The sequence below is a fragment of the Triturus cristatus genome, chromosome 12 (genome assembly GCF_964204655.1).
Source record: "Triturus cristatus chromosome 12, aTriCri1.1, whole genome shotgun sequence".
Taxonomy (NCBI): domain Eukaryota; kingdom Metazoa; phylum Chordata; class Amphibia; order Caudata; family Salamandridae; genus Triturus; species Triturus cristatus.
The window spans coordinates 66,906,978-67,170,438 of NC_140595.1; the positions used below are offsets into that span (position 1 = coordinate 66,906,978).

Here is a 263,461-nt window from a genome sequence, read left to right on the forward strand (position 1 = left end):
TTTGATCGGCCCCAGGGCCGACCAAACCAGTTATAGGCACTCTGCATTTTCTCCATGTAGGCTGCATGCAGCCTACATGGAGAAAATAGCCTCCCCATAGACACCTGTATGGTCGGCATCCCAGCCAATCATGCAGCGTTGTGATTGGCTTAGGGGAGGGAGGCTGCCTGCTTCCTGTTCCAGGAAAACGCGGGACCCGGCCTGGAACTGGAGCAGGACCTGGAAAGGTAAGTTTATTATTATTTCTTTTTAATTAAACCCTTGCGCGACTCCCTACTCAACCCCCACCTGTGGGTGATGCCGGCCGCAACTGTTCCTGGGTCTCCACAGAGCAGGTGCTGTATCTGTGGTAGTGCAGGTCACATGTTCATGAAAGACTGTCTTCATGAAAGGTCATGGACAAGAGTAAATATTACTTATCGGGCCCATCAATCATTTAAAAGGTACTGGGACTGGCTGGCCACGTGACATTATTTGCACACTACGAGTGATATAAGATGTGAGTGATATGAAAACACTTAGGTACTTGGAAACAGAATAAATATTGACTGATGTTTAGAATGAACAGAGACACGGCAAGTTTAAGTATTTAGGGGGTGGATGGCCCTATTTGGAATATCTGATTTACAACATATTTCAGAAGGTCAAGTAGGGGCGAGGGAAGACCAGGACAACATTTCTAAATGGAAGTAGCGCGGAGCCGGTAAAAAGCGAGAAGGGGCTGGTCTATACAGGTCTGCTGTGTGGCTAGAAGGTCTCTATCTTAGATGAGTCTAGAAGTTGTATATCTGCAACTAGATAGAGTGTGGCAGTGGCAGTTTTGTCAATTTTTCTATGTTGAAGAAGTTAGTATGTGTTTTTAATTTAAATAAGAAGTAGTCATGTACTTGTGAAGAGTGTGGAGGAAAGCAGACTTTTCAAGTAGTTTGTTTCTAAAAAGAGTGATGAAAGAAGCAGACTTTTCAAGTAGGGTGTATCTAAAAAGATGATGAAAGAAGCAGGTATGTATCGAGAAAGACTGGAGCATGTGAAAACGGGAGAAGATACAGCCCGCGTCTTACAAGAGTTGTGAAGAAACTGAGCTCCCTTTAGAACGTTTGGAGCAGCTTTGTATTTTTGAATGATGGGGAAGAAAGACTGAAGTCGATTGAAAATATGAATGACTAACTGGACTTTGTACTTGCACTTGATTTCGGACCAAAAAAGTATCTTTGACTTTGCAGCAGGAGCAGCCATTTTGCTGGAAAGATTGGGAAAGGCACAGGTTTGTGTCCAGAACATCCAGAATAATCAATGGGTAATAGTGAATCAAGGGGATGTCCCCCCCCCCCAGGGGTTCTGAGTGACATCAAATAGACCGTGAGAGTGAAGCTCGAGTTGTCATGATGTCACTGAGAACCCGGAGGTGAAAACATGCCTATTCATTACTTTGTACTCATCTACAATTTAATGTTATGTATGGCCCCCAAAATCATCTGCCCTGCTTGCAGCTGAAACCCAGGGGAAGAGGAGTAACAGGCAGGACAGGACATACGTTACATGGTCTCTTCTACATGTCCCAATAAAAAAATTAATTAAAAAAAAAAATATATATATATATATATATATATATTTACTACCGCCCACCCAGTTTCATATTAGGATGGTATTTTAAACAATAAGTAGATCTTTATTGCAGCATTTCTTTGCATGCCTGATAATACCCCTGGTTTATGTCTGATGTCGGCAAAGCAATGTCAATAACCGCATGCGATATAACTGATGTTATAGCACTGCCACCTGTGTGGTTTTTTTGGGTTCAGATATACTGATTTGGCGTTATCAATAAAACACTACAAGAGAAGACTAAAACTATACATTTTATTTCATGTTTCTCTCTTTCCATCTAGGTATCTTCTCCGCCTATTATCACATGACCCTGAGTTATTTGGGGCAGCTGCTGGACGAGATTTCAATCCTCTGGATTCTGGCGGTGGGATATTCTATATGGTTCCCACAGCCTCACTTTCCAAACTTCATCAAGGACAGGTAAAGATGGACAAATGCTGTGAGTGTGACAGTGAGGGCATGGGTGCAGAAAATATACACAGATACATTCACAATGGCATAAATATCACGGGAAAAACTAAGGCGTACAAAAAGAGTAGGTGATATTAGATTTAAAAGAACAACTAAATGGATGTGCTTTGATATAAAAGTGGCAAAAATGTAGAGACTTACAAAGGTAGTCTTTGTGCCATAGCTTAGAGTACCCACTGACTGAGACGTGGGGTAAATCCCCTCCTGAACCACCTTTAAGGGGTCTTCTGGGGAACAATGTGATAATAGGTGTCGAAGCACAAGCAGACCTATCTAATTCTCCTTTCAGCATTCCTCTCTTCTCCCTTCCTTCAACACTTTCTATTTACCAGCCTTACTTTTCTCTCTTTTTTATTTCCCTTTTCTATCCTCTTTGTCTCTTCTGTTTGCCTCTCTTTTTTTTTTTTTTGGAAACAATTTTTATTGAAAAATGTACACCTTTTGTCAATACAGGCTTGATCCTCACGACACAGTTCTTAATCCAAATTATCATCTTACAACACTCTTAACAGTATTGTTCTGCCCTTGTGACTAACATGTTTACACATCCCGCAGTCTCTCCCATCTCCCCTCCCGTACTCTAGTCATGTTATCCCCTATAATGCAATGGTGCCCATCTTTTATTCGCTCAGCTCAGACTCTGAGGCCGACCTGCCTCTCTCTTTTTGTCCTTTTTTTACTCTCCTCATTTCTCTTTGGCTGTTCACTGTACTTGCGGCAGCGCTTCCCTTTGCCTACACTCCTTATTTGTTATAAGTTATTAGGTCGAACCTTCTGGACAGTGAAAGCTGTCTGGTTTAGAAAGGCATACTGTGGGCTTACCAAGAAAAGATGGGCTTGCAGCGTGCCCATTGCTTGCCACTGGTTGGCTTTACTGTCACTCCTAATTGCTGGCATTCTATTTGGTGGCCTTCCATGTTCCAGCCTGTCCATATTGTGTTTATCCCTCACCTGGAAAATAGGCTGCGAATATTCTTTTTGAATGGCTGGCTTCTTTGTTTCCTCTGCCTGCTTTCAGAGAACTATTTTTTTTAATTTGCTTAAGCACTCCATGAGAGCGCATGTGCTTTCCAGCGCTCTCTCCCTTCGGTGCTTCCCTCCACCCCCACATTGCTTTATCCCGCCCACGTGCGTTTCTAACCATGTGCTCCACGTTGCTCTTTTTCCAGTGTTTTGCCCCTCGTGTTACTTTTCCACTCATTTTTTAAAAAGCGATTTGCCCTACTTTAGAATAGAACACTTGGACACTACTTTATTTTTCCATTTACCGATCCATCTCCATGAGGGAATAGGGGCATTAATTTAGACAGATGTGAAATAAAATGAATTGAAAATAAAATGAAATGAATTTTCAGACAGATGTGCAATCTGAAATGAACATGCAGGGACCAATTTGCTAATGTGAAGTTTGGAATTCAGGCAGGAGTCAAGACCTAAATCCAGAGATTTCACTCAAGTTGAACGAGAATAAGCAATAACGGCACGTAAAGCCAGGGAGTTGCAAGAAGAGGTGTGTAGAGTAAAGAGGAATGCAAGTAAGGTTGTTGTAGATGTGTTGAGCTTCAGAATGTGAAGGGGACCTCCAATCCTCGGTAATAGTCAGACATTCTCTCAGAAGATGAATGTCAGTGCAAACTTGTGGTTGGAGAAGCCTGTGTAAGAACTGTGCAAACTGGGAGCATTAGGAAATGGGGAGCCACTCCAAGAGCCTGTCTCAGTGTCTTGCTGCTAGCCATGCCAATCAACAGGGCTACCATTTCATGAACCACGGAACAGCAGCATGTGTGTTGGCGTAGCCCATTTCCACAGTGCATAGCTCAGACACTATGCGTTAGTGCTTGGCCTGTCCTTTGTGTTTCCAGAGCAGTTTGTGTTGCTACCTTCAATCAATTTCTTGTGCTTTGTTTCAGGAGACAGTTTGTCTCGGCTGTTTCTGTAGCTGCTTGCGTCAGCACCCTGATGTCCTTCGCCAAACCAACCGTGAACGCCTATGTACTCAACTGCGTCACTTTCCATATCATCTACGTGCTTGTGCTGGAAATGAGAAAGTAAGCTACAGCAATTTTATAATTCATAGAGTGTGTTTCTCTGCTTGAGCTGTGGGTTAGTAGAGATGGGGAACACTTGGACACCAAGGGCTTGATTTAGATCTCGGCGGATGGGTCACTCCATCACAACGGTGACAGATATCCCGTCTGCCGAAATATAAATCCTATAGGATATTATGGGATTTATATTTCGGTGAATGGGATACCCGTCACTGTTGTGACTGAGTAATCCGTCCGCCAAAATCTAAAATCAGGCCCTTAGTAAAACAGGCATAGGTAATATGCTGAGTACTTACTGCTAATCCTCCTTTCACAGAGTCCTACTCTTCTTCATCACCATCCTAATAGTAAACGGGTGTCTGTTGTGAGAAGGCGACCGCACAGGCCTTTTAAATGAACACATAATTCTATTCTCTTCCAGGGGATCCTCATCAATAGTCATAAGCACTGAATATTCCCGCCCATGTGCGGGGACCCCGGAAATAATAAAATTATATATGTAAAAAACATACATATATACAGCTCTGTATATGTATAAACATATATCATTTTTTCCAAGCAAATGCAGCTCCCATAAAAGGCTAGGCAATGTAAATATACACATCCAATAACACACATATATATATATATATATATAAAGGTATAACAATACACCTAAATCTCTTTTTTTTTTTTTTTTAATGAGGTAAACACTCATGAGAAAGCAAAAAATAAAGAGAACAAACTGTGGAAAAACACAGATGTACAACACATTGCCAGCCTGCAGGCTGCATTGCAATACAATACCATAGAGACTAAAAAGCCCTGTACAGGTAAAAACTGGCACCGTGCCTTTAAGGCAGCCCTGACTTCCATATCCCATCATGCCTCAGGGGTGACAGTTAGGTCAGTTGTTCTTTCCGGCTCCTTCAGTCAGGACCCTGGAATTCAGCTCTCTTCTTTTTTGACTCTTTAGTCAAGAATTATTACAACTTTAAGATTTTTTTTGGACTTCTTCTTACAACTTCTGTGAGGAAGTCAGTATCCTGTGTTTTTCTGACTGATTTTTCAGCCGTTTTGTCAGAAAAATGCCTTCTTTATTTGTTCCATGCCCATCTTGTGGAAAAAAGAAGGCTGCGTCAGACACACATGAGGTGTGTATCATCTGTCTGCCGGACTCTCACTCTCCAGCAACATGTCGTCATTGTGAAGACCTTTCCAAAAGGACTTTAAAGGAGAGGGAGAGGATTAGGCTGTATGGCCTAGCAGAACGGTCGACGTCGAGGCAGTTGGTCCCTGTTTGCTCCCCATCGACGTCGGGCTCGGCGTCGAAGACTCCAGCGGCGGGATCGTCGCGGAGAGGTGAGGAGTCAAGGGGAAGTCATGCTGCAAAGAGAAAATCGTCGTCGATTTTAGATTCAGCGTCGAAGCGGATGCGTTCGACGTCGACGGCATCTAAAAGCTCGGCGTCGAGGTCTCGGCGCCACAGTTCAACGTCGAAAAAGCATCTGTCGACGTCAAGAGAAGATCGATCGACGTCTGCACAGAGACATCGTTCGTCGTCGAAGGAAAGACATCGTTCGACGTCGAGGTCGGCGAGACATCATTCGACGTCGCGAGAAGTACGTAGGCGATCTCCACAGTCGACGTCGAGACCAAGATCGCCGTCAAGATCGCCGTCGAGGAAACATCGTTCGACGGCGAAGAGGCTTTCGACGTCGTCTGAGCATTCGACGTCGAGACAGAAGTCTCCGTCAGGAGTGACGTCGAGGCAGACGCCTCCGTCAGGGCCGACGTCGAGGCAGGAGCCTCCGTCGGAGTCGACGTCGAGGCAGGTGCCTCCGTCGGAGTCGACGTCGAGGCAGGTGCCTCCGTCGGAGTCGACGTCGAGGCAGGTGCCTCCGTCGGAGTCGACGTCGAGGCAGGTGCCTCCGTCCTCACAGGTCTCCAAAGCTTTGGTGAGGTACATGAAGCCTCCGTCGAAAATAATCTCGACGTCGAGACAAGAAGCTCGGAGCCTCGAAGATTCGAGTCAAAGATCTCCGGTGATAGGCCTATCACCGTCGAGGCAGCCCTCTGTTGAGGGTACGCAGGAGGTGTCGCATATTCGCCTCACGATTCGACCAGTCTCAAGGCGAAAATCTCCTCATAGACTGATATATACGACTCCTGAGTCACCGCGTCTCATATCTATCTCGCCTTCAGGATCAGAGGGCTCAGGTTCAAGATCAGAATCACCAGAGCTTGTGCATCAATCTCCAGTACCTGCAAGAGAAAGTTCGCAGGAGGAGGACAATGCTGTACCTCAGAGTCCCGTAAGGGAGATGCCTCAGAACCCTGCTGTACCAGACGCAATAAAGGCATCGCTAACAAGAATAAGGGGCGTGGTATTCCCAGCGACACCGATCAGACCAAGATCTCGAGAAAGAGAATCCCGAAGTCACTCTCGAGCACCAAGAAGGCGATCCAGGTCTGCCTCCCTCAGAAGAGAGTCGACCAGATCAGAGAGAAGGCGCCGTAGGACCCCTTCTACCTCCCCTTCTTCCAGATCATCCAAAAGGGATTATTCACCGACACTCTCGGAGACGCCACCCTCTCGGGTATCTCCGGTAGATGATATTTCTACATTTCAAGAAGTGTTGTGTAGAGGAGCTACAAAATTAAATATCCCTATGCCGGTTCAGGAGACCACCGCATCCATAATTTTTGAAACTCTTCATGAACGCACGGTGACACGCCCGTTATTGCCACTAGTCCCCGGTTTGCTACAACCGGTAATGGATATCTTTCTCACGCCAGCAACCACCAAAACGGCGCCGGCGAGAATTCTAAAAAAGTACCGTCCAGCTCCGGAGGATCCGCTATTCCTTAAAACAGATCCTCCACCGGACTCTGTCATCACCGCCGCTGCCAGAAAGACGCATGCAGTAGCTGGATCTTCAACGGTGCCACCAGATAAGGACAGTAAAACGCAAGACTCCTGGGGGAGGAAAGTTTGCGGCTCAGCATCCTCAAGCTTGAAGGTGGCAAGTGCCTCGGCGCTTCTGGGGCGCTATGATAGGTCACTATGGGACTCTCTTCAGAGTTTCATTGAAAAAGTTCCATCAGAGGACAGACGGGACTTTGAAGAGATTTTGCATGAGGGGAGTCTGGTTTCTAACCAGATCATAAGTGCAGCGGCGGATGGGGCAACACTGGCAGCGCATGAATATGCACATGGAGTCACAGCCAGAAGAACATCCTGGCTTAGATTGACGGCCTTGAAACCGGAAGCGCAGGCAAGAATTTTAAATCTGCCTTTCTCCGGTAGTTCTCTTTTTGGGTCCCATGCAGACGAGGAAATGGCCCGTATGAAAGCAGAACTGGAGACCATGAAAGCAGTCGGGCTTGAAAAGAGGAAAGAGTTTCGACGCCGCAAGGGAAATGACAGGCGCAATTACCAACAGAGGGTTCAAACCCCTCATTGGCAAAAGAACCAGGACCAGCAAGGTCAAAAGAAACAGCAATACCAGTCCCGCAAGCCATCCAGGGGACGAGGTAACAACAGGCAGTCTAATGCTGGAAACAAAGCACCGGGGAAGCAATGAGAAACCGCTTCCTCCGATGCTGTCCACCGCTCCGGTGGGAGGAAGTGTTGCGCATCATCTTCCAGAGTGGCAGACAATCACAAAGGACAAGTGGGTACTCAATATACTGCGTCATGGGTACTCGCTTCGTTTCAGAAGTCACCCCCCATCTATTCCTCCTGTCAAGTCATCCCAGCATCTAAAGCAGCTCAGAGAAGAGGTAGCGACGCTACTACTCAAATCTGCAATAGAGAAAGTGCCCATAAACCAGAGAGGAAAGGGAGTTTACTCCAGATATTTTCTCATCCAAAAGAGGAGTGTGAAGGTGGAGTTCAGACCCATTTTAGACCTACGGATACTGAACAAGCACATAAGAAAGGAAAAATTTCGCATGCTGGCGCTCCACCAAATATATCCTCTTCTCCGGATGGGCGATTGGATGTGTTCACTGGACCTTCAGGATGCATATTTCCATATTCCCATCCTAAGGAATCATCGAAAATTTCTCAGGTTTGTGGTAGGCAACGCTCACTATCAGTTCAAAGTCCTCCCATTTGGCCTGAAGTCAGCTCCTCGAGTATTCACAAAATGCGTGGCAGTAGTAGCGGCTGCTCTGAGGCGCGCAGGAGTCTTCGTCTATCCCTACCTAGACGACTGGCTAATAAAGGGCTCATCACCACAGAATGTGCGGACACAGCTGTCGCTATGCCTGAACTTATGTCGCACGTTGGGTCTCAGAGTGAATGTCAAAAAGTCCAATTTTTCACCAACGCAGAGGATCCACTACCTGGGTGCAACTATAGACTCCGTAGTAGGAAAAGTGTTTCCTTCGGAGGAAAGACAGTCATCCATTATGCTAAAAGGCAGACAGATTATGACCAGCAATCTGTCGTCGGCAAGGCAAATCTCATCTCTGCTAGGGGCCATGGCATCCTGCATCTTCCTAGTGCCCAATGCCAGGCTAAGGATGCGTCCTCTCCAGCAAGATCTCGAGGACAAATGGGATCAAAGGAACTCCCTGTGGGAAGAAAAGGTTTGCCTCTCCTCTGCAGCCAAACAGTCAATCAAGTGGTGGCTGAAGCCAAGGAATCTGCAAGTGGGGATTCCCTTCCATCAAGAGCCCCCAACTCAGACCTTAATCACCGACGCATCCCTTCAGGGATGGGGTGCGCATTTTGGGACTCTGCAAACTCAAGGTCGGTGGTCCAGCAGCGAGCAGTTGTACCACATCAACATGCTGGAGCTCAGGGCGGTCCACCTAGCCCTCAAAGCGTTCCTACCTGCGATAACGACGAGTACCATTCTAGTACAGACGGACAATACCACCACAATGTACTACCTGAACAAGCAGGGGGGTACTCGATCCAGAACGCTCTCGCTGGAAGCTCAGTCCCTGTGGCACTGGATCCTAGCAAGGAACATCTCATTGAAAGCGGTGCACCTACCAGGAGAACTCAACGTGCAAGCAGACTTGCTCAGTCGGCATTTTCAAGAGCCAGAGGACTGGGTAATCAACGACGAAGTGTTAGAAGACATCTTCGGGGAATGGGGGCGCCCGCAAGTGGACCTCTTCGCGGACGAGCTAAACACAAAATGCCGAGGCTTCGCCTCAAGATACCATCGACCAGGATCCCTAGGGAATGCCCTTTTGATCAATTGGTCAATGACATTTGTGTACGCTTTTCCGCCTCTCCCACTAATTCCCAAGGTGGTGACCAAGCTACAGAATTCATCTGCCAAGATGATACTCATAGCACCGGACTGGCCGAGGCAGTGGTGGTACACGGATCTCCTACACATGTCGATCCGCCCCCACAAGCGGCTGCCGTGCAGGCCGGACTTGTTATCCAAGATGCAGGGGAAGATTTACCATCCCAGCCTTCCCTCGCTGAGCTTAACAGCATGGCTCCTGAAGTCCTCCAGTATGGCCATCTGAACCTCCCTCAAGAGTGTATGTCCATACTGAAGGAAGCCAGGAGGCCTTCGACAAGACACTCCTACTTCTGTAAGTGGAAAAGATTTTATATATGGTGTGCTCAGCATCATTATGATCCCACTAAATGCCAGGAGGATGTAATTTTGCCCTATCTTCTACATTTAGCAAGGGCAGGGTTGAAATTTTCTTCCATAAAGGTTCACCTAGCAGCCATAACAGCATACAGGCGTTCGCCTTCACAGCAGTCATTTTTTAAAGTGCAGATAGTGAAGGATTTCTTGCAAGGGCTCAAGAAAGTCTATCCCCCTGTTAGACCTCCCTCTCCTTCCTGGGAGCTAAACTTGGTTCTGTCAAGGCTCATGGGTTCTCCCTTTGAGCCTATTCATAAGGCTACCCTACAGCACCTCACATGGAAGACAGCATTTTTAATAGCCATCACTTCAGCACGGAGGGTCAGTGAGATACAGGCCCTCTGTTCTAAAGAACCCTACACTGTTTTTCATCTAAATAGGGTGGTGATGAGAACTCACCCTTCGTTCCTACCCAAGGTGGTATCGGAGTTTCATGTAAACCAAGCCATCTCCTTACCAACCTTTTTTCCCAACCCCTCCTCTCCGGCAGAGAGGGCGTTGCATTCACTAGATGTCAGAAGGGTCCTAAAATTCTACCTAGATAGGACTAAGAATATCAGGAAATCTGACCAATTGTTTGTGAACTATGGGATTGTCCGTATGGGCTTTGCTGCATCCAAACGTTCCATTGCTAGGTGGATTGTTTCTAGTATTACTTTGGCCTACCAACTGGCTCAGAAACCATTGGGGGCGCGCCCTAAAGCGCATTCGACAAGAGGAAAAGCGGCTACCGCGGCTTTTCTCAATAATGTCCCACTCTCCGAGATCTGCAAGGCAGCCACTTGGAGATCTGTCCACACTTTTACCAGGCATTATTGTCTGGATTCGGACTCCAGAGCAGACACTCAAGTAGGACAAGCCTCCTTGAGGAATCTGTTCCAAACATAATCATTTTCATGATTCTTTTTCTCCATGGGTGATACAACCTTAGTTTCATTTGCCTGCTGGTGGAAGGGGAGCTTGCTACTCTATTCAGTGCTTATGACTATTGATGAGGATCCCCTGGAAGAGAAGGGTAAGTTACTTACCTGTAATCCTAGTTCTCTTCCAGGGGTATCCTCATCAAAGTCATAAGCAACCCACCCACCTCCCCAGGCAAATGAGAAGAGGTGTATTATTCATTATGGAAAGGATATATCTTTGTGTTTAGGACTACGGTCCCGCAAAGAACAACTGACCTAACTGTCACCCCTGAGGCATGATGGGATATGGAAGTCAGGGCTGCCTTAAAGGCACGGTGCCAGTTTTTACCTGTACAGGGCTTTTTAGTCTCTATGGTATTGTATTGCAATGCAGCCTGCAGGCTGGCAATGTGTTGTACATCTGTGTTTTTCCACAGTTTGTTCTCTTTATTTTTTGCTTTCTCATGAGTGTTTACCTCATTAAAAAAAAAAAAAAAAAAAAAAAAAAAAGAGATTTAGGTGTATTGTTATACCTTTATATATATATATATATATATATATATATATATGTGTGTTATTGGATGTGTATATTTACATTGCCTAGCCTTTTATGGGAGCTGCATTTGCTTGGAAAAAATGATATATGTTTATACATATACAGAGCTGTATATATGTATGTTTTTTACATATATAATTTTATTATTTCCGGGGTCCCCGCACATGGGCGGGAATATTCAGTGCTTATGACTTTGATGAGGATACCCCTGGAAGAGAACTAGGATTACAGGTAAGTAACTTACCCTTCCCGTTCCAAGCAAGGAGTCCATAGGGACCCGTCCCTGCCTTCGAAGGTGCACTTCACAGTCGTACACAAGTCATGCATCATTTTGACCTATGTGGTTATACAGGTCCAGAAACGTTACAGGAGAAGGCAAGCTATTCTTCAATGACCATCAGATCAATGTCCAGATAAGTCAATCCCAGGGATCTCATATTTCTAAATCTTCAAACCATACACTGGCAGGAGGAGAGTTTCACCGAAGTTGGATCCAAAGACAAAACAATGCATGAGGACGTCGCCTCCAGAAACGACAATGAACGATCCCTCGGGACCCTGAAAGCCGGTCTGTTAACGCTGGGCACGTGTGGGCTGGAAACCAGACATGAGAATAACCACTCAAAAACAAGAAGAATAAAGCTACTGCAACTAAAAAAAACAAGCATTGGCAAAGTCACTCGGTCTTCGGGACCTACATTGCTTTACAAATGTTTTTAAGCCACGCTGCACAATATCTGCTGCATGCTGCATAATTTCTTTTTTTAGTTAGTGATCTGAGTTGGTAACTAAAAATGAAAAAAATACCTGAAAGCGTTGTGCCATTTAAATATTTCTTCATGAGCACAATGTGTTCACCTTGCACTTAAAACACATTTTGAAAGCATGGTTGATGCTGCATTATAGCCCATGAAGCATATTTGTATGCCTCCGTTCATGATATAAATGCATTTAATCAAAACGTTGGGACTATGTGTTGAGTTTCTGGTGTAATTAATTTACCCTTTAAATCGTGCCCTCCTGTTGACTTCCATTGAGACATTGTTGCATGATACTATATTTACCCAGGTCTCACCTGGGGCTACGAGTCTCGCCGGTGGTTTGCAATATTTACAAACTGTGACATGAATAAGAATCAGGCAAATAATAGTGACAGGAAACCCAACCAATGGGCGAGCTCCGCGACCCTGTATGTTCTTGGTAAGCCACAATATGTCTCATGGCAGACAGCGCATGTGCTGTCCAGTTAAAAAGGCATATGACACAGACACTACACACAGGGGAGCACATTGTCGTATGCATGACCTACCAAAAGTTTCAACGGTCAAACCTGCATTTTGAGCTCAGTGAAATGCCCAGTCTTGCAAGAGAAAACCAACATAATAGTCTTCACAAGCATCAAGGAACCTTAGCACCATTCCCCCTCACTTAACACACAGGAGAACCGAGGAGTCAATCCCTCAGCCTGAACCGCAGCCATTTGACTGAATGGTAAAAAATGAACCCGCACAAATCTACTGGATACATTTACATCTTATTTCAAAAGCCATTAAAAAAATCCAAATCCAATATGAAGGAGTTTGAATCTGAAGTAACTCCATAATCAGATTACATACCACTCTAGTCCTGATTTAGTGTTTGGCAGACCGGTTACTCCACCAGAAATGTGGTGGGGCAGCCTGACTGCCAAAGTGACAGACCACCCGCTCTCAAGTTGGGTAGGCCATCATGTTTCTGATGGTGGTGCCACCGCTGGCTCTGCCGTCAAAATCCCCACACTGATGGATGAAAGATTTGACGTTCATTCTATTTAGAGTGGCCTGTCTGATTATTTTAGGTCGAGCCTAGCGGCAGCACCCATGCACTGCTCGCTCTGCGAGGCATGCAGTAGTTGAGTATGCTGTGTAAGCCTCGCCCACACATTTCATTGGCTGATGTCATTGTCCTTAGTAAATGCTGGTTACCAATTCATTATGAGGCTTGTTAGTCTCTCCTTGTTAACGCCCTGTCTCCATTTGGTACTGCCCATGAGGACTCGATCTTTTACTGTGTCCTAACTCTGCAGCTTTCATTACCCGTTCCAAGAACTATTTACTTCATTAAGGGACACAGCATGCACGCGGTGCCAGCTTCGGTAATGGCGGCCGCTTCCTAACCTAATTTGCATTTCGTTTTCTGTTTTTTTTCCGAACTTTAATACGGAGTGCGGTGCCCGCTTCAGGGACACCGCACTCAGTTTATTATTATTATTTTTTTTTTAATACCGAGCGCGGCGCCCACTTCAGTGATACCGCGCTCAGTTTATTATTATTATTTTTTTTATTTAATACCAATCGTGGTGCCCGCTTCAGGGACAGCACGCTCAGTTTATGATTTTTTTTAAAAAAATGTAATACCGAGCGTGGCGCCCGCTGCTGGGAGCCCGCGCTCTGTTTATTTTATTGTTTTCCTTGTTTGTTTTCTAGTGGACCCTCAGACTTCAACTCGGAACTGGCCAGAATTTTTCCCACTCCGGAGTTATCGGCACAAACGGTTTCAGTAAATATCTGCTGTGCCCCTCTTAATGAGAACCATAGTTCGATAGTCGCATCCCTTTTATTGTTCAAGTCTGTTTTGCTCCCATCATCAGTATTTTTACTAACGTACAGGTTATAACTGATGGACCTGCATTTTGTAGGAAAGGCAGATTTAACCTTGCGTACAAATTCTGGGTTGGCGAGTAAGGCAAGAATTGTGAGCTAAATATTATTTTTAAGGTAAGGGTACAAAGTGGTGTGGTTTGAACAAGTCCCTGGCCTCTGTGCATTCGTAGAGGTTCGGCAGCTCACGCATGCTTCAAGGCAACATGTCATCCAGAGAAAAATATTGAAATGTGTCAACTCCTCCCCACCACACATTTTTCAAAAAACGATTGGTAGATTTGCATAGGAGTGGAAGTAAGTTTATTGATCTACATTGTGTCATTCCAGTGTACGTGGGGCTAGCAGACTCGCAATACTAGTACTCAGTTAACCGACCTCTTGCAGACAGACAATTGGAGCTTTTGAAGACAGCCAGCTAAGCTCCTGCAGGCACTAAACTGTACACCTGCAGGTCCCCAAATGAGCTCATCCAGGCAGTCAACTGAGCTCCTGTAGGTAGCTAACGAAGGTCCTGTGGGTAATCAACTGCGCTCCTGCAGGCACCCAACTGAGCTGATGCAGGAAGGCACCAAACCAAGAGGAAACAAACAACCCACTGAGCTGTCTCCTACCCAGGTGAGCTCATGCAGATGTCCCCAGAGCCCCACAAGCACCTCAATGAGCTACTGTCGGACCCTCACTGAACTCCCGGCGGCACCCCACTGAAATCCAGTAGGCTGCAGCGTGGACAGGTCTATGTGGCATACCGAAGCATGCTTTCTCCATCCTTGTTTCACGTCCCCTCTCCATTTACACATAATCTCTTCTATATTTCTCTCTACCGCTCTTCAACGTTATCTTTTATCCCATCTATGTTAATTGTATCCATTTCTGTTTTCTGTAATTTAATCTTTGTACATCCCCAACTTTCATTCGCTTCCATCTTCCTACATGGCGTTTCCCCCACTCACTCTTAGGTTTTATTTCTCCATCTCTGCTTCTCCCTTACTCTCTACCTCTTTCCGTTTATTACCTTTTCTCTCAATCCATCCTTATTCTTTGTCCCCTTTAAATGTCTTTTCCTCTTTCTCATCTCTGCTTTTGTCACTAATTCCTCTAATTTCTCTTTTAATATCCCATCTGACTAAAGTGAACCCCGGCGTTTTGACCTCTACAAAAGATCTCAGATTAAAATAAATTCTGGAGAGGGCCTAGTGTATTTCTGTACAATGGATCACACCTTCAAGCCCAGTACAACCACACTGCTACAACTGTTAAGCTGTGGCTTAGCTAATATCTAAACCTGCTAGTGTGTAACTTGGAGTCTACCAGAAGGGCATACACAAAATGACTAAATGGAAACATGGCAGCTACTGTTGAAGTCACTATACTTATTTTCAAAGTGGACACTTTTGAAACGTTCAATAATTCACCCCCCAAAGTGACCCTCTTGTTTTGTGATCCGATTCATAACTTGCACAATGGGGCATTGTGATTGGGCACTGACCTCTCAAAATCAATAACTACCAAGTTTTTGTACCTTTTTGTAATGGTTAGATCAGATGGGTCAACCGTAACCTTTTTCCAAGGTAGAGACATATCTGTATAAACCCCGGAACTAAACCTCACTGCTCGAAGACACTTTAGTTGTCTTTGTACCAGCCGTTCCAAAAGAGTTACTTTACTACTGGAATTTTAAAGTCCTATCACCCAAGTGGGTGTATCTAACAGCGTTAGCGTTTGTACTCACCGAGCCTGCTCACTACATTCTAGAGGGCATAAGCCTGTACAAAGTAGTCTTGAGTCGTTACCAGGAACATGCAGTCCCCCCCCCCCCCCCCCCCGAATCAACAGCTGGTTAAAACTAGCATTATACATTTTCAACTTCTCTCTGATTACATTGACTACCATAGTAACAAGCATTTGCAATGCAATAGGTCTCGCAATTGCGAGATTTTGAGCTATCAGCATTGTAAATGAGAATGCTTTTTATTTATGTGTTTTAAAAACATGCATGATAAAAGGCATTGTCATTTACAATACCAATAGGTCAAAGTTTATGAAATGCTAAACCTATTGCATTGCAAATGCTTGTTTTTTCAGGATGCCAATCTGATACAGTAGAAAAATGAACCCAACACCCTTGAGAGAACTCCTAGCGGTTTATGATCATTTACTTTGGGAGTTAATTATTGGAAAACAAAATGTTCTGAGTGCCCACCTGAAGCATGCTGAGTGCTCAGCTAAGTATCAATGCCTTCCGAGGAGCCTCGGTGGTGGCAGCTGCTCTGCAGGCAGGGAGGTTTCCTTTGGGCCAGTGGAGATCTCAAAAAAATGGCGGGCAGGAGTTCCGCCAGGATCGAGGAGGCTGCTAACCGTACTTAAGAAGAGCCCTCTGTTTCCAACAATACACCATCCAGAATAAAAGATCAGGATGACAGATGGGAACAAGATAGTCCACGTCAGAAGGTCTAGAAAAGGCACCCTGGCTATAGACGTACAAGGTCACATATGCGCACAGAACTGAGGGAGAATACATTTGCATACACATGGGTGCAGGCCACTAGATCAGCCGCTAATTGATGACACCAGAAAATATACAAAATTAGAAATGCATAAAGACACAGTCATGCATGCTCAAAGATGTGTCCGTCGCTACCCTGACTTTACAAGTAACTTCACTCATTGAGGGCACATTGATTTGTCACAAGAGGGTAGATCCTTGCTTTATCCTTCCGAACCGAATGTAGTGCACATGCGTATGCCCAGGATGGCTCTGGTTGTTGTCATCTCAGGGGTTGCAAAGCTGGTTTCTTGCCTTTGACAAACAGAAACCAAATCTTACTACTGTGTCTGGAGGGAAGAAACCTACAAACCAGTCTAGTTTGTGACTCATAAGCAAGCATGACAAATATCCTATGCCTTTGTCTAAGTACAGGACAGGAATCTTGGTATGCCTTCTTGTCTTGCAAGTGTCATCGATTAGAATCCTTCGCAGTACCAGCATGTGTAGTTCCAGGCATGACCTGTTTTTTTAAATGTTTTTTTTCTTCAACGTTTTTGAGTGTGAAGTCTCCTTTCAGCCTACGAGATGTGAATGTTTCTCAAATTCTGAAAGAAATCGATTCACATATTTCACAGAAAAAAACAAGACCATGTCAAATAAAATAAAGAAGACATCTGAGGCAAGTGAACAGTATGAACAGTATTTGAAGAGCCTACCACGAGCTCCCTGCGCCCTAAAGGCACTGCCATGCATGGCAACCAGTGGAAACTTCATGCAATAAACCACCCAAGCACGCAAGCTTTAATAGTTCCTGCGGATACCTTGAGATTGCAACATGCAGCACCAGTGCAAGCCTCGGCAGCAGCTGCTCAATCAGCAGAATTATTCTATGAATTATTATTATTAAGCCAAAATAAATTTACAATAGCCAGTACTGTTAGAGATCCCGCTTGCAAGGGAGACCGTACCAAATCCTGCTTCGATATCATGAAAGGAATCTCTTCAGACAACTTGTACAACTCTATCAACTTCTACCATGAAACATTAAAGATCTGTAAACATTAATAATAGGTTACAGAATGCCAGGTTATTTAATAATAAAAATAAAAGAAAAACTTATCTCAGGACCAAAGAGCCATCTGCAGAATGGCATCAAACAGCTCAGTAGGTCAAAAGTCTATCTGCTGAAAGGAATGTATGATGTTACATCGTGGTCTTTACACCGCGATACGTCTACAACACAGTCATTACAACGCAAGTCGTTACAACGACTTGCGCTGGACTTAGGAATAGTATGATTTACTATTCCAACTCCAGCCTACGTTACAGCAGGGAAGGTGTTGAAATAGTAAATCATACTATGTTCGAGGCATACGAGTTGCAGATCACACACTATGCATAGATCGCCATCTGGTGTTGGGCCCGGATGTTTACACTTGTTTTTGTCTTGGAAATGTCTTTGGAAGTCACGAGATAGGTGACTCCTCCTTTGGATGATAGTGCACATGGGCATCGGCTCCATCTTCAGATTGTTTTTTTCCGCCATCGAGCTCGGACGTGTTTATTGCGCTGCAGTTCGGTGCCATTACCGATCCAACTTTCGACGCGCAATCCTCGCCCTTTTTCCGGTACTGTTTCAATCGCGATCCCTAGTCGTTGCGCATCTCTTCAATTTCGAAGTCCTCGATTCCCGTCGTTGACTAAGGCCTTCGGGCCTACTTAAGCCATTCTTTCTGGCTCATGGAAACGACTCCTTTCAAGAAGTGTCCTCAGTGTGGGTCGAAATTCCCACACACAGATCTTCATTAGGTGTGTAACCTCTGCCTTTCACCGGAGCATGAGGCCAAAGACTGTCCAGCTTGTGCCTCTTTCCGCTCCAAGAAAACCATTCGGGATCGTCAGTCTCGAAGAACAATGGCTCGCTCGTCGGCATCCATTCCCGATGACATCTTCCAGGAGGGCGTCGATGTGCCAGAACAGGAGCGGGTCGAAGACGGCCCCGTCAGCGCCTCCGAAGCCAATGAATCTGACGTCGAGGACATCACTCCTGGGCAGCGAGTCGTAAGTAGTGACGTCGACCCCGACCCCCTCCCCCCGCACCGAAAAAGGCTTCGAAAACACCTTCACCATCGGGCCTAGGTGCACACCGAGACAATACTCCTCACGCCCCGCCTTCCGGCCCGGCAAAGAAGTCCACAATTAAGCCTTCAGGTCACTTGGGCTTGAGTCGACCTACCGTCGGTGCCCAAAATCAAGCCCCGGCACCGAAAAAGAAACCCTCCTCCACCTTAGTGCCGACCACTGCCTCCACATCCACGCTCTCGGCACCCAAACCTACTGGCACCGACCCCTCGAAAAAGCCGTCGGAACCGAGCAAAAATACACTACCGAAGAGTTCACATTCTCAACCTTCGGAACCGAAAAAACAATCCGTTCCGCAAACTCCTGCAGAGACTAAAAATCTTACGCTTCAAAGCCTAAGGAGCACAAGTCCACTCCAGAATCTGTCTTCAAAACCTAAAAAATCAGCGCCGAAACACCAGCCTCCAACAGAAGAGCTTTTTAACCCCTTCAGCGCTGGGCGAATTCCGCCGCGGTGCTGAAGGGTTCGAGCGCGGGCGGGCTCATGACGGAACAGTTCCGTCATGAGCACAGCTCAACCGTGGCTCATGACGGAACCGTTCCGTCATGAGCATGGAAGGGGTTAAACTGGATCCCACCCAAAAAACTCTTCTAAAAGACCCAAAGACTTGTCAACTAACTCTCAGTTCTAAAAAGAGACCACTGGACACGCCTCCACCACCTAAGAAGAGAGACATTGCAACATCGACTCTCAAAGTCCTTTCTCCACCTCCTCCTCCACCTCCACCTCACTCTCCTACACCAATGGACGATGATGATGATGACACCTCTGATGGCATGGGGGAGGGGGCAGACAATGAACCACTAGGGGATCCTAGTCCACCTTATACCCCAGACCCCTGGGATGATTACAACACACCAGATGTCCCTAACGTACCACAAGACGACATCTACCCCTCTAGACCTTCTCCTCCAGAGGATACCATAGGTTTCACCCAGCTCGTTCACAGAGCTGCACAATACCACAGGGTTGCCCTACATACAGACCCTGTGGAAGAGGATTTCTTAATGGACACTTTTGATACTTCACAAAAGTCCACCTCCGTCCTCCCTATGTTAAAAGGGGTCATCAAACATGCACCAGAGTTGTTCAAAGATCCTGTTAGGGCTAGGGTTATAAACCCCAGGATAGAGAAAAAATATAAAGCTGCCCCAGCAGACCCCATATACATTAAAGGCCAAATACCCTTGGACTCCTTAGTGGTCTCCAATGCCAGAAAAAGGGCTTACTCGCAAACGTCAGGGGAAGCTCCACCTCCAGACAAGGAGTCAAAACTCTTGGACGCCGCTGGTAAAAGTACGGCGTCACAAGCAGCTAATATATGGCGCATCGCCAACACTCAGGCTTTGTTAGCCAGAAACAATAGGGCACACTGCGATGAGCTAGAGTCCCTATTGCAACACCTCCCTGACAAATACAAAACTAAGACCAACAACCTCATACAGGAGGGTAAGCTTATCACAAACACCTCCATTCGTTGCGCTCTAGATGTCATCAGTACAAGTGTCCTTCTGCGTAGGCATGCATGGCTACGCATTTCAGGTTTTAAACCTGAGGTTCAGACTTCCATTCTTAACCAGCCATTTGACCAGGAGCATCTATTTGGGCCAGCCGTGGATTCATCTCTCGAAAAGATGAAAAAGGACACCAACACGGCTAAATCAATGGGAGCCTTGCAATCACAAGCTCCCAGACGTTCCTTTCGTCGCTCCTCTTACAAGGGCACCTCCTGAGGCTACTCCTCTGACAATCCCCCACGTCCTATAAAACTCCCACCCAGACCATATTCACCAGAGGTTATCAAAGAGGAGGCTACAGAGGCAATAATAACAAAGGTAGAGACAAGACCAATAATACCCGCTCTGCCTCCACCCCTACCCAATGACTTCCCTTCGCTCCCCCCAGACCATTCCACTTCGGTCGGGGGAAGATTGCTACATTTCCTACCCGTCTGGAACAACATCACCACAGACAGGTGGGTGAGACAAATCATTCAATCAGGTTACTGTCTAGAACTCACTTCAACCCCCCCGAGCATACCACCCAGACAGCACCCAATGTCACCGGAACATTTATCGCTGTTAAAGCAGGAGGTAATCTCCCTCCTACACAAACATGCAATAGAACCAGTCCCCCAGCAACAGCAAAACACAGGAGTTTACTCCCTGTACTTCCTCATTCTGAAGAAGAATGGCTCTCGAAGACCAATCCTAGACCTCAGACCCTTAAACCTGTACATACACTCAGACCATTTTCACATGGTCATGCTTCAACAGGTCCTTCCTCTTCTCTCACAAGGCGATTTCCTTGCCACTCTAGATCTCAAGGACGCCTACTTTCATATTCCCATTCACACCTCTCACAGGAAATATCTCAGGTTCGTAGTGGACGGTCAACACTACCAATTCAAGGTCCTCCCATTCGGAGTCACCACAGCACCCAGAGTATTCATCAAGTGTCTGGCGGTAGTTGCTGCTCACCTAAGAAGACCGCAGATCCACGTCTTCCCATACTTAGACGATTGGCTCATAAAAGCCAACTCATACCATCAGTGTGTACATCACACTCAAGCCACAATCCAACTACTCCACGACTCATGGTTTACAGTAAACCACACAAAGTCTCACTTACAACAGTCCCACATACAACAGTACGTCGGTGCCACAATAAATACCTCAAAAGTACTTGCATATCCCAGCAAAACCAGGATGGCAAGCATACAAAGCCTCATATCAAAATTTCAGCCACAACACTCTCTTCCAGCTCAAGTGTTCATGCAGTTGATGGGGATGATGACCTCTTGAATATTCATAGTACCTCCCTGCAGGAATGTCTAGCACGTCAGTGGAACCAGGCTCAAGGTCAGCTAACAGATCTGGTATTGGTGGACGGTCACACGCATCACTCTCTGCAGTGGTGGAACACCAAAAACCTTTCCAAAGGGCGACCGTTCCTCAAGCTGGTTCCACAGATTGTGCTTACAGCAGACGCATTGCTCTCCGGCTGGGGAGCTCATCTATTACATCACACCATGCAGGGCAGGTGGACTCCTTAACAAAAGTCACTCCACATCAATCACCTGGAGTTACTAGCCATCGTCCTAGCGCTCAATGCATTCCAGAAACAAATATCAGGCAAGGCTGTCCTAGTCTGCTCCGACAACATGACAGCCATGTGCTACATACCGAAACAAGGCGGGTCACACTCCCTACAGCTCTCTCAACTAACGCAAAGCATATGGAGATGAGCTATTCCTCAGAACATTTTTCTCCTAGCCCAACATGTCCCGGGAGTCCAGAACAACATAGCCAATCTGTTAAGTCGTCAAACGCAACAGATTCATGAGTGGGAACTTCATCCGCAAGTTCTTCAACCATTTTTCCACATGGGGGGCAACCAGAGATAGATCTCTTCGCCACACACGAAAACGCCAAATGCCCAAGCTTCGCTGCCAGGTATCCACACCCATTGTCCAAAGGAAATGCGATATGGATGAATTGGTCAGGCAGATTTGCGTACGCTTTTCCGCCTCTCCCACTCATTCCACTGGTGGTGCGCAAACTACAGCAACACTCACTGACGCTCATTCTAGTTGCTCCAACATGGGCCAGACGACCATGGTACACCACATTACTGGAACTATCCGTAGTCCCGCACCAAAAACTACACCTCTCCCCACGCCTCTTAACCCAGAGCCGTGGAGAGATCAGACACCCAGACCCAGCACAGCTCAACCTAGCGATCTGGCTCCTGAGGTCTTAGAGTTCGGTTACCTTAACCTTCCCCCTGACTGTAGGAACATTATCAAAGAAGCTAGACACCCCACCACTAGAGCCTGATATGCAGCCAAGTAGAAACAATTCATGATATATTGTCACAATAACACCATCAAACCTCTAGATGTGTCTATTCAACACATCATAGGTTACCTACTGCATCTCCAAAGGTGTAACTTATCATACACATCTATTAGGTTACACCGCGCTGCCATAGCAGCCTACTTACAAAATAGACAACACTTGTCGCTATTCAGGGTACCTGCCATCAAAGCATTTATTAAAGGCCTCAAAAGAATAATTCCTCCAAGGGTACCACCCTCACCTGTGTGGAATTTAAACATAGTTCTCACAAGACTAATGGACCCTCCTTTTGAACCTCTGCACAAATGCGAGCTACAATTTCTAACATGGAAAGTCGCTTTCCTAGTGGCCATTACTTCCCTTAGAAGAGTCGGTGAGCTACAGGCACTAACTATTCAAGAACCTTTTTTACAACTTCATCATAACACAGTGGTTCTCAGAACCAATCCAAAATTCCTCCCTAAGGTTATTTCTCCCTTCCGCCTAAACCAGTCTGTGGAGTTGCCAGTATCCTTCTCGCAACCACAAACAGTCACAGAAAGAGCGCTTCACACTCTAGATGTAAAAAGAGCACTGCTTTATTACATTGAAAGAACAAAACCTTTTCGCAAGACAAAACAACTTTTTGTGTCCTTCTCACCACCACATAAAGTTAACCCCATATCAAAATCTGGGATAGCAAGGTGGATTGTCAAATTCATACAGATTTGCTATCACAAAGCAAAACGTACATTATCAGTTCCCCCTAAAGCCCACTCTACCCGAAAGATAGGGGCTTCAATGGCATTTTTTTTTTTTATAAGCAATTTTTTTTTATTTCTTTATAGAAAGCAAAATCAAGTTTGACATACAACAGTTCGATTAACTTGGCATCAATAAAACCTATCATGGAAGCATTGACAAGCAATTGCAAGACCCACCCCTCCTCCCCAGCCCCCCGCCCCCCGCACTCCCCACCCCTTAAAACAGGCCCCCAAGCCATTTCCCCCATATTTTACGGAACTTTTTGGGGCAGCCCCGGGCAGCGTACAACGACCGCTCCTGAGCGGCACACCAGTCCACTCCACTTCTCCAAGTAGCACCTCTGGGTGGGTCGGTTTGTTTCCATGCGGCCGCGATATCTCTTTTGGCCACCACTAGGGCAGTGGTTAGAAAGTACTTTTCATTACGGGACCCGTCTAGCCCATCCGTTATGCCCAGCAGAGCCATTCTAGGGTCATGGGGAATCTCCCATCCCAGGACCTCAGTTAAGTCAGTTTCAATCGCGTCCCAATAGCTCCCCAGGCGTGAACAAGACCATACCATGTGGAAGAAGTCTGCCGGATCTACCCCACAGCGAGCACATGAAGCGTCCTGGCGGAGGCCCGCACGATAAGCGGTCCGGGGTCAGATATGCGGCGTGGAGGTAGTAAAGTTGGATGAGCCGCAGCCTAGACGAAGTGGTAAGCGATCTGGGTGCCATAAGGGCGTCCCTCCAGTCAGCATCATCCAAGGGACCCACCCAGGTCTTCCACCGCTGTTTCAATCCGCTCCAATCTACCGGGGTATTGTTGATCAGGGATTTATAAATACGGGATATTCCCCCCCTCCCCAGACACCCCAACATCACCTGAGCCTCGGGCGGGCTATGTTCAGGCAGTCTGGAATCTAGAGGGACATGGGACTGGACCGCATGGCGCAGCTGAAGATACTTATAAAATTGCGAAGATTGTAAAGAGAAGCGGTTCTGAAGCTCCTGGAAGGAACACATGTGGCTCCCCCGCCAGACATCACCCAAGCTGGAGATCCCTAGAAGATCCCACGTTCGAAATCCCTCAAGCCCCGCCATCTCCTTCAGCCAAGTCCCGTGCCAAAGTGGTGTGATCAAGGTCATTGTTCCCGACCAGCGGGTATGCCGCAAGGCAGCGCGCCATGCCAGAAAGGGGGTCCGCACAACACCCGGAAGCGACCGGGAAACCGTCGCCCCATAAAGCATATTCTGGATAGATGAGATCCCGGTAAGTTGCACCTCGAGTCTATAGGCCGGATCGTCCCATCCGTTCGAAAACCAGTCATGAATCACCAGCAGCTGGGTGGCCAAATAGTACAAGTAAAGATTAGTCATGCTCAGGCCTCCGTCGTATGAGGGGACCCGGCAGCGGTCCAAAGCCAAACGGAGTCTGCCGCCACCCCAAAGAAATTTAGTCGCCATCTTATCCAGTTCCCAGAACCACGGGCGTGGGAAGGGGCACGGAGTATTTTGTAGCATGTATAGGAACTTGGGAAGGATCATCATCTTATAGAGGGCGACCCTCCCCAACGGGTTCAACGGGAGCGACTGCCACCTAATCATATCTGATCTGGTCTTGTTGACCACAGGGGCCACGTTGAGGGCCCAACAGAGTTCCGGAAGTAGGGTGACCCAGATCCCCAGGTATTTAAATGAGAGCTTCCGGAGGGGAATATCAGATTGCCAGTCGAAACACTCCCTCGACAGGTGCAGCGGGACCAGCACGGATTTCTTAGGGTTCAGATGAAGACCCGATACCTGACCAAACCGGCAAAGAATCCGGCGGACCCGGGGCCCCGACACCGCCGGATCAGAAAGATATAGAAGGACGTCATCTGCGTATAGAGCAATTTTGTCAGGAATCATACCTGGCCAATCCCACCCACGGAGAGTGAGATCCGACCGGATCAGCACGGCCAGGGGCTCCATGGCCAGGGCGAAAAGGAGGGGCGAGAGCGGACAGCCCTGTCGCGTCCCAGTCCTATGGGTAACGGGCGGGATAGAGCCCCATTGACCAACACACGGGCTCGTGGGCTCGCGTACAGGACACCGACCATAGCGCGGAACCGGGGACCAAAGCCCAGTCGCTCCAGGATATCACCCAGGTAGTCCCACCCCACTGAATCAAAGGCTTTTTCGAAGTCAACTAGCAGAAGAGCCAGATAGGGGGAAAGGCGCTCACGGTGTGCCAGGATGAGGTGCAAGCGCCGCAGACAGTGTCTGGTCCCCCGGTTTGGCATAAATCCACATTGGTCCGGGTGGACCAGTGAGGTAAGGGACGGGCGCAACCGCTGCGCGAGGACCGTGGCATATATCTTGAGCTCGGTATTAATGAGGGATACCAGCCAGTGTTCTGAGCAGGACTGTGAAGGGGGCTGCGTCTTGGGAAGGACAACTATGGTGGCTGTGTCTGTTTCTTGCGGGAACGAGCCCTTCTCCACCACTTCTGCAAAAAGGTCCCGAAGCCTCGGGGCCAGGGTCTCACGGTAGTGAGCATAGTATTCCTGTGGGAACCCATCTGGTCCCGGGGTCTTCCCGGGCGCCAGGCGGCTAATCACCTCCTCAATTTCTTGCAGCGTGATGGGCAAGTCGAGGGTCTCACCCACCTCCTGTCCCATCCGCCCGAGAACCGCCCCATTCGCCCCCAGCAACTCCGCAAGGGAGATCTCTGACGCCCGGGTTCGGTATAGCCGGGAGTAGTAATCCGCAAAGGTCTGGGCCATTGCCACCGAGACCGTGTGGGTCCTGCCTGCGGAGTCTTTGATGGCAGGAATGATCCTGCCCACCCGGGGGTAAGTAGCCAGCCGGTGGAGGAGTGTACCAATTTTATCCCCCCCATCCGTAGACCCGGGCCACCGAGGAGCGCCAAAGAGTCTTCGCCGCCTCCAGAGAGTGTAGGCGGATCTCCTCCCGCAGAAAGGCCAGGCGGCGCGCCCGCGTGGCATCTCCCAACGCCCCCTGGTTCCGCTCTAGCTCCAAAGCCTGAGCTTCGCAAGCCGCGAGTTGTTGGATGTGTCTACGTCTCTGCTGTTGCACATGCCCCTTTGCAGCCCCCCTAATAGTCGCTTTGCCGGCCTCCCAAAGGATGGCAAAGGAGGAGACGGTGCCCGCATTGTGAGAGTAATAATCAGCTATCTCGCCTCCTAACATGTTTCGAAAAGCTTTGTCGTGAAGGAACCAAGCGTTCAGACGCTATTTCGGGCGGGCAGAGAGGGGAGGCGGGCCAAGAGCAAGGAGCACCGGCGAGTGGTCTGATAGGCCCCGTGGAAGGATGCGTGCATCCTGCACCCCCGCGCATTCGGTAGACGGGACGAAGATGAGATCGATCCGGGCGTGAGAGTGGTGCGCCGCCGACGTGTGGGTGTATTGGCGAGCCTGTGGGTGCCAAATCCTCCAGACATCACACAGGCCTTGAGATTCGGCCCAGTTCGACAGCTACTTCGCGCGAGCGGCTCTGGCAAGGGAGATCGGTCCTGTCGAGTCCAGAAGGGGCGCGTAGACGGCATTAAAGTCTCCTCCTAGAACGAGTGAGCCTGCCGGAAGCGTCGGGAGGAGGCCCTCGGTGTATGAAAGGGCCGTCGGTAAAAGGGATGGTGCCGCATAAAGGGACATCAAGGTGAGGGGTCGCCCCTCAATAGTACCACAAACCGCGACCGCCATTCCCTGGGGGTCCAAATGCACCTGAGCCAAGACAAAGGGAAAGGACCTGCGAAGCAAGATAGCCACCCCCCGGGATCCCCTTGCAAAACCTGAGTGCCACACCCTATCATAACCGTAACGGGTGAGAAAGGGACATTTATTGCCAAGAAGATGGGTCTCCTGAAGGAGGAGCACATCAATCTCCGCACGCTGTGCATATTTAAGGACTGCAATGCGTTTAAAACGATCTAGAAGACCATTAACATTCCAGGACAATATACGCATGGCGGCCTTAGGAACGGGCGTGTCAGCCATGGTCGTGGACATAAGAAGGGGTCAATGGAGGCGCGGCAGCGCGGGTTCTCAGAGAGAAGGGACAGCGGGACATCGAGCAGGAGAGCAGGTCAAAGGTTACATGATGCCTTGGAGCAACAACAGAGAGGGGATTACCCTCTACCAACAAAACCCTCCCTGGGAGGAAGAAACAACCCCAAACCAACCCCAACCACCAACCCCCCACCCCCCACCCTATACTTCGAAAACAGAAGCATCTGTCGCCCTAACGAAATTTATTTTATTTATTTTATTTTAGCAACTTGTAGAGCGCCTGGTGACCCGAGGGCATCCCCGCGCTGTGAAGATTAAAACCTGCTGAGGGGGATAAGGGCGAAGGGTTTATTTAGGAAACAGGAGGGTTTTAAGTTTTTTCCTGAACGTCAGGTAGTTGGGCTCCAGTCTGAGGGAGCGTGGGAGGGAGTTCCAACCAGTGGACGCTTTTACAGAGAAACGTCGGCCTCCGGTACGTGTTCTCTTGAATTTGGGGATGTTGGCCAGGTGCTCGTTCTCAGACCGTAGAGTTCTCGGTGCTATGTAGGGGGTGACCAAGCCGCTGAGAATCGCAGGTCCCGATCCATTGATTAGTTTATGGGCCGTGCACATGGCTTTAAATTCCACCCTTTGGCGGACTGGGAGCCAGTGCAGAGCCTTAATAGCGGGTTTGGCGGATACTCTGGGAGGTACGCTCATGATTAGGCGAGCTGCTGCGTTCTGGGCTCTTTGCAGTCTCGCTAAGGTAGCTTCCGGCGCACCTAGGTAGACCATATTGCTGTAGTCTAACCGCGACATTATAAGGCCCTGAACTAGTAGTTTCCTGGACACGGGCGGTAGGAGGGGGAAGATTTTGCGGATAGTCCGCAGAAGCCCAAGACAGGTCCCGGCCGTTTTGGCCGCTTGGGTCTTCATTGAGAGGTCGGGTTCTAGCCAGACTCCGAGGGTCTTGATTTCGTGTTTCGGGGAGGGGATTTCCCCGAACACGTCTGGCCAGATCGCCGGGGGGATGGTCGCCCATTGTTTGCCCATGAGCATCACTTCGGTTTTGGAACCGTTGAGTTTCAATGACGATTCGCACATCCACCCGTGAATTTCGGTGAGACAGTTTGGTAATTTGTCTGGGTGGTCGTCTAGTTGGGATAGGGAGACGACCAGTTGTGTGTCGTCAGCGTAGCTCACGATTTTTATCCCGAATGGTGATACCACATCTTCCAAAGGGGCCATATACACATTAAAAAGTGTGGGGCTCAGGGAGGAGCCCTGAGGAACCCCGCTGGTAAGTGGAAGTGTGGACGAGTGGAATTCCCCGTCCCAGACCTGGAACGTGCGTCCAGTAAGAAAGGACTCTATCCAGCTGAGTGCCATCCCGGTGAGCCCTGCTGTCGCCAATCGATGAAGAAGGACACGGTGGTTGACCGTGTCGAAGGCGGCACTCAGATCCAGAAGGATCACTGCCACTGATCCTCCTGAGTCTAGAATGCGCCTTGCTTCCTCGATGACGGCAAGCAGGGCGGTGTCTGTACCGTGTCCCGGACGGAACCCGGTTTGGGATTGCCGTAGGATGTTATTTGTCTCGAGAAATCGGGAGAGTTGACTATTCACCAGTTTCTCGGTGATCTTTCTAATCCCCGGGAGGAGGGATATGGGTCGGTAGTTTGCCATATCAGTTGGATCGAGCTGGGGTTTTTTAAGGAGTGCCTTCACCACTGCACTTTTCCAGCTGTCGGGAACTGATCCTTGTGCAAGTGAGCAGTTGATAAGCTCCGTGAGTGTAGGGGTGATAGCGGGGGCCACGTTTTTGAGAAATCTCAAGGGTGCAGGGTCTAAAGGAGATCCGCTTTTTATTTTATTCAGGGTAGCGTCCACCTCGTTATGCGTTACTGGCCTGAATGTCTCGAGTTGGGGACGTATTCCCGTCTGATCGGGGGGCTGAGTAATGTTTCTGCGGGTGGGGAGGCTAGGGGAAGGGAGGGATGTGAGGATACGGGCGATTTTATTGTTGAAATATGCGGCTAGGTCATTGCTTCTGTCTACCTGGGGGGTGGTGGGCAAGGGAGAGATGGGAACTTTTAATAGCTCCTTCACGATGAGGTAGGATTCCCTAGAGGAATTTGAGGCTTCCTTTATCCGGGTGTCATAGTGGGAGGCTTTGGAGAGCTTAATTGCAGTTTTATAGATTTTGACTGAGGAGTGGTAGGCCTCTTTGCTGGCATTATGCCAGTCTTTTCTCCAAAGCCGTTCGGCTCTTTTACAGTTTTTGCGGAGCTGACGAAGTTCTGGGGTGTACCACGGTGCAGAGCCCGTGTTGTTGGTTTTGTCTTCGCGCATTCTGAGTGGGAGCACAGAGTCAAGGGAGGTCGTGATCCAATTTCTGAAGTTGCTATCGGCGTTGTCCGGGATATCTTCATGAGTCGGGGTAGTAGATATCAGGGTATTGGCCCATTCTTCAATGGGGAGTTTGGACCAAGTCCTGCCTCTAGTGAAGGTGGGCAGTTTCTGAGGTTTCCTAAGGGATCCTGGAAGTTGGAATAGGACCAAGAAGTGGTCCGTCCAAGGAAGGGGGATGGAGTCTATTGCTTGCATCGCGGGGGTGCTGGTGAACACTGGGTCTAGCAGGTGGCCTTTGATGTGAGTGGCTCCTGAGTTAAGGAGACGGAGGTCCGAGGTCGCTAGTTCAGTGATCAGGTCGACTACTCCAGAATCTGAAGTGTCTTCGAAGTGGATGTTCAAGTCTCCCACTAAGATAAAATTCGTGACGGAGTGAGCCTGTGTTGCTACAGTGTCTAGGAGGGCATTGGGAAAGGAGCCGGGGTGGCCGGGGGGACGGTAGACTAGAATCCCTGAGAGGGAATTCGTAGGGTCTAGTTTGATTGAGAATTGGAGGCTTTCAGAGTCTGAGATTTGTGCGTCGCTGGAGTTACAGGTGAAAGAGTCTCGGTAGATGATAGCAATGCCTCCACCTCTGCCTAGTGGTCGAGGGAGAGACTGGATGAGGAATCCCGGTGGAGTGGCTAACACCATGTCCGAGTCAGAGTGTGGAGTAAGCCACGTTTCCGTTAGGAAGAGAATGTCAATCTCGTAGTCTTCTATTAAGTGGTGGATTGGTGTCGCATGTTTAGGGAGGGAGCGACAGTTCAGCGAGGCAAGTTTGAGGGTTGCGGGCTTCAGCACTCGTGTGGGGAGTTTAAGCTGGGCTGGCTGGCAGTTCGTGCAGCTGACAAAGGGTCCATTCATATCATGGATATATCTGCATGAGGAGGCGATAGAAGGTCTGAGGCTTAGGAGGTCACGACGGGAGTATGTGGTTTTGGTGGAGGCTCTGGGTGCCAGGGGGTCTGGCCCTAGGCCCGGTCGTGCGCGGACGAGCGCAGACGGGCTTGCCTTAGGCGCGCCTTCGGCGCGCAAACGGCGCTCCCGCTGCGCTCGTCCGCTGCGCTGGAATGGCCGACACATTTGTAGTAGGTATTATGGGCGTGGCCTCGCAGTGGGCGTGGCTTCGCCTTTGACCGCGCTGGCGGTGTGGGCGTTTTCCCCCTCTGACAGCGGGGACTCGCTGTGTTTGGAGGGTCTGGGCGGGCAGGCTGAGCGCGTGAAGGCGGCGCTTTTGCTCAGGTGAGCTTCGTGGTCAATTGCAGTTGTTTTTTAAAATCAGCAGTAAGTGAAGACAATCGTGACAAAGTTAAAAATACAATTTCAGGTGCAGCGTGCTAACCTCCGGCTTTCCGCCTCAGAGGGAAATTAATCAGGAATGAATGTTGCGCTGTTACGAGCGTTTAAGTAGTCCGGTGGGCGTGGCCTCGCAGTGGGCGTGGCTTCGCCTTTGACCGCGCTGGCGGTGTGGGCGTTTTCCCCCTCTGACAGCGGGGACTCGCTGTGTTTGGAGGGCTGGGCGGGCAGGCTGAGCGCGTGAGGACGGCGCTTTTGCTCAGGTGAGCTTCGTGGTCAATTGCAGTTGTTTTTTGAAATCAGCAGTAAGTGAAGACAATCGTGACAGAGTTAAAAATACAATTTCAGGTGCAGCGTGCTAACCTCCGGCTTTCCGCCTCAGAGGGAAATTAATCAGGAATGAATGTTGCGCTGTTACGAGCGTTTAAGTAGTCCGGTGGGCGTGGCCTCGCAGTGGGCGTGGCTTCGCCTTTGACCGCGCTGGCGGTGTGGGCGTTTTCCCCCTCTGACAGCGGGGACTCGCTGTGTTTGAAGGGTCTGGGCGGGCAGGCTGAGCGCGTGAAGACGGCGCTTTTGCTCAGGTGAGCTTCGTGGTCAATTGCAGTTGTTTTTTAAAATCAGCAGTAAGTGAAGACAATCGTGACAAAGTTAAAAATACAATTTCAGGTGCAGCGTGCTAACCTCCGGCTTTCCGCCTCAGAGGGAAATTAATCAGAAATGGAACAACCACCAAGCTAAAACGCTCGGGCTTGAGCACTAGTGGACCCCTGATACAGCAGAAAACAAGCCTGATTCACCTGCCCTGGCCGAGAGCAACGAGCACAACGAAGCCCTCCAGCCCAGCTCCGAGTGCCTGCAACCTGGTGGGGAGACCCCCCCCCCAACAAAAACACAGACAGCAGAAGAAATGGTAGGGCTGCGAGAAAGGTCCGAGGTGTCCATTGGCACGGCAGGCCGGGCCGCAGAGCCCGCCAGCCGGGGTGACACGGCCCGCCGCCCGGCAGCCGCGGGACTGGCGGGCGCAGCCGAGGAGGCAGAAGAGGCCCCAGACCCCCGGCGCGGCCGCCCCCTGGAGCGTGTGATGACCACCTCTCCGTCTGTGCGCTCCCGGGGCAGCGTGCGGCGCCGCCTGCGGGGTCTCGACGACCGGGGCCTCCCCCGCCCGCCCACAGGTGATCCGTGTCCAGAGCGGTGCAGGGAGCGCTCCTCCGTTAACCAGGTCCAGGCCGCTCGTGGCGTATCAAAAAATATTGTCTTGTGCTGGAAGATGACCCGAAGGCGGGCCGGGAACTGAAGCTGGTATTGGAGGCCCAGGGATCGCATCTTCTGTTTCACCTCAGTATAGGATCGTCGCAGTTCCTGGACTTCTCGGGTGTAGTCCGGGAAGATCATGATCGTGTGGTTTTGGTACTTGAGGATATCCGTGCGCCGGGCCTCGCGAAGAATGGCATCCCTGTCCCGGAAATTAAGGATCTTGAGGATGAAGGGCCGGGGGGGTGCTCCTGGGGGCCTAGGGGCCAGGGAGCGATGGGCCCTCTCCACCGCGAACGAGGCAGACAGGCTGTCCGCCGGCATCCAGGATCTGAACCAGCGCTCCATAAAGTCATCTGCACGGCCCGATTCGACCACCTCCGGGAATCCCACCAGGCGGTGTAGTTCCTTGGAATGGGTGGTCAGTTCTCGTACTTGGTCCTGCAGGTGACGGATATCATCCTCAGAGGTGGATATCCTAGATTCGGCTTCCGAGATGCGGTCGGTGGCGTTACACAGGCCCTGCCGGAGAAGAGCGACATCCTCCTTAACCTCTCCCACCATGCCCTCCAGGGAGGCGCGAGATGAATTTATGGCCTGCAGGATGGCAGCAAGGTCTGTGGCGGGGGCCGAAGCCGGTTCGCCGGTGGGGCCTGTCCCCCTCTCGGAGGTTGTGAATTGGTCCATCCTAGTTTGGGTGGCTGCGGGCGTCTGCCTGGCTGTCTTGTCTTTACCCATGGTGATGGCACCCTGGGCGCGGAGGTCGGCGAGGCCGGACAACGGGCGGGGTATGCACCTCCAGTGCGTCCACGAAAGTCGACGAGGCGAAAGGTAGGCGGAAGGAGGCACGGTCAGGGCATCCCGCGTAGGTAGAAGGCCAGGCACCACCAGAACCACAGTTCGTTCTCCAGCGAGCCTCCCAATAGGACAGCCGGTTATCTCCTGGAGCTCCTTACCACAGCAGCGCCCGCCACCATCCACGGTCAAGGCGAGGCTTCGCAACTCAATTCAAGGCCCCGGGCCGAAACAACGTCCACCGACTCTCCCGCAGGCGACAGGCCTCCAAGGCACAGACGAATGCGCTTCCCCACGCAGATGACCCCTCTCAATGAGCCTCTCACCAGCACGGTCGTCGTCCAGCTTTAAAGGGGGCATCAACACAGCTCGGACCTCTCCCCCCAGGGATCCCAAACACTGCGCCCTCAGCAAAGCCAACCTCGGAGCAGTGAGGGGGGGGGGAAGGGAGGGAGGAAGGCCACACACCCCCTGACCGCCGGTCCACGGCCCGAACCCAGAAGGGGACCCCATGCTGTCCGGATCACCCCAGATGGCCTCGGCAGAATGGATCCGGCGCCAGCGCCGCAGGTGGGGGGAGGAAGGGGGGGGCCGGCCCCCGGCCACCGACACCCGGCCCGATGGGGGGGTGTCCCCACCTCACCCGGCCCCCACAGCAGCTCCGGCAGGCCCCGTCGACGGCTCCCACGCAGCCGCACTCACCGCCTGCCCCACTGCACCATCCTGTCTCCAGAGCCCAGCTTCACGTCTCCTGGGCCCTCACGGGCTGACACCAGACCGGAGCCTTGCTTCCCCTTCCTCGGCGGGGCTCGCGGCGGTCGCCTGTCCGCCTCCTCCCCTCCGCCGGCAGAATCAGGCCTACACCCCTCGTGGGCGCCGCGGGCTCAGTTAGTAGCCCGCCCACGCCGCAGCTCCAGGGCCGCCGCCGTCCACCGCCGGTCTGCTTCCGAGGCTCCAGGACAAGCCCCGCGGGGACAAAGGCACTTCAGATCCGGGCCCGGGACAGCGTGACAGCTCCGCACTCCGCTGCGCCCCGATCGAGCCGGCCAGGGCAGTGCAGAACGGGTCCAGAAGGACTCGTGGGGTCCGGCGCCAGGAGCCTCACTGGAAGGCGGCCATGCTGGTCAGGCGCCACCTAGCGCTCTCAATGGCATTTTTAGGAAACATTCCCTTAGATGACATCTGCAAAGCAGCTACATGGTCAACACCGCACACATTCACAAAGCACTATTGTGTAGATGTGCAAACAAAACAACAAGCTAATGTGGGCCAGGCTGTACTCAAAACGTTATTTCAGACTACTGCAACAGATACTGGTGGTCGCCGCTAGGTGGGGGGGGGGGACTGCTATACAATCTATGCATAGTGTGCGATCTGCAGCTCATATGCCTCGAACGGAAAATGCTACTTATCATTATGCATCTGTTCTTGGCATGTAGAGCTGCAGATCCACACACGCCCAACCACCTCCCCGGCTACCTCTATCTGTTCCAGTACTATCTTTTTTAGATACAGCATACATGGGCATCCTATCTGTTTCTCACAAAACTCCATCATTTCCCTGCTGGCGAAAAACAATCTGAAGATGGAGCCGATACCCATGCGCACTATCATCCAAAGGAGGAGTCGCCTATTTCGTGACTTCCAAAGACTTTACCAAGACAAAAACAAGTGCAAACATCCGGGCCCAACACCAGATGGCGATCTATGCATAGTGTGTGGATCTGCAGCTCTACATACAAAAGAACAGATGCATACTGGTAAGTAGCATTTTCCTCCTTAGTGTATAGCCCCATCCAGCACAAGTCGTTGTAACAACTTGCGTTGTAATGGCCACGTTGTAAACGTATTGTGGTGTAAAGACCATGTCGTAACGGATGTCTCCCGCTGAAAGTCATAGGGCCTGATTTAGATCTTGGCGGACAGGTTACTCCATCACAACGGTGACAGATATCCTGTCCGCCAAAATATAAATCTCATAAGATATAATGGGATTTATATTTGGCAGACGGGATATCCGTCATCGTTGTGACGAAGTAACCTGTCCGCCAAGATCTAAATCCGGCCCATCGTCGGGTAGCCCATGGCACGGCAATGCTATTACAGTCCTTAGGAACTCTTCTGAAATAGAACAAGAGGGCGTACTTCCTACTGCAGTCAGGGTTTAGAACCTGAGAAAGGAGGGGAGGATGATGGAGTCACTTTTGGCTTCCCACAAAAGGCAGGACTATAAACAGCCCAGAAGGTCCCATATAAGCAAATACAGCACCTCCAAATCCACGTAAAGGTGGGGTGGGTGATCCTGCACAAGTCCGCGCTCCTAACACAGAGCGTGAAGTTATTAACAGATCCAGATGCCAAATCCTCGACAAAGTAAGATGGAGAATTCTTAAACCTCCATTTTAGGTTAAGTACATTCCAAAACCATGCCCTGGTACAAGGTGGAAGGGGGCGGGTCTAAAGCTTCTCATCTACCGCATGTATCCAAGGGATGGACAATAAATGTGAACTAGGTGAGGGAGATGGGAGGAAATGTACTAAGAATACATACAGGAGAATCCATGCCACCCTAGACCCAGGCGGAGACATGGGTGCTCGAAGAGAACCCAAGATTGGTTCACAACCTAGTCACAGTTAGAGGAGTCCCGGGCACTATGCGACACAGAACCCTCTCCAAGGATGCCAGGCCTCCAGGATATCACCTTCATTGAGAGGCTGATTGTAAAAAGTACAGGAAGACTGCTGTTGATGATGTGTTCTGTGAGTGTGTGATTCCGCGAACAGTGTAATACAGAAAGAGAAGTCCGTCAGATGTAGATCAGCATACATCTGCAGGCAAACACACAAACAGGACTTTCAGGTGTGGTTTATGTGTTTGTTTCCAATGAATAGGGAGTGGCAAACACTTCCTTGAGTTTAAAAGGAAAGTGCAGTTGTCGATTTGCCAGACATGCTTCACATCCCTTTATACTGAAAGCAAACCAAAACCTTTGTGAACCGGAAGCGGGTCAAATGGGGAAAGGGTACTTCCTCCAAAGAGCATTCTTGAAAAGAAATGTGCACCAAAAGTGGCATCTTTCATGTGAATTCTGGTAAAAGGAACTGATTAAAACAGATTAGAGGCGCAAAACTCTCATGCAGAGGGCATCTTCAGTTTCTCAAGAGGTCCCCTTGTCCTACCTCCTTACACTGGTCAGTTAAGCTGCCTTCTCGCACCAAGTGATCATTGTTTACTGCTGTGTTTTTCTGTGACAAATTTTACAGGTTCAAATCCACACAGAGTTGCTTTTGGCTCCACCCAGAGGAGTATTGACTTCTCACCGCATGCTGTTGGCAAAGGTGTATCATTCCGCCTTTCAGGAAGTGCTTCCATTGAAACGCTTGGGAGACTATTGTAAATCAGGAAAGTACACAGAATCATCACACTCTTTGTCACAGTCAGTTCTGTATCTCCCGTGCATTCTCTAAAAAAGAATCCCATTTTAGAAGTTTCTTCCCAGCAAGTGGCACAGTCAAGAAGTAGGCTTAATGCGATACACCAATGTTTGCGCATGCAATGCACGAACATCGCATCTGTGAATGCGCATGATAAAAAGCATTGGTAAATTATAGGACTTATTCTTTAGTCTCCTTCAAGTTGGGGCTTTTTTCAGGCATTTGAACATTGTCTTGATGTTTTTGAAAGTAACTTTTTTTAAAGCATGGCAAAAGGGTAATAATATACCTTCATTGGGCTGAATCAAGAATGAATGGATGCAGTTAGTAAATTGCCATGCTATGTTGTTTTGCCACACATACAGACCCTTTACATGCAGAACCTCCAGCCTGTTTTAGACTTTAAATTGCTTTTAACATTCACACTCTTCAACCGTTTTCTCTCACATTTGAGGCGCATTGAATAGAAAATATATCTCCTCCCCATACCACCCCATTCAGAGAGTTCTTATAATGGCGTCCAGTCACTTAGCATGGTGTCATGCTATTTAGTATGATCATGCTTCATTAATTATGTAATTAAAACTTTTATTTTGTAATCTTTCCCCTGAAGATCTGGGTCTGTTCAGGGCTGATGTGTAGCCAACGAAGGGACTAGTAACAGTGATAGTTCATTACTGATACTGCTTGCTGCCAGCTCATGGAGATTAAGTTCCTTTGAGAGAGGAGTGAGTGTGCAAACATATCTTACTAGAGTCCTCAAAAAATAGCCACGTACTCTGATGTCCAAAAATACACTTTTTGAACCCAAAACTCCAGTCATGCTCAGCAACTCGATCTGTTCTTCAGTAGTCTTACCTTCGTTTTTGTTTTTTAGATGCACTATTCCAAAGATGCACCGACTGGCCGCCATGTCTGTGTGCTGGTGGGTGTTAGCCATCTCGTGTTGGCTTAGTGATCGCTTCCTTTGTGGATTCTGGCGACGGATCAATTTTTGCTACCTTCACAGCTTCTGGTAAGTTGGTAGAACTTCTAGGACCCTCTAATGCTCATCGTTCCTTCGATTTCTGTAAAACTGCAGAATAGAAATTGAAGTAGGTGAAGAATATTCAAGTCCTACATAATGAGCAGTCTGGTAAGACACAGAGCTTTAACCCCAGTTTTCATTCTCAACTTAGCAGACTTCGTCATGTTTACCACGTTGGTGACATTTTTAAAAAGCTTTTGCAATTTAGCGTAAGTAATGCTTATAAACTGACACATCCCTTGCAAATACACACAAGCTCATAGGTTTGTAGGTGTTTCTAGACATGTCCAATAGGATTCCGCTCTCAATATATGTACCTAACATACAAAAAAGCTGCAAATTGGTGTTCTCATTATGTACAAATAATTCCCAAATACTCTCCTATTTTCAGGGATGCAGGAAATGGGATTTAACGTGTAAAAATATATCCCAGATAGTATAAAAAAGAAGAGTTCAGGTGCTTGTTACAAACCAATAAACCGGCTACCTTCTTGCTATAGATAGGTTTAGGGCAGTGCATAATTTGCTAAAATATTAATGCCAGGGCCCTCCTTAGGAGGCCACTGCAGCAGGCACCACACATTGCCCCTGCAAGAGCTGCCAAAGACAGTGCTAGCCCTACTACTACCCATTACACTCCTACAAGTGTGACTTTGAACTATTCCAGCCCACGCCCCCCCCCCCCCCCCGAGCTATAAGAATGACTTGGGTGGTAGGTATTAGTAATTTTTTATGTATATTGCTTCAATAAACAACTATTGTTGTGCTCATCTCTAATTTAGACAAATACCACCACGTGGCAGACTGACATAAGTGCCCATGTTAACTATTAACTGAGCACTGGAAAACAATGGCTCAAATTAAGCACGGGTTTAGGTTTTGGTGTGTGCACAAAGAAATATTAAATTTTTCATGGTGTTCATTCATTGACTAAGGTATTTTGTTGAATCCCAAAAGGGAGTATGAACGTAAGTGATCTGCAGAAACCTGTGACTGGCACATTGACTAATTTCTCCTCGAGAGGGCCTTGTATGTGAACATTAGACCTTCATTCCTTCACTCCCTTCCCTTAAATGGTGGATTTTTGTTATATTTGTATGATTTGCTCCCTGATTTCATGGGATGGAAGTTTAGCTTCAGGCCTTTCACTGCAAAGTATCACACACCATCACCTACAAGGTTTCATGAGAATAGCTTATATGAAATTTGGAGCCAGAAGTGAAATATAAAATTGATTCCACTTTGCGATGTATGATCTGTGCATTTTACAGGTATTAACACATTATTAGGCTGAACTGGTTTTTGTGCAAAGTTGCTGACAACCTATGTAGACTTTGTAAAAAAATAATATATTGATATGTATAGGATTTAATGGAATAAATGTGTAAGTTTTCGCTGCACTTCAAAGCATTGATTAAACTGTTATTCATTATTATTCTGTGCCATTATAAACAAGCATTTGCAATGCAATAGGTCTTGCATTTGCGAGAGTTTAAGCTATTGGCATTGTAAATGACAATGCCTTTTATTTCTCTGTTTTGATAATTAACACATTAGGAAGGACAATTACACAAGCCAATGACAAAGATGGGCAGAGAGTGAGGGAGGCTTCAAGTCCATACTTGACTACAGCATGCCTCGCAGAGAAGTGCATTCGCTGCCCAGGCTCGACCAACAAAAATATTGATGCTGCTGAAAATAACTGATGCATGCAGCTCAACTTGTTTTAAAGAAGTACGGATCCCCACTATAGTGGGATTTTTTAGTTCCCTGTGCTCTAAAACATGCTTCCTTGTGTTTCCTTTGCAGGCATGTACTGATCAGTATCACCGTTGTTCACAGCATCACCTTGTTTGCCTATTTCGATGCAGTCTACGAAATTCCACAATGCCAGCCTGAGATCCAGTACTGGCCGTCCAACCGGTGGCAGTTCGGTCTGCCATACCTGGCTGTACTGGCCAATCAAAAGCCCAAGAAGTCTTGTTAACACAGCCGATGCCGGACAGATTAATTTTTTTGTCATGTTCTATTTTGTACTCGTAAGTGCGTGCTGGCCACATTTATACGCAGGTTATTGGCTTGCTTGCTGCTCCCAACTGTTTTATACAAGCCAGAGGATTTACAAGAGCAGATAGGATCTACTCGCCATGCTGCCCAATCCCAGGAACCACATCTCAGGATTTTTAATAACTGAAACTATGCAGTGTTTTTACATAACCCCTCAGTAAGAATTTTTATTTGTGTATTCGAGAATTTGTGATCAGGCGCCATGTTTAATGGACTGAATCGCTGTAATTAACGGTGTTTGATAATCAAAAATCATGGGAAGCACGAGCATAAAGGTGTTACTCACTGAAAAACCCCTATATTTAAGAAATTAATCTGCAAAGTGAAAGGCCATTCAAATATATATTTCAGTTACTTTTTGTAATATAAACAGTAACTTGCCACGTTTCTCTGACTCACCACTACCTATCACAATGATTCAGCCATTAAACAGAACATTGATAAAGATGATACTTATACTAGGAGAATTATAGAAACAATTTGATTTTTGAAAGCTATTGTTTGTGTACAGAACAATCGAAAGTATTCAGTTCAAGAATTGAATTGTAACCAGCTACGGGGCAAGCTGATACATTGCGGCAGAAGGCGTTAGCAGGCTGGGCTTGCTAGGATATTGATCCAAGTGTAATCTAAAGGAAGAGAAGATGTGTTCACAGTAAAGGGTCATATAACATTTGAAAGATGATTGGTTTGTCGGTCTCTTATGCTTGACTGCCATTATCGTCTAGAATGGTTTTTGTAAATATTCACATTTACGTTGTGACCTGCAGAGGAAAATCTATTTAGTGGCCTTATTGTTCAGATCAGAACTTACCGAGCTAAACTGCCCGATAGGAAAACCACAATCGGTTACTAGTGAATTTGGTATGGTTGGATAAGTCGCTCATATAGGTGCCATTAAGCGACTAATCCCCCGGCTCTACCTTGGTCAGAGACACTGGTCTCCGGTCATCGCTATATACCAAGTGGTCACATGTACACTGCTCTCCCATCTGCATGCCGCAGCTCCTTTCGTAAGCTGAAGGCAAGCGCATGTTGATCTGCAGAACCTAGTGGAGGAGGAGTGATCGCATTCCGTTAAATAAGCTATGGATTAATGGAAGATGATCTCTGTGCTGTAGGTGTAAGGTAAAACTCCCTAGCACATTAGAAGACAAATTGTTTACATTAAATGTATATTGCACATAATCTGACTTAGGAGAACTGTGCCTTAATCACCCTCCTATAAATGGAGGTGTGATCTTTCATGAAGAAAGTATTCAATGAGTTCAGCATAGTGGATAACAGGAGCAACATGAAGAGTGTAAGTAAATTTTACTATGTGTGGCTCATAGTCTGACTTTTCCTTCTACAAATATACAGAATAACCTAGAAGCGTGAGAAAATGATATTATTGGGTACTCTCGGCTGAGATCTAATCATACAGATCATTCACAGGAGGAAGGATCGGGGCTAGATAGGGCCACTTATACCAGTTATGTAGATTGTGAGGGTCTGACTTACAAACGAAAGCGTATCTGTCTCATACCAAAGAGTTGAATCAGATATTCTGGCCCGGCACTGCTTTTCAATTAAAATTAACAATTCTTACCCATAACCATACTACTGCTAAACTATACCTATTAGTAGAATAAAAGTATCAGTTGTTGACTCCACAGCGCCCTTTTTCTCCAGGGTGTAAAATAGCTTTTTTGTGAGATTTGGATTCAATTTCAGCTAATGTTAACTAAGAGGTAAGGACCTCTTATTCTAGCATTTCTCCTTAGTGGCCTCTCTTCAGAATATGCTGCTAGGTTTTAAGCAAATGATGTGAAACGTTCAGTTCGACAAGCATTCCATTTGAAACTTTTAGTTTGAAAAACATTTAGATCGAAAACATTTATTTGGAAAGATTTGGAACGTGTGTCCTCTGTGGCTACAATTATATTTTGAAATGCACTAGTGTCTTCATGGATCCAGTTTACTATTTCCATATTTTTTATATGTATTTTCTAAATGCTTTTCTTCCCATAAAATGTTATTCATGGAAACATTCTGCGGGAAGCTACATCAAAAATGTTGCTAATAAATGTTCAGTTCTCTGAAATACGTTACCATAGTTATGTAAAGGAAATTCATGTCTTTTTTACACACGCCAGATTTCGCCATACCTTTTGAACACTTTCTGAGTCGCCCTACTATAATAATATCAACTTAACCATTACACTAAATATTGATGTGCACTTTAATGAGGAGTCAGTGCCTTCCCACCACAGAAGTCAACAATAAGTAGTAAATTTGTCCTAGGATTGAAAATCTAAAGCAAGTTTTCAACTGGACTCTTGGTGGGGGAAAGGTGGTGAATGGTGAACTATTTTCCCATATGAAGAATTCAAGCCAGGCAGTTGCTTGAGCTAAACCCTCAGGGCTCTAGTCGACTTGCAAGATAGATCTGCGTTCGATCGTTTGTGTGATCTCCTTCCACAGAAGAATGTTAGATCCAAGTTTGTCTTACATTGCTTACATAAATGCAATATTCATTTATTGGATTGGCAAGTTGCTGAGTCCTTTGTGCCACATTAAGTGCACCATCTTTTGAAGCTTGGATGTCACATTTGAGGATAAAGGGTTTCACAAACTTTAGAGGATTTTCCTATTCGCGTTTGTCCTACTCATATTTATGATGTCTATGTATTTTTAGTTGGCTAATATCATAGCTGATGTATAAAATATTGGAAACAACCCAAAGGTTTAATCTAGGAGAATATTGGTATATAATTGACAAAATGAAAATGAGAAATTGTACAGATTCTTCTCGAAATGAATTGCTTACTTTGGAAATGATCTCTTGTATGTTTTCTGCCCTTCTTGACGGACTTCTGGGACATTCTCCCCAGAAGAGCAGCGTACAAAAACACTATGGTACCACTGACGTCCACTCTTTTCAACTCCTGGGTTGCCCTAGCTCCTCCTCTTCCTCTGTGTGAGAGAAATGAACTTTTTGCAAAGGGCTTACCAACTTCATTCACACAACTAACGTTATCTCATTGCCATGGCTATTTATAACCCGAGTGCTGCTCCTGCACATTGGCTTCCTTGTGCTTGTCTCTTAGCTCTTTACAATGCCGCAGGGCTAGGTGGGCACCATTTTGAAAAGCTGACCTCACCAGTCGTGGCTCAGGTACATGGAGCCTACCTCGACACACCCACTTTGTCCTAATGTATGGGCATATGTGCTATTTGTATAGCCCACACCTGTCTAAAAGGCAGCAGAACGCTGTGCCATGTCAAAGATAAGGATCCAGTCAGTAGATAATGTGTGAGATAGCTTGTTTGTAGACTGTTTTTAATATAGTGTTCTTGCAAGTGGTGCATTTTCCTTGTCAGATTGGTACTTAAAAGGATTACTTGTGCCAGCAGTTGGCCATCTCGTGTACTACCCAGAATTTGTGAACTTTGTATGAATGGAATAAATAATATATAGGAACTGTAGTTCATAAACTTCCTTTTTCAGTGAAAGGTTCTTCATGGACAGAAATTGCTTATGTGTAGATTACTTGCAATCAGATGAAGGTCGTATAGAAAGGAAAAGGTCCTTCAAGGGAAACCCGGTGCCCCATCTGCTCCAAGACTAGGGATGGTCTTGACTGTGCTCCTGCGAGCAAACGCTTAGACTGCCCTTCAGATTCCATCATGACCCGTGTATGTACTCCATCGGTTACGGTACCAACTCACTTCACCACAACCTTTGATTCTCTGGGACCCTCCCAAAAGGGTGTTATAATGTGATTTTGAGTCTGATCACCCAGCGACCAATTTAGAAACAATATGAGGTCATTGAGGTTTGTCATAACGTATTTGAGACAACATTCTGTTTTTGTGAAGGGCTTATGAACATCGGTTTTACTTAGTAAGTCACTGTTGGTGCATGACACAAATCTTGAGGATGTGCGCCTTGAACATTTCTAAACATTTACCTTCTCTGGAAGTAAGTTCTGAGGTTTTAGAAGGTGTACAAGAGTAGCCTTTTCTAACCAGACCTGGCTTGGGTGCAGAAGCCGAGGACGCATAAACAAACCTCTTAACTTCAGACATATGGTCTTTGTTAGTCAGAAAAAGAAACTTCTCCAAACTCTCTGTTCAAATTCGATGAAGAAGAATGGGTTTTAGATGGAAAGTAAACATGAAAAACAGACAATAAGGGGTCCAACATTTGTGCTTCCGCCCCTGAAATGGAATACATGAGTGATTTAAGAACACAGCTTTACTTCCCTCTCTAAGTTGGTATTTTAGGCTGAGGGTTATGGCATTCCTGTGCCACCTGATGGTGTCTTGTGTACCTGCCTTTACGTTGTCTGAGAGGATTTTCCTTCATGAGAATATTTGTTATCTAAAGAGCAAATGGATCTATTGGAAAAAGACTGAAGTGGTTGATGGTGTTTGCACCTGGAAAGTCCTTACAGTTACAATAGATTGATGGCATCTTTATCTTGTAATTTACAGATGCTGTGGTTGCTTAATAGGCTACAAATCCCTCACATGAACTCACTCCTAGATCTTGAGAGGTTTGTCCCTCCTCACTCCACGGTGGTGGTATATTCCCTTCCTGAAGCTTGTAGCCTAATGCGCTTTGGAGCCTCTTTCACTAAGACTGCTCTGGTCTGACTGAGCGGAAGAGGGAGTAAATTGAAGACTACTTCTGACCCACCGCGTAAAATGAGCCTTTTGTTTATTTCAGTGTTGAATGCGCGTGACTCTGTCTTCTCTCAATCATAGGAGCACAAGCGTCTGTCTCGTATTGGTTGGTTGGATACCATGTGACTGAGGGGGCTAAATAGAGTGAAAGGGGCTGGGTGAGGGGAATCTTTAGTTTCCTTTCTCAAAGACAGCAGACAATAGTGAGAAATTGGAAGCATTTCAGGTGAGATGTCAGTCCATCACTTGTGTCATTGAACTAATACTTTTGTTGGGTTCAAAACGCTGTAATAAAGTGTAAATCTTAATAACCTCTTACTCTGCACAGCCTGCCAGGCCTAGTGGACTTTGGTTGGTACATCAAATCCACCATGTATTTCACCTGGCACTAAGAAACCTCACCAACTAGTTCATCATGTTTATATTGTATTCTAAAAATTGCAATAAATAAAGGTTGTAAATGGATCTGTCCGTGTGTGTGTAATTATCATTTTTATATTTACTTAATTCAACAGTTTGTTTAACAAAGTGGCAGGCGAGACATGCAGCACTGTGATTGGATCCTTCTAAATTGAGGATCATTCACTAAAATATGTATTCTGATTGGGCACAAGTACAGAATTGACGTTATATTGTGACATTAAGGGGCAGATTTTCACCGCAGCAGCCAAAAATGCTGCATTGCGCTGCGTGACAGGGAGGGAGCAGGAGAGCGCCATATCGACAGTCATGGCTCTCTCCTCCCCTCTCCCTAGCGGTGGCCCTGATTTCAGGCACACACAGCGCTAAGGTGCGTACCTGAGTCTAGCATAGGTTTTGTACAGGAAGGGTATCCTTCCTGTGCAAAATACTGTGCCTAGACAAGTTCAAACACTTTTCCCACATTGTATGTGTGCAATTGTTTGTAGATCGGATTTTGCCTCAAAAGGCATGGCTGGTTGCATTGGAACGCCATCTGCCACCCATGTAATGCCCCCTTGGCACTAAGTAACGCAAAGCAATGCTGCTGCTTTGCATTACTTGTAGGTTACTTTCGAATGCAAAACAAGTTTTGTGCTGGAAAGTAAATTGGTAAAAAAACATTTTGTGCTGGTTAGCGTAACCTTTGTTTGTTGTAAACAGTACGCACACAGTGCTTAATCTGAGCCGGTGGTTGCAGGTGGGGCCTAACAGCACTCATTTCGAGGTACTGGCACGTATTTTTCATCAGGAAACATGGACCCAAAGCAAGAGAGAGAAAATCAGACAAAGCACAGAGAAGGAGGAAGCGAAAGACGGAGAAACAGTGACAAGGGGAGAAAAGAGGAACTTGCAAGAGCGAGATAAAGCGGCAGCGAGTGTATGGTGGTAGATTAAGGCGGCATGAGGTGGAACGGTAGCGCCGGTCACGGGCTATTGAACAAAACTTTGGGCCCAAACTCTTATTCTTTTATACATCAAGAGCGCTTCGAGACCTCTTCGGGGGTAATAAGTGCTATATAAATGCAATTACAATTACTACATACCCATCGTTCATTCTGAACAGTTTTTGAGACCTACCCAACCTACTAAAAGCCTGAAAAGTATCTTTGACTGAGAAATTTACTTTTGCACTACAAAGTGCCACTAGAGGGCAGTGTTGCATTATGGATCACAAATAAAACTCGAGAATCAATCAAGAGACTATTGCTCAATGCTTGCTGAGAAATCTGTGCATTTTATATGTGTAGGACGCCCCTGGGCTGCGTATTGTGATGCAATGCTGTGCACACGAGGTTGTTTGGTTTATGCTAGTTTTACCTATGGGTTTCCTTTGTTCACTGTGTGGTGCTTGACAGTCCCATAGATTTGGCTGCTCTTTGCCAGTTATGTGGCTCTGGTTTAATATCATGTGGATGATGTTGGAGGTTTTTGTAGATTTTTCAGCCGTGGCAATTTCCTCATAATTACGGATTTGCCGCATTTGCCACATAATCTGTTGTCTGCTGCATAATCTGCAGATTTAAAACAAAAAAATTGTTTCTAGTTCAAATGGATCAAAAGTTACAAAAACTATGACGACTCGTGTCCCCGCGCAGTAGATGGCCCTTTGCAAAGGTTGGTCATCCTTTAGTAGCTTAGTGCTGTACTTGATTGTTAAACTGGTACTAATGAGGTAAAATCTTTGCCCAGACAGTGTTGCCTTGTGATTAAAAAAACAAGCATTGATAAAGCCAATAGGTCTCGTTTATGGGCAAGCTATTGGCTTTGGCAATCGAGTAGGGGTGGCTTACGGTTGAGCAAGATAATAAGATGAATTAAAAAAGTGCTATAAAGCAGCCCATGCTGGCCGCTTCATAGTGCTTTTTAGGTCGAGATTGAAGAGATCGGTGGCAGGGGAAAAGAATGAGGGGCGGGATAAAAAACAACAGGGACGGATGGGGGGGCGATAAGTTCAATAATAAACAAGCATTGGCATAGCCAATAGGTCTCGCTTTTGGTTCAACAATATCAACTGTTGCATGGCTGAACACTTGTAAGGTCCTAAAGAAAGACAAGACCTATTGGTTATGCCAATGCTTGTTCTGTGAAGACGGGGAAGGGGTGAATGTGTCCAACCACACTGACACACTTCCTAGAGACCAATATAACCCCTTTGTAAAAGAAAAATTCGCTGCTGACAGCATCAAAGTTTTTCAGAAATTGAGCACAAATGTTGGTTTTACATGTAAGCACTAAAGCCTACATGTTTTTTCCGAATTGCTGACAAAATGGAACTAATGCCTTCTTCAAAGCTCTTACACGTCGACTTATTTAACAAAAGTAATTCCAAATCCAAATTTAGTTTAAAAAAAATAATAAGTTGCCATCGGATATACACTTTTTAAAGGTTACAACTGCGCACACCTGAGGTGACAACTTCTTCGGAGTGCTCTCCACGTGCCAACAAAAGCAACTTGTAACAAAAATACGAATGAGTCATATAATAAATGGAATATATGCAATTGTAAAAACAGCAAAAAAGATTGAAAGTCAGATATTAAAGGTTTCTAGCCACATCTGCTGTGTTTGTCCTGCTTAATTTTATTTATTAGCTTGAAACAAACAAGTGCACAGCATTTGGAGCAAAACAAATACCATTGAAGTTCTCAATAATTACACAGTGCAATTTTAAATGGACACACTATATATTATCAATAGTAAACCTTTGTAAAAGAAAAATTAAAAACAATTGTGATGCGTGTGCATGCTTTTCCCAAAAAGTTTGCAAAGCTAGCAGGCACATTTTGGGATGCATAATTAAATGTGTTTGTTTTTGATTATGAGTAAGTAGTAAAAAATGTAGAGCTATTGGTATTATAAATGATACAGTATTTTACTTATGTTATTTTGTTTACAGTGGAGTAAAAGTGTTTGTGATGGATACTTCTGCCTGTGGATTCTCACCTTTTGAATGCCCCTTGTGCCAGCATTCCACGGGAAAATTCTTTCCTAGCTCTCCCACGTCGACAAGGACGTCACAATAGCACGGTCCGCTCGCGGCACCGTATGATGTTATCGGAGCGACAAAAGGACCTCGTTGGCGTGCTGACGTCAGTTCCCTTTTTTCCGCGCCGTCGACGCTTAACGTGTTTTTTTCAGGGCTCTCCATTTTCATCATGGAAAACTTTGTATCTTGTAGTTTGTTCAGAATGGCTACTTCTAGGAAGACCGGATTCAAACCAAGCAGGGAGTGTGGCAGACACGTGTCTATCACAGATCCGCATGATGACTGCCTGTGGTGTTTATCCTCGGACCACGACGTCGAGGAATGCAGGAGCTGCAGGAAAATGAATCCTAAGGCTATCAAGGAACGTGAAGCCAAGTTGTTTATGGCGAAAGCCAAGAAGGAAAAGAGAGGTAGAAAGAGGGCGAAGTCTTCATCTTCTCACACTTCGAGGTCGAAGAAGCACAAAAAATCCAAGAGAAGACATACCTCGCATCATCGTTCTTCGAAGGCCAGGGTATCGAGATCGAGGTTGCAGACTCCAGCTGAGCGACCTCGGAGAAGGGACTTTATGTCTCCAACTCCTTCTCCTCAAGCGATGCCAGTACCATCTCCGGCTGCGGCGTCGCCAATTTCAGAGGCAGCTGCGCTTCATGAAGAATCACCGGCTCCAGCGACGTCACCGGCGCCAGGAGGGTCCTCTCCAGGCCATGTGGCTTCACCTGTGCGGGCGCCGTCCCCGGCTCCGCAGGCTCCGGTGCGACCTCAGGTGACTCCCCTACAGGAAGGTACGGATCCATATCCTCCTTTTCCTGCTCCTGGGGCTGACTCTTCGCATTTTCTCAATGCGATGTTTGGTTATTTACAAGAGCCTCGAGTCCATCCGGTGCGCCTTCAGGCCCCGTGGGTCCTTTGGCTTTCAACCTGGGTGTGCCTCAGTTCTATCCCCAGGCACCTTTCATGCCTTTTATGCCGTCGACTCTGGCTTGGCATTTCCCGGCGCCAGATTTTTCCAGTGTTGGATGCGCAAGGCTGCCTGTGTCAATATTGGGGGCACCACACAGGGGCTGACGAGGCAAGTGGTGTAAGGCAGCACACAGTACTGCTGTGATGCACACTGTATGCACACAGAGGTGGAGGCTGCAGGGTCTCTTGAAATCAGTGCAATTACCAGTAGCTGTGGAAGGTAACTGTCCCTGGCTCCATACATTGGGTGGATTCAACCAGAGTATTATTATTGTTTAATAAGACCTTTCCACACCAACAAGAGTCCTTGTTCTGCAAAATGAGGTTTTGTTTTGAAAGTCCAGCCACTAAAAAAATTGTGACATACTTTCTTCCCGGAATCTCCACGTTCGTCTGCCAGGTGAGTGTTAGGAAGAGTATGTGATATGATTTTTAATAATTCACTAATTATTCTGCTGCGTGCAATTCTGTTGAGTTTGCGAGAGACAGTTAAACGGTGGAATTTCATATAAAGGCATTTTCATGCATATGCACGACAGCTACTGTCAGTTACAAACATATATGACGCTGTCTAGTGTCGATCAACAAGCCCTATTTAAAACAGCAAACATTCTCCCACTCACTGCGTATGATTTAGTGTGATTGGCAGTAACGCACTTTCTTCATGGAGCCATTTGTTATGTATTGAAAGTAGCTTGTGGTTGCTAGTTTGCCCTCCGGTGTAGAGAAGAGAGACAAAGAGATTATTGCTACAAATTACTGTGTTAAAAATAAGATTGTCTGGAGGAGCTATGTCTTGGAGAAGACTGCCGTTTCTTAGAGAGGAGAAAAATAAATTGTGGTAGTGGTTTGTGGAGGAAGGCGGCGCCGTTCACTAACAATTAAAAACGCACTTAAAGTGAAAGAGCGCTGTTCACAAACAATTAAAAGCGCGCTTAAACGGAAAGCGGCACTGTTCACAAATAAATAAAGTGGCGAGGCCATGCAATGTGATAAAGCACACCTCTGCCACTCCTCACATTTCAATTGAAAGCAGCACCGTGGAGAAGAAATGGAGAAAGGCGCATTGCTATGCTGTGAATTAAATTTAAAGTGAAAGCGGTGCCATTCCGAAACTGCCATGCTGTGTAATAAGTGGAAGTGTGCTGTTGTCATGATGGACCGGGGTGCGATGGAAGTGGACAAAGAAAAGGGAAGAAAAGCACAGGGATGCAAAAATAAACGCGCGGCCGAAGCCGAATGAGAAGAACAAGCACACGAGTGGTGCATGCGCGTGCAGCCTGCTCTTTTTAGCAGCACATACTCGTGCTTGTGGCGTGCCGCTGCGCACTCCCGCAAGCTGTATGCTGCTACAAGCATGAGTATGTGCCTCGAAAAAAGAGCTGCATGACGGCTAAAGGGCCTCCTATTCAGCGCATGCGCGCTGCGTAGGCGTGACCTAAAAACGAGGCTCGACCTATTCAGGTTACCAGCCGCAAAGTACCTGTGACTAGAAACTGCATCGCTACCACCAACTTATGTTTATAAGTTGTAATACTATTGTATGATATGCTCGGAACATAAGTATTTCTTGTATTACGGGTTTTGTGTACTATAACTGCTTGTAAAGCTCTCTGAAACCCGCAAGGGTCTTGTCCGCGCTATATAAAACCTTCACATAAATAAATAAAATAAACTAGAGTAGGACATCTAAAATAGCACCTACATGTCCTTCATAGGCACGTTTAGAATGTATAGCCAATGAACACCTCAGAATTCAGTGCAGGGCTCTAGTATTGGCTGAGGTACTGCAGATGCTCCAATTGTACATCATCTGACACATTACAAGTCCCTCGCACTCCCAAAAAGACTCAGAGAATATATTTCCCCTGGGATGGCTATTGAACTTATGGGCTAATGTCTTGTGTAGGGAAAAACCTTAAACGGAATGTTGTGCTGGATTTACGGACAGCCTGTGCAAGTAGCTTTCTGTGATCACCAAAGATGCCCATTCTCCCCTAATTTAGAGAAACATTTTTTTTTAGTTTAGTGTAGAGTTCTGGTTTTGTCTCCTCCACCCACATGTATCAGGGATAAGTTAAATTAAAAAGAAAAAAAGATACAGTGAGAGTGAGAAGAAATAGGGAACGGTTGGAGGGGAGAGGAAACGGGGAGGGGTGGCGATAAATGAAAAAAACATAAGAGCTATGACGCAGCCAGCATTGACCGTTTCATAGCTCAGAATTAGTACCTGAATTCCACTGCAAGCAGCAGATGGCCAGTGGGGTGTCACTAATCATTAGGTAATTCATCTGTACTTGGTCTGTGCTCCAGGGCAACCATCAGAAGTGATGTGTGGCAAACGCTGCCCAACTAGAAGACAGCAAAGAAGAGAAACAATTATGCCAATGAATAGTAAGCTATGGGCGGGTTCCTTGTCCCTTATTGACTTCAAGAGTCGCGCAAGGGAGAACTCGTGAACTAGCGCATACTCTCACGGGCTCAACCTAAAAATGACAAAATAATGAAGTAACACTGTCACAAGATGTGCCGATTTGTGCTGCATAATTTGCCTTTCCTTGTAACATAATTTGGTCCCTCTTGCCACATAATTTGTTCCTTCACTACTGCATAGTTCCAGTGGCCATGACTGTAATGTATTGACTGTGGGGTTGTATGTTGGCTCTGGGAATGGACTGTGAAAGTAGTTCAAGAAAGTCACTTTTATACATTAGCGTGATTTTGTGTGGGGTCTTTTGAGGCTGAATAGTCTGCCTTGTGGTCCCGTAGGCAAAAAACACAAGTGAGATGGGAGAAAAGCACAAGTAGAAGCAAGATAAACTTTACTGCAACAGGCCCACAATTCCTACAGTAGTGTCATGTTTAGATCCAATATATTAATTACTGATTAAGTGAATATCAAGGCATTGGTTGCTCTGCTTTTGATCACACTGTATTCAAGGTAAGACCACCCGATATGCTGGACCGACCTGCTGGGCAGTGGGGCCCAAGACTGCTACCTTTCGCTGCAGTATTCTCCTACCCATGAGGAGCTCTGCTCCAAGTAATTCCCAATTCTGCTGCTGGACTTAAGTGATTGGGAGATTTGCAAATGATGATGGGAAAAGTACTTTAATTTTGCCCTTCCATTGCTGGCTTGTGTGTGATACGGCAGTGGCTCTACAGTCTGTAGTCGGATTCTTGAGTACGTTATTCACATGTTCTTTGTTTTTTAACATGGCTCAGCTGAACTCATGAGTTTCCAGTTAAATATTTCATTTCATTACATGATAACTTATAACAGTATTTTTTCTCTTATTAAAATGAGTGTTATTCGGACTTTATTCTTTCCAACAAAGCAAATTTACAGCTTCCAACAAGTAATCAAATTCCACTTTTTTTTGTAAGAAATATGCAGTACGGAGATATATATGTGTGCCAAAACTTGTGTCATTCCATTGTATGTAGCTGAACCAAAATCTCCCTTCATGCTAAGACTGGAGAGGGACAGGGCCGACTTTAGGGCAGTGCGACTGGTTCGGCCGCACTAGGCGCTGACCTCAAGGGGGGAGCTGTGTTACCAATAACTTATGATTGGAGAGATGAGGGACACTTTTGCCCATTGGTAGTGAGAGAATCTGAGGAGGCGGTCATGGGATGAGGGGCCGCCAAAAATGATTGTCGCACCGGGCGCCACCAGCACTAAAGCCAGGCCTGAGAGGGATCCGGTTTGGGACCGCTCCCCTAATACATTGTGTTCACTTTCTGCTTGATCATCCTGCATAAAACTTGCAAGGGTTGAAGAAAAGTGAACTGCATTGTTTGGAGTGACATTTAATGCAGCTTAATGCCCTGCCCCCTTTTCCAAGTCGCTCTCTCCTGTCTTTGTCAAACTCCAAATTCATCAAATGGCACCAAAGTTTTTAGGAATGCAAAATTAGACTTTCCTCTGGACTAACTAATTGCTAATAATCTTCTGAATGCATCTGAGGTCGATCCTTTAAATGTTATGCAGATTGGTCGAGGGAGAGTGAGTTACAGGGCTAGACTTGGAACCCAAAGCAGCCCTGGCAATTTTGTCGGACCATCTCCTGGGGAGGGTGGTGGGAGGGGGTTTGCAAGTGTGAAGCACTGCTACTTTAGTTACTGAGGGCCGAGATAGCAGCACGGCTGCCAACCCGGCCCCCAGTAACAAAACCGCCTCTACCACTACAAAACCGGCCTCCACCCATCCAGCCTTTCGGTGAAAAGCCTAATGCCCGCTACGGCCACTCCAGCCCTGGCTGTAACTCCGATTCAGATTTCTGTAGGAATGTTTGTTCAAAGACATAGCAAACACCGCTGGATGATGTTCCACAGGGTACAATTTAATCCATTTCACTTCTAGGACTGATTTTGTAGGGTGAACTCAAGGTAAGAGTAGAGGTTGTGAGGAAAGGCCTCGGTGGGTGTAGGTAGCGTAACAATAATGTTGTTGAAATATTCCCCTAGAACAATATCAAGTTTACAATATTGACAAACACAATATCATAGAGGTAAGATGTGATGTTAGTAATAGTAAATAGTAGTAAATCTATATCTAACTAACTAATCATATATTTTACCTTGTCGGTATAGTGGTAGTCAATATGGCTGCAGATCGCTATTGTTCACACTGAAATTGTGACATACAACTACATAGAGGGTTGTAGATCCTTCCTGGAGAGGCATTGAAGACTCTGTTGGAGACTTACGTATTGAACAATATGCATAATCAGGAGACGAGGAAGAAGAGGTGGCAGTTGTTGGCGCGAAGGGCAGTGATCAGCTATTATTTGTTGGCCAGGGAGAGTGAAGGCGGCCATCTTGAAGCATAGAATGTAGGCGACAGTGAGTGGTGAAGGTTGAAGAGCCGATTGAGATGTTCTGATGTCAGCAGGGGAGGTGTTTCACAATTTGATGGTCAGATGAGCACGAGTGGTTCAGGAAGTGTTTACGAAAAACGCAGAAGAGTTTAGGTGAAAAGATCCTAAATGAGAATTTTACAATTGCATTTTTGGTAAATTATGGTAAAAATCCCTAAAATGGGGTAAAGGTACATGCACACGGTCAACAGTAACAGCACGCTCACCATCATTGGTGGAAGGTCCCGCTGTGATTTGTTTTTAAATCATATCGTGGATTCATTACACACATTCATTTACATCTCAAGGAGAGGACCTGGTATTTTTCTTAGGGTGAAGAAGACCTCTAAAAGTGCTTTATTAATATATTATTTTAAGGTCAGTAATGTGACATTATAGAATTGTAATATTTACCCAATATACCAGATCAAAGCTGACCATACTGCTGGAAACAGAGAGCTTTCGATGTTTCTAAATATGACAATTCCAGGAATACTAAAAACTGGATTTTCACTCAGAGGTTTTACGAATTTATATTATCACGGCCAGATTCACTGCTACTCCCTTTATCGACCTCATAAGAATAAACGCCTGAAACCGCCCAGCCTGATTAGGAACTGCAGGTCACCATATCGAGTCCCCTGTGAAAATGGTTTTATTTATTAAAGTGGAAAGTTCCAAGAAGTGAGGAGAATGTATGTTAGAATCTATGTCGCGAATAGAAATTTTTCATTCCTAAACCATATGTGTTGAGGGGCTGCTCCAGAGGTTCACAATTATGAGGCACCATACGTTGCATTCATTGAAAAACTTAAATGTCTTCTAAGGCCTATAGATTTTGATCCAGCTGAACTGACCTGAACTGTGCAATCGTCACTAATGAATTTTCCAGTCCTGAAGAAAATGTAATGAGTCTGACCATTTATTTTAAATGTAATACATACTGTGATTCAGGCAGGTTCTCCATGTTTCTCTAAGGGATGCACGTTCTGAGCTAGAGGCATTACGCTTGCACTCTTCTACTTCCGGGTCACCCCACTGGCCTTTCCGAGGCTCCAGCCACCTAAGGAGTCTGTGAGAGACAGAAGCTAATCCGCGCCTCTTGCCAGTGGGTGGCTCAGCCCCAGCCCATCCAGCCGTTTAGAGGTACCATATAGTTCGCCGACAGCCCTATCTTTTCCAGGCATGTGTCTGTGAAAACAAATCCCATCGAGCTCTAGTGACTCTATTCCGTGCACTGTTTTCACAATTTCTCCTTTCATCTAGCCCTTCACTCGCCGAATTCGTCATCAAATCCTAAAAAGAAAAGAAATTGATATTTTCACAAAGCCAGATTCTAGCGCCTTGAATGAACCCTATAATTCACTCAGCTCGCTATCTTCCCACAGAACCAATGCCAATGTTCACCTCAAAAGCAAGTTGAAAAGTGCAACCCAGTTCACCCTCCAGGGAGGGGGGGGGGGCTGCCCCTACAATGACCCCGTTGCTAGGCAACGTCCGAGATAAAGGGTACATAAAATATACTAGCCCCTTCCTCTTCTGCGGGGTGTACTTTGTGTCACTTTGGAACTCGAACGCCATGGGCCTACAGTCCAGTACACATTCCTGCTCCGCCATTTTATTGTGGCGGTTTTATATAACGCGAACTGGACCCGAAGGTATTGGAGCGCTTTTGAGCACCAGTTACCTTACACAAGGACACATTCATTTCTTTTTTGGTAGGAACGGGGAGATTAAGTGATTTGCCCAGAATCACAGGATGTGGAGTCGACCCCGAGGCTCGAACCTTGGTTTCCCAGCTCCAAAGTCGTCAGTCTTGCCGTGAGACGACATTCTCTCCCCTTTTACTCCCCTCCGCCTTGTTTAGTGCCCAACAATAGCGAGCTGTGTGATGAACCTTTCATCGCCAGCTTATGCAGGCTCGAACCCTAGACTCTGCCCAGGACTGTATTGTACTGTAGACTTTATATAGCGCTATATGACCCCTGTGAGGCCTCTAAGCGGTCCGATTCCTAGGAGAGGTGCACAGTGGATAGGTTTGAGCAGTAGCGTAGCAAGGATGCCATGGGCCTTGCAAGGCTGCAAGGAAAGCAACCCTTTCGAATGCTGTTGGGGTAGTAAAATACAGTAATAATCGGGGTTCAATGGGCGCCCGCAAGGCTCTAGGCACCGGTGTCACTGCACCTGCTGCACTAATGGTAGCTATGCCACTGAGGTTGGTTGTAGTTTGGACCATAGTGGAGGATTTGGGTGTAGTGTGCAAAGATGGGAGAAATGCCTCAAACATGGTGTGGCGCCATAGTAGCTGCCATTAAGAATGAAGCGTTGCAGAAACGTGTCACGCATAGAAGCACCTATCTTTCTTTTTTTTTTTTTAAGTGGTCTATGTCTTATAATATTGTGTATGGAAAAATCCAGTGGGCCGATTCATAGAAGCAGTATGGGAAGTTGTTCTACAGGAGTACTCTTTTAAGTTCTCTTACATGCAAAGTTGTTCTATACGAGTACTTTTTTACGTACTCTAACATGCTTTTGTGAATCTTCCAGCTCACTATCAGTAAAAGTTCAAAGAGGGCACAGTGTGTCTATTTGTACTAATTGTATATGAATATTCCCTAAATATGGCTTTAATTACACTAGCCATTTAAAATAGGCTGATTTCCGTTAAGTTATTTTCATTGGCACTATACTCCCCGACTGGAAAAATGTACTTTCCCCTTAAGATGGACTTCATAGGCATCCTATGTTTGGAAAGCCGCAGTGGCTAGTTATGACAATGAACAGTAAACAAAGAAAACTATTGGAAAAAGTGATAAGCACAGCTTTTCTGAACACTGAAGCTACAGAAGTTGTGCATCAGAGCTGAGCTTGGAAGTTTCTATATGAGTTTCAAAATTAGCCACTTGAGTATCAATCAATCAATCAATTAAGCTTTATTCGACCATGAAAATTACAGTCATAAAAGCACGTATCACAATCATTAAATATTTCAAGATAAAAGTGCACAGTTAAAATATCCAAGTTAAAAGAAAAGATTAAATTACAAAGACACCTTACATTAAAAATCTAGTTTACATAATATCCAAACATAATTCGAGTCCCAATAATTCACCTAAGGTGCAACCTCCCAAGATTCGAGAGACATGCTTTTCCTCAACCGCAGGGCCTTTTTCAGAAAAGTGGATACCCTCCAGGCCACATGTTCATTAACTAGAAGTTGTAAGCGAACAAGTGCTGGACGGCATTGCCTAAGGCCCTGCTGTCTTAAAAGGGGAAGTAACCAGACTTTCCTTAATTCTTTCAAAAACTTGCAAAAAAAGACTAGGTGAATGGTGGACTGCTCTGAGTGGGTGTCACACACGCAGGGGGGTAACACTCTGGACTAGTCATTCATTCTGGGTGTGGTTACTAGTCTGTGTACCACACCCAGTCTGAATCTTATCAGCAGCATTCTGTCATGTCCACTTGGGACAACATTTAAATAAGGTTCCATACCCAGAGAGCTAAGCCTTAGTTGGTGTTGGATGACTGTAGGTTTGGAAGCCTCATCTGCTATTCTAACAGCCCAACATTTCGAGCCACTCATTCTTCAGGGTTTTCCTCGATACTCTGGCCATAGAGCTGGGATTTGAATAAAACTCTGGGTGTCCAAGATCATTCATAAACCTATAGATAAACTTAAGCCAAGGTATCTTGAGTAAACAAATATACTGTATAGTGTCTCTGAAGGAGTCCTGTTGTGTCTGAAATCAAGTGTGTGACTCACTTATTTGAGCATAGAAATGGTGGGACTACCTATCAACCTCTTGACTAATAAATGCAGATGGAGAGGCTGATCCTGTTAAGGTGAATGGAGAATGAAACTTTTTGGGAGGAGGACATAGGTTTGAAAAGCTGGGGACCCATTAAAGTCTATGGAGGCATTTTGTCAGGGGAGTGAATAGAAGCAAAAAGAGGGTGACAATATTCCCCAAATGTGGGTGAGTTGACAGGTATAGGTGGACCATCTTGTTAATGGCCATCCTCCCCTGTCTTTCATGCATAGTTTCCCACCAAATTCCGGCCTCCATAACCTTTCGATATCAAAATGTATGGGAAGGGAGGACTGTCGTCAAACATACCTATGACAATGGGTAATATGCACTGTCTTAAATCATCAAACTAAATCATCAAACTACCTGTGTGGAAGGAGAATATGATGCAAAACAGAGCAATTATAAGCGATTGAGAGATAAGAATGTGAGGTTGAATTAAATCGGCTGACAATAAATTGTCATATTGGTAAATATAGAGCCATGGATAGGTAACGAGTGTTCCCATTTTAGATGTTTTGGATTCAATTTCCACTGATTTATAAGAGTGCCTCAAAGAGAATCATATGAATACTTCTTTATACACTCCAAAAGGCATTTTTCAATAGACCCCCAGGTTTTTAATCTTCTCCGTAATTGGAGGTGGTTGTCAAATATCCTTGTTCTTGCAGGAATCAAGTTCCAGCGCTTGACCATCCGTCCTAAGAAGCTTCCACTAGAGCAGGATTTATGGAAGAACAGGATAGCCATATTCAGTGTAAATATGCAAATTTATTTTTGTGAACTTAGTGTGGCTCCTAGCGTGATGGCCCACGTGATACACCTTCGGTAGGACCCCAGTTCTACCAGCTTCAAAGACAAGGAATTATGAACTGGCTTGTGGGAGAGGCTAAGTGATACAAGGTGTTAGAAAGATTTACAGTGCACCTCTCCTTGCCCCACAGGCAAGACTTGTAGGAAACTCGAACTGTGAAGAAAACGTGTTGATACCTTCACCAGTCATTGCAGTGGTTTCCAAATATCGCCGAAAAAACCTATAGTATTTATTGACCCATGTGTTCTGAAGAGGACTGCGCCACCACCTTTGGGTACTCCAGAGTCCAGGCCTTCTTGGGATTCTGATCCAGCGGGGTACAGTCTCCCAAAAAAGGGGGTAGGTTCCACCTGATGTGGCCTTATTCAATTTTTTTCCCCAAACTGTCAGATAAGTCCCACTCCAGAAGGAAACTCAAGTAACTCTAGACTAGTGTCTGCATTGTCAGGCCTCATCTGTGAGGTACAGCTCGGATCTTATGGCACAATGAGCAAATGACCCCGGTCTGGGCATACCCTTGGCCGCTAAAGACGTGAAGTCAATCTCACAAAAGGTGATGAGATTCTAGGGTTACTTGTATTCCCTTCTGGGGGGGCGCCTTGTATGACAGTTCGGGGTGGACAATTCCCATGAGAAACAGGGTCACTATTGATTTGAATAAGGCCGGCTTTTGTCTAGAGAGGCACAGTGGGCAACAAACGATGGGTTGGAATGCTACCCTGAGCTGATCCCAGTGGTTAGAGTTTTCGCAACTCTTCCTCCAATCATCATTTGTGTGATTCTCGCTTGGCGGTAATCGCGATTCCCATCATGTTTGGGGGTCTCCACCTCTACATAAAAGTTGTGCATTTTGAACTATAGATGGCATTTGCCTTCTTGAAGTTTAGTCCTGAGAAAACGAAGTAACTCTGGTTCCACCCACACAAATTTGCCGTTCCCTTCCAGATGTAACACTCTACTCCACACCACTTTGTATCACATTAAACACATACCATGTCACTTGGATTTTTGCCGGACTTACTTTTTTCCTTTAAAAACAGAACATACAGCCAAGATTCACAAATCAACGATTCTAGCTACCTTTGCGGAAGAACCTCAAACCACAGATAGGACTAAATGACGTCTCAACGTTGGATGTGCCTTTGTTCTCTCCCTCATTGACAGGTGTACGGCCGCAGACTCATTCTTCTTGCAAAACAACACATACCACAGATGAAAGACTCGTGTTTGGGTGAGGTTGAAGATCCTCAAGTAGCAATGACCTAGACCGCCTGGTTAAACTAGAAGCCCAGAAGGCATAAACACAAAGTTTGCTACCTGGGAACACTGTGTCCCTTAATGTTCTTCACCCACTCCTGGTCACAGCAATCCCCCATTGTGCGCCCTGATGTAATGGAAGTTACCAATAGAATGCACGTGGGAAGCAGGGCTTCTGATTTCTAAACCATAACTTTGACCTCTCTCCCTGGTAGTTCACCCTTTAAGGTGGTGGCAGTCTTAAAATGTGATTACAGCACAAACTATATAGAACTCAAATACAGAAAATGCCCTACAATCGCCCTATATCTGGGCTTCATAGCTTTATTGTACTCTAGTCATTTAAAATAGACTGATTTTCGTTAAGTTATTTTCATTGGCACTATACGCCCCGACTCTGAAAAAATGTACTTTCCCCTTAAGATGGCCTTCATAGGCATCCTATTTTTGGCCAGTCGCACTGGCCAGTTATGTCTTTGAATAGTAAACAAAGAAAACTATTGGGAAAAGGGATAAGCACAGCTTTTCTGAACACTGAAGCTAGAAGAAGATGTGCTGCAGAGCTGAGCTTGGAAGCAGCCATGGCCCATGCAGGTAAGAGCGGTGAGGCGGTTGGCTTGGGTGGGGGGGATTTCAACAGACTACAATGAGGGAAAATGAATTATTTATTTAATTTTCCCTCTTCATCGTCTGTCGAAATCCCCCTGACACCCCTCCCCCGCACCACCCAACCCCACTGCCCCACTGCTCTTACTTGCACGGCCCACGGCTGTTTGAAGTTTCTATATGAGTTTCAAAATTAGCCACTTGAGTAAACAAATATACTGCATGGTGTCTTTGAAGGAGTCCTGTTGTCTCTCACATCAAGTGTGTGACTCACTTATTTGTGCATAGAAAGGGTGGGGCTACCTATCAACCTCTTGACTAAAAAATGCAGATGGAGAGGGTGATCCTGTTAAAGGGAATGGAGAATTAAACTTTTTTGGAGGAGGACAGAGGTTTGAAAAGCCAGGGACCCATTAAAGTCTGTGGAGGCATTTTGTCAGATGAGTGAATATAAGTACAAAGAGGGTGAAAACTGCCCAAATGTGGGTGAGTAAACAGGTATAGGTGGACCATCTTGTTAATGGCCATCCTCCCCTTTCTTTCATGCATAGTTTCCCAAAAAATTCCTGCTTCCATAACCTTTCAATATCAAAATGTATGGGAAGGGAGGACTGTCGTCAAACATACCTATGACAAAGGGTAACATGCACTGCCTTAAATCATCAAACTACCTGTGTGGAAGGAGAATCTGATGAAAAACAGGGCAATTATATAAGCGATTTAAAGATAAGAATGTGAGGTTGAATTAAATTGGCTGACAATAAATGGTCATATCTGTACATATAGAGCCATGGGTAGGTAAAGAGTGCTTAACTGTCTTGGCCTCAGTGTCTTGGATATCAGATGCCAAACATTGTTTTTTAATTTGGCATGTGGGAAAATGAATCACTGTGCAAAATGCCAAGCTGGGTATCTTCTTAATAAAATGAATTGCCGATGGGATTCTTAACCGCCCTGAATTAGCAGTGTAGAAACCATCTTCTGCCTTTATAGTGCTGAGGGTATTAACATTTCAAGGATAAAAGCCTGATTTAGAGATTGGCATGGAGAGCAGAGTCCATCGGTGTGGCTGACGACATCACCTCTGACAGGCTATCACCCGCCAAATATAGAGATGACTGCCAGCCCAGCGGTCAACTCTGTACATTGAAGGGAACTACTATGACGACGGCTCCTTCCAATGTATAAAAGGTTTTGTGGACAACCGTCGTTGATTTTGACAAGTATGCCAAACTTTTAACTTTTTGGGGTTTTTTAAAAACTAACTCGCAAAATGGGTATTCACTTTGTACTTTGAAAGGAACCATCATCAAAGCAGTTCCTATCAATGTATGAAAAGTTTGACAGATAGTACCATCGACCATGATGGCCGGACACCAAACTTTTCAAACGTTTTTTATTTTTCAAAAACAAAGTAGGAGTTTGTTTTTTACAAATAAAAAAATGAATGACCTCCAGACCATGGGAGTTTTCTCCCAGAGTGTGAGGGTCATTATTGGTTTATTCATTTTCCTCACCACCAGCTTTTTCCAGGAGGTAGCGGTCAGAAAAAACACAGACATTACACTATCTACCATAGATAAAGCGGACGGCTTAATATCCAATGGAGTATGGGCCATTGGAGGAAGTATTCCATTGACGGAACAAACGGGAGCTACATGAGGGAGCAGACCATGGGTTTGGCGTGCGGAGTAGTCCGTCACATTTGCGACAGAGTACGCTGTCCACCAAACTGTATATCAGGCCCTAAGAACCTGATTTAGAGTTTGGCAGATGAGATAATCTGCCTCAAATCTGGTGGATGTCCCGGCTTCCATATTACAAGTGCTTTATAGCCTTTGGCAATTTTATGGATGGGCTATCCGGTTTCATTTATATCGGAGTTTTTGTGGTAAAAAAAAAACCACAGTTGGTATTAAAAGTAATTCCATTTGTTTTATTTATCCATTATTTATCAAATCTTGTTTAATTTATTATACTGATTCAAACATTCTAGTCTTGATGCATTTTGGGTGAACACACTTTGTCTGGAGACACCTTTATCTAAATGTTTTTGTGGAAGCGAAAACATAATATATGAAAGCATACAACAGTCATGTCGACAAGGAACACGGTAAAGCCAGAAAAAGGACTCTATAGGTTCCTCTACTTTTGACTTTCAATGGGTTAAGAATAAAATACAGTTCCTGCTTGCCTGTCACATGCTGAAGTTGTGACGTAATATTCACTGAAAGTACCCTTTGTGACTTGGGAGCAAAGCGACACTGATATCTTCGCTATTACATATATATTGTGCACCATTCTTAAGGTGGGAAGCTTGATACCCTTTCCCATTCCCAATGAATTGTATAAAGTAATCTCTGTAGATCTTTTAATGATCAGTAAGGGAGAGTAAAATAAGTTTATTGGGGCAGTCGTCCATAAAACATACAATATTACAATACAGATCTCAAGCGTAACAACATAAAACATCATCACATACTACAACCTAGGTTTAAAACTAACAAATTATCCTAAAACAAATTTCTAGACTTAACATTTTTTACAAAAACACAGTCAATTTCCATAAAAGACAGTTTTGTTACAAGTGCCGTAATCTCTCTAGAGTGAATACGATATATTAAAAACTGGTTTTAAAAACTTCTTACGAGGAGTTGCATAAAACAGGCAATCCCTAAGTATATTGTATATAGAACATTCTGTATTTTAAAAAAAACACACACTCCATTTTTAGCTCGAATCTTCCTGTAAAATTCAGGTCTTGAAAAGATTGGGTTATAGCCAAGCTGTATCTTGAGTATTCCTAAATGCAATTTAGGATCATATAGTTCTGAAATATAAGGATATAGATCCGAAAAGGGTTAATGAAATAACAATAAATATATTCTCTCTGCTTCCATTACCATTTGGAAGTACCAGTCCGTGTGATGCCTAATTACTATGGCAAGGAAGAGAGCCTGTCTATACAAGCGATACAAGATCGAAGACAGTGGGCAGCTTATCTCCAGAAGGATATAGATACACAATAAATGTATGTACAAAGAATCCAAACCTAAATAACGTACATTGTCCGCAGTAGTCCTATAAACGTTAACGCTCCTAGGTCATACATGCCAACATTTCAGAAGAGGAAAGTGGGAGATTTTTTAGAAAAAATCGGGAGAATGGGGCCTTGAATCGGGATACTGTCATGTATGGGCTTTGGAAGTGTGCTGCTGCAGGATCAGACATTTGAAACGCAAATGCACGTTTTTTTCTTACCTCTCAGAAGCATGGAGCGCAATGGCTGCAGAGAGAGGGTGATGCAAGTGTTGTGCACTGGCCTGGCAGGTTGCGGGCAGTGCATACACCTCCCCCACCCCCCCTACCCCCTGTGTGGCAGCCCGGGCTGAAACAGCTTCCCGGGCACACACACAGCCTCCCCTGAGTACCTCACAGGTCTTTTAAGGACCATTCTCCTGTTAATGAGGCTTTGTTGGTTGTTCACCCCTTCCAGAGCCCCTGCATCGCCACTCTGACTGTTGCTGGAAGAATTAGCACGTTACACAATACCAAGCCCTGTCAGCTGAAACCACGAGGAATCGGGTTTCGGGATGCTTGAATCGGGAGGCGGGAGACTAGCCTTGAAATCGGTAGTCTCCCGCCTTAATCGGGAGGGTTGGCATGTCTGCTAGGTCTCCATTGGACAACCATACCCAAAATAGCACATTGGTTACCCCCTCCTACACTAGCTATGAAAGACACCAACCTCTTTTAGCACCTCCACAAGCAGGTGCCTAACCTGCCAGTGGTTACTTCTCAAACACATAGGCTAGCCAAGCCTGACTAGCTTGACCATTATCCCAAAGCATTCAGAGCAATACTTATCTCTTCATTAATTCTTTGGCAAACATCACACTCCGATCATCAACAAAATGAGGCAGGTGGCTGTGACAAAGGCTTTTGTATTTTTTGTTTTTTACTTTAGCCATGCTGCACAGCGTTGCAAAGGTGAGATCTACTGGCTTTGCCAATTCTTGCTTTTCCAAGTTCTTGTCTAGCTCATTGCTGTGCAACAACACTTCAACAATTGTGATCAGAAGCCAAGTCAAGTCCCAGAGTAAGACTCGGTTAACCATTGATTGTCAGCAAAAAAAAACCTGGAGCTTCATTTCTGTTTAACTGTCACACGACCAAAACCAGTAAAATTCACTGGAAAAAAGCAGCAATTGTGATTGTCTTTCTTTTCTTCCCCAATAAAAGTGTGCTGAATTTGTTGTTTCTCACATTAATTGTATACCCAGGGAGACGTCAGGATGAATGAGCTTGCTAGGAGTCGATGTTGATATTTCCAAAGATCAGGTAACGTCAGTCGCTGATTGACTCAGCCTGGATAAGGGGGACCTGCCTGTGGCGTATGATATTATATAAACAATGGGGTGACCCTGTGTCCCTCAGAACCTGGGTAGGATTATTATAAGAAAACAGTGGTTCTGTCGGGTATAGGTAAAACAATTGCTTTATCGAAGGGATGAATCAAGGAGAAAAGGAGAATCAATCAAGTTGACCACACAATCTCAAAGTGCAAATCAAAGATCAGGCCAGTTTTGAAGGATGTAATGTCATTTTTTATATATAAATTACATCATTTATATAGCGGAGCACAAATGACATTGGAAATGCAGGGTTACCAAGGTAGTAAACTGTAAAGTGAGTCAGTGAATTTGTGACAGAGTGACATAAGTGACCAAATTGTGCATAATATATACAGTGAACGAATGCAGAACTTTGTTATATGTACAATATGTAAGGGAAGGGCCAGTATCGAGGACAAACAAGGACACTGTTTCATGGATAAATCAGAAATTGTATGAAAAACAGGTCTCGCACTGGTCCTAACATTTTCCGTCGACGTTTCAACCCAATAAGTGCGACTTTGAATCGTCACGCAGGGTCTTCATCAGGACAATAAAATACACGGTGGTACCCTAGCCGGCGGTCTAGGAGGGCCTGGTAAGGAAATGTTCAGAGAAACAGAGCTCCTCATCAAATGTGGTCTCTTGGTAGGCGTAGTTCAAATAAATGAGGACAACTCCGGTGAAAAATCGCGTCGGAGCCGTTCAAGGTTATACTTCCTATTGACTTTGGGAAAGAAAGCGGTAACGATTCGCGCTGCAGCAGCTCCTGTCTGAGTCGGGAGAAGCCGAACATTTCCTTACCAGGCCCTCCTAGACCGCCGGCTAGGGTACCACCGTGTATTTTATTGTCCTGATGAAGACCCTGCGTGACGATTCAAAGTCGCACTTATTGGGTTGAAACGTCGACGGAAAATGTTAGGACCAGTGCGAGACCTGTTTTTCATACAATTTCTGATTTATCCATGAAACAGTGTCCTTGTTTGTCCTCGATACTGGCCCTTCCCTTACATATTGTACATATAACAAAGTTCTGCATTCGTTCACTGTATATATTATGCACAATTTGGTCACTTATGTCACTCTGTCACAAATTCACTGACTCACTTTACAGTTTACTACCTTGGTAACCCTGCATTTCCAATGTCATTTGTGCTCCGCTATATAAATGATGTAATTTATATATAAAAAATGACATTACATCCTTCAAAACAAGCCTGATCTTTGATTTGCACTTTGAGATTGTGTGGTCAACTTGATTGATTCTCCTTTTCTCCTTGATTCATCCCTTCGATAAAGCAATTGTTTTACCTATACCCGACAGAACCACTGTGGCGTATGATAGAGAGAAAGGAATAGAGTGTTCTGATTTCGGTTGCAATGTGAATATTCTTATGTTGCCCGAGAAGAAAATGATACATTTGTGGAGGAATTGTTAAATACACTACCTCCACCCCCATATGCCCCGCAGAAAATATATCCTGCTATTCCACAGCCTCAGTCGTCCGCTCCTCCTGTCTCTACTGTTTCTGTTTCTCCTGTTATTAATTCAGCTGCTTCGGCTACAGAGCGTCCCGCTCTTTCTTTGGCCTCACCTATTGCGCCTGCGATGACTGCAAGTCTCCCAGGTACGCCCATTGCTTCGGCATCTTTCTCTCCAGCCCTCACACCTACGACGCAGCCACTAGCGACTTTGATGCTTGTTCCTTCTGTCACTACTCCTTCCCTGTTCCTCCATTCCCCGACAGTTATGAGTAGCAGAACGCCGGTGCGCGGACTAGTGGACGGAGACTAGGCGACTGCTAGGGAGCGACTGGGACGGATATTGATACGGTCTGATGTGGGAGATGAAGAGAAAAAGGTGGTAGCCAATCAAGCCGCCCAGTGGGCTAGTTACCCCATTTACAGTGTGGAAGATGTGTGGAGTGTGATGAAAGATTATGAGCCGCTTGTGCAGCAGCATGCCCTTAAACACATGTCGGCTACTTTGACTGGACTGTGGGAACAGTGTTTCAATAACATCGCACCTCAGATTATTTATGATATTAGGGACAATGTGTATGCTGCTGGTATGGCACCTGGTGAGGTTTTTGGTAATGTTGCAACACTAGTCGCTTATCGAGGTAGGCTGTTTGAGAAGAGCCCGAAGACAGTGCCCAGTTTCCGATGAGGGAAGTCCATCCCATATATCACCCTGAACTACCGGAGCTATGAGATCAGCAGAATTCTGTTGTTAGACCAAGGGTAGAGGCCCGTTTTCAAGAACAGTAGGTTTACACTCCGTGGAAAATGAGTGAGGTTCTGTCCCGTAAGACTCACCTACCTGACCCCAGAAAAAATCCTACGGCATATTATAAGGAATTGACTGAAGCTGCTTCATCTACAGTGATGACACTTGCGGATATTGAAATGTTCTTTGGTTTACTGATGCCAATTGATATTTGGTGGCAGGTAGACACACAGGACCATGTTGCGGAATTGGTTGGCACTTGGGATCAGATTAAAGCATTGGACCAGGAGAGGAAGCTTGTGGAGAAGCCATAGGCAGATATACTAGCTTTACCTGGTCGAATTATTACGTATATGCATTCACTTATTCCACTGAGAAGGGTAGAGTGGGACAAGTTAACGGCATGTCGCCAGAAGAAAAATAAAAGTGTGTTTGATTTTTTTCACTCGATTTGAAGGTGTGTTTTGGGATTTTAGCGTACAGGATTTGTCAGTGGAAGGGGGTGTCCAATTGTTCATTAACAGATTTGTTACGAACCTGCTTCCTGATATCGTGACTCGGTTGCAAGCCTCGGAGAGCACTTGGACTACTTCATCTCCCTCTGTTATATTGAGTATGGCACAGTATTATGAACACAGGGAAAATGAGAAGATGGAGAAAAATCACAAAGAGTTGAAGACAAAGGTGTTGTTACAGCAGGTTTCTGGAGTAAATGGTAAAGGTCGTGGTGGTACGCCCCACGACCAGCCACCTCATACCGGCCGGAACACTACGCCAGTAGGGCCGAATCAGTGCGCATATTGTAAGGAGGAGGGGCATTGGCGTAGTGAGTGTCCGGTGTTACAGAAAGTCGCGGCCCCCAGAGGACAAGGATCTCGTGGGCGGGATCGTGGGGCTGGGGGACAGGACAGAGCTCAGCATGCTGCCGCCTCACAGGATCGTTTGGATGGTAACTACTTCGATGACAATAGGGGTGGACAGTACTACCATGATGACTATGATTTGGATGAAGTGACGGGAATGTCTCACACCTAGGACAGCCAGGGACAGAGTGAGGGACCAGTTCAGATACCTGTAGATCAGCGCGGTCCTTACGTTACTGCAGATTTGCATGGCTCAGCCAAGGAATTTTTGGTGGATACAGGTGCAATGAATAGCTCTATCTCTCGTTCACTGGTCCCCAGGGCAGCTCTGTCTGGCCATAATAATGTTTCCGTAGGATTTTCTGGTGTACCAGTTGTAAGCCCCATTTCCAAACCTCTTACAATGACTATAGGTCCTTTTACTGTGTATTTGCCATTCTTTTTGACATCAAATTGTGAAGAAAATGTAATGGGCTTGGACTTATTTAAGAAATTGCATGCTACAATCTATTGTTACTCTGAAGGTGTTTACATGACAATGGGCTCTAAGTAGTGTCTATCCAAAGATGTACCCCTCCCTGCTGAATTTAAGGATGTGCTGCCCACATTGTGGTCAACGTGACACGGATGTAGGACTCTTGCAGATACTCCCTATTTCCATTAAAGTTGAAGACAATGCTATTTTGCCTCATATTCCGCAGTATAAAATTCTGCAAGCTGGGAAGCGAGCTCTTTTGCAGATTATACAGGACCTGATTCAGCCAGGTGTTGTTGAAGAGACGACTGCGAATGTGTGTAATAGCCCTATTCTTCCTATTCTTAAGAGGGCAGCTTCAGGCTCCTCTGAGGATCACCCAAATGTTTATCGTTTTGTAATTGACCTGCACAAAGTTAATAAGATTGTAGCTCCTCAGTTCCCAGTCGTCCCTGACATTACTGCCCTTCTGACGATGATTCCTTCCTCTAACAAATTCTTTTCTGTCATTGATCTGAAAAATTCATTCTTTAGTATTCCGATCCATCCAGACAGCAGACATTTGTTAGGTTTTACACTAGCTGGCAGAAGTTTTAGATTCTGTTGAGCTCCTCAGGGCTATACTGAGAGCCCTAGTATATATATCCAAGCTTTAAAAGCCCATTTGGACTTCCTTACGCTTCCCTCAGGTAATGTATTGCTCCAATATGTCTATGACCTTCTCATCGCTTCTGACACTGAGAAGGGTTGCAAAGACAGCACAGTTAAATTGTTGCTGTATTTGGCACACCATGGACATAAAGTGCCCCTTTCCAAATTTCAATATTGTTGACCGACAGGAGGTCACCTATTCAGGTCACCTACTGTGGAAGGAGGGTAGGAGGTTGACCCATGAGCGCATCATTGCTATGTTAAAATGCCCATCCCTAAAACCCAGAGGGATGTGCGTGCTTTTATTGGCATTACCGGCTACTGTCACCAATGAATCCCTAACTCCTCCTTACTAACAAAGCCTCTGCTGGCACTAACTACTAAAGATGTGCATGAACCTTTGCCTTGGATGCCTGAATGTCAACAGTCTTTTGAGCAATTAAAAGTTGCGCTTTGCTTTGCACCTCTGCTTGGCATGCCTGACTATATGAAGCTGTTCGTGCTGTACGTACACGAGACGGCCTGTTGTGTGCTCTCTGTTTTAACACAGGCCTTTGGAGATAAGCAATGGCCGTATTCTTATTTTTCTGATCTTCTTGACCCTGTCGCAAGAGCCCTCCTGAGCTGTCTAAGAGCGGTTGCGGCAGTGGCCGTCTCTATGAGGCAGTCGGCTGGGCTCGTACTTGATACTGACCTCACAGATATGGTACCCCATGCTGTGGATACACTTTTGAATAAAACAAAGACGCAGGACCTCACCAGTGCACGTCTGAATAGTTATATGTCGACCCTCTTTGCACCACATGTCACGATTAAACGATGTGCCACTCTAAACCCAGCCACATTACTACCCCTCCCTTCTGAGACTGAGGAAATTGACATACATGATTGTATTTTTTCGAATGAAGGAAGAGGTGAAGGGACGTGTAGACCTGACTGATGTTCCCTTATCTGACCCCCCAAGGGGAAATATATGTCAATGGCTCTTTTTTTCAAGTTACCGGATGGCGCTACAACTGCTGCATATGCAATTACTACGCTGCACATGGTAGTTGAGACGTCACGAGTTCCCTATCAGTCGGCCCAAGCTGCAGAGCTCATTGCCCATATTCGGGCCTGTGAGTTGAGTGAGGGACTGACTGTGAATATCTATACTGACAGTCAATACGTATTTGGAGTCGCCCATAATTTTGGACGGCTCTGAGCATAGAGGGGGTTTCTCACCTCCCATGGGGTGAAAATACAACATTGCACCCTTATACATAGGCTTTTGTTGGCTTTGACACTCTCCAAGAAATTAGCGATAGTAAAGTGCAGCGCCCACAAGGCAATTACTGACAATGTGGGTAAAGGAAATGCATTTGCAGACCAGACAGCTAAGGAGACAGCCCGAACAAAGATGAAAAGGATGTTTGTAGCAGGTCCCGGTAGGTGAGTGCCCAAGGTCACTATGTTTGAGGATACGCTGGAAAATGTTAAGGAGATACAGAGTGAGGCAACGATGGAGGAATTAGCAGTATGGCAGGAAAGCACAGCACATTTGGATGAGTAAGGGTGCTCGACGGATAAGTCAGGGAAACAGACATGGATGTTACCAGATGCATACGTTCTTCCCGTAGTCACTATGGCGCACGGGCCAGCCCATATCAGTGCAAAAGGTATTTGTAAATTGCTAGATTCTGTATGGCAAAATGATGGCAAAATATCCCAAAGACTGTCGTCCATTTGGTCAAATACTGCATAGTGTGTATGATGCATCATCCGGAAAAAGGTACCCCAACATCACCCGGTAATTTTGCACCTCCCACTTTCCCTTTTGAGGTCCACCAAATACATTATATAGAGATTGAACGTGTCAACGATTTGAAATGTGTTAGTGGTTGTTTGTGCGTTCAGTAAATGGGTTGAGGCTTACCCCACAAAAGAAAATACGGCCATGGCGACTGCAGAGGTACTCCTAAAGGAGTTCTTTACTCGCTTCGACTTGCCCCGTTTGATTTGGAGTGACATTGGAAGTCCCTTCAATGCCAAAGTGATTAAGTTGGTGTGTGAGGGACTACATATCAAACAGACATATAATGCTGCAAATCACTCCCAGTCAGCAGGTTTGGTTGAGAAGTACAATGGTACTCTCAAACTGAAATTGGCAAAGATCCAGGAGAGCACAGGGTTGCAGTGGCCAGATGCTTTACCACTAGCCCTTTTGTCTACAAGAGCTACGGCGCACTCTAGGACAGGTCTGTCACCCTACGAGGTCGTGTTTGGCAGCCCGGCAAATGTCTGGTGCGTGGTGTGTATGATGCATGATGTGTATGATGCATAATCTGGGAAAGGGCACCCCTACATCACCTGGTAATTTTGCACCTCCCACTTTCCCTTTTGAGGTCCTCCAAATACATTATATAGAAATGGAACGAGTCAACGATTTGAAATGTGTTAGTGGTTGTTTTTGCGTTCAGTAAATGGGTTGAGGCTTACCCCACAAAAGAAAATACGGCCATGGCGACTGCAGAGATACTCCTAAAGGAGTTATTTTCTCACTTCGGGTTGCCCCGTTTGATTTGGAGTGACAATGGAAGTCACTTCAATGCCAAAGTGATTAAGATGGTGTGTGAGGGACTACATATCAAACAGAAATATAATGCTGCAAATCACTCCCAGTCAGCAGGTTTGGTTGAGAAGTACAATGGTACTCTCAAACTGAAATTGGCAAAGATCCAGGAGAGCACAGGGTTGCAGTGGCCAGATGCTTTACCATTAGCCCTTTTGTCTACAAGAGCTACAGAGCACTCTAGGACAGGACTGTCACCCTTCGAGGTCATGTTTTGCCGCCCGGCAAATGTCTGGGGCGTCCCGCGTCCTTGTAGATTCTCAGAAATTGAATATCCTCTGTTAGTGGACTATCTGTATGAGTTAACTAAAAATCTGCATTCTATTCAACAACAGATCCAGGACTCGCTTCCGCCAGTATCCGAAGGGCCAGGACACAACATTTGGCCTGGAGACTTTGTGCTTGTGTGGAACTTTCAGCGACAAAAGAGCCTAGAGCCAAGGTGGAAGGGGCCAGTCCAGGTGCTTCTTGCTACCTGCACCGCCGTGAAGGTCACAAGCCAAAAGAATTGGATTCATTGGCAGCACTGCCGCAGAGTGCCTCTTCCTTTACCCTACGATCAGTGGGTCCATGAGGGCATTGGGGACTCTGAGTTTGAAAAAGTCCCGCTCTTCGGACGCCCAACTCACGTGGACCCAAACAGAGGTTGAGAACGATGAGATCCTAAATACGGCAGTGGCCCTGGAGATTAAGGCAATTCCAGAGTCTTATTCCACTGGCCTCTCTGTGTCTGACACCCTTTTTACTGACCCTTCTGTGCCTGGAGTAGCTAGGTATAATTTGCGCCCCAGACGGAGGAACAGTGCACCAAAGGAAAAGTCGGACTAGCAGGGATGGACTCGACAAGTCAGGCAACAGTAGCATAGGGAGAGGTGAGATTGGTGCATTGTCGGACACTGAACAGGATAGACCGAGCGTGCTCCCCTGCAGGGGAGCACTTCATCCTGTGCGACTTGGGATTTTATTAAGAGGTAGGATCGAATAGCCCCACCGCCGGTGCTCAATAGCTCCAACTTTGATGAACAATAGGAGTCTACCAGTGAGGCGCAGACGGACACTGGGAACATTTGCCCCCCTTTTTCATCAGCTCTATTGCATTACCTTTCCTTTGATTATAACGTATCCATTTGGCTGACCCATTACTGAGGAGTAACAGCCATTTACAGTACCGCCTTTAGAGCTGGATGAGTCTAGTTGGTCTGGTAGGTCCACAAAGAGCAAAATAGTTTTCGCAGTGATCGTTGTGATTTTTTTAATAACCATACTTGGGGTAGCATGGTTCCTGGAGGAGAAATACCCAGTACATTCCCTGATTGGTACAACGCCTGTTCCCCCTGAACACATGTTTGTTACTCTAGCCCCCGTAAGGGAGAACATCGCAAAGCCTATGTAGACAATGTATTTTTGCAAATGTTGCATCAGGCCCATAATACGTCTAAAGTTACTAATTGTTGGATCTGTGGTTTACTCCCCTCAGTTACACATAAGAGTGATATTCTGATATCAATGCCATTATCCTATCTGGGAAGCTGTGAGGGGTGGTTTGAACTGTTTTCTAAGGTGCATTATCACTTTCATTCCTCTGCTATGAATATGACAACTGCTGACATAGTAGAATATATACATTTCCACCAGAGGTTTAATTCCATGGCGTCAGGAGGACAAGGGATCCCCGGGTATATTGTCCACATCAGCTTGTATGAATATATATGAGAAGGTAAAGAACGAAACATGACTTTGAAATGAAATGTCAGATTTCCAGGGGTTCAATGCCACTGAATATTTTCGATCCTTTCAAGTATGCAATATTACGAAGAATGGGGCGATGCCGGTGTCAGTAGTCAGCACAACAGCTGGTTTCTGCGTCCAGGGAATAGGGAAGGTAAAAGTAGGAGAGAGCAATTGCAATTATACATATACGTTGAGTACGACTAGTAGCCCGCCTTTGCTCCCACCACATAATGTTTATTTTGTTTGTGGGTCCCAAGCTTATGTTTGGCTTCCCAGGGGATGGTCAGGTGTATGTTACCTCTCTTTCCTTCTTCCCCCAGTTTATATAGCACCCTCCAATTATCATAAGGACCATCGATTGCAACGTAGGAGCACATACCTGTCCGAGTCAGGAGGGTTATTAACACAGAAGATATAGATCAGACAGACACCACTCTGCAGCATTTCACCGATGCCATGAAGGGTATTATACCCTTTTGGGGCTCTATGTGCAATAGCCTTAACATTTGTCGGCACACAAGAGTTGTAGAAGAGGTCATTAATACCTTGGCTGGAATTTTTGACCAATATTACAGCTCAGCTCCAGCCTACGAGGCTTGTTGCTTTACAAAACAGGATGGTGTTAGACGTCATCCTTGCTGATCAGGGAGGGGCCTGTCCCCCATTGGCAGGAGCTGTTGTGTATACATCCCAGACCACGCCCCTTATGTATACTCTGCCATCCAGAAGTTGCACCCGCTCGCATCTGACATCCATCAAGAGAATGGCACTTGGACTCTCTCTGGATGGTTCTTGGGCCTGTTCGTGTCCTGTGGTTGAAAGATTCTTATTTTCCTAGCTGTAGTTGCTGGTATAATTTTCACCTGTTGCCTGTGTATACATTGCCTACCTGCTTGTTGTGCTAATTGTGTAAAGAATCTAACGCCCAAACCAAAGGTTCCAGCACCTGACACTAAGACAACGACTATGATGATGCAGGATATACAAGATCTAATGTCAATTTATGAAGGCATTTTTGAATACTGATAATGCATATATTGGCTTGTATTAGTAGCCCTTCTGTTACGTAGGGAGTTATTTGCTCTTACAGAGTAGCAAACTGTGTTAGTGAATGCTAAAAGGCGGGTCTGTTGGAATAGAAAATGTTTTAGTCGATTTCTCTTTGCATTGTACGATTTGAATTAGCATTCGCAGCACCATTTTGTATTCAGCCGCCATTTTGAGCCATGATCGAAATTAACTTCTGTCTCACTCTGTCTACCTCAGCAGAAAGCAGCCTCATTCTTTTTTCTGTATTTCTCCATGGCTGAGCTTTGCTGCACCAATGAATAGACTGTTTGCCGTTGCATACTTATCACATTAGACAGGCCTGTTCTCACTCTTAGAGAGACGGGCACAGGCAGAGTAACCTTGACGCTGAGATGGCATGTACCCAGTCTCAGGATTGCAGCTCATCCTTCTGTATCTCCTTTGTTCACCAGCTACTAACTTGAAAATTCCAGTCTGGGCGTGTCTTTAGGGGTATTGGAAATGTACTTTATGCATTGCCATGCTGACTGAAGCCAGTCCGTCTGCAGCAATCCAAGGAGGCTGATCAGATCGGATTCCACTTGAGTGTAATACTAATAATTACTTTGTTTTGTATTCTCTACTGTCTGACTGACTCTTCATTTGTTTAGAAGGCTGAGAGGTGGCCGTGGGTGACCCGGGTGGCCCTCAATCCGGTCACTTCCTTCACCATGTTCAGTGAAGTACAGATCAGCACTGTGAATAGGTTACAGGAAAGAGTGTTCCTATTAAGCGGGTGTATGCTCTGTGTGCGTGTTCATTTTCTTAGGTGGCCGTGCTCAAATTGACTCATTGGAATGGATAACTTATGTTACCCTCAAAGGGCAGATTGATGGACTGCATATTCAGGGTCGGTCTGCTAGTGTGCACATAGTATCTGTGTGATTGCTGAGGTGGATTACACTGAGTGCCTGAAGCCTGACTGTGTCAACAGGTTCTGGCTGAAGGAGATTGTGTGGAGATCCAGATGGGAGCAATCTCTTAGGCATCCTTTCTTAGCCACTCCATTGGTTACCCCAGGAGAGGGCCATGGCTGGGGGGAGGTGGGATCCTTCAACAATTGTGACAGTCCACGTGAACAAGCTCGATAGTTGGACAGGGAACTAAATAGGTTATCTAGGTAACCCAGTGTTGTCTGTAGTTCGTAGTCAAAATTTAGTAAAAATCCAATTATTTTACCGGAGAAAAAGTAAAAAGTAAATTTGCTGAAAACTAAAATGTAATACGTTGGCAACGTGTGTCTTATACTATAAATGACTATCTAAAAACAAATTGTAACAAAAGAAATTGTCAAATACTAAACGACTAGAAGGCCTGGAACAAGCTGAGAGCCCAAATAGTGTTATCACATGAACATCTTATGGACATTCACTCTATGTCATCCGGTCGATATCGACTTCGAATCTGCTGTGAGAAATTTCAAATTGCTGAAGTATCAATAATAGTAAAATTTGTTGGCTTTACACGTTTAAGCAAATGTTTGGGGTTCCAAGCTCTAACAGGCTAACAAGGCATGACGTAATATTTGGTTCTGTTTTTTAGTAATCTCTACTATGGACACTGTCTACAACTACTGCTTACCTTTCTGACATTCCAGACTGCTGGACTGGTTTGGTGTGAGGAAGTGCCCTCTTTCTGCATGGTTGCCCCCACTTTTTGCTAATGTACTTTGTGTGTGCCCTGGGCTCCTGCCAATCAGGTACCCAGGGCCTATGGTCTTTTCCTAAAACTGTATTGAAGACCAAACCCAATTGGCACTCTCTGGCTACAGGTCAGCCCCTGGTAATTGGTACCACAGGTACCCAGGGCACTGTGACCAGGGAAGGCCTCCAAGGGCTGCAGAACTTATTGTGCCACCCTTAGAAGCCCTGTACCTTTACACTCACACACTGCCTTTGCAGGCTGCGTGTTTTGGTGCAGAACAAAGTGAAGAGTCGACATGGCAAACATCCCTGTGTGCCATGCCTACAACTCACTGCCCTGGCATAGATCAGCCACCCCTCTAGCTGGTGCACTATACCAGTGGTGAGGGTACGGGTGCATGAGCCATGTACCCCTACAGTGTGTAAGCCAATTCTTAGATATTGTAAGTGCAGGAATGCCTTTAAGAGTATATGGTGCTGGGAGTTTGCAATTATGAACTCAACAGTACCATAATGGCTTTACTGAAAACTGAGAAGTTTGGTATCAAACTTCTGAGCACAATAAACCCACACTGATGCTAGTGTGGGATTTAATGAAAGATGCACACAGAGGGCTTCTTAGAGATGCCCCCTGAAAAATGACCTAACACTAGTGTCCAGGCTGAATGGCTGCTCCCCTGCTGCCACCACCAGACATGTTACTGGAGCCCTGGGTCGATAGCCTGCTGCTCTCGGGGGCCTGAAACAATACTCAGCCTAAGACGAGGTGCCAAGCCTCTTCCCCCGGGATGGGCAGGGTCCACGAAGGGGAAGCTTCAAATGCTTGCCGCCTTTGTGAGCTTCCCCAGGCCTTTTGCTGCTTCCAGCAACTGGTCCCTACCGGTTCTGACCCCCACTTTGGGCGGGAGAACCGGCGTGAAAACCAAGTGAGTAAGGGAGGTGTGCTCGCCTTTGCCAACCCCACCCCTCAGGTGGTGGAGGAGAGGTGAAGCACTACTCTCAGTCCCTGCCATCTTGAAGATGGGGGGACCCAACCAACCAGAGTGAGACATGTGCCCCCCTCCCACTGGAGGGTGGTATAAAAGGGGGTGTACCCACCTCAAGGAAGGGACCCATTGGTCCCAACCTTTTTACTTATCTGTAACTCCCCGAAATTTAGTATTATGGGGCACCCCTGAACCTTTCCTCCTCAGACAAGCAACGAAGAAAAGAAGAAGAAGGACTGAACAGCTGTGCGTAGCTAAGAAGAGGAGGACGCCCACTGACTTGCCCCAGCCCTACCGGCCTGTCCCCACCTCGAACCTGCAGAAGAGAAATTTCGGTGTGTCCAGCAATCTCAAGAACCCCGAAGACCTGCCCTGCCTTCCAAGGAAAAGACTGTGTCTCCCGTGAACACCGGATTTGTTCACCCACAGACTCCAGCTCCGGCAAAATCCGCAAATCTGCACCACTCTGCACCCGTCGCCCATGGCCAGTTTGAGTGGCCCTACACCACGAGAAGGTCTCCCCCGGTGATCCTATCCTGAGAACCAGTGATCCCTGACCTCCCTCAAACCTCCAGCCGACGCCTGCAGCCTCAATCTGGAGGGTCCCCCCAACCGCGACCAAGAGCTGGTAAGAAAATCTGACCCTAAAAGATACCCCTGCACCTGACGCCCCACGGCCTGGGGTGGCCCAACCAATGGTGTCTAGACAACCCCCAACATCCCAACTTACCTCTCCAACGGGTGGTCACACCCAGAAGACCTTTGTCCCCGAGCCTGCAGTGTGTTTGCAAACCGGAGAATCCCCATTGAAAGTAACAGGGAACCCAACAACAAAACTGCACCCTGCAAACCTGCCGCCCTAGTGCTGCTGAGAGTGTACCTTTGGTGCTAACATGAACCCTCATTTGCCCTGGAGTCCATGAGCTTTGCTCCCTCAACATTGTGGCCAGCTCTTGAGAAGCCACTAACCGGAGACCCCTATCCCCGATTAGATAACATTGGGCATCAGCACTTTGTACCTGGCCGCCCTAGTGCCGCTAAGGGTACTTTGAGAGTGCATCCTCGATCCTGGGAGACTCCTGAGTCTAAACCCAGAAAACCAACTCCCACAACAAAGTATGTACCAGTTAACCGATAACTCTATTTCCTCCCATAGGATAACATTGGCTGTTTTCTATGAAAAAGGTTCTAAGTGTGTAGTTGGAAAAAAGTCTATATAACTGTGTACAAATAACTAACATGCATTTACTTACCTGTTTACAGGAAATGTCCCAGTGCAATATCCAGATAGACTACACTGTGTAAGAAAAGTAATCTGCAAAGGAATATACATGACCTGCTATTGAAAAGTAATTATAAAGTATCTGTACGATATTTCAAGGTATTGCATTTCCAGTAATTCTACTGTAACCCAACCCATACAACTGCAATTCAAAATGTGTTATTACTGCAAAGTATAAATCACTTACCCGTGCCAGGCTTGCTTGGTTCTAAGAAATAACTACATCTAAAATTGGTCTGAGATGAGTCTTTGAGTGTGTGCCCTCATTTGCTGACTGAGTGTGTACAACTGATGCCTAACACTACCCTCTGATAAAGCCTTACTGCTCGCCCACACTACCACAAATAGAGAGAACGGTGATATCTACTCTTACCTCTGTCTACCTTTGGGGTTCCACTGGACTCTGTGCACACTATACCTCATTTTGGTACAGTATATACTCAGCCAGCTTCCTACATTTGGTCATTTACTTGTTGTTTATAAAAGGCACCTGAATCGACCCAAAGGGCTATTGGATTATATTCTTCCTTAATGTTGGGAAGATGTTTACACAAGTGAGGACAGAGGAGTTGCAGAAGTAGATGAGTAACAATGGCACTTTTCAAATAAAATAGATCAGCTTTAGAGCAGGGTGTGAGGCGATGGACGACGAATGAGCATTATCAATGATGGCTCAGTTAATCAAACAGGCAAAATTCCATTTGTATGCCTTTTGGATCATATCCAGTCACCTAACAGAGTGAGCATGGGAATACTCTTCTTCAAGATGGTAAATCCATGTATTCCCTTGCCTCCGTTAAGGACTATATCATTACTTTATACTGATACCTGGGTATTGCTAAAAAAACTAATACATCTGAAAGAGACACGTTAGTGATAGATTCCTTACCTTAGAATATTCCCCAGGCGTCAGACTGGATCCGGAAAGTTTTCTGCTTAGTAGTACCCCTGCGCGCAGTAGGTGGCGCCGTGCAGTTCCGCGCCCGTCACATGCATCGTGCGCGCCGGGATGACGTCACGGAGGCTACTTAGGCGCCACCCATGCGCGCTGATATCAGTTCTTTATTTTTCCGCGCCGAAAGCGCAGATCAGGGTTGAGCACGTACCTCAGTCATTTTTTGACCACTTTTTTGAGACTTTTTGTCTCCTTCTCTTGTCTCCTGCTGCACGTAGGGATGCCCGGCTTTAAGTCTTGCGGGTCGTGCCACTGTAATATGTCAGTGGCGGACCCCCACGATGTCTGCCTCTACTGCCTGGAGAATGACCACGACTCCCGGGATTGTCGGGGCTGCCGTGCCATGGCCCCGAAGGAATTACAGGAGCGGCGCCAGAAGTTGCTGGAGGTCCGGCACTCCTCTCACCGCTGCTCCGGGTCTAGGGGCCGTTTGTGGGACCACTCGCGGGACTGCAGCCATCGCTCCTTGGACTCTAAGTCTTCACCTTCAGATTCCGGTAAGCGACGCCATAAGAAGAAGTCGAAGAAAGGTGTTCGCTCTCGGACGTTCCCCCGTCGCTCCCCGGAGGCAGACATGGGGGACCGGGGCTCCGCCCCTGCGGCTCCTCTGGAGCTTGGGAGTCCTGCGGCCTACCTGCTATACCCGGGTTCGTCAGCGACTCCAGAACAGCGGCAAGAGTTTCTTGCTGCCTTGGACTGCCTGTTTAGGCCTCGGGCTCCCGCCGGCGCGCTGCGGGCCCCACGTCCAGATCCTGTTGACCCGGCGGCACCGCCTCTGGAGCCAGCCCCGGAGCCACTGGATCCAGCGCCTGCGGCTCTGGCCCCGGCGCCACAAGTTGCAACGCCGCTGGCTCTGGCCCCGGCGCTGCCCTTGGCTCCGGCCCCATCACCACCCCTGGCTCCGCCACAGGCGCCGCACTGGGTGCCATTTATCCCACCCCTGCCTCGGTTCTCGGACCATTTCTTTCCGACCTGGGATCCTCATTAGGATGCGGCTCCGGTTCGGCCCCGGCTGGCGCCGCTCCCATGCCGCTGGCCTCCTCTCCAGCTCCGGTCCTGCTGCCCCGATCGGCTCCTTCTACCCCAGAGCCGGATGAGGACTGGGACGGCTCCGAGGACCCCCTTGCACGGCAGTGTGACTCCGAGCAGGATTGGGTGGATGACCTTCAAGATGTGGGTGAACTTGATGTGTCTTCTGACCCGGGGTTTGCCTCGCCTCTGCCTACTATGGAGGAGGGTGCTTCCCACACTATGGAGCTGCATCGAGCCGTGGAGTCTCTCCACCTCGACCTCCCTACGGTGGCCCTTAAGACCAACCTCCTTACGGAGGTGTTCCAGACGGCATCTATGTCGTCGGAGCTGGAGCTCCTTTTCAATGAGGCCCTTACCGAAGTCCTCTTGGGTACTTGGTTGCGGCCGGCCTCGGGGGCGCCGGTGGATAAGAACGTCGCTAGGCTAGGCCTGGTGATCCCACCTTCTTGACCACTCACCCCACGCCTGAGAGCCTGGTCATTCAGGCCTCGATATCGCAGAGTGCCTTTCCCTCGACTCCACCGGATAAGGACTCTAAGAGGCTGGACCAATATGGCAAGAGGTTGTTCTCCACAGCCAGTTTGGGGTTGAGATCGGTTAATACCGCCTGCTTATTGGGCCGTTACTCCCACGAGTGTGGGATTCGGTGGCTGAGGTTCTGCCTCAGTGCTCTGAGGAGGTCCAGGCTGTCCTTTCCCAAGCAATTGCGGAGAGCAAGGATGCCGCGAAGTTTGCCATCAGGTGTGGTTTGGACACCACTTATTCTTTGGGCAGGGCGATTTCCACGACGGTGGCGTTGCGGCGCCATGCCTGGTTGCGCTCCACTGGCTTCTCCCCTGATGTCCAGAGCTCGCTCATGGACATGCCCTTCGATGGCTCCCGCCTCTTTGGTGATAAGGCTGACAATGCCCTGGAGCGCTTTAAAGACTCTCGTGCCACAGTCAAGTTTTTGGGTCTCTCCTCGAAAAACCCGGCCACGACAGGGTTTCGTTCCTTTCATGGCCAGGGCAGAGGTACCCAGACGCGCTCTTCCAGCAAGCCTGTGCAGAACCAGCCTCAGCGAGGCTGCGGCTGTGGGTTCCGCAGGGGCGGGTCTGGTAACCAGCGTGCGGGGCAGTCCACTTCCAACCCCGCTGCTTCCGCCTCGAAACCTTCCTAATCTGAGCTTCAGGGGGCACCACATGCCAGTGGGTGACAGGGTTCGCCTCCCCCACTGGCGCGAGATTACATCGGAAAAGTGGGTGCTGCAGTTAATCTGCCACGGTTACTCGCTCCCCTTTTTAGGTGTCGCCTGCGTGGGCTGCGCATATGCGCAGTCTCGCTGGCGAGATATAACGTTTTTAGGTATTTTCTGTAAAGGGCTTTAAGCCCTGCCCCTCTTTTCCACTGGCTGGCGTCACCTTTTATACTAAACGGGGGCCAGCCATTGGAAAAGAGCTGTTCGTGACGTTTTCGTTTGGCTTTTTGAGCCGTCCCATTTGGACGGGCTCGTCTGCCTTCCGTGCGTCGCGAAAGGTTTCTTATCTTTATGGGGCCATGTGTTTCAAACACATGGCCCCATAAAGACAAGAAATAGTTTTGCGACGGGAGGAAAGTGAAAGCGGACCATGCCGTGGCGCACAGGCATTGTGAGGGCACCTGTTCCCAGCACTTCCCCCTCGCCCCTCTTCTCCCATTTGACACTCCTCTTGCCGCACCCTGGCTTTTTGCATTAAATCCAGGCACATTGTATTCTATCCCCGCATTCCTCGATCTTAATGGAGGCGTCGAAATCACAGAGCACACAGCTCACTGAAGTGCCTCGACTGGCTGTGGGCGCTGTGCGCGTCAGAGATGAGCCACTGTATGCCACCGGTCCATATCCTAACTAAATCAACGGGGTCGGAGTTCGGATGACACAAACAGGAAGTAGCAGAGGAAGCCGTATTCTGTAACCTTTTATTTTAAATGACTCAGGCTATTTTTGGAAATTCAAGTAATAATCTCCAGAAGTGCAGCAGCACCACCACTTTAACAATTCAAAGCGCTTTTCTGGAGGGTGCCACCTGGGGAGCTGAGGGGACTCGAGCTGAGTGGACACTGGAGGGGGGCGGGGGAGGAGTGGGGGCTGAGTGGAGGGCTTTCAAGAGGAATGGAGGCAGGGGCCATGGAAGGAAAGGACGGGCAAGCGTCACAGTCACAGCAAACATATGTTGTGATGCCTCAGTTTCTGGATTTCTTTTTTTTCTTTGCAAAGGCATGATTTGCGGAGCGAAATCTCTGGGAATCTCACTTACTTTGGCGGGTGAATTTTCTAAGGTTCTGGGAGAGTTCACCAAGGCATCTGCTTTCCAGGCCGTCAGGTAGGCAGAGGGGGCTGGCTCCGAATTCCTGATTTGTGTCTTTACATCGTATTTTAGAATCCGCCGTTTGATCCTGGGCAACTTCTCGCCTGGCCTTGAGGCATCTTTATAAAGTGAGCGCGTGTGCTCCCAGACTCAGTTTTAGAATGGCACCAGTCGGTGCCTTAGAAGACAAAACAATGGTGTGAAAACACAGGTGTCTATGGAGTGTGAAACACATCAAAGGAAAACAAGGAGGGTCTGTCGTGTATTGTAGTGCCAGTACCATTGCCCCTGCAACTCTCTCCTTCAGCTTTCTTGCAAAGCGCTATATGTGACAGCACCTCTCCTTTCTTCCAAGGCGCTGTATGTTGCAGCATCTCTCTCGCTCCTCCGCTCTCCTTCCCTAAGCCTCTCTCCTGCTCTCACCTTCCTTTTGAAGCGCTGTATGTGGCTACATCTCCCTCTCTCTCCCCGTCTTTCTCTCCTCGTCCTTCCACTTTACTCCCTCCACCTTTCTGTCTCTTCTTAATTTCGAGGCGCTGTCTGTGCCAGCACCTCTCTTCCTCTCTCCTGCCTTCCACCCATCTCTCTTTCCTGCTCTCGCCTTCCTTCTGAGGCGCTGTATGTGTCAGCAGGTCCCTTTCTTGCACCCCCCCCCACGCCTTGCATGTTTTCCCTTTGCTGTAACTGTTGACACTGTCGTAGAGCCCTATTACGACCTCCTGATGGACGATAATCAAATCCCACTCCCGACCGCCATCAATAAGATCCTTTTCCAAATAACTAATGAGTCTATCACACGGCAAACAGTGCGCTACATGAGGCCTAATGCTGTCAGCTGCTTTATTGTGTGTGAGCTGAGAGCTCTGTGGGCTGTTAGAGCTGTTTGAGCTGTAAAAGCTATGTGAGCTATGTGAGCTGTGTATGCTGTGAGAGTTGTGTAAGCTGTGTAAGAAATTTGAGCTGCAAGAGCTGTGTAAGCTGTGAGGTCTGTGAGAGCTGTTTGAGCTGTGAGAGCTCTTTGGGCTGTGAGAGCTGTGTGGACTGTGAGAGCTGTGTGGACTGTGAGAGCTGTTTGAGCTGTGAGAGCTGTGTGGACTGTGAGCTATTTGGGCTGTGTGAGCTGTTTGGACTGTGAGAGCTGTGTGGGCTGTGAGAGCTGTGAGGGCTGTGTGAGCTATGCGAGCTGTGTGGCTGTGAGAGCTGTGAGGGCTGTGTGAGCTATGCGAGCTGTGAGAGCTGTGTATGCTGTGAGAGTTGTGTGAGCTGTGTAAGAAATTTGACCTGCGAGAGCTCAGCTGTGTAAGCTGTGAGACCTGTGCGAGGAATGAGAACTGCGAGAGCTGTTTGAGCTATGTGAGCTGTGTGAGAGCTGTGATCCGGGAAGTCTAATGGAAGTGCACATCAGTTTTCAAACGGATTAATTTTGGGTATTTGGATTTAGTCACCCGCTCCTGTTCCATGCAAAGATTGGAATTAGTTCAAATCAAGCTAACTGCTTGTGATATGAGGATGATAAAATCAAAGGGGCGCCCTGTACAAACTGGGTATTTCCCCTGGGGAGACAGCACCCGCCTCTTATGCACTCAAGAAAACGCGTCAAAAACCCGCATTTCCCCACCACTGACCCTTACCCAGGACCGACCCACAGCGCACTTTGTATTCATCCATGTTTATGATTTAATCCCATGTTCATGGGAGACGGCTGATAGTTAATCACCGCTGGACGTCTCTACCCCTGATTTAATGAAACACCATAAGACGCTGTCTAGCTGGCAAGACGGCTCAGCGAGTTGAACGCTGGCTGGCAACAAATGCTGCGATTAGGTGCCACTAGTTTGATTCCTAGCAAGCCAGACTCAGCCTTTCATCATTCTGCAGTCAGTAACTAGAGTACCATAAATTGGTAAAAAATAACACCTGGCATTTACCTTGATTAGAAGTAGTGTCAAGTGGTATATAAAACATTATAATTGATACATAGTCTAAAATGTTGTCTTTGATCTTGCATTACATTCACGACAGAGCTGTGAGAGTTGTGTGAGGAATGAGAGCTGTGTGGGCTGTGAGAGCTGTGTGGGCTGTGAGAGCTGTGTGGGCTGTGACAGTTGTCTCAACTGTAAAAGCTGTGTGGACTGTGAGAGCTGTTTGAGCTGTGAGGGTTGTGTGAGCTGTGTGGCCTGTGAGAGCTGTGTGGGCTGTGAGAGCTGTGTGGGCTGTGAGAGCTGTTTGAGCTGTGTGAGCTAAGCGAGCTGTGAGAGCTGTGTATGCTGTGAGAGTTGTGTATGCTGTGAGAGTTGTGTGAGCTGTGTAAGAAATTTGAGCTGCGAGAGCTGTGTAAGCTGTGAGAGCCGTGTGAGGAATGAGAGCTGTGTGGACTGTGAGAGCTGTTTGAGCTGTGAGAGCTGTGAGCTGCGAGAGCCGTGTGAAGCATGAGAGCTGTGAGAGCTCTGTGAGCTGTGGGAGCTCTGTGAGCTGTGGGAGCCATGACAGTCTTCAGAGCTGTGCGAGCTCTGTGAGCTGTGGGAGCTTTGTGAGCTGTGCGAGGATTGAGAGCCGTGAGAGCTGTGTAAACTGTGAGAGTTGTGACAGTCGTCAGAGCTTTGTGAGCCGTGACGGTCGTGAGAACTGTGTGAGCTCTGAGACCTGTGTGAGCTGAGAACTGTGAGAGCTATATGAGCTGTGTGAGCTTCGTGAACTATGTGACTTCTGAGAGCTGTATGAGCTGTGTCAGCTCTGGTCACACTCCAAGGTGTATCATCCCTTTGTGCCCGGGCTCAGAAATAGGTTGCCCAGCATTAAGGATTGTGTAAAAAAACACATAGTGATATTGTCTATAACTTTTTACAAAACAAAAACAAAAACAATGACATTTACAATGACAGTAGGTCAAAATAATGTCAGTGCGAGACCTATTGCCTTGTAAATGCTTGTTGTCGTCCCCTCCAGCCATGCCACCTCGGCACCACCGCATGACGGGGGATCATTTGGCTCTTCTCCGTCAGGAAGTCACGGCCCTCCTGGCCAAGGGGGCCATCGAGTGCGTTCCCGATCGGTAAGTAGGGAGTGGTTCCTATTCCCACTACTTTCTGGTCCCCAAGAAGGACAAGGGGGGCCTGCGTCCCATCTTGGACCTCTGGGACGTCAATTGCTTCCTCCGGACGGAGAAGTTCAAGATGCTGACTCTGGCTCAGGTCCTGTCTGCCCTGGACCTTGGAATGGAATTTTTTTTCTTTTCATTCAGCATAATACTCTTTTATTGCGCATACTGCAAGCTGAGTTGCCTATAGGTGTCTGTGTGAGTCAGGTTGTGGGTGGGTGTTTAAAACGCATAACGCTGTGTTTTATTTGTACATTATACGTATTTTATAGGACAATTCATGTCTATCTTTCATCCAGATTTTACTCCATGTCCCCGATGGTTATAGTTTTCTGTAAACAACTATAGTTTTCTGTGAATGGTTACACAATAGCTATGAATTTAAAATAAACCTGTGGAATGTCTTTCTGCCATAACTGCATGCTCAGCTAAAGTGACAGGTCTTGTTTCTGGTCACATTTGAGTCCTCCGGAGTTGAGGCTAAAGGCAGTGTGAATTTCTTGTGGTACCTGTGAATGGGGCATAAAGGTGTTCAGAATACATGCTCACCCAATCCTTGAAGTCATTGCAGAGCACAACGAGTGATGATCATAGATGCCAATTGTAATTGTTGGCAAAAGTGTGTGAAGGAGGTACACAGCTGCCAAATCATCTACAGTGTGAAAATGCAGTGCTTACTGGTGAGTGGGTGCACAGTGTTTAGGTGGAAGTTGCAGTCAAGGAGATGTAAGGAAGTGCCTGCAGGAGAGAGTGAAAAGAGGGTGTCGTAGAGTAAAGAGATCAGGTGTGAAATATGGAGATGGAGAATTTCATAAAGCTGTGGTGGGAAAAGGGTGTCTCCTACAGAGAGGCTACTGAACAAAGTTGGGTGACAGGGAGAATGGGAGTGACTGCAAAACTGTGAAGACCAGCACCCTATCCACAGAACTCTGTAACCTTGAATTAAAGTTCTTATATTTTCAGAATTGAAACATTTTCGATTCTAATTATTCACAGCAAAATTATTGTTGTTACTCATTTGTCTGTTACTTTTAACTTAGCAAAACTAATTGTTCTGGCTTATTTGAGGTGCATATCTGTTATTGTGTGATATGTCTAGTTATAATAGCAGAAAGCTCATAGAAGGGCACCAAAATACAGGTCAGTGGTAGCTATGGAAAGCACAGGATTTCAGAAAGCATTTGTGAGTGAGTCTAACACACTGAGATACTGCAGATGAAAGTGGTGTGCAGGAAGAACAGGGGGGACTGGTATATTTCAAAGGCCACCAACCCTTTTTCAGACCTTAGCAATATTTAATTCCTAGTCTCATATTTTCAGTATTAAAACATTTTCAATTGTAGGTCACATGCTCTAAGCCACACCTTTTATTACATCAGCAACGCCTCTCAAAAGAGATTCAGGGCCCTGCTTCCTTGGTCACACTCCGTTCAAAGACCCACATTTTTCTCCCACTTAAAGCATAAAATTCCAGTGCAGCCATTTCCTAAGTACAGGCATTCTAGCTTTGGGAAACAGTTGAAGATGTGACTGTTGCTCTTACCTGCCTCTTTTATCAAGCTTTAGGTTATGGCCAGAGGCGCAATTAGTGCCACATTTCGGGGGGCTGCCAAAAATTTCAGGGGGGGGGCTAATTCTTCCAGCGATAGTCATAGTGGAGATGCAGGGGCTCTAAGAAGGGGTGAAATAACAACAAAGCCTCGTTAGCAAGTAAATGGTATTTTAAAGACCTGTGAAGTACTTGGATGCGGCTGTGTGTGTGCTCCTGGGAAGCTGTCTCAGCCCGGGCTGCCACACACGACGGGAGGACACACAGAAACCTTACATAATCTTTGGCTGCCAATATGGATTTTTTTTATTTTACATTTTAAGCAGTTTATTTGGGTCATCTAAATTTTTTCTTTACCAAAGACTTTATTTTAATGACATTTTCAAGTATATTTGTTGGACAACAATGAAAGTGAAACGTGTGGGTAAAGAAAACATGTCAATTTGTCTCTGCTCGGATTCTTTTTGGGGGAATAATCAGTCTCAGTTTTCAATAACTGTGTTTTGAACATTAAATGTATAAACCCTCTCAGTTTACATTCTGCTCTACTACGGAATGGCTCCTAACAAAAGCGGCTGAACTCCTCACCCTGGCACGCAGGGTCGGTCCTTAACCACCCCTCCCTTTCTGCCTTTATTGTAAATTCAATGCACCAATGAGGCGCTGGTCCTCTGTTTGCTCTATGCTTACTTAGCCACATTCCTAGGCTATCCGCTCATGCTGATATAGAAAGAGACGGAGACAACGGCGGCCATCATGGAAGTCGTCTTTGTAGATAGTAAGGAAAGGGGCAATTTCTAAAAGTCAGGATATCGTTTTGTGAGGGATTGTTTTGTAAATAAACATTTACCCAAATGTAGACTTACCATGGACGTGTTTATATCATAAAGGCGCTTCTCATGTACTGATAAACAGATTAAACATGATTACAACGTATCGCTAACATCTCTACACACACTGACATGCGTTATTAGACGAAGTGTTCTTACTGTGCAGGCGTGCACTGGGAGACTTTAAAAAAAGGAAGCAAGAAAAAGGGCATTCCACTGCTGTCCGGTATGTGACGTAGCGGTGACGCTAGACCTCGTGCAGTTTTCGGTCACTGAAATGGGAATTCTACACCCTAACTGCATTACGAGAAACGAAAAAAAACAGTTGCATTTATGTCCTTGGGACGTTCTAAGAAGAAATGCTCTCCGAAAATGTGCTGGATTTAGTTACATCAATTTTAATTATTACAATTAATTTACAAAAGAAATTAGTTAACCTATTAAAAGTAACAATTGTATGTTTTTTTTCTCATTCTGCTCCTGGAGAAACAAACCGCACAACACATCAAGATGGCCGTTTGTTTCCTCGTCTTTGTCACCCCTAAGGAGTAAGACGTACAGTATTTGATGTCCTACTTCTGTGTCTACGGTCCTAAGGCATCCCTAGAAGGGAGGAAGTCACTCCCTCTTTTATTTGTGATTGGCCAGATTTGAGCCGGGCACTCCAGCTCCTTGGCAGCCAATTGGCCGCGCGCTGGCCGTGGCTGCTGCGTGCGGAGGGAGCCGAGGCCTAGGCTGGGGCAGGAGCCTGGCTGGATTTGTTTTGTCTGCCGCCGTGCCTCGGTCCCTTCGTCGGGGGCTTGCGTGACCTAGCCCTGCGCCCAAAGGACCGTAGAATGCTACTGGCAGAAGGCCCGTGAGGGGAGCCCCCGGAAAGTGAACTGAGCAGCCCTGGGAGGAGGTGGGGACCCAGCTATGGACAACCAGGTGAGTGGACTCCTGGAAGGCGAGGTGGCCGTAGACGCTCAGCTGAGGGGTGGGACAGTCTGCTGCTGGATGTAAAATAAGCACTCCGTGTGAGCCGGGGGTTATTAGGCTGCTGACAATCGTGCCTGGGGCAGTTGAAATGGGAGAGGACAAGGAGCTGAGGGGTGTGTCGGTGGCCACGGTTATAGTGTTTCATAAAATGACAGCCATGTGCATGGGCAGGCGAGACGAAGGAACGATACTAGTCACTCAGGCAAGGATGCTTGTAGGAGCAGGAGGTTGGCAGGCAGGTATTATGGGGGCAGCTGTTGGCAAAGGGAATAAGTGCTTGCTGGCAAGAGTGTGAAAGACATGGTCACCAGTGTGATTGAGCTGTCAAATGGGAAAGCTGGTAGTGAAGGGGCAGTGGTGATCATTAACATGTCCCTGCACATGCTGGGACAATGGGGAGCTTTGTCTGGGAGTGAAGTACAAAGTGACAGTCTCTTGTGGAGTTCTAGTAGGAGTAGTCAAGGGACTTGTTTAGGTGTCCACTTATGGACACCCAGAAATTGCAAAACTAGCGGCATTTTGCTGCTAAGGATCTGCAAAGACTCAGTTTAATACACCAATGGAGAGTCAGATGGCCAGCAGGTAGCTCGAGAAAAGTGTTAACCAGTTACAGAGTACCAATCTCGAGACTTTACCAATGCAACTTTCGGTTTGGGGACGGTCCTGTGGATTGTCGAGCAATGCAGTGTCAGACCTTAACATAATGGGCTTCAGCTATTGTATTTCAACATGTATATAGCGTTTACCACTGTCAACGCCTAATCAGGGTTAGTAGGCGCTCTTTAGATGCAATTTCAATAAATCGTTTGACTACATGGTATGCAATGTCGTGCAGGGTTGTGGCTGTCGTCTTTGTTTTGAACCTGTGTGAGAAGTAATTCAATGTCCAGCGTGATGACCACCGAAGGTGTTTGCACTGTGCATTTAAATTAGTAATCCTATATTCGTAAGCATATAGCTCGAACTTGGCGTACCTTTTGGTATGACAGGGGTGATTTTAACATGATTATCCGACAATAAAGTGCTGAAGCCGTAGGGTGAAGTCATTATTTATAAACCATTATCACCACAACTTAAGGTCGCTGCCTGTAGTGAGGTGTTGGAGACACCAGACGCAAGTCTCCCAGCGATGAAGGGTACAGTAGGATGCAACGTGACGGGCTGTACAATAAACGGGTTAGTGGAATGCATACCATGGGGTGGAAGGGGACAGCGGGGCTACCATCTAACAATGGCTCTAGACGTGAAATTGTTGTGGGCGTAGAACTGCCCATTGTTACTTGGAAAATATGCAGTTATTTATTTCCAGGGCTCTATAAATCTAGGCTAACACACGGGGACATTAGTAATCGTGTGGGAGATAATGTGGACAGGTTTTGGAGCTGATTAGATGGGGGTAAAAGAGTTAGCAGGGCTCTGTGTACACTAGGCAGATAGTGCTTGTGAATGAAAACGTGAAGTAGGCTAGACACACAATGGAATGTCTTCCATATTTGCCTCTGACGTTAAGGGGCGTTGAATGAATTGGTGGCGTGTGCAGAAAGGGAGCCACAGCAAATAATCACGAGCCGTGTCCATAGCAAGTATGCATCTTCATTTGGGAGTTGTGAGCTCGATGCGAGTAAACATTTAGTAGGTATTGATCTTTGTTGAAAGTGTGAAAGGAGAGGGTCGTCCCAGGGGTTAGTTTAATTCAGTGACTAGAAGGGAATGATAAATGCTCTTTGTCGGTTGGTTAAGGAATTTGTCTATCGAAATAATTTGATGCTGATGCAAAGGGACTCGATCAAATAGTGTAGGGATAAAGCATACGATACCAAGTTACAGATTGGAGGCCTCTGCACAAGGAACAGGTCTTCAAACAGATAAGGTGGCATACATCTTTACAGTAGGCATGGAATGTGTGCACTGATACAAGGGGGCAGGTGCTCGCACATCGGAGTGTTGCGCCTCCTACACTGCTACCTTTGAAGGTATGCGTATTCAAACAGTACACATGCATCTCTATAGAAAGATCTAGTGTCTTGGTAGAGTATACATGTATAAATATGCGTTATTCAAACATTGATAACGAGTCAGGTGTTCAATAGAGAATGATGCACCTGTACGACATGATATTAATAGATGTATTGGGCCAGGGGCACATATGCAAAGTAGCATGCATTAAAACAGTTAAGTGGTGTGCCCAGCTGCAATCTGATTGACTGGTGTTTAGATAGTGACGAATGGTGTACCTGCCCCAATACAAAAACATGTGTTCAAAACAAAGGGTGCATACTTATACAAAGGCGCATCCATCAAATCAATGTGGTTTGGCATCTGAACGAGTGGAAGGTTTTCAAACAAAGGGTATGCACCTATGTTAATGGCTGATAATTGAAACTATAGAAGATCGCAAGAACTTACCCAAATGGGGGTCAGTGCACCTAGACGTAAGGATGTGTACTTAAAGTCAGGCGATTAATGCGCCTCACAAAGGGACGGCGTAAAAACCAATAGATGGCAGGGTAAGCGCACAAAGAGACCTATTAACACTTGACTGTGACACCTACTCAAAAGGAAGACACATGAACTTAAACAATGGATGACGGCTATTTATGCAAAATGGCAGAACCTGGTGAAGGCATTGCGTTTGTTAAATTTGCTAGACCTGAACTTTTGAACTCTTTAGTATTTTTATAGGGGGGTCGGGTGAAGGCCGCCTGGTATATTAAGCACGGGGTCGTTTTGCCTTATTGGAAACCCTCTCCTGAAACGCTGGAAACAGCGCAGCGAAAACATAAAAAAATAATGTTTACACGTTGGAACATTTTCCGTTATACATTTCACGTTTTTAAATTTCTTAAGAACGGCACCGGAAACGTGTATTTTAATTAGCAAAAACAGCTCCTAGAGGGTGAATTGTTTAACAAAAGAGACATTTTAGTGTGCTTGCCTCCATTTGCGTAACCCACCGACAGATAGATGTATGCTTTGTACGCTAGAGAGAGCAGTCTTTATGCTATTTATTATGTTGCACGTTTTTCACATTTTGCTTTTCTTGGTGTCCACGCTTTTATTCCATTCCTTGAGAGTCGTCAGCACAGTAGAATGCCGTAGAGGAATGCGCGTGTCGGGATAATTACAGTAAAAGGAGAACCGACATTATCGGCTGTAGGGGGCGTCCGAGATTTCCACAACTGCTCAAGTGTTCCTCTGGGAGTGAGCAGATATATTATTAGCGTGAGGTGGTGGGGGTGGAGTTCTAGGGACGGAGGATAGTGTGCTGCCACAGGGCTGCGAGGTAAATGGATGGAGGGAGGTCTCAGAGCATGTCACCATAGGCTGCCGCAGAGGTGTCACAGGCAGGGATGGAGATAATTCCCCTACACTTTTAAGTCCTGCTTATTTACTGCTCCCTAGAGGCCTGGTGAAGTTTACATGCACTGGAACATGCCGTTCCTCAGTAGAAGGTAATCTGTCCAACTCTAGAGTGCTTTTTAATTAAAATACATACTGGACATATTTTGCTCCTGCACACCTATCTACCTTCTGAAGGAATACAACACAAAACTGGCTATTCAGAGAGCCTGGTAAGTAAAATGTGGGTAATTATAGAATTAAGGAGTACTTTGTACTTATTGATAGAGGAGGATGAGGAAGAATATAAGGTAATCATAGATGTATTTACTTGAGAGTTTTATATAGCGAGAACAAAGCCTTTTGGAGGTGATTGTGGCTATTTTCCTTTGGACATTTTCAGAGAGTAAACAAGGTTTGGTGCAGCAAGTCTGATAATAGGTTAGGAAGAATGTGCGGTTGATATACGCATAGTGCAGGGATAAGAAAACAAAAACAAACAGGACCTGGTGCCATTTATCCCAGAAGACCAACCTTGTCACAATAACATTGGCTACTACCAGGAGCTGCCTTTTGCTGTCCCCTGCACCAGATCACATGAGAGTACTTCCATCTTCTGTCGTACTTGTTGGGTGACTTTGGGAATTCCTTGGTTGAAGCCAGCTATAATGATGGGTTTTGTTGTTTCTGATTTGGGAGCCAGTATAGGGGAGCAAGCAAATGCGTTTTCAGCACCATCCTACTATAGATCAGTTGTTTGGCTATATCCGCTGATTTACTGTCTCTTCATTATACTACCTTATGTTGGAATTTGCCTGAAAATGGCTCTGTTTCTGTTACTCTGCTCAGCTCTTTAAACTGCTTCTCTCTACAGTATCATATCTTTTTTGTTTATTCTAAAGTAGGGTATTTGGAATAAAATCTCTTCCGGTCCCTCACAGAACATCTCCAACATTAAAAGATCAACTTCTGGGTGATGCTGCTCTTGCTCTGAAATTTGTGAAAAACTGAATTGTTTTCCACTTTTACCCCCTGATCCCGATAATATTGCTATTTTTCTATGATTTGGCAAATGTAATCCTGTTTTCCACTCTAGCCAGAACAGAGTTAACTTTCAAACTGGGACTGGACCTGGAACCAAAGGCAACCCTGACACATGTTGTTTTTTAAACATGTTTTTCAATATAGAACCTTGTCCAATGGATATTGGAATGAGAGCTCCAAGGTTGAAAGAATGGATAGTTGGATGGTGAGGAGTGGGTGTAATAACAAATTCAAGGATGAATGACCATGGAAGACTTTAAGCTACATGGAGCGCTTTGTCCTGATTCTTTAAACCAGTGTGTGTACCCTAGTTTTCATTTTAGCTTCTACATTAAAACATCAGCATCCCCAAACAGTACTACAACCAGTACGTTTAAACATGCATGGCCTGATGTGTTTAACACAGTGCACTGATTTGTTGCCTCAAAAAATTCAATACAAACCATAAACATTGACTGGAACCAGGAGAGAGAGCGAGATTACCATGTAGTTCCTGAATAGCACAAAATGAAACCAGGAAACGTTGCATCAGTCCTGGGTTCCACTTGACCTCATTGTGTGATCCTAGGCAATTACTTTTTTTCAGTGTCGCCTGTTCCTTCATCTTCAAATGAAAGCACCTTGAAATAAACCAGTTTGGGGTGTGTTGTGCCAAAAAGCAAAAGACTGTTACTGCATCTCCAGTAACACCATAGGCCGTGTATAGAGGTTGAAAAGTAACTGGCTTTCCTCATGGTTCACTAATAGCATTGTCATCATGGTAGTGGTGGTGAGAACATGAATATTTCTAGGTTCATGATTAGAACCTGTCACTTCTAACAATTGCGACTCAGTACAATGGTATAATTTAATATTCTAAACTGAAATGTGTTGCAAAGATCCCATTATAAAGAAATATACAGCTTCAACTTTTATAGAAACTTGTACTTATCCCTGGATTCCGTTACTCCTCCAATCCTCGAACAAACGGAACGGACCACCAAAATGTGCTTTCACAGATGTTTATTTCAAAGATGCAAGTCTCGCCACAACGCGTTTCAGCCCACCACAGGCCTTGATCACGATAATAGGTACGTGTTCTTCAGAACATAGCAGCTTATTCATCCAACACTCGGGATCATTGCATTTGCTTTATCTGTTACTTATGAAATGACAATATGTATTGGAGGTCTGGTAAATAAGTTAAAATGTAAATATTATTTAAAGGTTAAAGAACAATTTTAAGTAAAAATCTTTTCATGTTAAAAACCTAAACCGTGTTTTTTGCAATGCAACAAATGACGTTCCCAGACTCTACTGTATTAATATACAGTCAGTTAAACGTAAGACACCATGTATTTGTGCGTATGGTGTCTGGTGTCATTCTGTTAAAAGTGGATAACAGTAACTGTGCAATTATATGTATATCTATCTGTGCCCATGGAACAGCAATACCCCCACCCCCCAAAAAAAGTTGCTGTTCTGCGCTGCTGGTGGCAAACCTGCTGTATACCGGAACCACCCAAATAAAAAATGTTTTTAAAACCATTCTTTTGCATTGTTTATTTTTAAAGGGCTTGCGGTGGGTGTGTCCCAGCGGCAAAACTGGGCCCCACCCTGATAGCTCTTAAGAAAAACGCCTGGTTTCCGGCAGTGTCAGTCCGGGCCTGTTTCACATACTCATGTCTTGACCCTCTTTCAACTTCTCGAAATCCAAGCACCTGTATTCACCTTTTGATTCACTCTTAAAACCATGACAACGGTCTCTATCCTCAGAAAGCTCGACCACTTTGACTGCAGGCTCCCATACTGCCTCTATTCAGCCTTTTATAAGGTTGTATGACGTTACAACGCATTCCGTTACAACGCGAATGCCATTACCACGCATAACCTTTACCACGAAAATGCCTTTACCACGCATTTCTTTCCAACGATTTTCGTTGTAAAACCATGCATGATAATGGCTTTAGTTTTGGTGTGGAAAAGCAACTGTAGTTAATGTTTATCCCAAAAAATAAATAGCCACCACATAATTTTAATGGAACAGTGCAGTTGTTTTGTCCCTTGTAGGCATGCTTGGAATATGCACAACAATTCTGTTTAGTTTGTATGCACAACACCTGAAAATATAATTCTTATTGGTATAAAAAAAAAATTATTATTGGCTCTAAATTATTGTAACATGAAGACCTAGTTTAAACAAACAGATGACCAAAAAAGGATTTTAAAAAAAATGGAAAGAAGAAAAATTGGGAAAGTACTGTCCAACCAGGCTTGCATTGAAGTGCAATTCTGTTTATTGTCAGATGTGCAAATGTGATCAGGCAAAATGCCTTATTTATAGTGCAAGAGAGCTAGTGAGCTGACCCGTGATATTTGCTGTGGTGGACAGCGGCAAAATATGAATGACAATTGGACAAACCACTTGACAAATGGGTCCGACCTGATACCTCTATGTATATTTTCTGTATGATTTTTGTTGTTTTGGACTGCATGACCTGGGTTAGTTAGTTAAATCCGTCTCTAGGACCCAAAAAGTAAAACCTAAATCGGCCGGCGAAAGTCAATGAGGGAAATGCTTGGGGTAGTTCAAGGTTATACACTGAGGCTGAGGTCTTTGAAAAGTAGTGTGCTGCAAATCTGTAACTGAACCGAATCCTACTAACCGGTAATGCAGTTTAGTGGCCTGTTGCTAACCAATGTACTGCTGCGCCTCTCTGCACCACCAGAACTGCAAGAGAGCAACTCTGTTGTGGATAACATGATGTTGCAAGTTTGATTACACGGATTGGGTTAGCTAACAAGCTATCTGGGTGACGGTGGTGAGTTGACGGAACTGCTGACTCTCATACTGCTAAAGCTAGAGCTGTTCTGTTATTGGTATCCAAAAATGCATTTAGATTATTTATAGTTAGAAGTATATTGTCGTCATATTCATTATTTTGGTTCATGCTCCATGAGTCAAAGTAATACCAAGGCCAGTCTCCAGTTGTGTTCAGGGTGCCAGCTAATCCATGAGGAATTAAGGAGTGCCCTCTCATCATCCCAGGCCCCACTGTAATGACTCCTAGTGGCCTGAGAAATTTCCTTTTGGCTCAGAGATCCAGTATTTGGAAGGCGTTGCAACTTTTAACTCTGGTTTCCAATGCTGAAAGAAACCTTCAAAACAATATTGTGTATTTAGGGTGTCTGAGTTGGCAATGCCGACCACCGAAGAGACCAAGCCCTATCTGCCTCCCCCTTGCCAGCCCCCCCCCCCCATCTCCCTTGGCTTCACTGTACCGCCTCCTGACACCACGGGGCATTCTAGCGAGGGAGGCCCTTACCACGTACAGTGCCCCCGTAAAAACAAACTGCCTTCCTGTCTAGCGGTGCCGTATTCGGATCTGTCGCCCTGCAGGTGATCTGCACAGATGCCCACATGGACGGCAATGAGGGTAGCTGCTGGTACTTCTGACTGCCCTTGCTACCTCTGATCTCCAGGGCACTGACGGCCGCAGCAAGCAAACTGGGCTCCAACAGCTGCATGTCCTTTAGGTAATTTTCTCCTCTTGCCACCTCCAGGGAGACCAATTGGGGCAGGTTATGGCACTAATGGCTGGAGGTGGTCAGCTCTGTGATGTTGCCTGGGACAGAGTCCCCCCACCCCCACCCCATGTCAGAACCCACTGCCCCTTGTATTTTGGTGAAGAGGCCCCGGTGATTTCCCCCCCCCCCTCCCCCCCCCCCCCCCCCCCCCCGGGGGAGCGCTCGCAGGTGTTTCCCTTGCCCTGAAGGCTTGGCATGTAATCCCGTGCTTTGGAATGCTGCCCAGCAGAGGCCCGGGGTCGGGTGCCCCCCTGCCCTGTTTGTTTACCCCTGTCCAGCTGCAGAGTCCCCGCTCTCACCTCGTTTCTGACAGTTTATTGCCGCCGGTGTTGGCTTTTTAGTTGGCTGTGTGTGTGGAGGTGTCACGTGTACATAAACCAGAAGTAAGACGGCTCCGAATCGGCCAAGATACGTCAAGTGTCTGCTATAGTGCACCTTCCAGGGGGCCCGCGTGCAGCCGTCATGGCACACCATGCGTGCGACTGGGGCCGTGCAGACGCCCCTCCGCCCCCGCGCTCATGGCCGCCTCTCCCGAAGAATGCGGCGCCCTCCTCCGAGCCCTGCGCAGTGGATTCCCCGGGGCCTAATTAGGTTGACGGGCGAGCCTACGTCCCGGCCATTAAAGAGAGTGGCTGCACTGGGCCTTCCGGCGCTGCCCCTACAGCCTCCTTGCATCTGCTCGAGGGGATAGACAATGGGCCCTCACTGGGGGTGCCCCCAGCACCGCTCTCCTGGGGGTGACGGTGTCCACAGTTGAGCCCCAGTCCTCACTGGGGGTGCCCCCAGCACCGTTCTCCTGGGGGGGATGGTGTCCACGGTAGAGCCCCTGTACTCACAGGGGGCCCCTAGCACCTCTTACGAGGGTGTAGAGGCCCTGCCCTCACAGGGAGTCGTCCCCCCCCCCGCACCGCTCTTCCGTGGGTGTAGAGCCCATGCCCTCACTGGGGGTTCCCACAGAACCTCTTTTTCGATGGTGTAGACCCCCTGCCCTCACTGGCGGTGCCTCCAGCACCTATATTTCGATGGTGTAGAGCCCCTGCCCTCACTGGGGGTACCCCCAACACCTCTTTCGATGGTGTAGAAGGACTATTAAAATCTTGAACTGGATGACAACAAACAAGTTAAAATTGAACGGCGACAAGACGGAAATACTGATTTTGGGTAAGGATCAAGTTCTATGGAATCCTGCACATTGGCCGGACCAGATGGGCACTTTTCCCACCCCGGTATCCCATGCTCGAAATCTGGGCTTTATACTGGACAATGCCTTATCCATGGACAAACAGGCCAGCAAAGTAACCGGCCTTTGTCTCACCATAGCTAAATGGTTGAGGAAGATCCTGTGGATGCTGCCAGTGTCAACGCAAAAGACCGTAGTCAATGCCCTTATCACATCAAGGCTTGACTACGGCAACATCCTCTATCTGGGCGCAAATAAATCTGTGATCGGACGACTACAGGTAGCGCAAAACGCTGCGGTCAGACTCCTTTGTAGCATTCCGAAGAACTCTGGAGTCTCGAACCATCGTCGGAATCTTCATTGGCTCAGGATAGAGAGCAGAATCCGATTCAAGGCCCTGAACTACATGTTCAGAATAAAAGCAGGAATAGCACCAAAATATCTTCAATCTCTTGCCTGCCTCTATGTGCCCAAGAGAAACCTCCGGTCACAGACAGCAGCCTGTTTCTGCATACCAAGGTTTAACCGTGCAAGAACAGGTGGCAGATCTTTTGCCTATCTGGGACCCTCCCTGTGGAACACGCTTCCCCCCGTTATCCGGAAGGAAGAAAACTACTGTAGGTTCAGAAAGCTTGTAAAGACCTGGCTGTATGAACAATAACCACTTAACAATCATCCCTTCCTCTGTCCTCAAGCTAGCTGTGTCTAGGCGCCGGGAAACCCTTCTTGGGTAGCTGTTGCGCCCTATAAATTGATAAGATAAAATAAATAAATAAATAAATATGTAGAGCCCCTGCCCTCACTGGGGATGCCTAGCACCGCTCTTCCGAGGGTGTAGAGCCCCTGCCCTCAAGGGGGTGCCCCCAACACCGCTCTTCCGAGGGTGTAGGGTCCCTGCCCTCCTCACTGGGGAGCACCTCTCTTTCGATGGTCTAGAGCCCCTGCCCTCACAGGGGGTGCCCCCCAGCACCGCTCTTCCAGGGGCGGAGGTCGCGCATGCTTCATTCCCTCCGCTGGCTGTCCTGCGAGTGCTAATCCGAGGTTTACCCCCTGTGGAGCAGATTGCTGTAAACAAAAGTCAAAGGCGTCATGGCTGCTTCTGTGCCTACGTATGTGGCTGTCTGTGTAACATCGGCGTTCAGTGAGTGGCACGTGGACTGCATGTTCACTCAGGGGAGTGTAAAGCATCACATGAAGAGAAGTCCAAGGGCACTGCAGGCAGTACCTGGCCTGCTCCTTTGTTCTTCAGCTCCTGCTTTGCAGTGTGTGCTCCTTTTCTGTCTGCCTTCTATCTCCCTCCTAATTATGTTTATCTTCTGGTTATATTTCCATGCCTCTTCTCACTCTTTTGCTTTCTTAGGTTGCACCTTTATCTCTTTCCCTTGCAAGTGTTCTTAAAAGTATAGCTTAGGCTGTTCAAATACCCCGGTTTAGATTCCCAGTCTTTATCGCGTATTTTGCTTACTTTAGAGTCTTTCCTAGCTGGAAATACTCGAAGCAGCCTTCGCTGTGGCTGACAATCATTCCGCCTGTTCTCACTGCATAATTGCTGGTACGCTGTTCATTTGCCTCTTGGGTATTTGTCACTCAGTTGATCCCAGTGCAGCTGAAGTTGGTGGGTTATGTTAATGCTGCGCTTCTGGCTTATCGTGCCACATTTTAAACTAGTCATTCCTGTGTGACCAACCTGCCCTCTTTGTCTGCTTCCTTGTTCCTCCCTTTTGTGATTCCATTTGCCTCAATTATTTTAAAAATGTCCATGTTCCCACATTCTGGCTTCAGTCTCGCGCTCGTTTTGTCTCTGACATAATTTTCTTCTATGCCACCTTTCTATTCTTTGATTTTCACATTGGCTTTCATTGTCCCTTGTGGCCCTTTTTTAGGTCTCGGCTAGCGAAGGCTGCGCTTGCGCAGTCTCGCTTGCGAGATTTAATGACTTGGAGAAGAGGGGCTTGAACCTGCCCCTCTTCTCTCCTCTTCTCCATTGGCTGGCCTCTTAAATGCTGGCCAGCCATTGGAGAAGAGGTTCTTCTCGCAAAACAGGCCCCGTCCTTTTCGGATTCGGGGGCGTTTTTTTCGCTACCTTTCGCTGGGCGTGTTTTTCTCTCCTCCAGCCAATGGCAAGAGGAGAGAAAAAGAAAAACACGCCCCCGAAACCGCCGCTGCGTTTCTCCGAGGCATTTCTGCTTCACCTCGGAGAAAGGCAGTGGTGTGCTTGTTTTTATAAGATGGGGCTATCTCTATTAGTTACACTTGCGTTGCCTTGCCACAACCCTTCCAGTGGCTTAGAATGCTTTTACTCAGACGTGTCGCCTCAAAGCACTCTGGGGAGTCTTTATTGGTTCATTACCCTTCAAGTTATCTTCTAGCTGCCAATTATTCTTGTTGCGCGTTAAGTTGCACATTTGTCTTGCCACATTTAAGTTTCTCTTGATGTCTGTTCCAGTCGTGGCTTCTTGGTGTCCAGGCCGCGGCCGTCCCTTTCATAAAGATGCGCTCCGGGGTGGTGCTGGTTGCTGCCCGGCGCAGAAATCCCCATGACATCAGGCGCCCGGAGGGCGGGCTCGTATCTGCCAAGAGACAACTTCCTCTTTCAGTTTCAGCAGGCATCACCTTCCTGCCCCCGGGGCCCTCCCCGTGCTTACACCCAGCGAGTCAAAGAAAAAAAAAATCACAAATCACCAAGAAGGAAACTTCAAAAGAGGAATTAATGCAGAGGAAGGGGGGAGTTAAAGTGTCGAAAAACTCACAATTTTGGAAAACAAAGCGTCGTGGTTCCGGGGCACAAACACTCTGCTGTGGCCATCCAGTGTTTTTTCCACAAACCCACATCTTGATTCCGACCCAGTCACCCCATCCTTTACCACTTCAAAGTGAGGACGGCTTGAGTGATTGCCTCTCTCGAAGGTGCTGTACGCCTGCACTTACAGTCGGACTAATGAGTACAACTACATAGCGCACTGTTTGTGTTCTGTTTCAATGAGCGCTATTTCTTAGCCGAAATATATCCCTCGTATGCATTTTAGACGTAAGGAGTACTTTTGCGCTAAGAAATTGTGCTAAATTCGGAATTACTCTTCTTGGGTAAATTCAAGAGCAATCTTGCGGAATGTTTAGGTAATTACGCAAGATTAGGCTACACGGAATTACACGATAACACCCACCCCTAGCAATGACCTACAACTATTAGTGATTTTGCATTGCTGAAGGATTTTTTTCAGAAATGAATATAGGCGGCACTGTTTTTATCAAAATGATGTGGTGACCCCATGTTGTTGATGCTGGAGTGGAACTATCCTACAGGTATTAGTCATTTTATATTGTCCAACTTAAATTGCTGTTTTATCCAGGCAATGCAGTTGTCTGCCACACAAGAAGTTTCCATAGCTCTTACACTGCACTTACATGGGACGTTGCACTCACAAGCCGGCTGAGGGAGCGCAGATGGCTGTGTGTGTGTGGGTGGCTCTGTGTGTGTGTGTGTGTGTGTGTGTGTGTGGGTGGCTCTGTGTGTGTGGGCGGCTCTGTGCATGTGGGAGGCTCTGTGTGGGTCGCTTTTTTTGTAGGTGGCTCTATGCGTGGTGGCTTTGTCTGTGTGTGGGTAACTGTGTGTGTGTAGGTGGCTATGTGAGTGGCTCTGTGTGTGGGGGCAAATGCAATATGTCTAGCATTTGAGAGTGATTAAGCTATTGACATTGTAAATAACAATGCCGTTTCTTTAAATGTTTTAAAAACAAAAATGTCATGAGCAATGCTAATAGCTCTAACTTTAACAATGCCGAGACCATTGCATTGTGAATGCTTGTTTCTTTTTTCCTTGTTTGATTTTCGCTCTTTTGCGTCTCTTTCCTGAGATTTCCTCATGCTACCTATATCCTTTCCACTCACTCTTCCTTTCTGTTTCCTTAATTGTAGTTTTTTCTGCTTTTGCTTCTCTCTTGCCTAGTTATCTCCCATCCCAGGGTCTCCTTCCATTATTCACAGTTCCCCACTCATCTCTTCTCATTATCTCAATCATTTTTTCACAGTCCCCGTGTTGTAGATATTAATTTCCCTTTGTGTGTCTCATACCTCAGTATCTCATTTGTAGTACCTCACTCTCTCTCTCATATCTTTCCCCCGATGGCACTCTCATTTTGTCTTTCTCTTCACTCCCCCCCCCCCCCCCCCTTACTGGTTTCTTTCTTTGCATCACAACTTAGCTAGCTCCCCTTTGTTCCCCATCTTTCGTTTCTTGTTTCTATAGCCTAAGTATCTTGCCCAGATCGGCATCACTTGGAATTCTTCCTTTATTCTTGTCACCTGATCCATGTTTCTATTGTTCTCCTTCATGCATACTCCTCTTCTTATTACCTTGTTTCTTCTCCCTGTGCCTAGGGCCTTTGATTAGCTTGTCTTTACTTCCTCCACCTTCTAAGGATGGAGGGAGAAGGGGTCACGCTGCTGTGGCATACTGGAAAAAAAATGATGTAAATTCTTTGTTCCATAAACTCTACATTTTGCTTCTGTTCCTACGAATCGTATATAAATAATAAGTGCATTCTGTTTTATACCAGTAGGTTTAAAAATGAAAATTAACAATGTCTTACGTTTCGGACATATTGGCTTTAATAATGCTTTGCCGAGTTTTCACATATGCTGAGTCTGCTGATTCATTGCTGGTCAGGGATGAGTGGCTCCATCTACAACACAAACCTATAGTAATGCTTAAACTACAGTCCTTGCTGGATCCAGCCACATTAGGCCATGACTGTTTTGCTGCTAACTGCAAAAAGTAAATTGATGAATGGCTGCACCTTTGCGCTCACTCTAGACATGCCAAAATTGTGTCAAGCCCTTCAGGAGCTTTTTTTTTTTGTTTTCACGAATAATGGAACTCTAATGTGGAGCACTGTAATCCCCAAAGAAAACCCTGCTGGCTCCAGGCAAAGCAGAATGTCAGGCTTGGGAAAACAGGCTATGACAGAGCTGCAAAATAATAAAATCTAATACGGGCTTTAGCAGAGGCAGATGATTCAAGGAAGCAGAGGTACCTAACGCTGGCAGAAAATTAAGGCCAAGGAGAGCATGGCAGGGGCTGTTTATAGTGTGTAGGCCACTCACACTTGGCCCCAGCACTACCTGTAGTAATTCAGCAGGGTAAATTACAGGTCCAGAGTGGAAATATGTTGGTTTTGGACTGGTAAGACTAGAAACAAAACAAAAGTTCACACACTTTATCACACTCTTCACGTTTGTAAATTGTACAGCCATGAATGGAACCCATTGTTGATTCTACAAGTTTAGATGCAACTGGAACACTTACTTACTGATACTTTGTGAATATCAGATCGCCCTGGAAGTATCCCCATGGATGTGTTTTATTTTTTTTAATTTTTATTTTTTTAAATTTAAATCTGGTTCCTCCTTGCCTCAATGTGTTGCACTCTTAACCCTTCTGGCAATGTAGAAGCCTCCATTGCTGAGGTTACAGTATGCCTCTGTTATCTGTCGCAGTCATTGTGTATAGCTCCCATTTAGGGCAGAAATGGGTACTTGGGTGTTCTGGAATCTGAGAGACAAAACTGAAATCTATCTTTATGGCCGAGGTTATGCAGTGAAAGGCACACAAGCCATTGGTGGTATGAAACTGAGCATGGTAGTTAAGGTGCATGTAGCAATATTAAAAGAGAGTTCACTACGGCCCATAAACCATTGTGATGAGCACCTTTGTCTTGTGTGAATGGGACACTGGCTCCTCCCACGAGGTCTAACCTCTTATGTTCACTTGCACATTTAGCAGGCGTCTGACTGGAAATATTCCAGGGTTATTCCTTCTGACTGGTGTGCACCTTGGAGTGCATTGGACCCACGAGGAAGTTTAAAAAAAATATATATTAGCTCAAATGATTTCAGACTTTATCAAACCCCCCAAAATTGTTTATTTTAAGTCACACACTTGTGATTCCCTGAAGTGGAGAGACATGAGCAGTTCTGGTTGTAGATGTTGTATTTTGGAGTAGCCATGTTCTCATGTGTTGTCTCCAGATGTTCTGTGTGGTGTCCCTATATTTCGAGACCCATGCAATTCTGGGTAACCCTGGCTGACTTTGGTCAGCCTCTGAGACCCTTTGGAACATACCTTATTTAAGTTTTAATGTACTTCTTGTTGTAGGGATTATTGACTTAGCTGGTCTATGTCCTGCATTTGATCATGGCCTTTATCCCCTCCAGTACCCAGCACTGTAAATATAAGTGATGGATCTCATCTTTGAACTAATGGAGCGATGTGAATTGGTTTTCTTTACATGGAATGTGCACTTTGTATCCTCTCATGGCGACACATAAAGAGGGTGCTTTGGGGGAAAGACCAACACTTTACATGCTTCTTTAGGAAATTGACTCCATGCACGACAACTCACATACACTTGCACATTCTTGAACTCTTTTAAACGCATTTTCCCCACAATTGCTCAGACTTGCATGCTTTTTCGAGTGGTTGCTCACACACGTGTGGACTGCCTTTCGCATGCAAGTGTGTTCTTGTTCTGTCCCATTGATGTATGTGCTCTCTTGTACCTGAATGCACTGTGTACTTTCCTACTAGGTCTTGCGCATGCCTGTACTCTCTTCCTTCCACCCCCCCTTTAGAAATTAGAAATGTGGTGTTTTGAATTTTTAGAGCCTATCTGAGGCACCCAGGCAGTCATGAAACATTTACATAATTTGCTTACGTCTAAGAGAGAATGAAACTATTAGTGCTATGTTCGCAGATGTGACTGTTGCTAAACGATAGTTTCAATGTGCATAATCTTGGAAGTCTGTGTCTGTGTATGTTCCATTTGGAAGGAAGAGTCCTTCCAGGCCCATCCTACCTGCTCTGTCCCCTTGTCTAGTGATACACAACTGTAAGCGGTGGCGTGAAGGTCTACGAAGACTAGGTTCCTGTGCTCACTGCTCCGTAGGACTCCATCTATACAGCACTGAGGAAACGTAGCAGGGACTGCTTGTGTTACTGTCTGGAGTGGACCCTATTCAACAGGACGAAGATTGGATTTGCACATGGCCGGTCTTTCGGTAGAGGTGAAGAACAGTGGGCTTGAATGAGGCCATGGCAATCGTCCATATCTCAGATTAATTCAAACTTTCCTTTCATTAAATTGCTCTGAAGGTCCTGCCTACGATTTGTTTACAATTGCGGTGTATATTTTCCTGTGTAATCGCGGCTCAGTTGTACATGAAGGTGTTACGTGAATCTTTCGCTGGATGGGTTTGGATCTCAGGTGCTGGCTCCCAGGACACCCTTTGCCATTTATCTGTGATTAAATCCTTCCTGGCTTCATACATGAAACACTATTTGATGCGGTGGTGTGCTCTTTCGTATTGCACAGCATCTCTTATGATGCTCAATACTCTTATTTGCCTGGGATAACCTCTGGGTTGGGTGTGTTGGCTGTAACTGGACCTGGTGTGATCCGGTTACATCATTCTAAAAACACGTTTTCATGGCGGCTTGGCTAAACTGGCCTTCATACATACTTGCCATTTATATCTATATAATTTTTTTTTTTTTTTTTTTTTTTTATCACATTGGAGAAATGTATTGGCTCCTACATTGAATTCAATTTCTGTACCCATGCCCAAATGTTGGGTACTAAGGCAACGTCTCAATCAATCGTATTGCCCTAATCTGGTTACTCATCCTGCATGCCACATTTTCTTTATTATTCTTGTCCATATAATTTATACATCTGTCTATAGGTAACCCCTATTTGAATCAAGACACTTAACTACTTGCAACAAAAGGAATTTGAACTTTGTGGGAAAACAGAAACAATCTCACATGACACAAGTCCATTAAACCGTACTTCTTGGATCTATTGACACCATGACTTGCTGAATACAGTACTGAAGTCAAACACTGATTGTAACAAATGTGATGCAGCATAGGGGTTGGTAACCAAATACTGTATGATACATGCATATACTGTGTTGTGGAATCTAAACCAATTGAATTTCGACTTGGTTTCGTGCAAAGTACTATATCTAGAATTGCTTGCTTCCAGGACCGCCCCCATACATGTTAACTGTTTTGGCTTCGGAGTGGTGTGGGCTCTTTAGCACGGTTACTCGCAACTAGGAATCCAAGAGTTTTCTTTGTGTCAGGGAAGTTAGTATTTTGAGCGCTCATCAACTTACGCCCTTTACATAACTGTAACTTAGAAGGACAAGATTAGGTCGCACAGTGATATCGCCATTCTTTGCAGTTGGTTTCTGCACTTGATCCCGAGTGGTAAGTGAAGAGGCGGTTGGGTGGTTGCTCTGCACTTCTAGCATAAATTTACATTTATCACTAATATTTGAAAGAGTTTCGTGATCATATTGGGCGATGTTTACATGGTTGGAAATTGTTCCTATATTGAGACAAAAAGGTGTCAGTTTCTCCACTTATGTGTTATGTTAGTCCTTCTGCTAAGAACTGCTTCTTACTCCTTATGTCATCTTACTTAAGTAAGGAATTGCAGTTTGCTATCCTGATTGGTGACAGTCCGATGGCGGTGGTTTGGTGGCCTGCAGATTTGTAGATGGGCTTTGGGTACATCGGATTGAGAAATCTGCATTTAATCAATTTATGGGTTCATTTCTTATTTTGCTGCCTCTGTCGTGGGTGAGATTAGAGTCTGAAACGAATACACCTTTTTTACACGTGTCTTTCTAACAAACCATTTTGTGTAACAAATGAAATTGATCACAGTTAAATGGGCATTGAGTACTTGGATTACTTTTGTGTTATTGTTAAAATGATTCTATTTAGTGTCTGTCAACTGCTCACAAGGAAGTGGGCCAACTTATTGTCATCTATAGCTTTGGTTGTATTTTGTTCCTCTTTCTTGGAAGTGGGAGGACAGCCTGTGTTCTTTTCTAGTTGCACATCTGTAGTGGTGCTGCAGAAAGTCATACCTTTTGTGTTTGCGTCCAGCGCCCTTCTAGGCTCTATTCTAGGTGTTTTCGTTGCAGCAATGATTTGAACAGCAGCTATAAATAGTGGTCCAACCTTAACCTGTGGTGGTGTGTTTTTTGGATGAGAGGGCAATTGGAGGCAAAATGGCATAGGAGGTGAAATCCAGGATTGGATGGGAACGGAGTGCATCTGCAGAAAAGACATCAGATTGGCTAGAGTGCAGTGTTCCATGCAGACATCCGGCTTTATAGAGTGCAGCGATTCATGTAGACCGCCTGGACAGAGCGCAGTGCTTTATGCAGACTTTTGATGCTAGTGGCCTCATTGTTGAAGTTACAAGTGGACTCGGTACAGGGCAACTCGGAAAAGACTTTGCAGTTCAACCACTTGCATTTGGGAAATTGGTGAAAAAAAAGTTTTGTGATCCTGTTAGTTCTACATTTGGACAAAAACTGACATTCTTTGAGGTTGATCAAGGTTTGTTTTTATAAGCTGAAGACCATATTATTGCCCTGCTCTTTATCCAAGCTACTTAATTTTCAGTAGATATGCTCAACCAGTTCAAGAGGGATGTGCATGGTCTTTTCCTAACATCTGACTGCAAGATCTTTTGACAGCTAAACTCGGGTATTTAGCTAAAAGTGGATGTGTAGAATATGTGGGCCAAATGATTACTTTAAAATTTTGGAGAGCCGAGAAGGGAGGATATCGCCAAATGGAGATTTGCAGTGAATCTCACTGTGTCCAACCTTGAAAATTTGCAGTTGGCAGCGTTTGTCTCCTTCGCTCTGATGATAATGTACGTTTGCGTCGGTTTGCGACTTGCCCTACATCAGCGCATTCTTCTCAAACATTTATTGGGTCACGTGGCATTGTAAGATTAACTCTGCATTTTTCCTGTCTGAGAAAATCAGATTTTACGAGCTTTGATCTCTTTTCGATACAGTATGAATAATTTGGCTTGTATCCATGGATGTGGAAAGTGATTTCTGGGGCCTTGTGACAGTCAGCAAGGCTTGAGTCTTGTTCAGTGACATATGCTCTATTTAGGTGTGTATCCTGCTGTGCCGGTGTATGTTTTACGCAGAGGTGTATCTGCTAGCCTGGTGAGTTCCTGAGGCATTCATCTTCTAATAAAGTGTATTTGTTTGCTTCTGTACTCGGATCCATGACAGTTGCCGGGGTCCATGTCCGGCCTCTGGTCGGTGTACAACTTCATAGGTTTTTGTATGCTCTGCTGACGGGCCGATTACGTTGTCCATTTACCCTGGTTCTATCTGCTCTGCTTTCTCCTGTATATATGTCTACCTCCGTGCTCTAGTTTAGACCCTGGTCTATTTACAAAGACATAACATTATTTCGTCTTTTTTTTTTTTTTGCTTTCCGACAAAATCTGTTTCTCTGGATTACATCTTTGTCACTAATGGTTACTCCACTTAGGCTTAGATTCCTGCTCTGACTGCACTTGATTTTTTTCCAGACCTGTTCTATAGCCACCCATGGTTACTCTGGAGGCTTCTGCTCTGAGGGTGTACCATACGCAGTTGTTTGATCGTATACAGTTAATCATGCTTATAGTGCACTCTCATGTAAGGAATTGAAAGGTTTTTCTGGCCACCTGTAATCTCAGGAGCTAACATTAACGATAAGGAACCTGTAATGTTATGGTACACAAAAAAACCTCCTCATCCCCCATTCTGTACACCCTCCATCCAACTCAAACAACGTTCAGCATCGCTCTGGGCCCTTCTATAGACACTGAGCAACATATAGTACTCGTACAAGATCTTCAAACTTTCAACACTCTCTCACCTACAGGCGGAGCTTTAAGTGGCATGAAAAAACTTGGGGGGGGGGGGGGGGTGGTCTCAAAGGTTCGTGGCCAATATAAATAAGGGCGTGGCTTAAAACATTTATGCTAAAAGTATGTGCTCAGAATAATGAGCCGCCCGACTGGTACTTTGATGCTGCTATTATTGCCTTCACATATACAATACAACAAGTAACATTGCACCTACAACAAGCCAATGAGTATTAAAGTTGGTTAGTTAGATAAGATAAATATACTATATGCATAGGTACAACCATGGCTTCATTGTATATAATATCGAAAATGCACGAGAAGTTGTGGCGTAATGGCTAGTGCTGCCAACTTTGGAGCTGAGGAAGCAGGTTTGAGTTTCGGCGTTGGTTCAACATCCTGTTGTTTCTGGACAAATCACTTAATTGCCATAGCCTACCAAAAAATAAATGAATATGTCCTTATTTGGTGTTCATGCAAAGCACTCAGAGTTTTACAATGTAGAGCTGCAAAAAAATAAGTTACATCCAATCAGTGAATTGCTGCAGAGTTAAGATTTTTTTTTTGCCATTCTGAGAGTGAGTATGAAAATGGAGAGCCTGATAGGGACCCGTCTCGGCACCTGCTTTTAAGAACTGCCGGTGCTCAGCACCGGCAGGTCCCGGTTCACTTGTAGCCCTGCCTACCTTGGTGTGCTCCGTCTACCGCTGTCTCCAGATCATGGCTCCCACACTAAATACCACAATTTACCTGCCAAGTTTTATCTTTTTTTATCTTGTCTCGCTTTCTTTTTCTTTAGTTTCTCACTTTTTTTGGTCTGACAATAAAAATGCAACTGACGGCTGCCTTTTGTTACCAGTTATTTAAAATGTGCTGAGCTTTTGGCTGTGGTTTAAAGCGGATTTATCTCTTATGTCTTCATAGAGGATCTTTCTGCCTCATTCTCCATGTTTTTGTGGGGCCATTTTATATCTCGTAAATCACTGAATCTTCATACCTTTTTTTTTTCCATAGATTCATTTTATACAGAAAGCAATTATTTTTGCTTTATTTGCACCGGAGAAGGTTTTAGTCGGGTCTTTAAATGGAAACCTATTTGCTTTGATTGTGCTATTATATTTACTTTTTCATATTGAAATTTTTTGTATTGTAACTGTTCTACAGATTTGTTTAAAACGTCTTTGCATTTGCTATGTTTTCTTCTGCCACTACCCGCTTGCACATATGAATGAACATTTCTGTAAATGGAATGTATCCGAATAATCTCTTGCTTCGTTGGGAAACGACATCAGGAGCAGCAGATCCGGAGTCCTGCCTGAGACATCGCATATGTTTGCCTCCCTTGGCAGCCAGGCGCCATGTACTGTCTCGTACGTGTGCCAGGTGATATCCTAGTCCACACGTTGATTAATTGTGGCTCTCTTTCTCCCTCTAATGTACGATCCCAAGGAGTGTCATTGGTTTTAAGTCCTCTGCTCACTCGGCGCCACAAAGCTGCCCTCATTAAACCACCAAGCAGCAGAGGAAACTACAACAAAGAGCAAGCAGGTCATGTCATCCCAGATAGATTATTAACCAGAGTGGATTTGGCTTGTCCTGTCATAGCCTCAGAGGTCACCAGATGGGACAGTACACTCAACTACCAAGAAAATCACGTGATGCAGCCCTATCACCACTTAATCTAGTGCCCCAAAGTGACAGTGCATAGGCACTAGAATAATGTTTGGGGTTGTATCTTTAAACCCTGTAATGTGATAGGACCATGTGATAATCCTTATTTTAGTTGGTTAAACCCTGTTCTTCCTGTTTATGAATAAAGATCTATTTATTTTTATAGGTAAGTCCTCCGAGTAGACCATCCTTTTATTTCAAACCTATTCCACCTCCTTGAGTAAGCCTTACTGCTTGCCTAAACTCCCTTTAGGAGAGTCAGACGTTCTAAGGACTTACTTTGTCATTCAAGTTGAATCACAGTAGTATCCAAGTTGAATCACAGTAGTTTCCAAGATCTGCGATGCTAGTGGTAAACGAGGATACTGCCCAATGACCACTGACTGTCTTAGTGGGTTGGAAACTAGGCGAAGGATATGGTCACCCTCTTGGCAACACTATAAACATCACCCCCCTCCCCCCATTAGTGTTTCCCACCAGGTGGACTTAAAGGAATGTTTCTGTGGCCACCTAGCCATCCCAAAAAAATTGCTGCCAAAGTGGGATTTCTTCATCCCGCTTCTTGTGTGCACATCACATCTGTGTGCGCTTTTGCAGGATAAACTATAGGGGGTATTGGAGGCCTTGCTCTTCGAGCTGCTCTCTTTTATTATTCTTTCCATAATAACAAGAAGTAGAGGTTTTGGGTTGTGGGGTGTTTTTTTTTTTTTTTTTTTTTAAGCCTTGCAAAGTAGAGTTATAAGGCGTTCTCAACTCCTGAAATACGAAATACCACAAGACGGAAAATTGGCCCCAAATGTCTCCCAATCTTTGGCCGTGCTAAGGACACCACAATGATCCTTGTTATCTGATAATTATAAGTTGATATCATGGGCATTGGCTTTTAAACCCACTCCACCGTGTTTAGAGTGCTGAAGCTCAATTATTTGGGGGAGCACCCCACTTGTAAAATAGTGAGCATTGAATATTGATGTACTATGAAAGGTCTTGTATTTCTGGTAGCTCTAGCATTGTGATTAGAGTGGTTTGTCAGCTATTAATGTAACACCACACTAAACACCCAGTTAGCCTGAAGTTAACCCACACACCTCCATGTGTTGTTCAAAATGCCCTTGCCGTATTTTCTCCCCAACCAAAAGGCTGCATAATCAGCTTTTGGGATGCGTGATATGTAACCCCTCCTAGGTGAGTTCAGTAATGAAGGGTGCTTGGGTTGGTAATGCCAGGCCTTGTGCGTGGCTTGAATCAGAATGGATCAAACTTTTGCTCTGCGGACAGACGGGTTGTAACTAATCACCTGGAAACATCGTGCCTTTTGCAAATGTCACAATAGGGAAGGGGCACCTAGCACTGGCTATGGTTGGCGATTTCAAGTTTCTGTAAACAAGGAACTATATATATGTTGGTCTGTTCTGATTCTGGAGCGAGTGTTTGGCAAGATTCCACTGGAACTTAATGCTTCTGCTAGTAGGTTTATTTAGAGTCCTGTCCCAAACCGAGGTGTCTCATCCCCTGCGTTTAGTTCCAGGGAAAAAAATGAGGGATAATTTACGGTAACCCCATTACTTCATGCTATTTCTGCGTTTATTTGATTGTTGTCCAGTAGCTGGAAGAAATGTTCCTTTGAATTTTTGTGCTGAGGAATTTTGATAACTTTAGTGATATATGTTAATGGTGGAAATACGCACTGATAAACATTAGCGATTTGGCCACCTGCATACGTCTTGGTAGTAATTTCTAGGGGATTAAGAATGTTGAGGCTGATAAATCAGTACTGTAACCTTTACATCTCCTTCAGGCACTGTACATGTGGTTATGGTGAGGGGCATGTTCCATCAGTAGTCCTTGTTTATGGTGCCCTTTAAGAGGTACAGATAAAAGTGAGTGAAAGTTTGTCTTTACAGTAACTTGATGCCCACAGTGTTCGCTCAAGTGATTGTAAGCTGTATCTTCTTCCCCCTTAGAATGTGTTGGTGTACCATGTGGCTTTAAATTGACTTCTTCGCTTCTGCCATTAACTGGAAGCCCCCCCCCCCCTTAGTGTTCACCACCCTTACTTTACCACCTGAGTGGCAACGCCCTCGGGTCTCTGATGGCATCACCGATGCAGTACAAGGTGCCAATATCTGTTCTAGTAGAGTCTGAAGGTTAGTTCTCCTCTGCGCCCGGTGTGTGCTGCTTTCGACCCAGCAATCTGTGCTACCCCTCTCTTCACCTAAACATTCTTGCAGTATCTGGCCGTTCGTTTAAATGACTGCCAACTCCTCAAAGAAATAGACAATACAAGGATTATCAAACTACAGTTGATAAAATGTCAAGTCGGCAATATAACCTTAGTTTTTAATGGGATATTTAACTTTAAGCATTATTAAGTAGGTTTTGAAGCAAATCTTTTTGTGCCTCCTAACTTGGGTGGTAATGCTACATAATCAATAAAACATTGGATAAGCCAATAGCAGTGGCAATGTAAGCATGCAGTGTTTTGCGGACATATGTACTATGTATTAAATTTAACGTGAAAATGCTGCAGACAAATTGTGGTAAAAATGAATAAACAAGCAGTGATTGGCCTAAGAGCCCTGGCACTGACGTGGACTACTTTTTAGGCAGCTGTGCACAAGCAAAAATGCAGTCAGTGAAGAGGGACATAGACTGACCCATTGCCGCGTACTGTATGCTGTGGTGCGCAGAAGCAAAATGTGAATGACATTAGTACAGACTGGTGGATGAAGAGCTCTGACCCTGTGTGTTTGTAAATGTATAGATGGTTCGTTTTACTGAAAACACAAGGCTGAACGAGACTGCTAAAGCTGTCTCTATGCTAGACCTAAAACATTTTGACATGCTGTCTGGGAACTCTAAGCCCCAACTCGAAACAAACAGCCAGTGCTGAGTGAGTAGAAGAGCGGGTGTGAATGGAGATGCTGGTTACTTGTGACGAATACCAGATGGTGCGCATGTGTACTAGAGTCTCTGCCAATGACGACTCATGCATAGCTGGATTTTATGTAGCAGCTGCGAATTTGTTCAACGGAGACCTGCCAGTGATGTAACGCTGTACTAAAGGCACCTGCCCGTGAAGCGACGCTGTACTAGGGAGAATTGCCTATCCAGCGAGGCTGTACTAGGAAGACGTGCCAGTGAAGCTGAGGCTGCAAGGATACCGTATTAAGATAGATTTTTTTGGGAGGTTGCAAGGTACGGGGGTGCAGCGTTCTGAAGCGAGCCCCACCGGTCTCACAATGGTAGCGCTCTGCATGTTGTGTGTTTAGAACAGATCCATCGGGGTCCCTTAAAGACTGGTAACTACAAAGACTCTGCAGGAGCATTCCTTACATACTTGAACTTTTCACTTTAATTCCCATCTCCATTCCATACTAATAGAGGGAGAAACCGTTGTGCATGAAAAAGCTAAGCAGTATGAAGAAACTTTAGCGAATTAGCTAATTGGAAGGACGATATAGTATGGGACGGAAGGATCCGACAAGCAATGTGCTTCTGGCCGGTCATGTTGGTTCTGTTGTAATGTGAATAATGGAAAGTGCTGAGGTTCAGATGGGTGCCGCTTTGTGAGTGCAAAGGCTTATTTCTAAGCTCCTGTTAGTTTACACTAGTTTCAGGCTGCATGGAGGTGGAGCAGCGGATGTCTCTGAAGAACAGAGTAGGGCTGGGCGACTAATTCCACTCCACCGGCAGAGTTCTCAGTTTTGCTCCCTCCTCGTCGAGCACAGAATTCCAAAACCTCCGTGAAGTGGAGTTTTTCCTCTTGTGCGGCATGCCAATGTTAAGTTGGAGAGCGCGAGTGAGGAAAATCATACGATAGACCCTCCCGGCGAGATTTCTCAACACGGGCTGTCGCGGCAGGTCGCTACCACTCGTTTTGAGAAACCTGCCTTTCTCATTGAGGAAGCTGCAGCTCAGTAGAACATCTTTATATGAGCGGCAGAAAGAAGCAGCACCCTCTTGCACTGCACATGGTGCGTTCATGCTGATTTTACCGTGTGGGACAAACTCCCTGTGCAAAAAATCAGTTTGAGCAGCGCGACTTACCGCACCCCGCTGCTTGCGGAACTCCGCGGAGCGTGGCTGAGATTTTTTAGCACTTTGGAGAGTTCCATATAGCAGAACTCCACCCAGGCCTAAAATTGAGTCACCTCTGGGTGCTCCCTGACCGAAATGATCGGTCAGTTGTCGATGTAGTGGTCTTTGTCGTGCATGGTCCCAGCTTGTGTATTTCGTGGAGAGCAGGTCTGAACCCTCCGGCAGCTCTTCCAGTCTTAAACTGCAGGAATGTTGTTTCACGTGGACTAGGCAAATGTAGTGGAGCATTTGATGGGTTACGATATTTCTGCGACAATTTGGAGACTTTCATTTAATGCATTTATGGAGAAAACGGTGTGCAAACCTGGTGGTTTAATATTTTCACAGCAAGTCAAGAGTTAGCTTTCCTAAAACATGTTTTTAATTTTACATTCTCAGCAAGGTTTTTCCGTGAAGACTTTTTCTTGCGCGTTAATGGAGGTTTCTTTAATGTCAAACCATGTGGGAAATATTTCTTGCAATGGTTTGTGCAAACCTCTCTTTAGGTGGGAAGCAGCGACGAAAGCCCAGGGGACCTAAAGGGATTGGAGTGTTGATGGTGAGATTTTGCACTGATGTATATGTGGGGACCCTGTGTCCCATAGCTTCTTTGCAGGTATCATTTAAATGGTGTGTTATGTGCTTCTCGAAGTGTGAAGATTATAGGTTTTTTTTGGGGGGGGGGGGGATAATAAATGTAGACAGTGTTACTCTTCAAGATGCCCTTTGTGAATTGTCATAACTCAAGGGTGAAAATATACAACATTGGGAGAAGATTTTTTTGCAGTTCTCCGTGTTTTGAGAACACACCTGTTTTGGAGGGATTCCTCAAGAGGGATGTGGGAAATCTCACAACAAGGCTCTTCTCCAAAGGCATCCCCTTGTGAGACCGTCGGCATTGTAGCAGGTGGTGTTTACAGGCTGCTGCAGGTCCAAGTGGGATTCTTGGGTTGAGAGTTAAAAATAGGATATAATCTACGTCGGGCTGGCCTGCCTCCTGTTACCATTGAGGAGAGGCTGGCTGTCACTTCAAAGCAGCGAGATTTGTGGGCGGAAGCCTGCACCGAAGCTCCCATTTGTCCACATGGTATTTGTTTTCTCCTACAATATGTGTTGCCTGTCGGTGGCAGATTGTTGGTGTCTGTTGCATTGCATTGCCTGCTGTGACAGACGGGACTTTCTGGTGGTGGTGGGGTAGTTTTGTGTGTGTGATGCGTGTATTTCTAATTTTGATTGACACAGATATCGCAACGCCATTTTTTGCGCCTGCTCTGCCATAGCTACAAATGTGTATTTTGACCTAATGCAGCCAGTGGTGGTGGTGGTGGTTATGAAGATGCTTGTATAGTGCACACTAGGTTTCTGCTAGCAGTGCCTGTTTGCAGCCCATCAGTGGGGTTGGGATGATGCATGGGAGAACATGATTCCTGGTTAGTTAGTTATATTTTTCTTGAGGATCACCTGGATGCTGGTATATTGCAGAACCTCAGGAACAGATGTGTTTTGGTATTAATGTTTTGTTGTGTAATGTTATGATGTTTCTTGTACACGCCTCAGTTGAACGCATCGTCCATCCAGATTCCTTTCCCACAAAAGTCTCTTCATCCTTTTTCACCACCCCAACCCCTCACTCCTTTCCCTCCCTCGTTATTTGAGTCGGGAGCTTCCCACTCTCCTGTGTTTATTTAATACAAATGAGATTTCTCTCTCTTAAGTACAGATGGAGCATGGACGGATGGGTGGTGAAAGGATTTGTGGGTGGATGCCCATTGTGAAAAAAAAATGCCTTTTTGTGCACGCTGTCCATTTTTCAGTGTCTTTAACAGCATAACTGTTTAATTTGGGAGATTGGAAGAATACAAACGCCTAATGCTTTTTATTTCATCGTTTGGGGTTTTGTTATTTTCAAAATTAAATCTCGTAACACATAGAAGCTCCAAGAAATGTTCTTCGAGGAACATGGCTTGGTGTTTTAATTCTCACAACTGTTAAGTGGCATCTGTTGACCTATGGCCCTGAACTGTGCGCCTTTATCCACCAAGCAACGTATAATTTGATTTGGGATTTGTATAGCGCACGATTGCCCAAGGGCGTCTAGGGCGTATAAGAGAAAACAGCTCGTGGTTAGTAATAGTAGGTTTGAAAACGTGTTACGGCTATTGCCTCTTTTGATTGAATGGTTCACTGGTTAGCCGATATTTGTGTAAAAAAAAAAAAACTGGTTCTCCTATTAACTTGATGCCAATGCTTTTCTATCAAAGATTTCTTTTTCTTAGTAGCCCTTTCATACTTTCGATGTCTTGGATTTGTATATATGTTTACCTTCTGCCTGTTAACAATATCCCATGCTTGGCTGCTGCCGCTTTGTTTGTTTGTAAAGGCTGTAGTAGTGACCTGCCCCACTGGCATTAATGGGGATAAATGTGGTGGTTGTCACCGAGAATAGTTTGCAGGCTATTATTCAGTAATGTTTTGCTTGCTGTTAATCAGCTTAAACTTGTTGTCGCCTGCCCCCTCCCTCGTTGTCGCCTGCCCCCTCCCTTGTTGTCCCCTGCCCCCTCCCGTCCCCTCCTTGTGCGGTGTCGCTTGGCCCTTCCCCGATGCGCGGCGTCGCTTGGCCTTCCCCCCCCCCCCCCCTTTTCTTTGTGCGGCGTCACGTGGCCCTTCCCTCCTTCCTGCTTGGTGCAGCGTTGCTTGGGCCCCCGCTTTGCCTCACTTGGGCCCCCGCTTTGCCTCGCTTGGGCCCCCGCTTTGCCTCGCTTGGGCCCCCGCTTTGCCTCGCTTGGGCCCCCGCTTTGCCTCGCTTGGGCCCCCGCTTTGCCTCGCTTGGGCCCCCTCTTTGCCTCGCTTGGGCCCCCCGTTGGTGCCGCTTAGCCCCCCCCCCCCTTGGTGCCGCTTGGCTCCCCCCTTGGTGCCGCTTGCTGCCTCGCTTGGGGCCCCCCCCCCCTTCGGACGCCGCCTCGCTTGGGGGGCCCCCCCTTCGGACGCCGCCTCGCTTGGGGGCCCCCCCTTCGGACGCCGCCTCGCTTGGGGGCCCCCCCCTTCGGACGCCGCCTCGCTTGGGGGGCCCCCCCCTTCGGACGCCGCCTCGCTTGGGGGGCCCACCCCTTCGGACGCCGCCTCGCTTGGGGGCCCCACCCCTTCGGACGCCGCCTCGCTTGGGGGCCCCACCCCTTCGGACGCCGCCTCGCTTGGGGGCCCCACCCCTTCGGACGCCGCCTCGCTTGGGGGCCCCACCCCTTCGGACGCCGCCTCGCTTGGGGGCCCCACCCCTTCGGACGCCGCCTCGCTTGGGGGCCCCACCCCTTCGGACGCCGCCTCGCTTGGGGGGGCCCCCCCCCTTCGGACGCCGCCTCGCTTGGGGGGGCCCCCCCCCTTCGGACGCCGCCTCGCTTGGGGGGGCCCCACCCCTTCGGACGCCGCCTCGCTTGGGGGCCCCACCCCTTCGGACGCCGCCTCGCTTGGGGGCCCCACCCCTTCGGACGCCGCCTCGCTTGGGGGCCCCCCCCTTCGGACGCCGCCTCGCTTGGGGGCCCCCCCCTTCGGACGCCGCCTCGCTTGGGGGGGGCCCCCCCTTCGGACGCCGCCTCGCTTGGGGGCCCCCCCCTCTTCGGACGCCGCCTCGCTTGGGGGCCCCCCCCTCTTCGGACGCCGCCTCGCTTGGGAGCCCCCCCTCTTCGGACGCCGCCTCGCTTGGGGGCCCCCCCCTCTTCGGACGCCGCCTCGCTTGGGGGCCCCCCCCTCTTCGGACGCCGCCTCGCTTGGGGGCCCCCCCTCTTCGGACGCCGCCTCGCTTGGGGGCCCCCCCTCTTCGGACGCCGCCTCGCTTGGGGGCCCCCCCCTCTTCGGACGCCGCCTCGCTTGGGGGCCCCCCCCTCTTCGGACGCCGCCTCGCTTGGGGCCCCCCCCTCTTCGGACGCCGCCTCGCTTGGGGGCCCCCCCCTCTTCGGACGCCGCCTCGCTTGGGGCACCCCCCCTCTTCGGACGCCGCCTCGCTTGGGGCACCCCCCCCCCTCTTCGGACGCCGCCTCGCTTGGGGCCGCCCCCCCTCTTCGGACGCCGCCTCGCTTGGGGCCGCCCCCCCTCTTCGGACGCCGCCTCGCTTGGGGCCGCCCCCCCCTCTTCGGACGCCGCCTCGCTTGGGGCCGCCCCCCCTCTTCGGACGCCGCCTCGCTTGGGGCCGCCCCCCCTCTTCGGACGCCGCCTCGCTTGGGGCCGCCCCCCCTCTTCGGACGCCGCCTCGCTTGGGGCCGCCCCCCTCTTCGGACGCCGCCTCGCTTGGGGCCGCCCCCCCTCTTCGGACGCCGCCTCGCTTGGGGCTCCCCCTCCTCGGACACCCCCTCGCTTGGGGCCCCCATCCTCGGACACCCCCTCGCTTGGGGCCCCCCCTCGTATGCCGTATGCCGTTTCCGCCTCTCCCCCCCCCCCCCCCCCCCCCTTCGCTTTTGTGTACATTTAGCTTTTTTACTGGATTGGGATCAGTGCCCACAGTCTTGGAATGGTACATTTAGAAAACAAAGTGAAGTCTGTAATGCTGTACAATTCATGGCAAATGTCTGTGTATGCGACATCTCGCTAGCCCTCCATAGCTTCATGACCATATGCTCTCATGCATCATAATAATGTGTGTACAGTACTAATCAGTATGATTACGTTTTAAGTTTTCTGTTTTGCTGAAGGTGTACAAAAACATTAAGAAAGCCTATAGCTCAGCATTGGCAGCCAAAAGGCAAGATCTGTTGACTTTGTCAATGCTTTTTAGGTCTCGCCTGAGCCAGCGCTTTAGCGCTGCTCTCGCGAGAGCTTTTGTAAAAGGGGGATCTGGAAGTGCAAACCAGTGCTTTCAGGCCGCCAACTACAGTGCATGTGCGCCGGGCGCGCGCACCATTTGGCAGCCTGCGTGATCATTTCGCGGCCGCTTTGATGTTCTTCAGTGAGCCGTGCGGCCACTGAGAACATCAAAGCGGCCGCAAAATGATTACTTTCACTTTGCGTGCGTTCTTTCGTCGTTCTGCCGTGTCTGCCTGGTGAGCACATGTTTATTATGCTCACGAGCCCGGCGAAGGCTCGTTAATTACTTGGCCATTTTAGGATCAACTCTGCAAAACATAGGCACCGAGTCTGTTTTCACTTGCTGTATTTTTCGTAAATCTGTACTGGCAGTTTGACACGTACGCGCGTCACTAATTGCTTCTAACACGCCTCCATATATTGAACGAGTCAATTCCCGGATCCCACTTCCATGGCGTGAGACGTTTGCCACTGACAGCGGTAAGATTGATCACTTGGATGCTATAACCCTTAGCTTGCCTGGCAATCTGTTGAGCCTTTGATGTGGCTCTCCTTGCAGGATATCTTAACCCTTAATAGGCGCGTAATTCTGCTGACTGTTCGATCTAGCCTCTAACCAACAGTCAGAGCTGGCGCGCAGAGGAGCAACTTGTGCTTAATTAAACAGCTGCACATAGCCCCCATGCTTCCCTTTAAATATAACAAGGCATAATACATTGTTTTAAGCCTGTAAGAATCACTAGATCTCTCGTAACTTCCCTGAGTCTTTGTTTTTGAGGACGTCTCCAACCAACAGCAAGATGTGACGCATATGAGCAGCTCGTGCTCATACGAACAGCTGTAACCAGCCCCCTTGTTCATTTGTAGCGTTTACACTACGTATATATATTCTTTCAGGCCCATAAAGATTAACTGCGAATATTTCACTTTGGCTGATGCCCTAAACATAGGTCTAGCTCTATTTCCAAACCATAGGCGCCAACACGCACGCTGCAGCCTAGGACACACGTTTTTTCACCCTAATAACCCTTATGCAAGCACGAGTATGTGCTTCCAAAAAGGGCAGACTGCACGCGCACCACTCCTGGGCTCACCTTCTGCTCCCCCCCTCTCTCTCTCTCATGCGCGCTCCCAGGATCCCCCACACCACCCTTTATCTTGTTCTATTTGGAACCTTAAGACGTGCCATAAAATGCATTTTTATTTTTAAAGCACTGGCCTATGGCGGATACTCACTTAATAGCACCAGTGGTTGCAGTGGGGTTTATATTACGGTTGCCTTACTTTCCTAGTTGCTCAGGTACCTCGTATATGATGATGACTTTAAGACCCGTTACTTTCAATAGACAGCATAGGCAACTCTCTCTTGCACTGAGAAGCTGCCCTTTGACCTCCCATCGCCTTCCGGTGATGGCAGGAGCATTAAATCGCAGATATGGGGTTACTTTCACTTTGTCTGTAGAGTGCCCTGTCTTGGGCAAGGCAAAAGCCTTGCAACTGGCTCCTTCCAGCTTGCATCACTGTACGCATTGGGTCCCTCCTACTCCGGAAGAAGCCCTCTTCAGGGGCCAGCAGATGCCATAACCAGTTTAAACAACGACAGGAGGGGGTGCTCCTACTACAGCACACAAATAAAGTCCTAAGGGCGTCATTACAAAGTGTTCCCTGTAAACGCCGATGTAACTAAGTCTGCACCCCCACTCCGTGAAGCGGGACCTTGAGAGTCGGCGTAGAAGTGATACATGATCAGGGTAATCTATAAGCCTCAAACCATGGTTATTCCTCATTTTGAACCAATATTTTCAGAGGACTACTGCCATGAGCAGCTGGAGTCTCTTGGTGAAAGACCATTAACCCCGTCTTCCTGCAGGACTCATAATAGCGATGGGGTCAATAATTACCCTTATCTTCCCAAAATAATTAAAACCAGATTCGAAATCGAACCGTGAGAGGAGATGCGTTTGACCTCCTACACCAAGACTATGACAATATTTGTCTGTCCCCTGCACATTTGGGCAGTATGGCAAAACGTAAGCTAAGGTTTAATCTGTCACTATACTTTCAAATAAAACATTCGAATAAGAACGTCCTTCCACTGGGCCAAAATCAATATTTCTCCCCCGAACATGGCTCAGTCTGCTCCGATACTTTGGTTTTGCTTTGTTTTTAACAAACTGCTCCTACACCCAGTCATGCCCACGCTCGTCCGGATGCCGGCGCACTCCTCCTCAGATATCCCCAACGAGCATTTATAACCTTTCTATCGCGTTAGCTTCGGTTGATTTAACCTGAAAGCAAGCCCTAGAATTCTATTCCCTTGCTCTCAATTCCCATCTTTATCAACTTGAACTCTGAAGGACCAGAGATAATGAACAAAGAGGGGGTGTCGCCCCGTGCACAGCCCCTCAAGTGAAAACAGAAAATCTCCCAGGAAAATTGATCCACACGCAAGATTGCTACCAAGCGTTGCTTTTTATTTTTTATTAATGTAAGTGAGTGAAAAGGAACACTGGACACGGTTTAACCTGGGAGCACATGACTCGCAGTGGTCCAAGCTTCCCACTAAAGGCACCAGTACCTGCAAAAACCCACCCAGGAAAAATAAGCATTGGCAGTGCCAATAGGTCTCACCTATGGGAGAGCTATAGGCTATGTACATTTACTTTATCAGTATTGTACACCTGATTAGCTGCTGTGCAGCATGGCTGAAAGTTAGAACAAGCATTGGCATAGCCAATAGGTCTCGCCTTTGGGACCTATAAGTGTTTAGCCATGCAACAGTTGCATAACTAAATACTTATAAGGTCCCAAAAGCGAGACCTATTGGCTATGCCTAGCGGCCGTGCGGCGCGAAAGTGATCACGATCGCACATCAAAGCGGCCGCGAAAGTGAAAGCAATCGCGGTAAAGTGCGGCGCCCGCGCACATGCACTGTAGCTCTAGGCTGGCCTGGTAGCACTTTTTGGAGCCCTCTCAATAAGTCTCGCCAGACCAGCGCATGCGCTGGGTCAGGCGCGACCTAAAAAACAAAAAGGCTATGACGTAGCCAGAGCTGACCGCAAGGGGCAGTGATTTGTTTGCTTAGGATGGGATTATTCTTTGCCTTCACAATTTTTTTTAATTGGCATATGCCCAAGCTGAAGTTTGTGTAGGCCCCACATGAAGACAGTGACAACAAGCATTGGCATAGTCAATTGGTCTCGCTTTTGGGACCTTATAAGTGATTAGGTATCCAGCACAATATCCTTGGTGCAACAAGTGTTGCATGGCTAAACACTTATAAGGTCCCAAAGGCGAGACCTGTTGGCTATGCCAATGCTTGTTGTGTTTGCTGTATTGGTGCGGTCATCCCGTACAATCTTCTGCTAGCTACTCTACCGGTTTGCCTTCCATGCAGTCATTTGCCTACCCACTTATTCATCCATCTAACACCTGGTGTCCCGTTTCATGTTTCTCTTTTCTATTAACGTCTTCAATAGTTGGATTACATAGTACCTCCATCTTGAGAACATAGAATTTCGGTTCTTACTATGGTGGGATAGTAATTCGTTTCTAAACCGCAACCTTGTGATTAGTTATTTTGCACTATTTCATGCACCATTAGCAATTAATGGGAGATGCTCTCCTTTTCATAAATGGAGTAAGGTTACTTCGAATTTGAAGCATAGTTTGCTGCAGCTGGAAGACTGTTATGTGCTTCGATTTTTAAGACCCCATTGCATTTCCAGCACTCATTCCCACCCCCTCTAGTTACTCACAATGGCAGTGTTCCAGGGAATGTCACTAGAAGGGCCTAAAACTTCAGATGACCCCTCCAAATCCAGAACCAAAACCCCTCCTAGCCTCCAGCCAGAAAAATATGCTAACACTAATCTATTTCCCCCAAAAGCTTTTTATTTTTTTTTATTTTATTTTTTTATAACTTTAAGTTACTATTTGTGAAATCAAATTATTAAGGATAATGGGAGGGAGTTGCTGCTCTGTGTGCATGAGAATGTTCCTCTATTGTAACCGGTCTCTGATTTAGGGACTCTTAGCCGGTGCCTGTGCTGTATTACCTAAGCTTGGTAATTTCTTTTACCAAGCAAAAGCCAAAAGTGAGCGTTTAATTGGTTGTTTTGCTCACGCAGCAAGCTCATGTTATATGGCTGACCTCTCCTGACCCAACTTTCCTTCTGTCTTACCTTGTCCCTCATTAACGAGTGTTACTGTTTTTTGCTCTCTTCTCCTAGTGCACGGTACAAGTGAAGCTGGAGCTGGGACACCGGGCCCAGCTACGAAAGAAGGTCACTACTGAGGGGTTCACCCATGATTGGATGGTGTTTGTCCGTGGCCCAGAGCAATGTGACATACAGCACTTTGTGGAGAAAGTAGTCTTCCGGCTGCACGAGAGTTTCCCGAAACCGAAGAGAGGTGAGTACTAAACATATTTTGTGGTGAAGCAGAGGACTAATTATGATTGGTTAATTGTTTGGCATTGTTGGGTTAACCACTTTAAAAACAATCCATTAGTGAGTTCAATGGGGGCGGGGGGGCATAACATCCTAAAGAACAGGGATGTCGAATTAAATAAAATATCTACTTGTCCATGGGGCAGGTTGCTTTGGAATGCACTTTTGAGTCTGTGCAAATCTACTAACTTGCGTGTTTTAAGGGTTTTCACCAACTCTTCCCTAATCTTTTCCCATACTGAGAGAGGTTAGAAATTCACTTCTGACATTGTCAGACATAAAACTTCTTCCAGGGTTAGGAAAAAAGTGGTTGGAGGGAAAGTGAACTTGCAAACACTCAGAATTTCGCATGAGGAAATCTACACATACATATTTGCTCTTGCTAAAATGCAGTTCACAAATATTTTCTAGGAGTAACATTTCTTGGCCTACTTCCATAAATTCTTGTGAATTCCCGAAAGCCATATATTCGCAATTAATGCAAGGTCATATACCATTGGTACACTTTTGAGACTTTTTTTTATAATTGGGGCCCTTATTAGTTCTGATGTTAACCATGACCTTTTGGGGGCGTGGCCTGGCTGCGAAGCGGAATGGCTGCCTGAAACCGCAGCTCCGCTGATCGAGCGAATTAATCGGGCGTTTATCATCTAAATCTGGTGCCTGGACTCGGACCTCCTGTCCCCCCTGAGACACACTGTGTGGGGGCTCTGCCTGGAGGAATTCCCGCTCCGGTGGTTGATGTGGCGGCTGTGCACGGCTTGTCGAGAGGCGGGCGGCTGGACGGCCTGGTGCGATCCCTGAAGCCGGGGACTGGCGTGAAGCTGTGCCCGAAGATATCCTGTGCTGCGTGGCGGCGAGCTGCCGGTCGGCCCGGACCTGAGATCCTGACCTGCCCCAGGCGCTACCCCCGTGGGTGGGGCAGTGTTCCGGAGGCGGAGGGCCCTGCGCCGAGGTTCGTTGCTGGCCGGAGGAGCTGAGAAGCGGAGGGAGACTTTTCTGCACCCCCGCGATCCGAGGGCCCGGCGATTATCTGGACACCCAAGAGAGCGGGCCTGCGCCAGCGCCTGGAGAGCGTGGCAGGGCCGAGAGGGCTGAGGCTGCTGTGCCGCCATTCAGGTAGGAGGGGGCGCCCGTGATCCCCCTTTGAACATTGGACTCTCACTCGGGTCTCGTGGCGTGGATCGGAGGGCGGCCATTATCGTTGGATCCGAGGCGCTGAGGCTGAGTGCACAAAAGAGCCCCACTTAGGCGGGCGGAGTATATAGGCTGGCTGGTGCGGCTGTTGCTGCGTAGTGCCGGGGACGCTAGGCTGCAGAGATCCGGCCCCTTGATGACCAGTGGGCCCGCCCGGTGAGGAGAGACACACTAGGTGCTGGCGCTTGGGAGGTGCGGCGCGCGCCACCGGACCTGGCGGAGAAACGGACTGGGGCCGAAGCACTGCTGTGACCGAACTGAGATACCACGTAGCCCCGTACTGAGAGATACCAGCATGGAGGGCGCGTAGGCGGTGGCTGGAGGTTGGGATATTGCGCTGCAGTTGTCCCGAGTGGGCAGATTGCTGCACGGCGATCGCACCCCCGCGCTGAAGAAGGTGTCCCCCCGGTCTGCTGGCGGTGGCTGCTCGCTCGACCGACTACCGCGCGGGCCTGGTAAAAAGTTGCTGGGGACGAGAGAGGTGTCTGTGACGCGGCGGCTCCGATCGACCGATTGCGCTGGTCGGCGGCCATGGGCAAGCCGGACACCCGACAGCCGAAGATCACGTTCGACAAATCCAAACAGAAAGCGCCGGACCACGAACCTCGAGATGCCGAAGCTGAAAAGGTCGACCGTAGTGGCTCTCAAGATGCGGACATTAAATCAATGTTCAAGGAGTTAAAAGCGAGTCTGCAGGGCATTTACACTAAAATGGACGCGCTGGTGGAACGTATGGACGGCATCACAACGCGAATGGACAAGCAGGAAGGCAGGGTAGAAGCGCTAGAAACACGCGTTGCCGACACGGAAGAGATCCAGACTGACCTCGTTAACAAACTGAGGGGCATGGATAGAATATTGGCGCTCATACAGCAAAAGAACGAGGATTTGGAGGCACGCTCGAGGCGCAACAACGTCCGCATCACGGGGGTGGCGGAAACAACGGATATTGCCAACATGGAACAATATGTCGAGCAGATGATGATGAAAGACTTGTTTGGATCTGGCCTCTCGTCGATGTTCCTTGTTGAGCGGGCACATAGAACACTGGGACCGAAGCCTAAACCGGGAGCCCCATCCCGACCCATTATTGCACGCGTTTTGAACTACAGGGACCGAGACACAATACTGCGTATGGCAAGAGACCTGAAGGACGGGCAATATAAAGGCAACATCATCGCCATTTACCCGGATTACACTATGCAAGTACAGGCCGCTCGCAGGGAATTCATGCCGGCGAAAAAAATCTTCCAGCAAACGGGCACGAAATATTCGCTCATTTACCCTGCGAAGCTCAGGGTACAGGGCCCGGGGAAACCATCCTTTTTCGTGGACGCTAAAGCGGCCCTGCAGTATGCGAAGCAGCTGGCCAGGGACCAAAAGAACCAAACACTTGCAGAGGGTCCGACTTTGCAGGACAGGCTAAGCGACGTGGAGTGAAGGACGAACTCAGGTCTCTGACATACTGCTGCGCCCTTGCTGTCCTGGCTGGCTCGGTTCCTGTTGCCTGCTGGGTACATCGGAGGCCGCCTTGCCATGCTGGAGGAGCTGTGTATTTGTCTGTGGACTTGGGGGAGGGGGTCCTCGAGCCGGCACGCAGGGCCAGAGCTCGATCGCCCTGTCACGAGTACAGGGTTAGTAGGTAGCCACTCTGCGCGCCTCAGGGGATGTTTCCCACTCACTGGTTGCTAACACTGACTTTAGTTACGGTTTCAAGGGTAGGGGGGGTGACCTGGGGGTATTTAGCACAACCTGATTGGGGGGTTGGAGCGGGTGGGGACGCTGCTATTGTGAGTTTGGGGGATGTTTTTGCTGTTAGTTTGTTTTGTAGCGTAGGGACTGAGGAAACGAACAGATGGGATGGACGCACTACTGTAATGTATTCACTGCCGTGTGGTCCGCTGCCTTGCTTGCTGAGCTGTGTACACTCCTATGGTGGGTGGCCGGGCGGGTTGATCGGTTCTGAAACGCACTCTGGTTGGGTGTATGCGTGTGGAGCGCTGAATGGAAATGGGCTGCTGTTAGAACATTGTTTTTTTGCGCCTCCATAGCCGTGCAGAACATAAAGTGCCTTACTTGGAATGTGCGTGGTATGAATGACGGCCGTAAGGCCAGGTTGGTGCAAGCCTACTCATTACGGAAGGACATTGACATCTGCCTCCTGCAGGAGACCCACTTGACCTCCAATGCTGTGCAGCGGCTCAGGCGTAATAGATGGGGAGTGATAGCCCACGCTTCGTATTCACAGTACTCCAGAGGTGTGGCGATACTTATTAGGAAAGGTCTTCATTGGACCACGCACGAGGAACTCAGGGACACTGAGGGCAGATACATACTACTGGTGGGGTCGCTATGCGGCGTGCGAATGGTGCTGGTGAATGTGTACGGGCCGAATGATGATAACCCAGACTTCTATTGGAATTTGTGGCATAAGGTGCAGACTCGTGGCCCGGCGCCCTTACTGTGGGGGGGGGGGGGACTTCAATGTTGTTTTATCGGACTCTATGGATAGACAGGGCGTAGCCAGGGAGCATCATCCTAGAGCGTCGGAGGCGCTGGGTTGTATTGTACGAGATGAGTTGGTGGACTCCTGGAGGCTACTGCACCCTGGGGACCGCGTGGGGACATGCATAACCATGCATAGAGCTGCCTGGTCCAGGCTGGACTTCTGGCTGCTATCTAGAGATTTACACACCTCAGTACTAGAGGTGGAGCATCTGCCGCGTTCACTGTCCGACCATGCCCCGGTATGCCTGACCATGTCCACCCCCGGGCCATATGTTCAACCGTTCAGCTGGCGGTTTCCCTCCCGGGCGCTGCGAGACCAGGTATTTCAACAGGAACTCCGCGAAAAGCTGGAGGACTACTTCGAGATTAATGAGGGCACGGTAAAATCACCGGGCACGCTGTGGGAGGCATGTAAGGTAGTGACGAGAGGGTACTGCATGTCGCTAAAAACAGGTGTCCTGCGATCCATCAGAAACACATTGCGCATGTTAGAAACTGAGCTTGCGCAACTTGAGGCTGCATTGCTTACTGCGCCGTCGGATAGTGTCCGTGCTGCGTTTCGTTCGAAGCTTACTAGGTATCAGGAGGAGGCGGACAGAGAAGTCGCTTACTTGTCTAAAGACTGTCAGGCCAGACGGTATGGTGAAGGTGATCGTTCCGGCCGCACGCTAGCGAACTTGCTGCGAGCGCCGCGGGGATCAGATCATATCCTGGCACTGCAGAGGGCAGAATTGTGAGGGAGCCGCCAGATATACTAGCCGCTATGACGGCCTACTATAAGGAATTATACACCTCGAGGGTATCTTCGGAAGATGAGGTGCTCTCCGACTACCTTGATACCATAGCTTTGGCATGGTTCAATGATAGTGCCAGACAGTATATGGATTTACCGTTTGGGCCGGACGACATACGGGCTATTATAGCCAGTTTGCCGCCTTGCAAGGCACCGGGCCCTGACAGGCTGACGGCGGCCTTCTATAAAGAGTATGCAGACATCCTGGTTCCGAAACTACACAAGACATATGAGGAGGCGATGGAAACAGGCATCCTCCCCCAGTCAATGCGTGAAGCGTTGATTATCACGCTACTAAAACCTGGAAAAGACCCTATAAACCCGGACTCCTATCGTCCACTTTCCCTAATCAACCTTGATGCCAAAATTTACGCGAAATTGCTCTCAGATCGCTTAAAATTCATGATGCCGCAGATAGCGCTCACTGATCAGTCGGGTTTCGTAATGGGGAGGTCCACCTCACATAACCTACGGGTGTTGTTTGGGCTCCTGCACTATCTAGACCCCAAGGTGCAGGCCGCGGCGGCGTTACTGGATGCAACCAAGGCTTTCGACTCTCTTGAGTGGAAGTTCTTGCGGACGCTGTTTACCCGAATGGGGTTCAGTCTGCCATTTTCCAGGCGCATTGGCATACTTTACAATGACCCGACGGCCAGGGTGCGTGTGAATGGTCAGACTTCTGCACCTATCCCCATAACTACAGGAACTCGGCAGGGATGCCCTCTCTCGCCGCTACTCTTTGCTATCGCTACGGAGCCACTGGCAGCTCGCATGAGACACCATACCCAGCGTAGCATCGGATTTACATCGCGCGGTCTACTTATATCAATGTATGCTGACGATATTACCATCTATATGATGAACCCGTCTGAGAACTTTGACCTGTTGATGAGAGAGATGATACGTGACAGTGGCCTAACCGGCATCGACATCAATTGGGCGAAGTCGGTGATGTTGCCATTGACGGATGGCACGGCCGAGTGTCACACTGAATATCCAATCACGTGGGTCGCGGACGAGGTTAAATATCTGGGTATCCATGGTTACTCCATAATTTGACAGCCATATGTCCAGGACGTATGGCTGTCAAATTATGGAGTAACCATGGAGTGGCTGGAGAGCAAAGTGAAGAGATGGAAAACACTGCCGCTCTCTTTGTTAGGCCGCATTGCTATCGCCAAAATGGTCGTAGTGCCTAAATTCCTATACCTATTCGCCAATATCCCTTTGCCACTAACAAAGGCGTTCTTTCGCCGGCTTCGCTCGGCCATGATCGAACTAGTTTGGGCGGGCAAGCAACCTAGAGTCGCATGGAACCTCCTTACACTCCCCTTCCGGCAGGGGGGCCTAGCTGCCCCGGACTTTGAGCTGTATGCCTACAGCGCGCAGGCACAATACTTGCATTATTGGCATCACCCAATCCCTTACCAACCACACGTGGCGATAGAAACGGACGTAGCGGCACCCTGCCCACTACGGACAGCGGTGTATCAGAGATATAAACTACCTCGGGAAGACATTGACACCGTGGAGATGGTCTTGGTCGAGCATTGAGAGACGTGCGGGAGTGCCAGTCTTATATGCCCCAAGTATGCCATTGGATGGCAACCCCCTGCTAGGTCCGCTGACGGACGCGGCAGTGGTACGACGGGCCCATGCTTGCGGCCTGAAGATGGCGGGGGACTTGTACCCGGACGACACTTTCCTAGACGTGCAGAATTTGGCTGCAACGCCCGAACCGTCGGCATCGGAATTGCTACTGTACTATCAGTTGCGGTCGGCCTGCAAACATAGATACCCTATGTTCCCAGAGGCCCCGCCGACGCTGGCGGCCTTGGAATCCATCCTGTCGAACTCTTCCCCGCGTAAACTAATTACCCGCATCTATAGGGTTACACAAAATACAACACCCGTCGCGCACGTAGACTCCAGAGCACTGTGGGAGGATGACGCAGGCATACAAATCACAGAGAAGCAATAGGAATTTTGTTGCTCCCAGCTGGAGCAACTGTCACCTAACTATAGACTGCGGCTGATTCACTTCAACTATTTGCACAGGACGTACCGTACGCCCGTGCAACTTTTTAAAATGGGACTGCGAGCTGACGTGCAGTGTTGGAGGTGTGGCGACAGGGATGCGACGTTCTACCACCTTGCGTGGACCTGCGCAGCCATACATAGATTCTGGGAAGCAGTCTTTTCTGGCTTGCGGGAGATAGTGGGCATGGGTATTGCTCCGGATCCACTTGTGGCCCTCCTGGGATTTGTCAAAAATATACCCAGGACGTCGCGACGACTTGTGGCCCTCCTTCTGTTGCTTGCCAAGCGTCAATTGGCGATACACTGGAAGAAGAGGGCCCCGCCTACAGCCTCGGGCTGGGTGAAATCGGCGGTATACTGTAAGGAGCAACTTGCCGCTTACTGGGACCAGATGCCGCAGCGTACGCGACCAGTAGACATATGGCAACCATTGGTGGACTGGCTGGCAGGGGCGGGAGGGACGGGAAGTGACTGAGGAAGTGCGCGGGTTGAGTGGTACGGCGGTGCCTCTGTGCTGGTTTGTGTCGGGGGGAGTGCGAGAGAGGGGGATGCTATATTCGTCGCGGAGGCTCTAGCGGCTAAGCTACGATATACCGAGACATGCCACACGGACACAGGGCGGTGAAGGTAGAGATATTGGTCATTTCAGTATGTTGTTATTCCTCGGCTACTGTTATTACTGTTGTTGTTGCAAAATACGTAATACACTGCTTTGGACACTCCGCTTCAATGTACGACCTAGATCAGCTCGAGCGGGTCGCCGCTATGTACTCAAGCTGCCTGCCTCCGGGTTGTTGGCTGAATAGCAGTGTACATTCTGAAGAATCAATAAAGGTTTTTCAAAAAAAAAAAAAAACATGACCTTTTGTGTTTATTAAAATTCGCTCGCTCAGCATTCTGTTCTTTCACAAGGAGCATATCCGCGCACAGAGTAGTTTCGTTCAGTACCAGGAACTACTGTGGCAAAGTGGGCTTTTTGAAACCAAAAATATTTATTGCTTTTGCCGGTGGTTGGTATAATGATGAGGTACCGGCAGCTCGCACAGCAATAAAGGTTTTACTAAACGTTTGCAAAAACAAGTTACGCATTGACAAAACCAAAAGGCTGACCGCCAATTTCTGGTCTGCTGGCTTTGCCAATGCTTGTTTATTTTTGTTTCCCATAATGTTATTGAAACTGGTTACACTAATAGTCCATAATGAATATGTTTGGGGAAACACTAGCATACATCAACTCACTTTACTAAAAGTTGCTGCAAATAAATGGTACCTAAAATTTTACAGTCCTTTAGCGAAATGTTTTTTGTCCTACTTGCATTTTTTTTTTTTAGTGATCATTTTATTTTGAAAGCAAAGAATCAGTCTTGCTTTCAAGCTTCTGCAAATATTTGCATCAGTCAGAGAGCATTTTGGGAGCATTGTACATAGGCATATATTGCTGAACTTTGAAAACATGTGTACTCATTTTTATACTGGGCCCACTTTCGGTAGTGCAGTCCGAGCTTACGTTTACTTAGAGCGCTCACCCTAATAAAGGCTTTGCGATAAATGAACCATAAATACAAGTTTGAACAACATTAACACATGGACACAAATATTACCTTAACTGCCGACCATGCCCTTCCCTGATCCATGATGTGGTACTGCAGACTGGCAGCCAAGGGGGTTGTGCTGTAGGGGGTTGGGCCTACTTGTCCCAAGGACAAAATACACATGAAAACTTGTTGTCCTTGACCTCAAACAATATGTCCCGGGCATTGGGCTATAGGAATGCCACACCCCTGAAAGAAATTAGTGCACTTCTTCAATGCGTCTCCTAACCGTTCTTTTTGTGTTGGTCCGTTGAATTTAAAAACCAGGAAATGAAAAACACAATTATTTCTTGACCACTTTTGTCCTTTTATGTCGATTAAATCTACACTAGTTGTTGTTCTGAGAAGCGTCAGTACCTCTAGTGGACAGTACATTTGTATGTTACTAGGTCCTATTGTATTAGTGTCTTCCGTGGTAGTACTGCACTCTTGGCTTCCTTTCAGGATTACTATTGAGCCCTACGTACTTCTATCAAAAACCAGAGACCTATAATGAAACCTTTCGTTCTTCAGGGTCCCATTGCATTAAGCAGTAGAGCTTACACTAGTTAGTACATAAGACCACGCTTCCTTCTAAAAAATACTGACACAGTTTCAATAGTTACTTTATAATTAAAGTACCTTTTATTCATGGTTTAACTAAACAATACAATCTGTTTTAGTAAAGTGTTCTAATCCATCTTCACAGATCTTTCTACCTGTGCCTTTGGGAAGTGTCAGTTTATTGGCTGTCGCTGGGTTAAAGGACTCTTCTGTATACAATTCTATTGCGCCTTGCCTTTTCTCATCTTTGGGGAATGTAATGATTTATGTCTGTCTTTACATCTGTTGTTCAATGATGGGCTGGTGAATGATGTGTGAATGCTCTTTAAAATAGTGATTTTCTTTGGGAAGGCTGGCTAAATCCATTTGGCCTTGCATTACATATGCAGCGGTCCTGTCCCACACCGTGAAACCTATAAACTGTTGCAGGTCATCTCCCATTCCCTTTTACCAGAGTAGGTTTTCCCTCGCACAATATTCCTATTCGCTCAATTGTTGTGCTGTGGCCACCTACCTGGGCAGAGGAGGCGTCCCCCTGGATCCATCTCAGAATTCAAAACAGCCATTATTGAGGCTGTGCACTCCTTTGCACTGAGAGCCTCGAATTTTAGCCTCATTGGCGATCTAAATATCCACTTTGATCGTCCTTCCAATCCGGAAATTGGCAGCCTGATTTCGGATTTCGCTGCTTGTCAATTAAGACAGCTGGTAGTGGGTTCCACCCACACTGCTGGGCATTTACTTGGCCCAGTTTTTTTCCAACATCCCCTTTCTTACGGTCAACACCCCTAGCCCAGTGTGCTGGTTCGATCACCACTTTATTTCCATCGCCCTTCCTTTTTCTGAGGGAGTGACCAGAGCTGAATTTAGGGCCACCTTCAGACGCTGCTGGCATAAACTCAAGCTGGAAGACCACCTTGCCTGTTTGGCTTCTTGCCCCCCTATTCTTGACACTAACCCGGAGCAATCGTATAAAGCAATCTGAGTGGATACTTCAGGCTTTAGACACTCTTATTCCAGCCAAATGAGCCAAAGGCCGCTGCTCTAGCTCCAATCCTTGGTACAACGATTCTCTAGCCACTCTGCGCACCACATGTGAACCGCTAGAACGGGCCTGGAGAAAGGACTATGACCTCACAGATAAAAAGCGGTATCAGGACGCGATTAAACGCTACCATAAAGCCATACATTTGGCTCGAGCAGCCTACCTCGCCAACGAGATTAAATCCAGCAAAAACCCTATGAAAAGCATTTTTAACATACTTAACGATTTTAAAAGGAGGGAGGATCCCCCTACCTCGACGATCGCAATGCGAGGATCTGGCCAACTTCTTTGTCCAGAAGGTAGAAGCTATGTATAAATCCTTCCCTATTTGCACCACGGACTTGGTGACCCCTTCAGCACCCAAGCCTATCGCCATTTTGGCAATTATACCCTCCATCTCCCAGGATGAGTTTCTCACATTGAGCACTAAGGTCAAATCGGGCTCCCCTCAAGACCCCATGAGGCCGGCCCAATTTAGAGACTGTCTACCTATACTTCTTACACCCTTATGGCAGACGATTAGCTCCTCTTTCAGCATGGCAGTGGTCCTTTCGGCATGGAAGCAGGCAAAGGTGCTCCCCCCCCCCTTCTGAAAAAACCCTCATTGGACCCCACCAAGCCGGAACATTTTCGACCTATTTCTCTTCTGCCTTGGGTTGCAAAAATCGCGGAGGCCCACGCCAATAGTCCTCTCGGACTTTCTGAACAACAGCAGGATCCTAGACCTCTCCCAGAATGGTTTCCACCCCGGTCATAACACAGAGACAGCGCTATTAACAGTGAGTGAACATTTGCGGACCATTCTGGATGAGGGTCAAGCGGCGGTGCTGATATTGCTTGACCTAAGCGCCGCATTTGACACGGTCTCCCATCAGATCCTCCTGCTCCATTTAGAGGAAGTAGGGGTAGTCGGCATGGCACTGAAATGGTTCCAGTCCTTTTTGTCCAACAGATAGTTTCAGGTCTCTGCCCCTCCCTTCCTCTCTCACGTCCATTCCATCAAGCAGGGGGTCCCCCAGGGCTCTGCGTTAAGCCCGGTACTATTTAATCTGGTCCAACTTCTGGCAGAAATCGCACGAGACCATGGTTTGACCATGGTCTCCTATGCTGATGACACCCAGCTTGTGGTGGCCCTTTCTGAAGACCACTCTCGGGATGCTATTCCGTTCCGGAATGGTCTAGAGGCGGGCACATGCTGGATGACTACGAACTGTCTCCAGCTTAACGCTAATAAGTCTGAAGTGTTGTTGGTGGGGAAGGACAAGGGGCTTTGGAGTACGCAGTGGTGGCCAGCATCCTTGGGCTATGCCCCAACCCCTAAGTTGGTGGTGAAGAATGTAGGGATCTGGCTTGACTCCACTCTTGGATTTCAAGATCATACTAAAAAGATCGCTGGCACCTGCTTTGGACTCCTACGGGGTCTGAGGCCTATATTATCGTTTTTTGATCCAGCCACACGTCAGCTGATAGTCCAGGCGACTATCTTGTCGAGACTGGATTATGCCAATTCCTTACTGTTAGGTGCCAATAAGGCGGAAGTGAACCGCCTTCAAAGAGTTCAGAACGCAGCCGCCCGTGTTCTGCTCAGACTCCCCAGAACATGTTCTGCGTCGGGCGCTCTACGCCGCCTTCACTGGCTACCCATCTCCAAGAGGATCGAATTTAAGACACTGTGGTTAGCCTTTAAAAATTTTAAACTCTCCACCCCTGAGATTCTATCCAATTTGCTGGTCCCCTATGTTCCCACCCGCCAGCTACGCACTGCTGAGCAAATCCTGGCTACTGTTCCCTGAGTGAAACGCACAAGGGCAGGGGGCAGGTCCTTTCGCTATCTGGCCGCTAAGTTGTGGAACTCCCTCCCTGTGCAGATTCGTCGTTTAGACTGCCTGTCATCCTTCCGCAAAGCCATCAAAACTCACCTGTTTCCTACAGTCTAGCCCTGGCTTTCTTCGGACACTGCTATCAGCGCCGGGGCGCCCCTTCGCTGGGACAGCTGCGCGCTTTACAAGAGGATATAACATAACATAACTCTGTCTCAACCCATTACACATCACACCTTGAATCGGAGTGGAGATGCTGGGCGTGCAAACCTGTGAAGTGGTCTAAATGTTTTGCTCTACCTGGACAAGAAGAGGTTTTTAAAATGTGAAATCACTTATCATAATTGGGTGTGAATAAACTAATCTTTAAAAGTGCCCACATACTTGTTTCCTCTTGAAATGTGGCTTGCTCTAGTACCTGTGCCCAGTGGCAGCTTTGGAGAGGTTCTATTACCGTCTTCTAATATTGTCCGAGGCCATGCTGAAGGTATATTGAATAAGTGCCTCTGGCAATGGGTGTGGGTTTGTATTGAGATGATCTAAGCCTAATAGGCCTGTTCAGTGACCAATGTCCATACCTTGTACCCAGGCAACTCCCTTCCTGTTTCCTGACCATCATGTATTTCCTTTCAAGCTTGGTACATCTATCCTGGGAGATGTCTGTCCCACAAATTGTTTATGATTTGCACAGTGACTGCTCAGTACCCAAACAAAAAATTTACTTGGAATAGAAGACCTAGATGCTTAAGGACACATCATTCACGGGGACGCAATAAAATAAATTACCATTTTTGCGAACCCAGCAGGATGCCTTCCGACATGATGATGCTTTGCAGATGAAAGTCTTGGCACAGTTCACAGCTGGAACTGCTCGAAGAGATCGGGTGCCTCTTTACAATGCTCTTGGCTTAATTCCCTTTTGGCAGTCTGCTTCCTCTGGTATGTCTCACTCCAGGAAATACTTAGCTTCTCTTCCTGGACAGCCTCTCTCCTTGCAGGGCCAGGCACACTCCTTCCTTCCTTTCAGCAGACTGGCTTCTCGGCTTCAGGCAGATCCTCTGCTCCTCCAGCATGAAGTTAAGACTTCAGGCGATGTCTCCTCAACTCAGAAACTGGCTGGCATGAAGACACCAGCCCTGGGTATCGAGTATTCTAATTAGCACTGCCTTTCCTTGGCCAGAAGTGCTTGAACTTGAATGGCGTCTGGTGGTTTGGATCACTCTTTTATAATCTTTATCCAGACATGATGTGGATCCACTGTCTAAGGTTTCATAATCTGTTTGGGTCTCAGCTAGCTCGGAGTTCGTCATCCAAAAGGATAAATAAAGCCCTAGGCCTCGCCTCATCCGAATGGGTGAGTTGTAAGAGCTCTCAAGAATGCAACGGGGTTCCTATTCCGATGCATCATTAATAATAATGTATTCCAAAGTTGTGTGATTGGGATAAAAAAAGACCTGCTTGCACATTGGGAGATCCTGACCACAGAGCTGAAGTAAATGGATAGTGAATCAGTGAAACTATTACTTGCCTCAACAGTTTTCCCTCTAAAATATTAGGCCCAAGGACCAAAGGTTGCTTCAAAAGAGACCTATGCTGTCTCCCAGTGGCACAACAAACACAGCTCCATTACATGTATGCTTTGGAAACCCTGTTGAATTTCAGAAAATTAAGAACCAAGCACATTGCCACATTGTGAACTTTTGGAGTTTCTGGGTGGTAGTTGGAAGACCAGAGTAACTTGGATTTTTGTAATCCTTTCTTGACACTATTCCAGGATTCACCATGGTTGCCTTTGGCTGAAAGGGACAAAGATTGACCTCTCCTTATGAATCTCGTCTTCTGAGGATGATTAAAAGATACTATCACGTTGCCCTGTCTCCTTAACCAAAATCTTTATTCAGAAGAAAGCAACGAAATAACATTTGAGGAGACAGGAGCTTGGTTCAAGTCTTGACGGCTTGTAGGAGAGGGCTCAAAGCTTCCCGTAACCTAATATTGACACCTTTTTTCGCGGCAGCTTTGAGCTTCGATCCATATTTGGGTGGCGGAATATTGTGGTGGCTTGACAATCAGGTAGGCTGTTATAAAACTGGAAGGTGTCTTATTGTATTCAATTATCCGATGGGTATAATCTGTATAAAACACTAACTTTCTATGAATTTTGTTGATTGCATGCAGCTGGAGTGAGATAAAGCCAGACCTAAAAATAAATATATATATACATCGTAGACAGGCCTTGTGTTAGCCCTCTTCATCCACTGGTCTGGTAGTTTGTCAGTTCAGATTTTTTTCTGCCCACCACAGTATGCAGCATTCGGTAATTCCATTTCAGCCATTGGCTCTCTTCCAAGGTGAGTGGTAGTAATTTGCCTGGTCACTTGTGCCCATTGCCAAAAATGAGTACTTGCCATAGCTGGTGGGTCAATATTTTACTTTGTCAATCCTTTTTTGTTTTCTTTTTATTCTGTGCCCTTTCTCTTTGGTTGTTTTAAACAGACTTCGGGTTACAATAGTTCAAAAACTATATATATTTTTTGCACCACTAAGAATCCTATGTTTCTGTGATGTGTATTCAAACTAAAGTTTTTCTGTACCTGTTCTAAAGACACCTGCCTTCTATTAAACACCGTACTGGTCTTCTAAAATGGAATGCTTTGGTTTTTATTTTCAGTTTTTTAATACAAGCATATGACCTCCATTTTTAGGTAGTGGAGTATTTCCTTTATCTGCTTATTTTTGTGGCATATGCTTGCAATAAAAAAATGAAGCCATGTAACCATTGCACCAGTTTGCCAAGGCCAGACCTGTTGGGTTTACCACCAGTTTGCCAAGGCCAGACCTGTTTGGTTTACCACTGCATGTCCCATGAGGTTTTGGGTTTACCTTCCAGTCTGGGGATGTCTTTAATGTTATTTACTGAGCTGCCCTGCTGCTGAAGCGTGTGTGCCCCAGTCCTTCAGGAGACCCTGTATCTGGCCTGTTAACTGCCCCTTCAAAGGGACATTGGAGTTTTAGCCGCGTGGTAGTGGAATCCAGTCTTGGTCTAGACACACCATATCCATGCAGACTTTAATTATAACCGTAGAACATCTGCAAAAAATCGCCTTTGGATTTATTGTTTATCCATTTCATGTATGTGCCTCTGAAAATCCTACATGAATGTGGCTCTCTGTTGGACTCCGCTGCCATGTGTTGATGAGAGAAACAAATTACTTACCTGCAGGTATAGATTCCAGTGCTGCTGATCATGTTGTGCTTCCTATCTTCTCGTCAGTTGCCTTAACTTCCTTTACGTTAGTGTGGCTACACGGTTCATACTCATGCGGACTAGATCAGCTACTAGCCCGTGGTGCTGGGAACCCTGGGAGCTCGAGGACATGCATTGTTTTGTTGAATTTGTGGCAAAGCCTTCACATTATATCGCGGTCTTGTCTTTTGAATTCTTAATCGCTCCCTGGGGATTTATATTCAGACTTTTGAGAACTCGAGCTTCAGGCACTTTAGCAGTGATTGCTACCCTCCCCGGATTGGGTTCAAAGAATGTAACTTTCCTGTTCATGAAAAGGGGTCAGAGGTTAAATGCTTCATCTGCTGAGTCCTCTCACCAACATGTTTGACAAAGGTAGCCAGAAAGTTACAGAAAAAGTTTGGAACATGAACAGAGTGTTTTCGGTTCTCTGAGCATATTGTTCCTTTCATTCCTTATCGTCTGTGATTTAGCAAATAGTTGAAGACAGTCGCTCTTTGTATATGGAGTTTTATGTCCCTTTCTTTGCATACCGTGCGTTGCCAATATATTAATCCAACATGCTGATCAATACAATTTAGAGCTCCGAAGTCATGTTACAGACTAATGATTTTTAGGTCGAAGCCTAGCAGACAGCTCAGTAATCTGGTTTGCTAAAGACATCTTGTGGGCACTCTGAAAGCTTCCCTGGAAATGCATTCTGCCCATTACTTACACATGACTTTGTAGTTTGTAACTCCCATTTTCTGGCTTTCTATTTGCTGGCTTTATTTGCTTTAGGCTGTCCAGCTGGAGTTTGTCCATCCCTTTACCCAAACCTTATTTACTGTATTCTTCCACAAACTCGCTTTCTCACTTGTCACTCATGCTGTGCATTCAAAGACCGAGGTCAAATGTCAGTCTCACTCTTCCAAGGGAGCTTGTTTGTTTTTCTTTCTCTGACTTCAAAGTGAGAGAATTTGCGAGAATCCTGCTGAGTATCCATGTAAGAGGAGAGGGTTAAGGATGTATTTTTTTTTGTAGCACACAAAAAAGAACTGTGCTGATGTTTCAGAATATATCCGAATTAGTATAAATTACATAATTTTTTTGTAATTCTGAAGTGGTGGAAACAAATATTTGAATACTTTCAAAACACCGATACACTGGTGATGACATTTACACAAATTATCTTTTGTTTGCAGTAAAACCATATGATGCAAATGTAATGGTCATTTCAATTGAAAATGTGCAATACCATCCATATTCCACACTACACCACTCAACTCTATGCCCTTCCACTCTCACTCCTTTCTATGACACTCCACGCCCCGAAATGCCACTCCACTCCCCGCCACTCTGACAGTCTACGACACGCCACTCCAATCTATGCCAGTCACTCCGCCACTCAACACGCCACTCAACGACACGCCCCTCCACACCACTTACCCCACTCCACCCCAATCTACCTCCCACTTCTCCACTTTGCTACAATTCACCCCACTCCACACAATCTACCCCACTCCACCCCATTCCATTCCAATCCAACCCACTGCAATCCACCCCACCCCCTCCAATCTACCCCATTTCAATCTACCCTAATCCTCCCAATCTACCCTACCCTAATCTACCCCACTTCACTCTACTGCACTCTTCCTCAATCCACTCCACTATGGTCCAGTCTACCCCACTCTATATTCTACCCCACTACACCCTAATTTACCCCACTTCACTCTAATCCACTCTTCCCCAATCCACTCTGATCCAGTCTACCCCACTCCTCTACAATGTACCCCCCTTCCACCTGACCCAATCAACCACTCGCCACTATCCCCCATTCTCCCCCCGTCTGCTGTACTCCACGCAAATTCACCCCACTGTTCTCCAGTCTACCTCACTCCACTCTACCCCAATCCACCCAACTCCAATGCACCTCCGTCAAACCCCCTCCACTCCGGTCTATCCGACTCTACTCCAGTCTACCCCATCCAATTTACCCCACTCCTTTCCAATTTACCCCATTCCATTAAATGTACCCCACTCCAATCTGCCAGACTCCGGTCTAACCCATTCCACCCCAATCTACCCTACTCCACCCCAATCTACCCTACTCCACCCCAATCTACTCCATCTACTCCACTCTACCCAACTCTAACCCATTCTACCTTCCACTCTACCCACTCTAAATAAACCCACTCCAAATACCCCTCTTCAGTCTACCCCACTCCAGTCTCGGCTCTACTCCAATATATCCAGCTGAACTCTACTCCATTCCAATCTATCCCACCCAGTTCACCTAATCAACCCCACTCCATCCCAATCTACCACACTCTACCACACTCCACTTGACTCCCATCTACCACATGCCATCCAAATCTACTCCAGTCCAATCTAACCCACACCATCGCAAACCATCCTACTCCAATCTACACCACTCCAGTCTACCTCACTCCACTCTACCCCACTCCAAACTAATCTACCCTACTCCTCTCCAATCAATCCCACACTACCAGACTCCACCACACTCTGATCTCCTTCACTCTACCCCATTCCACCCTGCTCTACTCTCCCTTTCCCCGCCCTCCCTCCCATCCCTCTGTCCTCCATCCCTCTTCAATCATCCTATCCAGCTCCACTCCACCTCATTCCAATCTATCAAATCGACTGCATTCCATTCCGCTGTGCCCAATCTACCCCACCCCACTCTGCTTCTCTTCAATTTACCACATGGCACCAAAATCTACCCCAGTCCAGTCTAACCCACTCCACCCCAAACTACCTTACTCCAATCTACCCTATCCAAGCCGTCCCTATCCAATCTACTTCACTCCAGTCTAACCAACCCCGGTTTATCCACCACCACCACTCTAATCTACTCCCTCCAATCTACCGGACTCCAGTCTACCCTACCATAATCCACCCAATCTATCCCACTCCATTCTACCAGACTCCACTGTACCCCACTCCAACCTACCTGACTCCAATCTACCCAATCCACTGTGCGCCACTCTTCCCCAGTGTACTCCACTCCTCTTCCCCAATATACCCCACTCCAATTTAGCCCCAATATATCCCTCTCCACTCTACTCCGACCTTCACCCCACTCTGCTTCACTTTACTCTACCCCAGTCCACTCTATCCAATCCACCCACCCCACTCTATTCCACCCCAATATATCCCACTCCACCCCAATCTACCCTTTTCCCATCTATCCCCGCTTCTTTCCATTATATCCCACTACAATAATCCACCCAATCTACCACACTCCAAATCACTCCTGCTACCCCTCTCCAATCTACCCTCCTCCTCTCTTCCAGATCTACCCCACTCAACCCAATCTACCTGAATTGAATCCACCCCACTATAATCTACTACACTAATCTACCCCACTCCATTCTTCTGCCACTCCACGCCAATCTATTCCATTGCAATCTACCCTAATCCACGCCACTAACATTTAACCATGCTGAATATCAGCCACAACAGATTATATTTTTTTTCTCTCAGCATTGCTCCCGCGCCCCAATAAGTGACACCATCGACTTCTCAGCAGTCTCACACCTCCTCTGGAAGTGACTGTACAGAAGCATACAAAGGCGCCACCTGTCCTTTCTGAGTCCTTTGCCTCCGATCGTGATTTTCATTCATTAACTTTCATTGGTGTTTCCCTAAATCCAAATTCTTGTTCTCGGGCAGTGTTGCGCAACACATCCTGTGTCTGTTGTGAAAACTGTTTGTGTTGATTTTATAAGTACTTTACATATACTACGAAAACCACAGGCATCAAACTGTTGTGCATATTCACCAGAAAGGGTGTAGACGAATGTAAGTAACTAGTCAAGTCAAAATACTTTATTTCGGCAGAGTCATAGAGGTTATACATCAACTCCATAAAAACAGTCATAAAACCTGTAGATGCTCCCTCTTAAAGCTAGCTCACAATAAATTTATGTACATTAATAGACTTTAAAACCCCTTTTAAAACATATATATTATTAATCGATATTCAAAATTGCAACTTAAAAGATCAACATTTCGTAACAAGGCTTCTGGTTGCCCACATCCTACCCAGGAATGTTGCTATGGCACAAACATAAAGTGCAGAGGCATCAGATCTTAGTATCATTAAGGCGGTGGATGGCACGGAGTCCCCATAAGCCTATATGAAGGTGCCAGCCAAACTGAACGTATCTGAGCATAAGCAGGACATACAAACAACACGTGAAGTACAATCTCCTCTTGTTCAAAACAATGAGAATTCACCGTTACAGAACCCATCCACTGTGCCATAAATGGTTTCAAGTGGAGTGTCCCTATTTCTTGTTCAGCGGTATAGTTATAAAAACCTAGTGCATCTCTAATCCATACTTCGATTTAAAATTTAAGAATTCCTCCATTCGAGAGGTACCTGCCACATCGTGTTCCTCCTGCTGAATGGTCATTGCCCAATATTGTTTTTTCAATATCTCCTTAGAGGGGAATGAACCCAAGGTAGGATAGTTCCAAAGGTTTTCATAACCTAGTGCACTTAGCTACTGTTAATCGATCGTAACCATGGTACTTTGTGAAATCTATCAGCATTTCTAACATCTAATAATGCAGCAACATAGCGGCTCAGCTCTGGAATTAACCAAAGCCTCTGCCAGTACAGCAAGGCACGAAGCGGAGCCCTTATTGCAGTCTTTTTAATATTCATATCTAACCGTAAAGGATGCAAAGAGGTACGGGGGGGGTTGGTAGAGATACAAAGGCTTATAAAAACCCATTTTCGGATCGTTCCAAGGCTGAAACCTCCCCAAAGTCTCACAATTTGGCAATCATATAGTGCTGCACCATTAGCCTTCCCCTCATACGCCATAAGAGCAGGTTTTACTGGGTTTGTAAGGGATGTACATTATTCTCTCAAAATGGCCCCTGTGATCGGTCTGTGCTTTTTTAGCAAGCCTTTTCAATATGCTTTACTCTGGTCATATTAGAAGAAAGTTTAATTCCTAAAACATCAAGAGTCAACCCTCTCTAAAGGCCTAGCCCCTAGTTTCAGTTGACCCATAACCTTTCTTGCTTTGATAAACACCATAAATTTGGTTTTAGGTAAGTTAATCTCATGCCCAGGATCCTGGCAAAACGCACTAAACTTGGCCAGGAGTAGTTGGAGACCACTGGGGGGGTTTGTGCGATTTGGAAGTGTAATCTGCAACCATCAAAATGGGGGTTGTGGCGTTACCTATTGATGTAACATCCGCTGGCCAGTCTAAAAGATAATCTACCAACCCATTCGGATGTAGTGAAAACCGGGTAGGGGCCAATACACACCCTTGTCTTACACCTTTCGTTACAGGTATCCTATCCGTCAATTGACCCTGGGAGCCCCATCTAACCTTAGCAAAATTTTTCGCATGGAGCCTGATTAATAGGCCTAAAATGTCATGAGGGAAACCCATTGCTTGCAGGACCTGACACAACATTTGACTTGGAACTGTAGCAAATGCAGATTTAAGATCTACAAAGGCAACAAGCATGTTTCCCTTGCCGATCAAAAGGATCTTCCAATATATCAAAGCAAACCGGAATTCCTGGTCCACAGTAGATGTTTTAACCCTGAATCCTGCCAGAAAGGGGCTAAAAATGTCCCTTTCAGTTATCCTAACTTTTTTTTTTTTTACCAGTATCATACGACTGAAGATCTTTTGTATACAAGCAATGAGGCTAATAGATGTATTCCCTTTTTAGGTCGAGCATTCAAGACATCTTGCATATACTTACTATATACTATACTATCAGCCCTAGGACTGGTCTGCTTCCACTTAAGGCCTTTTTTCTGTTCAACTGCCTCTATTTAACTTGATATAAAACGACCAGCAAAGGTCAGTAAAATACCAGAATCACTTTAGCATTCTCTAGATTGCAGGCCATAGAAATTGTCTTTCACGAGCATCCGTAGGCAATGTTTTCAAATCTTGTATTTTCAGTGATATGACCACCGAAGGCCCTGATTTTATATTAAAAACTGAGCTTTGGTTATACGATTTCCCACAGAAAGGCAATATTTCTCCTCATGTGTTCTTATCCCTGGCGTGTCCGGGTCCCCTTCCTCTTGCAAAAGAGTCAATAACATTCTCCTTTGTGAATGGTAAACTAATAGTTTGGGGGCTACTGCACAGCATAGCACCCTCACTTCAGTACGCTCATCTTGATACAAATCCTCGAAATGCAAAAACCATTCCCCAGCTGGGACAAGATTGACTGGATCATGCCCTCTATTTGACCCTCCACTAGCCATTAGACTCCAAAACTACGTATGGTAACTAGTCTTTCAGAACAGGGGAGGAGAAAGCCCTTTAAATGAAAATAAGGGTTGCTAGAGGAAAAATCCCAGTAACATTCCAGAAATGTGGTTTTTGTAACGAAGGAGTACAGGTTATTGAACATATTAATCTCTTCGGCCCTAAAAATTAGTACAAAGTTTGTATTTTTGCTAAATATAGTTCAGCTCTTACTTTAAAGCTTCATTTGATGCTTTGAGTCAAACTATGTACCACAGCAGTTAAATCAGTGCATTACTACTAATTAATCTGGCACTTAATCTCCCCATGCCTACCAAAAAAATAAAATGAATGTGTGTCCTCATGTAACATAACTGGTGCTATGTAAAGAGCTCTGATACCTGATTGGATTCCGGTCAAGTTCGCGCTATATAAAACTCTGCAAAAAAAAAAAAAAAGGTACAAGGGGAGGATTAGTAAAATGGTTTCGTGCTTAAATTTGGCTGTGCAACAGTTAGACGAACCGAGGCCAAGCTTGGTTATTATTTTGTAACTATAAACCTTAAACTGAATCTTGAGTAGCTCGGATTTGATGGTGGGCCAAGTGCACCACTATATGAAGCACCTTTATACCATAATACCTTTAGGGCTATTTATGGTAAAAGATCGTTCAATCAGTTTACAGTATGAAGTGATCTGTAATGAGTTGTAGCTTGGTGAGGTCAATCATTCAGGGCTTTGTAGAGCTCCCTACTCGCCCATTAGGGTCTCAAGTCCCTGAGGGGCGGGTGTGAGCAGCTCTTTTGGGGCCAATCGAAGAGCCAGGTCTTGAGGTCTTTCCTGAATTGGTCTTGGCTGCGAGGGAGGAGAAGGCCCTTCCACCCGCTTTGGTCCTGTAGAAGCGTGGGACGGTGGCTGGGGTGAGGTTGACTGAGTGGAGGTTTCTCTTGGGGGCATGGAAGGAGAGGTGGTTGTTGAAGTGTTGAGGTCCGATGTTGTGGAGGGTCTGCAGCTGTACAGGTGAAGACATGCAGTGTGACAGGAGCCCTTTGAGGTGTCAGGGGCGCGTGGCAGAGTAATGTGCTCTTAGACCTTGTCGAACATGGATGTCTGTAGTGCCAGTGAGATGTGGTAGTTTGAAGGGACCCCTGATTCTAGCATTGAAACTGAAAGTGACCTGTACTGAATGGTGTTAAATCATAGCATGCTATGACTTTTTTTGTATTGCTATTCACTGTACCGCAACTGGTACATAAACCTTTACACTCTTTCTGGATTTGAGAGTTGTGAAAAACGTTGGTCCAAATAAAAAGTTTCTGAATGTTGCAGATTTTTTTTGTTTTTGCATCGGTCATGATTCCATGAAATGACGGCGACTCCTTGCCATTTATCCTGGATCCCAAATGGATTTGATTGTGATATATTGGTATTGCAGAACTGCATTATAAATAGTAACTGATGCTTTCCTCTTGCAGCGTGCAAAGAACCTCCGTACAAAGTGGAAGAGTCTGGGTACGCCGGCTTCATTATGCCCATTGAGGTCTACTTCAAAAACAAGGTAAGTCCACACTCTTGGCTGTAGGCTCCAAATGTATCTCAAGAGTCTTCTCTAGGTGGTCTAAAGTCCTTTGTCATTCTGGCTATGCGTCATACATCCCAGTTGTAGGCGCTTCAAAGTGTAGGTACCAACCAGTGTAATCGAAGGAGTGATCAATATGATAGTCTGGTATGTAGGCCTGAGCAGAATTGCGATTACATTGGAGTCATTTGAGTAATTTCGTAATTCCACCTTACTCGTTGACATGGAATTACCGATAATTACGCAGTTACCCCTGCACGCGTAATTAAGAGTAATTTGAGGGGGGAAATCCTACTGCAAGAGCACATCTAGCAGGCGCCTGTGGCTTCTCTTGCTCACTATTCAGTGTTCTGTTGCATTTAGCGCTAATTCTTAGCCAAAAATGCAAACTTAAACAATTTGGATGGGAACGTTTTTTTTGTCATTAGAAATAGCGCTAAATGTAGAGTTCTTTGGCTTAGTTGTTTCAATTACTATTCTTACCAGTCTTTCACATCATGGGACCTACGCGATATTTACAGGGTAACACCCAGCAACTACTCATCAGCAGTGCTTATTTCCTTGTGGTTGTGCTACAAGCATGCCTGACTTGTTTGTCGGTAGGTGGGCCCTCCCTCTGTTGATGGGTTAACCTCTTCAGCGCTGCGCGGATTTCCGCGCAGTGCTGAAAGATCTGAGCGCGGGCGGGGCCATGACGGAACGGTTCCGTCATAAGCACAGCCCAACCGGCGTGCATGACGGAACCGTTCCGTCATCGGCATCGAAGAGGTTAAGAGTGCTACAAAGCTTGGGCTGGTGCTAAACTTCCTCAACCTGAAACCTCTAAGCATGTTTTTGCTTGGAATGCTACAAGCATGATTGCCTTGCTTGTCTGTTGTTTGGACTCTGCCATGGCTGGCTTATGAGTTTTGCTGTACTGAATGTTGCTACATTTCCCCAGGATGAAACCCTTAAGCAAGTTTTTCTGGGCCCTCAAGCCATTTGTGTAAAATATCTAATTTGAAAATATTTAAAAACTTGCTGTAAGGAGTCCGCTAGGCATAGAGTATCCTGTAGCCTTAAAAAAGCACATTGTCAACAGTTTTACCGAAGAAAATGAAATAATACGAAATTAAAGTATTGCTTTCTTTGAATTTCACCCTCGTCAGTCGTTGCTTGCAGTCATTAATGTAACAGAATGCCTACATTTTGTTTTTACCTAGTGTATTCAATTTCATGCTGCAATTTCAATACAGTAACAAGATGATTTCCATCAAGTAAACAGTGTCAAAGGGTGTATCACACACCCGAAATGCATTGGGAACAGTAATCTTCAAGCTTTTTATAACAATGCAACGTAACATGAAGCTTATGAATCGTGCTTTTGAATAAGAAAAAGCATTGAACAACGTTGGATGGAATCAATATTTTTGCTTTAGTTTACATCAGTTAACTGATGCATGTTTACACTGTTTACTTGATGGAAATCATCTTGTTACTGTATTGAAATTGCAGCATGAAATTGAATACACTCTAGGTAGAGTGTTTTCTGGTTGTGCAGGCTTTGTCTAGGACAGGTTGTCTTAGATAAAATATTCTTTCAGAATTAGCGGTAAGGTAGAACCACTTCAAAGTCAGTTCAATGCTACTCAAATTCGAATTAAAAAAAGTACTCAATTAATCTCTGTAGGTGTGCTGAGTGCATCGCAGCTGTTACGCTACACGTTTCCATATTGGCTTTAGCATCTGATTGTTGCTATATTCATTTTATTTTGCTTACAAGTAACCTGTGAGGGGGTCATGACACTACCTCTTCTCTCTCTGCAGTTCATGTGTGTTTTTTTAATTGATATGTGAATAAGGCGTTTTGTCAGAAGGCCCAGGGTCCCTTTGTTTACTTGCACACCCGCGACAAATGCAGTTCTTTAATTGGACCTTGGAGGCGGGTGCATTCCTCCAGCACGCAGCAAGGAGACTGGGAGCTCTGTAAGCAGGCCTGGAACACATAATTAAACTGTGTTCCCAAGATGCCACTTCCGGCGACATAGCTTTGTACAGGAAAGGCAACAACTGTGTACCGAAATGTTAAAGCAGGGCTACGTAGCAGTCTGTACAGTGTACACGTTTACTGTGGATTTTCTGCTTCAGGGCAAAGGGAAGGAATCGGAAGTAATTTGCAACGTTTTCGTTCGATTATTGCTTCAGTCAAAAAAATGTTGAAAACATTACCGAGGACCTAAATATGTTAGTGAGGAAATATATTAAGTTGACGGGTTGTAGTTTCTTCTTGATATAACTAATAACTTTTATTCTGTTGGTAATCTACATTTACCCTCCACAAATAAGGATCTCAGTTTATGGACCATGGAAGGATTGAAGGCTGAGTCTGCCTTGCTGGGTTTCAAACTCACAGCATCATAATGACCGCATTTGTCAGAGGCAAATGTTCACCTCCATGAACTATGAGCCCACCATCAGTTCTATGACTGTGATCAAAGGATCGGTAAGCTATGGAGCATCAGAAAGGTTACAGTGGCAAAGGCTAGTTGGTGTGATTGCAGAGATCTAGTGTCTGTCGGACAGATGACCATGCAAGTTCTGGAAGGACTATGTAATCTGTTGTGAACAATATTGTGAAGGGATCACTGGACCAATATGGCCCAACTGTGCCTGTTTTCTGCCCTGTAGTACAGGCTGGAATGTCTGTAGATGCTTCACTGTGGATTCATTCAAGTGGAAGGTGTCCTAACGATAGATAACCCTTGAACCTTACTCTCCAACCGCAGTGTACCCTTTCCCCTAGTGTGTGGCATGCCTTACTGTCAGACTAGCACAGCACTCTTTTTGCTTGACCATTCTGAGCAGGTTCCACGATTGGGAAGTTTGTGGATTTGTTGCACTTTTGATGTTTTTCTGTACCGACTACTTTTACTGTGTTTGAGTTGGAGTTCACCAATTTACTTTGCACATACGGTCTCACAAATTGTTAAATGATAGTCAATTTTATGAACAATAACAGTATTTTATTTCAAAATAGATAATCTGTGCTGTTTTACAGTGGCTCAGTAGAAAAATGTAGCTTTTAAGATAACCCCATAGGGCACAGGCCATCACCTATTATTATACATCCATGAACCGTGCAAGAATTTCTTTTCAGGTTTAACTGGCCACTGGTGTGTGGCTGATGCAGCCTAGATCCTTCCAAATTGCACCTGGTATTGTGACTCTCTGAGATGTTTTTAAATTGGCTTTTATTGCCATTTGAAGATACACGTCAGTAGTTTAGCCATGACTCTTAAGGTGACATCTGCCTCTCAGACCTTGCCAAATACGAGTGAATCGAAAGCAACCGATATAATCCAATTTAGACCTTCTCTAATCCTCAGAAAAATCCATACCCATCACCACCCCACATGGAAGTGCACAAAGACACTCTATGCTCATCTTATCAGGCACATTTACGGTGTATGTTCCACTTAATATACAAAATACGCATCAAACAAAAAGTGAATCACTCCACTCCTCTTAATGTTGGGCACGTTGCTTCTCTTCATTCTTTTCAAAAAGATTGTATGGCTGGAAGAGTCTTCTCTTCCTTAATGATATGAACAATCGTGCATTTAAGTGCCATCCGTTTCCACAACACTCAGCACCAGGTGTTCCACATAGCTCCAGAACACTGTTTCAAAAACCAAATTCTAGCTACTAAAAATATTTGGAAGTCTATCCTTCAAAGCCCAGCGGTGAAAACCTCCCATCAGGTTGCCCTTAAACCCAGTTCTCTTCCAGGGGATCCTCATCAATAGTCATAAGCACTGAATATTCCCGCCCATGTGCGGGGACCCCGGAAATAATAAAATCATATATGTAAAAAACATACATATATACAGCTCTGTATATGTATACACATATATTATTTTTTCCCAAGCAAATGCAGCCCCTAAAAAAGAAGGCTAGGCAATGTATAAATACACATCCAATAATACATATAGGTATAATAAAACACCTAAATCTTCTTTTTTTTTTTTTTTTTTTTTTAATGAGGTAAACACTCATGAGAAAGCAAAAAAGAGAACTGTGGGAAACACAGATCCACAACACATTGCTAGCCTGCAGGCTGCATTGCAATACAATACCATAGAGACTGAAAAGCCCTGTATAGGTAAAAACTGGCACCGTGCCTTTAAGGCAGCCCTGGCTTCCATATCCCATCATGCCTCAGGGGTGACAGTTAGGTCAGTTGTTCTTTCCGGCTCCTTCAGTCAGGACCCTGGAATTCAGCTCTCTTCTTTTTTGACTTTTTAGTCAAGAATTATTTGCATTTTAGTAATTTTTTTGAACTTCCTCTTATTAATATCTGAGAAGAAGTCAGTATCCTGTATTTTTCTGACTGATTTTCTGCTATTTTTGTCAGAAATATGCCTTCTTTATTTATTTCATGTCCATCTTGTGGAAAAAAGAAGGCCTCCTCAGACACACATGACGTGTGTATTGTCTGCCTGCCGGATTCTCACTCTCCAGCAACATGTCATCATTGTAAAGACCTTTCAAAAAGGACTTTAAAGGAGAGAGAGAGGATTAGACTCTACGGCTTGTCAGAACGGTCGACATCGAGGCAGCTGGTCCCTGTTTGCTCCCCATCGGCGTCGGGCTCGGCGTCGAAGACTCCAGCGGCGGGATCGTCGCTGAGAGGTGAGGAGTCCAGGGGTAGTCATGCTGCAAAAAGAAAATCGTCGTCGACTTTAGATACAGCGACGAAGCGGATGCGTTCGTCGTCGACGACTTCGACGTCTAAGAGATCGGCGTCGAAGGATCGGCGTCACAGGTCTACGTCTAAAAGGCATCTTTCGACGTCAAAGGAAGATCGATCGACGTCGAAACAGAGACATCGTTCGACGTTGAAGGAACATCATTCGACGCCGAGGACTGTGAGAGAGTCGACGTCACAAGAGGTTCGTAGGCGTTCGACTCCGAAGTCTACGTCGACGTCGAGACCAAGATCACCGTCAAGACCAAGTTCGCCGTCGAGGAAAGATCGATCGTCGGCGAAGAGAATGGCGACGTCGAGGCATTCGTCGTCGGAGCATTCGACGTCGAGGCAGGCGCCTCCGTCAAGACCGACGTCGAGGCGGGAGCCTCCGTCGGAGTCGACGTCGAGGCTGGTGCCTCCGTCCTCGCAGGTCTCCAAGGCTTTGGAGAAGTCCATAACGTCGAGGCGAGATTCCCCGTCGGGGTCTAGACCTCCGTTCAGACCAAGTCCTCCGTCGACGACTAGGTTCTCGACGTCGAGGCAAGAAAAATCTCCATTGATCCTCGAGGAGTCAAGTCCCAGGTCTCCGGTGATAGGCCTATCGCCGTCGAGGCGGCCCTCTGCAGAGGGTCCTCAGGAGGTGTCGCATGTTCGCCTTACGATCCGGTCAGTCTCAAGGCGCAAATCCCCTCATAGACTGGTATATACAACTTCGGAACATGATTCACCACGTCTTATATCGATCTCGCCTTCAGGATCAGAGGGCTCGAGTTCAAGGTCTGAGTCACCGGAAATTGTGAATCAATCTCCAGTGCCTGCAAGAGAAAATAGTCCGCTGGAAGAGGGACATGCTGTACCTCAAAGTCCCGCAAGAGAGATACCACAGGACTCGGCTATGTCTTACGCAGTCAAGGCCTCACTAACCAGGTTAAGAGACATGGACTTCCCAGCGAGACCGGTCAGATCACGTTCTCGGGGAAGAGATTCTCGACGTCGCTCTCGAACACCAAGGAGGCGATCCAGATCCTCCTCCCACAGGAGAGAGTCGACCAGATCGGAGAAAAGGCGCCGTAGGACCCCTTCTTCCTCCCCGTCATCTAGATCATCCAGAAGGGATTATTCGCCAACACTCTCGGAGACACCACCCTCCAGGGTATCTCCGGTGGATGATATCTCTACTTTTCAGGAAGTGTTGTGTAGAGGAGCTACAAAATTAAATATCCCTATGCCGGTTCAGGAGATCACCTCCTCCATAATCTTTGAAACTCTTCATGAACGAGCAGTGTCACGCCCACTGTTGCCGTTAGTCCCTGGTTTGCTACAACCAGTAATGGATATTTTTCTCACGCCAGCGACCACCAAATCTGCACCGGCGCGAATTCTAAAAAAGTACCGTCCGGCTCCGGAAGATCCTCTGTTCCTAAGATCAGATCCTCCACCGGATTCTGTCATCACCGCTGCTGCCAGAAAGACTCATGCAGTAGCGGGGTCTTCAACGGTGCCCCCAGATAAAGACAGTAAGACGCAAGACTCTTGGGGGAGGAGAGTTTGCGGTTCGGCATCTTCTAGCCTAAAGGTGGCCAGCGCCTCAGCACTTCTGGGGCGCTATGATAGATCTTTGTGGGACTCTCTCCAGAGGTTCATTGAAAAAGTTCCATCAGAGGATAGACGGGACTTTAAAGAAATTTTGCACGAGGGAAGTCTGGTTTCTAACCAGGTCATAAGTGCAGCGGCAGATGGGGCAACACTAGCAGCGCATTCATATGCCCATGGCATCACAGCCAGAAGATCATCTTGGCTCAGATTGACGGCCTTGAAGCCGGAAGCGCAGGCAAGAATACTAAATCTGCCTTTCTCGGGCAGTTCACTTTTTGGGTCTCATGCAGACGAAGAAATGGCCCGTATGAAAGCCGAACTGGAGACCATGAAAGCCGTGGGGCTTGAAAAGAGGAAAGAGTTTCGACGCCGCAGGGGAAATGACAGGCGTAACTACCAGCAGAAGGTTCAACCCCCTCAGTGGCAGAAGAACCAGGACCAGCAAGGTCAAAAGAAACAGCAGTACCAGTCCCGCAGACCATCCAGGGGACGTGGCTAACAGGCAGTCAAACGCTGGAAACAAGGCTCCAGGGAAGCAATGAGGAATCGCTTCCTCCAATGCTGTCCACCGCTCCGGTGGGAGGAAGTGTTGCGCATCATCTTCCAGAGTGGCAATCCATCACAAAGGACAAGTGGGTTCTGAATATACTGTGGCATGGGTACTCGCTTCGTTTCCGAAGCCACCCTCCATCGATTCCTCCTGTTCATTCGGCCCAGCATCTAACGCAGCTCAGAGAAGAGGTGGCGACTCTTCTGCTCAAGTCTGCAATAGAAAAAGTACCCAAAAACCAAAGAGGAAAGGGAGTTTACTCCAGATACTTTCTGATTCAAAAAAGGAGTGCGAAGGTAGAGTTCAGACACATTTTGGACCTACGGATACTGAACAAACACATAAGAAAGGAAAAATTTTGCATGCTGGCGCTCCACCAAATATATCCTCTTCTCCGGTTGGGCGATTGGAGGTGTTCGCTGGACCTTCAGGACGCATATTTCCATATTCCCATCCAACGGAATCATCGAAAATTTCTCAGGTTTGCGGTGGGGAACTCTCACTATCAGTTCAAAGTTCTTCCATTTGGCCTGAAGTCAGCTCCTCGAGTATTCACAAAATGTGTGGCTGTAGTAGCGGCTGCTCTGAGGCGGGCAGGAGTCTTTGTCTATCCCTACCTAGACGACTGGCTAATAAAGGGTCCATCGCCTCAGAGTGTTCGATCGCAGCTGTCACTTTGCCTGAACTTATGTCGCAAGTTGGGTCTCAAAGTGAATGCCAAAAAGTCCAATTTTTCACCAACACAGAGGATCCACTACCTGGGTGCAACTATAGACTCGGTAGTAGGAAAAGTGTTTCCTTTGGAGGAAAGACAGTCATCCATTATCCTCAAAGGCAGGCAGATTCTATCCAACAATCTGTCGTCGGCAAGACAAATCTCATCTCTGCTAGGGGCCATGGCATCCTGCATTTTCCTAGTGCCCAATGCCAGGCTAAGGATGCGTCCTCTACAGCAAGATCTCGAGGACAAATGGGATCAAAGGAACTCCCTGTGGGAAGAAAAAGTTTGCCTTTCCTCAGCGGCCAGGCAGTCAGTCAAGTGGTGGCTGAAGCCACTGAATCTACAAGTGGGGATCCCCTTCCATCAAGGACCCCCAACTCAGACCTTAATCACGGACGCATCCCTTCAAGGCTGGGGTGCGCATTTCGGGTCTCTGCAAACTCAGGGACGGTGGTCCAGCAGCGAGCAGTTGTACCACATCAACATGCTGGAGCTCAGGGCAGTCCACCTAGCCCTCAAAGCGTTCCTGCCTGCGATCACGACGAGTACCATTCTAGTACAGACGGACAATACCACCACAATGTACTACCTGAACAAGCAGGGGGGTACTCGATCCAGGACGCTCTCGCTGGAAGCTCAGTCCCTGTGGCACTGGATCCTAGCAAGGAACATCTCATTGAAAGCGGTGCACCTACCAGGAGAACTCAACGTGCAAGCGGATTTACTCAGTCGTCATTTTCAAGAACCAGAGGACTGGGTAATAAACGACGAGGTGTTAGAAGACCTCTTCGGGGAATGGGGGCGTCCGCAAGTGGACCTCTTCGCGGACGAGCACAACACAAAATGCCGAGGCTTCGCCTCAAGATACCATCGACCAGGATCCCTAGGGAATGCCCTTTTGATCAATTGGTCAATGACATTTGTGTACGCTTTTCCGCCTCTCCCACTAATCCCCAAGGTGGTGACCAAGCTGCAGAATTCATCTGCCAAGATGATACTCATAGCACCAGACTGGCCGAGGCAGTGGTGGTACACGGATCTCCTGCACATGTCGATCCGCCCCCACAAACGGCTGCCGTGCAGGCCGGACTTGTTATCCAAGATGCAGGGGAAGATTTACCATCCCAGCCTTCCCTCGCTGAGCTTAACAGCATGGCTCCTGAAGTCCTCCAGTATGGACATCTGAACCTCCCTCAAGAGTGTATGTCCATACTTAAGGAAGCCAGGAGGCCTTCGACAAGACATTCCTACTTTTGTAAGTGTAAAAGATTTTACATTTGGTGTGCTCAGCATCATTATGATCCAACAAAATGCCAGGAGGATGTAATTTTGCCCTATCTTCTTCATTTAGCGAGGGCAGGGTTGAAATTTTCATCCATAAAGGTTCACCTAGCAGCCATAACCGCATACAGGCGTTCGCCTTCGCAGCAGTCATTTTTTAAGTTGCAGGTGGTGAAGGATTTCTTGCAAGGTCTCAAAGTCTATTCCCCTGTTAGACCTCCCTCTCCTTCCTGGGAGCTAAACTTGGTTCTGTCAAGGCTCATGGGTTCTCCCTTTGAGCCTATTCATAAGTCTAGCCTACAGCACCTCACATGGAAGACAGCCTTTTTAATAGCCATCACTTCAGCACGGAGGGTCAGTGAGATACAGGCCCTCTGTTCTAAAGAACCCTACACTACGTTTCATCTCAATAGGGTAGTGATGAGGACTCATCCTTCATTCCTGCCTAAGGTGGTATCTGACTTTCATGTAAACCAAGCCATCTCCTTGCCAACCTTTTTTCCCAACCCCTCCTCTCCGGCAGAGAGGGCGTTGCTTTCTTTAGATGTCAAAAGGGTCCTAAAATTCTATCTAGATAGGACTAAGAATGTTAGGAAATCTGATCAACTGTTTGTGAACTACGGGGTTGTCCGTATGGGCTTTGCTGCTTCCAAACGTTCCATTGCTAGGTGGATTGTTTCAAGTATTACATTGGCCTACCAACTGGCTCAGAAACCATTGGGGGCGCGCCCTAGAGCGCATTCTACAAGAGGAAAAGCGGCTACCGCTGCTTTTCTCAATAATGTCCCACTCTCCGAGATCTGCAAGGCAGCCACTTGGAGATCTGTCCACACCTTTACCAGACACTATTGTCTGGATTCGGACACCAGAGCAGACACTCAAGTAGGACAAGCCTCCTTGAGGAATCTGTTCCATACATAATCATTTTCATGATTTTCTTTCTCCATGTGTGGTACAATCTTTTTTTCATTTGCCTGCAGGTGGAAGGTGAGCTTGCTACTCTATTCAGTGCTTATGACTATTGATGAGGATCCCCTGGAAGAGAAGGGTAAGTTACTTACCTGTAATCCTAGTTCTCTTCCAGGGGTATCCTCCTCAAAGTCATAAGCAACCCACCCACCTCCCCAGGCAAATGAGAAGAAGTGTATTATTCATTATGAAAAGGATATATCTTTGTGTTTAGGACTACGGTCCCGCAAAGAACAACTGACCTAACTGTCACCCCTGAGGCATGATGCCAGGGCTGCCTTAAAGGCACGGTGCCAGTTTTTACCTATGCAGGGCTTTTCAGTCTCTATGGTATTGTATTGTATTGCAATGCAGCCTGCAGGCTAGCAATGTGTTGTGGATCTGTGTTTCCCACAGTTTTCTCTTTTTTGCTTTCTCATGAGTGTTTACCTCATTAAAAAAAAAAAAAAAGAGATTTAGGTGTTTTATTATACCTATATGTATTATTGGATGTGTATTTATACATTGCCTAGCCTTCTTTTTTAGGGGCTGCATTTGCTTGGGAAAAAATAATCTATGTTTATACATATACAGAGCTGTATATATGTGTTTTTTACATATATGATTTAATTATTTCCGGGGTCCCCGAACATGGGCGGGAATATTCAGTGCTTATGACTTTGATGAGGATACCCCTGGCAGAGAACTAGGATTACAGGTAAGTAACTTACCCTTACAACCTATCTCCCATCAGCCTTGATTGGAAAGCCAATAATGCCCAAGCGCCTCCTTCTAGCAGACTTTGAAAATTGCTCTCCATAACAGTCCCAAATTTCTTTAGGGATGAACTTCCAAAAGTCCCAATTCTTCCTCTTCATGTTATGCCATTATGTTTTCACCTCACACCTCTTCTTCCAGATAAATGGGGCTGCATGATTCAACCAAGAAGCTTCACATAATCCCAGTATTACAGAAACCAGAAAGCTCAAACTCCGAAGCCACCTACACAAGAACCTTGTGACTCCCATGGTGTCCACTTAATTTCCAAGGCCAAAGACCTGTAAAGTGATCTTATTTCTAAAACCAGGTCCCACAAACTCCATCACACCATCTATTCTACTACAGCCCCCTCTCCTGTGAACATTTCAGCAGAATCACAAAACCCTGTAGATCTTTTTCTCTGATTAATCCCTTTCTAGCCTATTTATTGAAAGATATCCTCGTCAACAGCTCAGCGACCGTCTCAGGCGGCGATCATCAGTCACTCCTTTAAGTCAGACCTATGTCTCACAACTCAGAATTTTACTTCTTCAAATCGACAAGCCACCACTCTCTGCTCGATTTCATGGTTCTCTGTCTGTCACTGCCTCACCTCACCTGCAGCTCTTTAATCTAATTTGGAGGACATCCCTTAACGTTTCAGCATCTGCACCTTTTCTTTATCATGTACCTTAGTCCACTAAAGTAGCCGATCTACTTCTTTAACTTCAGCTGCCATCACTATGTGGATGATGCAGACATTATTCAAAACTTTAAGGTCCATCTGAATTAGATTGTTGGATGCAACAAATTACGTAAATTTACACACAGAAGTGAGATATTAACCAGCAGTGAATGGACCATGCACCAATTGGCTAAAAGAACTCGTCTCACCTCCCTACCCCTAAACCCTAAATTTGTGCATAGTAATGGATATGAACCTTTCCTTTTATTTCTCTAGCGAATAAAGTCGCACGGAAGCGCTTTTTTTGCCTATGCTGAATTTTCCCTTACCTAGAAATCCACCAAAAAGGCATAAACTACCTTGTACTTTTTCTTTAGTCCGGTGGTGGGTTCTGCAAACACAGGTTCACTGACCAAAATGTGAAAAATATTCACACCTGATCGGACTAGGGATCTTTAGCTTAAATGATCTATTTTGGGTCAAAGATCCCAAAGCCTGCTCTACAGACCTGAAGCCTTTTGATTGGCTGGCAACAAATGTGTGGAATAATGTTGAGCTGCGATAAAGGACTCAGACTTTAACCATGAATACTGAAAAATAAAAAGGAAGACCACCAAGAGGGGCAGGTGGAGCATCTACTGACTCCTGATTTAGGTGCAGGGACACTGTAGGACTTTTCCTTTTAGTTCAAATAAAAAGAAAAAGTACATTTTGTCATGAATTTCGCAAAGCGAAGTGCAGCTCCCAGTGTCCGCAAAACCTACCCCATGCCATGGATCCCTTTCATGTTTGTGGCGCAATGTAGTACCTCCCAGGGTTTTGGACCGGATACTAGTCCACTAACATGATACTAGTTCCATGAACCCTAAAAAGACCCACCAAGGGTCCACACATGTTTGCTGGTGTACAATCTCAAAATGGGGCCTGCAAAGGTTAGAAAATTTAAAAAGAGAAGTTCACCATCCAGTTGGTGGCCAAAGTCCCTGTGCAGCCAGGTTTGGCCACCTGTGGAAGGTTTATTGATGAGATTTGTCATTGGTCTGTGCCTGCGTCTAACCATTGTTGTGCAAGGCCGAGGGGAGTTTGACTGCCTGTAGCATCTACTACTTAGTGCCCGAGCACAGGGCTGGCCAGCCCCCATCCCCGCATGCACAGCCTTTGGCCATGCACAATGAAGTAAGGTAGATGATGGATCTAGTATATGATCCAAAACCCCTGGAAATAACAGTAGAAGTACGGTTATGGCTATCAATTCAAACTAGGGCTTACGACCTCCAATATTTATAGCAAGAAGTAACACCTAAAAGCAGAACATGATTACATAACACCAATGTTAAGCTACTGAATAAGACAACATTAATAGTCTTTCTTCCTCGTGTTATAAAAGTAAAGTTATACTCAAATACTCAAATGTAAAAAGTAATTTTCAACTCATTTGTAATTGTGCCTATCACACCAAGGGTTGGTGCTATAAGCGTTGCAATTGTTGTGAACTGTAGGTTACGATAAGGTTACGGTACGGTTGTTGGTATTAATTTAATTTGCAATCGTATCTGTACTTTGTGAGAACTTACATAATATTGGCCTATTGCCATCAAAGGCTTCTTGCGATATCAGAAACCCTCGAGGTCGAAGGCCAAGTGGAAAAGTAAATGTTACCGGAGTCACAGGATGGCAGTATAGGGCTATATAACACGGTACTCGTTATATATTTTCTATATTACATGATCAAGTAATTGAAGTTAGTAGTCTTTGGAAACATTTGGAGCATTTGAGGGCCAGTTTCAGTTTTAGTATTCCTTGTTTGACTGAGGCTGCAGATGTGGGTCACTATTTTGAGAAATGGTTTTTGTTGGGCATAGAGGATGCACTAATATTTGAAAGGTTTCCATGCATGAATGTGAACATCCTTGCTCAATATTTAAAGCCGCATTGTAAGGAAATTAAAAACATGGTATGAAATGTTTATTTTTTGTAAAACAATTTTTTAACACATTGGCAATATAGATTAGACTACACTGAAACTGGGGGAAATGAAGTAAAGCGCGAGACCGTGTATTTAACATTTTGCTCATTGTGCTCTGGATGTAAAATCCCTTATTTTTGCAGTGTGAATTTTTTCTGGATTCACATGCAGTGCATTGTTCTGCTATAGAGTGGCTGCATCCAGAATTGTCTCCCATCAGACGTATGTGTTGACCGGCCTGCCCTTCTGCTTGTGGCTCACCCGCTACCACCATGACTGCATCTGGTTTACAAATGAGTGTCCCACCACCCATACCAGTCAGGGGCGCATTCCTGCTGAAGCAATGACTGCCACCTTCCGATCGCCTTGATCCCCACTTCGGTCATCTCATGTTGGGCTGCCCCAATCCTAAATGAATGAGAGCCGAATGTGGCAAGCAGGATCCCTGCTCTACTGAGGGCTTGCCGCATCACCGCTGTGAACTGAAATTTAGGCTCCCATCCCTATGTTTGAAAAGTGGGCCTTCTCCTGTTGGTTGTAATGTCATGTAAGTTAGGAGGTAGCAGACTGCTCAGTATATGTAGTCCTTAATTCATCCCAGCCGTACCACTGCCCCTTTTGCCAGCCTAGTCCGTTTTGGACTCAGTAGCAGCTCCACCTCTGCCATGCTGGGTTTGACGGCGGCTGCTTGCAAGCAACACACCGCTGGGCCTGACTTTGTAGGGGCCACAAGCTCGCTGAGCCAAAATGCCCCAAAGAATGCGGTCTCGGAGGCCTCCTTGAAAAGGTTTAGCTCTAATTTCTTCATGTTTTTTTTTCTGCCATTGGGTGTGGATGCAAGCTCTAGGAGCTCTGAAAATCACAACAAATTTGACAAATCGTCAATTGAAATTCCAGAGAAAAGGATAAAGACACCAAACACCGGAGCTTCGCGTAATAAGAGTATACCGTACCAGGTTTCCACCCAAAAAAAAACAACTGGTATGAGAGCACTGTGCATTCTCTGACTACGAGGTTGGGTCGCGAGGGGAACTATAGAATACCCCTTTTAAATTGCGGGGGTCCACACATGGAAACCCTGTACGTCGGAGGCCTCTGGAACCTGACTGAGGCAGTCAAGCACATAAAAATTTTGGAGATCAGATTGTTGTCCCGGCACTAAAGGCTTTACGTGCACTGGTAAAAAGAAAAACTATACTGCTCCAAACGGACAATGCGACCATAATGTCTCTGCTAAATAAGCAGAGAGGGAGAAGGTCTCATCTGCCATCCAAGTGGGACCTGGACATTGGGCCATCAAAATGAGAACAGTCCTGGTAGTAATACAACTGTCGGCCATTCAATAAAATACAGCAATCAAGCTACGCAGACGAGCAAATGTATTCGTTGAATGAGAGTTAAAGCTCCCAAGTGCTGAATACCATTTTCTACAGGTGGCCATGCCAGACCTAGATCTAGTGGCAACCTCAGAATGCAAGATGCCAAGACTTTGCCTCTAGATATCCACAACTCCGATCCAGGCGGAAATGCCTTATCGATAGACTGTCAGATACATTTGCGTATGCCATTCCTCCAATGATTCCAATGATAATAGACCAATTCAAACACTAGCCATGATGCTAATTCTGATAACTCCAATGTAGTGGAGACAGATGTGGTTCTCGGACCTGGTGAAGATCTCTCGGAGTATTTATAGTCTCGCCAGCTGCCCACAACCTACTCTTGATGTGTGCGGGACAGGTCTGTAACCTGGAATTGGCCAGGTTCAACCTGGCGTCCTTGCTCCTGAGTACTTAGAATTTGGTTACCATGACCTTCTACAAAGAACCGTGGACCTCCTCAAGGTGGCTAGGAGAACAAATATGCTCAAATTTTACACCACAAAGTGGAAGAGCTATCCACTGGTGACACCACGGTCCTTGTATACCAAACTCACTCACTAGATGATGGCTACGCATCACTCAAGGTCCACCTGTCTGCCATTGTAGTGCACACTCGGGGATTCCCAATGAAAAGCGGATTTACCACACAGGTCTTGAAAAGATTCCTGGAAGGAGCAAAATGGATAGCCCACCCCCTGAAGGCCGGAACCAACACCCATGTGGAACTTAAACATAGTGCTCACTCTGCTGATGAAAGCGAGCTGCTAGTGCTTATCATTAAGGAAGCCATTCTTGTAAATACAGAAGGACAGAGTGGTGATGAGAGCAAACCAACATTTTCTTTCAAAGTTGGGGTCACAATTTTATTTCAACCAAATCATACAGCTACCAGTGTTTTTTAACCACCCAAGGTGCTTGCTGAAAGATCCTGGAACACTTTCGACCAGAGAGTGGTCATGTACTACTTTGTGGAAATGATGTAAGAAAATACATGTAAGAGATGGAAAGGAATTTTTTGTTTGCTTTGCACTAGCAAGCAACAATACACCAACATCCAAAGGTACCAATGCTCGATGGATTATGCAGACAATACGAACATGCTCCAAGATTGCAGGAGAGCTGGTAGAAGGAAAATGTGTGTGTGTGTGTGTGTGTGTGTGTGTGTGTGTGTGTGTATATATATATATATATATATATATATATATATATATATATATATATATATATATATATATATATATATATATATATATATATATATATATATATATATATATATATATATATATATATATATATATATATATATATATATATATATATATATATATATATATATATATATATATATATATATATATATATATATATATATATATATATATATATATATATATATATATATATATATATATATATATATATATATATATATATATATATATATATATATATATATATATATATATATATATATATATATATATATATATATATATATATACACTCTTCTTTCCGAAGAGGTCCTTGGTAGGGAAGACCGGTTCTGCGCATGCATTCTCTGATTTATAAAGTGGTGTGGCTAAGCGGGGTAGACTGCATTTATGCATCGCTTTCTTGAGAGACGGAGCGCGGGCAGTCCCTTTAGTAAGAGATTGGCATCTTTTGTGCATTGCTATTGTTGAATTTCTGTCAGAGGGATCTGCTGAATGCCTTGAGCTTGACGCACCCACAAGGCACTTAACATTCCTCGCACCACTCACATAATACTATACTGATTGCATGCTTAATTAAAATGTCTGTCAAGTTGATGAGTTGAGAAGCATGCTGCTCAGTGCTAAATAGATTGGGGCCTGAGCCTGTCGTTTTGGTAAAACCAGCAGAAGTAGCTTTGCATAGATTTGGGATAATTATTTCCCCATCTCCCTTTCAGCCTTGCCCCCAAAGGCGTGTGTCAGCTTCCCTCAGTCTGCTGCATGCCTGATACATGTGCTCCAATGTGAAGACTGGCCTTTAATTTCTAGTAGCATTGAGGATGGAAAGAGCTTGGTCTGTTTTGAGAAGTGACCCAAAGCACTTGAACATTTATATTCTATTTTTTAGCTGCACATCCCATGTCCAGTTCTCGGAGTAACCTTTGCCTATAGTTCACAGGAGCTGTATGTTTTGGGGGGATTGGAGATTTGTGATGGCTGTATTCCTTCTGTGGCAGTCTCTCTAAATAACGGTTTTAATTTGGCCACATCACCAGCTTCTATTCAGGCACATGAGGCTCGGTGTGATTTTAAATTCTACATGTAATTGTTAGCTTGTGTCTCCATATGATTTGTTTCCCAGCACCATGCTGTAGTAACGGGTATTGGAAAATTCATATGGCTTGACTATGAGCCGTATTGGCTTTGCCAATGTTTTTTGCTATGCTGTATGGCATTGGAACTCCTGTGTAGCATGTCTGAAACAAAACAAAAGCACAACAATGTTACCTCCACGTGATTATGTACAAGTGTGCATGCATTCAACACGCATGTGCATCAACAAAATGACTTAAGTATTTTTTCTTTCCATTTACCGAGGCGAATCAGTAAATTTAAGAAGTAAAAAAACAATAGTGCAAAAACACTTTTTTTTTTTAAATTGTAACTCAAAACCACTTTAAAAAAAGAAGAGAAATAAAGTAGGTGAGCGGGTTTGGGCAGTGAGTGAAGGGTAACCAACATTGCAGGCGGGGAAGAAGAAACATAAGAGAGCAGTACGACAAATGAAGAAACCTGGGTGAAAAAGGAACCTAGAAGCAAACGGAGATTAGTCCTGCACTTCCAAAGCCGATTCCTCCACTATCACAGATATTCCCATTGCCACAGAAATCTGTACTCACACAGACACTCTGTCCGTGGCTGCCAGCATGACATTCACTAGCCTTATTATCCATGTTACGAGTCACTTCCACAATATGAAGGGGATGATCTTTGAAAAATGTATAATATCCTGAGGATTAATCCATCCTTAGAACCACATCCTCTTAATGGCCTCGCCTCCAAATAATAGAGTAGTTTACCGTGCTGTAATTCCAAAGGCAGCCGAACACCACATTGTCAAGCTGCATGTTATTATAGTAGAGACCTTGGCGAAGACAGAAAAATCAGTACACTTCCCTCCCATGCTTCACAGCGTGATGAAGTGCGGCAGGGAACTTTAAGGAGCCGGGAAGGATCTGAGTAGCTACTTCTAAAGTAGAGCAAAATTAGAATGCTTCTGGATTATGTAGTGATACAGCTTTCAAACATTCTTTTGAAGGGCTTTCATGATGCCCCCCTCCTCACAAAGTCAGAAGATTGATGTAGCTGGAAGGCATGTTGCTGTAGGGACAGCAACACAGGAGTGTATCGCCAATTCATTGAGTTTCCCATCAAATTGGAACCCGTATCATTGGGAGAAGATAAAAAAACTAAAACGCCTTCTGGAAGCCTACTAGAAAAGGGGCAAAGAGACCATCAGATGCGTGTTGTATGCAGCTGACGCGGTCTAATGACAAATCAACACCAGCAGGATCCTAAAGAGGTATTCGTGGCCGAGTATCAGGGCTCCTTCCTGAGGTTTAGCAACTCTTAATCCGTAGGAAACACATGTACGGACTACTGATGGACACAATGTGAGAAAAAATCAAGAAGGATCCAAACACTGCTAAGGCCATGCCATGGGGCACGCCAGTCTTAGCCTGCTACGTTGGGTTTCAGCATTAGCAGGCGTGTGAGTGCAAAGGCTGCCATACAACTGCAGTGGTCGGGCTACCAGCAGCATTAGCTCTATCAAGAGTGGCATAACCAAACATCCTTTCCACACGGAGGATTAGTAGGCTACTGTTGTGGAAGAAGTAGTGGTAGCTCAGGAAATGGCGCTACACTTCAGAACTGTAACTTGCAAATGATCTCTCCTGACACCCTCGTTCCCTTTCCACAGGGAGGATTTCAGGGCAACGCTTGTGCAAGAAGTCGAGGTGGCTGTGAAAAAGACGCCTTCAACCCCAGACAGTAACTAGCCAACCTCCCCAACACCACCCACCCCACAAGGCCCACACACCAGCTGTCAAGGCAGGATCAGGTTATTCTTTCAATAGTGGGAAGAAATAACCTCGGTCAATTGGTAGTTTCCGTGGTGCTGCAAGGATGCAGCCTGGAGATCTACACCACATATACCACCACAACATCACAAAGCCAGTTAGGAACAGTGGTGACTGCTCAAGAAGGAAGGCGGGGCTCATGAGGATCAGGGAGTCCCAGCATCCACATAGGCATTGCAAAAGGTCTAGTGGTGGTTGTAGCACATAGCCGCCGCACTGCAAGTCATATATTTCCTTATGTGGAGGATTGGATGAAGAACAACTGCAGCTGCCGTGTCGATCCTACACAAGTCAGGATTTAGAGTAAATGCCAAAATGTTGCGTCTTGGTCATCACCAGATTCAGCCCGTGCAGTGTTATCTGGTAACTGGCAAAGTCTAGCCAATTCAAGAGTAGCATCTCAAAGGCTGCTGCTACCATTTTTTTAGACATTGTGTCCTCCAGTATCAGAGACAGTCATAAAATTGTTAGAGTATGGCCTACATAACGACCATAGTGCCGTACGCATTACGCCACCTGCAAACATCATAGGTTTATATGTACAGATAAAGGTCATAAATGGCTGGTCAATGAAAAGATCTAGCATTGATGGAGAACTATGTTCAGCTCAGTTTCAAATGGTAGAATTACAAAAATGTATCTCTGGACATGCTTTTTGTTTATTTTTTGGGGGACACTCGTTCCCACTGGCAACTCGCACGTGGGCCAAGGCGCACACATGAACGACTTCATGTGTTCAGAGTTTTTTAGTGTTACCTGGGTGCATGAACAGAGAGAATAACAAATTCACTTTCTTGAACTGATAGCAGCACTATCTATAGTGTTTTAGATCCTCATTTGAAAGAAGCCAGCTCTGGTGAAAATGGACAGTATGTATACAAGGAGTTATTAAGTCTCATCAGCGTTGGCCTAATGCCCTGCTGCTGAGCCATTTGCTATCTGATTCAGCTCCTACCGTAAAATCTGCAGGGGATGGACATCCGGTTTATGGCCCTGCTAAGCAGCATCCATCACCAATTACAAAAATAGGAAATGAATCCCAAGTACTTCCCATTACTTCTAGAAATGGGAGATGCCCACAGTCCTGTTTTCGACAGCCAAAAGCAACATGCCGAAGGTTTGCCTTCATTTACCCACATCCATGGGATATGGGCACTACACTGAATGAGCAGGTTCTGTATATTTCATGATGCTTTTTATTTACTACCTCGCCTTCCATATATAGTGAGGAAGCGTATGCAAGGATCAGTGTCTCATTCTTGTACTAATGTCTGAGACGCAGCCCTGGTTCTCGGTGCTTCTGTAAATGTTGGTCCATCCGCATGATAAGCTACTTATCGAGCATCAAGGGCTTCTAAGAGACCCAAACCTCAGGGAGCCTAATCTAGTGATGTGACACCTGAGGTTGTAGACTGGGTGCCTTAAAGTTCCCTCGGTGTGTATGTCCATCCTGAGGGAGGCGAGTCTGCTACACGTGCATGCCAAGCAACAACATGGAAGCACTGCCTCTACAGACCTTGGTGCACGTGTCATTTGCTGCACCTTCAAAAGGCTGGCTTGGCACATCCGTGTTCTTCCATTTAGGGGAAGTGGCTGCTTACATATAAAACAGACTATACACCTCTTTGTTAAAATTCCAGAGGTCAAATCATTTGTGAAGAAACTTAAGAGAGTAATCTATCAACAAATACCACCAGTTACACCTGGAACCTTAATCTTGTACGCACAAGGTGTGTGGGCCTTCCTTTCGAGCCTCTATAATATTGCACTATACAGTAACATTTGAAGAAGGTGGCATTTCTGGTGGCAACCACTTTATTCAGAAGTAGTGTGCTTCAGACACGAACAGTAGAAGAACTGTCCCTTCAAGTTCACAGGCTGGAATAGCCTCGAGCAGTCCCTATTTTCTTCCAAAGATGGTTTCCCCTTTTCATATAAACGAAATCAGTGACTTTGCATTTTTTCTCCACTCCCAAAAACAGTAACAGAAAGCGTTGCACCCGTTAGATGTTAGAAAGGAGCGCGTTCATGTTTTCCACTGACAGAGCAAAGTCCATCCTTAGAACAAAGCAACTCTGTCACATTTGCTATGCCTCACTTGGTATATCCCATTTCAAAGTCCAGTTTGGTAATGTGGATAGTCCAATGAATTCAAGTAAAATTGACATTGCATTCAGTTCCAAGTGCACATACTATGAGAAATAAAGGGGCTACAACGACTTTCGGAGGGAACATCCCATTAGCAGACAATTGGAAGGCGGCCATTTGGTCAACACCACACACCTTCGGAACTTTATTTCACTCATCTGGTCGCTAGCCGCTGCTTTAGGAGAGTGCACTGCTGTATAGGCAGTGCAGATCAGCACATGCTCCATACTGAGAAGATTACTTTAACTATCGGCTTGTAGTTTTGTAGATTCTCTTACACCTTCCGTCCCTCCGAATGTGAGCTGATGCGGTTTTTATTTTTCGCACAGTATGCTGTACACTTGTACTCTTATGCTTGATTACTCCACCTACTAAACTTGTGAAGGTGGCAATCTGAGATGGAGTCTGTCCCAGTGCAGTGGAGGAATCAGTCAGGAGTCACTGATTGAAGACTTATCCAAAGAAAAACAACTTGCTAATGCCTGCGCCCATCACAAGATGGCTGAAGTGTGCAGATCATTTGAATCGACTGCACTCCAAAATGCAAAAAAAAAGTTCGAGTAACATCAATTTTTAGTCTTGAGTTTTCTGTGAAAGCAACTCAAGTTAGATGTACAGTGCCATCATGCTTTAATGTAAAATGGGGGAAAATGTTTCAAACTAAAGGTGTTTCATTGGCAGTGGAAATAAAATAGAATTAAGTGGGCAAAGCTGCCATGTCCCAGTCCCTGCCCCTAAAGTTTGTACAATATAGCTGGCAACTGAGCCCATACCTTGAGGGCAACTATGAATCTGTCTTGGATTGCAACCCACAGCGCTAAGCATGATGGGACTTTAAGGCTTGTACTTATAATGGCAAACCTGAAACTACAACAACTAGCACCCGTAGCACGGTTGGCTGAAAACCAGGTCCCACTGATGGTCACATTCGGGACCTGCGTAATTTAGCAGAGCTACAAAAAGCAGTTGTCTGAACACAGAGTTTTGGCAAAAAACACAGCCATTGAGTGGCTTGGTGTTGGTGCATTCTCTCCCTCCTCCCCCAACCAAAAAAAGTAATTGACATTATAAAAGATTCACAAGCTAAAACCAAGTGTTGCTATCATTTATATCCCATGTTCAACCTGTCTTTTGCTTTCATTAAACTGGCCCTTCATTGGGTGGGATCAGGGCAGGAGTCTGCAAAATACAAAGACACGTCCAAGAGCTCTGTGTTGATCTGAGCAGCGTCTTGTACTGTTGGGCACTTTAAGCACTTGTGCTGTCATTGTCACACACGTGAAAGGCTGTTTAGAAGCCCTCTGTGCTAAAGGTAGCCAAATAAAGCACTGATGAGTGTTCGCAATGGCAAGCATTGGCAGAGCAAACAATTCTCGCCTTTGGAATTCATTGGCTTTGCCAAAGGTTTTAGCTATGCTGCACAGCAGCCCTGATGCTGGGCTGCATGGCTAGAGAATGTACTTTTTGGTTTTTTTACGTTGCTGGCCAGGTCATTTTATAGGCTCACGCACCATGTATGCGTGAGCCTATAAAGTGACGTGGCTGCTTTTTTTTCCGGTCGAGCAGTCAAGACCTCTTGTCTATATACTTTAGTATATACTTGTATATTAATGTACTTTGTGAGCTCTGGAGATCAGCCCTAGGACTTGTCTGCTTCCACTTAGGGACTTTTTTTTCTGTTCAACTGCCTCTATTTAACTGTCTTGGTAGAAAACGACCAGTAGAGGTCAGTAAAATACCAGAATTGCTTTCTGCTTGTTCAACTGCCTCTATATAACTGTCTTGATAGAAAACGACCAGCAGGGGTCAGTAAAATACCAGAATCACTTTAGCATTCTCTAAATTCCATTCCATAGAAATGGTCTTCCACGAGCACCCATAGATAAAAAAAAAATTATATCTTGTATTTTCAGTGATATCACCACCGAAGGCCTTGATTTTATATTGAAAACAGAGCTTTGGACTACACCATTACCTGCGGAAAGGCAACATTTCTCTCCATGTGTTTCCATACCTAGCGTGTCACGCAGTTTGGTGCGTTCTTTACTTCCATGTTAAAGAACAGTATCTGTTTCAGCACCCAGGCTAATGTACTGCATAGCTAAATACATACAAGGTCCTAAAAGCGAAACCAATTGCATTGCCAAATGCTTGTTCTTTTTAGTTACCAATCCAAGTTGGATCAGTAACTAAAAAGGAAAAAAGTAATTCGAAAGCATTTTTTTCAAGTGGGTGGGTAGAAGCAATACAGGGGCGTGGGTTGGAGGCGTAACAAAGTGGCACGTGTGGGGTGGTAAATGGGTGAAGGCAGTGGCAGATGCAAAGCACAGTGGCGAGAAGACAGTGTGGGGGGGGAGAAGGTGAATCACATGGGTGAGCGAGAGGAACACTGAGCGTGGCGGAGGGGAAGCACCTGAGGAGACTGCTGGAAAACACATGCACTCTTGTACAGTGCTTCAAAACAAAAAAGTAGCCCCTGAAAAAGCAAGTAGTGGAAGGAAATAGTAACTTGTCCATTCTCCGGGGCCTGAAAAAATAAAAGATGATTAAGTAAGGAAAGTGTGCACAGCTAACAAATAAGAATCCTGCAAATGAGACACCATCAAGCCAACAAATGGAAAGCAATTGTTGGGCTTTAACCCCTTCGGTGCTCATGACGGAACGGTTCCGTCATGAGCCACGGTTGAGCTGTGCTCATGACGGAACCGTTCCGTCATGACCACGCCCGCGCAAGAAACCGTCAGCACAGCGGCGGAATTTGCGCAGCATGGAAGGGGTTAAGCCCACTCTAAGATGACAATATGTCTTGCAACAGACAGCGCATAAGCTGTCTTAGACAAGACCTTAAAAGAAGGAACACTACAGTGATTGACCTTTACCAGGGTGTGTTCTGTATTGGATTTCCGTTGACACCGCCAAAGTGCCACACTATGAATGCTTTAGCTAGACATCCAAATTTCCATTGATGCCCTGTTCTTTCTGGTGTCCAGTATGGTGAGTTACATTCATGGTAGAGCTGATAATCTTGCGGAATTGGTATTGTTTGGTCTTTCAATGTGTTGTTTGCTAATCCAACAGCCACATTGCCGCACGTAGTGTCCATTGAAATTCGGTCTTGCCAGAGAGGTGCAAATAACCTCTGTTGTTTCCTGACGCAAGTGATGTGGTCTAGGGAGAGCATACTTTCAAGACCTTTATTGGAATCCAAGGGCAGCCAGTGGTTATTGGGAATATCCCTCTGTATCCTTTTCCACTGGTGACCAGAGACGCACTATTACTGTATTTCGCAGAAATAACCAGATTGCTGGTGCTCTAGGCTCTCCTAGTTATCGTGGGAGAGGAATTGAGGCACTCTTGGAGGTTGTAGGGGATTTGAAGTTGAAAAGACAGTTTCTTGACAGCTCAAGCAATGCTTTCGAAATCGCCTATCTTGAGAGTTTCAGCTGTGGTGGCTGGTATTGTTGATTTTTGGGATTTGCAAGCCCAAATGAAGGTCCTTTACTTAACTAATTGTAAACTTGTATTTGAAGTAGCCAGATACCTAACGCTGTGGCAAAATTTCTTAACCCGCTGTTTGTGCTAAAAATGCCTTTTATGTTCACTCGACCCATGGATAGCAGTATTATTGCTGGTGGCAAGCTTGCCTACCAGCCTGGATCCGCTGACGACGATGAGAAATTAAGCCTGGCCCATTCCACTTGTTATCCCCTCTTTCTCTGTGCGCACGGCTGTTGTTCGTGGGATCCACTGCTCCAGCTGAGTTAGCATTACTTTTCGGGCTGGCCAGTGAGTGCCCAGGGCAGCTGCCTCGTGGGTCTGTGTGTCCCTCAGATTGGGACCATTGCCTGGCCAGTGGAGCTATCAGACCAGCGAAGGAGCATCCGAAGCTTGTGTGCAGGTAAAGGTGATGTGAGTTCTTAGCCTCTAGCCTGAAGGCATTGCAAGGCTCACTTTGGGAGTGGAGATGTTTGTTTACCATGTTTTGTTGTCCCTGCTTCTTACCTAAGCGCTATCTCCTTTGTAGTGTGGCGGCAGCCACTTAAACTTTTTTGATAACATTGCAAACCAGATTCTCCTGTGTGGACTCCTTTTGACTCTGCTCAGAGGTTTGTTTTCCCTGTCACTGTTGTCGGTTTTGTTTGTGTGAAGCAAAGGAAAGCTCTGCAGTGCAATGTTGTGGCTGGTGGGCTGCAGGTTCCAATGCTCAGAGGCGACAGCACAGGAATACTTGGGCCAGGTAAAGCGAACATCAGAAAAAGGGCCCATGACGTTACAAGAACGTTCCGGTGTTGCGTAATGAGACCAAGTGTTAATGAAATAGCCCCAGATCCCATTAAGCTGGGTTGGGGAAAAAAATAGAGTACATTTCTCCAGCCAGAGTGTTAAACCGGAAAACTCTACTTTGCTCTGAGAGCTCGTGACATGGAGCATGTAGCGCAAGAGTAAGTGACTAGGCATTAATGGAATGGCAAGAGTGTCTGCAATATGCGCGGGGGTCCGAGTGTGGTGGTTACTGTGCTTACAAGTTCTTTTCATATATGTAGTATGCAGCTTTAGTTCTCTACTATACTGGAAGACCAAAGCAACAGTAAAACATTAATACTTTTATATAATGACGCCTTTGTATGAAAGGAAGATTGGTACACTGTGTTAGGTGCATGTTTGGCCTTCATTTACCTGCCCCCAGATGTCACTGAGGGTAAAATGTGCTTGTGCTCAGACCACTGCGTGTGCCTCGAAGGCATCTTTAAGGTAGCATGTTACAGGAGTGGGCGCATTCCTTTTCTTTAAATGTACACTAGTCCACCTGTAACTGGAGTAGGAGTAGCAGAATGCCAGCTAGAAGGGTGATGCAAGCATCGTACCCTTCACGTGACTAGCGAGTCAGTTTTACTCCAATCAAAAACTTATGCCAAGAGGTATTTCAAAGGGTCAAGCTTTCCATAGCGTGTGCACACTACTGCTCTCCCATGTATATCTCTCTGCCCTCAGTAACACGCATGCAGCTTTCCCAAGAACCCCTCCTACCCCTCTTTTATAAGTATTTGCACCAGCTAATCAAAACTATCATGTACTTTCTAAATATAACTACTGTTGGCTTTGCCAATTCTTGCCTTGTTTCTCCCTGCCCTGTGGCATGGCTTCTTTCCAATCCTTTTGGTTGGATCGCTTGTATCCTTCCAATGCTCATTCAGGGAGCTACTTTTTTTTCCTTCAGCCCATCATTGGAGTGTATGTGTTTTCTGTCTTTCTCTCTGTCGTGCAACTTCCTCTCAAATTTCTGTCTGCACAGTGTGCACCATATTACCCCCTCCCAACAGCGCACCCATCGCTTCCCCAAACCTGGCTTTTTTTTCCATTGCACCTCACGAGCTCATTCATCTCTACACGATTCCCTGCTTCTCTCAGCCGCACTGATTTGGACCTGACCCACTCCGCTATGCTTCCCCAACCCTCCTGTCACTGTCCATTTAAAAAAAAAAAAAAAAAAAAAAGTGTTTTCATGTTTTGAAGGACTTGGTAGCTGCCATTTGCGTCTCAGAAAGTGCACGTGTGCGCCTTGTTCAATGTGCTTTTTGTTTACAGTTTTAAGCTACCTGCACCATCTTGGAACAGTAAATAAAACTAAATGACAACTTGTTCGTGCTGTATGCGCGCATATATTATTATCGCGCCTCTCCACGATAGCGTCATGACGTGCACACTGTTTTTCTATTTTTTTCTGACTGATTTTGTCGACGATGCACAGCGTCGGTAATAAGCATTGGCAAAGTAACAATGTGGAAAAGGCAAGACGAGGTCTGTTGGGTTTTCCAGTTCTTTTTACGTCATGCCTTATAGCGCTTTGAGCTGATTTCCAACCGCTCCCAGTTTGGGCATATCACTGAACCTCTTTAGTAGGGCATACGGCGATTTCTGCAGCATGCCACGCTTTGAACACGGCGCCTTGATGCCCTCCCTCGTAGCGGCTGCAACACGCCCTCCTCTTGGAGTTTGAGCACAGTGCCGGCCGAGAGCTTGGACGGCCTGGCCTCTGTGGCGGAATGTAGCCTTTGCCAAGACTCTTGGTGGTTTCGCTCTTGTTAAGGGCGCTTTGTGCGTCTTTGCCACTTGAGTCGTGAGAGGTTTTTGTGTCGTTTTCAGAGGATGTCCCTGTGAGTTGTTACAGGCCGCGCTTCCCTCGGATGCAGGGGTGACCTGTGTGCGGGGGTGAGGGGGGGGGGGGCCTGGTGCTGGGCGCGGCTCTGCGGGAAGGGAATGCTCCCGCGGCCGATGTTTTCTGGACATTTCTGCGTCGGGGTCGCTCATTCGAGGCGGCATTTCTGCCCCCGGCAGACCACGCTTTGAGCTGCGGGGTCCAATGCCCGCACGGCTCCGCCGCGGCTTTGTCTCCTCGCCGCCGCCAGACAAAAGGCTGCCAGTGGGGCGGGGGCGCAGCGGGTTTAGGGAAACCCACCCCCTCTCTGCGCGCTAATGAGCTCCTGAGCCGGGCGGGGGTTTCCAGAAGGATCTGACATGGCGGAGGGTCTGTGGGACGGGGAAAGCAGCCGCTCCGTGCCCGCCTGAAATCAAATATGCACCATGCGCGCAGGCCGGGGGTTTCCGCCGAGGGCACGGTGCAGAGACCGTGACTGCTGTTTATACTGGAGGGCATTGGGACTAGGCGCTGGTGGAGACCAGATTATGAGAAAGGATTCATGAAAGTATGCGTTAGGAAAAACACATGATACCACTCATTCTGAGGCAGCATTATCTCGTTATGTCTTTTCAACACATTGATCAAACGAACACTGATTAAAATAAAATAAAAAAAAAAAAAAAAAAAATTGGCTTTGCAAATTACAAAGGATTTTTAGCAAAAGAAAGTATGCAAATACCAAATATTATTTACCCTGCTTGGTAGCTCAGGAACACTCTTATTGACACCCTCTCTTATAACTTGAAGAGAAAAAATATCGTGGTACATCAATCATGCACTTATAGGTTTGTTTGCTGATGTGCAGTGTTTGCATCACTCAGAAAGCCTGCATACATGCAGTGTTGGATTGGAATCTAAAATAGGTCCGGGCACCCCCCAAAAAAGTGGCCCACATTTGTGGATTGTCCCTTTTCGCAAAACAATGCTTTAGTGTTTTAAGTAAGGGGGTGGTCTCTAAAAGAGTCATGTTTTCTTAACTGTACTGATATAAACTCTATGTGCACGGATTAATTCACAATGGTGAGCCACACCTGATTTAAGTTGGGCCACTTATGCTCAGCCCTCTACCTCTTGCTCACTCTGCGTCCATTAATGGGCCGGCCCAGCGAGAGACCGGAAATGACTCCCCGCACTGTTGGTAAAAAGGCGGTAATAGGGGCCCAGCTGTCTCCAGAAACGCCGCTCAGGCCCCCACTAGCCCGCTGGAGGCATCTGAACAGCACTTGCACAGCCCAAACAGGTTCACCACACTGACCAAAAAAGCAGCCCACAGCTGCAACTCCGATATTGGCCCATTGCCTGCCTTATCAATCCGACCCTGCAAACGTGTGGATTACAAGGTGTGCCTCCTTTATTCCCTTGCTGCAGGTTATGTAGTAATATTAAACTTCAGATTTAGGGGGGTGCAGCATGAATCTTTTCTGGATTCACATGCTGTGCATTAGTTCGCCATCTAGTGGTTAGGGGGCGTCCGGAATTATCCTGTTAGTTGTTCAGGTGTCTTGCTTCATGACATCAGACATATTAAAATATTTAACATTTTTGTGTGCTGTGGGCGCCCTGCTGCCGAAGGACAGTGTCTCTGTTGTAACACGAACTTGCGCAAATAATGAAACCAAATTTTTCATGACTAAGAGTCAGACGGAATCATTATTTCTACGTGGTTGAATTACTTTTACAAACTAAAAAGCTACTCCCTCCCCCATTAGTTGGGGACAGTAATACCGCCCCTTCGACAAATCACTTCACCAATAACTGTAATCCATGATTAGATCAGCCTCCAGCTGACCAGTTAACTTTATGGGGCGTCTGCCACTGCCATGGGTGCCACAAGTGCTGTTTGTTGTAGTAATGTTTGATGCATTCCAGCTAGAATGGAAGAAGTTATTTTAATTGAAATCCTCCACTCGTGCAGCTGAAGTTGAAATGCATGGCAAACAGTGATTTCATTACTCCATTGAATCTGTTTATAATCCATCACAATGATTATTTTCATCAATGTACACAGACTAGTTGTATTTCTTCAGCTTCGTTTTTATCTTTCAGCTGCTGTGTGCCTCTGTTGTGCTCTGCGCACATTCTTAATTTGTATAGGAGTTTTGTGCACTGCGCACATTCTTAATTTGTATAGGAGTTTTGTGCAGGACTGCTTGTTCTCTCGGTTTCTTGCACATGCAGGGTGTTGCAACAGCTTGATTTTTCATGGTACAGACCAAAGTCCTTCCCCAAACTGAGACATCATGTGGTTGGGTTGAGCGCTCACCTTGAAGGCCAGGGCATGCCAGAGACCTGCTCCTTTGACACCCAGAGGTCTCCTTCTGTGCTTCCTCCTCCCAAAGGATCCTTGGTTGATCTCCTGGTCCGACATGGAGTGTGTGCTTTGAGATGTTGTGAGTGCTCAGTCTGTGCATAGTTGTCAGACTGTTGCCCCTGTGCGCTTTAGGTGATTCACAAGCCTTTAAATTGAGCCCTGGCTTACACGGGGAAAAAGTCGAACGCTTTTAAAGCTGGTTTGGCGCAGTCCCTCGTTCAGGCTGCTTGGTTCTCAGTTCTTAGGAGTCCAGGTTGAGTTTCCTGGGTAGGCCAGAGTACTCGAGGATACATACTCTAGGTGCTAGGACGAGTGTTCAGGCCAGTTTGATTCCTTATATGAAAGTCAAATGTCAATGATGTGCCTTTTCATTTGAATATGGAACGCGGACTGTGGAGGTGTTTAAACCCCAGTCTGCTGCTTGAGAGGTCTGTGGTGTGGTAGTTGCACTTCATTGTTTCGCCACTTAAAAATTATCTTGGCATGAAAAAAAAATGCCAGGGTCCTATTTCTTATCTTTGTTTTTTTTAGCGTTAGTCTTGAAATATACATATAAAATTTGTTTTTGATTTAAAAATAGCAAGGTTCTCTGTATCATTGCCCCCTTTTGTTCTTTTAGGTTACTCTGACTCTTATCTAGGCGATGGTGAAATTTGTGAAATATCCTTAGTGGTCAGGAATTTTGGATATTTTTAGCGCAAAATACATGGATGCGTTTCGTGCTAACAAAAAAGTTCAACAGCAGCTGCTCATGTTCTGTCCATTAGTGCTTTTGCTGTGCTCTCACAATACGATTCTTACCCGAACCAATTCTCATTGTGTCGTAATTATGTAATCGCTGGTAATTTGTGTGAGACGTGAAAGTTGACATTTTGCCCAGGCTTAATCTTAACGGTAGCTCGCCCTATTTACGTAAAGTTTCACTAACCTTGAAACCTAACTATTTCTCTTACTCCTAACCTACACCGAATACTTTTCCTCCCCATATGTCTAATCCTAACCTTCACTGTGAGCCTCACAAATAGCCTTATTAGTTCCCTTACAGTAAATGTAGCCTTACCCATTCCATAAGTTACCATAACCCCTACATTGTCTTCCATTGACCCCAAACCTGTCACTTAACTAGGCATTCCTGTTTTTTTCTGTTTTTTTCCCACTTAACTGTTATCTGCCCAAGATTTTTGCCTTTGCCCAGTCAACCACCTCCCAACCTTCAGATGTTGTGTGTTGTCATGTCATGGATCCGGTTGTAGTGAGGATGTAAATTAAAGCTCCTTGGCATGTGCGGATGTTGGGCTAACTACCTATTATGGCTTCAGCCATTGTGTGAACGGTGCATCGCATGGCATTGTCAGTCAACTGTTTTTTTTGGTGCTAGTTTGATTGTATGTTTAATTTTAAAACGTGCAAGTGGAGTTGGAGAAAGTTGACTTAATGCACTTAAATGGCATTATAGGTCAAAGGCCTCTATAGTATTCCATTAATGACGTGCCAAGATGGGACGTCTGACTCTGAACAGGGGGGAGCGGACACTGACGAGCAGCTCTTCGTCGGCCATGTTTCAGCGGTGATAGGTAGGCTGGCATGCTGTTCGTAGGCGCTGCTACTGTCCCACTTGCATCAAAAATGATTCCGCCGCTCAGTGGCTCTCAATGTGCTGGCTCTTGAAGCCACATCTCAGCACCTTTCTTTTGATGTAAGCCCGTAAATATTTATATTATGATGTTTGCCATCCCTTTGAATGTAAATTGTTGTTTTATTGGATTACTTGCTATATGAGCTATTCCTCTGCGTGTGTCTGTTTCCACTCAAGAGTCCTGCATTCGTGACTTTGGTATCATTATCTTAGGAGAACACAGCATTTGTAAGGTTTGAAGGCCACCAGGTGGTACTTCTTATGTATGAAGCGCTTGTATGTTTTAGTCCTCCCTCGAAAAAAAGTAAGGCTTGCTGGCCTTTACTGAAATGAAGCCCCATATGCTTTCCAAACCACCAGGGTTGATAATATAACAGGTTGAGTTACAAAAAAGCCCTGTACATGTTTTCTGCTTTGTGCTGAATAAGGGCGTGTGATCCCTACTCCATAGTTTCCTTGCTTGCACTGTGCAGTGTGTCCTGCTGTGATAAGAGCTGTCTGCTCCAGCACACACAGGGTGGTGCAGGGTGTAGTACTGACTAGTTCTGTGGATTCCAACCGCTGTACACAAGGGCATCACATGGAGCTAGCAAGCCAGGGGTTGCCATTGTGTAAGCACAGAGCGACAGCTTCATTCTGGAGTCAGGCGGAAAAGACTGCTGAGTGTAGGTAAGTTTCCACACTATAAACCTAGAGAGCTTTACCCCGGCTTCTCTCCTCTAGCCAATATTGCATTAAATAAAGAACAGGAAACGTTTTAGCAGACAGGACCTTAAGATAAATATGTGTATTTTTAAAGCATGCCCCTCCAGCTACGTATGGACGCCAGCCAGCCTTGAACGTTTCCTTCACTGCTCCCTGTTACTCAACGCTGTGAGGGATAGGCTTGCTGAGCGTTTCTTTGCACTGGAACATGTCTACTTCCAGTGGAAAGCACCCTTCTGAGGTTTGCTTAGGAACTGGATGTATCTTCTGCCATTGAAGCTCGCATGCTTTCAGTTTTTATCTATTGTAGACCTAAAATGTTCTTTTCTTCCTGGTTAATCTAGAATGGATATTATTGGACCAAGGGCTGCATTACCAGTGTCCTATATTGAAACAAGATATTGGGGGCACTCACCCTCTCGCACGCTCACCCTCTCGCACGCTCACCCTCTCGCACGCTCACCCTCTCGCACGCTCACCCTCTCGCACGCTCACCCTCTCGCACGCTCACCCTCTCGCACGCTCGCCCTCTCGCACGCTCGCCCTCTCGCCATCTCGCCCGCTCGCCATCTCGCCCGCTCGCCATCTCGCCCGCTCGCCATCTCGCCCTCTCGCACGCTCGCCCTCTCGCACTCTCACACTTTCTGTCTCTCACACTTTCTGTCTCTCACACTTTCTGTCTCTCACACTTTCTGTCTCTCACACTTTCTGTCTCTCACACTTTCTGTCTCTCACACTTTCTGTCTCTCACACTTTCTGTCTCTCACACTTTCTGTCTCTCACACTTTCTGTCTCTCACACTTTCTGTCTCTCACACTTTCTGTCTCTCACACTTTCTGTCTCTCACACTTTCTGTCTCTCACACTTTCTGTCTCTCACACTTTCTGTCTCTCACACTTTCTGTCTCTCACACTTTCTGTCTCTCACACTTTCTGTCTCTCACACTTTCTGTCTCTCACACTTTCTGTCTCTCACACTTTCTGTCTCTCACACTTTCTGTCTCTCACACTTTCTGTCTCTCACACTTTCTGTCTCTCACACTTTCTGTCTCTCACACTTTCTGTCTCTCACACTTTCTGTCTCTCACACTTTCTCACACTTTCTCACACTTTCTCACACTTTCTCACACTTTCTCACACTTTCTCACACTTTCTCTCTCTCACACTTTCTCACACTCTCACACTTTCTCACACTCTCTCACACTTTCTCACACTCTCACACTTTCTCACACTTTCTCACACTCTCGCACACTTTCTCACTCTCTCGCGCGCACTCTCGCGCACGCTCTCTCTCTCGCTCGCGCACGCTCTCTCTCTCGCGCACGCTCTCTCTCTCGCGCACGCTCTCTCTCTCGCGCACGCTCTCTCTCTCGCGCACGCTCTCTCTCTCGCGCACGCTCTCTCGCTCGCGCACGCTCTCTCTCTCGCGCACGCTCTCTCGCTCGCGCACGCTCTCTCGCTCGCGCACGCTCTCTCGCTCGCGCACGCTCTCTCGCTCGCGCACGCTCTCTCGCTCGCGCACGCTCTCTCGCTCGCGCACGCTCGCTCGCGCACGCTCGCTCGCTCGCGCACGCTCGCTCACGCTCTCTCTCTCGCGCACGCTCTCTCTCTCGCGCACTCTCTCTCTCTCGCTCGCGCACGCTCTCTCTCGTGCTCTCTCTCTCGCTCGCGCACGCTCTCTCTCGTGCTCTCTCTCTCGCTCGCGCACGCTCTCTCTCGCTCGCGCACGCTCTCTCTCTCGCGCTCTCTCTCTCGCTCGCGCTCTCTCTCGCTCGCGCACGCTCTCTCTCTCGCTCGCGCACGCTCTCTCTCTCGCTCGCGCACGCTCTCTCTCTCGCTCGCGCACGCTCTCTCTCTCGCTCGCGCACGCTCTCTCTCTCGCTCGCGCACGCTCTCTCGCTTGCGCACGCTCTCTCTCTCGCTCGCACACACACGCTCGCGCGCACACGTTCGCGCGCACACGTTCGCGCACATTCTTGACAGCGTTGGGAAAATCCTTCACAAAAACTCAAACTATAAAATGCCTTTGTTTTTTTTGTTTCTGTGCTTTCATACTCTTTCTGTTCATCCCTCATTTTACTGTATTCTGTTAAGTTGGCAGTCTTGTTGATTCCTATTGGGCATGTGAATTTAATGCCTGGATTTCTATAAATTGAAGTAAACTTGACATATCCGTTAAATTTCACGGTTCCTGGGGTTTGTGACACCCCCTTTGTGTTCATCAGGCTATGTCGCTTACAGGGCACGTTTTACTTGACCAAACCGAATCACACGGCTTGCAGTACCTAAATGGTTTACTTCCAGTTGACCATGATCCTGAGCGTACCAGGATAAATGTAAACCAGGGTTTGGGGACGGACTTCACCTCAATGTTAGGAGGCTTCCTCTCTGTTTACATCTTTCTATAGGTTTCATATCGAGAGTAACCATCAGCCACCACCGTGTTGATAACAGGCAGAGGGAAATACCTGTGACAAATTGTGGGTCTAAGCCTAATGTGCATGATTCCATCTAGCAGCCAGAGTTTGAGCATGTGGCAAGAGAGCTTATTCTTGTCAAACTGTCTTCAGCACCTCAACATAGCCTTGATGGACCGCTCATCCAACCATTATCATCTTTGGAAAAACAAGAGAAGCCAATGCCTAAGCAGGCTGACTCAAAACAGACTCTTGTTTTTTATCGCATGTACTTTTTTAGACAAATCGGGAAAAACACAGAAAGCCTATGACTAATGGATCTGACTCATAACCCACTACCTCTCTGTACTACTTCTTAAATTTGTTTGAATAATGTTCTCCCAGATAGCATAAATGGTTCTGCGAACTACAGATTGCTCTTCATGCTGCTATCTAGGGCTTTTGCCAAGTTTCTGTTAGAATAGTTGTTTCTTGGGTATATGTAATATGTAAATACTAAATTGTGCTTTGTTTTCACATGATAAAAATACTAGTTTGTGACCTTGAATAACATTAAAATCTATATTTATTTAAGGTTAAATCATTATTTCCAATGTTTCGTTTTAGGAACAGAGTATAAATGTGGTAAGTTGATTTCCCATCAAATAGATTTCTTATTTTATACCAAACCCGTAAGGTTAATCTCTCAATACCTATTAGGTACGCCACATTACTAGATGGAAATGATCGCCTATTGGGAGCCTCGTTAATATAAGTAGGCGTGTCACAGAGGGCAAATCTCCTTAGTCTGAGCACTGGTTTTTACTGTCTGATAAACAGAGATGGAGTCAGCGTTCCAGGGAATCTAGGTTGAAAGTTCGAAATTTAAAATTGAGAATCTCCAAACTTTGAAAATAGGTAAGGGACCAAAGTTCCAAATAATAAGGCAATCTGTGGATCACAATTGATTCGAAAGCCAGAAGTTCAAAATTTCGTTCCATTGTTCTCATAATTTATTTAGATGATCTACCTCTTGCCGTAAGATACCCACCTTCAATTCCCACACCTAACCCTAATGCTTGCCCCTATCTGAAAGAAACACGTTAGTTAGATTCCTCACCTTAGAATATCCCCAGGCGTCAGGCTGGATCCGGAAAGATTTTTCGTCAGCAATAACCCTTGCGCGTCGCTAGGCGTCGTTTGCGGCACCGCGTCCGTCGTCGTGCGCCGGAATGACGTAGTCTGAGTACTTAGACGCCGCCCTCGCGCGCTGACGCCAGTTCTTCTTTTTTCCGCGCCAGACAGCGCCGATCCGGGAAGAGCTTACCCCTTAGTCAATTTTAGACTAAACTTTTGGACTCTTTTTGGTCTTCTGTTGACCCGACTCTGGTGCTGGTAGGATGCCTGGATTTAAGGCCTGTGACGCCTGTCATCGCCTGATGTCGGTGACAGATCACCATCGCCGGTGCCTTTATTGCCTGGGGGCCGACCACGGCGCGGAGTCGTGCCCCCGATTGACAGGCCTTGCCCTCGAAGGCTAGGCGGGAGCGGTCCCGTAAGCTTCTCGAGCTTCGGCACTCGGCTCCGCGCCTCTCACGGTCCCGGTCCAGGAGGAGGTTCAAGGACCCGTCGCGGAGCCGCAGTCACCATCATCGCTCGAAGTCTTCGGGTAAGTCGAAGCGATCAAAGAAGTCCAAGAGGCGACACCGCTCTATGGACTCCCCTCGCGTGACTCGGCCGAGGGTCAGGGTGGTCCCACCCCCGCGGCTCTGCCAGAGCCGCAGGAGCTGCGTCCGTCTCCATACCCCCCGGTCCCTGGGACTGACGCGACTCAGGCGGAGGTCAGTGCCTTCCTCTCTGCCATGAGGGGCCTGGCTCCGCCGTCGACGCCTGCCGGCGCGCCTTCGGGCCCCACGGGCTCGACTGGGCGACCTCCGGCCCCAGCGCCATCGACTACTTCGGTCCCGACGCCGCAGGTCCCCGAGGGATCCAGGCCTGGATCTCTGTCTGCGCCGGTCGACCTCACGACGCCTCCTCCGCCAACACCGGTCGACGCCGTTCCCCAGTTTAGACACTGTCCGGACCCGACGCCGGCACGGCGCCCCCCGGCGCCGCACCTGACGCCGATGGATGACCATTTCATCTACCGTCTGGCTCCAATCGTTCCTCCTGTTTATCAGGAATCGGATGACGGGGGCAACTGGGAGGGGTCTGAGGACCCTATGGCCCTCCAGGATCAACTTTCACAGGACTGGGCAGACGAACTGGGGGATGCCAGTGGTCTGGACACTTCGCCGGACGCTGGCTTCATCTCTCCTCAGACTGTGGCTTCGGAGGAAGGTGCAGCTTTTTTAGTGGTGCTGCGCAAGGCGGCTGAAGCCCTGGGGCTCGAGTTGCCTGCTGTGGCCGTGAGGACTAATATCCTCACAGAGGTGCTTCAACCGTCAGCAAGCTCCACAGAGCCTCTGCTGTAGTTCAATGAGGCCCTCATCGACGTTCTGCAGGGCACTTGGTCCAAGCCCTCCACAGTTCCTCCTGTGGATCGGAACGTGGCCCGGCGCCACCGCCATGCTCCGGGCGACCCCAGTTTCCTGTCTCAACACCCCACCCCCGAGAGCCTGGTTATCCAGGCCTCCACTTCCCAATCCTCCTTCCCGTCCGCTCCTCTGGATCGGAAATCCAAGAGGCTGGAGTAGTTCGGAAAGAAACTGTTCTCTTCCCCGAGTTTGGGCCTGCGGACTTTGAACACCGCTTGCCTCTTGGACCGTTTCTCCCACTGTCTGTGGGATGCGGTGGAGGACGTGCTGCCACTGTGTCCGGAGGAGGCCCGGACACGTCTCTCCCAGGCTCTGGCTGACTGGCGAGATGCAGCGCGACATGCCATACGGTGTGGACTTGACACCACGGACTCGCTAGGTAGGGCGATTTCCACCACGGTGGCGCTCCGGCGCCACGCCTGGCTGAGGTCCACGTCTTTTTCGGGGGATGTCCAGAGTACCCTCATGGATATGCCCTTTGATGGCGCTTGCCTTTTTGGTGAGAAGGCGGATAGTGCGCTGGCTCGTTTTAAGGACTCCCGGGCAACGGCCACGTCCTTGGGTCTCTCGGCCCCACGGGCGCACACTTCCGCCTTTCGCCCTGTTCGTGGCCAACGAAGGGGCGCCTCCTCACGTCCGCCTAGCCACCGGCCGCAGAACCAACCTGCACGTGGTCGTGGTAGTGGGTTCCGCCGTGGCGGTTCTAGAGGACAAGGCATTCAGTCCACATCCACCCCGGCAGAATCCGCCTCAAAGCCCTCCTAGTCCGAGCTTTCAGGCCACTTCCACGCCAGTGGGCGGCAGAGTTCGCCATTACCTGCTCCACTGGCGCTCCATCACTTCGGACAGGTGGGTGCTGCAAATCGTCCGAAGGGGCTACTCCCTCCCCTTCGAGACGACCCCTCCAGCCATGCCACCGCAGTACCACCGTATATCGGAGGATCACTTGAATCTTCTGCGGGAGGAAGTTACGGCCCTCTTGGCCGAAGAGGCCGTTGAGCGCGTTCCTGGTCCAGAAGTAGGCCGTGGTTAATATTCCCACTACTTTCTGGTTCCCAAGAAGGGCAAAGGGGGCCTACGCCCTATCTTGGACCTCAGGAGCATCAACACCTTCCTCCGGAAGGAACGGTTCAAGATGCTAACTTTAGCTCAGGTTCTGGCTGCCCTCGACCCTGGAGACTGGATGGTAGCGTTGGACTTGCAGGACGCCTATTTTCACATCCCCGTCCTGCCGGCCCACCGGTGTTACCTGCGGTTCACGGTGGGTCAGGAGCACTTTCAGTTCACCGTGCTCCCCTTCGGCCTCACCAGTGCCCCTCGGGTGTTCACGAAAGTGATGGCGGCGGTCGCAGCTCATCTGCGCAGATCGGGGGTTCCAGTCTTCCCCTATCTCGACGACTGGCTGTTGAAGGCGGGCTCGCCCCAGCAAGGCGTCTCCCACCTCCAGACTACGGCCGACCTCCTGCATTTGCTGGGGTTCTCCGTCAACGTGCCGAAGTCACACCTGAGTCCCTCCCAGAAGCTCCTCTTCATCGGAGCGGTTCTCGATTCGGCGCAGTTCCGGGCTTATCCTCCGGAACAGCGGGTCCGGGATATTCAGGCTCTGATTCCCATCTTTCGGCCTCTATCCTGGGTTTCGGTCAGGTTGGTGCTGCGGCTTCTGTGGCTGATGGCCTCCTGCATCCTGTTGGTGCATTATGCCAGGTGGCGAATGCGGGCTCTGCAGTGGGACCTGAAGTTTCAGTGGGCCCAGCATCGAGGCAACCTGTCCGACCATGTCTTGATCTCGGAGGGCACTGCGAAACAGTTGCAGTGGTGGCTCACGGACTGCGATTGGGTCAGCGGCAGATGCCTCTCCCTACCCCAACCGGAGCACGTAGTAGTGACGGACGCGTCCCTCCTGGGATGGGGGGGCCACATGGGAGAGGCGGAGATCAGAGGACTCTGGTCTCCGGCGGAGGCTCAACTCCACATCAACCTTTTGGAGCTGAGAGCGATCTGGCTTGCACTGAAAGCCTTCTTTCCCTCTGTCCGGGGAAGTGTCGTGCAGGTGTTCACGGACAACACCACCGCCATGTGGTATTGCAACAAACAGGGCGGGGTGGGGTCGTGAACCCTTTGTCAGGAACCAGGGCATCACCCTGGTGGTTCAACATCTGGCGGGCTCTCTGAACGCCAGAGCAGACAAACTCAGCCGCCGGTGCATGATGGATCACGAATGGCGTCTGAACTCCGAAGTGGTGCAAGGCCTCTTTCAGCAGTGGGGAGAGCCTTGGTTAGATCTATTCGCCACCGAAGAGAACGCGCAATGTCAGCAGTTCTGCGCCTTGGAATTTCCAAGGCAGCACTCGCTCGGAGACGCTTTTCGTCGCAAGTGGAGTTGCGGTATGTTGTACGCCTTTCCGCCTATACCACTTCTGCCCAGAGTGCTGAAGATCAGGCGCGACCGGGCCCAAGTTATCTTAGTGGCTCCGGATTGGGCACGAAGGTTCTGGTATCCCGAGCTACTCAGTATGTCAATCGATCCCCCGATACGACTGCCTCTTCAGGAGGATCTTCTGTCGCAGCAGCAGGGGACGGTCCTCCACCCGAACCTGTCCAGCCTCCACCTCCATGCGTGGAGATTGAGCGGCGGCAGTTGATGCCATTTGACTTGCCTCCTGAAGTCTGTGATGTCTTTCTGGCAGCCAGGCGCCCCTCCACAAAGACGGTATACGCCTGCCGGTGGAACAAATTTGTGGCATGGTGCACAGCAAAGGCTGTGGATCCCCTTTCCACCCCTCTTTCTGAGGTTCTACTCTTTCTTCGGCCCAGCAGGGCTCTGTTTTGGGCACCTTAAAGGTTATCTTGCTGCAATCTCTGCCTTCTTACGGCTTCCTGATCAGCCTTCTCTTTTCAAGTCCCATGTTGTTTCCCGTTTTCTCAAAGGCATTACTCACATGTTCCCTCCTGTCCCCTTCGTAATGCCTCAGTGAGACTTGAATCTTGTTCTGACTTTTCTGATGTGCGCTCCTTTTTAGCCTCTTCACAATTGTCCCATTCGTCTTCTGACCCTGAAAACTGGTTTCCTGATAGCTATCACCTCGGCTAGACGGGTCAGTGAGCTACAGGCTATGTCATCTAAACCTACTTTTCTTTCTGTTCATCCGGACAAGGTTGTCCTCCGGCCTCGTCCTTCTTCTTTTCTATCGAAAGTGGTGACCCCCTTTCACATCGGGCAATCTGTCACGTTGCCCACCTTCTTTCCGCATCCTTCTAAAGAGGAAGAGATGCTCCACCGTCTGGACCCAAAACGGGCGCTGTCCTTTTTATTTGGACCGCACCAAACCGTTCCGGGTGGATGACCAACTTTTTGTTGGATACGTGGGAGCTAAGAAGGGAAAAGCGGTACACAAACGGACCATCTCACGGTGGGTCATGTTGTGTATTAAACTTTGTTACTCCTTGGCAAAAAAGGACCCTCCTGTTGGGTTGAGGGCCCATTCCACCCGGGCCACAGCGGCTACTACTGCCCTGGACCGGGGAGTTCCCTTGCGGGACATCTGTCAGGCGGCGACGTGGGCTTCACTGCACACGTTTGCAAAGCACTATTGCCTGGACAGCCAAGTCCGAAGAGACGGCTTCTTTGGCCGTGCTGTTCTCCAGGACTTTCTGGTGTGATCTTGGTTCGCAAACCCACCACCGGGGTTGGTATTGCTGGGGTATCTATTCTAAGGTGAGGAATCTAACTAACCTGTTTCTTTCAGATGAACAAGTTACTTACCTTCGGTAACTATGTATCTGTAAGAAACATTAGTTAGATTCCTCACCGACCCACCCATCCTCCCCGTTCTGCGAACTGACATCTAGGGTTAAGGTTATCCTTTTCAGGGCCCTAGATTTTTTGGCACCAGTGTTGGTCTCTTGCATGGCTCTGCATTCCTGGCGCGGAAAGCTATGTACAAGAACTGACGTCAGCGCGCGAGGGCGGCGTCTAAGTACTCCGACGTCATTCCGGCGCACAACGCCGACGACGGACGCGGAGCCGCAGACTATGCCTAGCGACGCGCAAGGGGTATTGCTGACGAAAAATCTTTCCGGATCCAGCCTGACGCCTGGGGATATTCTAAGGTGAGGAATCTAACTAACTTATGTTTCTTACAGATACATCGTTACCGAAGGTAAGTAACTTGTTCTTCTGATATGTAAACAGCCCTAACCCTCAAACCTAGTCACTTACTAATTCCTTTTAGTAACCCTTTCCAAACACTGTGCCTAGCCTTCACAGTCTGTTACCCTGTGCCTCAGTTGAATATTATGTGCTACCTTTCATTTTAATTCTTACTCCGACCTCATCACAAACCTTAAACCTTTTGTTAACCTAACCATAGTCCTTCCTGTTCCCAACTGTAACCTTATCCCAAACTTCAAATGCACACACAAACCAATCATTATATCTACACAGTGTTTGTACCCTAACCAAGAATTTGCCCCTAACCATAATGTACATCCTTAACTTTCCCTAGGTAGTTCTGAACAAAAAATGTTTAGTTCCTGAGAAAGAGGTAGTGAAAAAGTCACAGTTGGAGAAATGCTCTTCTGTGTTCTGCAGTACAGGGGAAAAAGGCACTTAGTCCTGCAGCAGAACCCTAATTTCATGAACTTTTCAGTCTTTCGTGATAGACTGCACACACTTCCACAGAACACCATATGATTAACAACACTTTCCCAAAACTGAATTATTTGGAAATTTTGTGAGGCCTAACAATTTCATGAAACATGCAGAAAATCCATTGTGAGTGCTTCATTTTTCTGCAGGTGGGTTTGGCACATTTCGTGTAGTCTGAATGTTTTGCTCGGTACTAACCCTTACCGTTACTTTCACCGTGGCCCTTACTTTAAAGGCAAGTTTAACCCTCCACCTTGTTTTTTTAAATGGATTTTTTTTTTTACATTTTTGAGCATGCGTTTTTTGTAGAATGCCATTTTTCTAGTTTGCTGATTTTCTTGCTTGTACTTTTTTTGTAACCTGCAGGCTTGTAGTTTTTTTGTAACCTGCAGTTTTTCTAATGTGCGGTTTATCAAAACATTGGGTTTCTCACTTTTTTTTTTTTGAGATGTAGACCTACCACCACTGTAATAGAAATGTGGCTTTCAATGTATATTGTGAAGTGGGTCGTTTTCAGCATTCTCAATAGATGGTACGGCAGGGTATCCCTAACATTTGGACCAAAACGTATTTCTGAAAATCCATAAATATAATTTTTTTTCAAATTGATATTGATTATGGGTGACTACTTCCTTTTCTTGGCGATACCAGAATAACGTTTTGCTATTTTATGTTTATAGGAGGAGCCGAAGAAAGTCTGTTTTACCTACGACCTGTTCCTGAACTTGGAAGGAAACCCACCAGTCAACCACCTTCGCTGCGAGAAGCTCACATTCAACAACCCCACTAAGGAATTCAGACGGAAACTACTCAAGGCTGGAGGGGTGAGTTAATTGGAACAATTTTCCAGTTACTGAAGCCCAGACCGCTCCGTAGCATTTCTTCATATGTACATTCAATGCGCCCTGGACATTATCATCAGACTCACAGTTGGTTCCCTATTCACGTTTTAGGACAATCTTGCAAGGAGCTCAGCTTCTTCATTGTAATAAATGTTTCCGTTGTTGTTAGTCCTCAGTCTATGCCTGAAGTAAGTGTGCATTTCACACCATTAGATTTGATTGGTCTGAATACCCAGTTTTCAGAGATCCCTTTGAAAGGCTTGTATTTAGCAGTGGGTGTGATGTGTAAGACTGCCATACCTATTTTCCAAGGTAGCTGGATAGTTTCCATTGGACTTCACTTATTACTCATTTTAGTTGTAATTATCAGTATACGTTGGATGACTTGGATTGCACTTCCATATCTATAGCAGTGGAGAGTGAGTTGTTTGCCAATGATCTGAAGGGTAGTAGCTGAAGTTAGGGTAGCCTAGACAAAGTTGGTCGAAATGCAAAATTGTTTGACCGATTCACTTGCAGTCTTACTACAAAGAAACGGTTGAGGTAAGATTGGTGCAACCTAGTGTGAGGTTAGAGTAGTTTGTTACTGTGTGTAGATAACTTTGTATGAGCTAATGACACAATAGATCTGTCTTGGCAATATAACTTAGGTAGTAGTGGTAAAGTGTTATTACTTGATGGATTTAATAGTAGGAATAATTGACAGTTTTTTCTGTGAGATACGCTGTGTGGAACTCTGCCAATTTGCCGGCTTTACCCTCTGTAAAAAGACTGAGAAACTGTACGAATACGTGTAAGTTGTTTTAAATTTTCCTTCACTTAAGAGGACCCTTGGCAAAGTTTCTAGTATTTGATATTGTTAAGTCCCTAATTTGGGCCAATGACAGTGGCAACGCGCCTCCTTTCTTATGGGGTTCTGTTTCACTGTGTTATGTAGTGTATAATATTTGCATTTGAGTTCCCTCAAGGTTAAAGCTGTGCACCACTTTTACTGATTTCTTCTCTTCTCCAAATCATTCGATTATATGGATTGTCCCTGTGTGAAGCACTTTAATTGGGTGAAAGAAAGGTGCATTATGAGTCATGCTACTCTGTTGGATGCTGGTCTCCTCAGTCGCCGACCCTTTTTCATTTCTGATGATCAGCCTCTTTTATGTTGTCCTAGGTGATGGTAATGCCAGAAGGAGCTGAAACTGTATCAAGACCAAGCCCGGATTACCCAATGTTGCCCACTATCCCACTCTCTGCCTTCTCTGATCCAAAGAAGACCAAGCCATCCCACGGGTCAAAGGTGAGTTGAAATTGACTTGTATAAGGCTTTTACTGATTTATACAATGAAAGCTTTTTGATATCTCCTTTTTTTTCTACAGTGTATTTGCTATTTTCATGCATCCAATGCCAAAGGCAAAAAAGCCAGACTGCACTGTACATGGTTTTGACTGCAAGGCCATCTAAAAGTGACCTTGAGAACAAAAAGTATTTTGTGCAGGTGCACAGATTTACTACAGAGAAGTATTTGCAAAGTACTTGACCTTGTTTTTCTTGGATCCCTTAGTTGCAGCTAATGTATGCAAGGGTGGGTTTGACTATTTAACTTGAATCCATGTTTGGTACAGACCTAGTGTGTGTTTGAGTTGTCATTGTGTGCAGTCACCTTGAAGTTTTGTCCCACCCAGGCGGTCTTGCAAACTTCCACAATACCCATGTGCATTGCAGGTATGAGAAAGAGTTGCAGGTGGTTTGAGTGTCTATTATCCAACCTGCAAGTAGTACCCTGTGCGGCTGCATATTATGGGTATTCATAGTTGGCGGTGTTCCAAAGGTGGACCTGGTCCTTGCAACTCTCCTGTTAGCGAGACTGTAATCAGAGACTTTGGGTTCAACAGAGTTGGGGAATGCTGCGGAGTGATCTGTGCTTGCATGGGTTTCTTTTTTTGTGTGTTTGTCGGTCAATCTGTAACCATTTGTATTTGGTCAGCCAGGCAACTAGCTTATTCATCAGATATTTTGCCAACAAACTGCTAAAAGTTAATTCGAGAAATTGTGTGGTTCTATTCACAGTAGTAAAAACTGCTAAGAGAAAATAGTTGCAATTTTCTACAAGTTTTCTAGGGCTCTGGCTCCAAAGTGACACCCATGAGCCAATAGAGAAGCTAGAGCACATAAATATGTAACCATGACAGAAAACCATATAGTGGTATACCTAACAGTTTTTACAAACATGGTTGGTGGACTCTTGAATGCATTGGAGGGAATGTGGAGCTATCCTATGCTATACATTTTGTTTTACAACCACTTAAACTGTTGCTTCAGCCAGAAGTGCTGAAGGGGAGAGGCCTATCCTGGAAGGGGGATGTCCACAGGGTAACAGGTGCCCTGGGTCTGCGATTCCAATGATGAGCTTTGAGCATGGATTTGTATGGCTTACCTGCATTAAATCGGTTCACAGGGGATGAATACCCTCAAGGAGCAGGTTTTTCAGCGACAAATGCATGATCATTTATATAGTGCGGGACACAGAGAAAATTGTCTGATGCTAGTCTCTTCCATGCCTGAAGCGCCACTACTGAATTTTAAGAAATAATCCAGTAATTGAGAATTTTCTTAAGTGGGAAATGGTTCTAATTGCACACTATTATAAAGGGGAGGATTGGAGATCTGGGTTGTAATCGGGTAGAATGTTTCCGATGGTTAGTACGTATTGGCCAGTCCCTCACAAATCAAGTTTGAATTAATGCTAAGGACACACAAAAACTAGATAAGCCAATTATTTGGTCACTTAACTAATATTTTAGGTGCATTTTTCATTTTAGCTGCGAAAAAGCAAGTGTACTCTTTACAGGGCCCGTGGTAAGCGTCTGTAGCCAATTTGGTGTTTTAGCTTTAATATAGCCAGGTTAGGAACTACAAAAGATGTATCATCAGTTGTTCATATGGTTTAACAAGCCAGATGAGTGTGATTGGGAGTCAAACAATACTGCAAAGCTGCATCATATTAAGTAGATTTGACAGATTGGAGGCTCAAAAGAAACCCATTCAGGCAGATTTGTTGGCACTTTTCTTCGACACACTTGAGCAATCTTGGCCAGTCTCTGGTGGTCTAAGCAATAAACCATTTCTATAATTGGAATAAAGTGCACTAGGTTAGTCTGGCTAAAAGCTGTCCTCCAAAATCCATACTGATTTGCCAGTCTATCCAGGTAACTGCGCTAAGATGTTCAGAATCTTTTGATTCTTTTATTAATGTGCTTATGAACAGGTATTAATTTGTAAAACAAGTGTCAGGCCAAACGTTTTATAAAAAGCCCACCGGCACCACTGCCAAATGTGGGTATGGTGAATGCCAAGGCAGGTTAGTTTCTATTTTCTCTCATGCCTCTTTCATTCACTAATGTACTATCCCTGCCCCTTTATTGCACTTTCATCCATTCTCTCCCAATTTATCACTATTTTTACATAATTCTATTTCCCTGTTTTTTGCTTTTCTCACACTTGCACGTGGTCAGATTGCCTTAGAAAAATAAGTCCCATTCTCCACAACAGAGTGCCGATGAATCCCACATGCACCACCTGCTCAAATTAAGCACTGCTTAATAATGAGTGTTCAATGTTTGATCATGAATTTGTACTTTTTTCATGCTACATAGTTGAACACCTCCTGTAATTCACTTGTTTTTTAAAGTATATTTTGTGCTAAAAATAAACATGATGAAAAATAGACACTTAAAAAAAAAAACAAGTGTGTTAAAACACAAGTGTCTTGATGTTGATTTTTTTATCTTAATAAAGCAAAACCTGGAAATTAAAAAAGAGAAATTAAAACTTGCAAAAACTGTTTACAAACCTAATTTCCAATGTAAAAGTGTACATTCATGAAGACCTCTTTTGAAAATGAAATGAATCGAATTTGGGAAATTGATGTTTGATCAGGGTTGTACAACAGCAGATTGTGCAGTTTTGTTGATCAGTAACCATAGATGGTGGTTAAAAGCAAGATGCTGCATAAGTTCACCTTTTGACAAATGTTTTTTATTATTACCTGACAGTGGTGTTCTTTCCAATGTATTATTTAGGATGTAAAACAAGAGAGTGTCAAAGTGTCTAAGCCCCATAAAGTAACGAAGGAACACCGAGAGAGACCACGGAAAGACTCAGAGAGCAAAAGCTTCTCCAAAGAGCCTGAGCGGGAACAAAGCAAACCCTCAAAGGACTCGTCTCGAAAACCAGTAGAAAACAGACCTCCCAAGGAGGAGAAAGCCCCTCCTAAAGCTGCGTTCAAGGAACCCAAACTTTCCCTGAAGGAGCCCAAGTTGGAAAACCTGTCTCCCAAGGGTGGGCCACCTCCTCCACAAGAGTCCAAGTCTTCCAGCAAGAGGCCTCTCAACGTAGAATCGCCAAAGCCTAGCATAAAAAAATTGAAAAAGAGCAGCTCCAAAGGAGTGAAAACTTTCTCAGCCACCTCCCCACGCACTGCTTCATCGTCCTATCCTGAGAAAAAGCCTCCCAAGGAGAAAGTGATCCCAAAAATAGAAAAGATCAAACCCGAAAGCGAAGTTGAGATCAAGAAACCTGTGGAGGAATCCAACTCTGAGGACGAGGCCTCTTCCAAGTCTGAGGTAAGAGTGTGTGACTCCAGCAGTAAAGGTACGTTGGAAGTTATTCCAGCACAATGCCTGCTTTTATTACTTCTTTTGTCATTCTGTGGTTTCTGTAGCAGTTGTAGTCATATGCTAAGCTGCCAGTATACAACGATACCTCTATTCTAATTGGCTGAGATGTATTCTGGCTGTACAACAGATAGTTAATTTTTATTAGGGAACGGTCACCTACTGACTTTGTGACTGGTTTTTATCTAGTTAAGTTGTGAGATGCTTGGCGGTAACTAAATTTAAAAAAAGTTCACATTTGGGCTTTTTTAGTTTCTTTTAGAAAACTCTTCCTTGTTGGAAAAAGCCTAAACATTTAAATAGTTTTTGTGGACTTATGCCTCTTAATCTGTATTAGATATCCCATTGTCAATTAGAAATCTAGCTGATCATTTCTCGTGCATTTCCAAGCCCTGCAATTGGCCTGTCCCTTTGCTCCTATCTTAATGTCAGTAGCAAACACCTGGCTAATATTTCTAGAGTTCTTTTTAAGTCCTTTTTTGGTTTTGTTAATAGCGTTTTGCTCAAGTTACAAGCATCTTTTCTTTGTGGGTAACTCACCAGGTAGGTATGTGTCATTTAAAATGTTATTGGGGAAGTTCAACAAATTATTTGATCATATTTTGCCTCCTTAGATCACACTAAAGTTAGCTTTTTAAATCTAGTTTCCTTTCTTTTTAAACGCTCACATCTGCTTCAGTTTGCATTGTAAAGGTTGTCGAAGCTGAATGGTGATGGTTACATCTATCTCTATCGCATCAAGGCATGAGTGGTAGCTTGAAATACAGGTTCGGTTTATCCCAAGTTCTTTACATCCTATTCCTTCATTGAGTCAGAAGCGGATTCTATGCAGCAAAACATAAGGGGTTTCTGAATCTGTTCTCGGAGCATGTTTGCACTGTAGATGCTCCACTTCATGATCTGCCTTCCACAGTTCCATTCCAAGAGCTTTTGGGGTTAATTCCACTCTAAAACATGTAAAATTCCATATAGTATAATTTTTGTAAAATTCCATACAGTATAATTTTGACAGCTTTCTGTTACCCAAGCCATCTCATTTTATCTAGAAGGCTTTGTGATGTATCTTGGTTTGCCCTGCCTGTCACCACACTTCTCACCCAAACCTGAGATGATAGAGAATGTTCACTTGGTTTATTATAAGGTGCCCCTTGAGGATTTTAATGTTTTTCATCTGTCCTATGATTAGTACTGCAGACCTACAATTGCCCCCTTTCTACTACCCAGTGGTTTCTATGCTGCTTTATCCAGTTGACTTTCAGTGCAGTCGTTCTGGCATGGATTTGTCAGTTCCATTGCCGGCAACAAACTGAGTTCGTTGCTAGAAAAGAGAGGTGAGGACTTGCGCATGGGTAGGTTAAAGCAAGAGTTTCAAACATTAGTTAAGTCTTCTAATGACACTTAGTAAAGCGAGCTCTCCCAGGGAGATGAAGCATCTCACCTAGAAGAGTTCTGATGACATTTAGTAAAGAACTCTCCCAGGGAGAGTAACCTAGACGCATCTCACCTAGAAGTTACTATAGCCTTCTAGCCCGTCGTAGCTGGCTATACCGGCCATTAAAGGCCCGTGCCGAAGGCGAGGCCCTTTAACAAGGGAGCAGGACTTTAATGGCCCGTATAGCCCAGCTACAAAGGGCTATAAGGCTATTAGAACATTCTACCACTGGAGGGCAGAATGTTCTAACAAATGAAACAAAGGCTCCTCGGAGCAACAGCTGTGAACAAAAGTAACATTGGAATGTTGCTCTGCTGGCTTTTACTGGCCCGTAGAAGCTCGGAGCACTCCATTGTATCCAATGGAGTGCTCCACATTCCAATGTTCTAATGTAGCCTTATAGCCCGCCGTAGCGGGCTATACCGGCCATTAAAGGCCCTCTCCATCGTTTCAGCTCGGGTCTTTAACAAGGGAGCAGGACTCCCAACGCAGCGGAGAACGTCTCCTATGATAGTCAGTGGCAAGTTTGTACGATTCTTCAGTGCGTAAGTTTTCCTAGACCTCATTGTCTTAATCTTTGCTGCCACCTTGTGGCTTTCTATAGTGTTTTCATGCAGGAAACCGTTTCATAAAAAGAACATTCGGCCTCTAATAACATTACATGACGTTCAAAAACAGATGTCATTGTTTCCTAACTAATTGGTACTCATTTACCAACCTTGGCATGATGAAAGGATAAGTTAACCCAATGGGGTTCAAACCTGTTAGCATGCAGTCGAAGAAATTCTCTTTATTGTATGTGTTACCCTCCTTCCATCCTTTTTGTAAAGCGCTCTGATATCCTTCGGGATCTTATTTGCGCTATATAAAACTTTATAAATAAATAAAATGTCTGTATTTTATCTTCTGAGCCAGTTTACCTAGCAGTATTATTTAAGCGGTGTTTAGACACTTGGGGCCCCTGTACCTCAGTGTTCTGAATCTACTGTGGTATGATCATTGTTTATCATCACTTTTCAGATTAAAGAGTAGAGTCAATGGAATAGCGATATCGCCTCTCATTTTAGGACTGAATTTAGATGGATGGTAGATTATTTCAGTGTAGACCCTACAACATGCTGCAGTCATCTCCTTCCCTCACAGGCTCACTGTGATGCTCTAACCACTCTTTTGTAGAACTAACCAAGTTGTGCACAGGTTCTAATGACCTATGGAAAAAAATATGGATGCCAGCTGACACCTGCCCACAAACCACCTTTCGAGCAAATACCATCTATCAAACATGTTGATTTGCAATTTATCCGTTGCTGCAGATAAACTGCTAGGAGGTTAAATGCTCGCATGTTAAACCTTTTCAAAATGGCCTGGATCCAAATGACCCTGCAAACTACAGGCCTAAACTGATGCTATTTGGCCAAACTGATGGAAAATTCCATCTACATCCCTGTGTGTCAATGCATGGACACATAATCCTTTCAGGTGCACAGGCTAGCTTCTGCTTTTACAGAGGTACATTATCTATCCCATGCACTGCAGTGTACAAACTAAGAACTTCAGTTGATGCTAATGGAGCAGCCGCCTTGATCCCACAACAGCTTTTTGCCACTTAGTTTGGTCTGTGACCCAACTTCTGAACATACTGAAGAATTCAAGCGTCAAAGGAAAAGCTTGGACTCGGTGAGCTCCTTCCTGTCAAGCCAGAGCCACACCATCTCTGTACAACGTTTACCTCTAAAGTCTACCGCTTAGATACTGACCTCCCCAGGGCTCAGCCATCTTCTTTTCAACATGCACTCTGCCCCTTTGCGTAGACAGATCAAATCCTTTGGCCTGAACTCTTACAGTATTGTCAGTGATACACAGATTATCCTCTGCTTAAAGATTCATGGTGATGCCATGGCTACCGGATTAACACCATGTCTGACGGTGGTGAAAGACTAGATGGCCAAACATCCCTAGAGAAACTTCAGCAAAATTGAAATCCTAAGATGGGGAAATGTGTCGCTCGTACAGAAGTGCCCGGCCTGTTGTGCAGACCTAGGAGAAGTGGTACCCTGCCACCAAGGAACAAAAAGCCTAGGAGTCATTGTGCATGCAGCCATTACTGAAAATGGACACTGCATGCAGCCATTACTGAAAATGGACACGGCAGGGAAATCCACAACAATCATGAATGTGCTGTTAGGGTTTTCTGATACCTAGACTGACTTCAAGATTTCAGGCCAAAGTATCAGTTGGATTCGCTCACCTGTACTTGGCAAATGGGCTTTACCTAGGAGCCTACATACCTCTCCTAAAAAACACATTTATAGTGGGTACCAACCACTGTGGCCAAGATACTTTAACACTTAAAACCCTGCGCCGCATCAGCCATGCTCTTGTGACTTCGCACTTATTCCTTGTGTCGTACTGAATTGTGTTCAGTGCAGTGATATTAATGCATATCAAGATCTGTATGGATTAGGACCGACATTTCTGTATCAAAAATTTGAGACTCAGATCCCCAATCAAGGCCTCTGTTATTTTTATCCTACAGTTGAAAGTACCATTTTCCAGCAAAACCTTACTCTGAGGACGTTCTTTCTCAGTCCAGGCCAGTAAGGAGTGGAGCCCACTCCCATCCCAAATACATAAAGTAGTAAAAAGCATCTTGAAGTAAGGATGACAAACGTTTCTTTTAATTTCTTGTCCCTAAGAAAAAAATCAGAATAAACGAGCACAACCCCGAGAGTAGCCAGCTTCAGTGTAAAACATGATGCCACAGCACACCGAATTGACCTCGGAATGGCTGGTAAATGAAGGGGACATGAATTGCAATCTATTTCTGACATACCCTTTAAACACAGGCATTGATCAGAGCAGCTGTAAGTTTGTCACAACACAAACACACTAGATGCCAGCACCTCATGAACCTTGGTAAACTAACTTCGAGGTCATCCTTCAATCACTAACTTCTGCGACCAAACATGCAGGTTCCTTCCGCCTGTAGTCGATCTGTGCAGAATGCCACAATACCACAGAGGTAGTGCACGATAGACACATGCCTGGTAACAAAACCATACACAGCACTACTGCAGGTTGTGATGCTCTACCCCGGCTTCTGTTTGCACTCCTTGTGCTCCTCGTTCTGTATGCTTCTCCAACACCATGGATGTGCATGCCTCATAAAGCTATTTTCAGATGTCCCTTACTGATTGCCCTGCTCTTTGTTGTATATCATGCTGGCACATTTACTTCTCTGGTGGTGTTTTGCCATATGGACACTACTGCAGTGATCTGCTCCCATTTGTAAGTTGAGCTGGTCAACTTGAGCGTGTAGTTTGTAGTTTTTCTGTTTTTGAATTCTGATTACACGGAGATGACATTTTTCTTTTTAACCTTTTGTTTTTGTTGGCGGGGAAGTCTGTCAGGTCCAGTCCTTCCAACTCCAGCTCCAGTTCAGACTCTAGCTCCGATTCGGATTTTGAGCCATCATCCCACACCCACACCCAAGGTAGGTCACTTTTTAATTACTATGACCACTCATTTCACCATTGTGAAATTGTGCAGTCTGATATTTGTGAAAATGTCTTATGTAATTCCACATGATACACGTTGTGATCCTCCATAAATTCCTATACTGTAAAAGAAAATAAGAAAAGAACGCTACACATTAATTGGATTTGAAAACATTAACTGTAAACACAAATACTGGTGTTTTTTGACAGAAACTAACAAATCACCACAGTCGTTTACCTGCAATGCAAGGGACCAAATCTTGCGTAGCATAAAGCACGCTTCTGGATGTCTGCGTGCTGATTAACAGGCCCATCTTTCCCCATGTATCTGATGGGGGTTGTGTGCACACTGCACACACTTCCTTATTTAAGCAAAATTCTCAACTGGCTAAAATCCAGTAGTATCAAGACAACTCTTGATCAGCCTGAATGTTTGAGTCTGCAATAGATTATAAATAGAGTTGATGTCCTCTATAAGTTGTTCTCTGAGTGTCTCTAAATTACAGTACTGGCTGCTCAGCTAGCAGCATTGTTGAAAGGCTTTGACGTTTGAGCTTTTGAACCTTTCTCTGTTGGAACTTGTGGACTGTGTAACAAAGTTTTTATTTTTGTTGTTGCCAGTGGAGTAGATCATGGGTCCGTTCTTTCTCGATAAAGCATGAGTGGAGTTGATCATGGATCCATTCTTTCTAGATGAAGCATGAGTGGGTACATCATGGATCCCTTCTCTCTAGATGAAGCATGAGTGGGTAGATCATGGATCCGTTCTCTAGTTGAAGCATGAATGTAGATCATGGGTCTGTTCTCTCTAGATGAAGCATGAGTGGAGTAGATCATGGATGGATCCATTCTCTCTAAATCAAGCATGAGTGAGTAGATCATGGGTCCGTTCTCCCTAGATGAAGCATGAGTGGAATGGATCATGGATCTGTTTTCTCTAGATGAAGCATGAGTAGAGTAGATCATGGATTTGTTTTCTAGGTGAAGCATGAGTGGGTAGATCATGGATCTGTTCTCTAGATGAAGCATGAGTGGAGTAGATCATGGGTCCCTTCTCTCTAGATGAAGCATGAGTGGGTAGATCATGGATCCCTTCTCTGTAGATGAAGTGGGAGTGGTGTACATCAGGGATCCCTTCTCTCTAGATGAAGATTACCGTGTTAATTCTGGTGACGGTTCCCAAATGTCTGAGGGGCAGAGGAAGTGTACATTTAAGAGGCCAAGAGGGATGTATCGGGGGATTCAGGTGGGCGAGCTGCGGCACCAAATAGCACTGTATGCGGACGACCTCCTTCTATTAAATAATGCGGAAGATGATCTGCTGGGAGCAAAGACTATGATGGAGCGCTTTGGCTCTCTGTCGGTGGCTACGAGTGAACTGGCTGAAGTCCAGACTGTACCCTTTGATGAGGGATGCACGCCCCCCCCCCCCCCCCTGAACTTGGGAGATCTGTGCTGGGAACCCCGCTGCTTCCGTTATTTGGGAGTATACATCTTCCATTCTATGGAGGACGTGAAGGAAGGCAATGTAGGAAGGGCGTTGCGCTCGTTGAAAGACACTATGGCTTTCTGGGGTAGACTTCCCCTGTCGGTGATGGGCCGCATCTCACTGCTTAAAATGGTGGCTCTTCCTCGGCTGCTATACTTCTTTGTAACTCTCCCGATCTGGATATCAGCGGGCTGGTTCTGAGAACTGGACTCTTGCTTGTCTGCTTTCATATGGGGATCGGGACGTAGACGGGTAGCCCTCAATACGTTAAAGTGGCCCAGGCTGGAGGTAGGCATGGCGGTGCCCGACATGGAGGCCTACTACCTAGCAGGACAACTGCAGAAGTTCACGCAGTGGGTGGCGGGTAGCAGGGAGCCGGACAGGGGGGTGCCACCTTTGGCCCCAGACGGGGCCAATATGTTTCGAACACTACTAAGGACGGCCAGGCCACAACAGATCCGCAGCAATGAGCATAGAGTTATAAATCGCGGTTGGGGTAGATGCCGGCAGAAAACCGGAACTAAGCTCCCATATTCGCCGGAAATGGGGCTTTCAATGTTAGAAGCCCTTCCCCATGGAGGACAGTGGCGGGGTTTGGACGATTGGGTTCAAGCGGGAGCGACGAAGGTTGGGGATCTTTTTCAGACGGGGTGCTTCTCTCCTTTGAGGACTTCATTGCTGACTGGAACATACCACAGGGGCCTTTCCTACTATATGGGGCGGTCACAGGAGCGATGAGATGACCTTGGGGAACAGGGGCGACCGAACCACCGCGACATACCACCTGCGAATACATAAGCTTGGCGGGTGGGACCATCAAGGCCATGGCGTGCCTGTACAGAGCCATAGGGCGAGACTCCATACAACCACTGGACAGACTAAAACACAAATGGGGTGACGACATTGACAGGCCACTAGATGACAAGGACTGGGACAATATCTTGAAACGAACCACCAGAGTATCTCAAAATGCCCGGTTTAGCCTGATAAGTTTTTATATACTTCACCAAGCCTATCTAACCCCTGAACGTATCAACTGCTACTTTGACGGTGCGGAAGCTCGCTGCCCGAGATGTCAAGCGCAGGGGGCGACTTTTATTCATATGGTGTGGAGCTGTGCCTCCTTAATGCAATACTGACAGGAGGTCACGCAGGTGACAGCGAGGGTGACGGAGAGGGTGATCCCTTGTACATGTACTGCTCCACTTGTTCCCACACACTGCCAAAACCAAGACCACAGCTAGGTTTCAGGATCTGGCATTTATCCTGGCGAATCTAGAAATAACTAATAGCTGGAAGAAATCAGAGGGCCCCAACATAAACAGATGGAAACGGGAGCTGTTGAAATGTGCGGGCAGGGTCCTGCTAAGGAATGCACAGCGTGGAGTGGGAAAGTTGGAATGGGCTCAGGCGGGTGAGGGGCTGTTGGCGGACCTAACCAGGGATGGCGAGGCGTCGGGGGGCTTCTACCCCAGAGAGACCCCCACAGGTAGAGAACCCCCGAGGACCAGACTAGGACAGACCAACCCAGCAGAGCCAGAGAGATGAGTGCATTGCATGGCACTGACACACACCAGAGAGGATGAGATTGCACTAGACGGCCCCGGCGTGGCCCCATCATACACACCCAGAGCGCAAAAGAGTCTACTAACTGAGTTCAATAGTAGTAGAGGGGAGACAGCAGTGTGGGGGTGGGTGGGGGGGGGGACCAGTTACATGTTGGGGAGGGGGGGATGCTATCGAATGTGTATCGGTCCGATATCAGTTTGTGATGTGAATGTTACAACCTACACTCGCAGAGGGGACAAAGATAGGGCAACAACGGATATATTCGCCCAGGCGTGTACTGTTATGTTGTATACTGATATCCTGAAAAAAGATTTGTGATTTGACATGTAAAAGGCAATAAAACTTGTTTACAAAAAACATAATAGGCCAAGAGGGATCTCAAGGCATCTATCTGGTGACCAAAGTTCTTCGAACAAAAATAAGCTGCAAACATGCGCTCCCAGTATAACATGGCATGGGGTTTTCAGAGCATATGAATCTATAGCACTGCGAACAGCTGGTTACTGGAAAAGTAACTTTTTCCTTCCTGAGCCCACATTAAGATGTAAGCTACCAAGAGAGGGACAGGTTTAAGTTGCACACATTTAAGAGTCATCAGTGGGAACTTTGACTTTGAATAAGGGAATGAAGGTATGCTCTGCGAATTTCCAGCCATGCAATCTAGATCATGTAGTTCTCCAGTATTGGGGTGTCTTTCATAGATTCACATGCTTGAATATACCCCGTCGTCGAAGTGGGAGTCCCACGATATATAAAAAGCAATAAGTGTCATGTATATACATACATAACCACATAATAGCATATACATATCCAAATAAACTTTATATATATATAATTCAAAATAACATATCAAGTGAAAATACTATAGGATAGTATTGATACATAGGAAAGCATTGAGAAAAAAGAATCACTTTACTGACATGCTTGTCGTTTTATAGTCCAAACTCTAGCCAATCAGGCGCAAGCACCCTCTAGAACCTTCTCCTCAGAGGCTCAGGCCCTCAGATTTTCTACCGCACGTCGTGTGAAGGGAGTCTCCCTGAGCTCTGCTCAGTCTTTGGTCTGGTTTGAGTTTTTCTCATCATGTCTTCAAGTAAGAAGTCTCTTTTCCGTCCCTGTTCATCTTGTGGGAAGTTAAGACTTTTTTATGAGGACCCTCATGAAAAATCTATCTATTGTCTTTACCCTGACCATAAGGTGGCCAACTGTAAAATTTGTAGAACTTTCTCTCAAAAGACTTTGAAGGACAGGGAGGGTCGCCTATTATTGTGGCTTCAAAAACTGAAGGATACGGATAACCCCCTTTCTGAGGTGGAAAGTGTGGCCTCTGTTCGAACAGGAGTCTCCTCCAAGCGTAGTAGTGTTCAGGACTTGCCGTCTCCCTTTTTGAAAAAGAAGAGACTTCATCTTGAGGAAGTGTCTGCAGGCCAAGTCTCTGTTACTACGCCAGCGCCGCCAAGACCTAGCTCTCGGGCGTCTGACTCAGTCAGCGCATGTTTCTAGTCAAAAACGCGCAAAACCGTCTACAGGCCCGTCGACGGCCCCTCCGTCGACGAGATCTGCCACTTCATCAACCTCGTTGACGACGGTGACGAGCAGATTTCCTGCGTCGACGACGATTTCGTCGACGTCTTCACCGTCGACAGTGGTGTGTGTTTCCCTGAAGACTATTTCGTCGACGATTCCACTATCTTCTTCATCGAGGACTAGGAAGCTGGCGCTTCCGTCGACGTCTAAAGCTTCGTCGACGATGATAAAGAAGAAGTAGTAATCGCCGCCGACGCTCACAGCATCGTCCACGACGGCACCCTCGTCGACAGCGGCCTCGTCGACGGAGGTGTCAAATTTTGCAACTATGCCTTTGGTGCCAATGTCTACACCAGCGCCAGGGTCGGAGGACAACTCCTTGCTGCAGCGTCGCCGTGCTGTGCTGGACTCTGTCATGATGCCACCGGTCACTCGGCCACCTCATCAGCTATTCCCCTCGGTTGATGAGGAAGTTTCGGATTCTGATGACGATGTTCAGTCCTCTTTTCGAGATGCTCGTAGTCCTTCTGAGCTTCATATTAAATGCCAAGATTTCGAGGAGGATGACTATTCGCAGGACTATTACTGTCAGGAGCAGGAGCAACATCCCCCTGCACAAGTTCCTATGGCGCAGCTTCCTTTGTCACTCATCTCCAACCTTCAATTTATGTTGGAACATTACAATCGTCGCTTTCTGCCTTCCTCTCGTAGTTCTCCACGTGAGACGCCATCTGCCGTTCCGTCTACTCCTGTGTTTCCAACGATGCCGACACCATCCGCACCTGCATTGGTTCCCCCTGCAACAGATGAGGTTGTGGATAATCTGGATACGGAGGAGGGAGAGCTTCATGATGAAGACTCTATGGCGGACTGGGATGACTATCAAATCAATTCGCCCGCATCACCTCCAACATCGCCAGTGAACTCACCACCTGTCGACATAACAGGATTCCATCAACTGATGGAAAGGGCGGCTCAACGTTTTCACCTTCCCATGGTGGTTAGGGAGGAGGACTGCTTTCTGTACGACTTCAAGTCCCAGCCACAGAAACTGGTACGGGCCGTGCCCATTATAGACTTTATCTGGAACGAGGGCATTAAGCTAATGAAAACGCCTAGCTCCATCCCGGCAGTGCTCCCGCGACTGGAGAAGAAGTACAAGGCCCCGGACTCTTCTCCAGCTTGCTTAGTGTCTCAGCCTAAGCCAGACTCGGTGATCACCCAGGCGGCGCAACGTCGCTCCAAAAATCCATCGTCTTCGCTTTCGTCACCTCCGGATCGTGACGGCCGCCGCCTGGATGTCATTGGCAAAAAGTTTTCGACCATGGCTTCAACAGTCCGAGCAGCAAATTCTTTGGCAATCCCCAGTCGTTACGATCGACAAATGTGGTCGGTCATGGCAGCTTTGGTTAAGCTTATCCCGGAAGACTCTAGAGCGGACGCTATAAAGATCCTGCAAGAGGGTGAGTGGGCATCCTCCGAAATCATCGACTGCTCCGTCGACATTGCCTCCACGGGTTTTCGTCAATTGGCTGGAGCGGCTGTTTTAAGACGACAGGGTTGGCTTCGTTCCACCTCGTTCCGTCAGGAGGTCCAGGCCAAGATTCTGCACATGCCGTATGACGGAGAATCTTTGTTCGGCCAGCATGTGGAGGACGCTTTGCAAGCCATCAAGAAGGACACAGACGGCTCGCTCCCTCGGCACTCTCCAGTTCCGGAAGCAGCCCTTTCGGGGTGCGTGCGGCCGCGGCACCTCCTCTTCCTTTCGTGGGTGTTCTTCCCAGTACCGCTCCTACAACCAAGGACAACAACGTTATTCCTCACAGCCGCAGCAGTCTTACAGGCAGCAGTCTGGCAAATCTTATAGAGGAAGATCCAATTACAGGGGAAACTCTTCCAAAAAACAATGACTGTGTACATCAAGGGTCCCCTCTTTCCAGTTTTTCCCTTTCTCCAGTTGGAGGACGAATCTCTCAGTTCTTTTCGAATTGGTCCTCAATCACTTCGGACCGCTGGGTTTTGGACATTATTTCAAGGGGCCATGCCCTAGAGTTTGTAAAGGTTCCCCCACACACCTCTCCATCCGGACCTCCTCCCGCTCACCTCAAAGAACTTTTCAGCCAAATCCAGATAATGCTAAAAAAAGGGGCCATCGAAGTGGTTCCGAAATCACAAAAGGGGTTGGGGTTCTATTCCCGTTTTTTCCTCATACTAAAGAAATCTGGGGAGTGGCGCCCCATCCTCGATCCCAGGTCTCAACAAATTTCTCAAGGACCAATCATTCCGCATGCTCACGCTGCAGGACATCCTTCAATTCTTCTCTCAGGCCGATTTCATGACGACAATCGACCTTCAGGATGCTTACTTCCATGTGCCCATAATTCCACGCCACAGGAAATACTTACGTTTTCGTGTAGGTCACAGGGATTTCCAATTCAAGGTCCTGCCCTTCGGCCTCCGCTCAGCTCCGCGGGTCTTCACAAAGATCCTGGCCCCGGTGGTGGCCCATTTGAGACTAACGGGCATACAAATATTCCCGTATTTGGACGATTGTCTCATCAAATCTCAATCCTCCCACCAAGCGGCCCTCGATACTCAGCGCTGTCTCACTCGGTTTCAGTCTCTGGGCTTGTCGATCAACTTGCAAAAGTCTCAGCTCACGCCAGCCTCGTACAAGATCTTTCTCGGCGCTACCATCGATACGAGCAGGGCTATGGCCTTTGCCTCTGCAGAGCAGCAAACACGAATTCGACAGCTCGTAAGCTCCATCGCAGCAAAGCAGTCCGTTTCAGTCCGCATATTAAAGTCCTTTCTGGGGATGGCGTCCTCCTGCATCGCTTTGATCCCACATTGCAGACTGAGGAGTCGTACCATTCAGGAGGAATTGGACAAGCAGTGGCGTCAGGTCTCCGGTTCCTTCAACGACCAGCTCGTGGTGACAGCCCGCATGGCTCAGGCGCTGCATTGGTGGACTCGTCCTTCCAACATCGCAGCGGGAACATCTTTTCTAACGACAGCCCCAGAGCTCATTCTTACCACGGATGCATCCATGGAAGGATGGGGCGGACATCTTCAAGATTTGTCCGTCCAGGGCAAGTGGACAATGGTTCAGCGTTCCCGGCACATCAACAGATTGGAGCTGATGGCCATTTTCTTGGCGTTGAAATCCTTCCGCCTCCATCTCCAGGGGGAGTCAGTCCTCATTCAGACGGACAACACCACCAGCATGCACTACCTGAACAAGCAGGGCGGGACAAGATCTCCGCTCTTTCCCGACTGGCTCAGAGGATTTGGAGTTGGGCCATAGTCCATCGGATTACGCTCCTGGCAGTTCACCTGCCCGGCATTTCCAATAGTCTAGCGGATGTACTCAGTCTGTCAACGTCATCGACCCACGAGTGGGAATTGCACCAGCCGACTCTAGGCTTTGTCTTCGGCCTTTGGGGTCGCCCGACTATCGACCTTTTTTACAACCCCACAGAACAGCAAATGCCAGTCCTACGCAAGCTGGTTTCCCCACAAAGGGTCGTGCGGAAATGCCCTTTCGATAAATTGGTACAGGATATTTGAGTACGCTTTTCCGCCGATCCCTCTGATTCCTCGAGTGTTGCGGAAGATGCGGCAACAACCGTGCCAGATGCTCCTCATAGCTCCACGGTGGCCTCGGCAGGCATGGTTCTCGGAGTTGCTCCTCCTCTCCCAATGCGAACCCATCCTTCACCCGAGGCCGGACCTTCTAACAATGAACGACGGGCGGATATGCCATCCGAATCCCAGTTCACTCAGTCTTGTCGGCTTGGAACCTGAGCACCTTGAATTTGCTCATTTGAACATTCCACCGGCCTGCAGGGAGGTGTTAGCTAGGGCGCCCTCCACAGTGAAGACTTATAAGCTAAAGTGGAAGCGATTTTGTCTTTGGTGTGCGTCGGTCCACATACATCCAGTGCACGCCTACCCAGAACACATTCTGCCGTTCCTGCAGTTAGCGCAGTCTGGACTGTCACACTCTACCTTGAAGGTCTTTCTAGCGGCAATATCTCGCTTTCGGCAGGACGGCTCGTCCTCTCTCTATTCATCTAGAGTAATACAGCAATTTTTCAAGGGTCTCTTCCAAATGTTCCCGCCCATTCGGCGTCCTCCACCCACGTGGCGTCTTAACATCGTATTGGCTCAGCTCATGAAGGCGCCCCTTGAGCCAATCCTTTCGGCGGATTTTAAATTCTTAACATGGAAAGTGGCCCTCCTCCTTGCACTGACTTCCTCCCGCAGAGTCCGTGACATTCACGCCTTTACAATACAACCTCCGTTTCTTCAATTCAGATCGGACTGTGTAATTCTCCGCACTAATCCGGCTTTCATGCCTAAAGTACCATCCGATTTCCATCTCAATGAACCAGTAATCTTGAAAACCTTTTTCCCGCATCCGCAGTCTCCAGCGGAACAGAGTCTACACTCTTTGGACTTAAAGAGGTGCCTTAAATTCTACATCAGCAGAACACAATCCTTTCGCAAGTCGAATCTGCTGTTTGTGGCCTACGGACGCACTTGTAAAGGACAGTCGGTTACCAAGCCCACGATTGCACGTTGGGTTTCTTCAGCAATCTCCTTTTGCCATCAAAGGGCTGGCAAGCCTCTTTCTTCTGGAGTAAGGGCTCATTCTACGAGAGCAATGTCATCTTCCACTGCCCGGTTCGCTGGTGTACCCATCCATCAGATTTGCCGGGCAGCTACGTGGTCCAGCAGGCACACATTCACGAAGCACTACTGCCTGGAGTCGATTTAATGAAGTGGACACGGCTGTGGGACAAGCAGTTCTACAGAATCTATTTAAATAAGGTGAGCCTCTGCTACTTCCCTCCTCCTTGGGTATTCTCAATTGCGTATTAAATACATTGTCATTGTATGTCATGCAATAATAATACGGCCTTGTCAGCCGGTTGCTGCTTACTGCTCACTATTCTATTCAAGCATGTGAATCTATAAAAGACACCCCAATACTGGAGAAGAACAAATGCTACTTACCTGTAAACTGTGGTTCTCCAGTATTGGTGTCTTCCATAGATTCACATGCGACCCACCCTCCTCCCCTCAGAGGCTCTCTTCTCCTCATTAGACTCTTTTGTCACTCTTGTGCTACGAAAATCTGAGGGCCTGAGCCTCTGAGGAGAAGGTTCTAGAGGGTGCTTGCGCATGATTGGCTAGAGTTTGGACTATAAAACGACAAGGATATGTCAGTAAAGTGATTCTTTTTTCTCAATGCTTTCCTATGTGTTAATACTATCCTATGGTATTTTCACTTGATATGTTATTTTGAATTATATATATAAAGTTTATTTGGATATGTACATGCTATAATGTGGTTATGTATGTATATGTATATACATGACACTTGCTTTTTATATACCGTGGGACTCCCACTTCGACGACGGGGAATATTCACGCATGTGAATCTATGAAAGACACCAATACTGGAGAACCATAGTTTATAGGTAAGTAACATTTGTTCTTTACTATGCTTACTGACCACTGTCTATTTACAACGACCTGAAGACTGACCTTACTTCGAGAGCAGTGTTTTGGGATTGGAGTGTGTGCTAGAACTGTATGTCGAGCAATCACTAATAAGAAGCCTGTCATAATTGAATATAATGTAAATATAGAAATGGATTTCAACCTGCTGTCTAATTTCATCCTTGAAATCCAGTTCACTCGACATCAGTACAGTGTCGCAGTGTCGATAACCAGTCAGAATGGCAATTGAAAAGAGTTACAAAATAATACCATTGTAAGAGTTTTGTTCAGAGTCCTAACCTGTAATAGGTTTGCATCTTGGTTCCCACTTCTACTTAAGGCCTACAGTTGGCCTGTGCGAGTTTCAGACAGCAGACTACTCCATCAGCCCTCTAGGCTTAATAAACAGACAGGCTGTCCCAGTATGTGGCACCGCTACCAGAAAGTGACGGATCCAAATTTTACTATGTTGCATCTGTGACTCACTTGTAAGTCCGCTGCCTCTGGAACAAGTAGGCTACCACGGAGGGTGAGGAGCTGCTGATATCAGAGCTGCAAATGTTTATGCCTTTGCATTACAAGGGCTACCTACTTTTCAGCAGCACTGCTTGATCCGTGAGACCTCCAATTGGAAACTAAAATTAATAACTCGAAATCCTCTGCCCAGCAAGAGCTGTTGAGCGACCTATTTTTAATAGTGCAAGACGTGACTTTCTCTTTTGTTTCCATGTCTGATACGTTGATTCAGGACATCTCTGCCTGTCATAAACTCCACACCCCTATTCCACTTGAGAACAAAAACAGAATGTCAAGTTGGCCCTTTTTTGAAATATTAAGGAAAGGGAGTGAGTTGGAAGGGCACAGGGAAAAAGGTAAAAAGTGTTGGTATTTTAACATAATAGAACCATAGTTGGTGCATTTGACTGTCTTTTCCGATTCGACCCAAGCTGTTTTCAGATTTGTCTTCATCATCTGTGTTAGCCACTACAGTTGGGCACAAATCTTAATTTTTAAACTCCACAATGGGTCATTTTTCCATTTGCCTAGAGAGCATTTTCACTTCAAGGTGTAGTATATGCCCTGTTTTTTTAAACCTAACTAAAGTTTGCTTTCCTGTTATGGTCGCATGCATCTTTGAAGCAAGATCTTTAAAAAACCTTTCCCTTCTGCTTTACTCACAGGACCACTTCGATCAATGGTTGAGCGTCTGCAGTCGCAGGAATCGGATGATGATGATTCCTCTTCTGGAGAAGAAACTGTAGTGAAGCCCAATCCCATTACCAGGGAATCCAGGTGAGATTACAACAGTCGTCTAGGAGAATTGGCTTCTATAATGCTAAACTTGATCCGTTTCAGACTGCTTTCCCTGCTTAACAGAACATCTAGCACATATGACATGTTATAGTTTGTCACACTAGAAGTACAGAAAACTTTATTTATACCACTTAGCATGCCCATCACACGTACTACATTTATTTCCCTGGTCCTGTTTTGTATCCGCATATAGCATATTTGACCTATAGTTTACAAATCACACTTTGCTTTCAAATGTGTTGCCGCTTGAGTGACAACCCACCTCCTCTCCTCGAAGTAGATTTGTATGCTTATGGCAGGAAGATCTTTAAACATGGAAAAGGTCCAGTGTGTGACAAACTGGACTTGTGACAATGCTGTTTGTTTACGTAAAGAAATACCTATCTGGATGTTCAGTCGGTTATGAGAAACCTGCTAATTTTTTAACCGAAGTTCAATTAGTACTGGGAGTTGAAAATATACAGGAACCAAGCTTTTCTTGGAGCAGAGGCAAATGATTGCTTGATTGGCGTTTCAAATTCAAAATGTCTATTTTTCAATTTTAGAAGATATTTGAAAAGATCTAATAGAGCACATAGAGCAACATATTATTGTCTGAAAAGATTGTTGGTTGGCTACCTAGACTCCACTGCTCTTCATGAAATTAATGAAAAAGCTATTAATTTCTTCTGTAAGAGACCACTAGTTTGCTTTATTCATACCTTCTATCTTTTATTGCCACAGATTTGTGAAGGGGACCTATGAATAAATCATTTCTTGGAAATATATAATATTGCTAATTGATATGAGCTTTCTTAATAATTCAATAATGTTTTAACGCATGCATTGCTTAATATTTATGCATTTAATATTTATATAGCCTTTACTTCACAAAGGTAATTCTTTCTTGCACGGAGACATAGGTAATACAAAATACTCTCTAAAATAAGTTCATAGTCATACTGGCTCCTAATCAGTAGGGTTGAATTGTCTAAAGCAGTACCACCTTTTGTTGAAGTTCAAGGTAGCACAATAAAGCGGAAAGGATCTTAATGACTGTTGAGAAAGAAGGTGCCAGGGTGTAGTTAAGATTGCTCGCCAAATGGTTTTGTCAGAAACTGTACTTCAGCAATAAATGCCAGAGCAGTGGCAATCCTTATTCTGAGAGAACCCAAAAATGTTATCAGGTGTCCAAAGCAAACCATATACAACAAAACAACCTACATGAAACTGAAAGAAAGCTTTTTTATGCCCATGAAAAATAGACACAGGCTGCTAGAAGAATGTGTAATTTTGAAGATTAACTGTACCTCGCAAGGTTAAATTAGAAAAGATTGCTCCAGTATCTTGCAGCAAGTCTAGCACCACTGCAGGGCTGTCCATACAGCCATGGACAGTGTGTGCATGAAGGGGCTGACCTATTTTCAATGGTTGCCAATCTGAATGATCCAAAAGAGACCCTTTGCAGTTGGTTGGGGCGCCAATCAGAATTGTTGGAACCGCTCATCTTAGCAATTTTGTCTCTGCATTTAGCCCATTGTAGCTGGCAGCTGGGCAGCAATTCAGAATAATCCCGAAATGCTCTTGTCTCCACAGGTAGGTTTGGAAACAGAGTAAGTGCAGGCAGCCCAAATACAAATAGTTTTAAAGTGTTAACCAGCAATTGAATTTGCTCTTTTCCCCAGGCTGCCAGCTTTTGTCTTTTTTCCCCAAAACAGACTCTGCTTCGCAGGCAATCTAAAGGAATGGAACAATTTCATGGTGATATCTAACATGCAGCACGTTATCAGGAAAAGACTGGCCCTGTGCAAACATGGGTGGCCTAATTGCAGAAGCAAGTGAATGTACTGAACTTTTATATTTATGCTGCTTAGCTTGTCTTTGTCTTAATGTTATTTCCCATCTCCTGGACTGTTCTGTTTAGATGGTGCAGCAGTAGGACTATGACAACCAGGATATAATTGGCTACCCCACTTGAATTTTTTTCACCCCATCAACAATGTTTGTCAAGGACTGTTTTGTTAACGGTTCAGTGAAAAAAATTAAACTAAATGTTAGTGTATTTCTTTTGCTCTCTGCTCTGCTGCTAGACCGAATGTGCAGTCAAAGAGAAAATCGTGTGGGTAATTGTCTTTATCTTTCAGACCGAGCGTGAGTGACAGCGATAGTGACACAAGCGAAGACTCCAGTCACCCTGGTCGAGAGCCCCTGGTACCCCAGAAAATGCCACCAGTGGTAAATATAGGTGTTTTTTTTTGTTACATAAACTCAACTTATCCTGGCTTCTGTTTCTTCAGATCGGATTTTCTGAAAATTACGTACAATCTTGAATATTCTGTTACACTCCATAAGCTTGACCTCATTTAGACACCTGGAAATCAACCAGTGTGATCAAGATTGGGCATTATTAGCTTCTCTTTAGCACCTGCATAAATAAAGCTTAATAGAAACACTATTCGTATTCAGTTTTGTACTGTTTCCAAGTGTAGGTTGATATTTCTAAGGCGTTAATTGCTGCCACTTTCTTCTTATTGGTAGAGATCTGATGTCTTGCCATGTTTCCAAGTGCCTGAAAGAATCTGGGACCCTGCTAAATGACCACCACAGCACGTCATACTTGGGGGGCTTAACTGTCATTTCTTCTTGCTTGCATCATAGCTCAAGATGGCATTGCTGCAGCGCTCCTATTACCCTCTTTTAGGAGTCTCCATTTTGGCATGAGGTTGTTCTGTTTAAGGTTTTGCGGCTGAAGTACCCCTAGCCCCCCACCCCCCCAGGGGTCTCGGTGTGATACATTTTAATAGTCTTTTACCTTCCAATCCAACAGAATTTCGGTTGGTAGGTTCTAGCTTGCTGCAGTCAAAATGTCCTTCAGTCAGTGTCTACCCTAGAGACCTGACTGGGTGAAATCATGTTTGATTTTGCCACGTAGTCTAAATTGCTCTTACTGGAGTTGCTGTAGCGTCTGTGCATAAGTCTCTGTTACCTACCTTTTTTCGCTTGTTGCGGCTTCATTCTTTCTCTCCACGGCTCCAATTAAGGTGGAGGGGGGGGTTCGGAGGAAGTAGGCACTGGTGCCATACTTCTCCGTATTGCTGTTTTACACAATGGTTAAGTTGTATTTGCTACTTAATTTTATGTTACAGTTGTAGCTTTGTAAAAGTGGATTTTATGTTGCAATGCAAGCGAGTACCCTCGCCTTTAGGTAGGTAAGACATAGAACATTTAGTGAACTCTGTGTAGTGCTGAACACATGACTCCCTGTGGGTTGTAGAAGTGTATATTGAGAGTCGATAAACTATTACTCCAGTATTGGAACTTTCATAGATTCACTTGCTTGAATCATTCCCCGTCGTCGAGATGGGAGTCCCCGGTATATCAAAAAAGCAATGCTTAGATGAATACAAAGCAGAAAAAAAGGCCTAGTCCCATTTCCGTTTTGTAACGCATAACTCTCGTTATGTAAAAGAGACCAAAAATAATCCATGAATATTCCACATTTGTAAAGCGCGAACAATCACCCGTAAGGGTCTCTAGGCGCTGGGGGCCGTCAGGAAGATTAAGCAAGCTATTGCCCAGTCACATGGTGCTGGGCTAATCTGCCGCCGGCGATCGAACCAACCGTAATCCCCAGATTCCGGCGTCAGTCGCCCTGGCTGCGGCGCCACACTGATCGGGACCCTTCACGAACACTCCTGAGGGAACCCTAGCCCTTCATATTTTCTACCGCTCGTTGTGCCTGGGGGTCTCCTTTGAGCTCTGCTCAGTTTTTTCTCTTGTCATTTGTGATTTTGGACAGTACTCTTGGATTTCATCTGCAGGATTCATCTTCAGTACTGGTTGGTGTTTCATCCTGGTTTATTATGTTAGGAAATAAGAAAAAAGGTCTGTTTGGAGCCTGTGCTACCTGTTCCAAGAAGAAGCTCTATACTGATGACCCTCGTGCGGACTGTATTTATTGTCTTTAGCCAGACCATCAAGATAACGACTCCGAGGTATGTCTTACCTTTTCTAGTAAGACCTTAAGGGACGCCTTTTAATATGGCTTCAAAAGCTAAAAGCCAGAAAGGAGGTTATTTCCAGTGACAGCAATGAGACATTCTCTTCCTCATCCAGAAGGTCCCAAAAAAGATCACCTCATGCTCATTCTTCTGAAGAACGTCCAGAAAAAGCCCTTAAAAAGACTAATCAAGGGTCTCATGAGCACAGTCCCTCAAAATATCCTCAGACTCGTGAAAAGGAGAGGAAGGACATGCTTCGGGGGATAAAACTGCAAAAAAGGTGAGTTCTGAGCCACCTAAGTCACCCCCTCAGGTCAGGCACTCCGATGGGAAAAAAAAGCCCTCCTCAGTGCCTCCTGAAGTAAAAACGTCGACGAAATCCTCATCCTCGACAGGACCGTCGACGAAGAAACCTACGTCGACGAAGGTTGAGATTAGTCTACTTCCTAAGAAGGCCTCAGCATCCACGACGGAGGAAGCTTTTATCACCGTCGACGACTAACAACGCCGGTTTAATCGGTGAGGGCGTCGACGACGATTAGTGTCGACGACAACAGCACTGACTGGGTTGTCTACGACATCGATGGCGGGTAGACCATCGCTGATGCATTCCAAGTTACTGCTGACTGCTACAACCACGACGACTGTGACGTTGGCGATCTCGTCGACGGGCTAGTCAACGAGGGAAAAAACACCGGACTGGTCAGAGCGCTAGGAAGAGGAGAATTACACCTGAAATCACTTCTCCTAGCAAAGTTACGCCTCTTTTTCCATCTCACGTGCTAGAGGAGCAGGATTCTGAGGAGGAAGGCCAAGGTTCATTTGGCTATGCGAATAGTCCTTCACAGCTCCTCGTGAAGTGTCAGGAGGACGACTAAGAGGAAGAATATGTTGAATATCTCAAGAAGTTCCATTACCAGCTTCTCCCCCATGTTCTATACCATCTACTCCAATGAGGAGCCAAGCTGTGCTGCCAGAACCCTTGCAGATCCTAACCGGGAATGGGATGACTGCCTCATTCCCACGCCCTCTTCTCCCTCTCCAGTGATGATTGACTCACCACCAGAGGACATTGGTGGATTTCATAACTTGCTGGAAAGAGCTGCAAAAAGATTTGACCTTCCTATGCCAGCTACCCAGACGGAGTGCTTGTTATATGATTTTAAGGAGCCATATAGGAAGTCTGTGAGGGCCATCTCTATAATAAGTCACGTTTGGGAGGAAAGACTTAGTCATGAAAACGCCAGCACCAGGAACACCAGTACTTTCCAGGCTAGAAAAGAAGTATAAGGGCCCAGAAGCCCCAAACCGGATTCCGTTATCTCCCAAGCAGCTCAGCAGAAATCCAAAAACCCATCGGCACCTATTACACCACCTCCGGATAGAGAAGGCAGACACCTAGATAAAGCTGGTAAACGGTTCTCTTCAATGTCCGCTCTCTTGGTCGGAGCGGCTTATGCCTTTGCCATATTGGGCCCGATGTGACAAATGTGGTGTGACCTGGCGCCGTATATGGATCAACTTCCGGAAGAAAGTAGACCAGAAGTTTTGAAGATTCTCCAGGAGGGAGAAAGAGCTTCTGCAGAAGTAATTGATTGTGCAATGGATATTGCTACTATGGCTTTCAGATTGCTGGGAGGTGCGGCCGGTTAAATGATGTTGCTACAAGCAACATCATTTAGACCGGAGGTTCAAAATAAGATCCTGGACCTTCCTTTCGATGGGGAGGCTTTATTTGGAAAGTATGTAGAAGATGCGCTGCAGGATATCAAGAAGGATACTGATGCAGTGAAAGTGAAAGCTCTGGGGACACTACAATACTGAAAAGTGCCCTTTAGAAAAGCCAGAGGAAAAGGCCTTCCATCCTAAGACACCTCACCACGTCAATGACCTTCAGGCTCCGGCTATATTTATCTCCCCCCCCCAAAAATGTCTTCATGCATCCCTCTCGTCCCTTTCTACCGGTTAACAATGCGTCCATTATAGGAGGAACTGGATTGGCAATGGCGTCCAGCTGTGGGATCCTTTGAGGACATTATCACAATTACACCAGTTATGATTCAGGCTGTGTCTTGGTGGACCCGACACCAAATATCAGCCTTTCTTTTCTCACTGCGACCGCTCCACAGGATATCATCACCAATGCATCCCTGGGAGGTTGGGGGGCTTTTCTTCCAAACCTCCAGGTCAGTGGACATTGGCAGAGTCAAGACCAACAACTTCACATCAATCTATTGGAACTCAGGGCAGTGAGATTGGCATGTCTGGCTTTTCTGCCGTGGCTAAAGAACTCCGCTGTGCTGATCAGGACAGACAACACAACAGCAATGCATTATCTCAACAAGCAGGGTGGCACGAGATTGCTTCCCCTATCTCAGGGGGCCCAAAAAATCTGGAAATGGGCAGTTCAAAATGGAATCTTGCTAAAAGCAGAACACCTTCCGGAATATCAAAATATCTAGGCAGACACATTAAGCAGGCTCAGGTCAACCTGCCACGAGTGGGAGATCAATCAGGAAGCCCTGGACAGTATCTTTCTAAAGTGGGGCAAACCGACAGTGGACCACCTTTGGAAGTTGGCGTCACCAACAGGGATCCTGGGGAATGCGTTTTTGATGACCTGGTCAGGCGTCTTTGCCTATGCCTTTCCGCCGATTCCCTACTGCGCCTTCTCACAAAGATCAAGAGAGCCGTGCAGAATGATCCTGATAGTCCCATGGTGGCCCAGACAATAATGGTTCACGGAGCTTCTCCTTCTGTCGGAAACTCAACCGATTCTCCTTCAGCCCGTTCCATCTCTTTTGACGATGTTGCAGGGGCAAGTGCTTCATCCAGATCCTAAGTCGCTACGTTTAGCAGCATGGCTCCTGAACACCATGAATTTCAACATCTAAAACTATCGTCTGAATGCAGGGATATTCTCTCAAATGCCAGGGCACAGAGTACAAATAAGACGTATAGGATGAAATTGATAAGATTTTGTTTATGGTGCTAAGAGTTTAATATTCATCCACTGCGATCTGCTTCTCATTAGATTATTCCTTACATTCTGCTCTTGGCGAAGTCTGGATTAGTACATGCACCAATAAACGTTCATCTAACCGCGATATCCCGTTGTAGAAGAACATCGTCGGGACCATCATTGTGGTCGGAGAGAATCATCAAGCAGTTCATGAAAGGATTATTTCGTACCTTTCTCCCAGTAAAACCTCCGCCACCTCTATGGCAGCTGAATATAGTGTTATCGCAACTCATGAAGCATCCCTTTGAACCCATTCACAGGGTAAATCTTAAATTCCTGTCCTGGAAGGTGGCTCTTCTCCTAGCGCTCACATCAGCCAGGAGAGTTTGGGTGATTCAAGCCCTCGCCATACAGGAACCTTTCCTACAATTCAAAGAGGATCGGATAGTCCTTCGAACTAATCCAAAGTTTATACCCAAGGTTCCGTCAGACTTTCAATTGAATGAGCCTCTTATCTTAAAGAGGTTCTTTCCTCAACCGACTACTGCAGCGGAAAAGACTCTCCATTCGCTGGATGTCCAGCGTTGTCTGAAATTTTTATTTACAAAGAACAAAAGCTTTTCGCAAGTCATCACAGCTCTTTGTATCCTTTAGGGCACCTAGCAAGGGCTATCCTCTGTCCAAAAGAGGAATTGCTCGATGGATATAGAGTGCAATCCAATATTGCCCTCAAGCGGCTGGGAAGCCTTTAGAAGCACGAGTTTGCGCTCATTCAACGAGAGCAGTATCTACTTAAACTGCGTTGTTTGCTGGAGTACCTGTCCAGGATATATGCAGGGCTGCTACCTGGAAGAGTACACACACCTTCACCAGGCATTACTGCCTGGATGCAGCCGCTGACAATGATGTGGCAGTGGAACATTCGGTGCTGAGAAACCTTTTTCAGTGACTGTGAGCTCTCGCTCTCATCCCTCCTTCATTTTCACTATTTGAGTGTGCACATTTTATTTTAAATACATTTCTCATATGGTAGAGAGTTATAATGTAGTAGTTTTCAAAAGAACTGTCTATACTCTGCGATGTCTATAATTATTGAGGTTAGGCATGAAATAATTTTTCACGTTTGAGAGTTCAATGGTTTTCCCAGGTGAATCTGTTTTCTCCAGAAAAATGTACAATTTTAAAGCACACTCTGACATATGTTCAGGTTCATGCATAATAAAATGTGCTGCGTACTGCTAGCTACTCTGATTCAAGCATGTGAATCTATGAAAGTTCCAATACTGGAGTAAGAAAACAAGTTACTTACCTGTACCTGTAGTTCTCCAGTATTGGAAACTTTCATAGATTCACATGCGACCCACCCTCCTCCCCTAAGAGGCTCACCTTTTGGATTTTTGCATAAGGTTATCTTGGGCACAAGTGCTCCCAAAATCTGAAGGGTTCGGGTTCTCTCAGGAGTGTTCTAGATGGTGAAGGGTCTTGATTGATTCATGGAATATTTTTGATCTTTTACATAACAAGAGTTATGGGTTACAAAACGGAAATGGGCCTAGGCCTTTTTTCTGCTTTGTATTCATCTAAGCATTGCTTTTTTGATATACCGGGGACTCCCATCTCGACGACGGGGAATGATTCAAGCATGTGAATCTATGAAAGTTTCCAATACTGGAGAACTACAGTTTTGCAGCGTGAATCTTTCTGGATTCACTATGCTGTGCATTATTCCGCGATCTTGTGGTTGGGTCCGGATTCGTAGTCTTTTCTTTGTTTTTTTTTTTTTTTTTTTGTAGCCCAGGTGGGCGTCGACGTACACCATTTGGTGCACCTCCCGTGACGTCGTTGTGCTTCCTGCGGAAGTCCCACCTTTGGGGCGCCATCTTCAGATTCTTTTTTCCGCCGTTGGGTCTGGATCGTCATCGGGAAGCTCCAGAATTACACTCGAAGGAAGAAAAGCGAGTTTCGTCGATAGAAACACTAGAAGATATCAGGAAAGGAAAAGATTTCATCAGGAGCGCGAAGAAAGGAGGACCAGCGCCCTTTTTCTTCGACGGCCTTGGAGAATGCACGCTCAGGGACCCTGAGCGCAATGGACAAGACGCCATTCAAGTTCTGCCCAAACTGCCACCACAAGTTCGCGCAGAGAGACCAGCATCCGGTCTGCAACCTCTGCCTACCGGTCGATCACCAGAGTATCGACTGCAACGCCTGCTCAGCCTTCGCGCCGAAGACACTCAGGGTGAGAGAGCGGCAGAGAAGGGCCAACGCCAGCATGGATGGCAAGGGGAAGCCCCCGACGCTCTACGCTCTGGGCCTCTCCTCGGACGACGAGGACAACGTCGCCGAGACAGCCGAAAACTTCACGGTCGTAGAGACCGACAAGAAAAAAGAAGACGAGGTAAGAGAATCGTCGAGCGCAAAACAGAAAGTACCTCGACAACACGAGGGTGACTCGAGAAAATCTGAGTCAAAGTCCACGAAGGGAGCCCCGGCGCCGAAAACTTCGACGTCCAAAGGGGGAACCACGGACAAGAGGCCGAGCGGATCCTTAGATAAGGACTCCCTGGTGCCGAAAGACGCCGAAAGGCAAGGGTCGTCGAAAGCATCCCATGAAACGGGCCGATCGACGCAGAAAGAACGTTCGACGTCGACGCAAGTTTCATCGAAAAGACCCGCGGTCGACGCCGAAAGCATCTCCGAGATGGAGAAAAAGAAGAGGCGGCTCGAGGCCGAAATGGAGAACATCCTTCAAAGAAAGAAGGTGTTCGACGCCAGAATGAAGGAATTCAAGATTCCAACGGTTCCATCAGCGGACGTCGAGGAGGTCGAAGACGAGTTCGACGCCGAAGGGCTGACAAGGGAACTCGAAGAGGAAGAAGAGCCCTATTATGAGGGAGAAGCCGAGGAAGAAGACCAACGGTCGTTCTACGAATCGGCGGCATCTACCAGCAACGACGTCGAATGGCACGATCTCGACACCGAAAACCCGGAGGAGCCCGTGGACACGTACCCTTCGAGGCCTTCGCCACCCGACGACATCGGGGTCTACAATATGGTGGTCAGGAGCGCAGCAATGGCCTTCGGCGTCAAACTCGACGAGGAGAAACCGAAAGCCGATTTTCTCGTCGAGACACTGCTCCCCATCCAGACAAGGAGCCAGTTCCTCCCCATGCTACAAAGCGTGATGAATCAGGGGAGAGAAGCCTTCAAGGAACCTGCGACCTGCCGGTCGATCACGCCCAGGACAGAGAAGAAATATAAGCACTCCTCCCTGGACCCCCCTTACATCAAGGGTAGCGTGACCGCGGACTCCATCATAGCCTCCACGGCCAGGAGAAGGGCCAACGTACCAGCAACTTCGGGCCCACCCCCGGATAAGGAGAGCAGGAGGATTGACCTCACAGGAAGAAAGGTCGAGAGGAACGCCGCAATGCACTGGCGCATGGCGAATTCAAATGCACTCCTCAATAGACACCAATACCAGCACTGGGATGAGATGGGGGAGTTAGTAAAGCACCTCCCCGAAGAATACCGGCAGAGAGCCTCTCACCTGATAGATGAAGGCAAAAACATCGCCAACTCCTGTATAAAGACGGCGTTGGATGGGGCAGAAACTTCAGCAAGACTCATGGCCATAGGGGTCACAGAGAGGAGGCATGCATGGCTAAGAATCTCGGGATTCAAACCGGAAGTGCAGAACAACATCCTTGGCACCCCCTTCAATGGAGAGACACTGTTCGGAGCAACAGTGGACGACAAGCTCACCCAGCTGAAAAAAGAAAACGAGACGGCGAGGTCCATGGGGGCCCTACAGCTGAGGGGAATGAGGCGAGGAAATCCCTCGAGAAGACCCTACGGTAGGGGAGGAAGCCAGCAGGGGACGTCGCACCAGGCGTTCCAACAAAGTCAGCAGAGTGAAGGTCACGGACAAGGTCAGCAGAAGCAAAGCTGGCAATATCAACCTCGGGGCCAGTCCTTTCGCGGGAGAGGGAACGGACGTGGCCAAAGGAGGAGAGGGGGCGAACAGCCCTCGACGAAGTGACTCAGCACGCAAGAGGTCGCCTACCCTCGTCAGGACCCCAAGGGTGAGGCGCAAAAAATTGTCATCAGGGGGAAGAGAAAATTCAAGAGCCTACGAGCATACGACACCAGTAGGCGGAAGACTGAGGTTCTACCTTCAGGAGTGGCGGCGTATAACCACAGACAAGTGGATACGAAACGTTGTGCAGTACGGGTACTGCGTAGATTTGGAGAAAAGATCTCCAAACAGGAAACCAAGGGGAAGACTGAGATCGGCCCAAGAACTGGCAATACTCAGAGAAGAAACGCGGAAACTCCTGCAAAAGGGAGCCATAGAGACAGTGCCGTTCAGAGAACGCAACAAAGGGGTCTACTCAAACTACTTCGTGGTTCCGAAGGTAGACGGAGACCTCAGACCCATACTAGACCTCCGTTACCTAAACAAGTTCATCAGAACGCAAAGGTTCAAAATGACTTCACTGCAGGAGGTTCTGCCACAGATAAGAGAAGGGGACTTCATGGTCACCGTGGACCTCAAGGATGCCTATCTTCACATCCCAATAAACAGAAGGCACAAGGGCCTTCTAAGATTCAACATCGGACAAGAACACTACCAGTTCACGACCCTGGCCTTCGGATTAAAATCAGCACCAAGGGTCTTTACAAAATGCCTGTCGGCGGTAGCGGCGCACCTACGAAGGCAGGGAATACATGTCTACCCCTACTTGGACGACTGGCTGGTCAAGGCAAACTCACGCGGAAAGTGCGAGAGGCACGCAAAACGCGTAACAGACACCCTCACAAATCTGGGATTCTCGATCCACTGGGGAAAATCATCGATGGAACCGGAGCAGGTGAAGATTTTCCTGGGGGCAAAGATCAACTCCCTACACAATACGGTAGTGCCCAGCGACAGGAGGACAGAGGCTCTACTGAAGGAGGCGAAGCTCTACCAGAAGGGGCGAGCTCTGACAGTGAGGGCTGTGAGCAAGATGATGGGGATGATGGCGTCCTGTATCCAGCTGGTGCAGAATGTACGCCTGCACATGAGACCATTCCAGGAATGGCTACAACAACAATGGTCACAAGCAAACGGAAGCTGGGAGGATCTAGTGGTTGTTACGCACGCAGTGCAGGAGGAGATAACTTGGTGGAACAGAGACAACATAACAGCAGGGAGAAGCCTGACACCACCAATCCCAACAGTGACCATTACCACGGACGCATCGCAGAAGGGATGGGGAGCGCACATGGACAACCTCAGAGTGAGGGGTCTATGGGCCCCAGCAGATGCGGTCCGCCATATCAACTACCTCGAGTTGAAAACAATCCTGCTAGCCCTGAAGGCATTCCAGAGGCACCTGTTCAACAAGAGGGTGTTGGTCCAAACAGACAACACCACGGCGATGTTCTACATCAACAAACAAGGGGGGACACAGTCGTTCCCGCTCTCATCCCTAGCTCAGGAGATTTGGAGATGGGCCATACCTCTCAGGATAGATCTACTGGCAATTCACCTACCGGGGAAGGACAATGTGGAGGCAGACTGGCTAAGCAGGCAGACCTCAGCATCACACGAGTGGGAGCTCAATGGCCAGGAAACGGAGAAACTGTTCCGGAGATGGGGGACTCCCACAATAGACCTTTTTGCAACACGCCACAATGCAAAATGCCAAAGCTTCGCGTCCAGGCAACCAGATCAGCAATCCAAGGGAAATGCCCTATGGATAAGCTGGTCGAGGACATTTTGCCTACGCCTTTCCACCGATACCCCTGTTGCACAGAGTGCTCGACAAGTGCAGAACCAGCAACATGACCCTGATCCTGGTGGCTCCGCAGTGGGCGAGGCAGACATGGTTCTCACAAATTCAAGAAATGGCACAAGGCGACCCATACAGGTTCGAGAGGAGGAAGGACCTGCTCTCAATGCAAAACGGAGAGGTCCTGCACCCAGAGCCAGAGACCCTCAACCTGGCGGCATGGCTCCTGAAGACCTAGAGTTCGCACACCTAAGATTGCCGCCGAGCACGATGCGAGTGCTACGGGAGGCGAGGAAACCAACTACACGAAAATGCTACAGCGCAAAGTGGAAGAGGTTCACTGTGTGGTGCCGGAAAAAGGGCCTGCAAAACAGAATGACAAGAGACTCAACAGTACTGAGGTACCTCACACACCTTCTAAAGAGTAACCTCTGCTCGAGCTCACTAAGGGTACACCTAGCGGCCATCGTGGCCTACACCAGAGGTGAAAAAGGTGGAAGTTTCTTCAGCTCGCAGGTGGTGAGGAGATTCATGGAAGGAGCCAAAAGGATGGCCCCCCCGAAAAGGTTGCCGCCGCCGGCATGGAATCTGAATGTGGTCCTGACGGAGCTCATGAAGGCACCGTTTGAACCCATTCACAAGGCCACACTGCAGATGTTGACGATGAAAACAGCCTTTCTGGTGGCCATAACCTCACTACGCAGGGTGAGCGAGCTTCAAGCACTAACGCTGCAGGAACCCTACATTCAGATTCACAAAGATAGAATAGTCCTGAGAACGGACCCACACTTCATGCCCAAGGTAGTGTCGGCGTTCCACATAAATCAGGCTATCCAGATACCAAGTTTCTTCCAAAACCCGACTACAAACGCAGAAAAGGCACTGCACACCCTCGATGCCAGAAGAGCGGTGATGCACTACATTGAGAGAACCAAGGAACTCAGGAAGTCGAAACAGCTGTTTGTGTCCTTTGCTACTAGCTTCATGGGTAGACCAGTGACTAAGGGCACCATCGCAAGGTGGATTGCCCTCACTATTCAGTTCTGCCACAAACCGGCTGGATAGGAGCTAGCGGAGGGGCCGCAGGCTCACTCCATAAGGAAGAAAGGGGCCACCGTGGCCTTCCTGGCGAACACGCCCATCCAGGACATATGCCTCGCGGCAACTTGGGCATCTGTGCACACGTTCACGAAACACTACTGCGTGGACATTCAGATGAACAAGGAAGCACAGGTTGGACAGAAGGTGCTTCAGCACATTTTCAACGACCAATGCTCATCTACCACCCAGCCGCCACAGAACTAGGAAAACCGCTACAAAATCGATGCACAGCATAGTGAATCCAGAAAGATTCACGCTGCAAAACGAATAGTTTCTTACCTGTCGGTGTAGTTTTGCAGCTTGAAGATCTTTCTGGATTCACTAGCGAACCCACCCACCTCCGCCAGGAAGATGAGGCTGGAGGAAGAGGGGGTAAAATGGAAAAGATCAAAGAAATACAAACCTACAGATAAAGGGACAAGAAGGATTAATCAACCGCCTAGGGTTAAAAAAAAAAAAAAAAAAGAGGAAAGGAAAAAAGAACCCGAAGATGGCGCCCCAAAGGTGGGACTTCCGCAGGAAGCACGACGACGTCACGGGAGGTGCACCAAATGGTGTACGTCGACGCCCACCTGGGCTACAAAAAAAAAAAAAAAAAACTAAGAAAAGACTACGAATCCGGACCCAACCACAAGATCGCGGAATAATGCACAGCATAGTGAATCCAGAAAGATCTTCAAGCTGCAAAACTACACCGACAGGTAAGAAACTATTCGTTACAGGTAAGTAACTTGTTTTCTTCTTGTTTTCAAAGGAGAATTTTCAGTAGATTAATTGGGCACAGAGTAGGTTTACCACCTAATGCAAAATAAAGAAAGATAAAAACAAACCTATGTTTAGCTTGTTTTTGAAGGAATGAATTGATAGCATAGTTGTGTGCGTTCTTTAGTGTTGCTTTCAAGTTTACATCTCAGGGCAAATGGAACCCCAACTGTCTGCCCTAGCCCTCGTAGGTCTGAATATTTCTACAGTAGATGTGATTTTCATTTTGTTTGTATTTTGAGAGTTGGGGAAACATTTTGCGATGCTCATTGTTAATCTGTGGCATCCACATACAAGGTTTTCTCTTTTTTTGTACTTAGACTGTTGGCAGAAAGAGTCCTGAACCCTGCAGCAAGCCTGAGAAGATCTTGAAGAAGGGCGTCTATGACAAGGTAATGTTTAGGTGAACGCATCCAGGAATTGGGTTTACCTGTAAGGTTGTTGATTTTCGCATCCATCGGATAGAAATGTTGGGACGTTGCTCCTTCCGATTTAACTGGGTAGGTTAGTCTGTAACATATACAAATCTTTTGTTGGACTATTCTCAGGCCTTTTGCAGCTAGCCAGCTTGCGCCATTTGCGAGGTGATGCGATGCCTAAGAAACAAAGCTCCAAGTAAGCATTGCCCTTCATTAAATTCCAAAACCATTGGTATAAAAAGACCTAGTAAAAAGACTAAATGTCAGAGGGAAGAAAAAAAAGAACCCTACCTGTGGTACCTCAGCTTCAATAGGAGGAACACCTAGAAGGAGACAACAGCTTAGAAAAGGAGTTAAATGTAGCACTGGGTGCTGATGAAACCGGGCTTGCATTTTGATATACAAGATGAAGAGGATATAATGATGGAGCAGGAATCCTTGAAACTCAATCTCCTAGTAAAGTTGTCGTAGATAATCCTCCACTAATCATGTTGACCGTTGATTGTCGAATTGAAGTGTGTGAACTGAGCTTTCAGTAGCACACTTCAGTTACCCATGAAACCAATATTGCTCCAGAAAAACTACAAAGGATGTCCGAACCATGAAGGTTTATTAGCAAATTAGTCAAATCACAAGTAAAATGGGTTGGCAAAAATGTAGGAATAATATCACAGCATTTATATTGAAATGATCAAGTAATCTAAATTTAAGTATTATACATAACAAAAGGTTAACCACAAAGAGAAACTTCCTTATTCTAAGTAAAGAGGTGAAAGTGACTGGGGATTTAGACAAAAGAAAGGTGGTGTCAGCCTCATAGGAACCTCGTTTAAGGATCACAGGAAATGTCATAAAGCCTTCCAACTCTGGGCTGGGAAATTAGAGTAGAGCGAGGTTTTTTTGCTCTGTGGAGTCAGGACAGGGTCTGCCTAAACTAACCTATGGAACACAAATTAAAACATAATGTTTCCATACACTTCCTACTATCAAGTTCCCACCAAATTTAACCAGTCCCGCAACAGAGCTCTCTGGGAGCCAGTAGACTCCCTGTTTTCCCAGCCCGCACAATATTCCACGTATCTGCTCTTCCTTGAATATAACATCCGTCTGGTCTGCCTGGTACCGGATTCTCATGTCTGTCACTTGTCAAGTCTTCCTTGCCAACCATCAGTCTAATACAAAACCAAGAAACTTCCTCTAGTTAATGAGTGATAACGGACCTGCAGTGGAGAGAAAAACAAGGCACTGGAAACACTTTTAAATATGTACTTGGGCCTAGTTAGTCTAAATTAACCCAAGATTCAATATGGAAAGTAAGACCACTACATCAACACAAATCAATGAAACCGTTCTATGCAGGAAAGTATACATTTTATGTTAATGTGAGTACTATGGTTGCAACTCAGCTAAATTCGTTGTACATGTGACTCTTGGTTCCCTTTAAAGATGATCACCTCCTATATTCGATTAATATAAGGCACACACATTAATATGTTAAACACACTTGAATATATATTTGCATATAAATGAAGGATGCAGCTCTAAATTATGCTGTTCCACTAGTATAGGAGGACTGTGATGCAGGCTCCCCACAATAAGCAGTAAAACTGGGAAATGGGTGGGGAGTATAGGAAAGTGCCCCTTTTTGACATGGTCACCCCACATTTTGCCTGGTATTTGATACAATTTTGACAGAAGTGCTATCCAGGTCCTCCGTGCCAGATCGCTTTGCTTAAAACTGTACATTTGTTCCCCCAATTGGCAATGCCTTTAGCACCTTTAGTAAGTCCCTAGCAAATGCTACCCAGCGCATGGGGTACTAAAGAGGGCCCAAAAAGGCTGCGGCATGTATTATGCCACCCTAAGGGACCCCTACGCACACTCTTGCAGGCTGTGTGATATGGTGCAGAGGACGGTGAAGACACGACATGGTACACCTCCTGTGTGCCATGCCTACAGACACTGCATGCAGTAATAGATAGGTAAGTCACCCCTACAGCATGCTTTACACCCCTAAGGCAGGGTGCAAGATACATGTGTGGGCATAGCTGCATGAGCAGATAGGCCCCTGTGATGTCTAAGTCGATTCTTAAATATTACTAGTGAACAGGGAAGCCATTTTAAGTACATATGCTGGATACTGGTAATTACGAGTTCCCCAGCTACATGATGGCTTCACTGAAACTAAAGAGACGCTTAGTATCAAGCATCTCATATTTATAAACCAACACTGATTCCAGTGATGGATATACATGCACCAAGAGGACACCTTAGAGGTGCCCCCCTGAAAACCTACCGACTACTAGTGCACTGGCTGACTGGTATAGACCAGCCTGCTACCACAGACCGGTTTCTAACCCCTTGCAGGTGAGAGCCCGTGCTCTCTGAGGGCAGAAACAATCCCTGCTCTGGCTGAGGTGTTGTCAACTCCTCCAAGCAGGGTGACTAAGACCTCTGGCGCATTTGGCACCAGGACAGGGGGGAAATTAGCCAGCCAGGACGTGTTCCCCATCAGGCTAGTTACACCCGTAAGGTGGGCTACCTGATGTGGACACAAAACGTACAAGTCGACCATTTTTGTGTCGGTGGAATTAGGCTCTCTGGGGCAGGGTTATGCCCGCTTTCCACAGGAAGTGGTCATATAGGTGGTTTAGTCGCCCTAAAGGTAAGTAGCCCATTGTCCCCTTGATACAGCAATATGTTTTGCAAAACATAATTGAGGAGATTCCAATTTTTGCAGAAAATAATTCCCATTCACCAGCCGTCTGCATTGATAATGTAATGAACTGTTAGGGATGGTGCCTTGGGTATTTAGCCGTATTTTACCAGTTCCAAATGTACTTCTGCATATGAGCTCAGGTCTGGTATAGTTGGGCAGTTAATGATCACAAGCTAAAGAGACTGGAGCGATTTAGAATTGTTTCAAGAAGGGTTCACAGGAGATAGTGTTATAAAACACAATATGACAAAGTAAAAGAGGTTCCAGTTGCTGATCCCACAAGCCATCATAACCGATTTATCACATTCAGGAATGAGATGTGCAAAAGAACAATCTAAGCCACCGAGCTTACAGGCAGGAAAAGCTGCAGAAAAAATCTTAAATCTCTTCGATATAAAGACTTCTTTCTGGCCTTAAAATCTTTACAGGAACAGTTGTAAAACGAGGTTGTTGATGTCTTAGCTGCCAACACATCAATGTTTTACCTCAATAGAGTGGGAAGAACAGTCTTATCCAGAGTGAAATCCCAGCCCAAGAAATATGCATTTACCAAGGAAGTAACATGGATTACACTTGATGTATCAGATGTAGGCAAGGTGCAAGCAGACCACTTAAGGAGGCATGATTCACAAAAAGTGGGTGCAACGGATCATATTTCAAAACGCGTATGCCAGTACATAATCTATGCCCAGCATTTAAATCTCTAAGAAATTTTACTCTACAAAATATAATATAATATAAACTCTTCTAGATTCAGATATGACCCTCCACAGTGAAGGAGGGAGCAGATGAAAATAAATAGATTGGAAGTACAGGGGTGTGCACTGCATTTCATAGCGAGTCATATGACGCCACCCACGTTGAATGTAGAAGATTCTCACCATGCTGCAGAACCATATATACAGGTAACTGTTTTTTTTAGCACCTTCTAAACCCACTTTTCCTGCAGTCCTATTGCTAGTATCTATCTCATTATGTGGGAATAGCAGTCCCACTGTAAGTCTATGTGCGACCTGAGCGCAGTGTCAACTGGGTTCTCTAATATGCGTGTCACCGTTTTTGCTTTTCTTGAGTTGCATATCTTTACTGTTTTCTGACTATCCTGCAAAGAAGAAATGGCACACTTTGTTTCTGGGCATTTTTTGAAATTTAGTTCTAAATGAACTTATTAATTCCTTCTGGATACCTTTTGTATCATCTCAGTATAGCTTATAAACAAGATCTGCTATAACAGCAGAGCACTTGTTACCCAAGATTTGGTCTTCTCTCAAGCTGAAAGAGGCAACGCTAGTAAGTGGCATCCCAGAGCCCCATTTGACTTGCGAGAGGAACATTCACGACATGGCAGCATGCCTCGTCAAAGGAAATTCATTATGACTTTGCCTATCCTGTGAAATCTCCAATGATTTCCTCTGCCTACCTGCATCATCTTCACAACCTAAAAAGCACTCCAGCATATTTGGTATCCAAGATGAAATCTTGTGGCATACTAAAGATTTAAGTAAAGCACCACAAGACTTACAAACAGGAAATGCAGTAAGAATGGAACTAGAGGACAGGCATTGTTGCATCGGAAACTATGTAATTTTATTCAATTCAAAAGTTGTGAGTTCTTCCAAGCGTTTGTTCATGAAAAAGTACTCAAGATCTTGGTCTTCAAGCAATAACATCTCACCCCCACATAAATACTCTTTTGACTTGTCATCTGAGAAGCACTTCCTACTCCTTCCTACTGATCCCGCCTTAGGCTAATAACCCATTTTTCTCTCTTTTTTTCCCTTACCCAAGATCCCAACTTATTTTGCATACTCTCCCTGCCCCATCTCACCCTTCTGCTCCTCTCCAATATCCCATGCCTCCCTCTGCCGATACCTCTTGGCCCTAGCCAATTCTGTGTACCCTTGTCTTGGCTCATTCTTCCCACCTGTATTCTACCCCTCCCCAGTTGTACCGTTTTCTTTGCTCTGTATTGAGGGCTGCACTACATATATGTACACATACCTATGTTTAATTTTAATTCACACACCCACATCCTCGCCTGTATACTGGATCTCCTCTATCACTGATAGTGTTTCAGATACATTCTAATTATTCTGTGATGGGTTTCGGAATTCTCCTTATGAAAAGGTGGAACACGTCCAGACTTTGCACCAAATGCTTTCAGATCAACATACGGGAACAGCTAGAACAGTCCAGTCCACAGTGAAAATGTTATCTAATTTCCCTGGCTGCCTTGCGGAGCAAAATCCGTTTACTCTGAGCCCCAAACTTCTCCATGGTTATCTCATTAGAATGTCCCTATTTGGAAACCTCAGTTACCACTCACTCCTCTGAGTTAGGTTTTCGGGGTAAACCTCTGTCGGTCATAGGATGTTGTGCTTCATACTCCTCTTTTGGAGCTTGGATATGAATCTCGTCTTCGTATTGTCAATGGAAGCAAGGTGACTGGGCTAGGCTGGTGACCACTTGGCTTATGTAGAGGTTGGTGGACAGGCCCTGCTGTATTACAATGCATTATAGTCACAGTGTTCTTGGCACTGTTGGAAGATCTCTAGTCATGATCTTGCAACCTGTCAAAACCTAAAGGTTACTGAAGCTTGTCCTTGGTTGGCCACTGGGCACCTAGGCTCTCTTGGGTACAACTTCATTAACACCCTAATGTAGTCTCCGGAGTACTTGAAAGCTTCAGAAGTATGTGTAATTTATCTCTAATCACAATGGGTCTACCTTTACATTGACATTTCTTCTGTGAAGACCTCCAGTGGTCTGTTACTTGAATGAGTGGCTGGGATCGCCAGGCTCCTTGTGCTCTGCAGCCTTGTCTTTTATAGTGTTAGTGCAGTGCTTGTGATGCAATTGTATGGTAAAGCACTGACTCACTTGCATGTCAAGTGGGAAAACTGCTTAAGAGACATTGCATCAATGGAATAATGCCACAAAGGCAGTGGATTTTGTTTGTAACATAGCAGCAAGAAGATCTTAGTTTTCTCTTGGCATGGCATCTTCCAGTAGGGCTTCTTATACAGCAACCTATCCATGAATAGATTTTTACAGGTTGCACAATAAAGTCCCACTGTCCCAAGATGATTGGATTTGCAGCATTAGCCCACAGATGGCATCCATTTTCAAACTGCACCAGGTGAGACAAAGTCTGGGAACATGTACCTATCAAGATTGATACTAAGCCATGTCTGCTCCAGACACCCTTTGCAAATGATTCTCTGGGCGCATCTTTCCAGAGCAGTGATCCAAATCGTCCACTAATTTCTGAGACTGTCATTTACCTGACGCCAATTTTTCTGTTTTCCCCTCTTCCGTTTTCTTGTTCTTTGCCCTGAGATCTGTGCCCATGATCTGGGAATAAAAGAAAACTGAAAATAAGAGTTTGTGTACTCTATGGTAACTTGGACTTCTAGTTGTATGTTTCCGTCTTTTACAAATGCCCATCCTCTTAACAGCCCCTTGTTTGCCCAGCTGACTGGTAAGTGAGGTGGAGCCAAGAGCTTAGGCACACGTCTATGTGCAAATGGTGCAGTCATAGGTTTGTAAATGTACTGTGATGGCTACGCCTGACTGGAGGGTACATATTTAAGAGCCATTGTGGTAGCCTGAGTTTAGACACCCCACTATACCTGGTGAGCAAGGACAAGCCTGCAGTGGAGCATGCATGGAACGCAGCAGCAGCACTATTGCTGAGCTGAAATACCGTAAACGGAGGGCACAGAACACGACCATGCATCCCCAGGTATTCTCTTAAATCATGTAATGTCATCAAAGTCGAGACCCACCAGGTTCCCCTCTTTTTCCACAATGAACGGAAATCGAAGCAGCCATCCGGATACCAAACCGCCAGTGAAGAGTTCGCGCTCCACCAACCACTCTGCATCTGATCTGCCACTCTTTGCTCCTCCTGCTGACCAAGGAATCCTCATTTCAGCATTCCTCCCCTCACTACTGTTCAACCATTGTGATGCAATATCCCCTTCTTGTTCGTGAACCACTGTAAAAACACTGGTGTGTTCAGTGCGCCTTTGCTTTGTAGTTACTTTCCTGCGAGGCTAATCACAATAATTTGTAAATGTGTTTGGTTATATTTTGTAATTGGAGAGTAAGTGTTTTCCTTAATGGTTTTCTTTATCTACTTTATTTCTTCTTTGTGGCGAATTGTCTGTTTTACTTCCGTCTCCTTTCTCTTTCTGCAAGGCGTACACGGACGAGCTGGTAGATCTTCACAGGCGGTTAATGGCACTAAGAGAACGCAATGTTTTACAGCAGGTATGTAACTGCCCCCCACCTCCCCCCCACCTCCGCCCTCCTTTTGTTTTTTTCAGTTTGTGAGAAAACGTGACGTTTGTAGTTCCTTGTCATATTCTGTCGGTCTCCACTTCTACCTTAAGTCGAAATATTTCCACTGCGCTTGGCATATTGGTTTTGTGAATGGATCACAAATAAAGTCTGTATTGTATCCCTAGAGTTGTGGTTGCAGTCATACTCCTTGTAAGGCATAGCTTTCTGAGAATGTGTTGCTGAAGCTCATTGATGTTTCTTTTTGATCTCTTATTTTTTCAGATAGTGAATCTGATCGAGGAAACGGGCCATTTTAATGTCACAAATACGACCTTTGACTTTGACCTTTTCTCCCTGGATGAGACGACTGTCCGCAAATTGCAGAGCTACCTGGAGGCTGTGGCCACATGACCAGTAGCCCCAGAAATGAACTCCCATTGCAGTTCGGAATCCCGTGTCCAGGTACCAGAACAGAGACCAATCGAGCTTGGCCTTCTTTAAATTCTCAATTCACCCAAAGCACTGCCTTAGAGACCTGCCATGCTCCGTGAATGCATACCAGCTGCACTTTTCCTCGTAGGCGTTCCATAGGCACCCTTGTTGTTCAGTCTGTCCTTCCAGCGCTGCACAGGAACACTTGGACACGGGCACTAAAGAGGACACCTGAAAAGAACTGCTCCATTCTACAGAGAGAAAAGCGATTTTTGTTTTAAGAAATGGCTATTGTCTTCAGAACACTTTTAATTCCTCCCAGAGTGTCTGCACCAGAGAGCTATCTATACAGGTCCTTGAAGTCCCAGAAACATTCCTCCCCACCAATGAGCGTTTGGTACTGTTACGCTGGCAACGAAATGAGGATGTTTTGTTTAGACCATTGTCTTTGCTGTGCCAAGCTAGAAAAGAACAAGGAGCACACCTCGCACAGACATGGGCTGGGGAGTTTAATCAACTGGTCATCACTGAGTAAGTTGATGTGTTAAGTTGTTTGTATAGGAAGCCCAAACAGCCATCCTGTGCCGGGTGGTATAGGGTTCTTTAGGCATGGTTTCTTGCCTTCAGAGGCTCTCCGTTGCGTGCTATGTTTAAGTTTGTCATGGTATGTTTTAGCTTCTCTACGAGCGCGAAGTGTTTTAAGAGTGCGTGTATGGATCCCATAGATGTTTTGTGAGCCCTGTTTTTCTCAGTCCACATCCGTTGACAGCCTCACTCTGTTCAGTTCGCTTTAAACTGTAATAGGACAACAAACTGTAAGCTGTATATTTTATATATATTATATATATGTATGTATGTACTGTATGTATAACATGGTCCTAGTTGGGCTTGAGATTTTAAGGGTCTTTCTTTTTTATGTGAAGAGGGAGAGGTTCGAGAACGTTTTATTTGTATTCTTTTTGTTTGATATGCCTCAAGGACAACTTTTATAAGAGTATGAAAGCTGAATTAGGGATGATGGCAGCATTTTGTAATGTGACGGACTACCTTGTATCTCTTTTGTTATCCAGTGTTGTTCGAACACCTTTGCCAAAACCTGTTAATGGTTTCTATTTCTTACATGCGTAGTCCTTGCGATAACATCTGTAAACTGTGTTCGGGAGGGTGGGGTGGAGAATTGCAACAGGACAAAATTAGGGAAGAAACAAAACCGCCATATTTTACTTGGGCATGTGTAAAAGAAATCCTCGTAATGGACTGAAGTGCCACTTTTGTCTCCTGGTGACAAGTCACTTTGCAAAAGTGTTTTTTTTTTTCTTGTGCAACTTTAAAGGACTGCTTCTGGGGAGTAGCAGTAAATTAAATTCCCAAAATGCGTGCTCTTCTAGCAGACTGCTGCAGTTGCCTCCCCGCTTTCACCAGAATGTCTTGTGATTTAAGGGAACAGTGGTCTTTAGCTCTGTGTTCTTAAGACTGTCTGATCAGATATTAGTTTAGATTCTTAGAATTCAGATTTATAAATTGTCAAAATGTTAGTATCTAGATTACCTCTTTGGATCTTTTCAAAACTATAGAGTTGAGTGCTTTGAAGGTTGACTGTATTTGGTGTCGGGCAGCCTTGCACCATTGGCTGGATTTTTTACTCTTAGCTTCAAGTGTGGAGGAAAGAAGTAGCAGAAAGCATCCAGAGCAGACGTGAAGGAGGCAGCATTTTGGATTTGATTTTGTACTGTTTTTAACATTTCAGCATAATTTTTTACTACTTAATTTCTATGGATTATCCTTTGGGCACCATCTTCTTATTTTTTTTTCAAAAAGTTTAGTGACCTCCATTGGCCCTCATAGGGAAATGTAGAGGTTTTGGGTTGTTAAGGTTATTTATAAACAAACCGTAAACCACATCCTGACCTAAGATTCCCTAAGAACCACACCTAAAAGCAAATACTGTCAGTCCTGCTACAGGTTTGAGTTAGCACACATGCCATTGCCTTAAAATGGAGAGGAGGCATCGGTTATGAACATTATAACCATCTCGCACAAGTTGACAACTGGACTACATCTTCTATTGACGAACAATATTTCAGCATAGTTATAGATTCTTAAAAAATGTTTCTGCTTAACACCTGTGTATTATACTTAACTTGAGCTAAGGAGAGCACAATAGCTCCTCATTGATTCTCAAGTGTTACTAAGTGCACAAAAACCTCTTACAATGCCTAAGGGCATGAGCGATTCTGATACTGCCCTTGCTCCACACACACCAATGACATTCAGAGATTTTTAAAGCAGACTTGCATTTAAAACACTACCAGATCTCCAGAGAAGCCTCAACATTACTTCTTGAATGCAACTGTTGGCCTGACAGTACTAAACCTTTTTGGTATGCGTTGGTGCCTAATGAATTGAAAGCACTATGGACCAGGTGATTGCCACAGAAGTGAGTCAGTTACTTTTGTTAGTGGTCTCCTTCTCCATCACACATTTGCAAAGTGACGTTTGTACACCAGCGAGACTATTCTAATACTAGTGCAATCTTAAAAATGACCTACGTTGAAATAACGTTTTTCCAGTTATGCTTAATGAATTTTAATGGTCCTCTGCTTAAACTGTATTGTGTACGTCTTTCTTTTGAAATGTCACAATGGTGTGCAGTCTGTTATTTTCTAACCTCCCTCGTTTTTAACCACTCCACCGCCAACTCCTTATCTGGCCTGCTTGGAGTCTGGAGGGGTGAATGTTGGCTTTGGCAAATGTGAAGTATCCACAATATATCAAATGTTTTGGTTGAATACTTTTAAAAAGTGTTGGAGGACAGTTTATCTTTAAAAGAAACGCAGAGCTTAAGCAGACGAACAAAGGGGAAAGGCGAGGAGTTCTTTTGTGTGTTGTCGTCTTTCTTGCACTGTTGCCTTAGCTGATTTTAGCAGATACTTTGGAATAGTTGAGGATATACTGCAAACACTAATCCAAACTATATTTTCTTGGTGTAAACGAATATTGATATCTTTTTCAGCACTCCTTATTTATACCCGACCGTTTCTCTTGTTTCTATTGAATTACTCTTTTGTTAATTCCTGTTCTCTTAAATCCTGCTTTTTTATGAAATCCGTCTTTATTTAAATTTTTTAAATACGAATAATAAAAAAACTTTCTAAGCTCTTGCCAAACAAAGTAGATCTTGCTTGCACACGATGGCAAGGGGAGCAAAAAGGAGGGATTACAAAAGCAAAATAAAATTCCAGTACAATTAATTTGACTCTTCATTCATTTCTGAACAACAAAGCTTATTTTCAGATGGGGACGATGAGAAGCTCAATTTTTTTATCTAGGAAGCACAAGGCAAAGCAAACTTCCACTTTATCCATCGTGTCACCTTTCCAAGTGCCATTCCTTACATTTTGTGAATAATAAAAGCATTTATATTTAGACACGTCATATGTTGTACTGTATAGGCTAGTGTCGTTTAGTCAAGTGGTTTTAATAAGCGTGTTACTCAGGCTTCCATTGATACTAGTTTAAATGTATCATGCGATAGATCGCTACACGTCATTGCTGGCCACAGTCTGGCCGACTAATGTACTTGGTTATGCTACCTATGGTTTTGCAGCGTGAATCTTTCTGGATTCACTATGCTGTGCATTATTCCGCGATCTTGTGGTTGGGTCCGGATTCGTAGTCTTTCCTTTGTTTTTTTTTTTTTTTTTTTTGTAGCCCAGGTGGGCGTCGACGTCCACCATTTGGTGCACCTCCCGTGACGTCGTCGTGCTTCCTGCGGAAGTCCCACCTTTGGGGCGCCATCTTCAGATTCTTTTTTCCGCCGTTGGGTCTGGATCGTCATCGGGAAGCTCCAGAAGTTCACTCGGAGGAAGAAGGAAGAAAAGCGAGTTTCATCGATAGAATCAAGAGAAGACATCAGGAAAGAACAGATTTCGACAGGAACGCGAAGAAAGAAGACCAGCGAGCCTTTTTCTTCGACGACCTTGGAGAATGCACGCTCAGAGACCCTGAGCGAAATGGACAAGACGCCATTCAAGTTCTGCCCAAACTGCCACCACAAGTTCGCGCAGAAAGACCTGCATCCGGTCTGCAACCTCTGCCTACCGGTGGATCATCAGAGTATCGACTGCAACGCCTGCTCAGTCTTCGCGCCGAAGACACTCAGGGTGAGAGAGAGGCAGAGGAGAGCCAACGCCAACATGGAGGGCCAAGGAAAACCCCCGACACTCTACGCGCTGGGCCTCGACACGGACGACGAGGACAACGTCGCCGAGACAGCCGAAAACTTCACGGTCGTAGAGACCGACAAGAAAAAAGAAGACGAGGTAAGAGAATCGTCGAGCGCAAATCAAAAAACACCTCGAAAACACGAGGGTGACTCGAGAAAAACTGAGTCAAGGTCCACGAAGGGAGCCCCGGCGCCGAAAACTTCGACGTCCAAAGGGGGAACTTCGGACAAAAGGCCCAGCGGATCCTTACAAAAGGACTCCCTGGCGCAGAAAGACGCCGAAAGGCAAGGGTCGTCGAAATCATCCCATGAAACGGGCCGATCGACGCAGAAAGAACGTTCGACGTCGACGCAAGTTTCATCGAAAAGACCCGCGGTCGACGCCGAAAGCATCTCCGAAATGGAGAAAAAGAAGAGGCGGCTCGAGGCCGAAATGGAGAACATCCTTCAAAGGAAGAAGGAGTTCGACGCCAGGATGAAGGAATTCAAGATTCCAACGGTTTCATCGGCGGACGTCGTCGAAGTCGAGGATGAGTTCGACGCCGAAGGGCTGACAAGGGACCTCGAAGAGGAAGAGGAGCCCTATTATGAGGAAGAAGCCGAGGAAGAAGACCAACAATCGTTCTTCGAATCGGCGACATCTACCGGCAACGACGTCGAATGGCAAGATCTCGACACCGAAAACCCGGAGGAGGCCGTGGACACGTACCCCTCGAGGCCTTCGCCACCCGACGACATCGGGGTGTACAATATGGTGGTGAAGAGCGCAGCAATGGCCTTCGGCGTCAAGCTCGACGAGGAGAGGCCGAAAGCAGATTTTCTCGTCGAAACACTGCTCCCCATCCAGACTAGGAGCCAGTTCCTCCCCATGCTACAAAGCGTGATGAACCAGGGGAGAGAAGCCTTCAAGGAGCCTGCCACCTGTCGGTCGATCACGCCCAGGACAGAGAAAAAGTATAAACACTCCTCCCTGGACCCACCTTACATCAAGGGTAGCGTCACCGCAGACTCCATCATTGCCTCCACGGCCAGGAGAAGGGCCAACGTGCCAGCAACCTCGGGCCCACCTCCAGATGAAGAGAGCAGGAGAATCGACCTCACAGGCAGAAAGGTCGAGAGGAACGCCGCAATGCACTGGCGCATGGCGAATTCAAATGCACTCCTAAATAGACACCAGTACCAACACTGGGATGAAATGGGGGAGCTAGTAAAGCACCTCCCCGAAGAATACCGCCAGAGAGCCTCTCACCTGGTAGATGAAGGCAAGAACATCGCCAACTCCTGTATAAAGACGGCGTTGGATGGGGCAGAGACTTCAGCAAGACTCATGGCCATAGGGGTCACAGAAAGGAGGCATGCATGGCTAGGAATCTCGGGATTCAAACCGGAAGTGCAGAACAACATCCTTGGCACCCCCTTCAACGGAGAGACACTGTTCGGAGCAACGGTGGACGAGAAGCTCACCCAGCTCAAGAAGGAGAACGAGACAGCGAGGTCCATGGGGGCCCTGCAGCTGAGGGGAATGAGACGAGGAAATCCCTCGAGGAGACCCTACGGTAGGGGTGGAAGCCAACAGGGGACGTCGCACCAGGCGTTCCAACAAGGTCAGCAGGGCGAAGGTCACGGACAAAGTCAGCAGAAGCAAAGCTGGCAATATCAACCTCGGGGCCAGTCCTTTCGAGGGAGAGGGAACGGACGTGGCCAAAGGAGGAGAGGGGGCGATCAGCCCTCCTCGAAGTGACTCAGCACGCAAGAAGACGCCCACCCTCGTCAGGCCCCCAAGGGTGAGGCGCAAAAAGGTGTCATCAGGGGGAAGAGAAGATTCAAGAGCCTACGAGCATACGTCACCGGTAGGCGGAAGGCTGAGGTTCTACCTTCAGGAGTGGCGGCGCATAACCACAGACAAGTGGATACGGAACATCGTGCAGTACGGATACTGCGTAGACTTGGAGAAAAGACCTCCAAACAGAAAGCCGAAGGGAAGACAGAGATCGGCCCAAGAACTGGCAATACTCAGAGAAGAAACACGGAAACTCCTGCAAAAGGGAGCCATAGAGACAGTGCCGTTCAGGGAACGCAACAAAGGGGTCTACTCAAACTACTTCGTGGTTCCGAAGGTAGACGGAGACCTCAGACCCATACTGGACCTCCGGTACCTAAACAAGTTCGTCAAAACACAAAGGTTCAAAATGACTTCACTGCAGGAGGTACTGCCACAGATAAGAGAAGGGGACTTCATGGTCACCGTGGACCTCAAAGATGCCTACCTTCACATCCCAATAAACAGAAGGCACAAGGGCCTTCTAAGATTCAACATCGAACAGGAACACTACCAGTTCACAACCCTGGCCTTCGGATTAAAATCAGCACCAAGGGTCTTTACAAAATGCCTGTCGGCGGTAGCGGCACACCTACGAAAGCAGGGAATACACGTATACCCCTACTTGGACGACTGGCTGGTCAAGGCAAACTCACGCGAGAAGTGCGAGAGGCACGCAAAACGCGTAACAGACACCCTCACAAATCTGGGGTTTTCCATCCACTGGGGAAAATCGTCGCTGGAACCGGAGCAGGTAAAGATTTTCCTGGGGGCAAAGATCAACTCCCTACACAATACGGTAGTGCCCAGCGACAGGAGGACAGATGCTCTACTGAAGGAGACGCAGCTCTACCAGAAGGGGCGAGCTCTGACAGTGAGGGCGGTGAGCAAGATGATGGGAATGATGGCGTCCTGTATCCAGCTGGTGCCGAATGTACGCCTGCACATGAGACCATTCCAGGAATGGCTGCAACAGCAATGGTCACAAGCAAACGGAAGTTGGGAGGATCTAGTGGTTGTTACGCACGCAGTGCAGGAGGAGATAACTTGGTGGAACAGAGACAACATAACAACGGGGAGAAGCCTGACACCACCAAGCCCAACAGTGACCATTACCACGGACGCATCACAGAAGGGATGGGGAGCGCACATGGACAACCTCAGGGTGAGGGGTCTATGGGCTCCAGCGGACGCGGTCCGCCACATCAACTACCTCGAGTTGAAAACGATACTGCTAGCCCTGAAGGCATTCCAGAAACACCTGTTCGGCCAGAGAGTGTTGATACAGACAGACAACACCACGGCGATGTTCTACATCAACAAACAAGGGGGGACACAGTCGTTTCCCCTCTCATCCCTAGCTCAGGAGATTTGGAGATGGGCCATACCTCTCAAGATAGATCTACTGGCAATTCACCTGCCAGGGAAGGACAATGTGGAGGCAGACTGGCTGAGCAGGCAGTCCTCAGCATCGCACGAGTGGGAGCTCAATGGCCAGGAAACGGAGAAAATCTTCCAGAAATGGGGGACTCCCACAATAGACCTGTTTGCAACACGCCACAATGCAAAATGCTGAAGCTTCGCGTCCAGGCAACCAGATCAGCAATCCAGGGGAAATGCCCTATGGATAAGCTGGTGGAAGACATTTGCCTACGCCTTTCCACCGATACCCCTGTTGCACAGAGTGCTAGAGAAGTGCAGAACCAGCAACATGACTCTGATCCTGGTGGCTCCACAGTGGGCGAGGCAGACCTGGTTCTCACAGATTCAAGAAATGGCGCAAGGCAATCCGTACAGGTTCGAGAGGAAAAAGGACCTGCTCTCAATGCAAAACGGAGAGGTACTGCACCCAGAGCCAGAGAGCCTCAACCTGGCAGCATGGCTCCTGAAGACCTAGAGTTCGCACACCTAAAGTTGCCTCAGAGCACCATGCGAGTGCTACGGGAGGCAAGGAAACCTACTACAAGAAAGTGCTACAGCGCAAAGTGGAAGAGATTCACGGTGTGGTGCAGGAAAAAGGGACTGCAAAACAGGATGACAAGAGACTCAACTGTGCTGAGGTACCTCACACACCTTCTAAAGAGTAACCTCTGCTCGAGCTCCCTAAGGGTACACCTAGCAGCGATCGTTGCCTACACCAGAGGTGAGAAAGGTGGAAGTTTCTTCACCTCGCAGGTGGTGAAGAGATTCATGGAGGGAGCCAAAAGAATGGCACCCCCGAAAAGGTTGCCGCCGCCGGCATGGAATTTAAACGTGGTTCTGACGGAGCTCATGAAGGCGCCGTTTGAACCCATTCACAAAGCCACTCTACAAATGTTGACGATGAAAACTGCCTTTCTAGTGGCCATTACCTCACTACGCAGGGTGAGCGAGCTTCAAGCACTAACGCTACAGGAGCCCTACATTCAAATTCACAAAGACAGGGTGGTCCTCAGGACGGACCCCCACTTCATGCCCAAGGTAGTGTCGGCGTTCCACATGAACCAGACTATCCAGATACCGAGTTTCTTCCAGAACCCGACTACAAACGCAGAGAAGGCCCTGCACACCCTCGACGCCAGAAGAGCGGTGATGCACTACATTGAAGGAACCAAGGAACTCAGGAAGTCGAAGCAGCTGTTTGTGTCCTTTGCTACCAGCTTCATGGGTAGACCAGTGACCAAGGGCACCATCGCTAGGTGGATTGCCCTCACTATTCAATTCTGTCACAAACAGGCTGGACAGGAGCTAACGGAGGGGGCCCAAGCCCACTCCACAAGGAAGAAGGGGGCCACAGTTGCCTTCCTGGCAAACACGCCCATCCAAGACATTTGTCTCGCAGCAACTTGGGCATCCGTGCACACGTTCACGAAGCACTACTGCGTGGACATTCAAATGAATAAGGAAGCACAGGTCGGACAGAAGGTGCTACAACACATTTTCAACGACCAGCGATCATCTTCCACCCAGCCACCACAGAAATAGGAAAACCGCTACAAAATCTATGCACAGCATAGTGAATCCAGAAAGATTCACGCTGCAAAACGAAAAGTTTCTTACCTGTCGGTGTAGTTTTGCAGCTTGAAGATCTTTCTGGATTCACTAGCGAACCCACCCACCTCCGCCAGGAAGATGAGGCTGGAGGAAGAGGGGGTGAAATGGATAGGATCAAAGAAGTGGAAACGTACAGAAATATGGACAAAAGGATTAATCAATCGCCTAGGGTTAAAAAAAATAAAAAAAAAAGGAAAAAACAGGAAAAAAAGAACCCGAAGATGGCGCCCCAAAGGTGGGACTTCCGCAGGAAGCACGACGACGTCACGGGAGGTGCACCAAATGGTGGACGTCGACGCCCACCTGGGCTACAAAAAAAAAAACAAAGGAAAGACTACGAATCCGGACCCAACCACAAGATCGCGGAATAATGCACAGCATAGTGAATCCAGAAAGATCTTCAAGCTGCAAAACTACACCGACAGGTAAGAAACTTTTCGTTCTTGTGAATTACTTATGTGCTTCTTTGATTGCACCCCCATGGTTGAGAAGGATATTTACAACTTGATGCCCTAATCTTCTAGCGATATGACAATGCCTAAGAGTATTTTCAGCACTTGTTCCTGCATATCATTTTGAAGGTAGTGACTATTGCACCATCATGGTATTTTCCATTGGAAAATAGTTGGGTAGTCCACTGAGGCATTTGTGTGTTGGCTTACTCCTATCAATGCTGTAGGAATTTCTGAGATTCTGTCTTATCTACTCTGTAGCGGTATCTGGACAAAGTAGATAACGCTATTGTTTGTGGCGGGGACAAATAATGTGTTACATGTTTTAAGATACTGAAGGTAATCAGTGAGTACTGTAATCAGAGCAGTGGGTATATTGCAATGCATGATGTTTCTTGTGTATGAAAATTAGGTCCAGTGCTTATTTCACAAGTTGACTGAAACCTAAAGCTACCATGTAATGTTAAACGTTTGTGTTATGGGGCTGTCTATTTCCAGCAGGACAATGGGATGTTTGGTGCATGTTCAGGAACTTTCTGTTTTAACAGTTTGTGGAAGTGTCATTTTTTTCACCCATATAGGAACACCCATGGTTGGTTGGATTTAATGAGAGCTGTCGGATCTAGGACCAAATACAGAAGCAATTGGCCCTGGAAACGGGGAAGAACTTGGGGTTTTAAGTTTCCTGTTAATGTTTGTAGAGCAGTCTGAGGAAGGTGAAACATGAGGATCCATTTAGGCCACAGCACGTTAGATTACGTTCCATATCTAGTTGTCAAACTCCCAGGGTTGAAAAGGGTGTCCTGGATGCTCTCTGACCCCTGTCCAAATACTGGTGAAATACCTTGGAAATTGAGAGGAAATGGTGTTTTATTATTTTAGTCATAGTGTTAACGTTTGCATCGTATCCTGTATAAGAAAACATACTTTGAGCAATTCAAGCCATTCTAACGTGGATTTTCCTAGTTTCGTGATTTACAGAAATACCCACAGTTGGAAGTTTATTTGGGTGCTCGCCGACTGCAGCCCAACCTCCAAATCCTTGGAAATAGATGGTACTAAGTTCTTCAGGGATGTTATTGATGTTTGCACAACAATTGGGTTAAGAAAATGTATGGATTCCAAGAAGTTACACCACCCTGATTTCCTGCGGTCTCTAGCTGTCCCATATCCCTGGGTGGGTTTGGGTTCCCTGGATGCCAACCAAGGCAAGGTCCAAATACTGATGCGACTGCCCATGTAAACTGATATGCAGTTATGGGCACTAAAGAATATCTTTGACACTTGTCGGGTATTCCCGGCAATTTGCCTATCGCAGGTCAGCAGAAAGACTACTATGACCGGAGGGTGATAGGGTGTGGCCCAAAACCTCCATGGCTTCCCCAACTCCTTTTGGGCAAAAAAAGTGTTATACCCTCCGGTAGTGAGGAAGACCATTGCCTATGCTGGGACGACTGTCCCTGCCCCAAATAAAAACAATACCCTAGTCTTTAGATTTTTAAACCCGACCCGTTGCGCCATAATTTAGAGTAATGCCCCCAATTACCCCTCCCCCAATAGGGTGTGGGTGCAGAAAGACTGTTAACCCCCAAACCCCCAGAGGGTGAGGGTTGCAGCCTGATATAATTATAGGCTGCCGCTCCATGGACAAAAAGAGGAATCCATGGTGTCTAATGGGGCTTTTCACCACCGGTAAAATCTCCAATTTGCCTCCAAATGGAGTAGAAAGATTGTGTGGCCAATTGAGATGCAGCCCAATTCCAGCAAAGGCAGGCGCAAGCCTATTCCTCTTTTTGCAAAATACTCCCTGGCACATAGTGATGTTGGGTGTGTCCTATGCACATCAGTGTAATTCTGAGGCCATTTCCAGCATGTCCTTAGCACGCAAGGGGTGCAAAGTAAGACTAAACTCACAGATCTCAGTTATGGCATGCGTTGTGTGGGTTGAATGCCACAGGGGTTGAATTTCAGTGGTATTGTGTGTTTGAATAAGAACTAGAACTCGTTTTCAGCAGTTCTTCTTTTTTTTTTTTTTTTTTTTTTGCTTCATTATAGTCAAAAAGCGTTATCAGCTCACAGTGCATCGTGAAGCTTAGAATTAACAATAAAACATTGGTAACAGAAGAAAAACTATGCATCCAGAAATCCAATAAGATGGTCACAGCAGTATGACCTATTGACAACCTGGTGTAAGGCATAATAACTTAAAGAAATGAAGACATCTGCTATGACAGATTCTGCCCACACCATCTTACTCTATTTAACTGCAAATTCCTAACATAAAGAATATCCACAGGTACCAGACTCTATCCGGAGAATTTGTCACCAGCGCTTCTGTGCATGGATAGGTATTTGCTTAAGTTAGTTAAAGCCTCAAAAGATTGATATGGCTCTGCCAGAGACAGTTCTGTGTTCGAGGCATATGAGCTGCAGATTGTACACTTAGCATAGATCGCCATCTGGTGTTGGGCCCGGATGTTTGCAGTTTGTTTTTGTTCTTTGGACAGTCTTTGGAAGTCACGAGTTTGGTGACTCCTCCTTCGCTCCGTACTGCGCATGGGCTTCGGCTCCATCCTCAGATTGTTTTTTTCCGCCATCGGGCTCGGATGTGATACTTCGTGCTCCGGCTTCGAACTTCTACGGTTCCAGCCTCGACGGAAAATCCTCGTTTCTTCGAGTTTCTTCATCATCATCTTCATCTCTCGAAGCGGCACTTTCTCTATCCCGTACATCGGCACCGGCCTTCGGGCCCTCCTCGACTCCGGTCCCGGCCGATGGATAGGACTCCGTTCAAAAAGTGCCCAAAATGTGGGTCTAAATTTCCCCACACCGACCTCCATCAGGTGTGTAATCTTTGCCTCTCTCCAGAACACGAGGCCAGAGACTGCCCCGCCTGTAAGTCTTTTCGATCGAAGAAAACCATCCGAGATCGAAGAGCTCGACGCACCATGGCGCACTCATCGTCTGCAGCTCCACCGGACATCTTCGGAGACGGCGCCGAAGCTTCGGGGCAAATACACACCGAGCAGGAGGAAGACGTCGTCAGCGCTTCCGAGGCTGACGACTCCGACGTGGAGGACATCACACCGGCGCAGCGGGTCGTGAGTACTGTGCCCCCTCCCACCCCCGCGCCCAAAACCAAAGAGACTCAGCTTACACCCTCGCCTGCTGGCTTGGGCAAAACCAAGACCAAAGCTTCTATCACCCCACCTTCGGGCCCGGTGTCGAAGCCTCCAAAGTCTCAAGGCAGCTCGGGATTGAGCCAGCCGACGCCCGGTGCCGAAAAACAGCATCCGGCACCGAAGAAAGTAATATCCAGCTCGACTCCGAAGCCACCGGTGCCGAAGCCTGGACTCTCTGCGCCGACCAAACACAAACACAAATCAGTCGGCACCGACGCTCCGGCGCCGAAAACTCCCTCGACGCCGAAAAAACCGGAGGCCCCAAAAAAGCATGGCGCACAGAAACCATCGAAGCCCTCGGTTCCGAAATCATCGGTGCCGACGGACGATTCGGCACCAATGGCTCTGTTTACACCAGACCCTTTACAAAAGACTCTGTCCAAAGATCCAAAGACTGGGCTATTGACTTTAATTATCAAGAAAAGACGCCTTGATATTCCGGCTCCTCCTCCACCGCCCAAACGGAAGGACTCTGCTACTTCTCCCCTCAGAGTGCCCTCCCCACTACCTCCTCCCCTGCCTCCTCCACCTCTTCCACCCCCTCCCCCTCCCAGGTCTCCGCCACCTTTACCTCATTACTCTCCGACCCCGTCCCCAGATCCGGACGACGGGGACCCGGACAATTACCCGGAGGACGCCCCAATGGATCCCACTCCACCGGGGACCCCAGACCCATGGGAGGATTACAATAACCCTGATATACCCGATATGCCTCAGGACGACCTATACCCATCCAGGCCGTCTCCTCCAGAGGACTCCTTAGGGTTTCATCATTTAGTGCAGAGAGCAGCACACTACCATGGGGTGGACATTCACAGTGAACCAGTGGAAGACGACTTCTTACTGGACACATTTGACATACAGGACAAATCCACATCTATTTTACCCATGCTTAAGGGTGTCACCAAGCATGCCGCAGAGGTGTTCAAAGACCCTGTCAGGGCCAGGGTACTAAACCCTAGAATAGAGAAAAAGTACAAGGCGGCACCCACAGACCCTGCATACATTAAGGGCCCTGCTCCCTTAGATTCCCTAGTTGTCTCTACAGCTAGAAACCTTGCTAACTCCCAGTCCTCAGGAGAAGCCCCACCGCCAGACAAGGAATCCAAACTCCTAGACGCGCCTGGCAAACGCACCGCCTCTCAAGCTGCAAACATGTGGCGCATTGCAAACACACAAGCGCTACTTGCGCGCTATGACAGAGCACACTACGACGAACTTGAGGCTCTTATGCAGCACCTTCCCGAGAAACACAAGCGTAGGGCTCATGAACTAATACAGGAGGGTAAACTAATTACAAACACCTCCATTAAGTGTGCCCTCGATGCAGCCGACACTGCTTCTACAGCCATAAATACCAGTGTCCTGCTTCGTCGCCATGCCTGGCTCAGGATCTCAGGGTTCAAGCCTGAAGTCCAGGCGTCCATACTCAATCACCCCTTTCACCAACAAACTCTCTTTGGGCCAAAGGTAGACGAAGCGTTGGAAAAGATGAAAAAGGACACAGACACAGCAAAGTCTATGGGGGCACTCCAAACACAAGCCTCTAAACGTTCCTTTCAACGCTCCTCCTTTCGTGGCACAGGCAGAGGCTTCTCCACCGATAGCGCCTCTACCTCCTACAAGTCCCCTCCTCAAAATACCTTTTCAAAGGGCAACCAAAGGGGTGGTTACAGAGGCAACAACAATAAGGGCAGGGGCAAAACTAACACCACCCGTTCTGCCACCCCGCCCACACAATGACTTCCCTCCGCTCCCCCCAGACCATCCCACTCCGGTCGGGGGCAGACTACAAAACTTTATCCACGCATGGGAGTCCATAACATCGGACAAATGGGTGACCCAAATCATTCGGTCAGGGTACTGTCTCGAGCTAACATCTACCCCACCCAATATCCCACCAAGGCACCGTCCAATGTCTCAAGAACATTCCACACTGCTCAAACAGGAGGTACTCTCCCTCCTCCAAAAACACGCTATAGAGCAGGTCCCCGTCAATCAGCAAAATCTAGGGGTCTACTGCCTATATTTCTTAATACCAAAGAAAGACTGGACCCTCAGGCCCATTCTGGACCTCCGGCCTCTAAATGCCTACATACATTCAGACCATTTCCACATGGTCACCCTACAACAAGTCCTCCCGCTCCTCTGTCAGGGAGACTTTCTCACAACCTTGGATCTGAAAGACGCATACTTTCACATTCCAATACACCCCTCTCACAGGAAATACCTCAGGTTCGTGGTGGACGGGCAACATTACCAATTCACGGTTCTCCCCTTCGGGGTCACCACCGCACCACGGGTGTTTACCAAATGCCTAGCGGTAGTAGCAGCACACCTCAGACGTCAACATATTCACGTCTTCCCTTACTTAGACGACTGGCTGATAAAAGCCGCGTCCTACCACCAATGTGTGCAACATACAAACAGCCCCATCCAACTGCTCCACCAGCTAGGCTTCACGGTGAACTACCAAAAGTCCCACCTCATACCATCTCACACAAAGCAATATCTCGGGGCCACTATAGACACCTCCAAAGGTATTGCCTATCCAAACTCAGCCAGAATCACAAGCATTCAAGCCTTACGCAAAACATTCCTTCCCCAACACTCTCTTCCAGCAAGAGTGTTTATGAAGCTCATAGGAATGATGGCGTCTTGCATCTTCATAGTGCCCCATGCAAGACTCCACATGCGTCCACTTCAAGAGTGCCTAGCACAACAGTGGAACCAGGCCCAGGGTCAGCTGACGGATCTGGTGTTGGTGGACGGCCGCACACATCACTCTCTGCAGTGGTGGAACACCACAAACCTTTCCAAAGGGCGGCCGTTCCTGGACCCGGTTCCTCAGGTGATTCTAACAGCGGACGCATCGCTCTCCGGCTGGGGAGCGCACCTCCTACACCTATGCAAGGTCTATGGACGCCACAGCAAAAATCGCTCCACATCAACCATCTGGAGCTCTTGGCGATCTTTCTAGCCCTAAAATCTTTCCAAAAACAGATTTCGGGCAAAGCAGTCCTCATTCGCACAGACAACATGACTGCAATGTATTATATCCAAAAACAGGGGGGGACACACTCTCCCCAGCTCTCCCGCTTAGCCCAGAGCATATGGAGATGGGCAATTCCCCAAAACATCTTTCTCCTGGCACAGCACGTTCCAGGCGTACAAAACACCATGGCAGATCTGCTCAGTAGACAAACGCAACAACAACACGAATGGGAACTGCATCCACAAGTTCTTCACCCATTCTTCCAACAGTGGGGGCATCCTCAGATAGACCTCTTCGCCACCCACGAAAACAAAAAATGCCCAAGCTTCGCCGCCAGATACCCACACCCATTGTCCAAGGGCAATGCGATATGGATGAACTGGTCAGGCAGATTTGCATACGCCTTTCCACCTCTCCCACTAATTCCATTAGTGGTAAGGAAGCTACAACAACACTCCCTCACACTCATTCTAGTAGCTCCGACGTGGGCCAGGCAGCCGTGGTACACCACGCTACTACAACTGTCAGTGGTACGTACCACATCAAAAACTGCACCTATCCCCATGCCTCCTAACCCAGAACCATGGAGAAATCAGGCACCCGGACCCAGCTCAGCTCAACCTGGCGATCTGGCTCCTGAAATCTTAGAATTCGGATACCTTAACCTTCCCCCTGATTGCATGAACATCATCATGGAAGCCAGACGTCCTACCACTAGAGCATGCTATGCCGCAAAGTGGAAAAGATTTGTAATTTACTGCCGTAACAATACAATCAACCCTTTAGATGCATCCATACAGCACATAATATGATATCTGCTCCATCTTCACAGGTGTAACCTGGCATATTCATCCATACGCCTACACCTAGCAGCGAGCGCTGCTTATCTACAAAACAGGCAGCATTTATCACTCTTCAGAGTGCCCGCTATTAAAGCCTTTATGGAAGGCCTTAAACGAGTAATTCCTCCCAGGGCACCACCTTCCCCTGTATGGAATCTAAATTTAGTTCTTACACGACTAATGGGTTCGCCATTCGAACCAATGCATAAATGTGAGCTACAGTTTCTCACCTGGAAAACAGCTTTTCTCGTAGCTATCACTTCCCTTAGAAGGGTTGGTGAAATACAAGCGTTCACTATACAGGAACCCTTCATACAAATACATCACAGCAAGGTCATACTTCGCACAAATCCGAAGTTTCTGCCCAAGGTCATTTCCCCCTTCCATCTCAATCAATCGGTGGAATTACCTGTCTTCTTCTCGCAACCTCAATCTGTTGCAGAAAGGGCCTTACACACACTCGATGTGAAAAGGGCTTTGCTATACTACATACAAAGAACGCAACCCTTCAGGAAGACTAAACAATTGTTCGTTTCCTTCTCTCCACCACATAAAGGCAACCCCATTTCTAAATCAGGGATAGCTAGGTGGATTGTAAAGTGCATACAAATTTGCTATCAAAAGGCAAAAAGAACATTATCTGTTCCGCCTAAAGCCCACTCTACAAGAAAGTTAGGGGCTTCTATGGCTTTTCTAGGGAATATACCCTTAGATGACATCTGCAAAGCAGCCACATGGTCTACACCGCACACCTTCACAAAACATTACTGTGTAGATGTGCATTCCAAGCAGCAAGCTAGTGTGGGCCAGGCTGTACTAAAGACACTTTTTCAAACCACTGCAACGGATACCGGTGGTCGCCGCTAAGGTTGGGTACTGCTATATAATCTATGCTAAGTGTACAATCTGCAGCTCATATGCCTCGAACGGAATATGCTACTTACCAGTATGCATCTGTTCTTGGCATGTAGAGCTGCAGAGTTGTACACGCCCACCCGCCTCCCCGGCTACCTGTATCCGTTCCAGTACATCTTATTTAGATACAACACACATGGGTTTCTCACTGTTATTACTACGCTCCATCATTTCCCTGTTGGCGAAAAACAATCTGAGGATGGAGCCGAAGCCCATGCGCAGTACGGACCGAAGGAGGAGTCACCAAACTCGTGACTTCCAAAGAACAAAAACAAACTGCAAACATCCGGGCCCAAAACCAGATGGCGATCTATGCTAAGTGTACAACTCTGCAGCTCTACATGCCAAGAACAGATGCATACTGGTAAGTAGCATATTCCTTTTCAACGCTCCCAGGGGCCTGTCAACTCAGCAATGATGTTGGTCACCACGAGGAACTTTGGGTGTGGACAGTCGAGTGCCGTGCTGTAGATCAGGTTGATGTCCTTCAGTCAGCAAAGCAGATCCTGCCCCATCTCTCAAGATCTGAAGTGGGTTGAAGAGACATCCATGAGGCTAAGCCTGCTGGCTAATGAATTTCAACTGCAGGGCATGCATCTGCCATTTGGTGTTCGGGATGAGGATGATGCACAAGGGTGGGAATCCAAGAAACCTCAGAGCTTGTCGTGCTAAAACAAAACACAGGGCAGTTCCTGAGACATCAGGATTATAACCTGAATTTCCCAGACTCACTATGGCAGAGAACAGGCTCTGAACAGCACCATTGCAGAAATGAATGGAAGTCTGCCGGATGTCAGGAGGTCGGCTGTTGACTGAAGGTGGTCCTCAACTGACTGCAAGCCCACCTTTAGCAGCCAGTCTTTAATGTACAGGATAACATGTACTCCAGAGCTGCGAAACGGGCAGCGGCCACTACAATCACATTTATGAGCACCCAAGGGGCTGCAGTAAGACTGTAGGGGGCATGGTAAACTAACAGTGTTCCTGGATCGTAATGAGTAGTAAGTAACGCCTGTGAGACTGCAGGATGGGTATATGGAAATACACGTCTTACAAGTCCAAGAATGCCATTCAGTCTACTGGGTAGAGCACTGACAACACCTAAGCCAGGACGGGAATTTTAATTGCGTCCTTCCTCAGAAAAGTATTAAGTGATTGGAGGTCCAAATTAGAACTGAGCCCTCCATCCTTCTCTGGAACAAAATTAGGAAGTAGCACGAGTAGCATCTTCTTCCTTTCTCGGAGTCCAGCACCCATTGGATGGCACTCTTGAACAACAGAAGGTAGACTTCATTAGAATTCTAGAGTGCTTTGTTGTGGGAAGAAAGTGGGGTGGGCAGGAAATGAATGGCAGGGCATAGCAATCTTTAAAATCTACTTGTCTGATGATAAATATTGCTAGTTTGGGTAAAAATGCTGTGTTTTGGCCAGGCGTGATGGGGCAAGGCTAAAACGACTTGGTGCAGCTGCAGCAGTGCATGAAGAATTGGATGATTGGTGTTCATGCTGGATCAAACAGCTTATGCCAGTGCTGTGTCCTCAGCCCTGAAAGGACTTGGTTGATTGTTTCTGTACAGGTTTGGAGGGCTGCCATAGTCTTTAAGATAGCCCCCAAGAACAGCCTCTGAATTTTCTATGTTGTAGGATTATTGCTTAGCTGGCCTTTGCATCCGCAAAGTTTGTGTTATGGTTCTTCTCATTGAGTTGTTCTAGTGATGAATCGGGCTTTTCTCTAGACAGCCTGAAGCCGGTAAAGGGCATGCACATCATGGACACTTTTTAAAGTCTCCAGAAAACGTGGTTAACTGCATCCTGGTTCACCTTCTTAGCACAACCATGGTCCAATATCTCTGCTGATGCAGTCTGTAATGTGTAGCTTAAATACTTTGGCGTCTGGGCCATCCTGTATGGTACGGGCTATAAGGCCCTGGGATGTCGGCAAGAGGTCACTGGCCATGTCCTGCAGTGCCAGTGTAATTCCCTTCAAGGCAAACTGTTTTAATGGATCTTGGCTCTAGCCTAGCCTAAAATATTCAGTTTGAGGCATGTGTGCTGTAGATAAACATGCTTTGCATACTCCTGCCATCTAGTGTTGGGTCGGGATGTTTGCAAGTTGTTTTTCTTCGAAGAAGTCTTTTCCAGTCACGAGGTAAGGTGACTCCTCCATTCAGTGATAGTGCGCATGGGCATCGATTCCATTGTTAGATTGTTTTCTTTCTGCCATCGGGTTGGGACGTGGTTTGCGTCGCACCGGTTAAGAACCATCCCTCGACTGTATTCTCGTATGCGTTTCACTATTCTCCGTGTATCGAATAGATCGGAAAACTCCATCTTCGGTTGAAGACCTCTTGGGCAGCCTTCTGGCGTAGCCACTTCGGTTTACTTCTACTCTGTTCCATACTAGCCATTCTTCTGCCGATGGAACTGACTCCATTTCAGTTCTGGCCTTGGTCCCACTCCAAGCACCTGCACACTGACCTGCATAAAGTCTACAACTTGTGCCTCTCACTGGAGCACAAAGATAACTATTGCGACGCTTGTCGACCGTTATGATCGAAAAAGACTTAGCAGGATCGTCTGGCTCGATGGAGAGACATGCAGAGATAAAACATTGAACACACTCTGGATATCACCAAGAGATGGAAGTGTCGGCGGCGGAAGAAGAGGAAGCCTTCCCTGACCCAGAATCCAATTCCAAACTGGAAATTGAGTTGGAGTCCGAAGACGTTCCACTGGGACAGGGTGCCGTGAGTAACAAAGCCACTTCACCCCTCAAACTCTCTTCCATTAAGCAAAAGGCTTTGGCAACACCACTACCTTCGGGCCATGGTTGGCACCGACACGATGTTTCCGACGCCCCTTCCTCGGGCCCTGCACCGAAACAGTTGGTCAAGCTTTCCAGCTCTGGACCGAGTCGAGGAAAGCCATATTCGGAACCGAAACCTTCGGCTTCAAAAGACAAAAAGACAAGTCCAGTTCGACACCGAAACCTTCGGCCCCGAAATCAAGAAATACCCTTCAAAAGCCTCCGGAACCTATACTGGGCATTATGAAGGAGGAACTGGACCCTAAGCAAATGAAAATGATATTAATCCAAATACTGGACATATATTGGCTAAAGGAGTTACACCTTCCAAAAGGAAAGTTGGTACAGAGGACATTGGCTGCAAAATTCCTCTAAAAATGGACCTCGCTACAAGCCCTATTTTATCCTAATTCTTAATCCCCTCCACCATCTTCACCATTGCCAGGCTCAGATCCTTTGCACATAAGACCTCCGGGTTCTCCACAAACACAGCCTGATATAGGGGATAATTGTCCACTACCAACAGACCCATGGGATGACTATGATGTCGACCCACCCTTGTTTAATGATTCTGATTTATATCCTGCGAAACAATCACCTCCTGATGACAATGTAACGTATCAAGTTTTTATTTCTAGGGCAGCATCTTACCATGGTGTTACGTTATACAAAGAATCTTTAGAAAAATATTTTTCGTGGGAGACACATAGTCAAAGTTTGCCTTCGCTAAAAGGCAAGAAGAGACAAGCCGATGACCTCTTTAAGGACCCTGTGCGTGCACGCATATTAACACCTAGGGTTGATAAGAAAAATAAACCTCCTCCGTCGGATCCCATTTCTATTAAGGGACTGTTACCTTTAGATTCTTTAGTAGTATCTAATGCTTGCAAAAGAGCAAATTCACAAACTTCTGCAGATGTACCTCCCCCAGCCAAGGAGTCTAAATTAATAGATGCATCAGGTAAATGAGTAGCTGCTCAAGCCTCTAACACTGGCGTATTGCCAACACACAAGGCCTGATATCCAGTTATGATAGGGCCCACTGGGACGAAATGGAAGACCTACTCCAACACCTTCCAGAAGAGCATAAGAAAAAAAGCTCAAGAGGTAGTGCAGGAAGGAAAACTTGAATCTAATTCTCCCATTAGATGTGCTTTCGATGCTGCTGACACTGCAGCAAGGAGAATTAATACCAGCATTCTCTTAAGATGACATGCATGGCTTAGTATTTCTGGATTTAAACCAGAAGTTTAGCAGTCTAACCTCAATACTCCTTTTGACGAACACCTTTTTGTGCCTCAAGTACATGAGGCACTAGAGAAATGAAGAAAGACACGGAAGTAGCGAAGTCTATGAGAGCTCTTCAGACCCGATCTAACAGAGGCTCCTTTCGTCGTTCATTTTTTAGAGGAGTGTCCAAAGGTAACCCCTCGGAGCCAATGCCTCCTCATATAAATCCAACACACAACCCTCTCCATCTAGAGGTTTCTATAGAGGAAGGTATAGAGGAAACAATTTCAAGGGTACAGGTAAAGGTGCGCCAACACGCAACTCCCCTTCTCCCAATAAGCAGTGACTTGCCTACATTTCCCCCCCAATCATTTTACACCTGTCGGGGGAAGACTTCACGATTTTCTCCCTATATGGCAATCAATAACATCAGACAAATGGGTGTCTGACATTATCCAACATGGGTATTGCCTGTAGCTTACCAGCACTCCTCCCAATATTCCACCTCATACTCACAAACTCTTGTAACACCTACAGCTCTTCAAACAAGAGGTACATGCTGTTTTAACAGAGCTATAGAACCAGTTCCATTGCAACACCAAGGGCCGGGGGTATACTCTCTGTACTTCCTAATCCCCAAAAAGGACAGGTCCCTAAGACCAATTTTAGACCTAAGAAAGTTAAATATGTACATACTCTCAGAACATTTCCATATAACGCTTCAGCAAGTGCTCCCACCTCTACAGCAAGGCGACTTTGTCTACACTAGACTTAAAGGATACATACTTCCAACTTCCAGTTCACCCAGCACATCGCAAATATCTCAGATTTGTGATAGCAGGATCTCTCGATCAGCTCAAAGTACTCCCATTTGGAGTTACTACTGCACCCAGAGTGTTCACAAAATGTCTAGCAGTAGTTGCAGCTCATCTCAGAAGACAACAAATTAATGTCTTCCCATATCTGGACGATTGGCTCGTCAAAGCCAGCACGCACCAAAAGGGTTTGCAACACGCTCCGACTACATTAAACCTTCTCCATCAAGCGAGATTTACAGTCCATACCCTATCTGGAAGGGACTCTAAACACTCCCACAGCTCTAGCCTCTTCCAATGCAGCCAGGATTTAAAAAACCTCTAACTCTGTTACTAAAGTTTCAGACCAACCAATACTGAACAGTCAGGACTTTCATGCAACTACTAGGAATGATGGCATCATGCATTGCAATAGTGCCTCATGCACGATTACAAATGTGTCTCCTACAAGAATGCTTAGCACGTCAGTGGAATCGATCAAAGGGTCAACAGATCTAGTGTTGGTAGACCCCTACACCAATCGCTCTGTGCAGTGGTGGTACACACAAAGCGTATCCAAAGTGCGTCCCTTCATCGACCCTGTTCCACAGATCGTGCTAACAGCCGATGCATCTCTCACAGGTTGGGGTGCCCATCTACAGAATCTAACAATTCAAGGTCTATGGGACAACAAGCACAAAAGTCTCAACATCAACTATCTAGAGCTTCTAGCTGTGTATCTAGCACTAAAAGCTTTTCAGCCTCACCTCTTAGGGAAAGCTGCCCTAGACCGCACAGACAATATGGCAGCCATGTACTATGTACAAAAACAGGGGGGACACTCTCTGCAACTGTCATGCCTCTCTCAAACCATTTGCCGTTGGGCAAATCACAGAATTCATCTTTTCACAGAGCACCTCCCAGGAGTGAACAATCAAATTGCCGACCTCCTCAGCAGGATGCGGCAATAAATACACTAATGGGTACTTTATCCCTAGGTTCTCCTTCCATACTTCCGAAAATTGGGATTCCCACAAATAGATCTGTTCGCCGCATTAGACATTTCAAAATGCCCATACTTTGCCTCCAGGTTCCCACACCCTCTATCCAAAGGCAATGCCCTATGGATGAATTGGTCAGGGATATTTGCTTACGCCTGTCCGCCTCTCACTCTCCTTCCGTTTCTGGTTGAGAAGCTCAGGCAAACATCACTCGCACTCATTTTAGTGGCTCCCACATGGCCCGGCAACCATGATTCACCACACTCTTGGAACGATCAGTGGTTCCACATTAAAAGCTACACCTCAATTCCAGCCTTCTCATGCTGAACCATGGAGACATCAAACCCCAAGGAGCTCAACCTAGCGATCTGGCTCCTTAAGTCCTAGAGTTTGGATATTTAAATTTGCTGCCAGATTGTATGACAATTCTTAGAGGCAAGAAAGCCTACCACCAGGGCATGTTATGCCGCAAGATGGAAAAGATTTGTTGTACACTTTAACATCAGTATTGATCTGCTTAATGCAGCTATACAAAATATTGTTACCTTTTGGATCTACAGCGAGCTGGCTTAGCCTGTACATCCATTCGATTGCACCTTGCAGCAGTAGCTGCATATTTGCAAAACAGCCAACACTTCTCTTAGTTCAAGTTTCAAGTAATTAAAGTCTTTATGGAAGGTCTTCAAAGAGTAATACCACCTGCACCAGTTTGGAATCTTAACATTGTTCTTACAAGACTCATGGGTCCACCTTTTGAGCAATTACACAAGTGTCCTTTACAGTTTCTCTCATGGAACATTGCCTTCTTGATTGCTATCACTTCATTAAAGAGTTGGTGAGCTACAGGCATTAACTTTAGAAGAACCCTTCTTTCAACTTCATAAAGACAGTCGGTCTTCGTACAAATCCAAAATTCCTTACAAAAGTTTTTTCTGCTTTTCATATTAACCAATCAGTTGAGTTACCTGTGTGCTTTTCTCAAGCTGATTCGTTGGCAGAAAGAGCTCTTCACACACTTGATGTCAGAAGAGCACTATTATAATATATTGAAAGAGAAAGGAATTTTGTAAAACCAAATCAACTGTTTCTTGCATTTGCTACACCTCACAAAAGTAATCCTTTCTCAATCTGGCATTTCTAGATCGATTTGGTAAATGTATTCAAACTTGCTATGCTAAAGCTAAATGAACGTTCTCTTTACCTCCTAGAGCACATTCCACTCGTAAAATAGGAGCGTCTATGATCATTTTCAGTAACCTTCCCATAGCTGATATTTGTAAAGCAGCAACAAGGTCTACACCACACACCTTTACTAAACATTGTGTGGATGTGTTAGCACGTCAACAAGCAGTGCTAAAGACACTTTTTCAAACAACTGCAACACCTACTGGTTAGCCACCGCTTTGGTTGAATACTGCTATATATAGTTTATGCAAAGCATGTGTATCTACAGCATTCATGCCTTGAATGGATTGTTACCCTGTAAGCATCTGTTCTTGGCTGGTAGAGCTGTAGATTCACATGCGCTCTCCCACCTCCCCGGGCACCTGTTGTTGTTGCAGTTCTTATTTACATTACATATGCATGGACATCTCTATACTTCACTCACTCCATTCTCTAACAATGGAGTAGATGCCTATGTGCGCTATCACCGAAACGAGGAGTGACCTTACCTTGTGACTGGAAAAGACGTCTTCGAAGAAAAACAACTTGCAAACATCAGAACCCAACACTAGATGGCAGGAGTATGCAAAGCATGTGAATCTGCAGCTCTACATGCCAAGAACAGATGCCTACAGGGTAAGTAACATAATCCTTCTGATAGAATCAATTATTTACGACTCCCTTTTCAGAAGGTTGGTCGGGAAGGAAGTTGGGTTAGCCTTACTTAATGAGGTTTGAACACTCAGGCTCTCTTGTGTAGGGTGCTTAATTAGGATGTCTGGATCACTGGGGGCTGTGCTATATCACCAAGCCATAGGATGGTTTGCAGGCACAAGTATGGTTGGACATCTAGCAGGAAGGGAACAGTAAGGGCTTTATTAAATGACAAGAATAGCTCAGGTGAAGCTAGTCCTGATCGAAGAATGTTAGTATATTTGTGTTTGTCTCTTTAGTGGGGAGCTGCTATCCTCGTGCTTAAACTGCCTTCCGAACCACCAATGCCAACAAAGTGTTTTCTTTTGTTGCTGGCTCTGGTGGTGAATCTAACTCTGTAGAGTTGTCCTGCTCATTACCAGTTTGTAAGTCTACATACAATGAATTCTTAGTATAATGAGGTGGGAGCGACCTGTCTCTTCCTCATCAGTGTCTTGAAGGGTATTGCGTGTTTCTAGCACAGGGTCTGATTCACAACTAAACCGCGTGAAACCTCTGATGATAGTGGCATTGGGGTAGAGGTATTGGATTGGAATCTGGCTTTATAACCACAAGGGCGCTATTGCCTACCATATACCAGGATTGGGTTGACTGTTCGGAGTCAGAGCGGTGTTGAGATTCGATTGGTGCTTTTGGAGTCTGCCGCCATAAGTCCAGAATGGATTGGCATGCACTTTGGCACTGGTGTTGCCTAGAGTCGCTATGGTCCCTGTAGTAGGTCCCACAGTGGCAGGCAGGGGAAGTGAAACAGGAGATCCTCCGGCTCCTTGGGTTCAAAAGTGAGCCTGGAGGAGCCTGTTTGCACTAAAGCTAAGCAATATAGCCTCTTTGAAGGGCACTGTTTCATGTGTATTTACAATGGCCCAGGGAATTCGGTACACTCCATGACCAGTTGCAGGATCTGTTCAGATTCAGGAGACATTAGCACAGTACAATTTGCATCTTGACGCCCTGGCACCTTCCTGCTAAATTTCGGGTAGGAGTATGGGGAAGTGTCCTGACTGGCGTTCTTGTGCTGGAGAGCATAGACCGAGTTGAATTTTCATAGAAGCGGCCACGATACCAGGATTCTAAGAGGTTCTACGACCTGTAGCTGAGGTATGCTTCAACATGACCCCTTTTTATGGGCACACTTGTTGCACAAGTTTGGCTATACTTTCTAGTGCTAAAAATGGTTTGTACTGAAAAGTTAATACTTTATCAAGACGGTTTCTGTAACAATGTTTGACTTTGCACTGGTGCGAAGTCTTGATACATTACCCTTTTGTCACTGAAAGTCTCCTTGCTATAGCAGTCTGCTACTGCTGATATTGAAACATCTTGCCTTGAAGGCTCTTCTCCAATGTCTGTTCTGTAAGTTGAGTCTTGTCCATCTTGATAATACAACAACTATGCATTATATTAACAAATAAAAAAGGATGAAGCTCAAAGTTCCAGAAAAAATACAAATGAGTCCTAAACCGTGGTGTTATGGATTTCACCTTCCATCTTTCTTTTGAGTGTTCATTGAAAACTTGCTTGCAAGTGCAGGAAAATAAGGCAATTCCTTGAAATTGGATACATGTAGTATTTGACCATGTCAGCAGAGCATGCGGTCTTATTCAATTCGTCAGTCATGATTCTCTGTGCTTTTCTCATAACTCTGACCTTAAGCTGACATACTCCAGGACCAGGTTGATCAACATTGCTCATTGGGAGCCCCCAGAGCTGATGATGCTGACAGATGCATCACTGTAGGTTGTGGAGGTCATCTGAGGGAGATGGAGAACCTCTGATCTCTGGCAGAAACACAGCTCCACCTCAATCTGTTGAAGCTGCAAGCTATTTGCTTGGCGTTGAAGGCCTCCTTACCATCTATCAAGCAGAGGCTGGTGCAGGTCACGTACAACACCACGTCTTATTGGAAACAGCCATTACAACGCGGCTGTTACTACGCATGCCGTTACGTCGCATGTGTTACAACGCATGCGACGTAACCACGCGTACACATTACGACGCAGGGCATTGCATCGCATGCGATGTAATGGCGTCAGAGCCCGCAGACAGCAACGCAGGAACCGGAAACGGGACCGGATGCTGGGAACTGGACCAGTACACAGGAAACCGGAGCAGAGACGACCACGAGGAAGGAGAGAAGTAAGGGGGATTAGGGTTTAGGGTAGTCTCAGGTGGTAATAGTGTAGGCTTTAGGGCTTAGGGTAGTCAAAAGGGGGTTGTAGTGTATGCAGGTATTTTATGCTTAAGGGCTTAGTGTAGTGTCAGGGGGTTGTAGTGTATGCCAGTGTTTTATGATTTAGGGCTTAGGGTAGTGTCAGGGGGTTGTAGTGTAGGAAAGTATTTTAGGATTTAGGGCTTAGGGTAGTGTAAGGGGGTTGTAGTGTAATCTAGTGTATTGGGCTTTAGGGCTTAGGGTAGTGTTGGGTTTGTAGTGCAATGTAGTGTATTAGGCTTTAGGGCTTGAGGTAGTGTCAGGGGGTTGTAGTGTATGCAAGTATTTTAGGACTTAGGGCTTAGGGTAGTGTAAGGGGGTTGTAGTGTATGCTAGTGTTTTTTACTTTAGGGCTTAGGGTAGTGTCGGGGGGTTGTAGTGTATGGTATTGGTTTAGGCTTTAGGGTTGTGTAAGCAGGTCCGGTATGGTAGTGTTATATTTTTATTATAGTGTTAATATTTTGCGATTTAAATGCATGCGGGAAACTTGGATGCGTTGTAAAGGCATATAGTATGCATTTCAAAGGAAGTGCGAACTAATGCCATCCGTAGAAAAAACATGCGTTGTGACGGTACATGCAAACTAAAAACCGTGTTGTAAAAGCACACGATGTATTGTCATACAACCACGCCTTGTAGTACTGCAACAAGCAGGGCAGAGTGGGGTTCTGTGCCAAGAGACCAGGTACCTCTGGTGTTAAATCCCTAGTGATCAACCGAAGCTTCCCACCGTGTTCTAATGAACAAATAGGGTGCCAACATTCTATATTTAGGACAAAACTGTGGCACACCCGAAACAATCTTGGAAGAATTAACTATTGGGGGCGAGCAGGGTGTTTTTTATTTTTTTAGTTTATATAGCGCAAACTTGACCCGACGGAAACAGAGCACTTTGCACAGCAAGATTACAGGGCACATAAATACAGGGTACAAAAATACAATAGAAGTGGATGGGCGAAAGAGTTGGGAGGTATCGGTGGTTGGTTGATACAGGAGTAGAGGGGCAAATGCACAATTTCGTCCATGTCTTAGAATTTATAGTTGGTGCTCTAGAAAGCTAAAATGAGGATACATTTTCAATGAGTTCTCATATCTTCCTCACCTTTTTCATCTCCCACAGGGTGAAAACGGCTGAATGGATTTATATGAAATTTTGTAGGGTTAGAGGTTATAGTGCTCAATTGATCCTTTTTGAATACTACTGGTAAGTAGGGTAAGTAATTTTTTTTACAGTTCTAAGGCATTTGATCTTAGTGATATCTGTTGCATTATTTTTGCTGTATTTCGCAGAAGTATTGCCGCACACAGCGATGAAAAGGCATTATGTGATTGGTTAATGACTGCCTTTACAAACAGTAAAGGCTGTCATGTTGCTATCTGAAAGACTATAGTTATATATTCCTTACCTTAGAATTAACCCCAGGCGTCGGACTGGATGGGGAGACATTTCTTCTTTTTCCGCGCCAGCCAAATAACAGATTTGGAGAGAGTGTGCCCCTTAATCACTTTTTGACTAAAACTTTTGTCGACCTCTTTTTCGAGTCTTTCGACTCCTGGTTCAAGAAGCATGTCCCATCGTCGTACCAGCTTCAAGCCTTGTGACTCCTGTCACGGATCTTCACCTGGTGTGTCTCTGGTGCCTGGAGTGCGACCACGACCCGAACTCGTGCTCGGACTGTCGGCACATGAACCAGAAGTCTGCGGGAGCAATCCCAAAAGCTTTTGGAGGCCCGGAGTTCTGCTCCTTGCCGCTGGAGGTCCCGGTCGAGAGGAAGGTCTCTGGAATGGTTTGTGGAGCCATCACCACTTGTCATCAAAGTCTTTGCACTCATCAGGTAAGTCGAAGCACAAGAAAAAGGCGAAGAAGCATCGTAACTCTTCGCCTTCACCCCGTCCTTCGGCCGATGCGACGTGTGACCCGGAGCGTTGTTGCTCTCTGGCTTCGCAGCCCACTTCTGGTACGACTCCACGCTTCCCTCCCTTTCCAGGAGCTGGTGCGTACCTCTACCCAGCTTCGCGCTTTCTACGTAGCGCTTCATGGCACCTTTGGGCAGCCAGACTCTGCAGGCGCACCTTCTGGTTCCACGGACTCGGAGGGCCCCTGAGGATCCAGGCCTGATCCGGATCAGTTCCAGTCGACCTCACGGTACCTTCCCCAGTGCCAATTCCAGTGATGCCCCTGACGCCGGTTGTGCCCTCAACTGGTGTCGACCCCAGTCTCACCCCTGACTTGAACACGGAGCCGGGCCGGCGTTGAATGGTACTTTTGTACCACTGTTCTTTCCTGTGTTACTTTCCACCCTGTCTGCCAGCCAGAGGAAGGTGAGGAGTACTGGGAGGGGTCTGTTGACCCTCTAGCAGACCAGCTCGAAGAGCCGGACTGGACAGAGGAGTTGGGTGATACCAGTGGTCTGGATACCTCTTCAAACCTTGGTATGCTTTCTCCCCCCTACCGTGTCTACGGAGGAGAGAGCCTCCTACGCTGAGGTGTTGCATAGGGCGGCTGAAGCATTGGGCCTCCAGATTCCTACAGTGGTAGCCAAGACTAACCTCCTGACTAAGGTGCTTCAGGCGGCAGTAGTCTCTTCGGAGCCCCTGCTGCCTTTTAATGAGGCCCTCACTGACATCCTCCTGGGCACTTGATCCAAGCCCAGCACAGGGGCTCCTGTGGACAGGATGATTGCCTGACGCCACCGCCCGGCTCTGGGTGACCCACTTTTCCTCTCCCAACACCCTACCCCTGAGAGCTTGGTGGTCCAAGCCTCATCCTCAAAAGAAAGCGCATTCCCTACAGCTCCTCAAGATAGTGAATCCAATAAGCTGGACCATCTTGAGATGTTTTCTTCTGCCAGCTTAGGACTGCAGTCGGTGAACACCGCATGTCTCTTGGGCCGTTATGCACACAAGGTGTGGGACACAGTGGCGCAAGTGCTGCCACAGTGCCTGGAGGAGCCCCAGGCAGTGCACACCCCAGCTGTTGCTGAGGGTCGAGACGCAGCAAAGTTCACCATCTGGTGTGGGCTGGGTACCGTCGACTCGCTGGGTAGAACGGTTTCCGCGTCGGTAGCCCCTGGCTGAGGACCTCTGGCTTCTCTGCAGATGTCTAATCTACCCTTTTGGACATGCCGTTTGATGGCCGTCGTCTGTTTGGTGACAAGGCGGACAACACGTTCGAGCGTTTCAAGGACTCTAATGCTACGGCCAGATCCTTGGGCCTTGCCGCAACTTCCCGCCCCATGCAGTGTGCCTTTAGCCCCTTTCGTGGCCCACCACGTTCCACCTAGAACCACAGGCCCACGCAAGCTGCCCAGCCTCTCCTCCTTTTCATCGGAGTGGTTCTCGACACAGTGCAGTTTCGGGTATAGCCTCCTGAGCAGCAAGTCCACGATATTCGGGCTATGATACCAATGTTTCAGCCTCTAACCTGGATTTCGGTAAGGATGACCTTGAGGCTGCAGGGCCTCATGGCCTCCTGCATCCTGCTAGTGGATCATGCAAGATGGCCTATGCAGGCTCTGCATTGGGACCTGAAGTTCCAGTGGGCGCAGCATCAGGGAAATCTCTCCCAGATCATCCAGATCTTGGAGAGGACTGCGCGTCAATTGCAGTGGTGGCTCACGGACCAGGATTGGGTCAACGGCAGATCCCTCTCCCTTCCCCAACCAGAGTTCACAGTGGTGACAGATGTGTCACTCCTGGGATGGGGCAGCCACATGGGGGAGGCGGAGATCAGGGGCCTCTGGTCTCAGGCTGAGTCCGGGCTCCACATCAGTCTTGTGGCACTCTGGGTGCCTTGTCTGGCACTGAAGGCATTACTTCCTTCTGTCAAAGGAAGAGTAGTGCAGGTGTTCACAGACAATGCCATCACCATGTAGTACTGCAACAAACCGGGCGGGGTGGGGTCCTGGACCCTGTGTCAAGAGGCCCTTCACCTTTGGACACGGCTGGAACTTCAGGGTATATCCCTGGTGGTTTAACACCTGGCAGGTTCCCTGAACGCCAGGGCAGATGAACTCAGCCGCCGTGGCATGATGGATCACGCTTGGTGTCTTCACTCGGAGGTGGTACAAGGTCTGTTTCAGCAGTGGGGAGGGCCTTGGTTAGATCTATTTGCCACCGAAGTGAACGCACAATGTCAGCAGTTCTGCGTGTTGGAGTTTCCAAGGCGCCACTCGCTCGGCAACTACTTTCGCCGTGAGTGCAATTGCGGCCTCCTGTATGCCTTTCCACCTATACCACTTTTGCCCAGAGTGCTGAAGAAAATCAAGCACAACCAGGTTTAATTCTTCATGTGGTTCCGGACTGGGCACGAAGAGGCTGGTACCCCGAGCTCTCGAGCATGGCCATCGATCCTCCGATCAGACTGCCTCTTCAGGAGGATCTTCTGTCGCAGCAGCAGGAGATGGTCCTCTACCTGAACCTGTCCAGCCTCTACCTTCTTGCATGGAGATTGAGCTTTCGACCTTCCTCCCAAAGTCTGTAACATTATCTTGGCATCCAGGCGTCCCTCCACAGACACAGTATACACCTGTAGAAGAAACACATTTGTGGCATGGTGTAC

General features: G+C 46.6%; 2 protein-coding genes across 8 annotated transcripts in view; both read left to right on the forward strand.

Moving 5' to 3' along the window:
- ACER1 (alkaline ceramidase 1) overlaps positions 1 to 44,445 on the forward strand; it is a 163,436-nt gene extending 118,991 nt beyond the window's left edge. For all 6 annotated transcript variants that reach the window (XM_085638647.1, XM_085638650.1, XM_085638648.1 and 3 more), the window contains 4 exons: positions 1,890 to 2,028; positions 3,990 to 4,127; positions 37,090 to 37,227; positions 39,049 to 44,445. In XM_085638647.1, coding sequence (XP_085494773.1) covers positions 1,890 to 2,028; positions 3,990 to 4,127; positions 37,090 to 37,227; positions 39,049 to 39,226 — 593 coding nt within the window. In that variant the 3' untranslated portion in view covers positions 39,227 to 44,445. The remainder of the gene's footprint in view (positions 1 to 1,889; positions 2,029 to 3,989; positions 4,128 to 37,089; positions 37,228 to 39,048) is intronic.
- A 43,667-nt stretch (positions 44,446 to 88,112) lies between these two features.
- On the forward strand, positions 88,113 to 234,770 carry MLLT1 (MLLT1 super elongation complex subunit). 2 transcript variants are annotated; one of them, XM_085638357.1, is made up of 12 exons: positions 88,113 to 88,393; positions 123,091 to 123,271; positions 145,812 to 145,894; positions 187,909 to 188,052; positions 189,236 to 189,361; positions 192,145 to 192,687; positions 197,573 to 197,663; positions 208,945 to 209,056; positions 211,201 to 211,291; positions 223,983 to 224,054; positions 231,004 to 231,075; positions 231,370 to 234,770. In XM_085638357.1, exons 1-12 carry the CDS (start codon positions 88,382 to 88,384, stop codon positions 231,496 to 231,498), a joined length of 1,656 nt encoding a protein of 551 aa, XP_085494483.1. In that variant the 5' UTR covers positions 88,113 to 88,381; the 3' UTR covers positions 231,499 to 234,770. The 2 variants fall into 2 exon arrangements, with proteins under 2 accessions (XP_085494483.1, XP_085494482.1); XM_085638356.1 differs by having other exon boundaries at positions 192,145 to 192,686; positions 197,563 to 197,663; positions 231,370 to 231,647.
- Positions 234,771 to 263,461: the final 28,691 nt, after the last annotated feature.

What these genes read in the sequence shown, in the direction of transcription:
- MLLT1 (XM_085638356.1), top strand. An exon ending in TTTCCCGAAACCGAAGAGAG is followed by an intron (nt 123,272 to 145,811) that starts GTGAGTACTAAA and finishes TTCCTCTTGCAG; the next exon opens with CGTGCAAAGAACCTCCGTAC. An exon ending in AACTACTCAAGGCTGGAGGG is followed by an intron (nt 188,053 to 189,235) that starts GTGAGTTAATTG and finishes ATGTTGTCCTAG; the next exon opens with GTGATGGTAATGCCAGAAGG.